Source organism: Dipodomys spectabilis, unplaced genomic scaffold (genome assembly GCF_019054845.1).
Source record: "Dipodomys spectabilis isolate Male_0828 unplaced genomic scaffold, ASM1905484v1 ptg000017l, whole genome shotgun sequence".
Classification (NCBI taxonomy): Eukaryota; Metazoa; Chordata; class Mammalia; order Rodentia; family Heteromyidae; genus Dipodomys; species Dipodomys spectabilis.
This window is the reverse complement of record NW_024870694.1, coordinates 6654988-6925795: the sequence shown is the minus strand read 5'-3', so window position 1 is coordinate 6925795 and position 270808 is coordinate 6654988. Positions and strand designations below refer to the sequence as shown.

Sequence of the window (270808 nt, the reverse complement as noted above, 5' to 3'; positions counted from 1 at the left end):
TATTGATGAGAGTAATTTATGAGATATTTTGGATGCTGTTTAATAAAACCCAGATTGAAAAATGAGTGAACGTGTGAGGTGGGGGAGGCCTAATGTGGTTTCTGCTGAATTAAATAAAAATAACCTCAAAGCTTCAGCCCATGAAATCAATGCTGCCATTTTAGACAAGATTGATGGACATGTTAAACTGAGAGAGCAATTTCCTAATATAATTGGGCGGATCAATTTTTGTAAGATTCCCAGCAGAGTTTAATTGTAGTTAGGCTATAAGGCCTGTATGATCTGAGTGGTAGAGGAAGAAGAGGATCTTGAGGAGTGGAAGAAGTAATTGAAACCTGAAGATGCATGGAAGGGAGGAGGAGAAGGAGGAACAGAACCGGCCTGGAATCTTGGCACTTGAGACAACTAAAATGTCAGTGTCCCTAGGCCAAGGTAGAGTCCAATCAGAGCTCAAATGTGAATATTTGTAGTGTGGGATTCCTGATTGGTTCCCATCAGCTCCTCAAGTCTAGAGCTCATGGAGGCCAGTGAGGCGTTTTAAATCCTGGAGTCTCAGATTCCCTTGAGCCTCATGGAGCCAATGAAGTTCAAGAGTGTTCCAGGACACACAGGGTATCTGCCTCAACCTCTTGAAGATCATTGGTTATGTCTAAGTGGAAGGAGTGGACAGGTCTAAGGCAAGTGGTCGTGGGGAATCCCAGGTAATGGTATTACCAGAATGAAATCCTTGGTTTCTCAACACCTCCCCTGACACTTCTCTTTTTATAAAAAATGTGTGGCTTTGGAGGTACAACATTCAGAATGCACAGAAGGTGCCACACTGCACACACAGGAGCAGGCATGGTGAGGACTGTTGACTAGCTCTAGCCCAGAGCTGAGGACCCTAAAACTGCTCTCCTGACAAGGAGGGTATGGTGCGTCAGAGAGTATGTATGGAAAGGGAGGAGGCTTCCTCCGTGCAGATGGCTTAGTGAGGGTAGACAACATGTGGGAATGGAAGCTCCAGGCCTTCTTGGACTTTTTTGTACTTAAATAATGTGTGTAGGGATGTGTGGGAGTGTGTGTGCCTGTGTGTAGCAGTACTGAGGCTTGAACTCAAGGCCTAAGCATTTTTCTTCAGTTTTTTTCACTTAGAGCTGGTGCACTACCACTTGAACCACAGCTCTACTTCCAGTTTTTTGCTGGTTGATTTGACTTTAGAGTCTCATGAATTTTTCCTGCCAGGGTTGGCTTTAAACTACAGTCCTCAGACCTCAGCCTCCTGAGTAGCTAAGATTAAAGGCATAAGCCACTGGCTCCTGGCTGTGCTTTCTTATTTTTTAAAATTATACATATTCATTGCAAAGAATTTAGAAGATAGAGGAAGTCAAATATCTTATAGTCTTACCATGCATTATAATATTACCATGATTATAAGGCAGAGACCAGGATGCAGGGTGAAGATATTTCTTTGCTTTATCTCAAAATCACCCCCAAAGCAAAGGGAATAGAAAACAAAAAGCTCTGTCACTGTTTTCAATAAAACTAGGATGTAGCTATAATCCCAAGTCAGAGTGCCACTGTGCCTCAGTATTCTTGAGGAATTGGTTCAGGACCAATTCCCCACCCCACCTTGTGAATTCCACAGGCTGGATTTTAAAGTCCCTTATATAAAATGAAGGGAGTTTTTTGCATGTAAGTTAGGCATATCCTCTTGTTTGCTTTAAACAATCTCTAGATAACCTAAAATACTTCATGCATTGTGGATGCTTTGGGAATAGTGTTGTTGTTCTGCATTGTTAAGGGAATAATGACAAGGGAAAAAGTCTCTACATGTTCAGGAGAGATATAATTTTCCCTAAAATATTCTCTATCCTTGGTTGGTTGAGTCTGTAGATGTGCAGCCTACAAACAGAACCACTTGTTCTTGAAGACATAAAGAGATGAAATAACAACAGTCCTGTGGTGGATGGATATTGGGTTAAACCTCCTGTACAAAAAGATTTCACAAAGAATCAGAAATTGGAGAAACCAGATGTGCAAAAGTTGGGGACTAGAAAACCTAGGTGTAAGTTTCAGCTAACCCTTTTGGGGTTTGTTGCATGATTTATCTAGATGTTTTCTTTTTTATGTGAAATAAAGCACAGACACAGAGATCTAGGCACCTAGGAGTTGGCTCATGGCTCACAGGTCTCCTAAATGTAACCAGGTAGCTCCCAAGTCCTGCATAACAACAGTTTCAGCCTTGAGCATCGCCTTCCTAGAACATTGGTTCATAACTTCTGTTCAATTTGTATTCTGCTAATCCTTAAGTGAACATAACTGTATTTAAGCTTTTAGGGTGTAGGGGACATATGAGAAAATGCCGAGTATTTAAAATGCACACCTGAGACTAAAAATCAAATAGTATATAATATACAGTAAACAGTTATATATGTATGTATATACACATAATGTATACAGCAAAACAGTTTCTTTTTTTTTCTCACAGTCCTGGGAAATTGGAACTCAGTCTTTGTGCTTGCTATTTGCTAGGCAGGAGTTCTACTGCAGAGACACACCTCCAGTCCCTTTTCACTGGTTATGCTTAGGCTAGGATCTCATCTCCCTCTAGGAGAGCACCTGGACTACTACCTGCCAATTTTAGGTTTCTTGTAGTTGCTGGATTCACAGGTGGACATCCAGGTTTTTTTGTAGTTGTTGTTTTGTTTTTTGTGGAGATGGAGTCTCGAGTACTCTTCAGCCCTGGTTGGTCTGGAACTGTAATTTTCCCAATTTCAGCCTCTATGTAGTTTGGGATGACAGAGGCACACCAGTATACCTAGCTGTGAGTTGAGAAAGGGGTCCTGTGAACTTTTCTGCCCAGGCTTGGCCCTGAACCGCAATTGACCCAAACTCAGCCTCCAAAGCAGCTAGGTTTACCTACAAGTATGAACTTCTGGTACCTGCCTTGAGCCTCTTATGTTTAAAATTTATTTTATTGATATGTACAAAGTGTGTAAATTATGGGGTGCCATGTGGTTTTTTATACATGTGCACATATAATGTTCAAGTCCTGGTAAACATTACAATCTTTTCAAATGTTTATCATTCCTTTATGGTGACTGTAAATTCTTTCTGTCATTGCCATTATATGACATTGTCATTATATGAATCTCCCATTTTTGATTCCTAACCTCAAGTCTCCATTTCTTGGGGCAGCTGGGGTAGATAAGGGAACATGCCTACAGCTCTATATGTCAAGTTGCTTCTCCATGTATGATGTATCTTACTGAATATCATAGCTTAGCCTACTTAAGCATGCAGGCAACACTATTAGCACAAAGCTTTGTTTCTAATGAAGCACTGAGAATCTCATGTGAATGGATGTCTGGAGCTGTGGCTTGGTATCATTGCCTGTATTTTGAGAGTCTCATACTGCTTATCATTAGCCAGGGAAAAGAATCAAAATCCCAAGTATGTTTTCTACTGAATCTATATTGCTTAATACTACTGTAATATTAAAACACTGTCAGTTAAACCATGATATATCATGGGACCATCTGTGTCGAGGTACACATATACATAGGATTCCATAGAGTTTCACTTTGGCCTTGATATTCAGCTCCAAATCTGCAAATTGATCTTCACTCTCAGCTTTTGGAAGTCCAAATAGCTGAATGTCTACCCTCAGCTTGTGCCCAATCTACAGTCACAGTTATAAAGGTTATCCTTGTATCTAATTAGCACATCAGCATTAGTTATATGAGCAAGTCATGCTACCTAGATATAGTAATAAATGATACTCACTATAAATGTCTTGGCAAATCTTGAAATGAAAATCTTTTATGCTTCATATGTTAACATTCTACCAGTCAGTCAAACTACAGATGTATGTTTAGTACTGTAGAGAAAATGCCACAATATGATGATTATGAAGCTATCTATTTTTAATGCCAAAATCTAATTAAGGAGCTAGGTATCTGTGGCTCACAACACATAATTCTAGCTACTTAGGAGGCTGAGATCTGCGGATCAAAGTTTGAAGCCAGCCTAGGCAGGAAAGTCTGGGAGACTTTCATCTCCAATTAACCACCCCAAAGCAGGAAGTGTAGCTGTGGCTTAACTGGTAGAGTGCTAGCCTTGTGCACAAAAGCTCAGAGACAGAGCCAAAGCCCTGAGTTCAAGCCATAACACTGGCACCAAGAAAAAATAAAACAACTAATTAAGCACTTTCAAATAGGAAATGAATTGGGGAAAATAATATTAAAAGAATGTTACCTAGATAACTTCAGAAAGAACACTATAATCTTTGTGAGTCAATATGTTAAATAATTTTCAATTATCCAAGGCAGAACAATAGTGATTTGATTAAATCATAATTCTAATATTTGCCAACTGAGCTGTTGTCTATCTTACATTCATTATGTCAAGTAAGATAACTTTCAAGAATTACATTTAATTTGGGATGGTTAATTCCATTTGTGTTATGAGCCTTTCATATTTGAGAATTCATATCTTAGGAAAATGAATTAAAGACAGAATATCAGCATTTCTACTTCAATATTTCATAAATAGAAAAAAATTACAAAATCATGTACAATATCCATGATTAAATTGCTTTTGATCCATCCATCATAAAGAATGTACAAGAATACAGAACAGAAAAAAGTATAAGACAATGTAATATGCAAAGAACATGTGGCTTCCTCTCTGTTTGCAGTGGAAGGGGTCTGTTTCTTATGTAGTTGGTGACCACAAGAGCTATCTTGCAGCAGACCACCAACAATTATATTGCTGTACAATAATGTCCAACTAAAACTTAGACCCTTAGAAATCTTAATAATAAAATTATAAGAATCATTCCATTACATTGGGATCAATTTCAGGTTCATTCTTACATTCCAGAACTTTTATTCTGATATGGTGCTACTTGACCTCAGCCCTAACCCCACATTGATTTGTGTGTGTTGGGGCTGGGGGTGCAGGAGGGAGGGTATGCTCGTGCGTGCTGAGGCTGGAGCTTGAACTCCAAGCCTGGCTCTGTCTGTGAGGTGATAGTTGTTTGTTTTCTCAAGGCTAGCACTCTATCACTTGAGCCACAGCTTCACTTCAGCTTTTCAGTGGTTAATTAGAGATTAGAATCTCACAGGCTTTCCTGCCAGGGCTGGCTAAGAACCATGGTCCTCAGATCTCAGCCTCCTGTGCAGCTAAAATTAAAGGCATGAGCCACAGGTACCCAGCCACACTGAGTTTTAACTTTGCCCAAGTGTGTATTCTGAGCATGTTCACTATGCCGCGGTTCCACATCTGCTTTTCCTCTTCCCAATTTGTCCTTAGAGTGTTCTATAACTGTCTTTCCCCAGAACATTACCCCACCATTTACTTAACCAAACCCCTAATGATAAACCTGTAGGTTGTTTTCAATCTCACATTATAAGTGATGTCGGAAAGACTGTTCTATATACATCCATAATGGCCAAATAAATTCTGAAAAGTAAAATTATTCAAAGTATACATACTTTAATTGTGTGTGTGTGTGTGTGTGTGTGTGTGTGTGTATGCGCCAGAGCTGGGGTTTGAATTCAGAGCCTGGGCTGTCCCTTAGTTTTTTCATTCAAGGTTGGTGCTCTACCACTTGAGTCACAGTTCCATTTCTATCTTTTTGCTGGTTAATTGGAGATAAAGGTCTCACAGATTTTCCTGCCCAGGCTGACTTTGAACCTTGATCCTCAGCCTCTCGTGCAGCCAGGATTATAGGCGTGAGCCACCGGTGCCTGGCCATATTTCAAATTTTGCTAGCTTTGCCCAACTTATTGTCATATCACATTGCATCTTGTAGCTTTATCTTCTTGTTTAGAGTTTGATCTTTTCCTAATGGCAGAGCCACTCATTCTAGGAAAACAAGAGCAAGTATCATCAGAGGTGACTTGGTTCCTTCCTCTCCAGGAACTCCTTTTCCCCACAATCTCTCTGATCCCTAGGCACATGGTTAAATGTCCCTTGAGGCTCTCACTACTCCTCTACTTCTTACCAAAAAATCGTGTCTAGTTTGATGTCTTAGGTTTATTTTTGTTTTTGGTCTCTGTTCTTTAAAATACCAGTTGGATAGCCTAGATTTCAGCTAAAGTGTGATTGCTTGGCTGCATAAGAGTACAGACTTAAAGGGTTTGACTTTAAGAAGTAAGGGATGCTAGGACCTTTGAGATTTGAACCTGGAAAGTGATACAGGCAATTAGGACATGATTCCCAATTGGAATCCTGGGATACACACAAAACCCTCCTTTCTTTCATCCTTTCCCTAGCTCAGGTGTTAGAGAAAGGCTCAGGGTTTGTGGAATTCCTCTATGACCCACTCTGGGTCGAGATGCTACCAGCATCAGTAGTCCAAGCAAAGGCAATGGGTCCCTTCTCCTGTTGAAGGCATCTTTTTGGAAGAAGGTATCTCTTGTGCTCTCTTGATCTTGACTTTAATGTCTATATGGGAACATGGTCCCTATATATGGTATAGAAGCTGCTATTTCTACTCGATTAATGGGAGGAATTTGAGACAAGCAAGCAAGGGGAAGACCAGACTTCTACTCAGCCCAGAAGACACTTGGGGGAGGGGGAGGGGAACCTTTCAGTCACAGTCAAGTCTTACATTTCCACATTTCTGAAACAGTCTTCCCACTACCACTGCAGGCTCAGCCCTCCTCCACCAGCAAAAATTACAATGAACAAATCTGCCTGGTATGAATAACAGACTCTACTCAAAAGCCAGTACAAAATTAGCTTAGCCAATCAGATTGGTTCTCTGTGAGATTTGGACTGAAAAATGCACAAAGAGGAAAGGGAGAGAGAGAGAGAGAGAGAGAGAGAGAGAGAGAGAGAGAGAGCAACCTAAGCAACCTATGTTTTCTCTTCCAACTTCTTCCTCCACATCAATACCCTGTTCAAGCAGAGTGTGTAAGGTTGGCTCAAGCTAAGATCTTTACCTCTCCACTTCCTCTTAGGGAGGAGTCTGATACATTTGTCTGCCTACCTGAACCCCATGCAGAAAAAAAGCAGTCTAGGGCTGGGAAGATGGCTCAGTGGTAGAACACTTGCCTTGCATGCCTGAGGCCCTGGGTTCGATTCCTCAGCACCACATAAGCAAAAAGAAAAAAGCTGGAAATGGTGCTGTGGCTCAAGTGGTAGAGCGCTAGCCTTGAGCTGAAGAGCTGAGGGACAGTGCCCAGGCCCAGAGTTCAGGCCCCACGACCGACCCCCCCCCCCCCAAAAAAAAAGAAAAAGAAAAAGAAAAAAGCAGTCTATGGTGCTAAGATAAAGCCAGTCCCCTTAAATCCTGCCTCCTACAGAAGAGGTCCTCAGCTCTCAGCCAGCGCCATACATATTTCTGCTCATTCTTTTATAAGAAGACTGTGCAGCAGAGCAGTGGCTTTTATTATTGTTATTGTTACATGCTTTTTACCACACATTTTCTGAAAAGATTAAAGAAATCCTTTCAGATTTTGAAGTTATACCCTATTTTTACATTGACATCTGCATATTTTCATCATAGTTGAAAGAGCTGCAAAAGATGTAATTTCTGGCATATTGTAAATACCGACATTAAAAAAACCAAAATTGTTCTTTTAAATGAGGCCAATACAATAGAAAAGGTACAGCACTGAAAAACACAGAATGAATTCTTCAAACAATTGTAAAAATGCATACTGTTTCATTCACTCTGAACTCGTGGATCATTCTACTTCGCCCTCCTGACACAATATGTCTTTAAGTTTGAAATTCTTTTGTTCTTCACTCCACCATGTTTCTCTGCAACTAAAATATATGAAGACATTGTAGTTTTAATTTTTAAGATTTCCTGTGACTAGAATATTTTTGTTAGGAAATTTGACATAGATATCATGGTTATTACTGACATCAAACATTGTAGAGACATTTGAACGTTGACAATTATTAAATAGCAAACCAAATTTAAAAGAGTACGGATTTAGGATAAATGTCAGCTATTACTAGAATGAGAAGAATTAGCCAAGGGTAGAGTGAAGCTAAAAAGAGAGCAGCACTATGTAAGTGACTTAGAGCACCAATAAAGTTCAGGACTTACAAACCACATATTAATGATTGTTGCCAAATGAAATATTTATGGAAGAATTTCCATTGTTCTACCAGGATGTTGATATCTAACTCTAATAGCAGAGGTTTGGGGAGGAGAAATACAGAAGTTGGCCATGATAATAATTTGGCTGGAAGTATGGCTCAGTATAGAAGGCTTACCTAAGGGGATTATCTATTTATCTACCTACCTACTTACCTACCTACCTATCCATCCATCCACAGAGACCAGATATTTGAGAGTCTAAATATAAAATATATTTTCATGTATAGTATTCAACAATCTTTGGGTAAATAATGAAAGTTATAAGAGAAAAATAGTTGAAAAAAATCTTCAACAGGTTAGTTTGGGCAAGGACTTGGTATGATTCCAAAGGTACAATTTATATAAAAGATAATATTAAAGGGGCTGGGAAGGTGGCTCAGTGGTAGAGCGCTTGCCTTGCATGCCTGAGGCCCTGGGTTCGATTCCTCAGTACCACATAAGCAAAAAGAAAAAAGCCGGAAGTGGCGCTGTGGCTCAAGTGGTAGAGCGCTAGCCTTGAGCTGAAGAGCTGAGGGGCAGCGCCCAGGCCCAGAGTTCAGGCCCCACGACCGGACCCCCCCCCTTCCCAAAAAAAGATAATATTAAGAACTTAGACTTTATCAAAATTGAAAGCTTTTATTCTTAAAAGAAAGACACTAACTGGGCGCCGGTGGTTTATACCTGTAATCCTAGCTACTCAGGAGGCTGAGATCTGAGGTTCAAAGCCAGCCTGGGCAGGAAAGTCCATGAAATTCTTATCTCCAATAACCACTAGAAAAACCGGAAGTGATGCTGTGGCTCAAGTGGTAGAGCGCTAGCCTTGAGCTGAAGAGCTGTGGGACAGCACCCAGGCCCAGAGTTCATGCCCCACTACTGACAAAAAAAAAAAGAAAGAAAGTCACTGATAAAAGAGCAAAAAGTCAAGTCATAGACTAGGAGAAAATACTTGCAAACCCAGTATATGTAAAGAATTATCAAAATTTCAAAGGAAAAACAAGCCAATAAAAAAATGAGTGAAAGGTTTGAAGAATCCTTTACAGAGAAGATTTATGATGGCAAATAAACATGTGGAAAGATGATGATCCATTAGTCATTAGGAAAACACTAATTACAACCAGAAGACACTACAGTGCACTGTTAAAATGTCTAGAATTCAAAAGGCAGAGGTTGAGGATATAGCTCAGCAGTACCATAAAATGCACAATTTGCATGCACAAGGCACTGGGTTCAATCCCCAGCAAAGCAAAACTAGACCAACAAACAATCACAACAATAAAAACCTGATCATACCAATGGTAATGAGGTTATAGAATCAATGAAACTCTCCTACCTTGTTTGTGAAAATGTAAAATTTTTATAGATGTTTTAGGTCACTGGCCTCAACTTCAATGTTTCATATGGCAGGTCTGGTTATTCCCCCCAAAAGGCAAATAAAAAGACAAATAATGGTGAAAGAGAGACAAAGACTTACTTGATGCAGCACCAGGGGAAGAGGAAAGGAAGGCATATATTTCAACTAATCTTCCTCATGCAGGCATTTGCTTTAGATCTAAATATTAGGAGGTATTAGGAGCAAGGGAAGAAAATTACTAAACAGTCTCAATCACAGGTCTGATGGTCATAGGTGGTGGTCACAGTTGGTCTAATTTCTCATTGTTGCAGGATTGTGGGGTATTGGTTGTTACAGTCATTACTGCTTTGTAGGGTATAGCTTTGTCTCCTACCTCAGCAAGCTTACCCATCAGTCCTGCTCTTCCTGGATTCCAAGATGGCTGCCAGAGAAAATGGTTCAGAGCAAAGGACACACATACAAAATGGAGGATGGCAGGAGGGACAGGAGGAGGAAACATTACTCATTACCTGAGTTATGAACTGGTAACCCTTCTGTCCAACATCATAAAAACAATTTAAAAAAATTAAAAAAGAGGTTGGGATACCAAGTTTTTAATCTGCTTTCAGCTAATTCATAGACTCAAGTAAGGAATGATTTTGCTAGTGCAAAATCATTACTAGAGTTTTTAGGACAAAGGTCCAAACTTTGGGGGTCCCAACAGATTAGGTTCTGTCCATCCCAAGTCGCCAATGAAAAAGACAGTGGAAAAAAAACAGGAAAGAAACCCATTTCAGTGTAGTGAATTCCAGGAAGATGAGAGAACCAATACACTCAGTATTGTACTTGAGGCTTCATGCTTACCTAGAGGAAGAATTAGGGCAGGGACAAGAGATGTGCGTAATTAAGTCATTTCAGTTGAATTGTGGACTAGCTGATTATTATCTCAAGTCTGCAAGGTGATGGCACCAGAGAAGCTGTCATCACTAAGAGGGTCTGATCTGGTTGCTGCCTCTTTGAGGGAAGCCTCAGCTCCAGTCTTGGGGTAATAGTTCTCATTGTGGGGAGTCAGTTCATCATGGAGTGATTCCTGCAAGCTGGCTGTCCTGGCAGGTTTAAAGCAATGACCCGAGATTTCAAGGTGCTGCTCTAGAGGCCTAGAACAGGAGACTGCAAAAGCTGGCAGATGGTAGTCTGTTGTTTTATGATGCTTATGCACCTCTTCAAAATACTTTAGTTATCTTCCCTTGGCCCTCAGTTTTGGAAAAGGATCAAAAAAGTTAGGCAAATCTAGGGCTAATCAACCTTGTATTACCAGTTTTTAATATACTTTTAAAGTGATTAATATGCCTACATATAAAACGGAGCAGGAATTAATTCCAAAGTTTAAGGTAACCAAGGAGAAATGAAGAAATGAAGGCAGAATGATGAGTTCTTATCTAGCTCTCAGTTATCCATTGGGTATCTGCACACCATGAGAACAGTTAGTATGGCCTTTGAGTTCCTATTACAAAATGAAATAACCATTTTGGGAAAAGTATGGCAATTTCTTGACTAGGTAAGCCTACACTCAATATGATGATCAGCATGGGAAGTTTTAAGTTTACCCTTTTCGCTCACAAGCTTCAACATTCAGTATATGAAATATAAAATAATTGGTCAACAGTGTAACAGAGGAAGAATAACAGATTTATTAGTGTGCAGAAATCCAAGAGCCAGGCACAAAGTAAGACTCAAAGGAAGCTGGGCATGGTGGCACATGCTTGTAATTCTAGCACTCAGGAGACTGAGGCAGGAAGATCTTGAGTTGGAGGGCAACCTGGTCTACATAGCAAGGCCCTGTCCACAAAAAATAAAAAGAAAGAAAAGAAAAATACTCCAAGGAGGAGGGCTATACAGTTGAAGCTTATATAAAACAAAGCAAAGGGATAGGTGCTTAGGCTTCTCAAGGGAAGGAAAGGAGAACAGGTATGAGGAGAACAAGAGCTGTCATGTTATGTGGATAAAGCCTCCAGGTAACAGCTTCTTGTGGTAACTTCTGTCTGGGCCAGCTGTCAGATCCCACAACAGCCTTTTTCTGTGAAAAGAGCTTTCTTCTGCAGAAAGGAGGCTAGCAGAGTGAAAAGCCTTTGGACATCTCCTCTGGCTGTGTACTTCACAAATAGTAGATTTCCTTATAAAGGTGAATTTCCTTTTTTTTCATGGAGGGACAGTACTGGAGTTTGAATTTAGTGCCTCATGCTGCTGCCTGGCTCTTTTGTTCAAGACTGGTACTCTACCACTTGAGTCACACCTCCAGTTCTAGCTTTTTGTTGGTTAACTGGAGATAAAAATCTCATGAACTTAGTCTGCTCAGGCTGGCTTTGAACCTTGATCCTTAGATCTCAGCCTCCTAAGTAGCTAGGATTAAGTCACTAGCACCTGGCAAGAGATGTGAATTTCTTACACACAAAGGCAGTTTTGTTTTGTTGTTGTTGTTGTTTTTTGGTCAGTTGTGGGGCCTGAACTCTGGACCTGGACATTGTCCCTCAGCTCTTCAGCTTAAGGCCAGTACTCTACCAGTTGAGCTATATAGCACCACTTCTGGCTTTTTTCTGCTTATGCAATGCTGAGGAATCAAACCCAGGCCTCATGCATGCAAGGCAAGCACTCTACCACTGAGCCACCTTCCCAGCCCCACAAAGGCAGTTTTTCAGAGTTGGTATTGTCTTCAGTTTCTCAGAATAGCCATCTAGAAAAACGCTGAAGAAATATTTTCTTTGGTTGGATCCCACAGTAACTAAGATTAAAGTCTATGATACACAAAGATTTTTTACAAAAAACAAGGTTTACAGCAGTTTTATTTGTAAGAGTAAAAACTTCACATGGTGTAAATATCCATCAACAGGTGAGTGGATAGATAAATTGTCTTACATTCATAAATGAAATAAACTAAGCAATAAAAAGGAACAAACTACTGATATATGCAGCATCATGAATGGATATAAAAACATTTATGTTGAATGAAAGAAACCAGACAAAAATAAATAGTCTATACTGTAGGATTCCATTTATATCCAATTTCAGAAAATGGGAAGCAATCTGTAGTGACAGAGAGCAAATTATGTTTGCCTGGGGATGGAGGACGGAGGCAAAAGAGGAGAAGGGAGAAAGAGGCTTTAATAAGGGTGATGGATGTGTTCAGTATTTTGATAGTGCTGATGGGTGGTGTGTATGTGTTGTCAAAAATTATTTCATCCTAGCTACTCAGGAGGCTGAGATCTGAGAAGCCAGCCCGGGCAGTAAAGTCTGTGAGCCTCTTATCGCCAATAAACCATTAGAAAACCGGAAATGGTGCTGTGGCTCAAGTGGTAAAGTGCTTGCCTTGAGCTGAAGAGTGCAGGGAAAATGCTCAAGCCCAGAGTTCAAGCTGCATGACCGACAAAAAAAAAATTACTTCACACTTTTAAGCATGGGAGGTTATCTGTATGTCATCTATATTTCACCTCTATAAAGCTGTTAAAAATTGTGATTAATGTCCAAGAAAATGCTAAATGCTACCGTACCTTTTACAATGTTTCTTTTATTGGAAAGGGTAGCTTAGTATTCACTAATCAGTAGTAAATGGGAAGCAGGGCATCTATGTCTTACACTTGTAATCCCAGTTACTTTGGAGGCTGATAAGTGAGGATCGAGGTTTAAAGTCAGCCTGAGCAGGAAAGTCCATGAGACTCTGACCTACAATGAAACACCAAAAAGCTGGAAGTGGATCTGTGACTCAGTGGTATAGCTCCAGCCTTAATGAAAATGCTAATGGATAGCACAGCCAAGCCACACACACTCACATACACACACACAGAGTAAATGGGGAGCTTCCTGCTCTCCTCCCAGCAATACCCTTATGTGTCTGAATGACATAGTCCAAGGTGAAGGTGGAGAAGAAAACTTTTGAAGCTCTTTTCCCTGAACGTAGTAAAAAAGCACAGAGGATAAGTTCAAAATCAGCATGCTTGATTGCAACCTGGAATGTTAGATAAGGGATGCAGCCTGGACATGGAAAAAATAAGCAACCTCCATTGCTTCTCCCAGATGTTTTTGCTTAGTTCTTTTGGAACCTTCTCTAAAGGTGGCCATCTTTCATAGAAGTTGGGGAATGGAAGAGGGGAGGTTATTCAACAGTATTTGCCATGCTTCCTGCTCCTCCATTCCACCATATGCTTGAATTCTGAACATTTTGACTGGAGTCAAAGAATCCATCACAGTTTCACATTCCTCATCACAGAAATACGTGTAAGAAAGCAATAGGTACAAAGCTCTATTTTGGCCCATGGGCACTAGGGATGGTTTGTGTCAGAACTGGGACTTGAACTTACTGCCTGGGCACTCTTCCTTAGCTTTTCCACTCAAAGCTGGTATTGAATCACTTAACCCACACCTTCAAGTCCAGATTTTTTTTTTTTGTTTGGTGCTTAACTAGAGAAAAAAGTCCCATGGACTTGCCTGCCGGTGAAAGCTTCAAGCTGAGATCCTCAGATCTCGGCCTCCTGAGTAGCTAGGATTATAGGTGTGAACCACTGGCACCACTTAAGGGTACATATTTTATTGCCATTTCCTACTTACTGTTTTAGATGGTGTGGAGGTTTTAACTAACATCCCGGGACCTCTACAGTAGTGTGGCTAAGGGTGAGTGATGTGTCTGGTTTGTAAAGTGGGGAAGAGAATGAATGAAAAGGAGAAGTGAGAAGTAGAACCTATATATCTGTGAACTCTGGTCAAGGGGACCTCACTCAATTTTAGGAAAGGCAATTCTCCATGTTCTCAGATCTCTGAGTCTGTGAACTTTGTGCTTTCCCATGCCCCAACCCAAGAGCCCCAGCGTACAGGGATGACCCTGGGCTTTTGAATTCTACCCCTACCACTTATTTATCAGCTGTGCCATGTGATGTGTGGGGTATGAATAGTTACATGTCCTTCAAGGGCTTTTGTGAAGAGTAGATTTTTTTACGGAAAGGATGTGGCACAAAGTCCAGCCAATACACACAGCCTTTAAGAAAATTTCTACTAAGCTGGGTGCTGATGGCTCACACCTGTAATTCCAACTACCTAGGAGACTGAGACGTGAGGATTGGGTTTGAAGCCAGGCCAGACAGAAAAGTTTGTGATTCTTGTCAATTAACCACCAAAAAGCTGAAAGTGGAGCTATGTCTTAAGTAGTAGAGTGCCACTAGCTTTGAGAGAGAGAAAAAAAAAAGCCAAGGAGAGCACATAGCCCTGATTTTAAACACCAGTATTTGATGCACAATAAATAGAAGACAAAAAGAACAAAAAACAAGAGAAGAGGAGAGAAAGTAAGAAAAGGAAAATAAAATGCCTGCTACCCTTGTTTGACCTACTGTTTTACAGGCTCCGTGGCCACACAGCCTGGGCTCTAACTCAGCTCCAGGCCACGGCTATTTGACTTTAGGCAGTTTGCTTCTTATGCATAATGAAGCTAATAATAGAAAGTACCTTGGGTTTGCTGTGAGGACTGAAGCACAGAAAGTGCTTAGAACAGTATCAAGCACAGAGCAAGAACCCCAAATGCTCATCAGTGTTTCTGAGCCAAGCATTGGACACTAAAGCTCATCTCAGCAATCTGACCCACTGCTATGTCAAATACGGAAAATAGGAGCTGGAGCTTCATAAAAACTGCTTCATTGACAAAATTCCAAAGATGCCCTTTCTTGGGGGTAGGAGGAGGGAGTGGAGACAAATGATAGTCATCTAGTAAATTATGCATGCAACATATAGTTCAGTGAATTTCATGAGTCTCCCTCCCTATAAGACCTTTCCATCTCTGTGTATCCAAAATGAGAATTTTCCTCTTTCTCTACCCTTTCTACCTTTCATTTGGTAGAATTCAGAATTGACAAGATATTAAAGAGAATCAGTCTTACTGCTTTAAGGTCAAAAGAACTAAAGGTTGAGTCAGGACCCATCCATGCTAAGGGCCTGAGGTTCATGAGAAGCAGAGAAAAGAACAAAGCAGGGAGTGGATCCCTGGGTGACTGATTTTCCCTCTGGTTTCCCTTCCCCATTGGAGCAAATCTCTGACTCAGGGTTAACTCATTTGCTGGTAAAGTCTAAGTGGGCTGGACACACACACACAAATCTGAGGCTAGAAGTCAGGAGCTAAGAGCCTCATATGTGAACTAAATAATTCCCATTCTAGGTATTCTTTTATAAGAAAACCTTTAGGAAGTAGGATATGGGCAAATATACAATGATAAGTTCTCCAGAATATATTTCCTTAGGGACAATGGAATACCCAGCAATGGAATGTAATGTCATGGGAAAATGTTTGGAATACAATGCTAAAGATATTAAAGAAAAACACAGTATGGTCTATACTATAAAAACAACTTACAGCAAGAAGTAGTAGCATACTTTTCTGTAGTTAAAGTCTTCACAGATTGTGCATTGTTTTAGAATTGTTCAGAAAAAGTGGGGCAAAATTTTGCATTGTATATAACCTAGGAAAAATTTACCATGTGCTTGCCCACTCAACATCCATCTAATAGATGCTGAAGACTAGGGGACCATGGGAAGTATAGAAAGAAAGAAGGCCAATACAATAATCTTCCAGAAAGCCAGAATTTTCTAGCTGCTTTATGTTCATCACTTTCTACTGTCATCACAGAACAACATGCCACATACCTAGGAGTTAACACCACAGTGGAGAAATGCATGTCATGGTCAAAATGATGAAGAATACTTGAGAAAGCTGAGGCAAGGAGACATGTATAAAGGCAAAATGAAGAGACGATTTAAGTTGTTTTGAAACAATCATCCTTCTATGAGACTCAATTACAAAGATTGAACAGTCCAAAGGTGACCAGTCCAAAGTTGTACAGACATTCTTGCATCAGTGTTTTTTGTGTAAAGGATTGGAAGCTTTTGGGAAAGGTGGTGCTTTTTTTTTTTCTTTTGTGGTGCTGGGGATGGAGCCCAGGGCTTCACACATGCTAGGTGTTTTACCACCAAGCTAAAGTCTCCATCCCTTAGCAGGGACTTTTGTGTTAATTAATGCTTATTATAAGGCAATATATGGGAAAACATTCCTTTTTTTTGGGGGGGGGGTCCGGTTGTGGGGCCTGAACTCTGGGCCTGGGCGCTGTCCCTCAGCTCTTCAGCTCAAGGCTAGCATCTACCACTTGAGCCACAGCGCCACTTCCGGCTTTTTTCTTATGTGGTGCTGAGGAATCGAACCCAGGGCCTCGAGCATGCAAGGCAAGTGCTCTACCACTGAGCCACCTTCCCAGCCCGGGAAGACATTCCTTTTATGACCTTGTCTATTCAATCTGTCAGAGTTGGACGCAAGTGATGCCATTTTGATTCTGACAACTGGTGCACACATGTGAGGTAAATACAATTATTCCCTTGCTTGATTACCATTATATATATTTATATATATGTAAATATGTATATAAATGTAAGTATATATGTATATATTATACATATGTAGATGAGGCCAAAGAACCTCCAAAGAGACCCAAGGATTCTGAAGTCTCAAGGTTTGCCAGTGGAGGAGCCAGGTTTGGCCCAGCCTTCTCTGCCTCCAGGCGCATGTTTTCCCCACCACATCTTGCTGCTTGAATGCTCAGGGAATGTTGGCTCCACTCCTCCTGCCATTTGGAGTTTGATTAAAAACAAAATGCGGACCACGTTATCACAAGTACTTTCAGTACACATTTATTGCAAAACCACAAGCATGACAATCGTAATATCAACATAACCATATTTCTTAACCAAACAGGAGATGGCCGTTCCGAAGTGCATCGCCCAAAGAGACAGAGACTTGTTTGGAAACTCCGCTCTGTGAATGATGACTAGAACCCTTATTTTGCACTAGGAGTTCTAAACCATTAAACATTTAATTACCACTTTGGCAAAGCAATGCACATTACCATTTCCACAATGTAACAGCACAGAGATTTTAAATGCATTTTTATTTTTCAGAATCTTCAGTATTCACGATGTGTAAAATGAAGCAGCATTTTAAATAAAACCCTCTGCCAAAACACAGTTTCTTAAAAAGTTGCGATCAAAAGGAAGATTGCACATGAACAATATTTATCAGTGTTTACAGCTGACGTTAACTAGAGTTTTCTAAAAGGATAAAAATACTCAAGACTTCAACATTTCCTTACAAAAGTATACTTGGCCATAAAATAAAAATCTATAAAAACCTCAAATATTACAAAAGTAAAATCCAAAAAAAAAAACAATTTTATTTTTTATTAAAATGTAATACAATCTTTACAAGGTTAAAAATATTAAAAACCATAGAGAACACTTGCTAAGTTGTAATGTGATACAAGGGGAGTTCATCACACACCTATGCTCTGATGCCACATGGACCTGCTGTACCGAGCTGGCATTCCCAGTTGCACACTGGTCTCCTGGCACCGAGCCTCTGAGGGGGCAGGGTTTGAGCTCCCTCCCTGCACCGTTATATTGCACCTCTGTTCAGACACATGATTGTCACAGCCCCTGCCTTCCAGGGTCCTGCACAGAACCTGGATCTTGGTGATGCCATTATGAATCAGGTCCCAGAGCTGGGAGGAATCTGGAGAGATGATCCCTGACTCTTGAGACAGTCTTTACCCTCTCTTCCTTACATCATGGAGATAGGGAATCTATTTGCAGCCTGCTGATGCACTACTTCACAATGGCAGCAGAATCTGCCAAAAAACATTCTTAGGCTGCATCCAGAGCCCCAGCAGGGAAAGGATTCCTTCAAATGGAGGAGGAGTCAGGGGCTTCAGGGCAGCCTAGAACCAGCAGGAGGTAACAGGGGAGGGCTGAACCAGGTTGAGAGACTGAAGGTTCAAGGCAGGCCTCAGACTGGGGCACAGGATTGGGAAGCCTTAGGCCTTCTAGTGCAGAGAATGGCAGCTGCAGGACTGTCACGGGCTCCTTGCCAGCTGGAGCCTCTGTTCTGTCTGCAATCATCCTTGTCCTTGCCTGCCTTCCTGCCCTGTGTACCGCAGTGCCATGAAATCCAGAAAAATAATGGCATAAGATTAGGTCAATACTCTGTAAAGAGCAGGGGAGAAGAATCAACTCTGAGCTTTGGAGACTAGTTTCCATGGGATGGAGTTTTTTTTTTTGGGGGGGGGGGGCGGGCTTGTTTCTTGTGATTGAAAGGATGAAGATGGAAAAGTATGATGAAGTAAGAGATGAAACTTTACTTGGATCTAATCTAACCCTTTTCTGCACCCAAGAATTGCCATGGAAAGTGTGTATGGAAGACAGGCCTTCAATTACAGAGCATTCCTTTGGACGGGGCGTTATGAGAGTTACAGACATTTGAGTAAAACACAGCTCTTCTTCCTCAAAGCAATGTGCACTGCCATCCAGGAGTGGATGACTGGATCCAAACTGTTTTCTCAGAACAGGAGACTCTCTAGTGTTAGTCAGGGCATGTGGAAGGACAGGGACCCAGATGGCTCATTCCATCTCTAGAGTCCCTATGAGACTTGGGGCCAGGTGTTCACATTTAACTGAAGAAAGTATACAGTGTGGAGGCTGTTCCCCACCTCTTACTTCTAGGCTCCTTTACCTCTTATCTGTTCTATTTGCCTTGTCTTTCTCTGCCACTGTTTCTGACCCCTTTCGCCTACTCCCATTCTTGGGAAGCAAACATTTCCAAGTGCAAAGAGAAGAGGCTCTGGAATCGATGACATAGAGAGGTTGTAGAATCTCCCTCGAGAGTAAGCACTTGGCCAGACACACTTGGAAGCAGGAGGCTGGGCCAGATGAATCAGTGAGAAAGAGCCAATTTCTGGCTCCGTTTCCACTACAACTCCATGTCTCCTCCTCCACTCTGGCTCAGCAGCTATATGAATTAACCGTCTTGTCTACAGGGCTGGCTTGTGGTTTATTTTATTAGTTTTTGGTGGTGTTGGGGATTGAACTCAGGGTTTTGTGTATGCCAAGCATATGCTCTACCAATGAGCTCTATGTCCTGTCTTGGGGCCTGGATAATAGTTCAGTAATTCTTCCACTGGGATCTCAACTCACAGACTTCCTCAAACCATCCCCGCCTTGCCCTTGCTAGAAGGCTTTTCTCCTGGCCTTAATTCCATGCCTGAATGAACACTGGCAGATCTGAAATCTTTGGAAGCTTGTTAACATCCCCTAAAAACCTTCCCACTTATTTTCAAGCCGTCAAAACAATTTCTTTGACTTTCCATTCAAAAGTTGTCAAAGGGTATTTAAAAAAAATTCTTATGAAGGGTACAGGGAACTATACATTGGGTAGGGACAAGCTTAAGTTTTTATGGCTCGAGAAAACAGGATTTAGAATCCTTTTCCCAAGAGAGTACAATTCCATACTGAATCCAAGAATGCTATGAGATGAGCTGCAAAGCTTCCAACAGTGCTTTGGGGGTGGCCACTGGCTTTGAATTACATGAGCAGGCTCACTGGAATGCAAATCTCTATGAGGACCAGGACACTTGCTTATTGCTTTCTGCATCCTCAGTATCTATACCGCTGGCCAGCATATAGCAAGACCCATACACACTGGCCAAATAACTGGATACAGATTTTTCTATCTAGTTTCTTTTATTGCTCCTTAAAAAATCTTCATATGAGCTGTTTCCCCCTAGCATTTAATATTGCTATGATGAAATCCATGTCTGGCTTTTTTAGACTATTCTATTCTGTTCCAATTGTGTTACTGAAGTAAAGGAGAAATAATGACAGTCTGCTTTGAGAGGAGCTGCTTGCACAAGAAAAACTTTTTTTTTTTAAACATAAATTTCAAGACTTATTCAACAAAAATTTACTAGTACAGGACCACAGTGAGTAGGTAAGAACACCTTCATCTAGTTCATTAGTGAGTAACCTTTCCCCCCAATTAGATGAAAGGACAATTTCAGATACAGGTGCAGCAGTTTCCTGTGCCTCATGTACATATCAAGCTTGAGTCAAAGGGACACATGTAGAGAATCTTCACTATTATTAGACAGACGATGATGAAACAGAAGGGCTAAGGTATCAATTTTTTTTTATCTTGGAAAGGATAAGAACTATTACAAAAAAGGAGGGGAAGGCTTAGGGTAGGGTTTTTTTTGGGGGGGGGGGCAGGGAACAAGGATTCTGGGGTCTGAACTCTAAAGGATAGTGGAGATATGGAGGAGAGGACCAGCTCCACTGGAGACATGGGCATTATTTATAATTTTCCAAGCAGCAGCTTACTGGCCAGGAGGGGCAGTGCAATGTAGATTCAGGGAAGGCCTCACTCAGCCTAGAGCAGGTGAAGTGTTTGCTCCTCTCATGAAGTCTCTTGCGGGTACTTTCTCTGAGTCACAGATGGAAACTGAACTAGGTAGTTCCATGTGTACCCCAAGGAAGTGAGTTGGCTTGGGACTTGTGGATGCAGTTTAGGAGGATGGTGGCAGAATTTTTATTTTCACAAGCCTCCAAAAGGTTGTATTTCTGATGGGTGGGAGATAAACTTACAATTGGGGGCATCATAGTAAATACAGTCTTCCATGACAAGTAAAACATGCCCTTTTAAAAAGTGTTCTTTGGCAAAAGCTCAGGAGGCTCGCTAGTGACATACTAGATGTGGCTGAGACTCACTCAGGTAGAGATCTGAGCGGCTCCTACAGTCTCTGGTCTCCCAAGAAGTCCTTCTCTGTCTGCTGATATTCATTGTTAGAAATTCTTTTTATTGCCGTCTTTGTTCTTTGTTAACATCCATATTCCCATTAGAAAAAAAGATTCACAAAGCCTTAGCAGTGTGTATCTTATTGTGCATGCATTTGTTAAATTCTGTCTCAAAAGAAATGGGAAACAACTCAATTCCCTAGTCATTGATTGATGGAAGGGCTTGGCAATCCTCATGCCCAAATTAAATCTATGCCCCAACACAGAACCAAAGGCTCATTCCTGAGAAAAATTTCAATAGAATAGAGTATCTTTTTCTTGAAATTAGTTATGGATAATTATAATACAAGAGAATATTTGGGCTCTTGCTGTCCATTATTAAATATCCAGGAAACTATCACTGTTTCTTTGTAATTATTTCAGTGAAGTATTTTTTAAGTCTCTCAAAAAGGTAGACACCTCTTTTGTTTCCCTGATTCTCTTCACAGGTGTACAGACAAAATTACTCTGTACAAAGAATGAGTAGACACCTAAATAATCAGGAATAAGTGGAGTGGTAAGAATCTGAGTAAGTTTCCACAACTGCCTTACACCTCCAATGTGCAAGAAACAGGGCCTTACAAAAGTTCCTGGTTTGTTTGGAAAGACAATGTGTAAGTGGAGTACTGGTGGACAGCTAGCTACTGCATACAGAGGCTTCTGTCAGAGAACTAGAAAACGTCAGCTGAAAGAAACATCTACTGCAACTGTGCCTTCCATTTTAGGGGCAAGAAAGCAGAAGTTCAGAAGAAAATTGCCACTTGCCCCAAAACACCCAGGGTGCCAGGCAGCTGTGCTAAGGATAGAAGTCAAGGGTTCCAACCTCTGGGACTGGTCTTTATTTCTCTTGGACAACTTGGATGCCCATATCAGAGTCACAATGGAGCTCTGTTTACTAACACAGATACAGATGGTGCTTTGACAGGCTGCACCTTGGTAAGACATCTGCATAGCTCTCCTGGAAGGCTTGGCTATGTAGAGATGACATTGTTGCCAAGCAACTTACAGTGCTTTGGTGCCATAACTGTAGATAAAAGTTTAAGGATGAGGGGCTGGGAAGGTGGCTCAGTGGTAGAGCGCTTGCCTTGCATGCATGAGGCCCTGGGTTCGATTCCTCACCACCAATAAGCCAAAAGAAAAAAGCCGGAAGTGGCACTGTGGCTCAAGTGGTAGAACGCTAGCCTTGAGGTGAAGAATTGAGGGACAGCGCCCAGGCCCAGAGTTTAGGCCCCACGACCAGAGCCCCCCCCCCCCAAAAAAAAAAAAAAGTTCAAGGATGAGTCTTACTATCTGACCTGATGGTTTGCTTTCAGTATCTGCTGGCCCAGACTGCCTCAGTATGAATCAAACCAAACCAAAAGGTAGGTATTGGATTTGCAGTTAACTCCCACCAGGCTTCCAGAATGCTATCTCAACATCAGATGACAGATATTTTTTCTTATTGCATTTGATAAATTTAATAAATCTTGCATTTCATATATAAAGTCCTTCGGGGATGTAAATAGTACCTGCAGGTTATCTCCTACCAGACACTGAGGAAGTGATTTCTCCTTGAAGAGTTATGTAGTGTATTTCATGTGTTCACTAATAGGCATCATTGGGGGGGGGGGGGTTGGGGGAGTGCTACTGACAAACAAACGTGAAAGTGCTAGGAACTTCCCAGGCTATAGACCTGCAGGTGCTCTGCTCATTTTCTAACATGGAAATAAGCACAGACTAGAAGTTCTGACCAGAAAGAAACCTAAGGGAACATCATTGCAGGACTGAGAAATGAAGGGACTCGCTCAAATGCTGAAGTCACTAGCCTGGAATGGACCAGATCCCCAGGCTTCCTGCCCAGCACTTGCTCCCTGTGCCCTCTCTCATCTAAGCCGTGAGGAAGCCAAGTGTCCTGCTCTCTTTCTGCTGCTAGAGGCTCTGACCATCCTGATTTCACACAGCTTGCTTTTTAGCATGGTCAGAAAGAAGCTGGATTGGCAAGAGGGTAGGAAAGAAAATGACTAAACGAAGTTGAATTCTTGTTTTGCTATGGTTCATCAGAACTGCTGGTTAGGTGGAAGGTAGGGAAGCTAAACAGGACAAGGGAAATATTAAGAATTACTAGAATCTAGATGGGCTATTATTTTTAAAATGGGAAATGGAATGGGTTTCTTCTGTCAGCCTTATGTGTTTCTGCAGAGATATGGGAGCTAAGTAAGCCTGGTTAAGAAAGTTGACTTGAAGGGCTGGGAAGGTGGCTCAGTGGTAGAGTGCTTGCCTGGCATACATAATGCCCTGCATTTGATTCCTCAGCACCACATAAGGAGAAAAAGCCAGAAGTGGCACTGTGGCTCAAGTGGCTAGCCTTGAGCTGAAGAGCTGAGGGACAGCACCCAGGCCCAGAGTTCAGGCCCACAACTGACAAAAAAAAAAAAAAAAAAAAAGGTCGACTTGGATTTAGGGGGTTGGCCTTTCACTTTTTTCTCTCATAGCTCAGGGACCTTAGTTAATGGTGTAACTGTATTTCTAAACACAAAACAGAGTAGTGAACGTTGTCACTCTTAAACCTCAGAATAGAACTTGGTTGTAATTACTAGCTCTTTGAGAATACCTCATTAACTACTACTCTTTTTGATGGAGAGCAATGAGGGTATCAGGAACTCCTGTACCTGCTAGGTTTATGCCAACATGGTCTACAAAACAGTTTCCTAGAGCTAGATTTAAAATGCTCTCTAAGTTTCTCTACCTGTGGAAACGGACAGACAACAAGATGTACAATGATGCTCCCCGCAGAGGAGAAGGGCTCAGGCAGCACATATTTAATCTGAAGTGAATTTTATTCTATATTCCTTTCCTGCTTTAGGATGGTTAGGTACTCACATACTTCTTAAGTCATTTTCAAAACTTTAAGAATTACTTTAGACTAATACACTGATCATTCATGGAAAGAATGTTGATCTAAGTAAGAGTCAGAGATGGGCTAAAACCTAGCTACATCCTTTAACCTAAAAGGCTGTTTAGCTGTATATAAAATGAGATGGCCAGAAGAGGTAATTTCTTTCATTCTTAGAGTAAAATGGAGGAAAAGACAAGCTAAATTTGACAAATACAAAGAAGAAGTGTTATTCTCTAACATGATGGTAACTTGAAATTTTGTGTCTCTTAAGTCAGGCTTGCCAATTTTTTCAAGACCCAGAAGACTCCAGGGTAAATCAGAATAGGGTACTGAATGTTAAGAGCACTACAATGCTTAATTTTCTTCTATCCCCAATCTTTATAATGGACCAAGTCTAGCATGTTTACGTTATCTGGTGTGTTCTTATCCCTTTATGGAAGTTACTGAAATCAATTCCATGCTTTGTTTCAATTTTTAGCTGTGTTTAAAAGTTACAGAATGAATAGAGCAGTTGGGGCTGGGTTAACATGTATTTTTTCTTTTGAGAGTAGGTTGAGTTGGAAAGCTACAGTTTGAGGCCTACCAAGCACAAAGGAGCAATTAGCTCCTACTTTTAAAATGCAACAAATTATGATGATACACTGTTAGAGACTTTTTAAAGACCTAGGCATGAGAACTATTTAATCTTCCCTGAGTTACTGGGTTCTGCTCAAGCCAATGTCCTAGTTAGGCTAGGTGTGTGACCTGTTCACTCCACAGGAATGAAACAGCACCTTTTTCTAATAGAGTGAGGAAGGGTTGTAGAGAAAATCCAGGCCAGGAAGTCAGTGCAAGGAAGGGAGTCTCAGGCATGGGGCTGAGTTCAGTGTCATCCAAGGATTCAGAAAGCTGAGGAATCTCAAGCAATGAGCACAAATCAAGGCCTCAGAAAATAATACAGTGAAACAAGAGGCTGGGTGTTGTTTCAGTTCCAACAGAGAGTGTAAATTGGAGGGATTAACTGTCATGTGATTGGAGCCCTGGTCAGAAGCAATAACCTCTGGGGTCTGCTCGGAGGCTTGATATTCTTTCCTAGATTGCCGATGTCTGAGCTTCCATCTGAGCCAGGGCACTGAACTACAATGGCTGTCAGTGAGCACAAGCTCATGTCTACTGAGCTCAAGGACCCTCAATGCATCCTCTTAAATCAGTACCCCTAAATTCCAGGATAAACTTCTCTTTTTTGAGGAGGATCCAACACTATCCTCTGAGAACTGATTAATCTTTTCTAGCAGCTTAGCAAACTCTGATTCTACAGAAATAAAATTTATCTTATTCCCTACATGATTATAATTTCACCTTAAGGTGGAATTGCATTCTTCCTATGTTTATAAAAATAGACTGCTCATTCCTTCTAAATTTTCTGCATTTAATGTTTAAGGTAACATTTCCTTCATATCACATTTTCTTTATTTTCTTTCTTTTTCCTCCCTCTCTTCCTTCCAGTGCTGGGGACTGAACCCAGGACCTCATACATACTAGTAAGTGCTCTACCATGGAGCTACACCCCCGCCCCAGACCACTGCTTTTTCATTTATTTGGCAATATGGTATCATCATGGTAATTCCTGTGCTTATTATTTCAGAAACAAATGTGAAATTAATTTTTTAAAATATTAATTGAAAGCAAATTAGCTATGCATTTTTGATCTTGAGTTAACAAAAGATTGTATTCAGGGCAGAATGCAAAATGAATGCTAGGATTTTAGTAAAAATAAGAGCTAAAAAACTAATTAAAAGATAAGTAGATGGGGATTTAATTTCTTTAACTTAAAATCCCTTAGCTTGGATCCCTCATTAGAAGAGCTTCGTAAAAACAAGCTGTAAACACTTGCAATAATTAAACATAAATAAATGATCCATGATATAACTTGGCCCTTAGGCCATACATGTTTAAATATATAAAACTGCATGGGTACTCGATTCCCTCTTGTTTTGTTAGTCCCATCTTCCAGTGAAATGCATTTGTGTAATTATCTTGTTCCTATTCCTCTTCCATGGATCATATTAAAAAATGCCTCTTCCCATAAACTGTGAAGTATTAATTGATAAGCCACAGGGAAGTTACACTATTACATGTCCTTACCAATTAATAATGCTGTTGGCTGGGTTTATGAGGACTGAATTATTCATCAGAATCTTTATATAATGTCACTGCAAGCTAAGACTTAAACAGATACTAAAGCCATCTACAGGATAATGATTTACTTAAAAATTTTACTTGTAATTTTACTTACAAACCAAACAATCTCTTTAGTTTAATCCCTGTACTTCCAATATTCAATAGTGGCCATTTACTCATAAGCCTCATTCCTTCTGGTCATGGAAGAGTATTGATGAACATAGCAAGTAGCTAATAAATTAAGCTGCATTTGGTGGAGGAGGGGAAAAATTAGTTTAGAAGTCAGTGTGGCTCCTGTTCCTACTCTGGGCACTGCAATTGCTTCCATAGTTATACACCCATGGATTGAAGCCACTGCATCAAAAATACTTGGAAAAAAATTGCACGTATACCGAATATAGAATTTTCTTTCTTATCTTAGTACAACAACCACTTAGATAGCATTTACATTGTACTGGCTATTGTAAGTAATCCATAGATGATTTAAAGTACATTGGAGTATGCACTAGGTAATGCAAGTACTAATCTATCTTAAATAAAGGACCTGAGCAGCTGAGGATTTTTGTACTACAGTGAGGTTCTGGAACTAATCCCTTATGGAAACCCAGAAACAACTGTATATAGTCCGTTGGCAAGGTACTTTACCTTTCTAGGATTGTTTCTAAAAATTCTGCAATAAGGACTTGGATGACTAGAGGGTTAACGTTTCTTCCAATTGCAAATTTCTTTTAGGTTCTATAATGTTTTCAAACTTTAAGGGTAAGAGATATTCTATTTTGATGTCTGCTAGAAAAAAAAACTAAAATACGATGTGCAATACAGAAATGAGGGATGTCTTTGGACTGATTAGCTATTTAGATAGTATTTTTGAGTGCTATTCTGGCTGTATTTAAAGTAGATTTAACTATTAACATGTTGTATATCAGAAGTCTTATCACAGCGGCATTTTATATAGCAACACCCTGAAACACAACAGTTGTGACAATAAAAATAAATTCAGACATCTTCCCTGTCCTTTTTGTCTCCTCACTAGACAGGAAGGTTAGGGAGCATCTGGGTCATGGCCTACTGATATCTGCAGTGACTAGCTTTTCAATCACCTTCAAGAACTTGGTCTTCCTTTTATTTACAAAGGATGGGAGTTATATGGAACTAAATTTGGCTTTAAAAGACCTCTCCTTTAGTAAAATTTTCATTCCATTTTTTTTGTCTTTCCTTTTTTGGTGCTGGGGATCGAACCCAGGGCCTTGTAGTTACAATGTTCTGCCACTCAGCTCTTTCTCAGCCCTCATTCTGTTCTTTCTGCTAGGTAAGCAGTGTGGTTAGAAAGGGAGATCATTCAAAGGTGACTAAAGGCATTGGTTAAATTTGGGGACTTTTTTTCACTTTCCTACCTTAGAAGAAAGTAGACAGTCCTAGAATCCTTCATTAGGACTGAGGAAAGTTAATACCACCTTGAGTTTGGGTGTAATGGTTTACTACTACAGGCTACCGGCTCATTCTAACCATGCTTTCCCACCTGGGCTAACAGAGCTGGAGACACTCTATCAGAAAAAGACAAAGAATGAATACTTAGCTGATATAAGTTCAAGTAAAAAAAAAATATGGGAGGCTGAAAGAAGTAGAAAATACTGAAGTATTACTCTTCATTTTAGGGAAGGTCTAGTTCTCTGAATGAGGTGTATTATGTAAATGTGAGTAGTGTATTTTATGTCCTAATGAAACAGAGCTACAGAGCTGTCCCACAGCAAACTTAAAAAAAAAAAAAAAGAAAGGCCAGGCACTAGTGGCTTACGCCTGTAATCCCAGTTACTCAGGAGGCTGAGATCTGAGGATTGTGGTTCAAAGCCAGCCTGGACAGGAAAGTCCATGAGATTCTTATCTCCAATAAATTACTAAAAAAAAAGCCAGAAGTGGTGTTGTGACTCAAGTGTTAGAATGCTAGCCTTGAGCAAAAGAAGCTCAGGGATAGCACCTAGACCCAAAGTTCAAGCCCCAGAACCAAGAAAGAAAGGAAGAAAGGAAGAAAGAAAGAAAGAAAGAAAGAAAGGAAGAAAGAAAGAAAGAAAGAAAGAAAGAAAGAAAGAAAGAAAGAAAGAAAGAAAGAAAGAAAGAAAGAAAGAAAGAAAGAAAGAAAGAGAAAGAAGAAGAGAAAGAGAGAGAACAGAGAAAGATAGGTACTGGAAAATTGAACACACTGACTTTATAAAGAAGCAATTATTTAAAAACCTAAACTCAAGTACAAGGGCACAATGCTGGAATCACTCAGCAGGTTTAAAGGGTTGAATGTTAGAAACTGTTTTTCAAACAGGGTCATTTAATAATCAAATCTATCTGTGGAGGGTTACAGCTGGCACTGGACTTTACAGGTCAGGAAGACACCTGCTCTGTGTGGCTGGTCACCTCACTTTTAACAAAGTGCTGAATTACACATTCCCTGACAGTAATCATGTGCACCAGTCAAATCCCTGCTGTCATGAATAAGGTCCAGCAGGTCACAGGGTATTCTCAGAAACAAGGGTGAGTCAGGACGCAGACTGGGGCTGTTCTCTGAGGTCCTGGAAAGCACCTGATCACCATGACAAGAATGGCCAAAGGCTTCCCACCTGGCTCAAAAGACGGAGTCATATAAGAAATGGCTTTATTAGAAAAACACGTAGTGTACATGTGGCTAATTTTTATCATCGATATACTGTTTGGCTATTTTGGAATTAATCTGATACAGGGTTCAAACTTCTTTAGAAGTTAGTGGCATTACTTCCTATCCTGTCATGTGACTTGGGAGGAGTTATCTTCCTGTGATGGAGGCCTTTTATTTCTTCCCATAATAATAGTTAATCAGTAGTAGCACTGGCACAGAAAAGACAGGACAAGTTAGGTAGTGCTTCACCTCCACCCCAGAGTCAGGCACAGGGATGCCTCTTGTAGAGTTTTAAAATCCCCTATAACCTCAAGTCCCACATTATTATTACCTAACAGTAATTAAATTAATGTGACAACTGTAACCTAACAAAACCTCTGAGTGAAGTTTCTTTCTTCTTTTTTTTTCCTGTTAGCTGTGCAATTCCGAGCAAATGTGCAGTGTGCAGTATTGATTTCCAGTCTCCTTTTAAACTCCTTCAAGTCTGTGCTACTAAACTGAGACAACCACATCAAGATAGAGTCTGTCATAGGATTCCCTGAAGCACAGAATGAGGAGGAGACTGAGCAAACACGACCCCGGAAGGCACCAGTTGAACCAAGACAACTCTGTAAGACAAAAACATGCAGTTTAAGCATTCACATAGCACCAGCAGAATACCACCTGTACACAGGGTAGAGGCTGCTCTGCATTCCAAAGCACTGCAAAAGAATGAGCCCAGAAGGCTTGGAAACTGCCTCTCACTAAGCAGTGAGATCATTATAGGGCTTTCCTGAGGAATGCTTTCAACCACTGTCATAAATAACTTTTTGTCAATTTAATTCATGTTGACATTGGCTGCACAATCCATCTACTATGTCAAAGGAAAAAAAATGATCACCTTAAAGTGTTGGTTTGTTAATTGTGTTTTAAATGTCCTCTATCACTATCACTCTCATCCCTGTTTAGAAATGTCTACCAGATTAGAAATACAAAGAGGAAACCACCAGAATATCCATATATCACTTTCTTACTGTCTTTTTAACAGAACTATGCATTTCCAAGCAAAAATGTCAAGAAGTAACCACTACAAAATCATATTAGCAAATATATGAACAAATAAAGTGAAACATTAAAATAATCAATAGTAATTCTATTTGTAGAGACAACCCTGTATTTTGGTTTATTTCTTTTTAGTTTGTTTTTATACTAGCATGAATGATTAAATATGATGCCAATGATTGGAAAACCTATAAACATCTGCTAAACATAGGCAATTCTGTTGTTATCTCATTTAATGATATTGAGAATCTGCTTCTTCGAAAAGGCTCTCTCATGAATCCAGGACTCGCTAGTAGGGCATTTGTGGGCCAGTTGCTAGCTGCTGACTGGGGCTCCAGGAATCTTGTGCAGGGCATCTGTACCCGGTCAGCCTCCTTTTGCCTAACCTTACTGTCAATCCCAAGGTATAGTAAATTGCTCCTTGGTGCAAAGAGATTGTTGTTGGTGTTTTGAGACAACCTGTCCTGTCTCATATTCACTTATCAGTGCCAGTAAAAACAAATAAATGGATGGGGAAACAAATTTCATTTTTCTTGGTTACACTTCTATAGGCTTTTATTTTCGCTTTGTCCTTCTATAAAATGCTAATACTGTCTTAATCTTCAAAATTCATCCTAAAGATTCCTACACTGCTGCTTTAGTTTGATCCATAATTCATATGGCCTAAAAGAGCAATTTATGCTTAGGAATGGAAATCAGAAAACCAACCGGTAAGCAAGGCACTGCAGTGCCTTTCTATAATATGCTCACAAATGCTGCCTCCTCATCTCTCAATTACTACATTTAAAAAGTCTTATTATTCTGCAGGGTAAAAAAGATGTATATTTCCAAGGCACTTGTATATAAAGGCATTGTCTTTGCTTTCTTAGGTTGTGTATAAATAAATTCTGTGGGAAGCAGTGACCCGGGCCTTGTCGTTACTCTCATACTCCCTGAAATGACACACCAGGTATTCTCTGCTATTATAATTAACCAGACAGCCTGGATTGTTGATGATAATATTACTAAGCAAGACCAAACAGTTTTTTTTAAGTACAAAGTTACAGATAAAAGCATACTATTTGTACTAAAAAGAATCACTCTGGCTTTAAGGCTACTTTTTAAGCAGTGGATAAAATATGGTATCTGAAGACGTGGTCTGCCACAATGATGTTTTTCTAAATCTTAGCAATTTTAATTTATGAGGAGCTAGAGAACATGCATGTTGCCGCCATCAACTTGTCTTTGCTGAGGAATTTGTCAAATGTTGCCAAAGCAGACGGATCATTTCATCTGAGTTGTTAACTTATTCTTTCCACCTGGGTTCAGATGACATCTCTAAAATGCCTTATAATTGTTCTGTGGTATCATAGTTTGCTGATTGTTTTTTGCTGTCATTTCTCTGAAAAGCCAAAATCTACTTGGCTCAACCAACTGCCAGTGTTCTTTGAAATGACTTGCCTTTTCAGAAAGCAAAGGGTCGAGACAGGAAAATAGCAATTCATATTCACAGAAATCACAGCTTAGGTGCTTTAATAAGCAGGAAATGGCTTGCTTAAACATTACTTTGAATTAGACGTTGCAAACTCACTTTCTGAGTTCCTGAGTTTCTGAGTTGAAAGTCAGTTGCAAACTGACTTTCTGAGCTCTTTGTTACATGACATAACAAACTAACAATCCTGATCCAGCTTGTATTTAGTTTTTTAGACTGGGCAGCTACTGAGCATTCCTTTCCTTTTGCCTCCCACTGGAAGAAACATAAATCTGTACTTGAAGGTAGGACTAACACAATTTGTCGCACACTGCAGCTGCTTCTCTGCAGCCTATAGGTCTGTAGTCAAGTCTTCCTGCCAGTTTGTAGTAACAAGGTGCTGCATTTCTTCAGTACCTGGTAGTGTTGCTCTCTTAGGTATCTCTGAGCTAACTGTGATGTTGCTTATCTTTTTACCTGTTCCTTTTCTTTTTTTTTTTTTTTGTCGGTCGTGGGGCTTGAACTCTGGGCCTGGGCGCTGTCCCTCAGCTCTTCAGCTCAAGGTGAGTGCTCTACCACTTGAGCTACAGCACCACTTCCGGTTTTCTGGTGGTTTATTGGAGATAGGAGTCTCACGGTCTCTCCTGCCCGGGCTGGCTTTGAACCGTGATCGTCAGATCTCAGCCTCCTGAGTAGCTAAGATTACAGGCGTGAGCCACCAGTGCCCGGCTTTACCTGTTCCTTTTCTAACCAGAAGCACTGGTAGACTTTGCATCTTGTCTTACCCTTCAATGACACCATGCTTTTTTCTTTTTTGTGCTGGTCCTGGGGCTTGAACTCAGGGTCTAGGCTCTGTCCCTGAATTCCTTTTGTTCAAGGCACTCTACCATTTGAGCCACAGCTCCACTTCAGCTTTTTGGTAGCCTCACAGACTTTCCTGTCCAGCCTGGCTTTGAACTGCAATCCTCAGATCTCAGTCTCCTGAGTAAATAGGATTACAGGTGTGAGCCACCATACTAATGGTTGTGACCACCCACATACAGGCATTTGTCTGTTTCCAACTCCCATCCTACAGAACCAAACCTTTACTTTCCTTTATAGTGATCTAATAAAATCCTCCCCATTCTCCTTCCAGGTGAGCAGCCCAGTTCAATGCTACGTGCCCTTCATTCTACATTAATTACCCAGAAGATCTTACTATCACATCACATTTACTTTTTAGATATAAAATTACTTTCACGAGTCTACATCTTCTGAACCTGCCCTCGATCTCCTGGTAACCATTAATAAGTAATGCCCACCTCAGGAAGACCAAATTCATGGGTCAGTCAAGTCAAAACCTTTATGGATAAATCCTGCTACAAAAGTTTATGAGCAAAAAATTCAAATAATACAAACTTCAGAATACAGAATACATTTTGGAGCACACCAAGTATCTAACACCATTCCCAATGATGGTGCTGTCTCAACTCACAGAGATCCTCAAAGCAAACACTAAAGAGAGTAATTCCTTTTTTTACAAATATGATTATATTATGTAACAAATAACTTCTCCTGTGTTCAAAGTGACCTGGAAAAATCCAAGTCAGAAAACATGCTAAGAAACTTCTGACTTGGTTTCAAGTGCCCAAAGCAGAATAGAAACAACTCTATGACCCAAAGCGCCAAATAAGCCTGATTAGTAATAATAACAATGGTCCCAATGTCCAAGAAAACTGTCACTGGAACCAATCTTGCTAGGCACGACATTCTAATGTGGTCATTTTGGAGATGGCTCTATTGTCTTGAACAGATGGAGTTACCTACCACCTTCTACACTGTGACTGGGAAGCTGAGTACCAGCTTGAAAGATTCCTAAAATGTCACTGATCTTCATGGTGATTACAAATCAGAGTTTCTTCTTGGGGGCAGTGGTGTGTCTATAGTTCTAGGTACTTTGGAGGCTGAGCAGGGAAATTCATATATGAGCCACAAGTTTGAGACCAACTTTGACAACAGAGAAAGACCCTGTCTCTTAAAAAGCAAAACAGGAACTGGAGCTATGGCTCAAATGGTGGAGTTGTGGATGTAAGAAGCCAAGTAAGAGAGTGAGGATGTGAGTTCAAGAGTCAGTACTAATACAAGCAAAACAAAACAAAATAAAGCAAAACAAGAAACCTAGCTCTTCTTTTAAATAAATCTAGACTTTTAATCATGGTGAGTTCTTCAAAATTTTGCATTACTGAATTATAACATTTGAACACTATATTAACAGAAGAGAATTTATTATACAAATTGTGTAGGGTATTTTCAGGATGTAGTCTCACCAAGTTTTCAGGTTTGAAATTTGTGGGTCACAACTCAATTCATAGAGGATGTGGATTTTAAGGGCAGGATCATTAAATCCTATGTGAAAAATAATTTCAACACAAATGTCATATTCCTGGTAACCTTAGCCTTAGAAAGATGGAGGTGTGTTTGTGTGTATATTCATATTCTCACAAATATACACAGAAAAGCATTTCTTTAAAACAGAGGTGTAGGTACTTCAGTTCCTAATGCCAGTCAGCTAGATGTTTAGAAGAAGTGCCCTTCTAGTGTGTGCTAGTGGTGCCTTGGAATTATACTCTTTCACACGCCATCTTTACATCAATGATCTAAGGTGCTAAAAGTCACTGAGACTTCTTTTCCCCTGAAAACCATCTTAATGAGTTAAAATGAATGATTATTTCAGGTTTCATTTAGTCACAGTAGTTTCAGAGTTTAGGAAGAAAGCTAATACTACAGAGATTTGTACAGGAACATGTGATCAGAAACCAAGAGCAAAACTTTCTTCTTCTATTCAAATAAATCCTTGATTATACTAGTAGGGTAGGAATTAGAAGAAATGGTGTCATTTCTGCTGCCATTGCCAAAGAAAATAAAAATATCTACTACCTTAAGCTGTTCAGTAAGAATATGTCTGTTATATGCTAGAGATCGCAGTGAGAGATTTATTAGAGGGTAACATTATTTGACATCTACTATTATTTTAAATACCATGAGAACAAAACTGTTTCTTGTATCAGCCCTAGGAAAAGAAACTCATTTTGCCAGGCCACACAGACCACTTAGCAAACCTGTGCCCATCAGTTAGAAAACTGTATCATGCTAGGGGAATCACAGCCATCTCTGATGTTTTATGAAGCAAAAATACACACCCTTTTAATTTCCACTGTGACACACTGAAGTGGATTCAAGGTTGACATGGAACAGTCATAAGATTCTGTTTAGAAAACTGAATCGAAGGACAAATATTTCCTTACTGGAAATTTGCTTCCACAGAAGAGTAGAGTGGACTTCTGACTACATAAGGGTCACTCTTCAGGAGAACCAAAATCCCATCAGGTTTAGCAGACTTAGCGTCTACTTTACCTGCATTCTAATGGACAGAGACACTCTGGTTTGCTGTAAATTACATGAAGAATGTCACCTATCATTGGAACACTTTCTGTGGTTAGGAGACAGTGCTCTGCCTCTAGTTGTTCAACATCCAGGGATGATTCTATTTCATTGCTTTGAATGTTTTAAAATTTTATTTTCCCAGTCAAGGAGGTTAACATGGTTATCATTTCAATTATAAGCCTGTCAGAAAGTTCCCTATAAACAATGTGCCTACTGGAATATCACATTTTAGAGCTCTTCTTACATGGTGTGACCTTCTCTTACTCATCCCTAAGGCTTTAAACTACAGCTATACCCTGGAATTAATTTACACTCTGTGCTAAGACAATACAGTATATTAAAAAAATAATACACCAGTGGTTTTCAGGGGAAAAATGAAAATTAGAATCACTTGGCCAGGTGGTGGGTTAGGGAGAGACTACAAACTACAAATAATGCATTGCAACCCAGGACAAGTAAGAAACTCTGAGGGTAAGGATGCATGGGGCTAGAATACATTTCAAGAAAAACAACAGTGGATACTGTCTTTATTGGCATCTAAATGCTAAATAAAGTAATTTGCTGGAGTGAGAATTCTCCAACTAAATTGTCTATATATCAGTGCCACAAAATTCTCTCATAATATATACCAAAGTAAACAAAACTTCTTACCTGTATGATAAAATGTGAGAAAAAATAAAAGCACTCCCATGAACATATTACTTAAAAAAGTAACAACTCCACAGGTAATTCCTTCTGGAACTGGGTAGACAGTTTCCACAAAGAGCTCAAAAAATATAGGTACACTGCTATTCAAGAACACTCCCAGGAGAATGCAGGAGGCATACAATGTCACTGAAAGAAAAACATGAATGTTTTAGTTGTACAGTAGCAACCATGAGTCATAGGAGATAGGTCTTCTGGGTGTTCTCTTTCCTAAGTATCAACTCTGGATTCTCATCTTTTCAGTGGGAATGATAAAGCTTGACAAAGCATCATACATCTGTTAGGTATTTGCTCAGATTTTTCTGCAGTAAGTAAGAAAAGGTTTTGTTGCTGAAGGATTACCAGTTTATTCCCTTTTCCTTTCTAGCAGATTGTTTCAAGGCACAAAATCAACTTATCAGTATAATTAAAGACACTTTCCCCTTGGTTACACTTATAATAAATAGGTAGAAAAATAAAATACAGGAACTTAATTCAAAAAAATCTTGATTCCTTTTTAAATTTTAATAGAACTTCAAGTCTAAGGATAAATGCCATGGAAAATTATATATAGAAAGAGACTGATTCATAACAGTTTTCAAGTTCAAACAGACATTTACTAGTATACTTTTAAAAATATTTAGAATTAGCTCTGAATTTTAGAATGAGTTTTATGTCAACAGTTTCTTTTTCTTTCTTTTCTTTTGTCGGTCCTTTCTTTTCTTTCTTTCTTTCTTTTTTTTTTTTTTGAACTGGGCACTGTCTCTGAGCTTTTGTGAGCAAGGCTAGTGCTCTACCACTTTGAGCCACAGCTCCACTTTCTGTTTTCTGGAGTTAGTTGGAGAGTCTCTCGGACTTTCTTGCCCAGGCTGGCTTTGAATCATGATCCTCAGATATCAGCCTCCTGAGAAGCTAGGATTATAGGCTGAGTATGGTAGTACATGCCTACAATCAGGAACTGAGGGAGTTTCTAGGCTAGCCTAGAGATATACATGGAGAGATCTTGTCTTCAAAAGCAAGACAAAACAAAACACAGGTTGACCCATTGTAACAATGAGATGCACACTATGTTGAAAAACGAACTTTACAATTTAGGTCCAGGATTGGGGGTGTGTGGGGGGGAGTGTAGTTGTGGAGGTGGGAAGGAAGGGATGGTAGGGGAAAAACAAAGGAGGAGGCAACAATGCTTGATAGGAAAGGTACTCTTTACCTTGCTCATGTAACTGTAACTCCTCTGTGCAGTATTTTCACAATAAAAAACATGAAAAAAACCCCAAAAAACAAAAACAAAACACAAAGCTGGTCCTAGATTAGCACATTAAAAGCCTATTAATACTATTCTGTAGTGAATTTTTTTTTTTTAAAAAAGAAACACCAAACACATATAATAAGCTAGTGGTTTATGACTGTAATCCTAGCTACTCAGGGGAATATCTGGGGACTGTGATTCAAAACCAGTCTGGGCAGGAAAGTCTGTGAGATTTTTATCTCCAATTAATTACCACAAAGCCATGTGAGATGTAGTTCAAGTGGCAGAGTACTAGCCTTGAGCACAAAAGCTCAGGGATACTGCCAAGGCCCTGAGGTCAAGCCCCAGGACTGGCACAACAAAAAAGCATGTCATTCACTAAGCACGTTTAGGTAAATGATCCCTATCCGAAGTAATTTTATCATTATTACTGTCTGCCAACAAATTTTCACTAATTTTAATTTGAAGGTGAAAAGAAACAGTGGGGGAATAATCACCTATTTAGAAACCTAGAATATGTGCCTATATCCTAGTAAATATATCATATTCACTGATGAGTAGAATTTATTTATTCTAAGGAAAGTAATTATAATAAAAAATATGCTGAATTTTTCTGATCAGGAACTGCAGAAAGTCAGGGAGTTACACTAAATCTCTTATGTATTATTCATAGAACTTCACCAGAATTTACCGTAACTGATTATGATCATTAACAGTCCCTGACATTATCAAAGGGATAGAAAAAAATAGTCCTTCTGATTCCTAATAGAATGTCTCTAATCTCACTGCTGCTTCCCTCAACAATTACTCTGGCCTTCCAGGATTATCAAGCGTTTAGGATATTCTAGTAATGTAAATCACTGGTAATTACTTTGACGTCCCTTAATTTCCTTGAGTAATCATAGATAGAAAAATATAGAACAAAAGAGTGACAGAGAATAAAGAACATACTGCTTGTGTAACAGTGACTAAAGTATTCACAGAATTACAGGGGAAGCATAGGAGGTTTAGTAAATACCATGGCAAACATGACATCAAACAAACTATAGCCTAACACCTCACACACCCCATAGGTCTTGACTAAACCTGGAATGCACAAATCAATGGACATATTCTACTTCCTCATGACTCATAAGTGGTATATCAGGAAATGTAGGGATTGAATATCACTGACTGCTTTTAGAGAGTAGTCTATTTCCAAACACTTTACAATATATTATTGATTAGTCAGTGATTGTCAGGACAGAGAGGACTATTGACATAGCACAGATGAATTGAGAAGTGTTAAACATGAAAAGTATTTAAATAAATGAGAAGAAAATTCAAACTCATAGGAACCAGCAAGTATTATTTTTGAGTACAATTTTACAAACTACAATATAATTAGCTGTTTTTAGGAACATGATTAGAGATAATACTTCCTATGTATTTATTTCTGAAGCAGCTTTACATCATCATACAATTATAATGAGACAACTTAAAATGAGGTGACTAAAATATAATCATAATGTATATGTACTGGAACTGTATGAGGCAAAATAATACAAGTAGGATGATGAGTATATATTGAATGGGGACTACTGGCAAAGGGTCTTGAACAAAGATTTGATTTTTCTGATTTTTATTAAGCTTGATACAAAATGAGATAGCTAGGATGACTGGGAAGATTATCTCTGGTGAACCTAGGTGTTTCTGTTTTTGTAAAAATTATCTGTAAATAGTTGTACAAGGGGGTTTCCAAGTTAACGTGTTCAGTTTATTGTACAGTCATCTTGATCAGTGTTAACCCTTCCATCGTTTCCATCCCATTGCAAGTTTCTTCTTCCATTTTGACATATGTGCAGAGGATTACAACTGTATTCTCCCATCCCTCTATTTGTGTTTCCTTCCTTTTTGTCCCTCCCTCAGTCAAAATATGTTATTGGTTCCTGATACTCATTCTGTCAAACTGTTAATTGTCTATTTAAAGGAGTTACACCATGGAATAGCTCTCCTGTGTACCATATTTTAGTCAGTTTGATCATACACACACATATGGTCCCATATGTGTTTACATATAATCTTTACATTTTAGGTTTAGCAATCACATATGAGAAAAGACATATGCCCTTTGTCTTTCTGAGCTTGGTTTACTTCATTCAATATGATTTTTTCCAGATACATACATTTCTTTATAAATGACAATTTATTTTTCCTGATGGATAAAATTCCACTGTATGTATGTATGTATACATACATACATGTATATGTGTATGTATACATACATACATGCATGTATATATATACATACATACAGTCTTTAGAATCTCAATGTTGTTTTGATTTGTATTTTCTTTATAGACAATGATGTGGAACATTTCTTCCCATATTTATTGGCCATTTGTGTTTTTGCTTTTGAGAAGTGTCTGTTTAGCTTCTTTGCCCATTTATTAATTGGGTTATTGATTCTTTGGGAATTTAGTTTTTCAAGCTCCCTGTATATTCTGGCTATTATGCCTTTGTCAGATGTACAGTTGGCAAAGATCTTTTCAGTCAGGGCCTCTTTTGAAAACCCTCAAGACCATGCAACTTATTTCATGCTCATGAAGTATCTTTGAATGCTGCTTTCCAAGATATCAAACCCTGAAGAAACTTGGAAGGAGGCGTTAAATAACTCTTTGGAAAAATGAAAGTGGGGCTGTGAAGTTGGCTCAGTGGTAGAGCGCTTGCCTTGCATGCCTGAGGCCCTGGTTTCCATTCCTCAGCACCACATAAGCAAAAAGAAAAAAGCCGGAAGTGGTGCTGTGGCTCAAGTGGTAGAGTGCTAGCCTTGAGCTGAAGAGCTGAGGGACAGCGCCCAGGCCCAGAGTTCAGGCCCCACGACTGGACCATCGCCCCCCCCCCAAAAAAAAAAAAAAAAAGAAAGATGAAAGTTCTCTTACTGGTGAAACTATAACTGGGTCATCTCTTAGTGGGCAATCTGGAAATTCTGATCAAAATAAACATGCTTTCTGATTCAACAATTTCACATCTAGGAATTTATCCTATAGGCATTTAAAGAGCATTCACTGAAATACTGTTCATAGTAAAAGATCAAAAACGAGCTACTACTTATCAACAATGAGTTGATTAAAATTTTATAAAGCCATTAGATATGATGTATCTCTATGTACACTAATATTGATATCTCATATATGTAAATGAAAAAGGTACTGAAAAGAGTGCTGTAGGCGAGATTGGGCCTGTTCAGGGTGGTATGGCCATAGACAAAGAGAGTGCTATATTTTAAAGAAAGGGTAAATAACGCTTGTTTGTAGATGTATAGAATTCTCTGGGAAAATGAAGAAGAAACTACAAATCAGGATTGTCTCTAGAGAGGAAAATAGTGACAGAAGAATAGTATTTTCTTCTGTATACATTTTCCACTATTTGAATTTGAGTACGTTTACTATGTGCATGTCTTAGCAAATGCATTGACAGTTGAAGAACTCTACTTCACGTGAGTTTGTTAGCTTACTGACTCAGAAACAGTTATCATTGAATCAGCTGACCCAACGAGATAACCAGACTCAGCAGTTATGCAACAATGCAGAATCTTGACATGAATATTCTCACTTATTAGAATTCCTATAATATGTAGGTTAAGTAGGTTATTATATATGAGACAAATTACATGCAGAATAAATGGATGATCTAACTTTAGAGATCCAGTAATGAAAATCAAGCATTTTTAGTCAGCTGTCTCAGTCTCAGTGTTTGCTTCTTTTATTACTACAAAAATGATGACCGAGAAAGTTTTTAAATTTAAAAAACACTGGATAGATATTGCAGAAACTAAGGAATCAAAATGCTTTCCACAGGTAAGAGTTAAATGAGCATTTTTACAATCAGAATGGAGGAAAGGCAGCCATATCAGGACTGATTTAATATATTCCCCAGTGTTCTGGGGCATGCATAAAGTAGAGCCTGATTGTTACAAGTCAGAATTTGACTTCCATTTGAATTTTTAGTTTCGTGTCTTATATATCCAGTGAGTGAATGTCATCTATTCAAAGTCAGGCAGACAAGATAATTTCTTGCTCGTCAAAGAGGCTCAAGCTACATGATCATTAAATATTTCCATGACTTTCTGTAATACTGACACTAAAAATATAATAAACTGCATTTCAATTAAAAACTCAAGGTAATTTAGCAGAACAAACACAATTGAAGTGCTGATGCAGATTTTTTTCAAAGTAATAAAGTAGTATGGGTCTACAATTTAATTGCAAAAACTAAAGTCCTCTATAGCACAAACCACAGTTATAATGAATGTATTTCAAACACATAACTCTGAAAGTACTGTTCCTTTGACAAGATTTCTAAACTTTAGGGAAGGAAAACTGTCTAAATACATTTTTTACTAAAAAATATTCAAACTCTTAGGTAATCAGTAATTATGAAACAAATCACAAAATTTCAGATAAAAATAAGAACGATTCCATTTAATCTTGAGATTCCCAAGTTATTACCAATAACAACTTCCTAACACACATAATTTTTAGTATCTTCAAAACTGCTTTTACATAAATTACATATTATCATCATTTGACCATTCTACCAACTCTTAGAGACAAGTAAATAAAGCTTTAAAAAAATTTTTTTTATAGGTTGTGAAGCCTGAACTCTGAGCTTGGGTGCTGTCACTCAGCTCTTCAGCTTAAGGCTAGCACAGTCCTGGCCTTTTCTGCTTATGTGGTACTGAGGAATCGAACCCAAAGCCTTATGCATTCAAGGCAGGCACTCTACCACTGAGCCAACTTCCCAGACCCAAATTAAGCATTTTATAGTTGGAATGACTGTTCTGAAAGTAAAAGAAAAAATTTAGTTATCAAGGATATTCGTAGTGCTAATAATATTATAAAGACCTACAGACTCCAGCATGTTATCTATTAGCCACTGTGTTGGATTGAAAAACTAAAACCAACACTTGGTATATTTTTATTTAGTAGTCCTGATACAAATGGCATGCTCTCCAAATCTGTATTCAACACAAAAGCTGAAAGTGACTGTATATTAGATGAAATTCAAAAATAGAGCATCAAAATGTTATAAACAAAAAGGTGAATTTTAATCATGATAAATGTAAAATGGGTATAAAGTTCACTGCCTAATAAGAAAACTTAGCTTGAGCCTTTCTTTGAAACCACTTGTCAGATGCCTATGACATGTAAGTTGCTAAAGGAATGAGACACATATCTGGCTCAGCAGTCAGGTATGGGCAGTACTAAGAAGATAACTACATTTCACTCTTTTCAAAAAAGGCCACATTTAATCATGAGCAGCAACAGCCTTCCGGGTTCTGTGTGGCAGATTCAGGAATGTTTTCAGGAGAAAAGCATTTTCTGATATACTCAGGTTGGTTAGTGGCGCCGAATTTAAATCTAAGGAGGAATTGGACTAAAGGCCAAGGTGAGATATGACAGATGCCTTCAAACAGTTCAAGGGCCATATGGAAGAGGGAGGGGGTTGACATACTCTCTGGAGCTTGTTGCTCCAAATTAGTTATAACTCACTGGGAAAGACTTTCTAGGACTAAGAGCTGACCAGCAACAAGATAGGTAATTTTCTTTTGTAGGATATCCAAGCTGTAGTCAGATGAACATTTATCTGAGATGTTATAGAAGAGATTATTGTGTCAAATAATGAGTAAGATTTATTTAAGTAGTTCAGTAAAAAATTTAAAATTATGTCACAAGAAGAGTTTGACCAGACCACAAAAACCAAATATGCTACAATGCTTCTAGGTGGAGAGACAAACTGTTTACTGTTTTATTAAAAAATAAAAAACAGAAAATAACAAATAGACTTTTATTATGAATTATCTTAAGTATTAGTTAAACCAAGAAACTTCCCTAAAGGGTAGGCTTAGGACATTAATATACTTTATAGACAAACTTTTACTATTGTGCATAGTGACTGAGCTATTATTTCATAATAAAGTTAACTGGGAATTATTAGGTTATAGATTTTTTACTACAACTATTTCATAATCTAAACTTGATATTGCAAATTAAAATACTTCTTTTTGAAAAAGACAGATCTGTAAAGCAAAACTGAGCAATAAAGAGAAATATTCACATATTAACTACATATTTTTTCCACAGATTTTGAGCACAGTGGGTGAATATAAAGAATGCACACACATACATGCACAGATATATGTTCCTACATCACTGAGTTGAGCATCACATTTTCTTACTAAAAAGTGATTGCTGTGACCTTCATAACCTACCACTAATTAAAATGGCTCCAGATGAGGAGAGGGCATATTTCTGTAGCAACATTCATTAGCAGCTATGATTTCCTTTCTGTGTTATTAATTTGCAGGTGTTCCTTATTTAGCCTTTTTGTTGGCATACTGTAGTCTTATAAAAGCTGACTGTTACATTTACAGTTCCTTATGGAGAAAAGATCTTGCAGAAATGAAATACAACTAATAATCCTTTGTAAGAGGGAGACCTTTATAGGGTGGAGCCTGCGAAATCAGATACTATTTATTGGTAAAGGTTTGCCAGGAACTTCCCAGCTCCAAAAGAATTATGTACGGTTCTGAAGAAGACAGCGTGCTACTAAATCATGGAACACTGACTGGTCAACCAGGCAAGTGCTCCACCTGTAGGAAACCCAGACTCTGACTAAAGACTGACTTCTCTTCTTGAAAACCTCCATGGATCAACATTACCTGATCTTCCTCGATAGATTCTTTGAGCATTTCATGATTCTTACATTGAGAGTTTTTACAAATCCATTCGTCTCTCCTTTTAATCCCTATTCTATTTCCCTTTTCTAACCAACCATGCACATGACTAAGGTACTTTTAGTCTATAATACTGAAAAGAGTAATTAAGTCACTATTTAGCTTTCTTTCCTGAAAGTTTTAAACCCCACATTTCTTCACAAATGTGCATTTCTTTAACTATATTTCTTATTCTTTCCTGGATTTTCTAAGTTTCCCCACACTTTGGTGCGTATGTGTGTTTATTTCTTTACATGCTGTTAGAAATGGGATATGGCTATTTTAACACATAACAATCAAGAGGCTTACTCATCTCTAGCCTATACATATCACATGCCTTTTAATCCAGTGGAGTATATTTAATACTAGAAGTCACTTTGTGGCCAGCTCTCACATCATTCCTAAAAACCTTTGTTTAGTTAGACATCCTTCCTAACCCCTACCCTGGATTTGTTTGGTATCACATCATGCATGGCACTCTAGTAACTTTAGATGAAACTCGATGAATAATCTCTCGAGGCAATTTCCGTCAGGCAGTCAAATTATATTGTTTCAGCAAACTCAACACCAAAGTGCTACCATTTTTCAAAATGCCATTTTCCAAGTGTTCATCTGTTCAGTAAAAAAAATGACTGTGTGGGTTGTGACCAACAGGGCTAGACAGCTCATTCTCAGATAAGGTGAATAATGTATTTTCATAATTTTGTTTGTAGCTCAAGCTTTGAAATTCTGAAGCTCATGTTAATCTAGTTATGAGGTTTTTTAAATTTTCTCTATTGTTAAGTACTTCAATTAATGAATACAACGGTAAATACTGAATTTCCCTAAGGAGGGGAAAAAGGCATCTAGCTGATAGTCTCCGGGAAGGTGTGTGGAAGCAAGCACACATACCAACACAGTGTACCTCTGCAGAGAATGTGATGACCCAGTTTTTCTTTTGCAGAGATAGCAACAATAGTAATGAGATCAGTGGACTACAGAAAACAGGAACATTTGGCACTTATAGCCTCCCTATATGTTGATCAAAATAGTTTTTAATTTACTATGTCCATATTATTACTGCATACAGTCACATATTGCTTGATGATTTGAACACATTCTAAGAAACGTGTTTTTAGGTGATTCTGTCCTGTGAACACCAAACAGTGCACTTACACAAAGCAAGACAGCTATCATTTCTGCTACTTTCCCTCCCCACCCCCAAACATCACTGTATGGAACATGGCTTTAGTTCACATACTTTTCATGGAGATAGATTCTCCTGATATATAAAAACCTGTAATAGAAATACTAAGAGGACAAAGACTAGATAGTCTCCTCATAATGATCATTAAAAAAGAAACATGAAATTGCCATCACTGACTTTAAATAGCAACCCTAGGTCTAGATTTGTGAATAATAAATTTTGTAATAAGTTCTCTCTCATTAAACCTCTTTTATCTAAAAGGAATTAGGTCAGATTTTTACAAAGGCAGTAAGGATATCTGTGATTAGACATCCCAATTCTCTATTCTTCCATTAAAATGTGACCTTTTCATTCCGATAGCCACCACTGAGTAATGAAGTGACTATGCTTACTTACTACCACTAGCAAGAAGGCTTGTCTTCTACAATCAAGTGGGCATAACATATACTCGATTCATTGATTCATTCATTCATTCACCCATTCATCCATTCATGAGGGCTAGGTGATGGGGTGGGAGCTGGGGACAGAATTTATAAGATGTAAGTCTATGCTTCAGACTGTTAGGGAAGTTAAGAAATATACTGAAGGAATTACTTGATGAAAGGAGAGGAAAAAAACTATGACAATTTAGAAAAGGAATGTAAACAAGCACAGTCTTTAAAATACAGTCTTTGTAAGTTAAAATTATTTTTTCAGGAATAGATGTGATATTCTGAAACAGACTTGCAATTGAAACCAGTAGGATTGATAGAGTTTACAATTGTTAAGATGGTCAAACTCAACCTTTCTATTCCTTTCTTAATTTAATTTAGAATTCTTTCATTTCTGTCCAATACGATTATTTTCAACAGACTAGGAAAACAGGGTCTTTGATCAGGGTCACAAACATTAATGTTCTTGTAAGATTTAAAAGGATGTATTATTTTCAAATATATTTTTTCCATGACTAGAGAAAGAAAACACGCTTACAAATATATAAAATAGAGGTAAAAATTAAACTCATACCTAATGCCTCTACTCAGAAATAACTGTTAATTTGGTCATGTTGAATAGAAAATACCTAAAGTAGAAGAAACATGTTATCCCATAATAAATATTCTATCTTTAATTTGAGGGAAAGAATTTTGTTTTTCAGGTACTCAATATTTGACACTTATAAAGAAAATCTTACAGATGTTTCCTTGACATATCATACCATGAAAAAAAATCTGTGTGTATTGTCCTGAGTAAGAAGAGTTATAAACTAAGACTGTCCCACTAGTGTTGTTCAAATGCTAAGTTATGAAATTAGTCTGGCCCATTATACTTGCCAAAAATTGGGAACATTATGTAAAAATAGTGCATATATTTTATTCTGGGTCTAATTTTTACCTTGGACAACAATACTTCTCAAATAATGCACACACTGAAGAGAGAGAGAGGACTGCCAGCAGAACAGGTTAAGGTTTCCCAGTTCTTAGCACTCATAGTATCTCAGTAATTTTTTCATGGTGTCCCAAGATCAAAAGAAAGTGAACAATTACATAGTTATTTAAGCAGTTGAATAAATAATTATGCCCTAACAATTTAGTAGCTATTTAAAAGGCCATACCCATAAATTCAGAGAAATACAGTTCTATTTAATTCTTAAATGACTACAATTTTTTACTAAGGGAATGTGTGTATTTGATGGCACTGCACAACTTCTTATATCTCAAATCAGAATGATTTTCTATTCTGCACTGATTTTGTATGATGTTTGCTTTATAATACACCAACTACTGAAAAACAACCTTTGCAAAGATAAATACGTTCAAAAGATTTGCTGCCTTGGATGGGTAAACTGTTTCTTTTACTGTACAGTGCAGAGATCCAAGCTGGGATATATTGTATTCCTCAGTCATATGGAGACACAAGCAACCCTCCTTCTCATGGATTTTACATGCCACTGCAAGAAGTCCCATGGGGCCTGCTCACATTCTTATTTGTTCCTACTCATACAAATGCTTGTTATGACATATTAGCCCTAAATCGACTTTCATAACAAGTAATCCTATAATTAAGCTCATAATCCAAAAGGTAGATAGATATTACACGAAAATGGAGTAAGAAATATGACTCTTAAGCAACTGTTTGCTAACAAAAGGAAGAAGGAATAACAGAGTCCCCTAGTGTACACAATAATCTATCACAATAATTAAAAAAAAAAGGATCCTGTAGTGGGCAGAATAATATCCTTCTTCCTCAAAGATTCATATCTTAGCTTCTGAAAATTGTAAATATGTTACCTCCGATTGAAAAGAAGATTAAGATCAAAATACAATTAAATTTGCTGATCATATGAGTTCAAAATTGAGAGGTTATTCTAGATTATCTGAGAGGGTCTGATGTGGTCACAAGATCCTTAAAAAGAAGAGGAAGGCAGAGGAGGAGAGTGCAGAGTGCAACATGACTATGGGAAAGAGCTGCAATCCTGCAGTATGAGAGGACTTGGCCTGCTGTTGATGGCTGTGGAGAATGAGCCATGAGCCAATGAATGAGGCAGTCTCCTGAAGCTAGAAAAGGAGAGAAAACAGATTCTTCCTTACAGTCTACCCACATTTTGATTGTGACCCAGTGACACTCATTGTGGGTCTCATTCTAACCTATAAAAGTGCAACATAATCAATTTATGCTGTTTAATAAACCACTAAGTTTAATAACTTATTACAACAGTAATAGAATCAGGTACTGAACTAATTAACAATAAAAAGAATAGCAACTACAAATGTTTCAGATCAGTTAGATGAGCTAAGTATGCTGGCTATTATAACTGCAAAAGGCATTTTCCATAAATTTTGGTTTTGTACTGATATAATAAAACTAAATATAAAATAAAGCTATAGGTGCTGATTAAAGAATTTTATTAAAGTATACATTAAATAGCCCTGCCATCATCTTCTTTACTGTTTAATAGTGAGGTAATGACTATAAATAAAATCTTTGTACTATGTTCTGATATAAATTTTAAATGAATACAAGCATTTCTATCTTATGAATTTAAGTTAAAGAACACATTTCTTTTCCATAGGTAACATGCCAGTTAAATGGTTTTAGGTAATTTCTTGGGATGGTGGTATGATGTCTGGAAATTGAGACTTAACGATTACTGAAGGACAGCAAAAAGAAGTTCTACTGTCAGAGTATGTGTATTCCTATGAACTGAAAATACTTACTCAGAGCTTAAAAACAGTGCTCACCTGTAGTCAAAGGCAGGTGGGTGACACTGTTCAAACAGGTTAGGGTGAACCATGTGGATGACAGTGTCGCCCCAGAAAACAGGAGGAGAAGAATCAGTTTCAGCATGCCCCGGATAAAATCTGCAAACCTGAGAGGAAACAATTTTCTGTTAATCCTAGCTGGACTTTTAGGGCTTTTCTGTTTGTTTTTTTAATTTAGTGACATACTTTTTTAAACACAATTACTTTTCTTTGTGTGTATGATAGTACGTTGTAATCCTTTTTCTTTTTTAATCTTAGAAAGCACACAAAAGGTCATCTCTGTTTGATCTATATAATTCACAGGATGAAATTTTACATTTTCAAATGCCACATTTCTTTTGAATTTTTATACTTTTTACCCATTCTATAATGAATATACATTAAGAAAATAGGTTAACTTGTTGATCTCAATGATAGGGTTCCGAAAAGTCACCCAGGAAATGCACTTCAAAGGTTCCCCAAAGCTAGCAGTATGGAGGTTCCTCAAAAGACTTCACATAGAGCTCCCCTATGACCCAGCAATCCCACTTTTGGGCATTTACCCTAATGTTTACAAACAAGACCACACTAAAGCTACCAGCACAACTATGTTTATTGCAGCATTATTTACCATAGCTAAGATATGGAACCAACCCAGATGCCCCTCAGTAGATGAATGGATCAAGAAAATGTGGTATATATACACAATGGAATTCTATGCCTCCATCAGAAAGAATGACATTGCCCCATTTGTTAGGAAATGGAAAAACTTGGAAAAAATTATATTAAGTGAAGTAAGCCAGGCCCAAAGAAACGTAGGTCCCATGGTTTCCCTTATTTGCAATATCTAGTATATGTATGAGTCAAGCGGAAAAGGTAAGATAATGTGATGTCAGGAAAATGAACCCTTAGATGTGTATTTTAATGTTTTTTTCTTTCATGCATGTGTTTCTAACACATTTATAAGATTATCTCTTTGTTGCTTTGTATGTCCCTCCCCCACAGTATAACCCCTGCTTTCACTATATTTGATGTCAGTATAACTTGTGGAGGAGATGGGGAAAAACCAGTTGTTTAAAGATACAGGTGGACCTGTTGCAACAATGAGAAGTACAAGTTGTCATGTCCAAAACGAGCTTTACAACGTTGGTGCCGGGGGGGGGGGGGGGGGGGGGGGGGGGGGGGAAGGGGAGGGGGGGGAAAGGGGAGGGGGGGGAGGGGGGAGGAGGAGGGGGGGAAGGAGAAGGATTGGGATTAGGGGGGGAGCGGGGAGGCTGGGAAGGGATGTGAAGGGTAAACAAAGGAGGAGGCTGCAATGCTTGGTAAGAAATGTACGCATTATCCTGCCCATGTAACTGTAACTCCTCTGTACAGTATGTTCACAAATAAAATTAAATTAAATTAAAAAAAAAAAAAAAAGGTTCCCCAAAGCTCGCTCGGAGCCTCTGGGGTCCTCATGCTGATCTGCCTCTCCCTGCCTTGTTCTGCTCCCATTAGACAGCTGAGTTTGTTTCTCATACATGCTAAGATTGCTTACTTGTCTGTGTGCAAAGTCGGTAGCTCCAGACCCTGACATGGCTCATTCCATTCAGGAGTGCATATGCCCCAGCTCATTCTCATTCCAGTTTAACACAGCCTCCATATTCACTGAAGAGGCCCTGTCCTTATATTAACGCTCCTCATTTATGCTGTTTTTTTTTCCTTCCTAATGTTTTTCTCTATTGGAAATTGTCTTGTTTTTGTACTTGTTTAATTTTTTTGTCTTCCCTATCAGATTGAAAGCTCCCTCAGAATAAGAATATAAACAGCATGTCAGGTGTGGTGGCCACAACCTGACTTTGCAAGTTTGAGGCCAATCTTGGCTACATGGTGAGTTGAAAGCCAGACTGAGCTATATAAACAGACCCTGTCTCAAAAAACAACAAAAAATAAGGTAGGTGCCAGTGGCTGAAGCCTATGATCCTAGCTACTCGAAGGCTAAAATCTGAGGCAGAAAAATCCATGAGACTCTTATGTCCAATTAACTACTAACAAGCAATAAATGAGGCTGTAGCTCAAATGGTAGAATGCCAGCCTTGAGTGGCAGGGCCCAGCCCCTGGATTCATACTCCAGTACTGGCATAGAAAAATAAATTAATCAATCATAAATAAGATAGACACACAAAGTAAGACAAAACAAACAAAAAAGCCATTAGCATCTAGAATACCAAAGACCATTCTATATAGCTTAGCGGTTTTATAGTATTTTAAGTACTGAAATTACTACTATTTTCCTGAACAAATATGAAACTAAAATGCATGCCAATCCCCCCCTCCCTCCTGTCTGCCCTGGCAGTTCCAACTGCTTTTCTTCACATGCAGATTAACTGTTGATTGTACAGGAATAATCTTCTGGCTGTATCTATACACAATTGCTTCATTCTTTAGAATTATTTCTATTATAGAAAAATATCCTATCCCCAATGCAGCATTTGCTATGTCTTCTCCACTTTGAATTAAAAAAAAATGATTATAATTCCTATGATAATTCGTGTCCTTAAACAGTACTGGAATCCTTTGTTCTGTACTTACTAGACATGATCACATTTTTTAAACAAAAATGACTTCCTATGAGAGCCATCTTTTGGTGGGAGAAATAGATGCACTTCTGTTTAGTGACAGATTTGTTCTCATCTATCTATGAAAGTTCACAATCAGATTTCTACGAACTCTGAGAAAGATTCCACAGCTTGATAGAAATGTTCCTCAAGAAAATATATATAAAAAAAGAAAATATAAAACATGCTATCTAATTCCAAGCTTACTAGCCCCTTTCCTGATTTACATTTTGGTAGGCTGCATACATTTCCTCATTGGTTAGGTAGATGTAAAGGTAGGAGAGACTAAAATAGCTTTCTGGGTCAAGTAAGAGTTGAAGTGTAGTAACATTTCATACTTTGATCACACAAGAACAAACTGACCAGTGTGGCCTGCTGCTCTTGAGGACCTAGTCCTTTCAAATGCATTGATAACATCAAAGAATGTTATAGAACCCAAAACCTTCAGTAATGGCCTTTAGAAAATCTAATTACAGAAGAAGGAGGCTGAGACAGGAGGATTACAAGTTTGAGGTCAGCCTGAGTTACACTGTGATATCCTGTCTTGAAATAAATACAAAATGCCCTAATTTTTCCTCTAGTTGTATCTATCTATAGTTAAGAATGGATTATAGAAAGATAAAATGTGAGATGTCATGTCTGATGCACAACAATTCTCTTGTCAGTCTTTTAGTATGCAGAACTGGTTTTGATCAATGATTATTCACTTTATTTGGCTTGGATGTTTAATTAGAAAACTTTAGTATGCTTCTTATCAAAATGTGACAGAACAATCTATTTTGGAATCAGTGATTTCCTATAAAGAATATTTTCCCATTCTACTTCTTCAGCTCTTAGGTTTTTATTCTAATGTTTACCTAACTTACAAAAACCTCAAAAAAGTGATTTAGAAGTTTCGGTGTTAACTTATTCTTTCATTATCCCAGAAACACTAAGCAAACTGTAAGATCTACATATAATAATTAAGTATTTAGAGATTAAGGTGAGTTATATATCTTATTTGATCTTCTGAAAGAAGAATTCAATTCTTCCTTCTTGGTTAATCTGATTTCCTAATTTTGTTTTTTATTAAGAGTAAAATGACTTAGCAAGTGAATGAATATTATCAGATTGGTTTCACAGTCACTCACTAAAAAAGTAACATTTTTATTCTTTCCTTTTTTAGAATGAAGGAGACCTTTTTTCCTTCTGATTCATTTTAAAAATGTGTTGTCACAATGGGTTAAAATCAAAGAGTTTGAAGAAAATGGGAACCTTTTCTCTATGAAAGTAGGAAACCACTGGAACCTATCTGTGGAAAAAAAACCAGAAATGAACACTGGATAATCAGGAGACCAACTTTTCATGAGATGCTCTGATAGTGGATTCTTTTGAACTCTTTCTTATTCTTGTTAATTACTGATTTGCTTTTACTGTCATACCTTCCTTTGGATTCGTGGAGGTGTCTCTCTAATGATATGCCATTATTTCTACTAGTGAATGTTGTGGGGTTTTTTTCTTTCATTTTTCTCTAAACTTTAATGTTTATTTAGGGGAGTTTTGTTCCACTCACATGTTTAATATAAAAAAATATTCTCACCTTGCCATAGCTATTCCAACAACACAGCCTCCAACTATGGACCAAAATCCAATCCAGCCAGCATCTACCTGTTAATAAAGTAGCAGACACATTAAATGCAAGACTGCCATGTTGCAACTAAAAGGAAATAAAAAAGAAATTCTCTATAATGACTTAAATGACAACAAATCTAGGGAATTTTACTTATGAAAGTACATGTAATGATAAGATATATAATAAACACAAACTAATGTTTTGATTATGCTTTACTGGAATATTTACATTGACAAAATCAACATCATTTTACAAATATTTTCAGGTATGTGCTACATACCAGGAATACATAAGACAATGGGGAAGGGTCAATGACCTCAAAAAAGTTAAATATAACTGATATAGGAGAAACTACTAGGAAACAGGTACAAAAACATCTGGCTATATCTGAAAATGTACTGAGAGAAGAGAGGGAAGAAGGGAAAGAAAAATGTAGAGAAAGAGACATTGAGCTAGGTTTTAAATGTACAGCCTATTTTTCTCTTTGGAAAATAGTTCTAATCTTGCCATTTACTAGCTGTGTGACCTAGGGCTAATTATGTCTTTTTATGTGTAAAATGGATGGAATGTCATAATCTATCCACAGGACTTGGGTCAGTGGCCAGCACACTGGAAGTGCTCAATAAACATCACCTTATTGGGCTCCTCCTAGCTCATCTTCTTTTTCCTACCTTCACATCCACACTCTTTCAAGTAGTCTGTGTTTCCTCATCGCTCATGGACCTTTAACTCTTACTATGACTTGCTATCTGTCCCAAACCACACTCTATCTCATTTTCTGCAACAGTAGAATGATGATAAGAGTTTTTTGAAGTTCAATAAGTTCATAAATGTAAAAAATAAGCTTGTAAGTGTAAAGTGCTAAATATATATGTTTAGTTGGCTGTTATCACTGAAATTCTGTGTGTATCTAATGATATTGGTGCATTTTCCTCCTTTTTATCCTTACTATGATAACCACACCAACTCATTAGTTCATTTCTTATTTCCAGACTCCTACAAAAGCCTCTGAAAAGCTCCTCAGAATCTAGTTTGTCCATTATTGTTAGAATGTTATCTCAATCATTATACTCCCCTGCTCAGAAATAATTACTAGCTTGGGTAAAGTCCAACTTTGACCTGGCACTTAGGAGTTACCCAAACTACTTTTTATTATTATTGTTGTTATTTTTTGGCTGGTCCTGGGGCTTGATCTTAAGGTCTGGACACTGTCCCTGAGCTTCATTTTTTTTGTTCAAGGTTAACGCTTTACCACAGCACCACTTCTGGCTTTTTCTGAGTAGTTTATTGGAGATAAGAATCTCATGGACTTTCCTTCTGGGCTGGCTTCAAACCACAATCTTCAGATATCAGTAAGTAGGAGTACAGGCATAAGCCACTGGCGCCCAGCTTTTTCTTACTTTTTGACTCATATTTTCCACTACACTTGTGACAGGGATTGCCAGCTGACCACTAAATGTTATCTTCTTCTGTCTGGTACTTAGTTAGATTACATGCAATCTAAAAGTGACCACGTGACTTAAGTTCTCATTAGAAAAGTGGGCAGAAGTGAAGTGAGACAGAGCTTAAGAAAACAGCTGTGTGCCTCTTCCACATTTTCTTTTCCCTTTCTATTACTTGCCCTCTAGATGTGGTTACCTAGTTGCCACCCAGGAATATATTTACAAGTTCCAAGGAGACTAAGGCCTCCAAAGAAGAAGAAACTTAAGGATCTAAGTCAGACTGAGGAAAAGAATCTGTCTAAACTGTGATCAATGGCCCTGGATCACAATGAACATGAACAATTTCCTCAGAACTTTTAGCATTTGAGGAGTTCAACTTCTCACAGCAGCTTAGTCTAAGCAATACATTAACTCTATTCAAGTTTTTGCTCTTACAGTATTTGCTGCCATTCTGGAATTCTGGAAAATATAAATGCTGTCTCAGGAAAGAAAATACCCTAAAGCTTATATTATCTGTTGTCCTGCATGCCACTGACATTTGTGTTAAGAGGACTCTGTTCTGAAGGACTACTCTCTCATAGCAGGACACTTACTATCATTGTTTAAGACTTCCTTGATGCTAGTAACAGGGTCCCCCTCAGTGTATAAGGTCTTGTGCCAGGCAAAGGACTATTATACATGTGGCTGTACTGATGCTGGTCCTTTCATGCTAGTTTGTGCATTTCTGCTTCCTTTGTTCATCCTTTGTAACTTTAGTTATTAAAATTCTCCCCAATAATTAACTGCACATTTTCCTTAAATTTTTTTTGCTTTCATTTAATTTTAAACTTCCTTTTAGTAGCTGGTGTGTTTCATACACACTGTATCTCCCAGTCTGTTCAGAGAAAGATACCCTGTAAGGGCTTCTTAGAGTTTAAAGAACAAGACATAGACATGCAAAGTCAGCATAATTTAAATAGGTAATGCATTTTTTTCCTTATCAGAACTGAACACATTGGGAATACTTGCTATCCAAAAAAGTAGGTCAGAAAAGTAAAGCGAGACTTTCTTCTAAGGGTGCAGGTATGGCTGTGGTCTAATACCAGTGTCCTCTCTAAATCTGTATGTTGGAGCCTAATCCTCAATGTCCTAATATGGAGATGATTAAGTCATGAGAGCTGTGCCCCCTCATGAGATTAGCATCCTTTAAACAAGAGGTTGAGAGAGCTACCTTGACTCTTCTGCCACTGAGGAGGCAGCAAGAAGGTGCTGTCTTGAAGTAGAGACTAGGACCTCACAAGATACCAAATCTGCTGGCACCTTGACTCTGGACCTCCTAACTTCCACAACGGTGGGAAATAAATTCCTATTATAAATTCCTCAGATTAAGGTCCTTTGCTATAGCATGGATTAAGTTGGGTACTCTAGGTAATTTGGATTAGTATTCTAGTTTAGAACTAAAAATCTGAGGGAAAAAATCTGTTTAAAGTCGATGGAGAGACCACAGGCAATCCAGACTATGGAACCATGATCTAGGATGGGAAAGAAAATCAGAGTTAAGCTTGGTGCTTAGAGAAAAATTTTTTAAGAGTGTCTGCTGATTTAAAACAATGTAGAAAAAGAACTGAGAAGTTATTACTAGTCTCATTCACCTAGGAAACAAAAAAATATGAGATTGGGGCTTGCTTAGGGGTAGATGGTCTTCTAAAAACCTTAGTAAGGCCTTAATTTGGGACTCAGAAGGGCTATACTCTAATAGGAAGTGGCAGTGGAAATAGAAAATTATTCCACAGGACCAAAATCCAACTTTAAATGGTATCAATTCCTGAAACTAGAATAACAGATCAAACTAGAAACAAGATCATTTGCTCAGAAAATTTTAACTTATAAATGCAATCAAAAACTTTATCACTGAAAAATACAAGTTGGCACCTATGAGCCTAGCTACTCAGAAGGCTGAGGTCTCAAGGATCGTGGTTTAAAGTCAGTTTAGGCAGGTTTGTAAGATTCCTATCTCCAATTCATCAGCCAAAAGCTGAAAGTGAAGCTGTGCTTAAGTAGCAGAGAGCCAGCCTTGAGCAGAAAAAGCCCCATTACAGGCACCTAGACACAAACACAGCTACACACAGACAGATACAGACACACACATTTGAGGCATTTACATTAAAACTCTTTCTCAATAGAGCAGGAAGAAAGAAAGACATAAAGACAAAATCAAAAGTCAATGGAATAGAAAAGAAACAACAGGAAGCCACTGGAAAAGTTGTTTTAAAAAGTAACCAAGATCCAAAAGAAAAAAAAAAAGTAACCAAGAGAAGATGCAGATAACCATCATCTCAAATGTTTTGTCCTTGGAGACATAATAAAACCATGTGATACATACTATTAAATACTTACATTAATCAATTAATCTTACATTAATTCTTCCAAAATAGAAAAAAATTTCCTCTTACTTTTAAAGCTCCTGTTATTTTTTAAACATTGATACTAAAACTGAAAAGATAGGACAAGAAAGAAAAATTGGAGTCTACTACACTCATTCATAAATTTAAATGCCAAAAAAGAAGCAACTAAATCCAGTGACATGTAGTATGATGTATCACACTGACAGATGGTGTTAGTCCAGGAATGCAAGGTGGGCTAAACAGTCCTTGGAAAGTGCTAATATGAAGGAGGAAGTCCAACTTTAAATTTATTTCATTTCAGTTGATTTAAATTTTAAACAGTGACATATGAGTAATGGCTGAACAATGTAGTTGTACAATATAACAGGGAAATGTGTTTATGAAAATCTTGATTATTTAGGCTAGGTTTTTTTTTTTTCCCCCTGACAGTTCTGGGGTTTGAACTCAGGGCCTGGGCACTGTTCCTGAGCTTCTCTTTGCTCAAGGCTAGCACTCTACCACTTGAGCCACAGTGCCGCTTCCGGCTTTTTCTGTGTATGTGGTACTGAGGAATCAAACCCAGGACTTCATGCATGCTAGGCAAGCACTGTACCATTAAGCCACATTCCTAGCCCTAGGCTAGTTTTTTGTTTTTTGTTTTTTGGGTCCGGTGGTAGGGCCTGAACTCTGGACCTGGGCGCTATCCCTCAGCTCTTCAGCTCAAGGCTAGCACTCTATCACTTGAGCCACAGCGTCACTTCTGGCTTTTTTCCCCCTGCTTATATGGTGCTGAGGAATCGAACCCAGGGCCTCATGCATGCAAGGCAAGCGCTCTACCACTGAGCCACCTTCCTAGCCCCTAGTCTAGTTTTTATTAAGTGCTTTCTTTTTAAAAAATATGTGTCGTACTTTCTTTTTTTTTTTTTTTTTTTTGGGTCCAGTCATGGGGCCTGAACTCTGGGCCTGGGCGCTGTCCCTCAGCTCTTCAGCTCAAGGCTAGCGCTCTACCACTTGAGCCACAGTGCCACTTCTGTCTTTTTTCTTTTTGCTTATGTGGTGCTGAGGAATCGAACCCAGGGCCTCTGGCATGCAAGGCATGCGCTCTACCACTGAGCCACCTTCCCAGCCCCGTGTCGTACTTTCTTGTTTGTTACTTTTTCCCCAAACCAGAGTCTGAACTCAGGGCTTTGTGCTGGCTTTGTGCTGCTCTACCACTTAAAGCATTTAGTCCAGCTTTTTGCTGATTAGAAACCGAATCTCATGGACTTTTCTGCCTGGCCTGCCTTTCACCTGTGATATTTCAGATCTCAGACTCCTAAGTAGCTAGGATTACAGATGTGGGCCACCAGTGCCTGACACTTGTTTTTGTTTTTCACATAGCTAATGTGTTTTTCAGTAACTATATTCTGTTTGTTATGAATGATGAATGTAAGGATTCTGGGTTCTCTTATTATTCCTCTAAAATGATTGTTTTTTTTGTTGTTGTTGTTATAGTTGACAGATTATTGGCTCTTCACTCTGAATCTGTGTAGCCTTGCTTGGCTTTGTGCTTTATTAGGGTAGGGTAGAAATAAAGCCTCTCTCACTTGGCAGGGCTTAATCTCTAAACTGTCTCCTCTGCAGACTTTTGTCAGGGCTTGGCACTCAGTATAGGCTTTGTTTATGGTGGGTCTAACTAGAGTAGATCTAGGGAACAGCCCTGCTTATTGTCTGACCTTTCTAGCATTAATTAATTGCTAATAAGGTGTCAGGATATTGGCTGTGCCAGAGCTTCAAGACATTGCTTGTTCTCTAATGGCTCTGTTCTGCTTTAAACTCTGTAGCATTCTCCCTGATAAGCCTCTAGCAGCTTTGCCCTTCCATGGCTGCTCCTTTCTCAGCAGTTTTACTGGTGTAGGGAACCTCACCTAGTCCCCTTGGAGCCTCCTTCTGCAGCTCTCTCCTTTTAGATCAGTAAGAAAAAGGCAGCCCAACAGTGAGCTTGAACAGGTGTGTCCCCCAAAATGATATTCAAATACCCAATTAACACTTGAAAAGATCCATAGATGTCAGTATAATGGCATACAAGTGCATAGCTATCAGCATGTCTAAAGTGCACATAATCAAGTATTGGTAATGATATAGGACAATGAGGAATGTCATGCACTGCTGGTAGGATTATAAATGGAAATGGAGACAACCATTTTGGACAACCTTGGCATTATCTGTGAAAGGAGGTATACATTAATAACCAGCAATCCAATTTCTATATATAAATATCCAGTTGCACTATGTAAGAAAGGCCTTAAAAGCCATGCATGACAACATTTATGGGGCACAGCTTATAAGATAATGAAAAATGGCAAAGAATCCAATGGTTCTTCCAAAGCAGTATGGACAAAATTATATAACAGAATATCATACCACACTAATGTGTTGAATTTCTTCCATTTGCCTCTCTAAATCTCTCTCTACCTTTTCTACCATGCTTTCTGGAAGCAAAGAGAAGGAAGCAATAACATCAAGCAGGGTGAAATGGTTATTTTAAAAGAAGTTAAGATACACTTGTTCTGAGACCAGAGAGAAACAAATTAGGTTATGAATAGCAATATATTTGATGATGGGCTCATAAACTCCTTTATGAAGTATGAAGCAAGGACAAATGATGAAGTCAACAAAACTAAGATTTTACCTTCTTCTGTCTGCCAGCCTCATTAACAGCACTCAAAGAAATGTGAGATGCATTACTGTCTACAAAAATCAAGCTTTTAGTTGTCTCATAGAATCTTGTTTTTGCAACACTGATTTAGAACGTTTACATAGTCTTAAAGCTAATACCAAGAACATGTAATCAGTACTCATAAACTGAAAAAACTAAAATACCTACAACATATACACATATAAAATACTTACTTGGCTGACATGAACTGGTGTTAAAATTAAGTCGAGAACTCCAGACCAGCCAGCAAATACACCAAGTGGTATAGCATATGCTAAAGCAATCATCAAAAACCTCAAATTGCTGTAAAAGAGAAGTAAAAGAAAACTAAAAATCTAGAATTAAAATTCATGGTTATGCCAAATTTAAGTCTTTTGGAAACTGCACTCTTAGAATCAGAAGTAGAAAATATGTGCCCATTTGTTATTAAATTTAATTTATAAATAATGATAAAAATAAAAATAATAAAATTTAATTTTATAAGAATAATCTTCCTTTTTTGTTTATAATATTTAAAATGACCAGTGATCCTGTATTATATTTAACGTTTATTGAATTACCAATATTATTTCATATGAGTAGGCAGTAAAACCAAGTCAAAAAACACTTTCTGATCTGAAAGAAAAAAATTACTATTTCTCCTCACAATTAAGGTAGAAAAAAAGCAAAGCTAAAAAGAAATTTGCTAGTTAAAGAAAATTTAGGCAGTACCTTTAGTTTCTTTTTTGAGTTTATATGAGTCATACAAAGGGAGAGATTATACATATACTAGCTAATTTTTAGCCTGAAACTAGACACAACAAAGTATCACTCAATGAGTGAATGGCTATATGAAGAATGGCATGTCCATACTATGGAATACTACTCAACAATAAAAAAGCATGAGCTACTTAAGTAACATCCAACAACCTGGAGACTCATCAGAGAATCATACTGAGAATAAAACCTTGAGAGGGGGTAATGATGTTAAAAGAAATGTACTCATTACCTTACTTTGTAACTGTAACCCCCCTGTTCATCACCTTTACAATATGTTTTTAAAAAAGAGAATAAAACAGTTGAAATATTTTATGCCATATAGTATCATTTACATAATTTCTTTGAAATGATAAAAATACAGTGACAAAGAGCAGATTAGTGTTTGCAGAGAATGAAGGGCAGTGTGGGAGAGACGCAGCAAGTGTGCCTATAAAAGGACAAGAGGAGGATCGTTGTGATGATGGAAATGTTGTATATCTTGATCATCAGTGTCCATTTTCTGGTTGTGATATTCTACTACTTTCGTAATATGCCATCATTGGTGGAAACTGTTCAAGTTATTATTTCTCACAATGAAAGTATATCTGTAATTATCTCAAGATGAAAAGTTTAGTTTTAAAAACAAATTTAATAAAAATCAATACCATTCAACAGCTACAAAATATCTTAGGAATAAACTAGAAAGGTCAGAGACATCTATGTGGAAAAAGCAATCTTTAAGGGACAGACACTATCTAAATACATTGACACTCAGTTGGTGATATTAATTTAACTCAAATTAGGTTAATGCAATCACAAACTTCAGCTATATTTTTTCTAGAAACTCATGAAATAAGCTCCAAAAATTATATGGACTAAAAGAACTTAAGAAGGCTAAGTCACCCTTTTTAAAAAAAGGTAGTGAAAGCCCTTGCAGTTAAGATATTAAAAAAAATAGCATGGCCAAAGTAATTAAAACAGTATGGTACTAAATCAAGAACAAAAAGAAGAGCTGGGCGCCAGTGGTTCATGCGTGTAATCCTAGCTACTCAGGAGGCTGAGATCTGAAGATCAAAGTTCAAAGCCAGTCCAGGCAGAAAAGCCCATGAGACTCTTATCTCCAATTAACCAGCAAAAAGCTAGAACTGTGGCTCAAGTCGTAGAGTGCTATCCTTGAGCAAAAAAAGCCTCAGACAATCCCGGGCCTTGAGTTCAAGTCCCAGGACTGGCATAAAAAAAAACAAACCCAAAACAAAAACCCCAAACAACAACACAACAACAAAAAACAAGGGAGAAGATTAGATATCCAGGGTACAGAAATACAGTATATAATACAAATTAAAGTGCTAAGGATGTTTAGCAAATGGTAACAGTTTATGTTTTGGAGAAAAAAAAACCCTGTATCATTGGTATACACCATATTTTAAGATAGATTCTCAGTGGGATGATAAGCTAAATGTGAAAGATAAAACCAAAAATTAATGTTTAAGGAAAACATAGACAAAATCATTAGGCAGATGATAGGCTGGGAGTAAATATTTCATTAAAAAATCAACAAGGTATGGAAAATGAACTATATAACTTGTGGGCAGGGACAGGAGGGAGAACTGAGGGAAAGCAAAGGTACAGGGTGGCACTGTTCTAAAAAGAAATGTGCTTGACTTATAAAATGGTAATCCCTCTGTATAACACCTTAAAAAGAAGCTATAAGCAGAAGTTTAAAAAGTAGACTATACCTAAAGGCTAACAATCAGATGTGAGCCTGAAACCTACTCATTACACACAACACATATTTAACAAAAGTGTCAAAGATTAGGAATATAGATAATGCCAAGTTAAGTGGGCATTTCTGACAGCAATCTGGCAATACTTGGCAAATCTAGCTTAGACTATCACCTAGAAATCCTGCTGCAGGATCTACTTTCCAGGGCAATTCTCAGCTTTATGAGACCCGAGGCCTGTGGTGATAGATATGAGGGTGCAATCTGTGTAAATGTGATAGATCCATTAAGAGTGTAGAATACAAAGAACTAGATGTACACCGAATCATAAGGATGCATCTTGGAAACGGTGCTCATATCACAAAATGAGAGTTCTACAGATTCAAATGCGTCCTGGGGGAGTCTTGAAAACAAAAACAAAAGCAACAGCAAATCCCTAAAAGCAGATCATAACTCTGGATAAAAAGCTGGAGAAGCTGGGCATCTGTGGCTCATGCCTGGACAGGAAAGTCCATGAGACTCTTATCTCCAATAAACCATCAGAAAAACAGAAGTGGTGCTATGGCTCAAGTGGTAAAGCGATAACCTTGAGCTGAAGAGCTGAAGGACAGTGCCAAGGCCCAGATTTGAAGCCCACAACTGACAATAAATAAATAAATAAATAAAAGAACCTGGAGTAAATGCAAAGGACAGAGGAACATGAAAAACTACACAAGGAGACAACCTGTTGTCACTGTTATTTGATTTTGGTACCCTGTACCTTGTATACACATTTATCTAATTTGGGGAGGGAAAGGGGAATAACAAAATGCTGAAACAAGGACACAGGATGACCCATTGCAACAATGGATACTCACAAGACACTATGTTAGAAATGAGAGGTTGGAAGGTGGCTCATGGTAGAGTGTTTGCCTTGCATGCATGAGGCTCTGGGTTTGATTCCTCAGCACCACATAAGCAGAAAAAGCCAGAAGTGGTGCTATGGCTCAAGTGGTAGAGTGCTAGCCTTGAACTGAAGAGCTGAGTGACAGTGTCCAGGCCCAGAGTTTAGGCCCCAGGACTGGCAAAAAAAAAAAAAGAAAAAAGAAGAAATGAACTTTACAACTTGGGGGGGGGGGGGGGGAGGAAGCGGAAGAGGGGTACTGGGGGAAGGAAGAGATAGTAGGAGAAAAACAAAGGAGGGAGTAACAATGCTCAATAAACAATGTACTTATTACCTTACTCATGTAACTGTAACCCCTCTGTATAGAATCTTTACAATAAAATAAAATTTAAAAAAAAATTAAAAAAATCCAGATTCTGGAGGCAAAAGAATTAGCTCTTCAACAAGTAAATTACAAGGGAAAAAGAGATGGAAATGGAAAGAGGTTATAAGACATTCAATCAAATGCGGAATCTGGAGCCAGATTAAAACAAAAAAATATTCTGAAAACAATTTATGAGACTATAGAAACTGAAACACTGATTTGAAATTAATAAAGTATTAAGAAACTGTGAGGTAAGATATTGACAACACATTTATATCTAAAAAGAGTTCCTAAGTACACAGGCTATAGATATGAAGTTGAGGCTAGTCTGAGCTAAAAAGTAAGACTCCTGAAAAAAAGAGAGAGCCATTTTTTTTTTTCTATCATGGGGCTTGAACTCTGGGCCTGAGTGCTCTCCCTCAGCTCCACAGCTCAAGGCTAATACTCTAGCACTTGAGGCTAATACTCTACCACTTGAGCCACAATGCCACTTCCAGTTTTCTGAGTGGTTTATTGGAGATAAGAGTTTCACGGCTTTTTCTGCCCGGGCTGGCTTTGAACCGTGATCCTAAGATCCCAGCCTCCTGAGTAGCTAGGATTATAGGCATGAGCCACTGGTGCCTAGCAGAGCCAATATTTTTTAACATATGGATGGCCAAGCCAATATTTTTTAACATATGGGTTAATATGATCTGTCCTCTGAGATGTACTTTATAATGTCAAAAGGAGGACGTGGGTAAAGCACAAATAACAATATTGCTTACATATCAATAGTTGTGGAGATGGGAGGGCAGGGATGGTAGAGGAAAAACAAAGGAGGAGGTAACAACTCATTACCTTGCTCATGTAATTGTAACCCCTCTGTATGGTATTTTCACAGTAATACAAACTTATTAAAAAAATAATTGTTAGATATTGGCTAAGGAAATGTGGGGTTCTTGCCTATCTTACTTATTACTGGAACATTCCCAAACATAGCTTATAAACCTTATATATTATTTACTGAAAACAGCTAAACAGAATGATATATAATATTACATATAAATATATACTCATGCAAAATAATATACACACTGCTAAGCAAATAGACAAAGGAATATACACAAATGGCATTTGAGAGGTGATTAGGAAGATGAGGAAACATAAACAAGGCAATGAGTAAAAAAACTAAGTGAATATGACCATGTGCCCTCAATAAGGAACCTGTCCAACTCAACTCTGACTCTTAAAGTCTAAACGGCAACAACAATAATCATCATCAAACATCAGCACCAATACATAAAGGGAAAGAAATGTCGACCTGAGGTTACATAGGATAAAAGCAGATTAAGAGGAAGGACTCACATGGAGAATAAATAAATAGCTGCAGTGAAAACATTGAGGCATGGTCATTGATTTTTTTTTCTGCCCCTAGACAATGGAATTAGAACTCAGAGTCAGTTGTTCCCTTGTTCTGATTAATCCAGTAAGTGTTAATTTCAGAAGGTCTTGAAAAGAGCAGAGAAGTTAAATTGCAGACTAAGGGAATGTGGCAAGGAAGGTCTACAGAGCTCCCTGGGACAGCCAAAGGGAGCGCAGGCCATGGTGAAAAGTAAACAGACCAATGAGGGAAGCAGCCAAAGAATGATAGGAGGTGGTAAAAAAAAAACAAAAATCAGAGAAGAAAGATACTATGCTTTATGATTTAAACTCAGACTGGATCTTTGGTCTTAGGTAATTAGAAATAAACATAAGGTATATCATAATAGTTCTTAATTCTTGTCAGAACTATCTTGTATATAATTCCTTAGCATATAATTCTTTAATGCCTTCTATTTCCTACAGAATGGTCCCAAATTACTAGTATGGCCTAATAAAGTATGACCCCAATCTATTTATACAGCTTTATCTTGATAGTCAACTTCTTCTGCTAGCTTTGCATGAAAATGTTTTAGCTCAACAGAATTTTTAAAACTACTATTTTAATCTATCATCTTCCAATGTGTGCCACTAACTACAATTCAATGTAACTAGCATTTTTCATTATTTAGTATGTGGAAGGAAATACATTAGAGAGAAATAGTTTTCAAAAATTTCTTATTGTACCCTAAAGTAAGAATTTATTTTGTGACCTACCCATGCACATGTACATATATATATGTATATATATATATACATATATACCCATGCACATGTACATATATATGTATATATGTATACATATATACATATATATATATATGCTGAACTAAAAGTCTCCCCAAAACATGTATCCCCAATACATGTGATACAATACTATTTTCTGTTCCATTTTATTTAGTCTATCCCATTGAAGAGCTGAGGGACAGTACCCAGGCCCAGAGTTCAGGCCCCATGACTGAAAAAAAAAAAAAATAAAGTCTGTCCATTCAAAACTTGAAAATGCTCTATTTATTTTTAATTTTAAATAAATAGTACAATGTGAAGAACATCATTCAATGAATGCTTTTCAATTTTAAATTTAATAAGATTTAAATATATTCCAACTATTTCCAGGGAAAATTTAGTGTTCAAAACTGAAATATGCTGTAAAGGTATGAGACATTGGGTATCAAAGATTTATACAAATATAAGAATGTAAAATACCAAATCATTCAATTTAATATTGACTACATGGTAAGATGTTTAAGGTATAAATTATGTTGAATAAAATATACCACTAAGTTTAATTTCTTTTCATTTTTCTTAATGAGGCTACTAAAAAGGATTATACATGTAGCTTGAATTATATTACTATTGGACAAGATTACCAGAGAATAGAATATACCAGAAATAGTTCTTTACTGTAAGGAATTTGACATTTGGGAGGAAGATAAGAAAAAACCAATTAGAAAGAATAATATATAATAACTAAAAGTAATACATGCTTATTACAATTTAATGGGGAGAAATTCAAAAGATAAGTTCAAGTGGTCCAAATGGAAGACATAATCAGAAGTGATGATTTTCTCTATCTCCAAAGAATTAATTTTAATACTGGCACTGGAGCTTTTAAGGGCAGAATTTCATCTAACTACACATAAATTAAGCCAATAAAATAAAATAATTAAATTTCTAAAAGTATGACTCTACTGGTGGCACATGAGGTGATTTTAGGTGAATCATAGTAGTATTTTATTCAGCTTGTACTGACAGGCCCTTGTTTATTTTCATGCTCATTAACAAATACACACTAGTAAAACAATCTATAAAAACACATAAAACTCCTAATTTTACAGATGCTATTGTGTGACATGTCTTTATATAAAAGAAAATTCTGTAAAGAAAATAAGAGATTTGGTTTAAAAAATATTAAGTAAATTATTGTACAGGTGGTCTGTGGATAATATAACACTCACAGACACTTTTGTTTGAGGTGATTTTTCAAGATAGATTTCTGGTAGGACATCGAAATATTTAATTAGTATTATATCAATTAGTTGCAGCTTGATTAATAATTGATGAAAATTACTATCTCAAATTAACTTTTACAAAACATGGAATTATTTTGATTTAAGTCACAACTTCCCAACAATCCTACATGTATTTACCTTAATAATCTACAAAAGCTGCGCCGGTAACTCAGCCGCTGGCTTGCTGCAGCCACACTGGGAGGAAGAGGAGGTCGGGGTGGGAAATAAGCTAGTGTTGCAGAGAATATTAAGCAGACAACTCCAAATTCTGAAATCAAAACAAAAGTAAAATGTTAACTAACTACTGATAGAAAACGTTTAAAAGATACGCTTACTCAGTGTGAACTAAATCTTACAGTATAAAGATATGCAAAAACACAGTACCTAGCCACAATACCTTAATCCAGTGAGAAAGGTAGAAATAGACATTTTAGGAGGACACAGAAAGAAATCACTCTAGGCAAAGCACTATGAAGACTGAATGAATGAGGAGTAGACAACTGTTATTCTGTGCAGAAAACATTAAAATCCAACAGTGCTTTACTGTAAAGGAGATTTTTTTGAAACAGAGATAAGGTGTCTATTTTTGGTCGGTCCTGGGGCTTGAACTCTGGGCCTGGGTGCTGTCCCTTAGCTCTTCAGCTCAAGGCTAGTGCTCTACCACTTGAGCCACAGCACCACTTCCGGTTTTCTGAGTGGTTTACTGGAGATAAGAGTCTCGTGGACTTTCCTGACCAGGCTGGCTTTGAACCAAGATTCTCAGATCTCAGCCTCCTAAGTAGCTAGGATTACAGGCCTGAGCCACTGGTGCCCGGCCTAAGCTGCCTATTTAATAAAGGACAATACTGAAGAAGAAAGATTATGAGAGAAAATTGGTAGAATTTATTTGATCAAGGGTAAGATTTCTGAAGCCTCAGTAGGACAGATCCAATTTACAGAGCATTGCAGGAAAGTTAGCAGGACAAGAGAACTTTCTAAAAATAAGCAACCAATAAGACAAAAAATTTAAATACAAGACTAACTAATGTGGAATATTGAACAACCAAAAGAAAATGAACACCCAAGCCATCTTAGTTTAGCCCCCTTACAGAAAATGAAGTTTCTAAGACTTCATCCTCCTTTCCACAGTGCTGGCACCTGGAAGTCCCTGCTTTTGTTCTGTGCCCAATGGACAAGAAAAGCGCAGCATTCACTGAAATCAGGAAACTTGGGACTACTGACCTACCTGTTGAAACCCTCACTCCCTTTGGACCAATAAAGGTCCAAAAAAAAGTACATATCTATATGTACTTTTTGCAGCACAATTCTAGTTCTAGGATATATACTTAGTGGATTTGTATGAGACACCTTAATAGATTTTTTTGAGGGGGAAGAGGGGGTTGGTCATGGGGCTTGAACTTGGGCCTGGATTCTGTCCCTGAGTTCTTTTGCTCAAGGCTAGTGTTCTATCACTTAAGAGCCACAACTCTACATTGGTTTTCTGGTGGTTAACTGCAGATAAGCGTGTCACAGACTTTCCTGCACAGGCTGGCTTCAGATCACAGCCTCTGGAGTAGCTAGGATTACAGGAATGAGCCACCAGCACCTGGCATTGTAGATTATTTTATTTAATTCAACTAGAAAGTTATATATTTCCAACTTGGACAGACAAGATTGCTAATTTACAGAATAAGCATCTTTACAACATGCATACTAGTCATTTACAATTCTTCTGTTTTTGCCTTGGTCATATTCCTTGGCTACCATTCTAAAGGCATTTTTGTGAGTAGCTCTGTGAGATATGCAAAATAGAAAGCTGTGCTTCTAGAAGGAGCACAGAAATGGAGGGATAAAGGGTGAACAAATGCAGCAGTGGTATTCACTAGACACTATGCTGAAAATGAACCACACAAATTGTGGGTATGGATGAAATGGAAAAAAATGGGAGAGAGCGGAGGAAGGGATGACATTGTGCAAAAAGAAATGTACTTATTACCTGGCTTATGTAAGTGTAACCTCTCTGAGTATTACCTTTATAATAACAATAAAAATTAAAATCAAAAAAGCCTCAGGCTCTCTGATAGGTAGCTTTGGAGATGGATTCCAATGCTGTCCAACTATAATGTGCTACTGTACACACTCCTGGAATGCGCACTGCACATTCTCTTTCTATAATGTATCATAAGGGGTTGTAACTTTGTCACTTTCGTGGTTAAATAAATTGACTTCCATCTTGTTGACAACAAAATAAGGATGGTCCAAATATTATGTAACATTTATACACCATTGTGAAACCATTGGCATAATTTTCTGATCATTTGAAAAAGGAAATCCTGTACCCATTACTCTCAAATTTCCCAGTCCTAGACAATCACTATATTACTTTTAGTCTTTACGGGTTTGAGTATTAGAAAATTACAAATTTTATGTGTGGTCTTTTGTGACTGACTTCTTTCACCTAGCATAATGTTTACAAGGGTCTTTCTGCTGGAGCATGTATTAGTCTGGTACTGTCAGTACCATGCTTGATTGTAAGTGTGAAAACTGATAGACATGAATTCTTAATTCTCCTTTAAAAAAATTCTTCTTCTTCAAGACTGTTGTGGTTATTGCCAATTGCATGGAAGCCATGAGCCAGAGAGATGCAGAGGATTGGTATGTGCCTAATACTGCCTTAAAGAGACACAGCTGCCATTTAGGCTTTCAATAAGATGACTGATACTACCAAAATAAAGTTTAAAAGTTAAGCGCCACCTATTTTCAGTTTTATTGACTTATTTTTATGTTTCAACTGTTTTCTTTAAAAGAATTTAGCCATCTATATATTTAAAGTGAGTATCTGTTACCCCTGCCCTTGCTTTCAGTTTTATTTCTTCTATACCACTTCTTGAAATGTAAATTTCATCATACAACTTTCTAACCTTTTCAACTTCTCCAGAGTGGAGAACTTCAAGCTCTCAACCTTTCTCAGAGCTGAATGGCCTGGCTTCTACTCTGGCTTTGCCCAGTGCTAGTCTCATCAGATCTAAAACACTCTGGTCTTCAGCTACTTGGATTTTCTCTGTGGTTCTATTTTATTCTTCTGCCACCTGATTTTGGCTAACTCTCCATCCCTGAGGTTCTGAGATGCTGCATCTCCAAGGAGCTTTGCTTGAAACAAAATCTGGACTAGGTGTTCCTCAAAGGAGTTTTCAAAGCAACTTGAAATGGTTTGTATGGCACCTTCCCCTTCTGTTTTATCACCATTTTCTTTTTTTAAAAAAACTGTCTGCATATTTCAGGCTACTGTAACTTGTGTTGAAGCAGGAACCATGTCTACCTCAGTGTCAGGCTCAGTGACAAGTACATAAAGCTAAAGTATGTTTATAAGTGAAGAAAGAACTACTAACATTCAAACACACATTTACATCACCATTGACATATGAAATTACAGGTCCTGGACATACTGAGTTCTCTTATATCCTTCTTCCTTTTGCACTGACTAGTCTTTCAATCCCATGAACATCTGGTGAACTACTGGTGAACTTCTTAATTTTATCATTATTACAGTCATGTGAAGCTTTCCTGACTTTTCAGCTTTTCTCCAATCCTAGGCAAGTTGGGTTTCTCTACGTCTGTATAGTTAATAGTTCTATTTATACTTATGTTTGATCTTACCAATTCCAATTGCTGAGCAGAGTACTTAACATGCAGTCAAAATATATAAGAACTATTCTGTTGGAGCTGTACACCAGTGGCTCACATCTGTAATCCTAGTTATTTTTTTTCTTTTTTTTTCTTGTAAAGATACTATACAGAGGGTTAGAGTTACATGAGTGAGGTAATGAGTACACTTCCTCTTGAACATTGTTACCCCCTTCATTGTTTTCCCCCTACCGTCCCTTCCCTCCCTCCCTTCCCCGAGGTTCTTTTTTTTTTTTTTTTTTTTTATTGTTGTAATCCTAGTTATTTAGGAAGCTGACACCTGGAGGATCCTGGTTTGAAGCCAGCCTTGACAGAAAAGTCCATCTCCAATTAACAGATGCCATCTCCAATTAACCAGCAAAATGCCAGGGTGGAGGTGTAGCTCAAGTGGTAGAGTGCCAGTCAAGCAAACTGAACAAGTATGAGGCTCTCAGAACAAACTCTGGAACCAGCAAAACAAACAAACAAACAAAAAACCCAAAACTAAAACCAACCAACAATGATAACCCAAAGAGTTCCACATCAGGAAGGAAACAATGAACAGGCATATGGGGAGGGGAAACATACTCAAGAAGATCTGTAGGAAATTGAATATAAGAGCAGACTTAATTTCTGACTTCAGAAATTAAGAGAAAAAGGATCCAAAAGAATGTTTTGGGGCTGGGAAGGTAGCTCAGTGGTAGAGCGCTTGCCTTGCATGCCTGAGACCCTGGGTTTGATTCCTCAACACCACATAAGCAAAAAGAAAAAAGCCGGAAGTGGTGCTGTGGCTCAAGCGGTAGAGTGCTAACCTTGAGCTGAAGAGCTGAGGGACAGCGCCCAGGCCCAGAGTTCAGGCCCCACAACCGGACCCCCCCCAAAAAAAAGAATGTTTTGGAAAGGTTGATACACATGGAGAGAAGAAAATGAAGACTGTAAGTGATCACTGTTAGGTGAATATGACTAATAATGGGAACATGGCAAGGGAGAAACAGTTTTATATAGATGTTTTGTCTTATATAATGATAGTATATTTCAAGAAGATACAAGCATATGTGTTATATACAGTGCTTCATGGAAAAAAGGATGAAAAGGGCAAAAGTAAGTAAGACTGCCATCTAGCAAGAATACATTTTAATTTAGTAACTTCCTAGGAAAGATTGGTTTTAAATAGTTATCTCCATGTTATACAAAAAGGAATGAATATTATGTGTACGTGTGTATTTATCTGGTAGTGAGATTGTGATAGGAATAAGAATCAATGTCTGCCAGGAAAAGGAAAAACTTCAGCTTACCTGTATATAACACAGTCTCGATGCGATCTTTAATATGAGCCCTGCTACTCTCTGCAGCAAGCAGAGGCGCTGTCCCATTGGGTGCTGGAACAACAAGCGGTCCCACTAGAAATGCACATGCTCCACCGAGGTAACTGAGCATTGATGCAATCGCTGTGGCAGTGGCCCGTTCATCTGCAGAAAACCATGTTGTGGAGAGGAAGGGTGGGGCATTCATTACCGTTGGACCTGCCAATCCATTTAACAGTTGTCCTGCATGGATTAATCTGTAATTAGAAAAGTTACAAGACTGTGAGTTATTTGGAGTAGAAAAAAAAATCAGCCAAAAAGAAGTTTAACTATGACAATAAGAATACGTAGCCTGGCATGGTGGCTCATGCCTGTAACCCCAGCTATGTGGGAGGCAGAGATAGAAGGATAGAGGTTGAAGACCAGCTCAGGGAACAACAGTGAGATTCCATCTCAAAACAAAAGCTGAGCATGGTGGTTTCAGATCTGTAATCCTAGTTAATACAAGAGGTATAATAAGAAGATAACAATCCAGGCTAGCCTGGGAAGAAATGTGAAACTCTAACGCAAATATACCTAAAGGGCTGTGGGCATGGCTCTAGTGATAGAGCATCTACCTAGCTAGCATGAGGCCCTTTTTGATCTCCATTCTGAGAACTTTAAAGTTTTTCACTCAGGGTTAGCACTTTACCACTTGAGCTACAACTCTATTTCTGGCTTTGGCCAGAATTGCAGATAAGAGTCTCATGAACTTTTCCTGCCCAGGCTGGCTTTGAATCATGATCCTCAGATCTCAGCCTTGTGAGTATCTAGGACTACAGGAGTGAGCCACTGGTAACCAGTGGATCTGGGTACTTTATGAAGAGGAAAATCCTGGCCAATTTCCTCTATGCTTGAGGAAAACAAACCCTACAAAAAAAGGGGCAAGTGAGGTGGCAATCTTCCAAGAATCCTATGCCTTCTCAAATGGATCACTACAGGGGCTTAGGATGGCCCGTATGTTCATATACATACACATACATGCACATATTTATGTATATGCCTACATATATTTACATTTTATTGTTATTATTAAGGAGTTGTACAAAGAGGCTGTAATTCCATAAGTCAGATAATGAGTGATTTGGACAATGTCACCCCTTCCTTCGTTTTCTCCCTTCCATCCTATCCACAAGTTGCCTAATTCATTTTTTAATAGTATATGTTGAATACAATGACTGCATGAAAATAAATACATGCTGTTAATGAATATGATACACTTAAAAGGCAAGTTGACTTCCCTACTAAAAGGTCTAAGGGAGATCAAATACACAGTTACCATTTTTTTCACTTTGTAAGTATTTACTAAAGCCTCTAGTTCTTGCCATATACCAAACTAAGTACTTCCTATAACCTTTTTTTCATTTAATTTTATAATAATACCACATGGTAGCTATCATTATTCTCATTTATTGAAATTTTATTGAACTGTAAAAGCTGAAGCCAGTAAAGGTTAAAAAATCTGCTGAAATAAGTAGTAACAAGTAAAGCTGAAATTTAGATCAAGTCTGACTTCAACTCACATATTCTTTCTAGTGGGCCACCACTCACAATACTCATAGACATAGGAAGCACCACAGTCCTAGAAACAACACAATAAAGCTCAACACTTCATACTCATCTTTTCCAAGATACTGGAAATTATACAATGAGAAGATGAGTTTAACTCCATATGCATTGCTAAGTATCTGTGAGGTTAAGGATTAGAATCACAGGTTAACCAGGCTTTTTTAGTTATTTTTTGGGAGCGGGGGATGAGGATGGAAATAGGTTTTCATGCATATTCTTTCAGTTCTAATACTGATTTTAACTTTAGTTTTAAGGGTTAGTGAGGAGTAGATTCTTACTTTTATTATTGCATCTGTTCTCAGTATGTTACTCAGCACTCTTATATCTTACTTATCTCATTGACCAAACTATTTGTCCTTCTTGTTCCCTGCCCTCAACATATACATTCATATTCAAGAGAAGACTTTATGGAAAAAAGAAACAGAAGTCCACACAGCCTAGACTAGAACGAGGAACAGCTTAATCTCCTGCTGGGAAGTAGAGAAAATGGAAAGGATAGTATATAAGAGATGCTTTCATACTATTTTCCCCTGTCTTGTTTGCTTGTTAAGTATCCTGTTTCAGATTTCTTCCTCTTCCTCCTCTTCTAACAACTACCATCTTTAAGTCACTAAGGAAGTTTTCTGAAAGCAGAAGGAAATATCTATATGTGAGAGGAGGTAGAGTCCTAGTATAGAAACACTTAAGTAAGTTAAACGGAAGTGAAATATTATGAAGTTGGTCTGCCTATATCTTTGGAAATATCTTCTTTGAGGGCAAAGTAGCTCTAAGTGTCATTAATAATACTAAGCAAATGGAAAACATTTTAAAATCTCCTATGTAAACGGAACTATTTTTTAGATGATGAAAATGAACTGAAACTGTTTACACAATCAGTTCCTCAAAAAGCTGGTTGCTCCCACAGCAATTTCACTATAAGAAGATTCCTGATCCTGACTCCAGATGGCACAACAATCAGACTATGCATGATGGCTCTTTGACAGTACTCTTAACTGAGCTGTTCCTAAAAGCAGCATTGGAATGAATAAACTTGATGCCTAAAAGTGTTAACAATAAAAGAAGGACATGGAAGAAATGATTAATCAAAAACAGATAAAAGACGTGAAATAGGATGAATTTAGAGTTAAAAGTATAAAACTCAAATTACTGCTATAGCTTCACTTTTCATTGCTGCTCCTAAATTATCCAGGCAACAAGTGCAAGAATCAGAGAATGTGTGAGATAATTTAAGGATTATCCAAGTGCAGTTCACTAAGTTCTCAGGAAAGAATATCCCTTCTACAACATGGCACTTGTGGTAAGTGTCCAGAGAGCATATAGCACTTGGGATTCTGTTTAGAGGTCACGAAAATACGAATTATTAGTTAAAATCATCTCAAGATTAAGACAAATATATTTGACATTTAAAAGTTACCAATTTTTGGCCGGGCATTGGTAGCTCACATCTGTAACCCTAGCTATTCAGGAGACTGAGATCTGAGGATCATGGTTGAAAGCCAGCCCAGGCAGGAAAGTCAGTGAGACACTTATCTCCAATAAACCAGAAGCGGTGCTGTGGCTTAAGTGGTAGAGTGCTCGCCTTGAGCTGAAGAGCTAAGGGATAGTGACAGGGCCCAGAGTTCAAGCCTCACAACCAACAACAACAACAAATTTTAAATAATTGCTTGGTTTTTGCATTAAAAGCCATCACACACGCAGTCTTTATAAAAGATCTACTGGCTTTTGGGATAACCTTCTGAATCTATGAGGGTTACCAACTAGCAGGTAAGCCCAATTCCTTTTTATCCAGCATCTCTTAGTTTTTCCAGAACTTAGTCTTGCTCCTCCTCATACGATATCCCAGAATCTTCAAGGCTTGGCAATTATATAATATGCTGATGGTCATAAAGTATTGTTTGAGTGACTCTGTGATGTTACACCAATCAGTAACATAAAGGTTTTCATGTTTGTCTGACATTCTTCTACCTTTAAATCACCTTTTGTCTTTTCTCCCAGTTACTGGGGATAAAATCCAGAGCTCTTGCATACTATACAATCACTGTACCATTTGAGCCATGTTCTCAGCCCTTTGCCTTTTATTTTTGAGGTAGGATCTTGCTAATTTTACCTTAACTGGCTTCAAACTCATGATCCCCCTGCTTCAGACTCCTAAGTATCTAAAATTACTGGCATATACTATCATGGCTTGCTAAACTGCCCCCACTTATGAAATGAAATCTGAATATACCATTTTAAAATAAAGTTACGTTTAATATAAAAATCTAATTTTCTTATCCAGTGTCAAAGCAAAATCTGAGATTAGTTTTTCCAGAAAAATTCTGACTCTTAAGACATAATAAAATCATATAGATATTTCCAAAAAACTCTCTAAAATGACAGCATAAGATGATAAGGTATTTAATATAAGCAGCAGTCATTATTTGACTCAATACCATGTGTTAAGTATTCATTGTGCATTGCAAGGACACTGTAATAGGTACATATGGGAACGTAAAAATAATAAGTCAAAGCTCTTCAGTAGGGGTTTAGTTCCAGTGTAAAGCACCTAGCTAGCAAACAAAAGGCCCCAGTACTATTACCAAAAAATAAGATAAACTAAAATCAGCTTGAGCATTTCTAGGTATAGGTGGAATGTTACCTATCATCATAGGAAGAAATACCAGAACATAAAAAAATCACAGGGCGGGGGGGGGGGGGAGGGGGGAGGCTGGGAAGGGAGGTGAAGGGTAAACAAAGGAGGAGGCTGCAATGCTTGGTAAGAAATGTATGCATTATCCTGCCCATGTAATTGTAACCCCTCTGTACAGTATGTTCTCAAATAAAATAAAATTAAATTAAAAAAAAAAAAAGAAATAAACAATATCATGGAAAGTAATATTTGTTACATAAAAAAAAAAAAAAATCACAGGGCAATAATCAGACCTGCTCTAATGTGCTTGTCTGTGAGGTCTGGATATGAGTACAAATGGAAGTCTTTGCAAGTCCTCTTGTCGCTACGCCATGACCTGGGAACACACCAAGGACATACAGTCTACCCTTGGAAGAACAGATTTGGCAAAGAGGTCTGGGGTCCTGTAAATAAAGAGATGAGCAAAGTGGCACATCTCCTGGGCTCTATGTACTCCTCTCTCTGAAGGAGAGCCAGAGTGGACGTTAGCAGGCATGGAATCTTGGACAGATATCCTGAAGCAGTTCTAAGGTGGCTCAGGCAACAATAGTGGTAGGTGAAGGAAGGTGTGGTTTGGAGAACTGTTAAGGAAATATAACAAATACAGTGAGGCATTGTGCCAAGATAATAATGCCCACTAGATGACTGAATAAACAGGTCTAAGTTGAGATGTAAATGTTGATATTGGACCGGTGGAGAATAAACACTAGAGGATATCAATATTTTAAAAATAGTTAAGAGGACTGGGAATGTGACTTGGGGGTAGAGTGCTTGCCTAGCATGCATGAAGCCCTGGGTTTGATTCCTCAGTACCACATAAACAGAAAAGTCTGGAAGTAATGCTGTGGCTCAAGTGGTAGAGTGCTGCCTTCAGCAAAAGCTCAGGGACAATGTCCAGGTCCTGAGTTTAAGCCCTGGGACTGGCAAAAAAAAAAAAAGAAATAGTTAAGAATCTAGAAAGATGATTAAGAAGGGGCATTACAGGGGCTGGGAAGGTGGCTTAGTGGTAGAGTGCTTGCCTTGCATGCATGAGGCCCCGGGTTCCATTCCTCAGCACCACATAAGCAGAAAAAGCCGGAAGTGGTGCTGTGGCTCAAGTGGTAGAACGCTAGCCTTGAGCTGAAGAGCTGAGGGACAGCACCCAAGCCAGAGTTCAGGCCCCAAGACTGGCAAAAAAAAGAAGGGGCATTACAGAGGTGGTAAAGAAAGAAAAGAGAAAACAATGGTATCTTTCCAACTAAAAAGAGTTTCAGTAACAGAAAGACAGTTGAAAACAACTTAAATGTCAGGGGTGTGCAGAAGCAGGTTTGCCTGCTGGGCAGCAGAAAGAGAGCTATGTGGAAGCTCAAGGGGGTAATTTGAGAGATCTAAACTTGCTTCCTACCTGCCGTGCCACATCCAATGACAGGCATGCATATCCAGTTAGGGGACTGCATGCTGCCTGCAGCTCTGCAGGTCTCTCAAGCAGCAGGTGTGGTGCCTTCTTCATCCTATTCTCCTCTCTTTGTCCTCAACACACTTCATTTTTTTTTCTCCTCCCTCAAGTCTTTCCTTTTCTCTTTTTCCTCTTCTTTCCTAACTTCTATGAGCTCAGTTTATACTACCCCTGCAAGCCATGTAGAAAAATGGATGAGAGAGGAATTTCCCTAGTAGGCTGAGAGACATGGTAGATTGGAGGTGCAGAAGTATCTAGCAACAACAGAACTGAGATGGTACAATTACCTAACATAACAGTACTGCTGAGGCTTGCTAACTATGCTTCATCCATGGGAGTTGCTGCCCAGTCCTGCTGCTGCTGTGGGTACCTTTCACCCTCAATTGGTGCCCTTGCCCATGGAGAGGACAAGGCCTGTGTGAACATGAGGGTTGGCACCCACACATATTATTCAATGTACTTTAGCTCTTCAAACAAATGCCAATAGCTGGAGCTCAGACTGAAGATCAATAGTTCACACTTTCTAATGTACTTGACATTTTAGCTTGTATTTAATGATATTCTGGTATCCTGTCCTTCTGCTCCCCAACATCCTGGAAAATCTATAATTCCTAAATTATGTCTACTTAGAATAACATGATGTCATATAATTTGAATTTCTATGGCCATAAAGGACTTCAGACCTTACCTGCAATGGCCTTCAGACTTTACCTGAATAGCCAACCCTTTTCATAGAAGTTAACACACTTAAAGTCACATTTCTAATTGTAACTTTCCATTATCTAAAATGTACTAGGTGGAGCCCTAATCATGTTAGTAGCTAATGACTAAGCCAGGACTAAAAATCAAAATTAGAACTGATGCTAGTGGCCCACATCTGTCTGCTTTCTCACATGGTCTCATTCAGCAGGAATAGCCCAAATCAGACTATTAAGATAACCCAAAGTTCTGGATGCAGAGGCATACAGTTCCTGACACAGTTTTATTCTGTGCACAGACCTAATTTATAAGTCTCTAGTGTACCAAAACTAGGACTGAGACAACATGAGAGACATTTTAGAAACTTAGCAGTTACTTCCTCAATATAAACCTGATATTCTTAAATTCTGTGCTTTAAAATATGAAATAAAATATGAAATAATTGGGGCTGGGAAGGTAGCTCAGTGGTAGAGCGCGTGCCTTGCACGCCTGAGGCCCTGGGTTCGATTCCTCAGCACCATATAAGCAAAAAGAAAAAAGCCGGAAGTGGCGCTGTGGCTCAAGTGGTAGAGCGCTAGCCTTGAGCTGAAGAGCTGAGGGACAGTGCCCAGGCCCACAGTTCAGGCCCCACAAATGGACCCCCCAAAAAACTTAAAAAAATAAAATATGAAATAATTTAGAATTATGTGCAAAACTTAATAAGCCAACAATTCAGAAATTTCTCCTGATTCCTATTCATGTCTTTTCAAAACAGAATTCTTGTATATTCAAAATGGCAACAGTGTTAAATAGCCAAAAAAGACAGGGCAGTAAAGAGCCAGAAATGTTATGTATTTAGTATAGGAAAATGAAATTAGGAAAAGGAAAATTAAGAGATAATCATGGAAAAGTTATGAGCCTTCTAAAGATTTTGTTATGACTCCAATTTTATTGTATGAAAATGTATTATGTTTTTATACTTTAATAATTTTACCCAGGGGCTGGGAAGGTGGCTGAGTGATAGAGTGCTTGCCTTGCATGTATGAGGCCCTGGGTTCAATTCCTGAGCACTACATAAGCAGAAAAAGCCCAAAGTGGCACTGTGGCTCAAGTGGTAGACCGGTAGCCTTGAGCTGAGGAGCTAAGGGACAGCACCCAGGCCCAGAGTTCAGGTCTCACAACTGACAGAAAAAAAAAACTGCCCAATCATGATTCAATTAAAAATATTTATTGAGTATCTCCTCTGTGGTCAAGGTATCTGTTGCTAGACATTATAAGAAATACAAAGGAGGGCAGTTCAGCCCTGGCCCTAAAAAGACTTGTAATAACTTATCAAGTACAGAAACATATCAAGAAAGAGCAGAAGAACAGTGAAAGGAATACTGGATTAGGTGATAAGAAAAGACTCATCTAGAGCCTTCACTAATTCAAAAGTAGTAAAATCTTTGGTGAATCACTCTGTTTTTGTGGTACTACAGATTAAATTCAGGGCACTGTATTGCTAGACAGGCACTGCCCCACTGAGTCATGCTCCCTATCCTCTTCCTTTTCTCTTCTGTTTTAATTACTATAAAGACATTTCACTGGGTGTTTTACAGGGCAAATACAAGAATCACTAGGCAAGCCACAGGAGAAAAATGGACATAGCCCTGGCCTGAGAGATGTCCAGCTCCCCTCTTTTTGTCTCATGTTTTTTAGTCTTCTCCTAACTTTTTTTAATTACTATTTTAATTTGTATTACATATTACATTAAATCCACTGCCTTAATTTGCACGTAAGTCATGTTGTAGTGTAGCCATCTCCATCATTATCGAACTTTTTTAATATGTTTTTTAAATTGTAAAAATACTGTACATAGGGGTTACAGTTACATGAGCAAGGTGTTTTCTCCTAACTTTTATTGTTTATTTTTATTTTTGTCATTCGTGGGCCTGAACTCTGGGCCTGGGCGCTGTCCCTCAGGTCTTCAGCTCAAGGCTAGCACTCTACCACTTGAGCCTCAGCACCACTTCCGGCTTTTTCTGCTGATGTGGTGCTGAGGAATCGAACCTAGGGCCTCATGCATGCAAAGCAAGCACTCACCACCGAGCCACCTTCCCAGCCCTTATTTGACTTTTTAAAAGAATAAATACTCATAGTAGAATAAGTGAGTCCATAAGTAAATCATCTGTAACTTCAACACCTCAATTCAGACCATCAACACTACTACTGTGATTCTTCAGTCTTGTTATCTTTCAGTTTTTTCCCCCAATGAATCCTTTTCTCACAGACAAGCATGATATACATACAATTTTATATACTAAATCATTTTAGTTTATACCATGAACATTTTAACTTTATAATCATAATTGTTAATGGTTTGTGACATTGTTTTACCAATGTACAAAATAAATTTAAAGATTTTCCTAATGATAGATATTTATTGCCAACAACTTATTTACTAATATTTTCACATAAACATATTAGTAATACTACTATTAGCACATTAATAATATTTGTATGCAAATATTAGCCACTGTCCAAATTACTTATTTATGATTATTAAGGCAAAGTTTGGCCTTATAAACTAGCAAATTCATAGTAATTTGTATTTTTATCAGAAATGGTCAATAGTGCCTGGTTAACCAGCTTTCAATACTATTACATATATCTTGGTGTATTTTCTATTGCTTATATTATAAATTTCTATAAAAGAAAAGTGGCAAAAACTTTTCCTGAGTTTTCAATTAGTACTCTTTAGATAAAATACTATGATTAATATATTAAAACAGAGAGAGGTAGAAACTCATTGAAAAGAGCTCATCAGAAAAGCTGCTGTTCTCTTGCCTTGAGACTTCCAGGAACCAAGATTTAAGAAAACAAGGATATGGGGCCACTAATCCAAAAGGCTGGGTTAGAAAGAAGCTCAAAAACCTCCAAGTGAAATGGATACAAAAACAGAGTTAGATGAATTCTTGTTCAAGTTTTGTTCAGAAACATATTATATATGTCTACCATCTCTTCTGAGTATCAGAAGAAGCCTGATGAAATTTATTAGTTGAAAATATGTTCCAACTGTAGAGTTTTTAACAGTTGCATAAGGTATAGTTTTGTTGGTCGTGGGGCTTGAACCCTGGGCCTGTGTGCTGTCCCCGAGCTCTTGAGCTCAAGGCTAGTGCTCTACCTCTTGAGCCACAGTGCCACTTCTAGTTTTCTAGTGGTTTATTGGAGGTAAGAGTCTCACGGACTTTCTTGTCCAGGTTGGCTTTGAACCACGATCCTGAGATCTCAGACTCCTGAGTAGCTAGGATTACGGCTTGAACCACCAGTGTCCAGCTTGATTTTCTTATTTACTCTTTGTTTATACGTCGTCATGAATTTTCTTTTGCTAATCACCTTCTCCACCAAGATGGAGAGTCAACTCCATTCCTAGTGCATTAGTTACAACTGAAGAGGATCTACATGGATACATAACTGGAGAGAAATAATAGTACAGATGTCTCAAAATAGAATAAAAGCTAATATAAGTATTAATAGGCATCTTTAAAAGAATGCCTTGTTGAATTTAAACTTACATGGAATTTTGTACTTAAAAATTATTAATGTTTTTTAAAAGCCCATGTGTATCTGAAAATAAAAGACTATCTCAAATACAATTATAAGGATGAGAAATAACTTGCTTTCCACAGGAAATGTGCTTTTTTCTACCCTTTAAAATGTGAAATACTTATAATTGTGGATTTTCTGGAAAGAGAACATTTATTTTGAAAATGGAAAGTTCTGTTCAAAATGAAAGTCAGCTTCTTGTCCTAAACCCACTTCCCCTTCTGGCTGTGTTCCCCATCTCTGTTAAAAGGAATCAATTGCTTTGAAGGTGCCAGAGAGCAGTCTCAATCATCCCACCACCAATCTCTTCTCACATTCTTGCTCACATCTGTGCTATTCCATTCCCAATTCTTCCTGCAGGTAGGAGTCATTCTGGATTCCTCCTCCTCCACATTCAGTACACTAGCAAATCCTCTAAAATATAATCAGAATTTCACTACTTCTTATCATCAGAGTTAACATGACACCCAAGCCCCCATCATCTCTCCTCCAGCTTACTAACTGGTTTCTCAACTGGTCTCCTTATTATGTTTGTGACTTCTAGCTCCAGTCTATTTTCAATACAGCAGCCCAAAGTCAGGACACTACTCTGTAAACATCCAGTGGTTTCCTAACTCAGAAAAAGCTGAAGTCCTTTGAAAGCTGATATGGTCTTGGATCCTGCCCCATACTTCAGCCACAAGCTGTAACTGCTCTCACATTTCCTTCTAAGTCACACACTTGGCTCTAGCTATCTGGCTTCCCTAACAGCTGTGCTCTTCTCCCTTGTACATTTTATCCCTCTGGATCCCTTTGTTTGTCTCCTAAACACTGTGTTATCCATTACTCTCTTCAAGTTTCTATACCAAAAGACTGTCTTGCTAGTAAGATCTTTCACAAGCTTTTCTTCAGCAATTGAAGCCTTTCTTTTCTATTTCATGCTTTCCCCTATGACACATACTACATGTTTTTCCTTACTTACCCAGTTTATTGCTAGTCTCCTCAACTGGAATATAAATTCTATGCATGGTAGGAGTTTGGTTCTCTGTTGTACTCCCAGTGCCCAGGAGAGATGAAGGATAGGCTCAGGCTGGGTATGTGTTTGCCTTGCATGCATAAGGACTTAGGTTCCATACCTACAAAGAAGGTGAGTGTAGTACCTAGTTGGAATGTAAGGAATTCTGTTGAATGAATAATCTAATATATAAAGAAACAAAAGACAAGTAAAAGAATGACTCTAGCTTGAGCTCTCAATCTTGTCTATTCTTCTGCCACTGTCTATCCCTGCACACTTCAATCAGTAGTTTATCTAACACTGCCTGGATACTATTGCTCCTTTGATTAGAAACCTATGTAGTTCCAAACTGTCCCACAAGAAAAGTAAAATTCTATAGGAAGTATCAAGACCTTCATAACTGGAATACTCCTTTCTATCCATTCTTATATCTTAATCTGTAGATCAGTGTTGTCCACACCTTAGTGATTTATGGGATCCTCTTGAAAGGAGAAACATTTCTCTCAAGGTCATATCCAAAAATCCCAGTCTGAGAAACATCAATTTAAGAAATTTACATCCTAGTTAATAAAAATACCTTTTTTTTGTAGATAATTCCTGGAAAAACAACATCCAGTCTAACCCAAGTGAGAAGTTAGTTATACTTTATACCCTCTAAGGATAAAGCCACAGGCTGCAAGTATAGAAATGTTGCTGCATACAAATCAAACTACCTTCTCACCCCAGAAGAGGCCTCAGCTCATATAGGCCCTCATTCCTGCTGTTCTCTCTCTTGGAATACTCTTCCCTTGGGGACAGTCCTCAAAATTTTACTCATCACGCAACATAATCATTACAGCTCTTATGAACTTGTGTGAATGCACGTATATATGTATGTAAATACACAGAGTGAAGACATAATGTATTTGCTTTAAGAAAATACTTTACAATAGCAATTTCCTAGACACCACTGAGGGCTCCAAGATCCTGTCAAGGACTCAGTGAGGTCAAAAACATTTCTATAACAATACTAAGATTTCAAGAATCCTTTTCAGTCTGTCTCACAGTATGCTATACTTACTTGCAAGTATTTATGCTAACAAGGAATAAGTTTATTTTTATTTTTAAGTAGCAAATATCTTTTGGATTATTTAATGTTAATTGTGCACTGGTGACAGCCATCTTTAGAGAGCATTGTGATGATCAAATGAAATAGTTCACATGTGTCTTTATGGTATATAACACTTATTATTATTCATACCCTCCTTTCACAAAGGAAAATTTATACATCTTCCTGATCCATTGTCTCTAGCTAGGTAGCATGAGTTTATCAGAGGATGTTAGTAGAGATGATATATGCCACATACATCTGAGAAGTTTTAAATTTGATTAGGTGGTTCTGCTCAGCCTCTTGTTCTCTGGCTCTTACTTCACAAACAGTCTGTCCCAGGTAGGAAAATATCATGTAATCTACATAAGCAATTCACCTGAAAAGTCCTGCCCTGGAGCATGTAAACCAGAAATGTAAGCAACCAATGGACTAGCCCAAAGGTTTATTTATTCTCTTTTAGTGGAATTTTGTTTACTTGACTGTTACCTTCCAAGATAAACACTCAAGTTCTACTTCTTTTCAAATTCTTTGCAAATAGAATGTAAATTATTCCATTTTGCTCCAGATTCCCCCCACCCCCTCCGCTGAGTGCTAAAGATTTCAACAAATGCACTTCCCTAACATTAACTCTTGAAGATTCTTTGGGGGGGGGGCGGTTTGGGGATGAACTCTTTTTTGATATCCTCAGTCTCATAGGGCTAATTTGTTATCTCTTCTATGGCATTTGCTCTAGTACATATATGCATGTATGTTAAAATGTATGTATATATTGTTGTATTCTATTATTTTCTAATGGTTATTATCTTTGACAGTGAAATTAACAACTGATACAGTATCTTCCATATTACAATAAACTGAAGAATCATAAAAGCATAAAAATGCTTCAAAGCCAGGCACTGATGGCTGTAATCCTAGCTACTCAGGAGGCTGAGATCTGAGAGTTGAGGTTCAAAGCCAGCCCAGGCAGGAAAGGCCATGAAACTCTTATCTCCAATAAACTACTTAGAAAAAGTCAGAAATGGTGCTGTGGCTTAAGTGATAGAATACTAGCCTTGAGCACAGACAGGCTCAGTGACAGAGCCCAGGCCCTGGGTTCAACATCCAGGATCAGCAAAATAAATAAATAAAAACAAAATAAAAATGCTTCACTGAAAATAATTCTCTACTGATCATAAAAATGGATCTGGTTAATAAAAGCTTATAATGGAACATATACACTTATTATAAAAGAGAAAGTAAGAGAAAAAGTATGAAGTTACTTATATGATTTACCTTCTTTTAATCATTAAGTCTGATACAGGTATGCATCTTAGACCAGTTCCCAAAACCATAAGGAAGGATGTCAGAAGCACAGTTACCCGAAGACCTAAAAAGAAACAATAACGGAAGGTTAATCTCTACGTTCTTTAAAATAAGTCTGATGTTAATTTAAGACTAAACATTTTTATTAATCTGCCAAATTGATATCATATTCTAACATACTTTTCTCTATAATCTCCAACATGGAAAAAAACCTATATACTGAAAATGAAATGATTGTTCACGTTAATAGAAACTTCAGACAGTATCAAGACTAGAAAATTTATTAACTAATTTTTTTCAAACTGAATGTTGAGAATGTTTTGTTCAATTCAGATATAATATACTATATAGGAAAATAAAATTTTTGGCAGTACTAAGGTTTAAACTCATGGTCTCATGCTTGCTGGGCAGGCACTCTAGCACTTAAGCCACACTCCTGGTTTCTTTTTTGGCTGACTTCAAATCGAGATCCTCATATCTTAGCCTCCTGAAGAGCTAGGATTACAGGCATGAGCCATCAGTGCTCAGAATGACTAGTTATTTTTAATCTAATCAAACCCCAGCACGTGGTTATACATGTATGCACTATCTATACATAAATAAATAGTTTTAAAATGCAAATTGTCAATTTAAAACACCTCTCTGTTGTCCCTAGAAAGTATTGTAATAGATTAACTATTTTTAAGATTTCTCAAAATTTAACAACCTACCAACTGTATATTTTCTATTCTGAGGACAAACTGATCCTTGTTTTAGAATAGTAAACCTTTGGGGGAAGAGTTTGGGGGAGTTAAAGTTGGAGTTTTGTTTCCTTACAACTCTATGGCATAAAAGTGGACTTGAGATTAGAATGACATCAGTTACAAATAATAGAAGGTATGCTTCCTTGTACATCTTAGTATAGTGCTGGTATATGTATAGATAGTGCATACATGTATAACCACATACCAAAATAACTGAGAAATAAAAATATAAAAAGTGCTTATCTTTGGTGATCTATGTGATGGTTTTTGGGGAAGGGGAGTGCTGGGGTTTGAACTCAGGGCCTCATGCTTACTAGTCAAACTCTCTACCACTGCAGCCATGTCTCCAGCCCTTGGCTTTTAGTTTGTTTTTGTCGGTCGTGGGACCTGAACTCTGGGCCTGGACTCTGCAGCTCAAGGCTAGCGATCTATCACTTGAGCCACAGCCCCACTTCTGGCTTTTTCTGCTTATGTGGTGCTGAGGAATCAAACCCAGGGCCTCATGCATGAAAGGCAAACACAAACACTCTACCACTGAGCCACCTTCCCAGCCCTGGCTTTTAGTTTTAATTAATATATATTTTTAATATTTTGCACATGATCTCCAATAAGCATGTTACTTTTGTAATAAAAAAATCAATTTTAAAGCAAAAAAAAAAGTGATGTTAAGGACTTTCTGATTCTCAATTCTACAATAATGGTCTATAAATTTTCTTAGTTCATCAGTCTTTTTTGAGATACTGGTATCTGAACTCTGGGCCTTGTGCTTTCTAACTCTCCCACTGAGTCATCTTTTGCACTGATTTTTTTTTTTTTGAGACACAGGCCTCACTTCCTGCCTAGGCATGGGCTTGGACTGTGATTTTTTTTTCCATAGCTATCACTGAGATAAAAATCTTTCTGACTCTTCTGTCCATGCTGGCCTGTAGTTACAATTTTCCTGATTTCATCCTCTCATGTAGCTGGGACAATAGGTATGTGCCTCTGTAACCAACTGTAGCAGATAGTCAGATTGTTTATAACTTATAGAAGACATTGATAAAAAATGCACACAGGGCTAAGTATGTAGTTCACCCTCTGTAATCCCTGCTACATGGGAGAAAAAGCCAGCCCAGATGAAAAATATGAGACCCTATCTGAAAAGTAAACTAAAACATAAAGGGCTTACAGGTATGGCTCAATGAGTAGAATGCTTGCCTATAAAGTACAAAGTCCTGAGTTCAAACTCCAGTACTGCCAAAAAAGAGAAAAGAATGGTATAGAACTTCAGAAGACAATGTAGATCAGTTAAGTATTTCTTTCATCTGTATTCTAAATATGACTAGTATTTTGAAAATGTATGTCAATAGTCATGTTGGTAGAAGGGCAAAAGAAAATATAAAAATAAAAGATAGGGCTGGGAAGGTGGCTCAGTGGTAGAGCACTTGCCTTGCATGCATGAGGCCCTGGGTTCGATTCCTCAGTACCACATAAGCAAAAGAAAAAAGCCGAAAGTGGCTCTGTGGCTCAAGTGGTAGAGTGCTAGCCTTGAGCTGAAGAGCTGAGGGACAGCACCCAGGCCCAGAGTTCAGGCCCCACGACGGGACCCAAAAAATAAAAAAAAATTAAAAAAGATATTCCACCAAGGTTCAGTGGCAGTAGGCATGGGACAGAGTACTCTCAGCAGCAGCAGCCTGCAGCCTGAAGATGTTGCCGCCTATTACTGTCAACAAGCTTTCAGTACTCCTCCCACAGTGATACAAGTCATAAGAAAAACCTCCCAGGGAAGAGGCTGGGCTGCCCCAGCTGATCCTTCTACTGTCTCCTCCTGGTCAGAAGGTTCTCAGACACAGCCAGTTTACCCTTGAAGAGTATGAATTGTGGCATCAGTTAATATTTATGCAACAACAAAACAATTAGCTCAATATTCTAAAAAGAAATAAAAATAAAAAATAAAAGATATGATAAAAAGATAAGCATACAGAATACTGGAAGAATAATGGAGCTAAGTCTTCTTTCCATTGTTGGGAGGCTATACCTTTGTTGAAACAGAATCAACATTATCACATAGGTTGTGGCAGCCTCATCACACATGTAACTCATAAAAGCATTTGATACAGGTGGTTACAATCCTTAACATTTATCCCACATCCCTATTTCCTTGAAACCATTTCACAGACAAAACAGACTTAAATGATAACGCAATGTTTCAAATTTTTTCCTCCTAGAAAAACTGTTTTGTTTTGTTTTTTGGTTGGGTCTCAATGCTTGAACTCAGGGCCTGGGCACTATCCCTAAGCTTTTTTGCTCAAGGCTAGCTCTCTACCTCTTAGAGCCACAGCTCTATTTCTGGTTTTTAAGTGGTTAGTTGGAGATAAGAGGCTCATGGACTTTCCTGCCCGGACTGGTTTTGAACTGCAATCCTCAGACCTCAGCCTCCTGAGTCTCAGCCTCCTGAGACACTGACACATGCCTAAAAAAATATTTTTTTGATAGCAGGTAGATAGTTAAATGGTTTTTCCTTCTCTGCTTGAAGGAAATTGAAAATCAACAAAATCATTATTATACAGATTAAACAGAGCAAGGGAAATAAATGTGAGATCCAGATCAGGCACATACATGCTACTGAGACTAATTTGTGAAATGAACTGAGCTAACTTTATAATAATCTTTTATAATCTGAGTATTATTAATACAATTTGGCAGAAGGAATACCATAGAGAATTGCACTTCTTGGTAACAAGCAATGCATACATACTGCTCATTTACTGCTTCTCCTATCAGAATACAGACTTTAAAACTACATTATAGCCACAGGAAATAGAGTGTAATTAATGAAAAATACAAAAAAGGTCATAAATATCCTGCAAAACAGTATTCTTATAAGGTTACACTTGGTACTCAATGAGATGCTGAATCGAGTACTATGATTTGGGCCTGTAAGGATTACATTGTACATGATGCTCATCTTTTTCCTAAAGATTTTGTTTATAATTAAGAGCCAGCAAGGAATAGCTGGGCATTGATTATGGCCATATGGTTGGTCCAAAGAACCATGCTTCCTATTATTGCTGCCAAACACTAGCGTATTTCTTTCCTCCATTATCTTTTAATTAAATGCATGATCATATTATAGCTAATATAAACATTTAAGAATGAGGAAGTCATGAAAAACTGATCATTAAAGCAATCCTGCTAAGATACATCATGTTGGGTGCTATATCTACAGACAAGTAAGAAATAGGCTTTTTGTTTAACTGTTGCTAAGTATTGCTTAATCTATCCCAGTTATACATTCTATCTTGAATAAAACTGTTTCTTTGCATCATTTATACCTTGATAAGATATATCTCTCTTAATTCATGGAATAAAAAAGCTATCAACTCACCGAGGGAGGAGAAGTAATAAAGACCTAGCAAGGATGAACAAATGCAGGCATGGTACTTAGTAGATACTATGTGGAAAATGAACTATGCAACTTGTGGACAGGAACAGGAGAAAACTGGGGAAAGCAAAGGGGTGTTATTGTCCAAAAAGAAATGTTCTCATTACCTGATTTATAAATTGGTGACCTCTCTGTACCACACTTTCATAACAATAATAAAATTGTATTAAAACAAAAAAGACCCCAGCAAAACAGGCTTAAGAGACATGTAAAATCTCTATTAAAAAAAGACCTCAAGTGGACACAGTAGTAAGGTCTGAGTACAAAAACCATGTGATGAAAGTTATTGTTAAAATAATTTCAAAATACAAGAATGACTAAAAGGAAAATCCATTTCTTCTCAAATTCCAGACACTACAGGAAGTGTCCTTTCAATGGATAATTCCTTTAGTTGAGGACATAAGGGGTGTTTTAATGGAAATCCACAACAGTTCTCTAAATTAGAATGCAAAGGTAATTGGAATGCAAAGGTAATTGGAATGCAGATGGACACACACACACACACACACACACACACACACACACACACACACGTGTGCAGGCAAGGAAAATTAAATGTTGGATGTTAAGTCTTTGGCAAGATTGTTCTCTTGCAGGGTCCATCCACTTTCTTTAGCTAGAATAAAGACAAGCTCTGCTTACTCCTGGCAAGACTCCCTTCTTTGACCACAGAGGTCACACCCCTGTCATGCCAACTCACTTGTAGGACTGTCAGGACTAACGACATTGGGCCTGTCCATTCTGTCTACATCAGACATAGGAGATTTGAAGTTTATATCCATATCCCATTATGTTTATGTATCCCTCAATCTGACTTTATCCCTGCTATCTCCCTAATTCCAGAAACTTTTCTACTGTATCATGAAGAGTGGAATCCTTATACTTTCAAGCTCTTCTCCAAATGGTCTCTCTCCTGAGGACATTGCTTCTACTGACACTTTCTAGGAATGAGTAGTACTCTTTCTGTCTCTCAGTATATTTTCCTCGGTGTATATGATCCTTAGTATATTTTCTCATGCTTTTAAGACTTTCCCTTTATCAGTATATTTAAACAATATGATTACAATGTTCTTTATGTTTCTTATGCTGGGATTCCGAGAAATATGGATCATAATGATGTAGTTTGGTAATTTTTCTTACAAGAACCTTTTTCTAAAAAATGTGAACTTATCTATCACTCCTTATCTATCACTTAGTGTTCCCCCTTGCTTCTTCTGCTCAAGGTTAGCACTCTACCACTTGAGCCACAGCACCCCTTCCAGCCTTTTCTGTGTATATGGTACTGAGGAATTGAACTCAGGGCTTCATGCATACTAGGCAAACACTCTACCACTAAGCCACAATCCCAGCCTGCAATCTTCTTAATCATTTATAGGATACTTATAGAGGTTTCTCCATCCTGGCAGTTGGGTATGTGAATTATTCCCAGCTATATGTGAACATTAGGAAGTGTTCTGTGTGCTCATTTCTTCAATGTTGGAGGCATCCCTTATAGATTAAAGACTTTCCATGATGCTTCCTCCTCTATGGTACTCTTGCCTAAGAATTCTAGCTATGTGGCCATTGGACTCTGCTTCTTCAACTTAGCTGAGCTGTCTGAGTTCTTCATCTGTGTGTTGCTGAAGAAATCACAAGGGATCATTGTCTTGCCCTGTCTGATGTCCAAAGTCTGAGAACCATTGTTTCATGCATACTTTCTATTTCATACATATACTGATCCTTCCCTCCCCAGCTTTCTTCCTCCTTCCCTTTCTTTTTCCTTCCTTCTCCCTTCATCCTTTGCTGGTATTTGTCCAGCACTTGCCCAACAGAACAGGCTAAAGGAAAACGCAACCATTATGATGGATCTCACTTTTTATTAAAAAACATCCACATGCAGCAGGACCCCAGGGCTGACCCAAGTCCAACTACAAATATCTAGTCCTTGTATTCTTCTTTCCTAGAAAACTGCTCCATAAGTTGTTTTTCTCTACAAAAAGTACTCTCCTATTCTCACTCATCAAGTGGTAATTTTGTTTCCGACTTTCTGAGACATAAGTAACATCTACAAGTTCCACCACCAACCAACAGCATTCATATCTATATACCCTGTCTTCTCTTCTGTTAAATTCAGGCTCTATTCTAGGTCATCCTTAGCTGGTTCTTCTTTACCTCTCCAACCTCTAAAGACTATGATACCCAAGGACTTGCTCTTTTTCTCTTCTGAAGCTACTTTTCCCTCCACCAGTGATCTCATCCAGCCCTAGGACTTTAAACGCCACAACTGAGAACTCCCACATTTCTTCAACGGACTCTCTTTTGAACTCCAGATTTGTATATCTGACACATAAATTTCTATCAGCCATTTCAGGCCTCTGATCTCAATGCCATCTACTTCCAATTGCTCCGTCCACAATCCTGAACATTTTAGTATAAAAAAACTCTATTTTCTTAATTATTAATATTAAAGAGTTGAGAAATATCTTAGAGTTCTTCCTTTCTTCAAACCCTACATCTGACTCATCAGCAGTAGTGATGAGACTACTTTCAATTTATACTTGCAACCTAACCATTTCTTATATTCTCCACTGCTACCCACGGAAGCCACAATGAAAGCTACCATCTAGCCTAACAAGTCTTTCGGCTCTGACCCTTGTTTTCAAGACAACAGCACAGTCACCCCTTCTACTCTTCTACTCAAAGCCTTTCCATGAATGATGAACCCCCTCAACTCCTTGTTAACAACAGTATCCTTACAATGGTTTAGGAGGCCCTGCATGAGCTGGCTTGCTCTACCCCTCTGATCTCATTTCCTACCACTGCTTCCCTCACTAGTTCTACTCTAGCCATACAGGCCTCATTGCTTTTTCTTTGATATGCCAAACAAGTTTAGGATGTTTGTCTTTGCCATTCCTTTCCTCAGTCTTGTTCAGAATTGATATGCCAGCCTTCCTTTCTCCTTCACATATCTACTGAAACATAATATACGCCTTACCTGTGATACTTTACACAAAACAAAAATCCACCTGTTCACCTTTCTTTTTCTCCATTTCCCTGCTTATTTTTCTGCAAGGTATTTACTACTCTCTGACACACTTAACACTGACTTTTAAATTTTTCTTGCCTTGATCTTCTCATTAGATGTAAATTCTGTGAGGAATTTATTCTCAGCCCTTAGCAAACATTTGGCTGTTGTCTTCTTGAGAATTTCTTCACTTGGTTTCCAGGGCATTCTTGCCTTTGGTCGTTATCTCACTAGCAAGTTCTCCTTTGTTTCCTTACTGATTAAAGAAAAGGAGTGAGAAGTTAAAGCACCCATCTTAGGAAGATAACAGGCCTTCTCTGCTAAGCTGGGTAAGATCAACCAACTACCTACCTTCTTAGAACAAGTTACCTTAGCACTCAAGGAAGGTGAGGTCTTGAGTGCTAAGTGTACAGACAGGACCTGCAGCAGCTCAGCCAACGTATGAAAGTGTATCATCTTTCTCCTACTGAAAAGGAAAAAAGTACTTCCTAAAAAAACTTAAAAAATATTTTTATCGCTTCAACAAATGGAAAAATATAAAACACGAAATTTGAATTTACCATTCAATTCATAAAATCGAATACTTCTTCATAGAAACTATGAAGTAACTCCCCAAGGAAGTAGCATAAGTAGGTAGTTTCTGATTTATCTGGCCATGGATAATAGATATAATCGTAAGAAGGGTGAACATTAACATTTTCCTACCATAAAAACAAGGTTGGTGACATTTCAATATTAAAAATACTCCTGATATAAAGATAAAAGAAGCATTTCCCTCTGTAAAAAAGAATGATGGGAAGTTACTGTTTTGGACTTGGCTCCAGACAGACCAGGCCAAACCAAAATAAAATCATTCATGCTAAAAACATCAAATTGAAACTTTTCTCCCTGAAAACAAGACATTTCAACTTACTGTATTACATAATAAGGCAACTCAATTTTACTACAAAGTGCTATGAACCAGCCACGTTTTGTTTGTTTGTTTTGCTTTGCTTTGTTTGCTTGTGTTTTTCCTAGTATTCTGTTTTTGTGTGCACTTGCAAATCCCACTGTACTTTTGCCCAATGAGAGCTTTCTTTCTATTTTGTAGAATGGAAACTTAGATTCATGAATCACAAAAAACAATTTGAACTATAATTAAGTCTGCTTTAATTTTGTTATTGATATTCCTAAATCTGGCCAACTTTTACAGTGTGATCAAGGAATTGTCAGATTAGAGAAATCTAAGAAGAAATACCAATTTGATGTCATGCTATTATATGTCATGCATATTAAAATTTAAAAAGTTTGAAAGTTGAAAAAATCCAAATAAAATGTACAGTTTAGTTTAAAAGCAAACAATCAAACAAAATCTTCATTCGGTATGCGGATGGCCTTTCTTGGCATCTTTAGCTTAGTTCCTATTCTACCTGGAGGCTCAACACAGGTCAAAACACACCTTTGGGAGACTGGATATATTGTTAGAAACTTCTTCCTTGTATTGTTTGGAACTCTGTTTATTTCTTTCTTCTAGAATTACACATATTAAGACTAATTCCTCTTTTTCTTGAACATCCTGTATTCTGTCTCCTATTTTCTTTTTAAAGTTCAACACACCCAATTCTCTTTATCTTATACATCATGATTTTTTTTATACAACTTTAAAAGTTCTCTAGTTTGTCAAATGGCTTTCTAAAAAAAAAAAAAATCAATGCTCAAACTGAACTGTTAGCAGAATATATCAAACAACTTCTCTCTTTTTTTGGACATCATGCTCTGTGCCTAAAATTATTCTCCATTTTTTAGCAAGTAAATTGCACTGTTGATTATAAATGAATTCATAGCCAACAATTCTTTAGTCTTTTCCATATGGATACCTGAGAAGGAACTGTCAGAATGGGAGAAGAACAACTGCTAATATCACCCTGCTATTCTATATCCTCAACAATATACCAGACAACTGCAACTATGACTACCTAGACTACTGTCTGAATGTTTGTGTTCCCCTCAAATTCATATACTGAAATCCTAATCCACTAAATGATGGAATTAGTAGGTGGGTCCTTTGGGAGATGATTAAGTTATGAAGTCAGAGTACTCCTAAACAGAGTTAAAACTTAAAAAAAAAAAAAAAAAAAAGACCCTAGAGAGATATCTGGCTATTTCTTTTAACCCAGTCTACTTTTTTTTTTTGTGAAAATACCATACAGAGGGGTTACAATTACATGGGCAAGGTAATGAGTACATTTCTTGTCAAGCATTGTTGCCTCCTCCTTTGTTTCCCCTTCATCGCTTCCCATCTCCCTACCCTCCCCCCAAAGTTGTAAAGTCATTTTTTGACATAACAACTTGTACATCTCATTGTTGCAATGGGTCCACCTGTATCCCTATTTAAATACTTTGCTTTTTTCCCTTCCCCTCCACAAAGTATGCCAACATCAAATGCAGTGAAAACAGGGGTTATACCATGGAGGAAGGACATACAAAGCAACAAAGAAATCATCTTATAAATATGTTAGAAACAATCGCAAGAAAGAAAAACCATTTGAGTCTTATCTTGGAGTTCATTTCACCTAACATCAACTTATCTGACCGTTTCTGCTTGTCTCAGACATATACTAGTTATTGCAAATAAGGGAAACCATGGGACCTATGTTTCTTTGGGCCTGGCTTACTTCACTTAATATAATTTTTTCCACGTCTTTCCATTTCCTAACAAATGGGGCAATGTCATTCTTTCTGATGGAGGCATAGAATTCCATTGTGTATATATACCACATTTTCTTGATCCATTCATTTACTGAGGGGATCTGGGTTGGTTCTATGGTAAATAATGGTAAATAATGCTGTAATAAACATAGATGTGCTGGTAGCTTTAGTATTGTCTTTTTTGTGATCATTTGGGTAAATGCCCCAAAGTGGGATTGTTGGGTCAGAGGGGAGCTCTATGTGGAGTCTTTTGAGGAACCTCCACACTACTTTCCAAAGTGGTTGAACAAGTTTACACTCACACCAACAATGCAGTAGGGTTCCCTTCTGGCCACATCCCCTCCAGCATCTGTTGTTATTAGAGTTCTTGATTATAGCCATTCTAACTGGGGTGAGGTAGGATCTCAATGTTGTTTTGATTTGCATTTCTTTTATGGCTAGGGAGGTTAAGCATTTCTTCATGTGTCTATTGGCCATCCTTCTTTCCTCTTCAGAGACATTTCTCTGTAAATCTTTAGCCCATTAATTTATTGGGCAGTTGTTTCTTTGAGGATTTGTTGTTGGGGGATTTAATTTTTTGAGTTCCAGGTATATTTTAGATATGAGACCCTTGTCCATTATATGGCTAGTGAAGATCTTCTCCCAATCCACGGGCTTTCTATTGATCTTGCTAGCTATGTCCTTTGCCATGCAGAAGCTCTGCACCTTCATGCAATCCCATTTGTCCAACCTTTCTTTGATTTGTTGTGTTTCTGGGTCTCTTTTAAGAAAATTTCAGCCTGTGCTAAGGAGACCTAGGGTTTCTCCTATTCCATCCTGTAATGTTTTCAAAGTCTGCTTTGACTACGAGGTTTTTGATCTATTTGGAGTTGATTCTGGTGCCAGGTGATATATAAGGATCTAGCTTTATTTTTCTACAAGTGATTAACCAATTTTGCCAGCACCATTTACTAAAGAGGCTGTCTTTCTTCCATTCTATTTTTTTAGCTCACTTATCAAAGATTAAGATGGCTATAGGTCTGTGGGTTCATTTCTGGTTTTCAATACTATTCCATTGGTCCTGAGGTCTGTTCTTGTGCCAGTACCATGCTGTTTTGAGTACTATGGCTTTGTAGTAGAGTTTGAAATTTGGTCTTAATATTCCTCCAGCACTATTCTTTCTGTTAAGGATCGTTTTTGCTATTCAGGGTCTTTTATTGTTCCATACGAATTTTTGGATTGTCTGGCAATTTCTGATATGAGTGGCGGGAAGAAAATGGCATTTGCTGATAGTAGACCCAGTGGACTAAGCTTTCCAGATACGACCAAACAATCCAATTCATCAAATAATTCCTTTCAACAAAGGGAATAACTAACAGAAAATATACAAAGTAGTTCCCAATCAATATCCAACTAATAAATCTAGAGTCTTGATAATCTAATCTCTTGTGGTTAAATATACAATCTATTGCCATGATTCTCAACCTTATGATCTCTTCCTCTCTCCTCACATAATCACACTGGCAAATGGTAGTGAGATGGACAGTAGGCCCCTCTGTAAAAGACAGCCTTTCTTCATCTAGTCATAAGCCTCCACCTAGAAAGCTACTAGGACATAAACACACATGCCCATCACCACCTGCCGGACACCCAAGCGTCAGACCTGAGTTTCTCAATAGTTCTTCCGTGACTGGAGTCACCTATTACACAAGGCCAACTCATTAATTACTTCCTCACATCTAGACATCATCAGTCTCTTTTCTGACCTTTCACCCTGAATATTCCCAATGCTTTTAGGTCTAAGAATGATTTTTTTTAAAGCAGGTACATGAAATAAATAAAACAACCCTATGTAGCACGGGCGCTAGAATGCTCCGATGCTCACAATAGGCAAAAGCTCGAGCATTTAAAGATACGTTAAATCCGTAGGGCTACATAAAGGGCTTGAACACACACTACACACACACACACACACACACACACACACACACGTGCAAGGCAGCCTCCCCGCAATTGTCGCTTTGGGGACAGGGGGTTCCCAAGTTAGGATGGGATGCCAGGGACAAGAGAAGAGCGCCGCTCCCCGTGGACAGCTCCGGGCAGCGCCCCATTCCTCCTTCACCCCCCTCCCCCGTCCCCCACCGTCCCCGACCCCTCACCTCTCTTGTCCAGGAGCCACATGAAGGCGAAGCAGGGCAGGAAGCCGATGGGCCCCCACAGCACGAGCAGCGCGATGTCCCAGCTGGAGAAGCCATAGGCCTGGCGCGCCGAGTTCTGGATGGGGCCCCAGCTGTTCCAGACCAGGCCCTGCGCGAACGCCAGCAGCGAGAAGAGCAGCAGCACCAGCCAGCGCCGCCCGTACACCCGCCCGGGGCCCGGCCCCGCCGCGGGCAACGCCGCCGCCGCCGCCGCCTCCCGGCCCCGCCGCGCGCCTCCCGGCGCAGGCCCCGGCCCGGGTCCCAGCAGCGGCTGCCGCTCCTCCTGGCTGCTCCAGCCCGAGCCCATGGCGACGCCGCCCGCCGGTACTGCCCTGCGCTCGCCGGTGGCTGCCGACCAGCCCGCCGCAGACGCGGCCGGAGGAGCCGGAGCCCGAGCCGCCCAGAGAGCCCTCCGCCTCTCGACCGCGCCTAGTGCGCCTGCGCCACCGAGCCGGCCTTCGAGAGGGAGTTGTGGGGCGGGGTGGGGCGGGGCGGGGCAGGGCGGGGCGGGGCGAGCGGGGCGGGGGTCGGAGCGGAGGAGTCTGGGGTCCGCCCTGCTCTGGGCGGGGTGGAGACAAGACCGCCGCCCGCGAGCTAGACCCGAGTTGTCCCAGTGGGGATCCGAAAGAAAGGAAGTAGCTGTGGAGTAGACGGCTGGGTCGGAGAGGGAGGCTCCCCTGGAGCCTGAAACCCGGGGCGTTGTGCAAGCCACCTGGGAGTGCTGGCGGAAGTGCCTGAGTTTACATCTCGTGCCCCACACGCAGCCCGCTGACCTCAGGTCACAGAACTCAAGGCTTGCTTCGGTGTGTGGCTTACTTTTATTTTTATTGGGGCTATAACTTCAGAGGTTACAGGAGCTCTAAGACGGAAATATAGGAGGGGTACGGGGGATTGCGTCGTGAAAACCATTTCAGGTCTGTGCACCGTGAAGTATTAGTTTTGTCAATTTATCTTTTTGTGTTTTCCATATCCAGTGATATGGCAATAAACTAGCCAATGTAGTTCACACAGACCTATGATATATAATACTATCTACATATCATGTATACGATACCATCTTTCTGCTCACTTTGTCTATCACTTAACCGGCAATCTATCGGACAATCTTAAGGTCAGAAGATGGAAGTGACCTCGGTCCGTTTCTGGTCGTGATTTCTGACCAGACACCCAGCCTAAACGTCGGAGGCTGGTCGTCTTTTGTCCAGATCGTGTTTCGACGTAGGAATCCTGAAACCCGACAGCTGTCAGTGTCCTTGAAAAACCCAAGCCAAACAAGTTGGCTTGTTTGGAATGAGGAGTGAGTCACAGGAACGCCACCAAAGGACACTCGGGTTTGTATTCCCTGGTATCCCCAAAAGCCAGACGCTGGCTACCCGAGGCGCCCGAGCTGCCCCGGTATCCTAGGCTGATGAGAGGCCACAGACCCGGGAGCACCGCAGACCCAGGGCGTGGCCCGGATCCCCACAGAACAACAAACGCCAGTTCTAGCGGGTGGGAGGAAGGGCCAGAGGATGAAGCAAAATAGAAGTGAATCTAAGAAAAGACTGCAAGAAGGAGGATAAGGTCAGCGCCAGCCACAGCAGCGAAAACCAGACCACGTGCTTGGTGCCTTTCAACAACCCCAGACCAAAACAAACGTGCGTGGCCCCGCCCAGCAGCGTCACCGTGGGCGCTCGAGGGCGGTGTTTCCGGCGCAGGGGCGGGACGGGACTAGGAGGGAAAAAAGGACCGCGGATCTACTTCCGGTCGGCCGCTTCCAATTTACCTTCAGCTCCAACCGTCTGGCTGTAGCCATGGCAGCGTGCTCCGAGGCTTGCACTCACCCAGTCCTAGTAGCTGGAGCTTCAGGGGAGAGAGGTAAGGTGTCTTGCCGCCGTCAGAACCTAGATACGAACCCAGTGCATGCCTGTCCCTCTGGTGTGGCCAATGTAATAACCCGCGGGACCCCGACAATCAGCGGGGCCCAATAGTCAGTGTGGCCCCGTGGCCCGGCCTGCTGTAGGGGGTGGGGTTCCACAGAGCAGGCCTCGGGAAAGAGCCTGGCTTGGAGAGGCTGACGTCACAGCCCCACGGGGCGCCGCCGGAGGGGCGCGGGGGGGGGGGGGGCGGGGCAGGCCGCGGAGTTGTGGGGCTTCCCGCTGAAAGGGGCGTGGCCTGCTACTGGAGGGGTGGGGCGTCGAGCCCCACGTAGTGAGCTGCCGATTCGGATTGAAGAGGGGGCGGCTTGGGGGAGGAGCATGAATGGTGGTGGGGTTAGTGGGAGAGGGAGGCAGCCTATCTGGGTATATATAGACTGTGTGCTCCGGGGCGGAAGGGGGGGGAGAGGAGGGAGGGAGGGGCGGGTAGGAGAAAAACCGGGGTCCTGAGGGTAGGGTAGTCCGGAGGAGACAGGAGTCCTGAGGAGAGTAAGGGACTAACCGTTAGTGCAGAGTTAGTTACTGCGGAGAGGACAGCAGTATGAGTGGAGGGAGAGACGGCAGGAGGGGAAAGCTTGCTGGAGCAGGGCAGGCCTCGAGGGGCCATATGGGACCTCCTTCGGAGGTCATTGGGGCCTCCCCGAGAGGCCGTTTGGGGCTTCTCAAGGAAGCAGTTTGGGGCCTTCCTCTAGAGAGGCCTGTGGAGAGGCGCCTCCCGGAGCAGAGCAGAGCAGAGCAGGCCTGTGGAGAGTGGAGAGGCCTGCAGTGAAGGAGAAAGGGAAAAGCCTTCCTCCTTGGAGCTTTGGAGGTTTGCAGACTGACCAATAAAGGTTGGGGGGTCAGGACTGCCTCGTGGAGGTTTGGAGGCTTGGTGGTCGAAGCTGCTCTTGGTTCTGGGTATCTAGCCCAGGACAAGATAGTCTCAAGACCCCTTTCTGGTGTAAATAGTGTAAGTAAACTTCTGTTGTCCACTTTTCACTACCTCGATGGATTGTCTCAGTCTTATTGTCACAGGGTCTTCTCATCATAGGGTTCTCTGACCTTGCATTAGGCCAGGAATAAAGTGACTTTCTAATGAATGAGGTTTCCTCCTCTTCTCCCCTCAGATTATGCCATGTAGGTTTTTGATCTTCCCTACAAAGTCCCGTATTCCCACATTTAGTGATAGGCTGTTGCACGTACAGGATGTTTTGAATGTGAGAGGATTCGATACAAAACATTGGAGCCCATCCTTAAGATAAATGGAAATCTAAGACTTTGGTGAGCAGGGATTTGTTTACTTTGGAAACCTAATGTAGCTTGAGTTGGGGGCCCATAAGCAGAGATTGCTGTTGCTTGGTCTCGGTGCCATGCATCTGATGCAGTTCTGAATCCTGCCACAGAGATCCGGAAACTTTGTGGAGTGTTTTGTTGTATTAGGCTACATTAATTAGACAAGGTGGGTGAGTGATTTTCTTGTTACATTTGCACACAGGTTTACAATGTGTTCCAATCAATCTCACCAGGAGCAGTCTAAAGATGGGTCACCTTGGGGAAAACAAATTCTTCCAAAAAAGCAATCGTTTGAGATGGGTGGGATGAGATAGTAACAAGTGACAAAAGTCTAATAGTGGTGCTCCGGGCTCTGGGAGACAGAGATCAGAAAAGCACCATATGGGTGTATTTGGAGATCAAGTAGTTTGCCTGGAAGGGGGCTGCCCCTTCCCAGTGACAGAAACACATGATAAACTCCTACTGTCTGGCTACTTTCTTTCTTTCTTTCTTTCTTTCTTTGCACCTACAACTGTCCTGCTGATCTTTGCTGGAAAAAGTCCTGACTAACCCTGGAGTATTCACTCAGTAAGAGCCTGACTTCCTTCTGTCAGCATCCTAACTTTTTAAATTGCCAATCCTCCCAACTTTTGTCTCCTTTCTTCCCTTTTCATAAAGCTGATGCCTTTCAAAGTAAGCCAACTTTGCATCCTGGTTTCAAGTCTCTCAGAAAAATAGGGCAAGGCATCACAAGTTGTGAAGAGGATGTGGACTTGAGAATAAAGAGCATTTGGAATAGTTACTGTAGGGTTAGGATAATTAGGATTCAGTGATGATGTGATTTGAGTGCAGGAAATGGAACTATGGAGGTGAGCATGAAACTCTGCAGCTGATCCCTTTCTTTAAAACTGTTTCTGAATATGCTTAATAACTCAATATGCAAGAGTAGAGAAAAACATTGATCCATCAGTGGACATTTTGGGTTGCTTCCATTGCTGAGCTCTTGACACACAGATGTACCTCTTTGAGCACCCACTGTTGATTTTTTTAATGGAAAGTAAGATGAAATAACCACTTTGTTTTGAATCATAGAAAATACAGGATGCTAAAATTAGAAGAGATTAGGTAGAGGGGCTGGGAAGATGGCTCAGTGTTAAAGCGCTTGCCTTGCATACCTGAGGTCCTGGGTTAGATTCCTCAGCACCACATAAGCAGAAAAAGCCGGAAGTGGCGCTCTGGCTCAAGTAGAAGAGAGCTAGCCTTCAGCTGAAGAGCTGAGGGACAGCGCCCAGGCCCAGAGTTCAGGCCCCATGACTGGCAAAAAAAAAAAAAAAAAAAAAGAGATTAGGTAGAAATTTTGAATACACTTTAGGGTATTGGAAAGAACATTAGATAGACACCATTTTTTTTTCAAGTGTTACCTTCATTAAAAAACAACTGATTTCCTTAGTACCACCAAAAATACAGATTTACCTGTCTTTGTTTTACGTTTAAGACTAGTATTATTTTGAGTGTATAACTATTTATGAGCCAATTTTTGTTGTGTACCTAAGTTTTATTCAAGAACTCATACAAAATATTCCAGGTAAATGAATTTTAATCCTCATTGTCCTCCCCTTCTTTGTGCTGGTTGATCTGGAAGGAAGCAATTTATAACTCTTTGCTGTTAGCAATTACACATAGCCAACCATGTAGATTATTCTTTTGGTGAGATATTTCAAAGTCCTGGCTAACCACTCCTCTCAGTGATGACTTCCCCTCCAGCAACATTCCCAGCTTTTCTGTTCACCTTCAGTCTCTCTCATAGAAACAGCTCAAAATTGTCAGCAGCCATGCTTCCATCTTCTACAGGGTGGGTATAGTCCAAGGTGAGCTTCAGAACCTGCTTCTTTCTTTTTGCCCTCCTTCACCACAAGCCTTGTCATGGGTGCTGTGGCGGCAGGGGAGGCATTTTTTTTTTTTTTTTTTCATTAGACAATTGTGATTTTATTTTAAGATTTTTTTTTTCTGTACTGGGGCTTGAACTCAGCGCCTGGGTACTGTTTCTGAGCATTTTCACTCAAGGCTAGTATTCTATCACTTTGAGCCACAGCAGCACTAGGGGAGGCATTTTTTAAGAAGACATAGTTTCAGAGATAACTGAGTAAGAGCTACAAGTGAAAGTGGATAGCAAGAATTCCAAAGGCCTATGGACCCTTGGTAAATATTCAGCCTGAAAATAACTCATGTGCCTAGCCTCAGGATGAGGGTATTCATAGGACATCAAGCTTGGCAATAACAATTATGTCTCAACAGCCTTAACACTAAAAGTTGTGATTTCCTCAGTGGCAAAGGACCACCTTCTAGACCATTTATCATGTTACTTAAGCATTATGCTACTTTCAGAAGAATTTTCTAAGTTTGTACTGACATTTAAAATAATGGATGCAAGATGAAAAATTATATTTGGCATAAATTTTACTGTCAATCTTAATAATCTTAGATATGATTCCACCAGTCTTCTGACATCACCACATCATAGCTACTATCCCATGGTTTTAAAATTTTATACACACATATATATATGAATATAAACACAAAATAATTTTCACATTAACAAAACCCATATATTTGCATATACACATATGTATGTATATATAAGTATATATTTGGAGATACATTATCTTGCCTTGTCAGGACTTGGATCCTTTTACATATACTGTATTCCTGTGACAGTTCTTTGAATTATAATTCATACCATCTTCTAAAATATTTTCCTCCTCTTTTTATTTTATTTATATTTTTTGAGCTGGCACTGAGACTTGAACTTAGAGCCTGGACACTGTTCTAGAGCTTTTGTGCGCAAGGCAAGCACTCTACAACTTGAGCTATGCTCTACTTCTAGCTTTTTGCTGGTTAATTGGAGATAGGAGTCTCATGGATTTTACTGTCTGGGCTGGCTCTTTGAACAGCAATCCTCAGGTCTCTGCCTCTGCCACTGGTACCCAGTTCTTTCCTTTCCTTTTCTTTTCTTTTTTGTTATTTTTCTTGATAAAGTGTTTAGTTTTTGTCAGGGTAGGCTTTCCTACCTATGTTTCCTGTGTATCTGGGATGACTGGCACATGACCACTCCTACCCAGCTTCTTTGTTGAGATAGTGTCTCACCAACTTTTTACCCATGCCTTCAAACTGTATTCTTCCTGATATCTACTTCCTGATCCTAATATCCTAATAGCTGGGATTATAAGCATGAGCCACCCCTTACCCTTCCTAAAAGTCTTTAAATGCCCATAATTTTTCCATTAGTATTATATCTAATATGAAAGACAAATTAATTTGCATTTCCGGATCTTTACCTTTGCTATATTCTATCAATTTTTTCTAGAAACTTGGTGAATGTTTCCTATTCTTGTCATTTATTCTAAATCTCAGATAAAAATCCAAGGTAGGTATTATTGGCTGAAGCCAGATTGCTGGCAAATTCAGAGAAATTTTGTTTTTACTTACCTTGTGTTTTGCATTAATTTTTTAAAAGTTTCTGAGAAATGGGGCAATTTGCTTTTTGATGTTACCCTGTCGCTAAAGAAAAATTATAACCAAGCTGTAACAAATAGTCTGAATTTGCTACATTTGAAGGGAGAAAGACTGAGGTGCAAGACCTGGATTAGTAATCTTTTTACAGCAATTTCTAAATCATCTAGTTAGAAATTGCTGCTTGCTGCAATCTTGAACCTAAACATACATATCCTTTAAAAATTATTGAAATTACATCAGAATTTTTATATCTCTTTGCAGATATTCCGGGCATGTAATGACTGGGTGCATCCCTAGGCTATTTAATCAAGTCTAACCTTGCATTCTTCTTTTAGGGCAATTGTAAGACTTAAACTTGCTAATTTAATGGCCCAGTTCATTGTTGATTAAACTATCAGAAACCAAATTAGTTTTATCTCCCAACCAGCTGATTGTTTTATTTCACTGATGGGCTTGAAATTCTGTAAGATATGCTAATTTCCTGTTATGGAGAATATCCTACTGCTTGCTTTTACACACACTTTATAGCACTTTTCATTTATTTAGCAAATGTTTGGCACTTAATGTGTATGGTTATTAGACATAAGGTGCATTCTCAGCAAATTTTAGTTTGGAGGTTTTCTGTTAAATAATCTCTCCGATGTGTGGGATTTTTAGATCAGGTCATTAAATACCTCTTTAAATTTGGGCATTTTGCTGGGGAAAAAATTAACTTCCATGAAACTGATCTGTTAAACAGTACTCACACTGGACATAGGTGGCTCACAACTGTAATCCTAGTTACTGAGGAGGCTAAGATTTAGATCAGGATCCAAAGCCAGTCTGCCAAGAAAGTCTATAAGACTCTCATCTTCAATTAACCACCAAGAAGCTGGAAGTGGAGCTGTGCTTCAAGTGATAGAGTGGCAACCTTGAGCAAAGAAAAGCCAAGGGACAGCACCCAGACCCTGAGTTTAGGCCTAGTATCAGCACAAAATGATGAGGAAAAATAAGAACAAAAAACTTCCTGTGTTATTAATGTATGGATATGTATTTGTAAAAAGTGTAGCTAGATGCCTAAATATGAGAACTGTCCAGAGAATGCCCAAAGCTGTGTGATCTAAGATAAGTAGAATAAATACATCTCTACCCTATTTTAACTAGCCAACTTAGAAAATGCTTCTGTTGTCGTCTGCTCTTTAAATTTCTAGAAGCAAAATGTTCAGAGATTGAATATTTTACTATTTTGAAAATGGAAGAATGTTACAGGTGTCGGACCAGCCATGATTCAGCCAGCCTACGTACTTTTAGGTGACTACGGTTGCTTTTCAAAATGCTCTTGCTTGGAGAAGGTGAGGTGAATCTCTAGTTACAAATAATAATGGAGTTTAGTGCCATGAAGATGTACATCTTTTGCGTTCTTCAGGAAACCCTTGCAGTTTCTTGGGCTTTTCTTTTATTTCCCCAAATGGCTACTTTCTAAGGCAAAATGGCTGACTCAACAACTTCTAGGTAGGTATCTCTGTCCACTCCTGTCTGCAAAGGAATCTCAGAAATATAATTTTCAGCCATTCTTCTCTGAGTTCTGTTGGTGAGGAAGAAGAGGCTAGCTATTGAGTAGGCAGACCACTACCAGTAATTCCTGTAGATGTAACAGGCCCCCTCATTCCCTCAACTTTGTCTCTCTCCAAAGCACACATAGATTATTATCTCTGTTAAGATTTCCTGACCCTAGTTATCTTTTCAGGTCATACTCTTTACAGAATTTTCAACCCTCAATTATCTACAGTTTAAATTCCTAGAAATAGGATTGTATGGTAGGAAGAAGAGTGGTCTTGGGATCTGGAGACCTGATGTCTAGTTCTAGTTCATCTGACCTCAGAGCTTCCACTTTATCCTGTGGATAATGGAAATAAAATATTTTGTCAGTATTTTATAAGCTTCTTAAAGGAAAAGATGAACACAGTGAATAGATGGTATTGGTATGATGATCATGTTTGAAATTAATTTTCAACCTCTTAAACAGAACAAGCTGTTGCACTTGACTTATGTTATATCAAGTTACAGTCTGGAAACATCTAGTTTTGTTTTGATTATCTAATACCCACCCACATCTCTGGTTGAAATAGTCTTTGATATTATTCTCTTTGTATTTCTTCATCTTGTCATTCCTGCCTTCCTCACTGACAGCCTGTTTTTATTTACGATCTTATTATTCCACTTCTTGCATAGCTTTTGCAGTAACACTCAATCAATTTCAGTCCCTACTCTCTCTTCTCATCGCACACCTGCACACTTTTCTACAATAGCTATCATTTTTGCTTTTAGGAGATATAATGTGCCGGGAGATTGTTATGTTATTATTTAGTAAGTATCTTCATACTTTGGGGCATTAGATTGTTTACATTTTTAGTTGTTATAATGTGTGGTAGTAGACATTTTGTATCTACTTGTATACTATATATATAGTATATATGCATGTTTATAATATGAGTTGCTGGAATAATGGATGGGTTTTTGAGACTTTGCTTCATTTTCTTGGGGATAATTCCAATTTATGTGTCATGAACAACAGAATATGAATATATCTCCTCTCCTTCTTGGCTTCTGCATCCTCTTGCCTTCCATCCTTCCTTCCCAGTGCTGGGACTGGGAAGTAAGCCCAGGTCCTTGATCATGCTAGGCTGTAGCATGATCTCTATAGCAAAGCTACACTAACAACTCTATCAAAGCTTTACATAGCACCACAAGGAATTAAAATATGCCCTACTGACATTGATTATTGAGGTTAAAGGCACTTGGAAAACAGGAATGCCAGAAGAATTTTGACTTCCTTTTTCTTCAAAAAGCAGGAGATAAAACTGGCAAAGTTACTTTCCTGTAGCAGGAGAAAGGAAGTTACTCTTCTAACTGGGCCGTCAAGGCATAAACCTTGTTAACTAACTATTAACTTCTGGTCGTTTTTCTTTCATTTCTTGTTCTAGCCCAGACCTCTTTGTCATGCCATGTTTTCACAGTTTATAGTTCTGTCTGACCTGGTGTGTAAGTGTTTTGCTGTCACTGCTTCTGTTATTTTTAATTTTTTCTTATGAAGACTCTTAGGAACTTGTAAACGTTACTAAATGAAATCTGTATGCCTTTCTCTTGCTATCCTGTCTTAGGTGAGTTTTAATCAGTCTCACACACCTATTAAAAATATGAAAAATATGGCTTTTCCATTTTCATACACATAGAATCCAGGCACTCCATGTCCAGGAAGGTTTGTGTATTGCAATCAAGGTAAGCTTTTACTGAACATTGGTTAAGACATTGTATATTAATACAGCTGGCTGAGGATCCTTTTGCATTTTGTAGCTAGCAATACTAAAAGTGAACAACTCCCTCCATGCTGGATGCCAGAGGCTTATGGGCTGGGTTTTCAAACCCAGAAGCTTTATGATAGCCTAGAATCAGAGAACTGTGATTCCTTGTCCTCAGAGTGAGAGACTTATTGGTCTGAACTTCCAAAGGCAAAATCTTATTGCTCTAGGCCTTGAGAACTAGAGGCTTATGTCTATAGGTTTCAAAGCCTGAGACTTAGGCTCAGGTTAGAGGCTAAGTGGTCTGTGATCTGAGTGCTAGCCTAGCACCTAGCAGTGTGTTCCAGTGCCAAGATTCTGGATCTTTAGCTCTCTGCAACTCCTTCAGAATGGTATTTCTTCCATAGAGTAGCATTTCCTCTATTCAAGAAATATTTTATCCCAAATTCATCTTTTCAGTTTTAAAGAATTTATCCACACTTAGACATTTAACATTTAATATGAAAGAAATCACTTAAGGATTAATGGTTCTTCTAAAAAAAAGAATTCATAGTTCTTTTGGAGGCCAAATATTTCTATACACAATAAGCAATGTGTGTAAATGAAGTGTAGTTACTGAAAGAATTGCCAAACAGAAGCAATTTTAACTATTTTTCTTCAGACTATACAGAATAAATTCTTATCTATTGTATTTTTCTCCCTAGGTAAACATGTCAAACCTTTTACACCAGAGAAAGCAAAAGAAATTATAATGTCTTTACAGCAACCTGCAGTTTTCTTTAATATGGCTTCTGATTGGCCAGCACGACATTGGACTGCCAACCACATTTCAGAGCTCCTTCCTAGCAAGCAAATACGATTTAGAATGGGACTAAAAAGCAGAGACACAGGTAGGGCTATAACTCATCATCACCGTGTCTGTTGACTCCACTCCCTCTTCCCAGTGGGAATTTCTGATTTCTGGGAACGTTTTTTGTCTTCAATCTTCTTTTTAACCATTCACTCTATAAATAGATAGATTTTTTTTTTCTGTTCCTGTAGCTTGAACTCTGGACCTTGAGCTGTCCCTGAGCTGCTTTTGCTCAAAGCTAGTGCTCTACCACTTGAGCCACAGCTCCACTTCCAGCTTTTTCTGTGATTAATTGGAGATAAGAGTTTCATGGACTTTCCAGCCTAGGCTGGCTTTGAACTGAGAACCTCACATCTCAGCCTCCTGAATAGCTAGGATTACAGGTGTGGGCCACAAGCACCCCACTTAGAAAAATTTTATTGGAAACTCTTGGAAAGTAGTTTGGCATAATGTAGCTTATTTTTTTTTAAGACAAAGCAATTGAGTTTAAATTCCCACATAAAATGAAAATGTATTTGTTCATGTATTGAATTATGCATGTTGCCAGACATATTGTACGTCAGCGAACATGGAAGACATGTAATAAATATTTATTAACATGCTATTATTTATATTACCATCTGACTAAAAAAATGAACGCTATAATACTGTTGTTATAATATTAATATACAATCTAATAATGAACAATACACTGTAATAGTTTTTTTTTTTTTTTGGCCAGTCCTGGGGCTTGAACTCAGGGTCTGGGCACTGTCCCTGAGCCTCTCTGTGCTCAAGGCTAGCGCTCTACCACTTGAGCCACATTCCCAGACCTTTAATATTTTATTTTTTTATTATTGTTATAAAGGTGATGCACAGAGGAGTTACAGTTAACCTAAACCACTTAAAGAGTACATTTTTTGCCAGTCCTGAAGCATGACCTCTGGGGGCCTGGATGCGGTCCCTGAGCTCCTTTTGCTCAAGACTGGCAAGAGTACATCTCTTTTTGGACAATGTCACCCCTTCCCTACCTTGACATCTGTAGAGTATGTTCTTTTATTTGTGGCTTCAGACTATTGATAGTGCTTGGTTTTAATTGTAATTTTTGTCCTTTGCTTTACTGGCTGCCTGTATTGTGTTTAAAAAATATGGAACATATGTAATGATGTTTGTTTATGAGTATATGGTATTAAGGACCAAATCCTACTTATACAAGTTAAGCAAGCACTCTATTACCAACCTAAATCCCCAGACCCCTCTCTCTCCCTCTCCTTCTGTCCTTTTACTTGCCCTCTCTTCTTCCTTCCTTTCCTCCCTTCCTCTTTCTGTCCTCTCACTCATCTCTTCCTCTCTCCCTTGCTCCCTCTCCCTTGTACTAGGTTGCCCAGACTGGGCAATTGTTTTAGCAATCCTCTTACTTTGACCTCCAGCATTGTTGGGGCTATGAGTACATATTACTACTTGGTTTTGTTTGTTTATTTTGTTTTTTAATTCTCAAGCAGATTGATTTTGCCTGCTCCCTTTTCTTCATAGAAGTTTTCGAACATTTCCATTTTTCCCTCTATTTCTACTTAAAACAATTGTCTTTAACAGTTAACTCTAGAATTCAGTTATTGTAAAGGAAAGAAATGGTGTTAAAATACAAAGAAGTCCATAATAGTTGTCTAGCATCCAATTTGTATTTTAATATGGGTGAGAATTTCAGTATTTAAGCCTCACAGTGAAGTGGCTTTGAAATCTATTAATAGCTCAAGAGGAACTAGAAAGTTCCCCCGTGTCCCATCTATAGCTCCATGTTCTTCTCATGTTTTTAGTGCCTAGAACCCTCTTAGACTTCTGTGACAGAGACAGAAGTGTTATTTATACAGGTATCTCATTTTAATCACAGCAATGAACTGTTGATGGTATCTTAAAGTTAAAGACCAGACTAACAGCAATAACATAAAATCAGGTTGTACTTTTTCCTTCCTGGTTCTATTGAAAAAGATCTGTCACTCATTGAAGCAGCCTGTTAGATATAAACTTGAAGAGAAACAGGAATTGTATCTCTTTCACATCCTGGCTAGACTGCAGATTTACTACCACTACTAGCAGCTAAAATGGGTTGAAACCTGTTGTCTCAGGCCTATTAACTGTTCACCTGAATCCATTCTGTTAATCTGCTTACCACCTAGAATGGTACTATTCTTAGAATGGTACTGTTATTATTCTGTGCTATAGATGGGGCATAGTAATTTGACATTTTCAAGTTAATATCTGAGCATAAAAGAAAATGAAATGAACCTCTGCAGTTGTAAGAAACTAATCTGTGTTTTCAGTAAAGATAACTTGGTCTTTAAAAAATTCCTGTCAAGCCAGAAGTGGAGCTGTGACTCAAGTGGTAGAATGCTAGCCTTGAGCAAAAGGAGCTCAGGGACAGCACCCAGGCCCAGAGTTCAAACCCCAGAACTGGGCAAAAAAATTACATCAAATTCCTACAACATAAAATTCAGCCTATTAGGGGCTGGGAAGATGGCTCAGTGGTAGAGCTCTTGCCTTGCATGCCTGAGGCCCTGGGTTCAATTCCTCAGCACCACATAAGAAAAAAGAAAAAAGCCGGAAGTGGCGCTGTGCCTCAAGTGGTAGAGCACTAGCCTTGAGCTGAAGAGCTGAGGGACAGCGCCCAGGCCCAGAGATCAGGCCCCATGACCGGACCCTCTTCCCCCCCCCCCCCAAATTCAACCTATTAGTCATTTTAAAACATTCAGTTCAGGGCTGTTAATATTTAGTGTGTAACTATTACTGCTGTTGAATTTCAAACAGTTTATATCGTGTTCAGATGGCCACTACCTTTAAGTAGCTGATTTCCATTCTGCCTTACCTAGCACTAGGTAATACACATTGAGGACATATCGTTTAAACAGAGTCAGGGAACATCTGCCCTTTTGTCACTGGGTTCTTTCATCTAGTTTGTTTTCAAGGTTCATCCACATAGTAGTCCAAGTGAGACTTGGACTACTTGGAGACATCCCTAAAATCTGAAATTCTTTGAAGCCTGGATTTTCTGAGCACCAACATGATTATTACTAGTAGAAAGCTGCACATCTGACCTAATGTGATAGGTCATTGTCAAAATGCAGGTGCACTAAAAACATTGGATAGTGTTACCTTTAGTCTGTGTGTGTGTGTATGTATTTGTGTGTATAAGATATACATATATGTATAAATGAATTTCATATTTAGAATTTGGTTCCAATTGCTAAGATAGCTCATTACACGTATACTAATATTCTAAAATTCAAAAAATTAGAATCACTTTTGGGTCTCAAGCATTTGAGATAAAGGACACTCAATCTGTATGTGTCAGTGCTTCATTTTTCTTCATTGTCAAATATTCTATTGTATGAACATACACATTTTATCCATCTCATTAATTCTAGTATCACTGATTAATCCTTTTTTAAACCTTTTTTAGCTTTAGAAATTACTTTTATTATATTCCTGTGTTCTTGCCCATTCATGTATTAGTTTCTAGGTCACATATTAAGCTATGACATTTCGGGTTAGTAACACAATTTAAGAACACTATTTTAGGCCGGGCTCTGATGGCTCATGCCTGTAAATCCTAGCTACTGAGGAGGCTGAGATCTGAAGATCACAGTTCAAAGCCAGCCCGGGCAGGAAAGTCCATGAGACTTATCTCCAATTAACCACCAGAAAACCAGAAGTGGTGCTATGGTCCAAGCAGTAGAGTGCCCATCTTGAGCCGAAGAGCGCAGGAATAGTGCTCAAGCCCAGAGTTCAAGCCCCATGACTGACAGAAAACAAAAACAAAACAAAAAAAAACAAAAAAAAAAACCACACTGTTTTCGCAGTGGTGTATATTTTAATGCTTAAAAGTATAGTTCATTCTACCTGGTTTCTTATTGTATATATTTATATTCTTAGTTGACATGGAGTGATAGATAGATAGATAGATAGATAGATAGATAGATAGATAGATAGAGAGAGAGATAGAGAGATAGATGTATTTATGTGGCATGTGGTAATTCACTTCATGTATATATCATGTCCAAATCAAGTTATCTTCCACCTCAAATATCGATTATTTCTTTGTGCAGAGAGAAAATTTTCAGCATCATTTCTTTGGGCTCCTCTGAAACACACAGTACATTGTAGTCATCTAGTCACCTTAATGAGTCATCAAACACCAGAAATTATTCTCCTATCTATAGCTTAGTTTACATTGACTAGCTTTTCTCCATCTCTCTGACCCCTAGAAAAACACTATTCTACTCTCAGCTTATATTACTCTTCTTTCTTAGATTATCATTGAATTTCATTAATCTAAATGAACTTTGAAATGCTGATGGGATTTAAAATGAAAATTCATTAAGCTCTGAAAATTAATTTGAAAAAAAAAATCACACTTTTCCTGGTGGACAAAAAAATATTTTCAGGACTTTTTTTTTTTTTTTTTTTTTTTTAAACTGAGCTCAGTTTTCACCATACTGCCAAATCCTGAACTTAGTTGTGCTTCTTCTTACCTAACACTTGGCAGTAAGTGGGATGACAGTCCCAGATGCTAAAGCAACTTCAACAGTAAATAAAAGAACAATAATGATAAAGTTAGACAGGAGTAATTCCAGTACATAAAGTAAACTAAGAAAAACAAATGTACTACCCAGAGAAAAACTGTCACTATAATGAAGTCAGACAGCACTTTTGTGCTCCTTCATCTGGGAAGCAGTGAAATGATTCTATTTTGGTATCATTATGTAAATCAAAAGGTCAGTCGTTTCCATTCATTGTATCATTTTAATTTCTCCTGACAGTAGCAGTTCTCATGTGCAATTTTTACATTTCAGATTTTCATTTTTAATATTCAGATCTTGCTGTGACAGAAAATGAAGTCCTCTAATAAGTCCAGGATCTGGGGGTGGGGGGGGGTGGGGGGGTTCTGTGCAGACTTGTTTGTAAAAGTGACCTCTCCTGGAAAGTCCTGTTATATATATCCACCCCAAGGGAAGTGTGGCTTCAGTTAAAGGATCTTGTATTTAGTTGGGTAAGTTGGATTGAATTCTGTAGTAATGAATTTACAAGACAATATAAATTTCTTTTTCTTTCTTTTTTTCTTTTTTTCTTTCTTTCTTTCTTTCTCTTTCTCTCTTTCTCTTTCTCTTTTTCTTTCCTCCTTCTCCCCTCTCCTCCCCTCCCTTCCCCTCTCCCCTTTTCTCCCCTCCCCTCCCATCCCCTCCCCTCTCCTCTCCTCTCCTCTTTTTCTTGTATGTGTATGTTGGTCCTAGGGCTTGAATTCAGGTCCTAGGTACTGCCCCAAATCTTTTTTGCTCCCAAGCTAGTGCCCTACCACTGGGGCCACAGCCACTTCTGCCCTTTTGGTGGTTAATTGGAGATAAGAATCTCACAGACTTTCTTGCTCAGGCTGGCTTCCAACTGAGACCCTCAGCTCTTAGCCTCTAGAGTAGCAAGGATTATAGGCATGAACCACTGGCTCCCAGAAACAATGTAATTTCTTTAGTTTTACAGTAGAAGTTACTAAAATAATGAGAAATGATTCCTGTTTATCATTTATTATGAAGTTTTCTTCTCATTTTCATTTTTGCTAATAAAAATATAACTATGTACTCTTATGCTATTTTAGTGAAATATTGATGATGTCAGTGATATTAAATCTTAAATGTTTTGATAGTTTGCTACATGCCAGGCACTTTTTTAAGTGCTTCTCAAAAGTTTATAAAAAATTTAAATAGTTACTGTGTATGTAGATTTTTATCTTCTAGATCATTGTATTTATGAACTTTTCATGCTTTGCAAATGTGGTAAGTTGATGAAGTAGATGGATTTGAATGATTCTTTGGTACTGTTCCTTCTCTCTGTGGTGTTAGGAAAAATAAGGGAAGGGAAAAGAATGATTCTGTAATTATAAATGGTTCAAGAAGGAAGAGAAAAAAATAGAAAAGCTGTTGAAAGGAAGAAGGATTGTCATACCATTCTTCTAATTCAGTTGAGTTTGAAAGGTTGCAAGTAAATGTATGAGAAGTACTAACAATGGTATCTGCTACTAATAGTATTTGCTAAGTGTCAGAACTGATCTGCATATTTTCCTGAAAGGATTTCATGCTTTGCAAAGATTATAATCTGATTTCTTAAATACTAACTCCCTTGTGTTCATTTACAGTATTCTGCTATTTGCAGATTAAATTAATTTTGTTGCTCTCACATCAATCTAAGACTCCATAACAGTAAACCACCAGGAACAGATAATGGGCTTCCCTCTCAAAGCTTTCCTGCTCTGCTCCCACATGCAACACAGAAGTTTATATCTAATTATACAGTGCCTCAAGTTGTATTGTTGTAGCCAAATGCTTTATCTTTGAAATACACTTTTGTCTCCCTTTTGAAACAGGATCTTGCTATGTAGCCCAAAGTAGCCTTTAACTCATGATCCACTTGTCCCAGCCTTTGATTGCTGGGAATATAGGCATGTATAACCATATCTAGCCTTGTTTAAATACATTCTAAATTCAAAAATACACTCTTTTCTTTTCTGTTCCTACAAGCATGGTGTTAATTATAAATTACATACTTAAAGATCCTAAGTTAGAATCTTCCTAGTACCTTTCTTCACTGCCTTTTCTCTCATACTCAGTGAGCATAAGATCCATCTACATTTCAACATCATTGAGGACCCCAGTGAGTTTTGGGTGGTGTGATTTGTCATTTGTAACACTAACTATATTGGAACAAAATGGAGAGCTTTTAAAACCTAAAAATATAAGTGCATGCCCTACCAGCTGTCAGTGCAAGGATATCATATACTTCATGGAGTCTCTGGAAAACACAGCACAATCATAAGAGAGTAAGAGTGAAAAAGACAATTAATGTCTTAGCATTATAGGGAAGCAGTTCTAATCTCACCCTTATGGGTCTTGGAGAATTAATCATCTCAGTTCTTCTACTGGATCACTAAATCAGGCCATAATAAGGCTTGTTTTTAAATCTTGCCACCCTTTATTTTGGGAACGGGTGGCTCTGGAGTTCAGGATGGCCTGGAACTTGCTATACAGCCTAGACTGGCTTCAAATCACCATCCTCCTTGCCTCTGCCCCATGAGTACTGGAATTACAGATATACACCATACAGATATACTCAGCTGGGAATACAAGAGTAAAACTATGTTTTTCACTTTTATGCTGTACTGTGAATGGTTAAATGGTTCTAATTATATAACAAGTACAAATTAATTTTTAGTTACTATTAATATAATAGTTTGGTTTTTTGGTGAAGTGGGTTGAAATTAACTTTGGTGGGTTCACAAGTTTGTGGTAGCACACATCTGTAATCCAGCTGTGTGGAAGGTAGAGATGAGAGGATTGTGCCATTCTCAAGAAAGCTTGAGACCCTATCTGAAAAATGAGTAAAAGGAAAAGGACTGAGGTGTGGCTTAAATGGTAGAGTGTTCCCAAACTAGTGCTAGGTGTAGCTGCAAACTGCTGTACCACCCACCCATACACACAAAGAGGAAATTACCTTTATTTAAAAAGTACCAATAGTATATTTGAAACTGTTCATTATACATTTAAAGTTATGTTCTCTTACGTTGTAGTTCCTCAGTTTGAAACTGCATGTAGTTACGTGGAGGCTACACTTGAAGAGTTTTTGACCTGGAATGCTGACCAACCTCGTATTTCTGGACCATTTAGAGATTATGATCATTCCAAATTCTGGGCTTATGCTGACTATAAATATTTAATTAGTCTATTTGAAGACAGGGCAGATGTTTTTCAGGTAAGTAATGAAGTCCTTTCCATCTTAGTGAGAACTGGCTCACAAGAAAAGATGGTAGATCCACATCTTCCTGGTATCTTATTCTTTCACTGCTACTTTCTGTCATAAGTAGTCAGTGTGTTTTGGGGATTTCGCCCAGTGGAGTAGAAGGGTCTGCCTCAGAGACATATGACATTTGGCTCACATAGATGAGCAGCTATGTCAGTTTTCTTACTCATCTTTCCTCACATCCTTCCGTTGCCTTTGAAATGTACTATAAACAGGTGGTATATAAACCTTACTTCCTCCTAATCTACACAGAAGTTCCTGCTCTGTCAGTGAGACAGGTAGAGGTGCAAATCTGATTCTGTGAGAGGCATTTGGGATGTTACCAGGTATTCAGTAGTGGATAGAGCTCAGAAGTGTGAGAATGAATGAACTGCAGAAGTGAGAATATGGACATTCTTTTCCCTGTGTTGACACTGACCAGGGTTTGCAACCTCAAATGACCTGTGGTGATCTTGAAAACACCCTGCTCTGCTTTCTGCCTTGTCCTAGGTGTAGGATGGTAGTGGGAGTGGTCCCATGGAGCTCATTTGGATAACTGTCTTAGCTGGAATCCTTCACTCTGCCCCTGGTTCTCTGGGGAAAAAAAAAAATCTCTCCCATTCCTGCTCCTCCTACTTACATGGGACAGTGGTTCCTTGGCTCCAGAACAGTTTCTGTTCAGCCTGTAATGTTCTTTTTCTCTGTGAGTTATTAATGTGGATTGCAGATTAAGACCTGTAAAGTAGTAATATATATCAAGTACTTGTCCTTGGTCCTTTTATAAGTGCCTTACATTTAGAATCCTCCCAGTAAATTAATGATTTTAATACTGATCCCCATTTTAAGAAAAATAAGGAACAAAGATTATGCAACCAAGAATGGGTTGCCATGTGTGATCTCCCTCCAGAGCTGTCACTAGCACTGTGCCTTCAAACACATGCAGCTGCCCTGTGGGGCTTTGCAGATGGATAGCACCCTTCTAGCCCAACTGAGTCCCTCTCCTGCTGCCTCCAGTGGTGCTCATTTGACCCCTCCAGTTGTCTGTAGCATCCAACCATGTCTCCAACAGGCAGGCATGTGACCTGGCATGAAGTGTGATATAAAAGAAAGCCTTTTGTAAATGTACTGGAATTCCAATTAAGCCCTTGTAAAATCTGATATGTGTAGTCAGATGAGGTTTCTGTCAGGTTATAGTGATTCATTCTGCTGTGAACAACCAAATCTATTGAATTTTTTTAAATTTAATTTTATTTTATTTGTGAACATACTGTACAGAGGGGTTACAATTACATGAGCAGGATAATGCGTACATTTCTTACCAAGCATTGCAGCCTCCTCCTTTGTTTACCCTTCACATCCCTTCCCAGCCTCCCCCTTCCCCAAATCTATTGAATTTTATCATCTTTCTTCTCAAAGTTTTCAGAGCATCAACTCTTCTTATATCATAAGTACCTAAGTTCTTGTTTTGCTTTCATTATTGTAATTCAGTCAGTTCCCAAATCTTAATTTATTGTTGTTCTTTACATTGGTATAAAATGGTAAATGAACATTAAAATTGATAGGTCTTAAAAATCAATTCATGTGAAATCACATAATAAGCCCATTAAATGTTAAATATAAATATTAATGACACAATTTAAAGAAAGTAAATATATTAAAGTTATATATTATATATTAAAATTGTTAAGGTCATTTAAAAAGTAGACTCTTATATTTTTATATTTATTTAATATCTGGCTATTGAAGATGGCCAGATTATCATTTAGGTCATTGAAATTTGCTGGTGTGTGTGAAGGATATGAAGAAAACCTTGCTTCACATCAATATGCAGCTGAAAAAGGAGGAGTATTTTAACAGGCTTTTCAGAGAATTGTGGAATTTTTGCATATCACACCAAACCTGACACAGTATAGTTTCTTCAAAATTCATCACAATATAGAATCTGAACCCACAGCAAATAAACCCTTTTTACTCTTCTAATAAAATCCTTGCATAGAATGGATTTTTTTTTTTCTACTCCTGGGCCTTGGTCTCTGAACCTGGGTGCTGTCCCTAAGCATCTTTTGCTCAAGACTAGCGCTCTACCATTTGAGCTACAGCACCATTTCTGGCTTTTTCTGTGGTTAATTGGAGTCTTATGAACTTTCTTCCCAGGCTGGCTTTGAACCGCGATCCTCAGATCTCAGCCTCCTGAGTAGCTAGGATTATAGGCATGAGCCACCAGTGCCAGCTCTAGAAAGGATCTTTTGTAATGTCATACATTGGCAATTGGGATGAAGTTGGTTTACTGAGTTGTATAGATCTTCCAGATGTTGATACATGGGTATACTGACACTCTTCATTATTTAAAAGTCACGTTTGTTAATATTACACAATTATCATGAGAAAAATCTTTAAAATTAAGAAGCTTTCAATGTCATGTATCTGAAGGTACAGTTCTCAAGATTGTTTTCATTCAGCTCAAAATATTTCTCTTGTAATTTATTCTTTCACTTAGATTGTTTAGAACTATAATGTCTAATTTATAAATATTTTGGATTTTCTAGCTTAACTAATTGATTTCTAACATCATCTTGTTCTGGCCAAAAAATATACTTTGTTTTATTTTAGTCCTTTGAAATTTAGGAAACTTGTTTTATGGCCCAAATATAGATAATATTGATAAATGTTCACTATATACTTGAAAATAATATGCACTCTATTGTGTGGAGTGTCTTATAAATGTCAGTTAAGTCAGGCTGTTGGTTCAAATCTATATCCATACTGATTTCTCTATGTATTTGTTACCCATTATAGAGGGAGTGGTGCTGACCTCCTTCCCACCCCGCAGCTATACTTACCTTTTTGCCTTTTCATTGTAGATTGGTTCAAGTTTTGTTCCATATATAAACTTATTAAATTCACATATACATTTAAGATTATGATGGCCTCTGGATTGATATTTTATTATGATGAAATGACCCTCTCTGCCTTGGGTTCTTCTTTGTTCTGATGCTTATCTTGTTTAGTTTGCCTTTGATCAATATTAGTATGAGAAAGGAATAATTAGAACACAATCTGCTTTTATAAAATTCTAGACGTGGCAAACTAGTTTATAGTTACAGAAAAGTTGTTAGTGGTTATTTGAGAATGAGGGAGGAGGTAAATATGTGTTATGAGAGGATACTGGGAAACCTTTAGGTATGATCAGATGTCATTTCAATTGTAATGGGTTTTCAGGTTTGTATATATACAAAAATTATATACATGAAAAAGCATAAATATAAATAATGTACATATCATATTTATATATAAAGTATATGTAAATTTACATATATATGCATATGACAAATATATATGCAAAAACTGGTCAGATTATATATCTTAAATCTTTAAGTATATGCTGCTTATAGTACATCATTTATACCCCAATAAATAATACAGTGCTACTAGTACATTTTGGTCCCACTGTCTTAACAATAACAAATCACTATTCGTGTTTCACCATCAGTGTAAATATAAGCATAGTAATATAAGCAAATAACATTTTAATAGTATTATGAAAATAGTTTTTACCTCACAAATCCCTTGAGTCTCCAAGAAGCTCTGGTATAGTTATTGTGTAATTATTATATCCTAATGCTGACTCCTAATTCTACAACAGTTCCTTATGAAAATACTCTTTTTTTTTTTTTTGGGTCCCATCGTGGGGCCTGAACTCTGGGCTTGGGCACTGTCCCTCAGCTCTTCAGCTCAAGGCTAGCGCTCTACCACTTGAGCCACAGCGCCACTTCCGGCTTTTTGCTTATGTGGTGCTGAGAATCGAACCCAGGGCCTCAGGCATGCAAGGCAAGCGCTCTACCACTGAGCCAACTTCCCAGCCCATGAAAATACTCTTTATGCCATGCTCCACATTAAATATTAAAATGTGTTTATTATGTTCATAGCATTTCATGATTTAAAGGTTGTATATGACAGCATTTAAGGCCCTCTCTGGTGATGCATACCTGTAAGTCCCTATCCAGTCTCCTCACTATGGCTGGACATTCTACATTCCTTCTCCCCTCTGGCCTATGGTCATGCCCTTTTCAGTTTCTATGTGATAGGTTCTACTTTCTAGCACCTGGCTCAAATTCTGTCCAGGCTATCAAACTTCACCTACCACACCTACATCCATTTCCCCTTGCTTTCAATATGCCCAATGTGTTTTATTTGAATTGTTACTGAAATAGTTCATGACATAAAACATTGTGTCTTGTTCCTATAACAATATTATAAGCTCTTTGGGCTATATCTAATGCTTTTTTATTCCCCCAAACTATTAACATGGTGCTAAAGTATAACAGATATGTGAATAGTTTCATGTGTATTTTTTCTCCTAGTCTTATCATTTCTTGCTTTGACATTTCTTTAGTCTTTAGAGCCCTTTAGAAAATGTTTTGATTTACACCTCTGACCTCACTCTTACCAGCTTTTCTTTGGCATCTTATGTAGGAAATCAAGTATAGTATTTGTCAATCAATAAGGCTTTCTTTTTTCTCCTTAGCCTTCTACTGATTTAATGTTTTTACTCACTAATTTGCCTTGAATTCCCCATCTAATAGCTCTTCTCTTCTATAAAGTAAATTCATCTACTGTATAACATTTAAATTTAAATATATGAATACATATACTCACAAATGTATTGATAGGGTTGGAGAGTAATGTGGTAATCTTACAAGTAGCTTAAAATTATGATTTTGATACTTAAGTGATTTTTGTGTATTGAAGTAGTCTCATTATTTTTCAGTTATGCACCATATCATTGCCTAACCCAAGTAAACCATTTTTGAACACGTTGTCCTCTTCTACTAAAGGCAGATAGTGAGTTTGTGACAGCAGTAAGATTTTTTTTTAGTCTCTGACTCATTAGGCAAGAATGATGTCTTAACTTTTTCAGTTATCAATGAGTATCCTTGTAATTGAGGCAATTAAGAATTAACACATGTAGTGCAGCATATACAAGGCCCAGCACTGCAAAGAAAGGATCACTTTATAGCAAAAGGGAGTTTTCTCCCAAGAATAATTTTCAGGTAGTTCCCATTTTATATTATTATTTGGATTGGCTTCAGAGAATCAGGAGCCTTAATAAGCCACCAAGATACATAATCCTTACGTGCAATAAGTATGTTAGTTGTAACCTCCTTTGGACTTTATGACATAGCTATGTTGAATTTAAGCAGGTGGTTTGATAATGATTAAAAGAATCTAATGACCAATGATTTTTTTTGGTGTGTGTGTGAGGTGTGATTACATGTGTGTATGTGAACACACGAGCTTGCACACTACTATCAGGACTTGAACTCAGTTTCTCAGCCCTTTCTTGTTTGGCTTTCCTGCTCACAGCAGTTCTGCCATTTGAGCCATGTCTCCACTCTGTCATTTTGCTAGTTAATTGGAGACAGAATCTCATAGACTTCTGTTCAGCTTGGTTGGAACCTTGAGCCTCCTGAGTAGGTAGGATGACAGGTGTGAGCCACAAACACTTACTTCAGTGATGACACTGGCTTTTTGATGAAGCAAATTGGCATGCTAGAATTTTGCTTTTCATCTAACCTATCAGTGAGTAGAGAGTTAATGATCCCTTTTCTGTTTATATACCTGAAGGTAACTTTTTAAATTTTATTTATGTATTTATGTATTCATTTATTTTGTTGGTTGTGGGGCTTGAACTCTGGGTCTGGGTGCTGCCCCTCAATTCTTCAGCTCAAGGCTACCACTCTACCACTTGAGCCACAGTGCCACTTCCAGCTTTTTCTGTTTATGTGGTGCTAAGGGCCTTATGCATACAAAGCAAGTATGCTACCACTGAGCCACCTTCCCATTAAAAGGAGAGCCTGATGCCCATAGCTCATACTTGTAATCCTAGCTACTCAGAATGTTGAGATATGAGGATCACAATTCAAAGTCAGCCAGGGCAGGAAAGTCTGTGAGACTGTTAACTCCAGTTAACCACCAGAAAACCAGAAGTGGCACTGTGGTTCAAAGTGGTGTAGAGCTCTAGCCCTGAACAAAATTGCTCAGGGACAGTGCCCTGGCCCTGAGTTCAAGCACCACAACCAACAACAACAACAAAAGGAAAGAAAGAAGAGAAAAAAAAAGAGACTTAAGTATTTGCTAATATGTAACATCCTTTGAAGGATTCAAATTTAAACTGAAGTATTCGTCCATATAAGGGACATGATATATCAGCGGTTCATATATCAGATTCTGTGTGATAGTTGTGGACCTGAAATGTAATTTTGACATGTCTATAATTACCTTCATGTGCAGTTAAAAAAAAACTAGAATGCCCATAGTCTAAAGCAAAGGAGATGTGTATCTAATGTGTCACTAATGTGTCACTATACTGGAAGATAAGTGAACCAATGAGGTACTTGCACTTGCCTAGGAGAAAAAGATTCTATAGGAAAACATTTAGATTAAATTTCACTGAATCCAACATTTTACATTTAACATGTAGAAATAAGGGCTTAATACTATATATATATATATATATATATATAAATATAAATTATACATAAATATATTTATATAAAATCGTGATAAGTCATGAGTTTATGCTGGAAGTAACTCAATTTTTGAAAACAATAAACAGCTCTTGATAAAATTATAAAAACAAAGTATTAAATTCAATATATATTAAAACCATGCAAACTCTCTTTGGTGATAAGTTAAATAGCATTCTAATCTGGATAATTGCAAGCAGATTTTTCAGCATTGTGCAAACTCTGCACGTTGCACCTTTTTTGTTGTGTTGAGCTACATCTTAGGCCCCCATCCATTTAGTGCCAGTGGTGTTCCTTTCCAATATGTGTGACAACCAGAACTGTCTACACATTGTTTTACACATTGTTCCACAGCACCGTTAAGAGGACAGTACTGTTCCTTAATTTCTCTATATGTTAAATAGATAAAACTACTTTCAGTCTGAAGAGTAAATGAGATATAGGCCTAGTCTCCTGTAAGATTCAATAAATAGGTTGAGAAGATTTGATAGCAGTTGAAAATAGCTGTCTAGCTGTGATGTTAGGATGGATAAAACACAGGACACCAGGCAAAAACCAGTAAGATTAAATTTAAGGGGGATAAATGTAGGGCTCCATGGATGTTGCCTAAAAGCTGTTTGCAAATCAAAGCTAAAGACACGATTAGTCAACAGTTCAAAAGACAATACAGGAAGGCCCCACATTAGCCTTGGTATAGTTCAATTGCTTAAAAATAAAATCACTGTCTGCCAGTGCATTATAGTATGATAGCCCAGTACAATCCATGTCCAAGGTACTACCCAGGCTTCCATTTGTAGCCACCTTTCTTTTGACAAAGAAGTTAAAATAGAGCTTCTTAGAGAAAAAAACATAATGCTTCCACTTGTAGGTTAAAAAAAAAAAAAGGAAAAGCATGGCATCTTTTTCAGATAATTTAAAGACAATAATTTTGGGAGAAAAGATACTTATTCTCTGTATCTATATAAAGCAGAACTGAGCAGGGCACCAGTGGCTCATGCCTGTAATCCTAGTTTCTCAGGAGTCTGAGGGTCATGGTTCAAAGCCAGCCTAGGCAGAAAGGTCCCCGTAAGACTCTAGCCTTGAGCCCAACAAAGAGGCTCAGAGACAGTGCCCAGACCCTGAGTTTAGTGGGGGGAAAGGGGGAGGAGGAAGCAGATCTGAGATACTCCTGGAAGCTACAGGAAATCATACTGCTTTTGTAGAAAGCTGTCAACCAGACACTTGGTTGCTCTTTCTCAGGGATGCTATAAAATAGCATTTTCCAGGGATAGATAATGTCTAGAGACTTTTCCAGCTTTTGAATGGATGTCAGAGTAGATTCCAGGATGTGTTGCCACACCAAGCACATACAGTAGCCCTAACTAGGTTCCTTGTTCTTACAAAGACTCAAGGAAGATTCCCTTTTGTCCTGGATTGTTTCAGACATTTCACTACCCATAAATAGCTGGACTCAACTGGGAAGGAAATCTCAGCGCGTGTGCTCTTTTGCTATCTTTCTTTCTCTCTCTCTTGCGCACTCTCTTTCTCTCTCTCCCTCCCTCTCTCCTCTCCTCTTGTCTCCTTTCTTCTCTTTTCCTTCTCATCTTTCTCCTCTCTCTATTTCTGTTTCCTCCACATACACTCTCTCTCAAGAAAGGGTCTTTTTATTGCTCAGGATGACCTTGAATTAGCTACTTAGCCCAAGCTGACCTCAAACCTATTATTCTCCTCTCTTAGCCTCCTGAATGCTAGGATTATAGGCATGTGCCACCACACCAGTAAAAATCCAGACCTTTTTTTGTTGATTGTGGGGCTTTGAACTCTGGGCCTGAGTGCTGTCCCTCAGCTTTAATGCTCAAGGTAAGCACTCTACCTCTTGAGCCACAGTGCCACTTGTGGTTTTCTGGTGGTTAATTGGAGATAAGAGTCACACAGACTTTCCTGCCCAGCCTGGCTTTGATCCATGATCCTCAGATCTCAGCCTCCTGAGTAGCTAGGATTACAGGTGTGAGCCACTGGCACCCAACCCAGACTTAACAGACTCTGGAGTCAGGCCCTGGTGGCTCACACCCATGATCCTAGCTAATCAGGAGGCTGAGAGCTAAGGATTCTCATTTAGAGCCAGATGGGTCAGAATAGCTTTGAGACTCTTACCTTCAGTTAACCAACAAAAAGCTAGAAGTAGAGGTGTGGCTCAAGTGATTGAGTGTCAGCCTTGAGCAAAAAAGCCAAGTGAAAGTAAGAGGTCCTGAGTGGAAGTCCCAGTAGCATTACAAGAAAAAAAAAGCTGTATGACATCCCTAGTTGGAGATTCTGCTTTAGTTTTAGTAGATATGAGCTACAGTTCTGGCACATTAGTTTTAAAAGACTGCTAGTCTTTTGGAGAGAAGGCTTCTTAATGTGGTCATAAAAGTACAAAAGTAATAAATTGTTTATATCCACAAATATTGGTACTGCTTCAAGGACCCAGGGGTCCTAAGTTGAGCTTCAGCCATATTTCCACTGCCTGAACCCTTCCCCCAGGTGGCTGCAGAATTGCACCTGTTGTTTAGTGTCTGCAACAGATGTAAGCTTCATCTGGATGGGATTTTGTTTTGGTCTGTTTGGTCACTGGTTGTTCACAAGCCTCCAGAAAAGTTCATGGCATGATGTTAAGTAGTCAGTAAATGTTTGTTGAGTGACTCCTAGAAGTGAGGTTACTTTTGCTTTTCTTTTTTTGCTTAAAATAAAATTCATGGCCTGCCCTGGACACTGTACCTCCTCTATCTGTAGCTTTCTCTATATAAGGAATATATATAAGTGGATATGCAAAAGAAATGCTCAACTCTGACATAACAGATGACTGGTTTGTTCTTGATGGATTATAATTTTATTTCAAAACAGGACGTGATATGGTCTGACTTTGGATTTCCTGGAAGAAATGGACAAGAGAGTACCTTGTGGATTGGCTCCCTGGGAGCCCATACCCCCTGTCATCTGGACTCTTATGGTTGCAACCTAGTATTCCAGGTACAAGGAAGGTAATGCATATGTTTGCAAGTACGTGCCTGAGTGTGATGTGAGCAAACAGAAAAGGAATGACAGGATTCTGCGTCTTAGTCACAGCTTCATCCTGTCCATCTGCTTTGTGCTAGGCATAGCTTTTCCACCATGTTCTCTCTTTCCCATGTGAAGTGAGGGGAACAATTGAATTGGTTTCTGTGTCTTAACCATGATCAGAATTGTCTCCAGAGTTCCCAGTTCAGCTGGCCCTAGCTTTCTCTCTTAAGAGTATTTGTATGTGTGCTTTGAGTAGCACACAGGAGGCTCACAGGAGGTTTCCCTGTGTTCCTTGGACCTCTCAAGGGGTAGTCAGGGCACCTGTTCCTTCTCAACTGTAGTTTGTGCCCTCCAGTTGACCCATCACCAGATATTATTGCCATAGATCAGTTTTTGTTGTTGTTGTTTTAATCTTCATCTGTCTGTTATCCCTATGAAATAAAGTGGCTAAAAGTCTGTGGTATATTATGTGTGTGCTGGTACTGGGGCTTGAACTCAGTTATTTCTGTATTTCCCACCCTTCCCCCCCCACACACACACAACTGGTGTTCTATCTCTCAAGCCATACCTCCAGTTCAGTTTTCCTCAACAGGGATCCCCTTGAAACCATATTCCTGTATACTGTAGTTTTTTTTTAAGTTGTTGTTATCATTGATACTTGATTTTTCTTTGAGACAAGATCTTGTTATGTAGCTAAGGCTAGCCTAGAACTCACTATGTAGCTCAGGCTAGTTCTTAACTCCTAGTTTTCCTGCCTCAACCTCCTGGTTGTTGGGATTAGAGCACACCCAACTACTGTAGAGTTTAACTAGAAGGTTAGTTAACTTCTTCTGAGGCAGTGTTAGCAGTATATGAACTTCCTCATATTTAGTTTCATGATTTTAACAGTGCTACAAATGCATTTATATGTTTTGATAAGATATAATAAGATGAATTGTTGAAAACTATAGTAAAAAATGTAAACTTGATAAAACAATCCTTTTTCTGTATTATTACCATTACTATTGTTATTATCATTGTCATTATTAATTTCTGCAGTCTTGGATTATGGACTCTGGACCTTATGCTTGCTAGATAAGCATTCTGTCACTTGAGCCACATTTTAGGCCTTTTGGGGCTCCTATTTATACCCAGGCTGACATAAATTATGATCCTGAATACAGGGGGTGAGCTTAATCTTTGGATATAAAATGACTACCTGATTTTCTTTTGACTGCTTGTTTGCTTTGTTGTTGAACTGAATCAGGACCTTGTGCATGCTAGGCAATCTCTTTACCACTGAGCTACATCTCTAACCCATGACTATCTGATAGATAGATAGATAGATAGATAGATAGATAGATAGATAGATAGATAGATATTCATTACATCAGAAAGAACAAAACTCAAACCAAGGAGAAAAATACATGAGAAGGAAAACTTTGATCTGAGATAGGAATGAGTCTTCCCAGCAAGGAAAGAGACTGGCCAGTGAGTCATTTTCAGCAGATGAGTTAGAGAGCAGCTCTGAGTAAGAGGCCAGGAGGACGCTGACAATATGTTCCTTGGTTTTGAACTTGAAGGAGTAAAAATGAACATTGATTTGCTAATTTCTTACCTTTTTGTCTCAAGTTGAGAACACTAACTTGTATCTTTTTTTTTCTTGGTATTAGGAAAAGATGGCATCTCTTTCCTCCTGAAGATACACCTTTCCTTTATCCAACCCGAATCCCGTATGAAGAATCTAGTGTGTTCAGTAAAGTCAATGTGGTCAATCCTGATTTACAACGTTTCCCTCAGTTCCAGAAAGCTCAGAGACATGTGGTCACGCTGTGCCCAGGACAGGTAATGACCTCTCTGCCAGAGGACACCATTGGTGCCATGTGTTTGCCCCCAGTGCAGACAAGAATGGTTTCCTCGGGGCTGGGAAGGTGGCTCAGTGGTAGAGCACTTGCCTTGCATGCATGAGGCCCTGGGTTCGATTCCCCAGCACCGCATAAGCAAAAATAAAAAAATTTTAAAAAAAAGTTTTTTTTAAAAAAAGAATTGTTTCCTCATGTTGTTCTGCTGTTCTGAGGTAGCTGTCTCATCTGTAACAGGTGACGGAAACATAGCGCCTCCTGTGGGTGAGGAGAGTAGACTTTGAAGGAAGGCAGCCCACAAAACCATTTTCATTCAGGTTAAGAGAAAATTTCAAGGCACAGTTACCAGAACATTTTTTCACAGTTCATGTCTGTTCAGGTGTAACAGAATTAAACCCAGACACATAAATGTACATTGGAATGCATTTGGATAGTCAGCCAACAGAGGCAGAATGAATTGAGAATAGTTTGGTTTTGAGAAAGAATGGGTGACTATTTCTAGCATTTCTAATTCTGTGACCCTGTGGGTAAAAATTCCCTTACAACATTAGCACTTGCTGAATGATAGTTTACTCTGAAAGATCTTGGGTTGTTTGTTTTGTTGTGTGTGTGTGGGAACGTGCGCGCAGGTGTGCGGGTGTGTGGTTATGACTTGAGACAGGGTCTTGCTATGTATTTCTGTCTGGCCCCCAAATTGTGGTCATGCTGTCTCCATCGCCACATGGGATTACAGGCATATATTCCCATACTCAGCTTCTTTATCTCTTGAAGAGACTTAATACCCTTAGTTCTCCCTCTCCATTGCCTGTGTACCTTCCATCACTCCCATGTGTAAAATATACTACATGTATTTATCCATTTCATTCATTTACCGGTTAATCACATTGGGTATTATGAACATTGGGTGTTATCAACATTACTGTTATGAACTTTCCTGTGTTAGCTGTTAGAGAAATCCTTTGTTTTCAAGCCTCTTGGGTACATACTTAGGAGTAGAATTAATGCCTCATATAGTTAGTTTGGCTGTGTTTTCACAATGACTCTCCCATTTTACATTCTTACAAGTAATAGATGAAGGTTCCATTTCTTCACATCTCCAACACTTGCTGCTTTTTATTACTGTAATTCTTATAGCTTTCTAATGGGTATAAACTAGTTTCTAGTTCATTTTTTATTTCATCTTTAATTGCCAAATTTAAATGATGGGTTTGTCTTGTATCAGGTTTTTTTAATCCTGTTTGTTCTTTAATCCACCATAAGATGGCTCTCTCTCACCACTTTATTATGCTAGGATATTCATGACTTCTTTATTAGTCAGCTTGCTGTCACTGTAATGACAGAAAAAAAAAATACCTGAGAAAATCAATTTAATGAAAAAGAAGCATGCCAGTGGCTTATTCCTGTAATCCTACCTACTCAAGAAGCTTATATCTAAGAACTATAGTTCAAAGACATCTTGGGCAGAAAAATCTGTGAGACTCTTATCTCCAATTAACCAGTAAGAAGTTGGAAGTAAAGGTATGGCTTAAGTGATAAAGATCCATTTTTGAGTAAAAGAGCCAAGTGAAATTACCAGGGCCTGAGTCCAAGCCCCAGTACTAGAGCACAAAAAAATCCATCCATCCATCCATCCATATATATGTAACTTATTTTGCCTCAGAAGTTTTGTTTCATGGATGTTCAGCTATGTTGCTTTGGGCCTTGGCAGCACAGTATATTGTGGTGGGAGTATGCCATGGAGTTGAGTGCTTACCTCTTGTCAGCAGGCAACAAAAGAGGATGGAAGGACTGGGCACCAGTGGCTCATGCCTGTAATCCTAGCTACTCAGGAGGCTGAGATCGGAGGAACATAGTTCAAAGCCAGCCCGGGCAAGAAAATCTGTGAGTCTCTTATCTCCAGTTAACCACCAGAAGACTGGAAGTGGCGCTGTGGCTCCAATAGTAGAGCGCTTGCCTTGAGCTGAAGAGCTGAGGGACAGTGCCCAGGCCCAGAGTTCAAGCCCCACAACCGACAGAAAGAAGAAACAAAAAGAGGACAGAAGGGACTGTGTCTCATTATTCTTTCCTGGGCAACCCTCAGTGACCTAACATCTACCTATTCACGGTTGTACCACCCCCTATACATTGCCAACCAAACCTTCAACTCCAGGAAAAACCACCTCTTACTCATTGTCCCTCATATGCTCCTATGAGCAATTATCTTACCATTTCTTACCCAAGTGCCACTGATTTTCTCATTCCAAAGCCTAAAAGCTGCCCATTACCTCCATGATCCTTGACTCTGCCCATTACTTTTCAGTCTAGTGACCCTGCCTATCTAGATCTTAAACACTCAGTAAATGGATCATGTGAGAATATTCTTTGCAGACTCTCCTAATGTCACAATTTTAACCATCCTTTTATTCAAAATTTAACGCCTATAGGTTAAAACCCACTAACTGTCTCTGAATTCAGGATCTTCACTGGACCTCATTTTTTCTCTTCTCTTACTGCCCGGTACCTTCTGGGCAGTAGGGGCACTGGCCTTGCTGGGTCTCAGCAGTGCCAGCTTTTCTCCTTCCTAACATAGTCTCATTCTTTTCTTTATCTAGTTCCTCCCCTTGTTCTGATTCAAGTCACTCTTTCTCTGGACCTCTTACTCTTGACTGCCCTAGTTGAGGCCTGCCTCTTCTACTTGGAGACTTCTCACATTTACCATTTCTATAATGGCACCCACCAGTCCCATTATTTTCTCACCAGCTGCTCTTGAACTGTAAAATGACGGAAGAGAAGTCCTCTATTTTCACATTTCTCAGATTTTTTTTCTCTCCTTTCTCAGAATTTGGACAATTGTTTTGCAGCAGAAAGGAGGAAAAATTAGACTCTCAAAAGCCTTCAGTAAAATGTAAATGTAGACAATGGCATTAAGAAGAGTAGAAAAGCTGGCATGTGAACTTGTCAATTAAAAAATAATGACAAGGAAAAACAGATTGTGGGGTTTTTGTTTGTTTCCTCTTTCCTTCAATACCATGGGGTTTTTGGTGTTTCTTCTTTCCTAGCAGCCTCATCAGATCTGACTGACATAAAAATGAAACATCCCATAATTGTGCTATTTTTTGTTTGGTTTTTCAGGTTCTGTTTGTTCCCAGACACTGGTGGCATTACGTAGAATCCATCGATCCTGTCAGCGTCAGTATAAATTCATGGATTGAGCTGGTACTTTTTTGTTGTTCTTTTAAAAATAAAATCTCTGCGCTGAAGATATACAATTTGGTGATGAATTTGCTGGCCAATACACCAGGATGACCTTGTTTGGACTGCAGTGTTTTTGTCCCTGTCCCCAAACTCCCTGAGCTATTATTGTTCCTTGTTTCAGGGCCTCAGAGCCCCTCCACCCCCCCCCCCCCCCCCAAGATAGTATCTGGCTATGACTCTCCAAGATCATGAAGGAGGGGTTGATAAAATGGCTTCCTTCTCAAATACTAGCCTGCCAAAAGAGGCACAATAGAGTCCCTGCACTGGATTTAAGGCTTGAAAGAACTGTGGGTTTATCCATTCACTAGTGATTGCAGTCTGCTTGCCAGAGTCCCCTGGATTACCTGTGGTTGTGGCTTAGGTTTACACTGTCTACATGGGAGCTGAGGTTGGAGCTTTGGACTGTTTCCTAATTTTTTCTGTGTCATCTTTCTGTTACTCTGTGGTTTTTCAGATGTCCAGTTACTTCTTTTGTGATTTCCTAGGCTCTTCTCTTTTTCTCTTTGGGTCATAGTCTCTCCTGACTGGTACTCTCACCTTTTCATTCATGTAGTCAAACGGAATAAGCATCTGTTCTACCACCTGACCCTGTCCATTCTCTTTCTACATCAGTATCTATATATCTATATTAATTATGTATATTACAGATGTCAGGTTGTGGTTTTCCCCCTTTTATGTTTTTGATTAATAGGAGTTGGTGCTTTTGCTGTCATTTATCATTAATGCTACAGTGTATACATGTAGTAGCTTGGGAGAGCTGTGTTTGGATGGCTACCCACTTCTCCTTCATACCCCCAGTCAAAGGGATCTAACACAGACATTCTGCATAGTAAACTCTGTATTGCTGATCTGCTCTCCCAGCCTGTTCACCTCATTCTTAGAGTGAAGCGTGTTTACAACTTTTCTCTGACCCTCAGATAATTTGCTTTTCTAATTCCATAAGAGGTATTCTTTTGTGTGATGATACTTTTTGAAAATGTTAAACATGTTAAAGAATGGGGGGGGAAGCACAAAGGTGGCTTATACTGAAGGCATATGACTTACTGACAAAATACACACTTAAATTTGCCTATTGGTCTATTCTACATCTGTTCCAGATGGCAGATGATACTGAATACAAATATCATAGTTCTGCCATTAGCATATTCATTCTGTCACAAAGCTTGAATTAATGAGAACAGAGAACACTGTTAAAAGAGTCTATATTCTCTTTTAGACCAAAAAGTGAGAGACGAGTGCTTAAGAGATTTGTTGTTGGAAGTGGTTCTGTGGCTCAAGCCATAGAGCACTCACCTTTAGCTGAAGAGCACAGGGACAGAGCCCAAGCCCAGAGTTCAAGCCCCATGACTGACAAAAAAAAAAAAAAAAAGAGGTTTGTTGTTGTTGTTGTGTTTTTTTAATCTAACTTAGGAAGAAGACCACCTAGCCCGAGTGGAAGAGGCAATCACCCGGATGCTGGTGTGTGCACTGAAAACTGCGGAGAACCCACACAATACCAGTGCCTGGCTAAACCCCACTGAGGTAGGCGGTTCCGGATTTCATTGTGGCTTTGGATTCCTATGGTGAATCAGCCTAGATAATACATTCATTTTTACTTTTCCTAAGTGTATGCTAGCATCCTGAAGGGTTTGTCTTTATCCTCAGGTGGAAGAAACATCCCATGAAGTCAATTGCCACTATTTAAATGGAGCTGTTTCTGCCTTTTTTGACCATTACAGAACATCTAAAGTAGGAGAAATTCAAGTAGTAGGAACACATGGGGAGAACCTTAGAAAGGATGAACTAAGCATGAACAGCCCCATGGAGGTAAAGGACACACACAGCCAGAGTGTAACCATGGGAACCACAACGCAGGGGGCAGCAAGCCCCTTTGGTCCTCATCTGGTGCCTGTCACACCGAACTCTGAAGAACTCTCTTCAGAAAGAAGAGACGTATTTGAAAGCAATGGCAGAGGATTTGTCTGCAAAGATGAGGAACTCTTTCCAAAACCGTCCTGCACCAGGAGGCAACTGATGATCAAACAACGTGACAATGCTGTGGAGGAGTCAATTGCCTCTAACAGCACCACGGCCCCTCCCTCAGTGTTCATCTCCACAGACGACTTGCTGGACTGTGTAGTGAACCCACAAGTAACCAGGATGGTTGCACAACTTTTGATACAAGGGAAAAAAATATGAAATAACATGAAAAAGTATTTTTTAAACATTGTTTTCTGTGGTTTTTATTCTTCTTTTTCTTAGCAGAGTCTCACTATATGAGATTATGAATTCAGAAGCTGACTTTAACCTCATAATTCTCTCCTGTCTCTTAGGCTCCTGAGTGTTAGGATTACAAGTGTGTGACTCAATTTCAGTTTGTAGTCAGGTGCATTGCTCTTTTAGTAAGCTTGCTGTCCTAGGTTCCTTTGCCTTTCCTCCTCCATCTCATCCTTCCAGACTACCTTAATTGTAATTTCCCAGTATTCCCAGCAGGAAGCAGCCTCCATCAGCTTCATCCTGGGATCAATCTGCTGCTTGTTTTCATGAAGAAAGTTTATTGGAAGACCTACTCCATGCTTTGCATTTCATATTATCTATGACATCTTTAGAAGTGCAGTGGCAGAGTTACATTATCACAGAGACTGTATAGTATAGAAAATCAAATATATCCACAATCTATCCCTTTGTAGAAAATGTAAAGCATTCAAGTATACTGTTTCTAGGAGAGGACTTGAACAGAATCATGTCAGTCTGTCTCTAATTCAGGATAGTACATTATATAATTATTCTTTTTTCATTTTAATTGTTATTATAAAGGAGATATACAGAATACATAAGTCAGGTAAAGAGCACGTTTCTTTTTGGACAATGTCAGCCCTTCCCTTACCCTCTCCCAGTTTTTCCCTCACATCCTCACTCACAAGTTGTATAGTTCATTTTCAATATAGGGTCTAGTGAGTACCACCGCTGCATTTGTTCACCCTTTGTCCCTCCATTTCTGTGCTTCCCCTTACCCTCCCAAAGACAGATAGCTGTGTAGTTATTCTAAGAACTAAGTTGGTCCAAGGCCAACCAAAGAACATGCTAGACTAACCACTGTGTATTTACCCATTTATTTGATCATTCATTGTCTGTCTTCCCCAATCAGAATGTAATAACTCCACAAGGGTATGGTTCTTGGTGACATATGTTCATTATTTGACTGAGAAAATATGATAGAAATCTTTGTCAGTACTTCATCAAAATGCTTTGGGGCAGAATATGTTGTGGCCAATGGTAAAAAGTGCTGTAACTTTTATTTGACATGTTCCTATTGTAGAAATTTATCTATCTTTTCAGATAACTCCTGTTTGCTATTTATGGCTTATTAGCCAAACTCAATTCAGTATGCAAGAATCCACATAGACTAGAATAGAAAAGGATAGAACTTCAAAATTATCTGTACATAATTTCAGTGAATTATAATAGTAAGCCTAAGTAGTATTTCCTGAAACTTTTCAGAAAAGTATTCTTTTTTGTGATAAGTATATTTATCATAAGGCTTTTTCAATTAGTCTTCATAGGTACTTGGCCTGATACAGAAAGTACTTAGGATAGACAGAGATAAGAAAAATGAAAGTTCCGCTGAGACAAAGCCTCTCATTCCACTTAGTTTTTGATCTGCAGAGACCTCACGAGAAAGTTAAGGCCTTGGTATAAAAGGACCAGTGACTCACACCTGTAATCCTAGCTACTCAGAAGGCTGACATCTGGGAATTGTAGTTCAAAGCAAGCCCGGGCAGGAAAGTCGGTGAGACTCTTATCGCCAATTAAGCAAAGGAAGTGGCGCTGTGGCTTAAGTGGTAGAGCGCTTGCCTTTAGCTGAAGAGGTCAGGGACAGTGCCTAGGCCCAGAGTTCAAGCCCCACGACTGAAGGGGGGAAAAAAGAAAAAGAGGCAGTGGAAACCAAATCCAGAGGAAATAAATAGGCAAGGAAATATGGGGGTGTCTCACATATCATCTGAGATATTTTGAGGCAGTGGCATCATTGGAGGCCATGTTCTTCAGTGAAAGGCTGGATGTGACAGGCAGCAAAGACTCCGTAGCTGGTTCTAAGGATTCCTGTTTAGCTGACCTCAGACAAAGAACCTTCTTGCACTCTGAGCATGTCTCCTCAGCCTTTGGATATAGTATTTACATTTTAGGACTAATCATGGGAATAAAATAATGCATAAAAAGCACTTATTCTATCACCTGCGTAAACGAGGTATTTAATGAGTGATGTTCAAATCTGCAATTTCCCTGAGGAATTAGGAAAAACAATTTTGCCATTGCATAGGTATTAAATTAGCAAAATAGCAATATGACTGCTTAATTCCTTTGGTTATACACAAGGCTTTAAAATCATCCAAAGCTAGGCTGCCAAGGGAAATAAGGCATTTAATAAACCTTAGAGTTGGGGCTGGGAAGGTGGCTCAGTGGTAGAGCGCTTGCCTTGCATGCCTGAGGCCCGGGGTTCGATTCCTCAGCACCACATAAGCAAAAAGAAAAAAAAGCCGGAAGTGGCGTTGTGGCTCAAGTGTTAGAGTGCTAGCCTTGAGCTGAAGAGCTGAGGGACAGTGCCCAGACCCAGAGTACAGGCCCCACGACCAGACCCAAAAAACATAAAAAATAAAACCTTAGAGTTGATTAATCTTAGCAAAGAAGGATTTCACTTTCACTGAAGGTGTAGCTGGCATCACGTACTGGGCAGTGTGAAGACAGGTAAGTTGTGGACACACAATTGTAACTATACATCTGTCGATGTATTTTCTCTCAATATTGATTCATTCCTTTATGAAGAGAAGCTCAGAAAACTGATTTCAGTGACAAAGAGTGATGTTAATTTAGTCTTAGAAAAAGTTAATGGAGAAAAATACTGTATCTTGACTTTGGGGTTCTTTTGGAAAAGGACTCCAAAATATTACTGTCTAAAAGTAATAAGATACTCTGGGTATGCTTGGTAGTCATAAAATACCACAAATAAGCTTGGTCTGTGAACATTATCTACGACAGTGTCGTACAGGTCAGTAGGATTTTGAGGGTTCTTTCCAGGAGGCACAATGTATGATTGATTTCCGAGTGTATATTCTCCAACAAGTACTCGAACGTAGTAGATGTGTTTTTTCCCATTTGCATCTGGCCTGGAGTATGTGTCATTGGCAGAATAACTGGCATTAACAGCAAAATAGGTTCCCTTTCCATAGCATACAGCTGTGAAGAGAAAAAGTACTTTAAAATAATTTCATTATAGGCTGGGAATGTGGCTCACTGGTAGAGTGCTTGCTTCATATGCATGAAGCCCTGGGTTCAATTCCCAGTACCACATACACAGAAAAAGCTGGAAGTGGTGCTGTGGCTTAAGTGGTAGAATGTAAGCCTTGAGCAAAAAGAAGCTCAGGAGCTGTGCCCAGGCCCAGAGTTCAAGCCCCAGGACCGGCAAAAAAGAAAATAATTCCAGTATAGCGTACAATTTGACATGTTGTCCCAGTACATCAAACAATGTAAAAGAATATTTAAGCATTTTGTGGGGACAATTTGACATGTTGTCCCAGTACATCAAACAATGTAAAAGAATATTTAAGCATTTTGTGGGGGGAGGGTTCATTTTTAGAAATCAAATATTCCACATCTCAGGACCAGATAGGCCAAAGGAAATAGAGTGAGACCTATCATGAAAGTTGCATTGATAACTGGCCAAGTATGGGGAAAACAGTGGAAATTCGCGTTCCTAGCCAGCTTGAGTTACCATAGCTGAAACCTCAGTGGGGAGCAGTCAGAGTCCTGGATTCCTTACCGTTCTTCCCTGCATAGCTGCGGTTAAAGCCATTTTCATTGACATGTGGCACAGAGTTAATATCTGTCCCATGGAAGAGCAGCCTCTCATTCCTTTGGTGGCCATTCTTGGCATCAATGGTTTTTTTCTTTGCCTGATAGCTATTCCAGAGACCTAAGTTTTGGATCCTTTCGATCTACAAATGAATAAAAAAAAAAAATTGCTAGAGTTGATGACACTTGCCAAAGTATAGGAAACAAAACATGGTCACTGGTTTTCATAAAAAATTACACTCAACAAATTCAATGCCAGCTGATATAGTTTCCTCTTTCAGAAATCTTAGATTCAGTGTTTCATACAAATGGACATTGGATTGAATCTTGGCTTAATCTTTAATATTTTTATATACCACACAAGAAAAAGTCCAGTATCTTAAGTAGTTATATGAACTTTGCTGACTCTTCCTCTCCTATCTTACTTCTTTTTTGCTGGCCCTTGGGTGTGAACTCAGGGCTTGGATACTGTCCCTTAGCTTCTTTTGCTTAAGGGTAGTACTCTTAACATTTGAGGCACAGCTCCACTTCCAGCTTTTTTGGTAGTTTATTGGAGATGAGAATATCACAGACTTTCCTTCTGGGCTGGCTTCCAACAATGATCCTCAAATCTCAGCCTCCTGAGTAGCTAGGATTACAGGCATGAATCATTGGCTTCTGGCAAATCTCAACTTTTTATGTGCACTCCAGTAACTGCTGCTGGTGCTGTCTACCTTTCTGTTACTTTGCCTCTTGGCAGTTTAAAAAACTTGTCCTAGAACGTATAAGAAGTGGATAAATATGGCTACAGTCCCTCATAGAAAAGCAGACATGAAAGGTTTCAAGCTTTCAGAATCTTTCTATTCTACAGAACTGTCAGGCCTAACAGTATTAATCTGCCTTCATCTGGTTCTTTCTCCCATTGCTGCAGTTTTTAGGGGTTTATTTTTGATTTGATACTGTTTCCTCTAGTAAAAAGTCTCGACATTATCACACATTTTGTTGAGCTTCTTTGTGACTTAAACATTATTTCCTCTTCACAGCTAAATTTCCAGTTATTCTGACTACATCTATTCTGTTTCCTGTTAACTCAAATTTTCTGTATTTAACTTGATTTTTTTATACCTTTAAATTTTTCCTTAGATTGTAAAACATTTCTTAGTTCCTTGGCCTTTCAGTTCTAAAATTTAAACCATTATTTCTTACATTTTTAGAAACTTTACTAAGCACATAGTTTTTTTCAACTACTAGATGATCTGGGGAAGGAAAAGGTCTATTTGAAGGACATAGGGATTTGATGAGCCAAGCTCTCAAAGACAAGGAAAGTACAAAATGAAACACAAAAGTCAAAAGAGAATGATCTCTTCTAACTGCCTAAAGAAAATAACTGTCAAAGAGAATTCTATACCCAGCAAAGTTATCCTTTAGAGAATGAGGATGCAAGAAAGATGTTTTTCAGACAAAATCTGAAGCAAGTTTACAACTAGATCAACATTATAAGAAGCACTAGCTCTAGATAAAAATGATCCTGCATGGAAATGCAGTTTTGATATACAGTGAGAAAAAAGTAAATGTCTTCAGAAAACTAAAGCTAGCCCTTAGATAAATGGCAGATAAATGGCGCTTAAAGGATTCAAAGATAATTACATTATCTAGAAAATGATAAACATATTGATTTACATTAGCATTTCATAAGTCAGGATAAACATTGTTTCTAGAGTAATCAAAGAATGAATCAAATAACATAAATAGCCCACAATCTAATAGAGCAGAGTATAAAATAGTGGAATGCTTAATCCAAATGACAGCAGAAAAGAGAGCAATGGATATGTGTGTTAAATGGAAAATAAAGATTAATGTGAAATTTTAAAATCTAAATATCAGTAAATATAGTAAGCCAATTAGGAACTTTAACGAAAGGATGAACAATTCAAGTATATGTTGCCATTATGAAACACAGCTTAAGAGAGCTTGGCATGTACCAGTGGCTTCTACCAGTAATCCTAGCTACTCAGGAGTCTGAGATCTGAGGATCAAGGATGGAAGCCAGCCTACCAGCAAAGTTCATATCTCTACTAACAAGCTGGAACTGAAGCTGTGGCTCAAGTGGCAAGCCACTAGCCTTGAGTGAAAAAGCTAAAGTATAGTACCTACCCCTGGTACTAAGCCTCAGTACTAGCAAGTGCACGCACACACACACACACACACACACACACACATCAAGTCTATAGCCATACCACCTTGATCTCAGAAGCTAAATAGAGTGAGGCCTGTTTAGTACTTGAGTGGGAGACAAAACACATCTTAAGTACATAGTTAAAAAGATTAAGCCAGGAGCTGGTGGCTCACACCTGTAGTCCTAGCTACTCAGGAGGCTGAGATTTGAGTATCTCAATTCAAAGTCTAGGCAGGAAAGAGAGCTCAAAGTGGTAGAGTACTAGCCTTGAGCAGAAAATCTCAGGGACAGTGCCCAGGCTCTTAGTTCAAGCCCTACAACTGACAAAAAAAAAAAAAGAAAAAGGAAAAAGCATGGAAAATAGACATGGGAAGGGAATGTTGCTTTTTTAATATTACTAATAATAATTTGGTATAGTTTTAAAATAATTTTATGTATTGTACAGGATAAAATAAGTACCTTAGTGTTACTAAGAGCCAAATAAATATCAATTAAGAAAAATGTCTATGATATTAAATTTTAGTTGAAAACCTAAACATGAACTCATGAACTTGTCATTTGCAGTGAGTGTACTCAGCATACAATTCTTGATTGCATGAGCCCTGGCCTGGGAAGGTCAGGTACAAGGCCAAACTTAGAAGACACAGTATTAAATTTTTATTATCTGCTTTGCAAAGTAAATGTGGTATATATTTTGATTAGCCTCACATCATATGGCCATCTGTTACATTGAAAAACGGACACAAACATCATCATGTTCAACAATTCTGGTGACATGAGTAAAATCTAAAATCTGATTCCCATAAAATTGTATTTCTAAATAATGAACACACTAGGAAGTGCATTGAATGTGTTTATACAGGACTGTGCTAACATTTATTATTTGTACCATCAGAAAACTCTATGACAGTAGCAGGCTTACCTTTTCTATGATGAACATTGAGCAGGTCTCATTAAACTTGTCTGCCACCTTGTTGTATTCTGAATCACCAGGTTGCAGCTCAACCACACACAAATTCTGCTGCTTCATGTCACTCCAGTTTGCAGGGATGGCAACTACAAAGTAGACATTTAAGGATCACCCCTCACCCCTGTTGTCCCTGGAACACTCCCACATGCTTCAGAAAATTGAATACCACCAGTATTCCAGTGTTATAACCTCCTAATTCTATGTGTTCAAGAAATTCCCTTTCTTTCTAGGAGGTGTTTTATAACATGGACCTCAGTCAAGATGTAACTGGAATGCTTTTTTTTTTTTTTAAAAAAAGGGGGGGAGTAAGATGGAAAAGGGGGGACTGAAGTTTTGTACAGTAGTAGATAGATTGCCTAAGCATGTGTCTGTGTCCTGTTTCCAGTAACCCTCCCTGCAGAAAGCCGCAGAGGTATTGGATCTGGAGTTTGAAAGGATAGAAGCTATATGTGGGTATCTTACAAGTTGATCATGTTAAAATGTGAGAACTGCTGGGCCAGCTCAAATCACATGCTTTTCCATGACAGTCTCTACTCCGCTGCAATGAAACAAAACATTATTTCCTAACTGTGATTTAAATAGTCCCGGAGTTTTGCCTATGCATGGATTTTTGACGCAATGCCTTACTACCACTGTCAGCACAGGACACTCTATGTCAGCTTTCTCACTCTTCTTTATGACATCCTTAAGAGGTAGGTTATGGTGTGACACCTGTCTCCTACCAGGTAAGCAGAACACTACACACGACCTGTCATTGCTCAGAATCTGAAGACTTCATTCATGCTCATCTCACAAGAGATGAATGTATTGTACAGGAAGTCAGGTTACCCGTTGTCTTTGGGGTCTTATATGGTTGACAGGCAGGAGTAGCTATACACAACTGGCCTTCCCTCCCTGGAGATTTGATCCAAGAGGAGATTGGCAGGCTGTTGATGTATGCATCCAGGAACCTGCTGTTCAAGGCAGTGGTGGCTTGTGGGAGTAGAAGCAGGCTTATCCCTGTGTCACTGCTCACATTGATTGAGGGCCCACTCTTTGACCAGGCTGTCCTCTCCTTCCTCTCCATTTATGACCCTTTGGCCTTTTGTTCTTAGAAGCTTTGGGCCACTTTTGTTTTTAAGCTTACTGTTTTCCTTGCTCTGAATGAAGCAACCAGTACTTACCAGGCAGAATGGCAGCTGGGAACATTCTAACCCTAGAGACTCAGAGAAATTCAAGGTATGGCCAACTGGTACTATTAGGTGTGTCCTCCTAAAGCTATTGAACACATCCATGCTATGTTTTCTTGACTGTATATTGATGATGATGATGATGATGTTGATGATGATGATGATGATGATGATGATGATGATGATTATGCTGGGCCTGAGGCTTGAACTCAGGACCTGGGTATTGTCCCTGAACCTCTTTGTGCTCAAGGATAGTGTTCTGTCACTTGAGCTACATCACCACTTCTGGCTTTTTTCTAAGAGTCTCACAGATTTATCTGCTTGGACTGGCTTTTGAACTGTGATCCTCAGATCTCTGCCTCCTAGTAGCTGGAATTGCAGGCATGAGTATATGTTAAGTATTTAAACTCAGAAATCAAGTTTTCATGTTTTCTATTCCATTAGGGATACCTGACTTTTACCTAACTTTAAATATGATGTATGTATAAAATGGAATGTATAAAAATGGATGTAAGTATAAAAGAAAATGTATGTATAAAATAATCCCAACACATGTATAAAATAGTGCATGCAAAGGATGAAACTTGGACTCACCTTCGGGTTTTGTGAGGCGCTGAACCATTAAGCTCTGTCCATTTGGACCAGTGGCAATGCATGTGTTCAAGTTCAGTGTGTAGTCCTGATTATTAATTTTGACAACAGTACTCTTGTCCTTTGCTTTCTTTGCATGCTCCAATTGCAGATTTGTTATCTTATCAAAATTATGAAAAGTGCTATTGTCCTCATATTGCCATTGTATAAATTCACTGATAGACTCTGCATGGCTTTCCTTTTCTTTGGCCAATCTAAAGCTCTTGATCATTTCCTCAATTTCATCTCTAGCCTTCATCACATCTCTGCTAAGTCCCAAAATCTTGATCAGAGGTCTCGTCTGGTCCAGAGAAATGTTGATATTTAAATTTCTCTGCAGCTCATTCAGTTTCTGAACTTCCTTTACACCAAAGTCTTTGATACACTCATCTTCACTGGTGTAGAGACATTGCTCTTCTTCAATCAGCTTTTTCATCCAGGAGATAGTGTTGTCCACAGAGCTTGCATCTTTACCACATACTCGGAAAGTTGTCACTTCTGTTTTTCTTTCCAAAATCAATGGTTTCTGATTTTTGGAAGACTGCTTTGGAATACCTAAAAAAGCTAAGAGAAAAACAGATTAGCTATTTACTATGCAACAGGCAATATAGGAATATGCATTTCATAAATTCAAATAACTCACAGGCAATTTTAGACATCACAGATGGCTGAGAAGCCTGAGACCCTTCTCTTTTTTTCATGTTGGCATAAAACACATCCACTAATTGGGGCAGAAAGATAACAACTTTAACTTTTTTCACAGATCGAATCAATCCTTTCTGGACAGATTTTTCAATGGCATCAATTATGGCTTCAGCAACTTTATCTGGTTCTTGGTTAGCACTTCCTGGAAAAGCAAATAATAAAAATGACATGAGAAAGAAAAGGTCCAACTGATAAAGACTTAGGAAGAAATTATTCTCACTGAATAAATGCCTGCTTCACAGCTCTGTTTCATCAGTGGTAAACTGTCTAACAGTGCATCCATCACCAAGCACTTTTGAAGTCCTAGATGCAGTGGTAATTTTAGTTTCAGGATGTCTTTTTTTTTTTTTTGGTCTGGTCATGGGGCCTGAACTCTGGGCCTGTGCGCTGTCCCTCAGCTCTTCAGCTCAAGTGGTAGAGCACTTAAGCCATAGCACCATTTCTGGCTTTTTTCTTTTTGCTTATGTGGTGCTGAGGAATCGAACCCAGGGCCTTGTGCATGCAAGGCAAGCGCTCTACCACTGAGCCACCTTCCCAGCCCTAGTTTCAGGATGTCTTAAACCAGCACTCCAACCTAGGACCTAAAATCTAACTTCTTATTTGTGCTATTCATGTTGCCTTGTTTAGCTGATCCCAGCTTACTGCATTCCTTCCTTCCTGTTATAGAGAGCAGGTAGCCTCTCTTCTTGCCTCACAAGTCTGAAAAGAGCCATAAAAAGAAGAAGAAGAAGAAGACGAAGACGAAGAAGATAAAGAAGACGACGAAGAAGACGAAGAAGAAGAGGAGGAGGAGGAGGTTGGGAAGGTGGCTCAGCGGTAGAGTGCATGCCTTGCAAGCATGAGGCCCTGGGTTCGATTCCTCAGCACCACATAAACAGAAAAAGCTGGAAGTGGCACTGTGGCTCCAGTGGTAGAGCACTAGCCTTGAGCTGAAGAGCTGAGGGACAGCGCCCAGGCCCAGAGTTCAGGCCCCATGACCAGCAAAAAAAAGAAGAAGAAGAAGAAGAAGAAGAAAAATATATATATAAACACCATCTCCTAGAGGAGAAAAGCAGAATTTTTTGATTCTGTCATCACTCGAATTTATGCATGTATTGTTATTCTCCAAATATCTGTTGGGACCTGATTTGAATTAAGGTAATTTGGTAATTAAGGTAAATTGGTAAGATCACCTAAAACTGTTATCTATTTGTTATAATCTATAATTGTTTGTACTTAAGCTGTTCATGGGGGCTCCAAAAAGGCTTTTTCTCTCACACTCAATGAGAGTTTAGCTCAAGGAAGTCACTAAGCAGATCCATTCCCTTTTTGGACAATTCCATATTGTACATCTCAGTGAAAGCCATGTAAGATAATGAAGAGTCTTTTTCCAGTGTCAGAAGTAGTCTCACATGAATGGCAGCTCAAAAAGTCTCATGATAAGCAATGTAAAAGTCCTCTGGCCAAGCTAGGTTGTAGATAAGACTCAAAATCCACTTGGATTATCCATTTTGATGGTATTCACCTCCATTGCAGAAAGATGAGTACACATTTCTTTAACTTGGCTAGGTAGAAAACTGTGGGAATATATATAATCACTCAAAAACATTAACCAAAAGGGTTTATTATTAAGTTATTTTTTAGTATTAGATGACTAGAGAAAGGATATTCCTTTCAAGGCTATGTTTCTCCACATTATTAGAAAGAGTTTAAATGAAAGCATTCAGATACTCATTCCCAATAAACACATACTATGTCTCACTATGAACTAGTTAAGACACAATTGTTAAGACACAGATGATGAAATTTGTGGGATGCACAGGTATCAGTAGGTGAAACCTAGAAACTCAAGGAAAAGACTATGCCAGACTGACTTGTGTTGCAGATAAATATTCAGTCTGCCATAGACAGGTTTTTATTTTGTTTTGTGCCAGAACTTGGGCTTATACTCAGGGCCTCATGTTCTTACTTTTTCCACTCAAGGCTGATGCTCTACTACTTGAGCCACATCTGTACTTCTGGATTTTTGTTAGCTAGAGATAAGAGTCTCTCAGATTTATCTGCCTAGGCTGGCTTGAGCCTTCTGAGTAGTTAAAATTACAGGTGTGGGCAAGCTTTTTAAAAGAGAATTCTAGAAAGGTTATGAAGTTAGTGGATGTGGAAAATCCAGTTCTAGTCAGGAAATGATAATACAAATTGAGGCAAATGACAAGTGCTAACCAAAGACAAGAGGCCAGAATGAGCAGTCAGCTGAAGAGACTGACTGATATGAGGGACTAACTAGGTTTATCCATGAACTTTTACTCCACATGCTTGCCGCTGGCTTACTTGTACTATGTTGTAGGCTGTGCTACATTGCAGTTGCTCATTTACATGCCTGATCTCCCACAGCACCACAGCACCTGGTATATTTGATCCTTTGGGGGTCACTTTTCCATTTCCTATGCCTATGCACATAAACTTATACATATATAATCCCACTTAATAATTAGATAATGAACAGATAAAAATGATAAAGAGGTAGAGTCAGGGATTCCAGGTAGAAAGTGATGGTTAGTGGTGTTATGAGGATGGACAGATGTAGGTGAGTTTGGAGTCTGTGGTTCTTGCAGGTATTGTTATGCAGATATTTCCTCCTCATATGATTATCTCGAAGGAAGAATTTTTATTTACTGATAGAGGCTGCCTTGATCACAGTAGTCACAAATCTACTTATAACCAGTACTAAGGGGTCATGGAAAGACCAGTTCAGTTGATGATAAAGACAGATAAAGAGGTCAAGCAAGGAAAATCTCTTAACTCTGTTTATTTATGCAAACCAGCAGTGCATCTCAGTCAGTGGACTAGTAAATGGGTTGGCAATGTATATCTGCTCAAATAGGTGTACATATTTATACAAAATGAAAGCTGTCCTTTCCCTGTTTCTTCTTTTGATCCCGCAGGGACTACCCTAGAAAAACGACTGAAGGTTGCTACTTTGTTGGTCTGAAGTAATTTAAGTAGAAATAGAATACTAGGAAAAGTAAGATGGAGACAGACAGGAGGGCTGTTGATGGAGGGAGCGAGTGTCCACAAAAATAGGTAAGTAGATAGATAGGGAGATAGATAAATAGATAAAATTGGGCTAATCTACTAAAAATAGATAATACAGGGGCAATAAGAATAGGAAGGTTTATAAACTATACTTCGGGGATAAGTATTAAAGTAGAAATAGAATTCCATGTAAAGTATTAAGTAAGACATAATATAGGATCATACAGAATTACAGAAAGCAAAGTATGGCTCAGAGAATTGGAAGAAGGCCCAGAGAGTGATGGGGGGGAGGGGGGAGGTGAGGGGGAGGGGGTTGAGTTTATTGAAACTAACATTTTAGAGAGATGAAATGTCAGTCTGAGCAAGAGACTTAGAGCGTAGGGCTACTAGACAGTCTCTTACTTGGCCAATCCGATCTCACCCATTGATCTGGAGAATGCAGAAAGACCACACAGAAATTTCCCCGTCAGTGAAGAGGACTCTTTATTCCCGGGGCAGTGCTGGAAGGGCATTCTTTAACCCATGACAAACCCAAAGTAGTCCATGTGAAGAGTCATATAATCAAGACAGAGTTTCAGAAAAATAAGAATCTCAAAATTAGCAAGTGGACTGGAAAGCTGAGTTTTTGATCCACTCAGTTCTGGAGACTTGAGAGACACAGAGAGGTCTGAAGCTAAGAAGCAGAGCTAGCTATTGAGTTGAGAACTAGAAATGCTCATCTTGTAGCCAATTATAGCCAGGTGGAAATGGATGCACTGATATTCTGCATGGGGAGAGAAGAGAGGAGCAAGTGAAGGATGAAGTGGAAGTTATGTAGGAAAGTGACCTAGGAGAATTAAATATGAAAGAGCCCAAGGGATGACCTATCTACTCCTTTCTTTCTCTCTCTCTTAATCTAATATCCCAATACTCTCTTCAGTCTCCTCCTCCTCCTCCTACTTTTTTTTTTTTTTGATGGGTCATGGGGCCTGAACTCTGTGAACTCTGGGACTGGACACTGTCCCTCAGCTCTTCAGCTTAAGGCTAGTGCTCTACCACTTGAGCCACAGCACCACTTTCAGCTTTTTCTGCTTATGTGGTGCTGAGGAATCGAACCCAGGGCCTCATGCATGTGAGGCAAGCACTCTACCACTGAGCCACCTTCCCAGCCCTCTCTTTTTTTTTTTTTTGAAACAGGTTTTCAGTCTGTTGGCCAGGCTATCCTTGAAAGCCTGGGCTCAAGCTGCTCCTCCTCAGGGCTGCCTCAGCCTTCCTAGTAACTGAATTGGACTTGTGCCACTGCTCCCATTCAATGCTTTTTCTTTTTTACTTAAACCACCTAAAGACATTCTCATCTCTTTCATCAGAGGTACCCTGGGATAAGGAAACTGTCTACTCCTATTTTGATATTGTTGTCATCGTCACATTAACACTCAGCAAAACCTATGGGAAAGTGAACACTTTGTGACTGGAATTTAGTTGTAACAGCCAGGGGCTACAAACCTGTCCCAATGGCTGGGAGGCAAATGGAAGAGTAATTGAATTTTTCACATTCTTTCAACACACAGGTAACAGATTTTATGACATTATATCCACCAACAACATGAATAATTTTCTTGCAGTTCAATAATCCACCTTCTGTAACTATATATTCATTATTCTTCTGTTGAGCTGGAAAACACAAACAAAAAGATACAAAAATCAGATTTAGAAACTTCTCTTTGAGAATGAGAAATGTCTGATATGGCATGAAGCATGTTTCATACAAAACTAAAATGCTATCTCTGATGAAATTGTATGACTTCAATTTTCTTCTTTAACAGTGAGATTACTTTCAAATTCTAATTCCCTATAACTGAAATTCTTAAGTAAAATGTATGATAATAAGACCAATACATTGTTTTCTTTTTGTGGGGGGGGCAGAGGGCCGGGTCATGGGGCCTGAACTCTGGGCCTGGGCGCTGTCCCTCAGCCTTCAGCTCAAGGCTAGCACTCTACCACTTGAGCCACAGTGTCACTTCCGGCTTTTTTCTTTTTGCTTATGTGGTGCTGAGGAATCAAACCCAGGACTTCATGCATGCAAGGCAAGCGCTCTACCACTGAGCCACCTTCCCAGCCCATAATACAATACATTGTTTTCTTAACCCCAAGACTCTGCTTGTTTTCTTCCAAGACTGACATTATTAGTCTTCACTTACAATTTAGGCCCAAATATTAGTATTTTGCCTTACCTAGGCGAGAGCATTCCATTTGCACATCTGGTCCTGCACCTTCTAAAATGGCTTTGGAGACCCCTACATGAGAAAGTCAAGATGGCTACAAACACAAGAAATCTGCAGTATGTTTAGATTAGAAAGACGGCCTTATTATATTAAAGGAGTTCTATAGCTGAGTATTGCTGATTAACAGAGGAAAAAATTCAGAAAATAGCTTTCCATCTATAGGAAGCTATCAAAATATTCTAAAGTTATTAAGTAAGATGACTATTAATCATGTTATTAATAGTATTCACTAAACTATTAAATTATCAATAACTACTTATTAAAATGTGTTAATATAAAAATAGCCAAAGTTATCAAAACCAGTTTGGCTTGCAGAAGATCTTCTTTATAGGATTGGCCATGGTGGTTTTGACACTAGTTCGAAGTCACCCAAGGGAAGTACCTGTTCTGAGGTTAAACGTATTTGAGGTTGAATTTACGATCACATCTGCCACTTCTTTGGTGATGTCACCAGAGGCCACCTGGAAGAGGATGGGGCCAATTTTCATTTCATACACTCCTAAATTAGGGCTGGAAACAGCCCCATAGAAACCTGCTAAGAGAGAATAGTGGAGTCAGTCACTAAGATAACAAGAGCAAGAATGAATGAGACTGCTTCCTGTCCCCCCCCACCCCCGCCCCAGTGCACAGAACCTTCCTCTCTGGGTGTGACCACCAGCTTCAATCCTTTCACTGTCTTTGAGCCCCTATAATGGTGTGCTTCCAGAAAAAGACTAGGAATATGGCACATATCAAGCATGACATCTACAGGGGCCACATACAGTCAGCCTTATAGATCCTATGTGTCTCACATGCACAATGAAAACCTTGGGCCACACATAAAATGCCACCATACCTGGGGGCTCTGAAAAGGTAACCAATGAGGATGTTTTAGGAAAGAAAGCCTCTGTGATCCCCAAAAAGGATTAAAAAATAACAGCAGTTTTGACAGGAAAAAAAATCATTAAGTTAGCATTGGACTCAAAGTATGTATTTTGAAAATCTGTAAGATTATGCTGTGAAACTATTCTTATCATTATTTAAAAATCCATTGTATAAGCTGGGTGCTTTTGCCTTAGATCTTATAAACATGGCCAGAATCTTATCTGTTTGGGTTTATGGAACATACTCAAGTATGTTATTTATCACTCAATCTTCCAGAAACAAGCATCACAATCATCCTTTACTTGCCATGAAATAGTTACTTAGCAACTAGAAATCACTAGTCAGTTTAAAAGCTTTACTGAACCTTGTGTATCTGCAGCCTTGGAAGCTTTGTCACTGGGAATTCCATTCTTCCTTTTGGAAAATTCATCAGAAAATGCCTGGAATAAAAATACAATTTTCACCATTACACTCCTCAGGTAATCAAGGAATTCAATTCATCAGGGCTTTTGATCCTGCATATTTAGATGTAAATAATTATCAAAATATTCACTTTTGGCTGGGTGCCGGTGGCTCATGCCTGTAATCCTAGCTACTCAGGAGGCTGGGATCTGAGGATCACGGTTCAAAGCTAGCCAGGGCAGGAAAGTCCGTGAGACTCTTATCTCCAATAAACCACTAGAAAACCAGAAGTGGCTCTGTGAGCGCTCGCCTTGAACTAAAGAGCACAGAAACAGCGCCAAGCTCAGAATTCAAGCCCTATGACCAACAAAAAAAGAAAAAAATTCAGTTTAATAGTTTATCTTTTTGGTGGTACTTAGTTGAAACTCAGGACTTTGTGTTTGCTTGCTGAACAGGTACACCTGCATCTAAGCCATCACTGCAGCTCTTAGATTTGTGTGTGTGTGTGTGTGTGTGTGTGTGTGTGTGAGAGAGAGAGAGAGAGAGAAAGAGAAAAAGAGAGAGAGAGAGAGCTAGTACTGGGACTTGAACACAGAGCCTCAAGCTCTCACTTGGCTTTTTTATTCTACTACTTGAGCTACAACACCACATCTGGCTTTTTTCCTGGTTATTTGGAGATAAGAATCTCTTGGATTTGTCTGCTCAGACTGGCTTTAAACCTTGATCCTAAAATCTTAGCCTCCCTAATAGCTAGGATTACAGGCATGAGCCACTATCATCCAACTAGATTTTTAAAGTTATAAAAACAATATATAGAATCCTCTTTCTACAAATTTCTTCTGAAAATTATCAAAGATGTGATCAAAGATATAAATATAGGATATTCATTAGAGTGCTATTCATAATAGAGAAAAAACTACTTAAAAAGCCAATAGGGAAGCCAGGCGCTGGTAGCTCATGCTTGTAATCCTAGCTACTCAGGAAGCTGAGATCTGAGGATTGCAATTCAAACCCAGCCCAGGCAAGTAAGTCCATGAGACTCTTATCTCCAATTAACCACCAGAAAACCAGAAGTGGTGCTGTGGCTCAAGTGGTAGAGTGCTGAAGAGCTCAGGGACAGCACCCAGGCCCCACAACTGACAAAAACAACAACAAAAAAAAACAGTAGGAAAATAATTAAGTTTTAATATATTTCCTAAAATATTTCACAGCTATTAAAATTATATTTTTGAGGATATTTAATCGAATAGAGAAATGCTTATTTTATACTATTAAATAAACAAAGAGGATATATAATTACATATTTATAATCTCACTTTAATATTATATTTGCAAATGGAGTTGTGGCTCAAGCAGTGGAGTTCTAGCCTTGAGTGAAAAAGCCAAGTGCAAGGCTCTGAGTTCAAGCCCCACTACTAACACAAATTAATAAAGTAAATGAATAAATTTACACTTGAAGCAAAGAAGACTGGGATGGCAGACAACCAAAGAATGTGCATCTTTTATAATATTTAAAGTTTCTTTAATGAAAATGGATTACTTTCCTGATAAGTAAAAGTAAACAAACAGTAAAAGAAATAAAGCTAGACACTATGTTGAAAACAAGCGATACAACTTGTGGGTGGAGATGGGAGGGAAAAACTGGGAGAGAGCAAAAGAGGAGTTACATTGTCCAAAAAGAAATGTACTCATTACTTGACTTATGTAACTGTAACCCTTCTGAACATCACTGTCAGAATAACAATAAAAAATAAAAGTTTAAAAAAAGAAACAAGGACTGGGAAGTTGGCTCAGTGGTAGAGTGCTTGCCTCGCATGCATGAGGGCTTGGGTTCGATTCCTCAGCACCACATAAGCAGAAAAAATCCAGAAGTGGTGCTGTGACTCAAGTAGTAGAGCACTAGCCTTGAGCTGAAATGCTGAGGGACGGTGCCCAGGCCCAGAGTTCAGCCCCAACGACAAAAAAAAAAAAATTAAAAAATAAAAATAAAAACATGCAGTTAAGAGAAAGACAATCATCAAGGTTTCAAAATTTAAGTTTTTATCTTCTTAATTGTAACAAGAGAGTAATGACCAGGGAACTAGTAATTTTGGGAGCAAGAGATAAATAAATGTATCCTAACATTATTGAAATCTGTGAATTTTTTCTTTCACTTTTTGAGGGGCAGTGACTGGTGATTACATTATAAAAATCACTCCTTCTTCTATCTTAGAAACAAGCAACACAGAACTTTTTTTCTTTAGTAAACAATACATGAATACAGACTGACTCAGTGCTGGGGGGGGAAAAACAGAGACTGCTGAGTGAGTCTTAGACTTTCAGGCCTGCGGGGGTCTTATAGGCAAAGTACACAGGTAAAAGTGGATTGACTTCAGTCAGAAAAACTAAGTCCCTGCTGCTCAGCCATAAAAACAAAACAAAAAACAGCTCTTTGAGGCAAGAGTCCCAACATACTACAACTATGAACAAACATATAATTGTTATTACATGGATAACTGAAAACATTTCAAATGATATTAAAGCTGTCTATTGAGAATGATCCTTTTTACAAAGTAATTGTTGATTACTTTGGATATTTAAAAAGAAGATAAAGGCTATGGTTTTCAGGAAAAGAGTAAGATTTGAAGGCTCAGGCCTGTGTTATAGCACTCACACCCTGGCCACAGAGCCAAATATACTTGAAAGGTGGGAAGGGGAGATTAAATAGGGGATGAATAAAGAAAGGATGTAGGGGGGAGAATGCCATCATAATATTCAATTCATATCCTATGGAACGAAGAAAAATGAAGGGAGAGGTTGGGTTGGGAGAGATGGGGAAAATGATGAAAGGGTTGACATTGATCAAGATGCATTGTACTCATAAGCTGATTCGTTGGATGGCAACTCCTTTGTATAACTACTTACAGATAATACAAACGTAATATAAAAATCTGCTCAATACCTCATTCCTCCTGTTGTTTTCTTTGTGTACATAAATCTAAATTCCCAAAGTAATTATAAAATATAGACAGGAGAGTATGTGTTGTATACTGTATTTCATGATCTACTGTACATCATTTCAACAAATGGAAATCAGAGGGAGATTATAAAACCTCTTATACTGAGTAGAAGTAAAACTGGTCAAGTAAATAGACCTCATACTTTATTCAGGTTCTGTGGCTGTCTGATTGGAATGTATAAGTGATACACAGACCAAGGGTGAGGATAAGATGATTGGCAGGCTGTACAGGACATGAGAAATAATTTGGTCCATGTCTGGTCAGGCATTATGCTTCTTGGTGGATTTCTATGGCTATCATTGACTTCTTGGCTGTTTGTATCAATAATTTTATATGGTCTGAATGATATTACAATATCCAAATGAAGCCTGATCAGAAAAAATGAAACTATGATCCCCAAATCCAGATGGTCCAATAATCTATGGATATCACTTAAGATAATGGCTTAATCAAATATTAAGTATAATCCACTTCCTTGGTTTATTAGACACAGGAATAAGGACTTAAATGCCCCTGGTTCTCTCATAATGTCAAATCTAGTAGCTGACTCAGAGATAATATGCAGTTGACTGACAGACTAAGACTGAAGATGGTTCTTGTTCCAGCTGTTTTACTCATGTGGGGATACCTGATGCATTCTAACTAACACCTTTTACTTCTAATTAATTACATTTTCAGCAATAGGCACAGGAATCACTTTATCCTATCTTGACATTTTCCTATTGATAAAGTTATAATTCTGCTTTATGTCCTAACATTCCACCTCCATCACCTCCATTACAATATGTGGGCCTTATTGAATTCTGATTCAGACATAAAACCATTAAAGACAAACTATTTATGAGATACTTGGAAATTTGAACATTGACTTTATGATTGATTAAATAAAAGGAACACAAACAATATGATATTGTAACATACTTATATTACTTGTAAAAAAAAAGGATCTTTTTAAAAAATAAATTGCTGAATTGTTTTGGGATAAAATTGTAAATCTGAGATTTGCTTCAAAATCATGTGAGAGAAAGGAATATAAGCAGAGTCAGAGATCCAACATATTGGCCATAGGTTGACTACAGTTGAAGCAGAAGAATAGACACAATCTGGCTAATTAGATTATGTAATCTATTTTTCTATGTGCCTAACACATTCCTGAATGAAGAGCTAATTATTTTTCAGTACCTTTAGTTTTTCTTGCAACTTGTCATGCTATGAGTTAACACTATTCTCTTATTTTCCTGTATGTGAAATACATACCAAAAGAAATCCTGTTAGGCAAGAAGGCATTTGAGAATTTTAGGTTCCAAATACAGGTAGCCAAATTCACCAGAAATGAGCAAGAATATACCTGAATATTTTCATGATCTGTTGGATGCAGCAGAAATTGAACCTCTTGCAAAGTTTTCAGTTGATTATTGCTGCTAAATTTTAATACTTCTGAAATAATTAAGTCAGCAAATTCAGTTTTAGGGAATCCCAAATTTCCTGTTCCTATTGCTGGAAATCCAATGGATTGTAAAGACAGCTTCTCAGTGACCTCCAAACAGTCTCTGATTATGTCTCTCATGATCTGAAAAGCACAAAGCACATCTTTATACCTCTTGCCTAGAAATTCTCCACAGATGACATCAGTATACTGAAAGAAGCCTAGCCATTTTCCTGCTGAATTTATTTTTTTAATTTTTTTTGGGGGTCCGGTCGTGGGGCCTGAACTCTGGGCCTTGTCCTTCAGCTCTTCAGCTCAAGGCTAGCACTCTACAACTTGAGCCACAGTGCCACTTCCAGCTTTTTTCTTTTTGCTTATGTGGTGCTGAGGAATTGAACCCAGGGCATCAGGCATGCAAGGCAAGCGCTCTACCACTGAGCCACCTTCCTAGCCCTTCCTGCTGAATTTAAACTGAGGTCTTACCTGTAGTGAAGATGTGCTGTTACCTCCCCATTCTGGAGCTACCACATGAAGCACGTAGTGGCAGTCCAGATTACCACCACTGGTTTGGAATATGGTGCCCACATTGGCAGTGATCCCTTGTCCAGCAGCCTTCAACTCCTCCTGAAGCTTCAGCCCACCCTTTTTCAAGAGGGCCTGAGAGAGGGGCCCTCTATTGAGTGCAAGATCTGAGGCAACAGAGTTGACAATGATGTGGGTCTAAAAGACAAACCAAATATTTGTTTCAAATTCTCACAGAAGGTGTTCAACACCCAAGGCTACCTTTGAGCTGCTGAGTTCAGCATAATGGGATTCAAGTCAGCATTAACTGTTCTATACTGAAATAGAAATTCAAGTGTTAGTAAATTTTTCTCCAGGACAAAAGATAGCTGACAGGAAAGAACATATAAATGGGGTATCTATGGCTCATACCTATACTCCTAGCTAAGATCCAGAGCATCAGGGTTTGAAGCCAGCCTGGACAGAAAAAGGCATCAAGACTTCGTGCTCAATTAACTAGCAAAATTTAGGGTAAAGGCATGGCTACGTGGTAGTACAACAGCTGAGCAATAAAGTAAACAAGCGGGAGCCCCTGAATTCAAGCACCTCCTCCCACCCTAAAGGACATATAAATGGGCCAAGATGACTAGAAGAGTCCTGAATAAGACCCTCTCAGTGGCTGGCAAAGATGCCATGGGCTACGGGAGACCTGAGATGGAAATGTTCACAACAAGCAAAGAGTGACAGAGAAAGGCCGGTATTGACTCACGGTGGATTGTGTGTGATGCATTGTTCAAACCTGACAGAGAGGTTCTGCCAGCCAGGGTAGAAGTGATACTCTTAGGGGCAGATTGTGGAAGAACCACCTTGAGTGCTAATCCACACACAGTGAACAGACATGAAAGCTTTTTTTTCTCAGAGTGCACATGAGCCATCATTAGGCTATGTTCGTGAGGCCAAGAGAAGAGAGGAGGAGGCGCTCTGTCATCTGTGGGACTTGCAGAGTATTGCACTGTAGCTACTGAAGCAGTGGAAACTATACAGCTCTGGGAAGGAAAGGAGTAGAAAGCACATCTTTACATTCAGTGACAAGAGAGACCAAGAATAGAACTCATTGCCATTCCTCATTCTTGATTGAAGAGGGCATTCTGTGTGTTTATTTAACTTTAAAGAAAAAAGAGACAAATTATTTTTAATATTCTGAAAATAGTACAATAATTAAGAACCTTTTATAAATTTGAGTCCTTGCTCTACTGGATTGCTAGCTTGGATAAGTTATTTCAGCCCTCTAAATATCATCCTTCATATGAGAAGTGAGAAGAACAGTATTTTAGAATTCACCTCAAGGCATTGAATGAGAAAGCACATGTCAATCACCCTATATAAAACCTGTCACAAAGTATCAATATTAACTACGTTTATTCTAACTACTACTTAAGCTTCCTGTCAACAAAATCTAATTAATTTTCTTTGTCATTTTACACTACAACAAAAGGTTCTTTAAGAGAAGTAACTTGAACTAAAAAATAAAACTTGGCCCATATAATAGAAGAAAATATTGGAAAATCATAAACCTGTACCCATAATAGACATGTACTCAAAACACATAAAAAACACTTAAACTTCAATAATGAAACAACACCACTATATAAAAGCGGGGGGAAAATCCAGATATTTCTCTGAAGAGATGCACAAATGGCCAAAAAACACAAGAAAAGATGTTCAATAGTGCTGGATGCCAGTGACTCATGCCTGTAATCCCAGCTACTCAAGAGGCTGAGATCTGAGGATCATGGTTCAAAGTCAGCCTGGGCAGGAAAATCTGTGAAACTCTCATCTCCAATAAACCACCAGATAACCGGAAGTGTCACTGTGGCTCAAGTGGTAGAGTGCTAGCCTTGAGCTGAAAAGCTGAGGGCGCTGAAGAGCGCCCAGGCCCAGAGTTCAAGCCCCACGACCAGAAAAAAAAAAAAAAGTTCAACAGTATTAGTTAGTGGGGAAATGCCAGTAAAAGCCACTTCTAGTTCTCTAAACTCCTATATGAACATAGACAAATGATGGTAATGTTTGGCAGAGATGTGGAGAAACATTGCTGACAAGAATACAAACTGCAATAGTAGCTACATTTCCTCAAATTAAATATGGAGTCTCGAAGGGACCAAGCCATGCCACTCTGAGAATGGATACTCAAGCGAACCAAAACAATCATTCATGGACATATTGTAAACAAATGATCATAGAAACAGGACTCATAAAAACCAAAGAGTAGGTACAGCTGTGGCTCAGGTAGAAAAGTATTTGCCTGGAAGCATGAGACCCTGAGTTCAATCCTGAGTCTTGAAGAAGAAAAGACAAGGTAGAAAGAACACAAGTTTTCACTGGCTGCTGAAAGTCTAAAAAATACATAGACATACAATGGAATGTTATTCAGTCACAAAAAAATCAATAAAGTACTGAGAAATGTTAGAATAGGTATGAACCTGAGAAATATTTTTAGTGGAACAAATCACTCATAAAAGGTCACAAATTGTATGAATTTATGTATACCACATTTTGGGGATGGGTCCACTGAAAAATAGAAAAGTAGAGGGCAAGACAAGATGGTAGATTAAAGCATTCACCTTTTTGACTCTGTGAATGAGAATCTAATAACCCAGGAGTTACTAGATTCTGAAGAAAGAGAGGAATTACAAACGGGTGGCAGGAAGGCAGAAAACCACAGAGATACAGATGTAACAGAATAAGAAGCAGTGAGGAGTTCTAAGTTCATTTCCAGCTCCTCTGGAGAGGAAGGGGAAACTGAAGGTCCCTTAACAAGGCAAAGGAAACAGCTCTGACTACAGGCTGTCCATTTTATCTACCAGGTAAGTCCATACACCCGATTGTGGGGCTTTGTGAGACAGTGATTAGTTTGGCTTGGAAGCTAGCCTGGGTGTTACTCCACCTAGTCCCTCACACTTGCCCTACTTCTTTCAACTTCCCACCAGGAATCCTTCTTCCACCACTCCCTGTCACCGGCATCCTCCAATGGAAGAAGGGCAGCCTGGCAGAGCTGGAGTGGGCCATATTTGTTGCATAGAGTTGTTGTTCTGATTGGTTAGAACCCATGTTGGAAAAGCTGTTAAATGCCTTTAAAAAATCATATTAACTACCAGCATCCCTCTCCCTACCTGTCCCGACTCTACATGAATTGTTTGTAATTGATACCTGATCCCTAGACCTTCCTCAGATCCACTTCCTTATTCCTCTTCCACTCCACATACAAACAACAAACTGGTATTGGTCCTAATGGCTCTTCAAGCTCACTTCTGCTCAGCTCCATTGACAAGATGCTTTCTTCTGCATTTCCCATACTCTGTTCTGTATCTTCTCAAAGTTTCCAAAAAATGGCAAGGGTAAATGCAATATCATATGATATTTTATGATACCATGATAATATATGATATCAAGATCAACTTTGACACTTATTGGAACCTAGAGATCTGATCTCAAGAGCCTTTCAATTCTCACAAATGATGGATCAATTTCTGCTAATAAGTGCGACTGATAATTTATCTGAGGAAAGCCATTTCAAGGCAGGGATGTACAGCATCTAACATCTCTTAATTTCCCCTTCCATGTCTTCCTTTGGCCCACTATGAGAGAGCCACAGACTAAGAAGCATCATGGCACCTTGGTGATGATTCTAAACAGAGACACTCACCTTAGCATTCTGTACATCTTCACTCACCAACAGCATTTTCAGGCCGCTTGGTGATACCAGACATAGCTGATCCTGTGTTACCTTTACAGGTTGGTCTACTGCTGTTAAATGGACGGGGGAGGCCATATCAGATAAGGACTCTGACTTGGGATGGGAAGTTGGGTCTTTGAATATAGTTTTCATAGCTTCAACAAAGGCTCCAAAAATCTTCTCAGATGGGTCCACAAGGTAAATCTCTTTCAAGGAGCTACCTTTGTGATTATATTGGCAATTGTCCTTGATCGCCTTAACAATGGTCTCCACACACTGTCGTAAGGGAAAGCCAAACATTCCAGAACTAACAGCTGGGATGGCTATGGATTGGTAGTTGTTGTCCTCAGCTAAAAGAAGACTGCAAATCACAGCTGACTTTAATAGTTGTATACACCTCTGGGCATTATCTTCTTTCCACACAGGCCCTACGGCATGGATCACACGGTGGCAAGGGAGCCTTCCTGCTTTGGAGATGGTGGCATTGCCAGGTAGGATCTTGCCCTTTTTCTTCACTATCTCATCACAATCTGCTTGAAGCTCAGGGCCAGCTGCTTTTAAGAGAGCAGCAGCAAGCCCACCAATATGCCTGAGGGTCTCATTTGCAGCATTCACCACCACATCCACTGGAAACTGAGTCAAGTCACCCTGCTTCACAATCAGCATGACACCAGGGGCCAGCTCCCTCTTAAAGTTGTTGCCCTCCTCCTCCTTTCCTTTGTTCTCTTGGAGTTCAATGAAACAGCTGTACAACCGTCTGACCTCACTTCTGTAAAACAACACTTTATCCTGGAAGAATTGCCTGGCTCCTGGCTTATCAATGTTAAAGGTTTTAACACAGATTAAATTCTGAACTTTCGCAATGATGTCTGTGCCTTCTAGTACTTCACTCTTGGTACCAATCAGTAAAATGCCATTCTTTCTGTTTTCAGGCTTGAAAATTACCTGCACACTTGTCTTCTTGGGCCAGAATTCCTTCTTGTTTGCCCTGAAGTAGTCTAGAAGCAAGGATGGCTTGACCTCAATGAATCTCTCTATTCTCATATGTTTTTCCAAGAAGTCAAAAAGCAAGGCATAGATTTCATTGACTTCTTTCACACAGCCTGCAATGATCACCTCAGCTGGAGATCCTGAAGTTAATTCAGTGATTGCCACCACCTTTGTGTGGGAATTGTGTTTCTTTTGCAAATCATTAACTTTCTTTTTCCATTTGTTGCTGTTAAGAATTTCCTTGTCCTCAATTTCAATGCGTTTATAATTTAAGCCGCTGAGCATTTGCTCTTCAGCTTGTGCCTGATCTTTAGCAGAACAGCTGGTCAAGTCAACAGTTGTATCTTTTAGTTCATAGACTGCATGAACTTTCTGTTTTATAAAGAGAAACTGAGACAATTCTTTACAGTCTACCTGTTGCAAAAAACTGGAGACCTCAGAAGAAATCTGAAGTGTTTTCTGAACCATGGAAAACATCATTGCCAGGACTTCACTCTTTAATTTATACACAGCTGCACGGGGTCCTTTAACACACAGGTAGTGAGTAGATTCATTGTAAGAGAGTTCCATCTCTGGGCACTCTGTTCCTAGATGATTCAGGATACCACTATGGCACAAAAGAAAATACTTTCCTGGAGAAATGGCCACTTTTTCCTCCAGACTCTCCTGTTCCTTTCTAATTTTTTGCATGGTGTTTTCTATTAATTCCTTGGTTTTCAAGGTAATGTTTTGGACATCTTCTGATTTTCCTGCTAAAATCATCATCTCCTCAGTTGTATCAAACTCAATCAAAATCCTATCAGCTTCTATATCTTGTTTGATGGTGTCCCACACTCCTGGCTTCACTTGGAGTGAGATAACTTCATATTTAGACCTGATGCCAGCGAGTGCTGTGGATGCATCTTTCTGCCAGGTCTTGATTTTTGATCTTGTTTGACAGCCCAGCGTGGCTGCAGGTCTGACGGTAACTGTACTGTTGAGCTGGGACCATGTTAGCTCACAGTGACAATGCCTCATTTCATTGTTTATCTCCTCAATCAGATGCCCTTCTTTCTGAAAAAACTTGCATAAGAGTGGATCCAATGACTCTTTGAATGGTGCTGGCAGCTTGATCAGAGGCTTCTCCTTACCATACAAGGCGGTGCCCAAAGAGATATAGTAGGGAAAGACTGATATTGGCATCTTATTGAAGTTATGTTCCTTGGACATGATGTTGTCTAACACTTTAAAATAAAAATAAAATGATCACCTTCAATGTGATAATAAATCAAGACAAAACCTTTCTAGAGTGAAATCCCTAATGGCTATAGAACTTTCATGTGTTATAAAAAGCCACTAGCTCAAAGTGTCCAAAGATAAATTGGTATCTATTAACAGTCCACAGGTAGATCTTATTTAATAAAACTACAGCTTTCTACCCAAGAGCATGATACTAAATTCCTAATTAAGTCCTATTTTCTGTTTCTTCTTATATCATGGATGCATCCCCATCACATGAAGAAACAGATATGAGTTTGGTCACAAGTGTACAGATAATATTTTCCCTAGTGCAAATGATAGTTTTCTGCTCAGTTTGAAACTTATCCCAGTATTGTATTGTTCCTTCTTGGACAGTTCTAGAATTTAAGTGTTAGCAGTTTACTTAGATTAAATTAAAAACTTTCCTAGGAGAAGCAAATAACTGATAGCTTACCATGTGTCAGATACTATTCTAAGTGCAACTAAATATACTTCATTTAATCCCCACAACAACCTTGTTGTAGGTACTTTTATGACCATCCTTATCTATAAATGATACAACTGAGGTTTGGAACAGCTCGGTAAGTTGAATAAGGTTTTATAGAGCAAATATAAATATAAAAAAGCTAAGTAAGGTTTTATCTGAGCTAATATTCAGCATCCTTCATCTCCACAGTCCATGGTCTCTCTCTCTCTCTACCAAAACATCCTCCTCAGAGACATGTGAGAGCTCAGCCCAGAAACTATGGTTCAATAAAACCAGCCCCTACTACAGTCTCTCTCCTGTCAATTATACCAGGACCTGTGTGTGTGTGTGTGTGTGTTTCTCATTCTCCTAGACCTTGCTCATTTTCTGTTGCTAAGCAGCTATAAGAAATATCATCAAGGAAATTAAAGTTAGCCTCCAAACAACATATGTTAAAATAGTATCCACGGTGGAAAGATGTTAAAAATGATTTCACCTTGTGAGTGACTGGGAACCAGGGCTGATGTCAGGCATGATGGAAAAAATTCCCCGAAAGGCTGTGCCCGTGACCACTAGCATGACTAATTGCTACCTTATGTCGAGTTCCCTGCAGGATTATTTCATTTAGTCATCACAACAGGTGATGGACATGTTATGAGGGAGAAAACAGTGGATTTGGTGGGTTAAAGTAACTTGCTGAAGAATATAAAGCAGTAAGCCCCAAAGTGAGATTGAATTTGGATCTGACTTCTATTATCTAATGTTAATTTTATACATCTTATATTCTGCATCCTGAGGTCATGTGAAACCACACTTAAGTGACCACACTGAATGATCACACTGATAGGTAAAACAAACAATAACTACAATTGTAGAATCTGTATGTTATTAAGAATGTCTTTACCAAAACCTGTTGAAAACAATTTGAAAATGTATACCAATAGCTTAAACTCATTATTTTAATAAGATTGTACTTAAAGGTTATAAAAATGACCTATTATATTTTTTTAATCTATTCACAGATGGTGACTCATTAGAAAATCTTTTATCTTTTATAAACATGCTTCTTTTTAGTCTGAGTCACTGCCTTTAGGAAGCATTGTATCTCAGGTAAACTGATCATTAATTTCTGAAAAAACATATATCAAATAAAATGCATCAGAATTTAAGTAATTGCTAAGACATGCTAAAATTGGCTTAGTTTATGTCCAATATCATAAGCTAAGAGCTATTACCTTTTGTGTCATAAAATTCAACGAGAGCTGAACTCTCATCTGGAAAACACTCAACACTGGCAACTCTTCCTCCTCCATTGAATGGATTTTCAAAGTAAAGTTGTAACTGGAAGTCATCAACACCAGGGGGCAGATTTTCAACCCTGATTGTTTTTGTCTTTTCCAGAAGTCTTGGAGAAATCTGAAGTTTTTTAATTGAATGGTGCCTGGCACAATCATCAATAAATTTCATAGGCTCTGCAAGAGAAAAAAAAATCAGAAAATTATTATATCACCAAAGTATACAGAAAAAATGGACTGTATATTGTAAGAATCCTTCATGACCATCTGAGGGGACCACGCAGAGGCAGGCAGGCACAGGAGAAAGATTATTATAAGGTTTATTAGAGAAGCCATATCTCCCTGGGAGAGGTAGCACATGGCATCTGCCCCTATCCAGGTGGCAGGTAGAACTTGGGGAGAAAGTGAGGGTAGAAGTGAGCTAGGTGCATGCAAGGCAGGTCTGGGTGGAGAGAGGGAGTGGCCAGCTTTATGGCAGAAAGTCTGGGGCAAGGAGGGGCTCAGGTCTAAGTAGAGCTGAGAACCAATGGTGGGGATAATACTAACACCTATTAAGATGAAAAGAACTGAACTGGCTCAGACTCTAATCTCAGCTATGTGGGAGGCAGAGTGGGAAAAATCAAGGCCCTAAACTGACTTACAAAATGAAAAAGCCAAAAGGGTTGGTGATGTGGCTCAACTGGTACAGAACCCAAGTTTGTTCAGACTCCAGGATAGCCAGACAAAGGGGTATGCAAGAAGAAGCTATCATTCCAGTTTTGAACACAAGATTTTAATACTTACATAGGAATCTGCATGCCTAAAATAAATTTCCAATCTCTGAACAACACTCTCATGAATGTCTTATGGGTCTCCAATCATAGCCCTTGCCAACCTGCAATAGCATCTCATCTCACTGGTTTCTCATGTCCTTCAAGAGCAGCCTGTCTGCAGGAGAAGCTCACAGTCCTTAACCAGCTTACAGTGGCTCTGGCTATTTGATTCCAAGCTCAAACTCCTTAACCAGCTTACAGTGGCTCTGGCTATTTGATTCCAAGCATCACTTTATTTCCTGTCTTAGCAGAAAAAAAAAAGCCAGTCTGTTAGTTTAAAAATCCACCTTGCATGTACCATTTCCTGCTTCTGGTGTATTCCTTTCCTTATTATTGATTGATTTTTACTGTTCTGGAGATTAAACCCTGGGCTGTATATAGGTTAGGCAAATGCTCCACCATCCACCCTAGCCCCAGCCTCAGCAATTTTGTTTATTCTTCAGAATTCAGCCCAACTATGTCTTTCAAATTACTAAGGATTGAGGGTGGGTCAAACCTATAGTAAGTACTGCGTTAGACTCTGGGGAGATAAAGATGACTCTAACAAGGCTTTGGCAGCTTGTCATTCCGGAGGAAAGAGGCTTGAGAGAAACTGCATTGTGTCTTATGGGATTAACTGGAATCAGACTTGCAGAGGACATGGTCTTTCATCTGGATTTAAAACAAGAAGAGAGGCTGGATGGATAACATACAGAGACATGACAAGCAGGAAAGCATCTGCCTGAAATGGCTTGGTTCATTTTAGATACACGCAGTCAGTATGACTGGAGTACAGACTTCTCAAGTGCAACCCTAATATTCCTCACTTGGATCTTTCTTCCCACTTCCCACAGCTTGTTGCTCACAGGCAAGACCACACCTTCTCCTCTTGTATCATTATTCACTTACATGGAAGCTTCTTCCCTGTCCCAGACTGTGAGTTCCTCCGCAGCAAGAACTATGATTTATTCATCTTTTTGCCCATAGCACCTACACCAGTGCCTAGCACACTATAATGCTATACTTTGGCTCTAGAAGGATCCCCTAAGACCCATATACTAAAGGCTGAGAGGTGGAGTGAACTAAGAGGTAGGGCCTAGTGGGAGGTCTTTTGGTCACTTGGGTGGAGAGAAGGGTTTAGGGTGACCTCTTTCTCTCTCTTAGCCAGGAGGTAATGAGTATGCCGTGTTCTGCTACCTACATGCTGCTTTTCCAGGGAGGCAAAACCACAATAGGGTCAAATGACATGGAATGCAACCTCCAAAACTGTAACCAAATAAACATCACTGTGTGTAAGCTTATTGTCTCAAGTATTTGATAAATTATTAAGAGGCTGATGAACACAGGAGAGGTTAGAACATTTTCACCAATGAACAAAAAACGAGTTCTTTTAGATGTTCCTTTTTTCATAATACTAATAAACTTGAAACTAGAATAACTTCTTTTGTTGATGTCTTAGGTTTGATGTTAATTGCCTTTCCAGAATCACCTCAGTTGATCATGGTGAATTTTAGGTTGTTATTATGATCCCTAATTTATAGATGAGGAGAGTGAGGCACAGAAAACACAGTAACTAGATGAATAGCAGAACTAGAATTATGACTCCATCACTTGTGCTTTTAATTAATCATTCCATTACCATGGTCATGGGACAGTGAGGGCTTGAATTGGAAAGCTCCTTTGTTTTAGGTGACGATTGTTTTTCCTCATAACAGTGACCTCAAAGAGCTTCTGTATCACATACAGAAAAAGTCCTAAGGTACAAGATGGTAAGACTGAGAAGAGAACAAATTCTAGAAGTTGGATGCCTGGGTTCAAATCCAGTGCTTCCATTTATCAGCATATAGGTACCTTTGTCTGTGCCAATTGAGAGGTAATAAGGGTAATGCCACAAGGTTGTTGAAAGAGAGATAAATAAATACCTATGAAATGCTTAGCAATAGTACCTAATTGATAGCAAGACTATGTGTGATTGTTAATATTATTGCTTTGTGTTGTGTAAGTCCACCTTAGAATCAATACTTACTCCTCTCAATGAATGAAAATGCTCACTCCTTTACCTGGAATCATGTTAGTAACTTTAGACTTTAGATTTCTATTTCTGTGTCTCTTCCTGTCTATCGGTCTCTGTCTCTCTCTGTGCATGTCTGTCTCTCTCAGTCTCTCTCTCTCTCTCTTTCTCACACACACACACATACACATGAACTCATACAATAGAAGTCAACCTATTAAACATCAGAATTTAGTTTGAAAGAATTAGTTGAAATTAATTTGCTAACTTTCTTTTCTTCCAAAATTGTTAATAATATGTATTATTAACATATAGTCCTTTTTACTAGCTATTTTCTTTTAACTTTTCTCTGATGTTAGGTCCCAAATCTCAAGACAGAAAGAATACTGGCCATTGAAATGCCCTTGAGCTCACCTATATGCTTTGGCAAGGTAACCACAGCAACATCGAAGTCTCGGTTTATTTCCATCTGAAAGTCATCACTGGGCAGGCCACTTATACTCTCAACGAATAAGGTCAACATTATATCAGTCACGTTTGCCTGAAGATTTTCAAATGCCACCAAAGAAGAAACGTATTCGCATTCTCTTGGGATGTCCTCCTGTTTTTCTGATGTACTCTCTAGAGAAAGTTTTGCTTCCAGCTCTTCTGATACATCTGATTTAGGAGAGACAAAAAATGTACAGATGTTACATGGTCTTAGCAAAGTGTGACTTAAGATGTGACCCTTACTTTTCCAATCTTTCAGCCAACTTTTAGCAAGCTCTTAGATAGATTTTTGCTTTAGTGAATTAAAAAAATAAGACGTAGTATTTTATTTTCTACTAATATTACTGATATCTTAAATTCAATTTAATCAAAACTTTTTGTGCCTTAACTCTCCAAGAAGCACAGTTTGTCCTCCGTAGCACTTGATATTTATTTCTATCACAGCCCTCCATTACAATGATTGAACTACGCATCTCAAAAGCAAGACCCAGGCTTGTTCATCCTCGTGTTGCTGGTGGATAGCTGAGACTCAGTAAATGATCACTGAATAGGAGAAATACTGCTTGGTGCCCTAGTGGAATGCAAAAACATCTGATGATGTGCATACACACTAACTAAATATAGTGTAAGGAGTGAGATACAACATAACAGTACTGAGTGAGACAAGTATGACCACATGGAATGGGTACTGGGCTTGGGATAAGGCTGCCTATATTCAATCCCTGGTTGCCACTCTTTAGCTGTCTGACCTTGGGCATGGGTCTTAATTGTATATACATCAAAACCCCAAAACACTTGACTAATTGAACTGAACAGTAAGTCTTCTTTCAAGCAATCAAGTTTTATAACCCATGACTATTAAAAGCTTGGTCACAAGAGAAGCCTATCATGACTCAGAAGAAGAGACAAAGCGGCTGAGCAGCTACTGAAAGAGCTCAGAGAACAGGAGGAAATCTGTGAGGGTCTTGAAAAGTGCATAGAATTAGATAGAAAAAAAGAAGGGTAAAGGGGATTCTGAGTAACAATCACTGGGCAATTTGGAGAAAGCAACTTGATCTACTCGGCTGTTGGCTGTTTCCCAGCAGGTGAGGTAAGAGCTCCTGACTTCCTGTGCCAATGCGTCAACTTCCGGTGCCAATGCTAGGAAGACACTATCCACTGAGAAGTCAGTTCTTTCTGCTGAGGTTCCATAGGACATACCTGGAACAGCCAGTACTCACAAAGCAGCGCCAATGGACTCATAGCTTTCTCCAACATATTCTTGTCCTCGTTTCTCATTGGCTAGTGGGTACAAGTGGGCTCTAGCTTTTAGTTCACTGTGGAAATATCTTTCCCACTCCTCAACTGCAATCATCTTCCAGCCCCCCAGGGAACTCTTCCCATCCTTCTCACTTCAACCCAGAGGAACCCACAGAGTTCATCCTTTGCATAGTATGCAAAGCACTAAGAAAGTATAGTCCAAGGAAGCTCCAAGCTGAGCAGGCCCTGGTTCTTAAAAGTTTAGGAGAAGGGGAAGATCCCCCAATCTGTCTTCTTTAATGCAAGAAAAACTGCTTGCTGAATGCTTGAGCTACAATAACTGAGGTTTTACCTGGTTCTTTGACATCTTCTTTCACCCTGGATTCCTAAAACCCAAACAATAAAGTACCATTAATAGACTAGTCGTAATTGTAATCTTACATTAAGAAATCATCTGTAAGACCAGCTTGAAGTTGTAGGAAAAACAGAAATTATATTGGAACACTCCCATATGGGGCTCTTTAATGCAATCTGGGGCTACATGTCACAGCATATCCATTTGTTAGGGACAGATCATTGATGAAAACAAAACCCAACAGAATTCACAAACTGGCCTGTAAATTCAGTTTTTCCTGACTTAACTCAATGCTTATAACAAGCTTCATAGAAGTCATCTAATTTTTGATCATCTATTTCACAATTAAACAGCACAAGTAGTTTGGATAGCTGTCCTCTAAAAACAATGTAAAAGCATAACAAAATCACAAGCTTTAGGCTATAAAGAACCAAGATACACAGATCCAGGATTTTATTTTATTTATTTATTTATTTTTTAGACCCAGGATTTTATACCCCAATATCGTTGTGACCACAAATCTTGACTTTGTTGTTGGTGGTGGTGGTCATGGGGCTTGAACTCAGAGCCTGGACACTGTCCCCGAGCAATTTTTGCTCACGGCTAGCACTTTACCACCTTGAGCCACAGTTTCACGTCTGTTTTCTGGTGGTGAAAGATAAGAGTCTCATGGACTTTTCTACCCAAGCTGGCTTTGAACCACAATTCTCAGGTCTTAGCCTCCTGAGTAGCTAGATTACATGTGTGAGCCACCAATGCCCGGCCAAATCTTGACTTTCACGAAATGTCCAAAATCAAAGGAAAAGGTACCTTCCCTCCATCTTGTCATACTACCTCAACACAGCTTTCCCCTCTCCCTCAATATTGTTAGCCACTTTTCTGCTCATTCCACCACATTTTGAGATTCCCACGTTTGGAAGCTTGGGAGATCATCCAGATCCCTCTGAACCCTGGCTCCGTCTGGCTTACCTTTGTTAGAATTTCCCCCTTAAAGACAGAGCCTTCATCTGGGGCTATGGGAAATCGGACAGTGAGCTTGAATGTTCCTGTTCCTGGCAATTCCAACTCATGATTCTGTTTCTCCAGAACCCTCTGCCGAACTGAAATGTCAAGAAAACAGTCAAGTGACATTCTTTATTTTATAATTATTCTAAGATTTTTAAGTCACTTCAATAACTTACCCAATTTCTCAAGAGGCTTTATACAGTAAAAAGAGGAAAAGTTTAATAAATAGATATAGATTCGAATTTCATCTTTATACATCTTTTTTTTTAATATTTAGTGTTCCAGTTTGGCTCTGTAGTATCCCTGAGGAGCTTATGTGTTAAAGATTTACTTACCAGCCTGTAATGCTAATGAGAGGTGCAGCCTATTGGGAGGCAGTTAGGTGATGGGGGTAGGAGGCTGTGCCTTTGCAGGGATAGTGCACCCCAGCTTCTTGCCCTTGTTACTTCTGGCCATGAGGTGAAGGCTTCCTCCCCACAAGTGCACCCACTAAGACGTACTACCTTGCCCCAGGCACAGAAGCCATAGGCCAACTGACTAGACTAAAATCTCCAGAATTGTTGTGCCAAAATAGAGCTTTCTTCTGTAAAAGGTGTTTTCTCCTGTTTTCATTGTACTGGCAATTTGACTAGCACAGACAGCATGTTGGTTAATGAGCATTAATTACAAAGTAGCTCAAGTCTCATCTGTTAATGAGGCAAATGGATACTGTCTTATACTAAGACTGGGTACATTTAATTGAAGACACATTTAAGGCACTTCACAGTACCTGACACTCAGTGGGTATTCAAAAGGCAGCAGTATTAATGTATGCTGAGGTGAAATAGAGAAAGCAAACCCCATGGAGAGCTAGGGAAGCCTAGGACATAGAAGGATGCAACCATGCTTCAGAAAGGTAACTCAGATAGCCAGGAACAGAATTAGAAGTACGGTTAGAAAGCATTTCAACCAATTCCTCTGTCTTATGATAAGGACCTCACATCTGGTAGTAAAGGGAGTAGGAAAGAAGAGATAGGAGAGCAAAAATAGAAGAGAGAGAGAGAAACAATAGATGAGCTACATTGAAAAACTAGGTAGTGGATATAAGAATCCAAAGATCTAGATTCAACTTCCAACTCCACAATAAACTAGGTGAATGACCATAGGAAATACCTTAATTTTTCTGAAGCCTCAGCTTCTCTACTTAACATTTTGTATGTGAATGTGCTTGGTAATGTTCTCAAAAACTAAGTGGATATAAGTTGTAGTTATGTATCAACAGAGAGCCAGGGAGTTGGCAAGAGTGGCCAGAGAGAGAAAAAAGCAATCAGTATGTCTCAGATCATGAAGGAAATGGAAGGAGGAATTTACAGGAATGGGTGTGGTCACCAGAGCGAGATAGTGCTGAGTTCAGAAAGAGGCTTTTTAGAGCTCTAATATTTACAGCTGTGACTCTGGAATGAATCCTGAGTTACCTGTGTTTTGATCTGACTCAAGAGAATTTTTTAAAGGGCAGCATGAATACCTTTGTGTCTCAGTGAACCATGATGAGCCTTAGAATCTGAAACAGGTCTTTGAATGAAACTAAGAAGAAACTCCAAGCTCTTAACTCCTCTCCTTATGAGGGTGCTATACTGAACAAGAGTGAGGATAGAGGACTGGGTAGGACCAAAGAAAGCTAAATGTGTGCTGTTTTATATGCCACAATATCCGAGACCTTGTACCTCTGTGTTGCATTCCTTTCCTTCTTTCCTGGACTTTTGTCAGTCTATCCAGGTATCTGAACATGCCAGTCACTTCTCAGACTGTGTGCAGTATGTGTGGATGTGTGGTATTCCAGAAGAGAGATGGTAGTAGTGTGAGTATGTGAAAGTAGGTGAATCTGGGAGGAAGAAGAGCAGAAACTGATGTCCAGCTTCTCTCACCCATAGGAACAGCCTTCGTCCTACACCAAATTTAGGTGGTCCACATTTGATTTTATTAAGGAAAGCCATTGCTCCTGAGCAATGATCAAGAGTCAAATTATGATGAGAAATCATGATTAAAAAGCACACCTCTAAACTGGGAGCTGGTGGCTCATAACTGTAATCCTAGCTACTCAGGAGGCTGAGATCTGAGGATCGTAGTTCAAAGCCAGCCCCGGCAGGAAAGTTCATGAAACTCTTATCTTCAATAAACCACCGGAAAACCGGAAGTGGCCCTGTAGTTCAAGTGGTAGAGTGCTAGCCTTGAGCTGAAGAGCTGAGGGACAGCGCCGAGGGCCAGAGTTCAAGCCCCACGACTGACCCCCCCCCCAAAAAAAAAGTACACCTCTAAACCAAGATTTAAATGTTTTGTTAGGAGCTGGGAATGTTGCTCAGTGAATATAGAGAACACTTCCATGAGTTACATGAACCAGTAGCCTAAGACTGATTCCCAGCACAGAAAAGAGCTACAAGTAAATTTGCATGCAACTGCTCAGATATCTAGACTATACAGAAAGTGAAATCCAGCTTTTTATTTGTTTCTCTTTGCTATAGAATAAATGTTTCAAATAGTGCTGGTTGGCTTCCTTCAGATTATTTATATTTATATGAGTAAATATGCTCCCATATACTGTGACCTGCGCCCCCCGACACTACTTCCGGTCATTCTCTCTAGAACAAGAATGCATTTCCTAAGACTGTCTGGAGAGGCCAGGCATTGCTTAGCCATGTTTGGGAGGAAGTTGTTCCTCAAATGGGAAACAGATTCTGATGGGGACTTCAACACCCTCAGAGTGTTGGCCACTAAACAGTTTTGAGTCTTAGTAAGTTTTGAGTTGTCTGTGCTGAGGGGGCAAACCAATGGGACCACTAGAGCAGCCTGTGGGTGTAGAGGGAGAGGGGGAGTGGACTGGGAAAACTGGGGAGTAAGAAAGCTGAGCAGAGAGGTTGCAATTGTGTCCGCTTGAAGGCTCAAATTAAGTTCACTTTATTGTCACAAAAATTATATTTTGTGAGATGGCACTCCTCTGCTGCTGCCATTTTGTATATTAAATTCCAGTTCTGTTCAATTGGGGTTATCAACAAACAACAGATTCTTAAATTTAAGCTGCCAGGGCTGGTTAAACGGCTGATTTCTATCCATTATCACATCCCCTGCACTGAGTCTCTAGCACAGAGCTGGGAATGTGCCCGGCTAACCTGTCCTGCAGCTGACCAGGTTGCAGGTGGTCTGTACACCAACCTGAGAGCTGCTCCCGAGGACAGTGGGATTTTAGAGAAGAAAGAACCCCCTAAAGGTGACCTGATGCTGGAATCAAAGTGGGGGAGCCTCTAGAAAAGGGGAAAGGAGAAGGGGAATGACTTAACATTATGCGGTTCTCCTTCTGAGCACTCTGTGGTGGAATTAATCCTTGGAGAGAACTGTTCTTAGTCTTCTATAAGAAGGGCCAAGCGGGTCTCTTGTTCCCTTCTGCCTCTCCTGCTAACCTGGCTGCGCCCTTCCCTTTCTCCTTCAATTTCCCCTTCCCAGGCCCCTGTTGGGGCATTGTATCTCTCCAAACTGCAGGGCCCCAGAGCCTCCTTGCCTCTCCTCAAGTCCAAAGACAGGAAGATGACTGTTGTCTGCATCCCAAGGACCACTGGTGGTTGTCACCAGGCTAAGAAATCCCAGGGGGGAGGTGGCAGGCTGGAACAGAAGCTGGAGTTTCCAGGACAGCCCTGAGCAAGCAATTAACAAGTGGCTCTAGATCTCCCTTCATGAATCCACTAGGGTGATGAACGGGGTGGGGGGTAGGGGGGACGCTCTCGGGGCTCAGCTGCTTAGTAGGACAGAACTTGCCCCAGAATCAAAACTCTCAACCCACGGAATGCCAGCGGTGCTCCCGAAAGTGTGGACCACCATGACACGGAGGAGGGGAGACAGGGGTCCCTGGACAGGACCCTCTCCCGTTCCCCTCCACTAGCAACGCAAAGCAGGTGACAGGGCCTCTGCCCCCCTCCCCAGGGACCCCAGAACCACTGGTTACATCCACCACCCTTGAGGAGTCCCTGCGACCCGCATGTTTCCTAATCTCGTTCTTTCCTTTAACAACGGGAAAGTCAGAGGAGGATCTGAGGTTGATAGATTCCCAGAAGCAGCTCGGTGTACACAAGGCACTAAAGCACCCTTGGGTGGACTCTGTGTCCATTTTGCGACCCCGTCCACCACACTGCGACTCGCCTTCCCGGGTTGCTGGAGAAGACGGCAGATAACTCGCCCCCCCCCCCCGCCCCCCAACCTTTCCTTTGCGCCCCTCACCATCATCTGGGAAGAAGAGCACCAGGAAGCGCTGTGGGTTCCCGGGCTCCTGGCGGACCTCACACTCGCCGCCTCCGGATCTCTTCGGGCTCTGGAAGTACTTCTGCAGCTTGATAGTTAAGTTCTTGGGGGGCTGGGGACCCCAGGACCCCTCCACCAGCAGCGGGAAGGGGCCCGCGCCAGACATCCTCGGTTGGGTGCCTCTGCTCCGACTGCCGGACCCGGAAAGCGCCTTTTGCCCCTTTCGCTTTCGTTTCCAGGAAACTCCATCTGGCCTTTAGTTTCGGTCTGGGGCTCAGCGGCTTCAGGATTCTGATAGTTCCACCAACCCCCTCCCTCCCCCCTCCCCAATTCCCCACCTTCATCCCAGGCCCCAGCAAAGATGCGCGAATCCTCTGGGGCTGGCATCGGCCCCCCCATGTGTCGACCCAGGCTGACGCTCAGAGTCATTCCAGTTTTCTTCCAAGTCGTCTTTGGTTGTTGCTATTGTTAACAAGAGATTTTTTTAAAAAAAGTGATTCTTAAACTGTGATCTTGATGGCTTTGGCCATAGATGGATGGATCCCAGCTTTGCGTTCTGCCATTGAGCTAGTTTTCCTGGACTGTCAAGGCTGGATGTTTGCCAATGTCAGGGAAATGAGACCCTGGGGGGGGGGGGGGTTCGGAACACGTCACCAGTGTCTTATCATCTGGATGGATCCGCCCAAATCCTTCTCACAGAGTTCCCGCAAGGGCTAGGGCAAAGGCAGGCACAGGGAGTTGGGCCAGGAGCCAGTGGTGCCCTGGGACAGAGAGCAAGAGGCTCCTGAAACTAGGGATGAGGCTCTTCACCCAGGGTGCGAGCCTGCAGGGCTGGGCACAGCATCAGTGCCACCTGGGCCTTAGAGTTGACCCAGATAACCTTGAGGGCTGGGAATTGGAGAGGACTCCATGGTGTGATTTCTCTGTTCAGCTCCATCTGGTCAGTCCTGGTGGGTGAAGTGGAGTCAGAGACCAGCCATATGATAGCCCAAGGGCCTGGACCAGGGGAGACTAGTGAGGACCAGGGTGCTGGCCGAGGACGATGAGGACACGATGGAGTCTAAATTGGTACTGAAGCCTGTGAGCCAGAAGCAAAGGAAACACTCAAGAGGTCTCACTGCACTATTACCTATGGGACACACAAGGGAGTGGCTGGATAACATTTGTCAGGATCCTAGGGAGGCCAGACAGAGTGGGGGAGAGAGACTGAAAAGCGTGTATTCTCCAGGTGGGGAGTGTTTCCGGTGGCAGAGGGGCCTTATGCTTCCTTCCAGCGTTAGATATCTCCAGTCCGAGCAGAGTGTGTTGACATGCTGGAGCCCTGGCAGCCCTATCGGCTGAAGAGGAGGGAAGAAAGCCAGGGCACTGGCCTGAGGACTGGAAGAGGGAAAGAAGCAGAGTCAGCAAGTACAGCCAGCAGTTCCCAGAAGAGTTGGCTGGGGTGGGGGTGGGGCTGGGGCTGGGGGTGGGGGGAGGGATGGGGGAGGGGTGGGGGAAGGGGCTGTGTGCAGGGGAGAGGGGGAGCTAGCAGCCGCTGGGGATGGGAGGGGGGAGGTGTCACAGGAGATCAGAGGATGTTATATTTGTTTCCTGGATTAAATATTTTTAAGATAGGAAGGTCTCTGGCATGAGTAAACTTTGGTAGGACAGGAGGATGACAGATAGGAGAAAGTGGAAGTCCTTCTTAGGTGGCATATGTAGAAAGAGGACAGTTCCAAATCATCAGGGGCAAGCCAAAGAGAGAGAGAGGAAGAAGGAAAGAGAGAGAGAATTGGAGAGGGAGAGAGAGGAGAGGAAGAGGGAAAGGAAGAGGGAGAGGGAGAGATTGAGGGCACACAGCAGCCTGTCCATTGTACACGGCAGTGGGCGATTATCCCTACGGAGTCTGTAGGAGGGTGAGGTGTCAGAGCCTGCCAGTGTCAAAGGTTCTCTCACCTCTAGATCTTGCATTTCATGTCTTAATCACAGTGAAGCTGAATTTTAAGATGAAGAAAATCAACTACTCTATAGGCCAAAGACATTTCCTGAGCTTTTATACTTTTGGTATAATAGAGTTGAAGCACCTGCAATATTCTACCGGCAGGTGGTGCTGGTGATCTGCTCTAAACCACCCTGGACCCCTGCAGGGCAAGTGCAGAAAACAAAACAGGTAGATCCCAGCCCTCAGCTAAACAACATGATTGTGACAAGGCCTGGTTCCTGTTTCACCTCCCCCCCCCCCCCCCCCCCCAAACACCGGGGGAAATCAGCAATTCCAATCCCTCAGTATTTGGAGGTCCAGAACTGGGAAGTTAGTTTTCTTTTTCTTTCCATCATCAGTTGATAAGAAAAAAAGGATCAGATTTATTTTCATCTTTCAAAAGAAAATCTTTATTTAGGTAAGTTGTCAGTGTCCATTTCTGGATGCCTTACAAAGACATTATTCATTATTACACGTTAATTATTGCTGAGTGCTTGGATAGGAGCTTCCAGGGGATCTGATAGCAAGTATTAAAATCCACAGAAGGTTCTGAAGGAAAGCATTGAGTTTCAGTCTCTGTAGCACTTTGTCTTCTGGGTTTTTCTTTTGCATTATTCATTTGAGCCCACTCCCACCACAGCGTACTCATCCTCTCTCAATTCTACTTTCTTTTGCATCTTCCCTCTGAAAGCTTTTTTCCTCCTTAGAAAGCTAGTACCCCGCCATCCAGGGAAGAGGAGCCTTGTGTGGGAGTAGCCTTCAGCATAGAAGTGTCCATGTCCTTGGTTACTCTTCCACCGAATAGCCAATATTTGTACAACAGTGAATATTTGTTCAATATATGTTTGCACTTTAGGATTGAACTTAACTTTGTCTACTTCATCAACATCTTCCCTTTCAGTTTGTCTGCAAACTTCTATTGTCTAGTATAAATCTCTCTCTGTACCATGCAGAGTCCCCTTTATGGAAGGGTGTCTTGACTTAGCTGTTGGAAGTGTGATTTGCTCAACCTGTTCAGACTTGCTCACAGCCATCTTGCCCAGGCCATACCTTTCGTAGGACAGCCCCAGCCAATGGAAGGGAAGCATAGAGGCTTAACCTATCATAAATACAGTTCCTACAGGTTTTTAATCCTGTGAGCTGAGCAACCCATGGCATTTCTCTGAGGCTGTTTTGAGGCCTGCATTACAGCTTGACCTCTTTGACCAATTCTACTTCCTCTCTCTCCCTTCCATAGGTTTCAACTTAACATCCTGCACATTGCATTTCATGTGGCAAGCCAAGCCCTGGAGAAGACAATCTGTGGTATACATGGGTGTTACCTTTTAACTCTATGGGATGAGGGCAGGTCACTGATTAGGAACAGGTGACGTCTGTTCAATCTGTGTCTTTCTCAGCTCAACCATGAGCACCTTCCTCGAACTGTCCTTCCTCCTTGTGATTCCAAGTTAACATGAAGATAATATATCAATCAATATGATTGATCAAGATCAACCCTAAAGTACAGATATGAATTATTACACAAATATTATCTGTGGTTGTGAAGTGGAAGGACCAGGAGTCAAGGCTGGCTGATATTCTACCTCTCATCAGTCAGAAAGTACATCCTAAAAAGCTTTGCTTTGTGGAAGAGATTGGGGAAATATTTTCTGGTTCTGTAAGTTGGTGATCTCCCTAAATTAAAATAAATTCTATCTTCATCTTACATATAAACTTCTTTCTTAAAGTCTATATTCTGTCAGTGATTGGAAGTCATGAACAAAAATAAGTTTTAGTATTAATGATCTCATTATATACCAGGCAATAATGATTTTCCTTTTTAAAAAATTGGCATGAATTAAATTGTACAAAGCAGAGGTTTTCTTACTGCTATTTCCATATACACATAGAGTGTTGTTTGATTATATTCCACCTCCTCTGTGGCTGTTTCTTGTTCCCCTTCCTCATGTATTCCTTCTCCCCTCCCCTCCCATCTCTTTCCCTTCTCCCAATTATCATGACCTTCTTTGTATTTTGTTTCGTTTTCCCTTAGCTTTCACAAGTGAGCAAAAAAAAAATGTGGTATTTGTCTTTAAAGGACCAGCTTACTTCACTTAAAATGATTTGATGTTAGAGAAAAACACAACAACTAAACTTTGTCTTATAACCAGATAGGTGACTATGAACAGTATTTTTTGGGAAGGAAGAAAGATGTTATCGTCTGAAAGTAATAAGGTATTCTGGGTATGCTTGGTAGTCATAAAATACCACATATAAACTTGGATTGTGAACATTATCTACAACAGTGTCATAAAGTCCAGTAGGAGCATGAGGGTCCTTCGGCGGAGGCACAATGCTTGTCTGAGATCCAACTGTATAGTCTCCAGTGAGTACACGTGCAAAATACATGTGCTTTTTCCCATTTGCATCTGGTTTGGAGTACCTATCATTGGCAGAATAATTGGCATGGACAGCAAAATAGGTTCCCTTTCCATAGCATACATCTGTGAAGAGAAAAACAAATCATTTTAAAGAATTCCAGCATAGTATACAATTTGACATGGTTGGCCCACTTTGTCAAATAATGTAAGAAGAATATTCAGTTAAATATTTAGAGTGTGTACTTTAAGAAATGGAGGGACAAAGGATGAGCAAATGCAGCCCTGATATTCACTGGATACTATGTTGAAAGTGAACTATACAACTTGTAGGTGGGGATGGAAGGCAAAAACTGGGAGAGAGCAGGGAAAGGGTAACATTGTCCAAGAAGAAATGTACTTGTTACCTGACTTATGACACTGTAACCCTCTGTATATCACCTTTATAAGAACAATGTTTAAAACTCAAAATTTCTTTCTTTTTATTTTTTTTATTGTGAAAATACTGTACAGAGGGGTTACAGTTACATGGGCAAGATAATGAGTACATTTCTTACCAAGCATTGTATCCTCCTCCTTCCCATCCCTTCCCATCCTCCCCACTAAAACTCAAAGTTTCTAAGTCACAGGGTGAGGCAGGTCCTTTGGAAGGAAATACAGTGAGACCAACCCTGAAACTTGGACTTCAAACTGGCCACCTGGCACAAGGGAACACAGTGAATTCCTACTGTCCCCAGGCAGCTTGGTGTCCTGTCATTCAGGGCAGCCAGATTCCCACTTCCTTACCATTCTTCCCAGCATAGCTGCGGTTAAAGCCATTTGTATTAACATATGGCACAGAGCCAGCTTCTGTCCCATGGAAGAGCTGCCTCTCATTCTGTTTGTGGCCATTCTTGTCATCCATGGCTCTTTTCTTTGCTTGGTAGCTATTCCAGAGATCTGGATTCTGGATCCTTACAATCTACAAGTTAATACAAAAAATATTCTGCTAAGGCCACAAACACTTGCCAAGGCATATGAAACAAAACATGTTCACTACTTTTTTTTTTTTAATTACATTCAACAGCAAATCCAATGCAGAGAAGAGCTTCATGCATGTACATATGTGTTTAGATCCAGTGTTTCATAAAGACAGGCATTGGAGCAAGTGTTGGTTTAATTTTTAATATCTTTTATGCACTATGTGAGAGCAAACGTGTCTAAGATCTAAAGTAGTTGTTATATATACTTTGTTTACCCTGTCTCTATAATCTCTGCTTCCTTCCACTCCAGGAACTTGCTCCTGACATTGTCACCTCTCTTTCACGACCTCTCTCTGTCTCTTGCTATCTCTGTCCTTCTGGGATAGCAGTTGACCTACCCATGTTCTAATCTTGAGAGAAGCACTGGAATGTCCAGGCAAGAAGTATAGTCATGAATGGGAATGTAGTTGCTCCTCAGCTGCAAAAGTGGGGCATGAATCCTGATGGGGAGGAATCTGGCTAAAGGCATAGTGGCCATGCTTTGAGCACACCTATTGGTTGGTGAGTAGCCTTCTGGGCTGTGGTAGAACATGGTTGGTTCCCTGATTACAGATCAGTTTTCAAACTCCTCTAATCAACCAATGTAGCAGTTTCATACACATATCCTGGGAGAAGTGGGTAGGTCAAACGGGCTAGGGTACTTCATGGGAAGGTACAAAGCAAAGATGCCATGCTGTTAGGTTTTTTTTTTCTTTTTGCATTCTGGAGAACTCTCAGATATAATACTGTTGCCTGCCCACAGCTGAATCTTTCTGTCATTGCTGTTCAGATTTGATTTTGCTAATTTGCTCTCTAGTTCAAAGTCTGAACATTATCACACTTTTTACTGGTCTGACTTACAACAACTTTTGTCTGCTATTCTTGACATCAAAATTCCATTTTTCCAAACTAGTTCTATCTTGTTTCCACTTAAATTTTGCTTATTTAACTCCCTTAATGTTTTTTTATTAATGTTTAAAAATCATTCTCATTTAGTCTTTCAAGCTTAAAAAGTATAAGATTGTTTCTTATTGTTTTACAATTTAATAACAATGCAAAATAATTATTTTAGGACCCAGAATGTAGCTCAGCAGTAAAGTGCATGCTGAGCATGGTGAAGCCACATGTTCAAACCTAAATACTACAAGAAAAATTCAAATCAAACTTTGAAGCCATGTTTTTATTTTTATTACTTTGTTTCACAAGATATATCTGATGTGTCTTTAGTATTCTAACATCATATTGCAATAACTGACAGAACTTTTTTGTTGTTGTGCCATGGGGCTTGAACTGAGGGCCTGGACACTGTCCCTGAGCTTTTTTGATCAATGCTACTTTAAGCCAGGACACCACTTCAGGTTTTTTGGTAATTAATTGGAGATAAGCGTTTCATAGACTTTCCTGCCCATGCTAGCTTGTAACCACGATACTCACATCTGAGCTTTCTGAGGAGCTAGTATTGCAGGCATGAGCCACTGGCACTCAGCAGAAGAACTTAATGTCTCAGTAATTATGGTGACTTAAGCAGAATTAAAATTACAGCCCAATTACCATTGAAGTACTAATTCTGGATAAAAGCATGCTAGGAAGTGAAAGAAAATGTATTCATAGGAAAATGTATTCAGGAAACTCTACATCACAAGCAGCCTTACCTTCTCTATGACAAAGTTTGAGCAGCTCTCATTAAACTTGTTTGCCACAGTGTTGTATTCTGGATCACCAGGTGTCAGCTGGACCACACACAAATGCTGCTGCTTCATGTTGCTCCAGTGAATAGGCATTTCAGCTGCAAGACAGATGTTTGAGAATCCCCTGAGAATTCTAGTATTCTTTGGCAAACTGAATACCATCTGTGTCCGTGAGTTACAAACTCCTAATTCTCTGTGTTCAAGAAATTCCTTAGCTTTCTAGGAAAATATTTTTCAAAGTATGGACCACCGACAACCCATGTCAGAATTGACGGAATGTTTGTTTTTTAAAAAAGGGAAAGGAAGTAAGGTCTTAGCTCAGTGGTTGATTGTTTTCCTGGCATGCATGAGGCTCAATACCACCGCCTCTAAAAATGTCCACAGATGTGTTAAATCAAGATTACTTTTCCTTTTTCTTTGTACGAGATGGGACTTGAACTTGATACCTGACATTTTCCCTCATTGGCTGGTGTTCTACCAACCCCTTGAATCAGGATTTTGGAAAGGCAAAGTCTGTGTCTTCATCATAAGTTTTTATCATGCTAAGAGGTGGAAATTAAGGGTGGAATATAACTCTTCTGTTCAGCCTCTACTCTGTTATAACTTAACAAAACATTATTTGTCTACCATCCATTCAATAGTTGCTATAGTTTTTCCCAGAATGCTTCACCACTAACTCCACCAAAGGGCACACAACTTGTATTTTCTCATTCTTCTTCAAAACATATTTCAGAGGTGTATGGGTGATAGATTTTGTGTGTGACATGTGGTTGAGGAAGATCAGTCTCCATTTTCCTACAGCTGATCAGAATCTGAAGAATTCATTCACATGTATGCCCATGAGACAAATATAGGGTATAGGAAGCCAAGTTACTAATTTTCGTTGGGGTACTTATATGCTTAGAAGTCAGGAATGGTTGTCTATTCAAGACAGGCATTCTTTTCCTGAGGATCTCACCCAGTCAATATCCCCATTTTGTTTCTTAGTGTGTGTGTCCTGCCACGCAAGCCAGAGGTGACTTCGGGGAACAGAATCAGGAGTCTCACTTATCACACATGCAGAAAGGACCACACTGTCGAAAAAGTCTGTCCTTTCTGTTTCCATTCCTTTGTAGCAGTGTTCTAAAAACAAGCCAACAAAAAACTCGGGGACACTTTCCTTATAAACCTATCACCTCCTCTGATGGAAGCAGCCAATATGCTTGCTGGGCAGGCACTCTAGCACTTAAGCCACACTCCTGGTTTCTTTTTTGGCTGACTTCAAATCGAGATCCTCATATCTTAGCCTCCTGAAGAGCTAGGATTACAGGCATGAGCCATCAGTGCTCAGAATGACTAGTTATTTTTAATCTAATCAAACCCCAGCATGTGGTTATACATGTATGCACTATCTATACATAAATAAATAGTTTTAAAATGCAAACTGTCAATTTTAAAAACCTCTCTGTTGTCCCTAGAAAGTATTGTAATAGATTAACTATTTTTAAGATTTCTCAAAATTTAACAACCTACCAACTGTATATTTTCTATTCTGAGGACAAACTGATCCTTGTTTTAGAATAGTAAACCTTTGGGGGAAGAGTTTGGGGGAGTTAAAGTTGGAGTTTTGTTTCCTTACAACTCTATGGCATAAAAGTGGACTTGAGATTAGAATGACATCAGTTACAAATAATAGAAGGTATGCTTCCTTGTACATCTTAGTATAGTGCTGGTATATGTATAGATAGTGCATACATGTATAACCACATACCAAAATAACTGAGAAATAAAAATATAAATAGTGCTTATCTTTGGTGATCTATGTGATGGTTTTTGGGGAAGGGGAGTGCTGGGGTTTGAACTCAGGGCCTCATGCTTACTAGTCAAACTCTCTACCACTGCAGCCATGTCTCCAGCCCTTGGCTTTTAGTTTGTTTTTGTCGGTCGTGGGACCTGAACTCTGGGCCTGGACTCTGCAGCTCAAGGCTAGCGATCTATCACTTGAGCCACAGCGCCACTTCTGGCTTTTTCTGCTTATGTGGTGCTGAGGAATCAAACCCAGGGCCTCATGCATGAAAGGCAAACACAAACACTCTACCACTGAGCCACCTTCCCAGCCCTGGCTTTTAGTTTTAATTAATATATATTTTTAATATTTTGCACATGATCTCCAATAAGCATGTTACTTTTGTAATAAAAAATCAATTTTAAAGCAAAAAAAAGTGATGTTAAGGACTTTCTGATTCTCAATTCTACAATAATGGTCTATAAATTTTCTTAGTTCATCAGTCTTTTTTGAGATACTGGTATCTGAACTCTGGGCCTTGTGCTTTCTAACTCTCCCACTGAGTCATCTTTTGCACTGGTGATTTTTTTTTTTGAGACACAGGCCTCACTTCCTGCCTAGGCATGGGCTTGGACTGTGATTTTTTTTTCCATAGCTATCACTGAGATAAAAATCTTTCTGACTCTTCTGTCCATGCTGGCCTGTAGTTACAATTTTCCTGATTTCATCCTCTCATGTAGCTGGGACAATAGGTATGTGCCTCAGTAACCAACTGTAGCAGATAGTCAGATTGTTTATAACTTATAGAAGACATTGATAAAAAATGCACACAGGGCTAAGTATGTAGTTCACCCTCTGTAATCCCTGCTACATGGGAGAAAAAGCCAGCCCAGATGAAAAATATGAGACCCTATCTGAAAAGTAAACTAAAACATAAAGGGCTTACAGGTATGGCTCAATGAGTAGAATGCTTGCCTATAAAGTACAAAGTCCTGAGTTCAAACTCCAGTACTGCCAAAAAAGAGAAAAGAATGGTATAGAACTTCAGAAGACAATGTAGATCAGTTAAGTATTTCTTTCATCTGTATTCTAAATATGACTAGTATTTTGAAAATGTATGTCAATAGTCATGTTGGTAGAAGGGCAAAAGAAAATATAAAAATAAAAGATAGGGCTGGGAAGGTGGCTCAGTGGTAGAGCACTTGCCTTGCATGCATGAGGCCCTGGGTTCGATTCCTCAGTACCACATAAGCAAAAGAAAAAAGCCGAAAGTGGCTCTGTGGCTCAAGTGGTAGAGTGCTAGCCTTGAGCTGAAGAGCTGAGGGACAGCACCCAGGCCCAGAGTTCAGGCCCCACGACGGGACCCAAAAAATAAAAAAAAATTAAAAAAGATATTCCACCAAGGTTCAGTGGCAGTAGGCATGGGACAGAGTACTCTCAGCAGCAGCAGCCTGCAGCCTGAAGATGTTGCCGCCTATTACTGTCAACAAGCTTTCAGTACTCCTCCCACAGTGATACAAGTCATAAGAAAAACCTCCCAGGGAAGAGGCTGGGCTGCCCCAGCTGATCCTTCTACTGTCTCCTCCTGGTCAGAAGGTTCTCAGACACAGCCAGTTTACCCTTGAAGAGTATGAATTGTGGCATCAGTTAATATTTATGCAACAACAAAACAATTAGCTCAATATTCTAAAAAGAAATAAAAATAAAAAATAAAAGATATGATAAAAAGATAAGCATACAGAATACTGGAAGAATAATGGAGCTAAGTCTTCTTTCCATTGTTGGGAGGCTATACCTTTGTTGAAACAGAATCAACATTATCACATAGGTTGTGGCAGCCTCATCACACATGTAACTCATAAAAGCATTTGATACATACAGGTGGTTACAATCCTTAACATTTATCCCACATCCCTATTTCCTTGAAACCATTTCACAGACAAAACAGACTTAAATGATAATGCAATGTTTCAAATTTTTTCCTCCTAGAAAAACTGTTTTGTTTTGTTTTTTGGTTGGGTCTCAATGCTTGAACTCAGGGCCTGGGCACTATCCCTAAGCTTTTTTGCTCAAGGCTAGCTCTCTACCTCTTAGAGCCACAGCTCTATTTCTGGTTTTTAAGTGGTTAGTTGGAGATAAGAGGCTCATGGACTTTCCTGCCCGGACTGGTTTTGAACTGCAATCCTCAGACCTCAGCCTCCTGAGTCTCAGCCTCCTGAGACACTGACACATGCCTAAAAAAATATTTTTTTGATAGCAGGTAGATAGTTAAATGGTTTTTCCTTCTCTGCTTGAAGGAAATTGAAAATCAACAAAATCATTATTATACAGATTAAACAGAGCAAGGGAAATAAATGTGAGATCCAGATCAGGCACATACATGCTACTGAGACTAATTTGTGAAATGAACTGAGCTAACTTTATAATAATCTTTTATAATCTGAGTATTATTAATACAATTTGGCAGAAGGAATACCATAGAGAATTGCACTTCTTGGTAACAAGCAATGCATACATACTGCTCATTTACTGCTTCTCCTATCAGAATACAGACTTTAAAACTACATTATAGCCACAGGAAATAGAGTGTAATTAATGAAAAATACAAAAAAGGTCATAAATATCCTGCAAAACAGTATTCTTATAAGGTTACACTTGGTACTCAATGAGATGCTGAATCGAGTACTATGATTTGGGCCTGTAAGGATTACATTGTACATGATGCTCATCTTTTTCCTAAAGATTTTGTTTATAATTAAGAGCCAGCAAGGAATAGCTGGGCATTGATTATGGCCATATGGTTGGTCCAAAGAACCATGCTTCCTATTATTGCTGCCAAACACTAGCGTATTTCTTTCCTCCATTATCTTTTAATTAAATGCATGATCATATTATAGCTAATATAAACATTTAAGAATGAGGAAGTCATGAAAAACTGATCATTAAAGCAATCCTGCTAAGATACATCATGTTGGGTGCTATATCTACAGACAAGTAAGAAATAGGCTTTTTGTTTAACTGTTGCTAAGTATTGCTTAATCTATCCCAGTTATACACTCTATCTTGAATAAAACTGTTTCTTTGCATCATTTATACCTTGATAAGATATATCTCTCTTAATTCATGGAATAAAAAAGCTATCAACTCACCGAGGGAGGAGAAGTAATAAAGACCTAGCAAGGATGAACAAATGCAGGCATGGTACTTAGTAGATACTATGTGGAAAATGAACTATGCAACTTGTGGACAGGAACAGGAGAAAACTGGGGAAAGCAAAGGGGTGTTATTGTCCAAAAAGAAATGTTCTCATTACCTGATTTATAAATTGGTGACCTCTCTGTACCACACTTTCATAACAATAATAAAATTGTATTAAAACAAAAAAGACCCCAGCAAAACAGGCTTAAGAGACATGTAAAATCTCTATTAAAAAAAGACCTCAAGTGGACACAGTAGTAAGGTCTGAGTACAAAAACCATGTGATGAAAGTTATTGTTAAAATAATTTCAAAATACAAGAATGACTAAAAGGAAAATCCATTTCTTCTCAAATTCCAGACACTACAGGAAGTGTCCTTCCAATGGATAATTCCTTTAGTTGAGGACATAAGGGGTGTTTTAATGGAAATCCACAACAGTTCTCTAAATTAGAATGCAAAGGTAATTGGAATGCAAAGGTAATTGGAATGCAGATGGACACACACACACACACACACACACACACACACACACACGTACGTGCAGGCAGGGAAAATTAAATGTTGGATGTTAAGTCTTTGGCAAGATTGTTCTCTTGCAGGGTCCATCCACTTTCTTTAGCTAGAATAAAGACAAGCTCTGCTTACTCCTGGCAAGACTCCCTTCTTTGACCACAGAGGTCACACCCCTGTCATGCCAACTCACTTGTAGGACTGTCAGGACTAACGACATTGGGCCTGTCCATTCTGTCTACATCAGACATAGGAGATTTGAAGTTTATATCCATATCCCATTATGTTTATGTATCCCTCAATCTGACTTTATCCCTGCTATCTCCCTAATTCCAGAAACTTTTCTACTGTATCATGAAGAGTGGAATCCTTATACTTTCAAGCTCTTCTCCAAATGGTCTCTCTCCTGAGGACATTGCTTCTACTGACACTTTCTAGGAATGAGTAGTACTCTTTCTGTCTCTCAGTATATTTTCCTCGGTGTATATGATCCTTAGTATATTTTCTCATGCTTTTAAGACTTTCCCTTTATCAGTATATTTAAACAATATGATTACAATGTTCTTTATGTTTCTTATGCTGGGATTCCGAGAAATATGGATCATAATGATGTAGTTTGGTAATTTTTCTTACAAGAACCTTTTTCTAAAAAATGTGAACTTATCTATCACTCCTTATCTATCACTTAGTGTTCCCCCTTGCTTCTTCTGCTCAAGGTTAGCACTCTACCACTTGAGCCACAGCACCCCTTCCAGCCTTTTCTGTGTATATGGTACTGAGGAATTGAACTCAGGGCTTCATGCATACTAGGCAAACACTCTACCACTAAGCCACAATCCCAGCCTGCAATCTTCTTAATCATTTATAGGATACTTATAGAGGTTTCTCCATCCTGGCAGTTGGGTATGTGAATTATTCCCAGCTATATGTGAACATTAGGAAGTGTTCTGTGTGCTCATTTCTTCAATGTTGGAGGCATCCCTTATAGATTAAAGACTTTCCATGATGCTTCCTCCTCTATGGTACTCTTGCCTAAGAATTCTAGCTATGTGGCCATTGGACTCTGCTTCTTCAACTTAGCTGAGCTGTCTGAGTTCTTCATCTGTGTGTTGCTGAAGAAATCACAAGGGATCATTGTCTTGCCCTGTCTGATGTCCAAAGTCTGAGAACCATTGTTTCATGCATACTTTCTATTTCATACATATACTGATCCTTCCCTCCCCAGCTTTCTTCCTCCTTCCCTTTCTTTTTCCTTCCTTCTCCCTTCATCCTTTGCTGGTATTTGTCCAGCACTTGCCCAACAGAACAGGCTAAAGGAAAACGCAACCATTATGATGGATCTCACTTTTTATTAAAAAACATCCACATGCAGCAGGACCCCAGGGCTGACCCAAGTCCAACTACAAATATCTAGTCCTTGTATTCTTCTTTCCTAGAAAACTGCTCCATAAGTTGTTTTTCTCTACAAAAAGTACTCTCCTATTCTCACTCATCAAGTGGTAATTTTGTTTCCGACTTTCTGAGACATAAGTAACATCTACAAGTTCCACCACCAACCAACAGCATTCATATCTATATACCCTGTCTTCTCTTCTGTTAAATTCAGGCTCTATTCTAGGTCATCTTTAGCTGGTTCTTCTTTACCTCTCCAACCTCTAAAGACTATGATACCCAAGGACTTGCTCTTTTTCTCTTCTGAAGCTACTTTTCCCTCCACCAGTGATCTCATCCAGCCCTAGGACTTTAAACGCCACAACTGAGAACTCCCACATTTCTTCAACGGACTCTCTTTTGAACTCCAGATTTGTATATCTGACACATAAATTTCTATCAGCCATTTCAGGCCTCTGATCTCAATGCCATCTACTTCCAATTGCTCCGTCTACAATCCTGAACATTTTAGTAAAAAAAAACTCTATTTTCTTAATTATTAATATTAAAGAGTTGAGAAATATCTTAGAGTTCTTCCTTTCTTCAAACACTACATCTGACTCATCAGCAGTAGTGATGAGTCTACTTTCAATTTATACTTGCAACCTAACCATTTCTTATATTCTCCACTGCTACCCACGGAAGCCACAATGAAAGCTACCATCTAGCCTAACAAGTCTTTCGGCTCTGACCCTTGTTTTCAAGACAACAGCACAGTCACCCCTTCTACTCTTCTACTCAAAGCCTTTCCATGAATGATGAACCCCCTCAACTCCTTGTTAACAACAGTATCCTTACAATGGTTTAGGAGGCCCTGCATGAGCTGGCTTGCTCTACCCCTCTGATCTCATTTCCTACCACTGCTTCCCTCACTAGTTCTACTCTAGCCATACAGGCCTCATTGCTTTTTCTTTGATATGCCAAACAAGTTTAGGATGTTTGTCTTTGCCATTCCTTTCCTCAGTCTTGTTCAGAATTGATATGCCAGCCTTCCTTTCTCCTTCACATATCTACTGAAACATAATATACGCCTTACCTGTGATACTTTACACAAAACAAAAATCCACCTGTTCACCTTTCTTTTTCTCCATTTCCCTGCTTATTTTTCTGCAAGGTATTTACTACTCTCTGACACACTTAACACTGACTTTTAAATTTTTCTTGCCTTGATCTTCTCATTAGATGTAAATTCTGTGAGGAATTTATTCTCAGCCCTTAGCAAACATTTGGCTGTTGTCTTCTTGAGAATTTCTTCACTTGGTTTCCAGGGCATTCTTGCCTTTGGTCGTTATCTCACTAGCAAGTTCTCCTTTGTTTCCTTACTGATTAAAGAAAAGGAGTGAGAAGTTAAAGCACCCATCTTAGGAAGATAACAGGCCTTCTCTGCTAAGCTGGGTAAGATCAACCAACTACCTACCTTCTTAGAACAAGTTACCTTAGCACTCAAGGAAGGTGAGGTCTTGAGTGCTAAGTGTACAGACAGGACCTGCAGCAGCTCAGCCAACGTATGAAAGTGTATCATCTTTCTCCTACTGAAAAGGAAAAAAGTACTTCCTAAAAAAACTTAAAAAATATTTTTATCGCTTCAACAAATGGAAAAATATAAAACACGAAATTTGAATTTACCATTCAATTCATAAAATCGAATACTTCTTCATAGAAACTATGAAGTAACTCCCCAAGGAAGTAGCATAAGTAGGTAGTTTCTGATTTATCTGGCCATGGATAATAGATATAATCGTAAGAAGGGTGAACATTAACATTTTCCTACCATAAAAACAAGGTTGGTGACATTTCAATATTAAAAATACTCCTGATATAAAGATAAAAGAAGCATTTCCCTCTGTAAAAAAGAATGATGGGAAGTTACTGTTTTGGACTTGGCTCCAGACAGACCAGGCCAAACCAAAATAAAATCATTCATGCTAAAACCATCAAATTGAAACTTTTCTCCCTGAAAACAAGACATTTCAACTTACTGTATTACATAATAAGGCAACTCAATTTTACTACAAAGTGCTATGAACCAGCCACGTTTTGTTTGTTTGTTTTGCTTTGCTTTGTTTGCTTGTGTTTTTCCTAGTATTCTGTTTTTGTGTGCACTTGCAAATCCCACTGTACTTTTGCCCAATGAGAGCTTTCTTTCTATTTTGTAGAATGGAAACTTAGATTCATGAATCACAAAAAACAATTTGAACTATAATTAAGTCTGCTTTAATTTTGTTATTGATATTCCTAAATCTGGCCAACTTTTACAGTGTGATCAAGGAATTATCAGATTAGAGAAATCTAAGAAGAAATACCAATTTGATGTCATGCTATTATATGTCATGCATATTAAAATTTAAAAAGTTTGAAAGTTGAAAAAATCCAAATAAAATGTACAGTTTAGTTTAAAAGCAAACAAACAAACAAAATCTTCATTCGGTATGCGGATGTCCTTTCTTGGCATCTTTAGCTTAGTTCCTATTCTACCTGGAGGCTCAACACAGGTCAAAACACACCTTTGGGAGACTGGATATATTGTTAGAAACTTCTTCCTTGTGTTGTTTGGAACTCTGTTTATTTCTTTCTTCTAGAATTACACATATTAAGACTAATTCCTCTTTTTCTTGAACATCCTGTATTCTGTCTCCTATTTTCTTTTTAAAGTTCAACACACCCAATTCTCTTTATCTTATACATCATGATTTTTTTATACAACTTTAAAAGTTCTCTAGTTTGTCAAATGGCTTTCTAAAAAAAAAAAAATCAATGCTCAAACTGAACTGTTAGCAGAATATATCAAACAACTTCTCTCTTTTTTTGGACATCATGCTCTGTGCCTAAAATTATTCTCCATTTTTTAGCAAGTAAATTGCACTGTTGATTATAAATGAATTCACAGCCAACAATTCTTTAGTCTTTTCCATATGGATACCTGAGAAGGAACTGTCAGAATGGGAGAAGAACAACTGCTAATATCACCCTGCTATTCTATATCCTCAACAATATACCAGACAACTGCAACTGTGACTACCTAGACTACTGTCTGAATGTTTGTGTTCCCCTCAAATTCATATACTGAAATCCTAATCCACTAAATGATGGAATTAGTAGGTGGGTCCTTTGGGAGATGATTAAGTTATGAAGTCAGAGTACTCCTAAACAGAGTTAAAACTTAAAAAAAAAAAAAAAAAAAAAGACCCTAGAGAGATATCTGGCTATTTCTTTTAACCCAGTCTACTGTTTTTTTTTTTTTTTTGTGAAAATACCATACAGAGGGGTTACAATTACATGGGCAAGGTAATGAGTACATTTCTTGTCAAGCATTGTTGCCTCCTCCTTTGTTTCCCCTTCATCGCTTCCCATCTCCCTACCCTCCCCCCAAAGTTGTAAAGTCATTTTTTGACATAACAACTTGTACATCTCATTGTTGCAATGGGTCCACCTGTATCCCTATTTAAATACTTTGCTTTTTTCCCTTCCCCTCCACAAAGTATGCCAACATCAAATGCAGTGAAAACAGGGGTTATACCATGGAGGAAGGACATACAAAGCAACAAAGAAATCATCTTATAAATATGTTAGAAACAATCGCAAGAAAGAAAAACCATTTGAGTCTTATCTTGGAGTTCATTTCACCTAACATCAACTTATCTGACCGTTTCTGCTTGTCTCAGACATATACTAGTTATTGCAAATAAGGGAAACCATGGGACCTATGTTTCTTTGGGCCTGGCTTACTTCACTTAATATAATTTTTTCCACGTCTTTCTATTTCCTAACAAATGGGGCAATGTCATTCTTTCTGATGGAGGCATAGAATTCCATTGTGTATATATACCACATTTTCTTGATCCATTCATTTACTGAGGGGATCTGGGTTGGTTCCATATCTTAGCTATGGTAAATAATGCTGTAATAAACATAGATGTGCTGGTAGCTTTAGTATTGTCTTTTTTGTGATCATTTGGGTAAATGCCCCAAAGTGGGATTGTTGGGTCAGAGGGGAGCTCTATGTAGAGTCTTTTGAGGAACCTCCACACTACTTTCCAAAGTGGTTGAACAAGTTTACACTCACACCAACAATGCAGTAGGGTTCCCTTCTGGCCACATCCCCTCCAGCATCTGTTGTTATTAGAGTTCTTGATTATAGCCATTCTAACTGGGGTGAGGTAGGATCTCAATGTTGTTTTGATTTGCATTTCTTTTATGGCTAGGGAGGTTAAGCATTTCTTCATGCGTCTATTGGCCATCCTTCTTTCCTCTTCAGAGACATTTCTCTGTAAATCTTTAGCCCATTAATTTATTGGGCAGTTGTTTCTTTGAGGATTTGTTGTTGGGGGATTTAATTTTTTGAGTTCCAGGTATATTTTAGATATGAGACCCTTGTCCATTATATGGCTAGTGAAGATCTTCTCCCAATCCACGGGCTTTCTATTGATCTTGCTAGCTATGTCCTTTGCCATGCAGAAGCTCTGCACCTTCATGCAATCCCATTTGTCCAACCTTTCTTTGATTTGTTGTGTTTCTGGGTCTCTTTTAAGAAAATTTCAGCCTGTGCTAAGGAGACCTAGGGTTTCTCCTATTCCATCCTGTAATGTTTTCAAAGTCTGCTTTGACTACGAGGTTTTTGATCTATTTGGAGTTGATTCTGGTGCCAGGTGATATATAAGGATCTAGCTTTATTTTTCTACAAGTGATTAACCAATTTTGCCAGCACCATTTACTAAAGAGGCTGTCTTTCTTCCATTCTATTTTTTTAGCTCACTTATCAAAGATTAAGATGGCTATAGGTCTGTGGGTTCATTTCTGGTTTTCAATACTATTCCATTGGTCCTGAGGTCTGTTCTTGTGCCAGTACCAAGCTGTTTTGAGTACTATGGCTTTGTAGTAGAGTTTGAAATTTGGTCTTAATATTCCTCCAGCACTATTCTTTCTGTTAAGGATCGTTTTTGCTATTCGGGGTCTTTTATTGTTCCATACGAATTTTTGGATTGTCTGGCAATTTCTGATATGAGTGGCGGGAAGAAAATGGCATTTGCTGATAGTAGACCCAGTGGACTAAGCTTTCCAGATACGACCAAACAATCCAATTCATCAAATAATTCCTTTCAACAAAGGGAATAACTAACAGAAAATATACAAAGTAGTTCCCAATCAATATCCAACTAATAAATCTAGAGTCTTGATAATCTAATCTCTTGTGGTTAAATATACAATCTATTGCCATGATTCTCAACCTTATGATCTCTTCCTCTCTCCTCACATAATCACACTGGCAAATGGTAGTGAGATGGACAGTAGGCCCCTCTGTAAAAGACAGCCTTTCTTCATCTAGTCATAAGCCTCCACCTAGAAAGCTACTAGGACATAAACACACATGCCCATCACCACCTGCCGGACACCCAAGCGTCAGACCTGAGTTTCTCAATAGTTCTTCCGTGACTGGAGTCACCTATTACACAAGGCCAACTCATTAATTACTTCCTCACATCTAGACATCATCAGTCTCTTTTCTGACCTTTCACCCTGAATATTCCCAATGCTTTTAGGTCTAAGAATGATTTTTTTTAAAGCAGGTACATGAAATAAATAAAACAACCCTATGTAGCACGGGCGCTAGAATGCTCCGATGCTCACAATAGGCAAAAGCTCGAGCATTTAAAGATACGTTAAATCCGTAGGGCTACATAAAGGGCTTGAACACACACTACACACACACACACACACACACACACACACACACACGTGCAAGGCAGCCTCCCCGCAATTGTCGCTTTGGGGACAGGGGGTTCCCAAGTTAGGATGGGATGCCAGGGACAAGAGAAGAGCGCCGCTCCCCGTGGACAGCTCCGGGCAGCGCCCCATTCCTCCTTCACCCCCCTCCCCCGTCCCCCACCCCGTCCCCGACCCCTCACCTCTCTTGTCCAGGAGCCACATGAAGGCGAAGCAGGGCAGGAAGCCGATGGGCCCCCACAGCACGAGCAGCGCGATGTCCCAGCTGGAGAAGCCATAGGCCTGGCGCGCCGAGTTCTGGATGGGGCCCCAGCTGTTCCAGACCAGGCCCTGCGCGAACGCCAGCAGCGAGAAGAGCAGAAGCACCAGCCAGCGCCGCCCGTACACCCGCCCGGGGCCCGGCCCCGCCGCGGGCAACGCCGCCGCCGCCGCCGCCGCCTCCCGGCCCCGCCGCGCGCCTCCCGGCGCAGGCCCCGGCCCGGGTCCCAGCAGCGGCTGCCGCTCCTCCTGGCTGCTCCAGCCCGAGCCCATGGCGACGCCGCCCGCCGGTACTGCCCTGCGCTCGCCGGTGGCTGCCGACCAGCCCGCCGCAGACGCGGCCGGAGGAGCCGGAGCCCGAGCCGCCCAGAGAGCTCTCCGCCTCTGGACCGCGCCTAGTGCGCCTGCGCCACCGAGCCGGCCTTCGAGAGGGAGTTGTGGGGCGGGGCGGGGCAGGGCGGGGCGGGGCGAGCGGGGCGGGGGTCGGAGCGGAGGAGTCTGGGGTCCGCCCTGCTCTGGGCGGGGTGGAGACAAGACCGCCGCCCGCGGGCTAGACCCGAGGTGTCCCAGTGGGGATCCGAAAGAAAGGAAGTAGCTGTGGAGTGGATGGCTGGGTCGGAGAGGGAGGCTCCCCTGGAGCCTGAAACCCGGGGCGTTGTGCAAGCCACCTGGGAGTGCTGGCGGAAGTGCCTGAGTTTACATCTCGTGCCCCACACGCAGCCCGCTGACCTCAGGTCACAGAACTCAAGGCTTGCTTCGGTGTGTGGCTTACTTTTATTTTTATTGGGGCTATAACTTCAAAGGTTACAGGAGCTCTAAGACGGAAATATAGGAGGGGTACGGGGGATTGCGTCGTGAAAACCATTTCAGGTCTGTGCACCGTGAGGTATTAGTTTTGTCAATTTATCTTTTTGTGTTTTCCATATCCAGTGATATGGCAATAAACTAGCCAATGTAGTTCACACAGACCTATGATATATAATACTATCTACATATCATGTATACGATACCATCTTTCTGCTCACTTTGTCTATCACTTAACCCGCAATCTATCGGACAATCTTAAGGTCAGAAGATGGAAGTGACCTCGGTCCGTTTCTGGTCGTGATTTCTGACCAGACACCCAGCCTAAACGACGGAGGCTGGTCGTCTTTTGTCCAGATCGTGTTTCGACGTAGGAATCCTGAAACCCGACAGCTGTCAGTGTCCTTGAAAAACCCAAGCCAAACAAGTTGGCTTGTTTGGAATGAGGAGTGAGTCACAGGAACGCCACCAAAGGACACTCGGATTTGTCTTCTCGGGTATCCCCAAAAGCCAGACGCTGGCTACCCGAGGCGCCCGAGCTGCCCCGGTATCCTAGGCTGATGAGAGGCCACAGACCCGGGAGCACCGCAGACCCAGGGCGTGGCCCGGATCCCCACAGAACAACAAACGCCAGTTCTAGCGGGTGGGAGGAAGGGCCAGAGGATGAAGCAAAATAGAAGTGAATCTAAGAAAAGACTGCAAGAAGGAGGATAAGGTCAGCGCCAGCCACAGCAGCGAAAACCAGACCACGTGCTTGGTGCCTTTCAACAACCCCAGACCAAAACAAACGTGCGTGGCCCCGCCCAGCAGCGTCACTGTGGGCGCTCGAGGGCGGTGTTTCCGGCGCAGGGGCGGGACGGGACTAGGAGGGAAAAAAGGACCGCGGATCTACTTCCGGTCGGCCGCTTCCAATTTACCTTCAGCTCCAACCGTCTGGCTGTAGCCATGGCAGCGTGCTCCGAGGCTTGCACTCACCCAGTCCTAGTAGCTGGAGCTTCAGGGGAGAGAGGTAAGGTGTCTTGCCGCCGTCAGAACCTAGATACGAACCCAGTGCATGCCTGTCCCTCTGGTGTGGCCAATGTAATAACCCGCGGGACCCCGACAATCAGCGGGGCCCAATAGTCAGTGTGGCCCCGTGGCCCGGCCTGCTGTAGGGGGTGGGGTTCCACAGAGCAGGCCTCGGGATAGAGCCTGGCTTGGAGAGGCTGACGTCACAGCCCCACGGGGCGCCGCCGGAGGGGCGGGGGGGGGGGGGCGGGGCAGGCCGCGGAGTTGTGGGGCTTCCCGCTGAAAGGGGCGTGGCCTGCTACTGGAGGGGTGGGGCGTCGAGCCCCACGTGGTGAGCTGCGGATTGGGATTGGAGAGGGGGCGGCTTGGGGGAGGAGCATGAATGGTGGTGGGGTTAGTGGGAGAGGGAGGCAGCCTATCTGGGTATATATAGACTGTGTGCTCCGGGGCGGGAGGGGGGGGAGAGGAGGGAGGGAGGGGCGGGTAGGAGAAAAACCGGGGTCCTGAGGGTAGGGTAGTCCAGAGGAGACAGGAGTCCTGAGGAGAGTAAGGGACTAACCGTTAGTGCAGAGTTAGTTACTGCGGAGAGGACAGCAGTATGAGTGGAGGGAGAGACGGCAGGAGGGGAAAGCTTGCTGGAGCAGGGCAGGCCTCGAGGGGCCATATGGGACCTCCTTCGGAGGTCATTGGGGCCTCCCCGAGAGGCCGTTTGGGGCTTCTCAAGGAAGCAGTTTGGGGCCTTCCTCTAGAGAGGCCTGTGGAGAGGCGCCTCCCGGAGCAGAGCAGAGCAGAGCAGGCCTGTGGAGAGTGGAGAGGCCTGCAGTGAAGGAGAAAGGGAAAAGCCTTCCTCCTTGGAGCTTTGGAGGTTTGCAGACTGACCAATAAAGGTTGGGGGGTCAGGACTGCCTCGTGGAGGTTTGGAGGCTTGGTGGTCGAAGCTGCTCTTGGTTCTGGGTATCTAGCCCAGGACAAGATAGTCTCAAGACCCCTTTCTGGTGTAAATAGTGTAAGTAAACTTCTGTTGTCCACTTTTCACTGCCTCGATGGATTGTCTCAGTCTTATTGTCACAGGGTCTTCTCATCATAGGGTTCTCTGACCTTGCATTAGGCCAGGAATAAAGTGACTTTCTAATGAATGAGGTTTCCTCCTCTTCTCCCCTCAGATTATGCCATGTAGGTTTTTGATCTTCCCTACAAAGTCCCGTATTCCCACATTTAGTGATAGGCTGTTGCACGTACAGGATGTTTTGAATGTGAGAGGATTCGATACAAAACATTGGAGCCCATCCTTAAGATAAATGGAAATCTAAGACTTTGGTGAGCAGGGATTTGTTTACTTTGGAAACCTAATGTAGCTTGAGTTGGGGGCCCATAAGCAGAGATTGCTGTTGCTTGGTCTCGGTGCCATGCATCTGATGCAGTTCTGAATCCTGCCACAGAGATCCGGAAACTTTGTGGAGTGTTTTGTTGTATTAGGCTACATTAATTAGACAAGGTGGGTGAGTGATTTTCTTGTTACATTTGCACACAGGTTTACAATGTGTTCCAATCAATCTCACCAGGAGCAGTCTAAAGATGGGTCACCTTGGGGAAAACAAATTCTTCCAAAAAAGCAATCGTTTGAGATGGGTGGGATGAGATAGTAACAAGTGACAAAAGTCTAATAGTGGTGCTCCGGGCTCTGGGAGACAGAGATCAGAAAAGCACCATATGGGTGTATTTGGAGATCAAGTAGTTTGCCTGGAAGGGGGCTGCCCCTTCCCAGTGACAGAAACACATGATAAACTCCTACTGTCTGGCTACTTTCTTTCTTTCTTTCTTTCTTTCTTTGCACCTACAACTGTCCTGCTGATCTTTGCTGGAAAAAGTCCTGACTAACCCTGGAGTATTCACTCAGTAAGAGCCTGACTTCCTTCTGTCAGCATCCTAACTTTTTAAATTGCCAATCCTCCCAACTTTTGTCTCCTTTCTTCCCTTTTCATAAAGCTGATGCCTTTCAAAGTAAGCCAACTTTGCATCCTGGTTTCAAGTCTCTCAGAAAAATAGGGCAAGGCATCACAAGTTGTGAAGAGGATGTGGACTTGAGAATAAAGAGAATTTGGAATAGTTACTGTAGGGTTAGGATAATTAGGATTCAGTGATGATGTGATTTGAGTGCAGGAAATGGAACTATGGAGGTGAGCATGAAACTCTGCAGCTGATCCCTTTCTTTAAAACTGTTTCTGAATATGCTTAATAACTCAATATGCAAGAGTAGAGAAAAACATTGATCCATCAGTGGACATTTTGGGTTGCTTCCATTGCTGAGCTCTTGACACACAGATGTACCTCTTTGAGCACCCACTGTTGATTTTTTTAATGGAAAGTAAGATGAAATAACCACTTTGTTTTGAATCATAGAAAATACAGGATGCTAAAATTAGAAGAGATTAGGTAGAGGGGCTGGGAAGATGGCTCAGTGTTAAAGCGCTTGCCTTGCATACCTGAGGTCCTGGGTTAGATTCCTCAGCACCACATAAGCAGAAAAAGCCGGAAGTGGCGCTCTGGCTCAAGTAGAAGAGAGCTAGCCTTCAGCTGAAGAGCTGAGGGACAGCGCCCAGGCCCAGAGTTCAGGCCCCATGACTGGCAAAAAAAAAAAAAAAAAAAAAAGAGATTAGGTAGAAATTTTGAATACACTTTAGGGTATTGGAAAGAACATTAGATAGACACCATTTTTTTTTCAAGTGTTACCTTCATTAAAAAACAACTGATTTCCTTAGTACCACCAAAAATACAGATTTACCTGTCTTTGTTTTACGTTTAAGACTAGTATTATTTTGAGTGTATAACTATTTATGAGCCAATTTTTGTTGTGTACCTAAGTTTTATTCAAGAACTCATACAAAATATTCCAGGTAAATGAATTTTAATCCTCATTGTCCTCCCCTTCTTTGTGCTGGTTGATCTGGAAGGAAGCAATTTATAACTCTTTGCTGTTAGCAATTACACATAGCCAACCATGTAGATTATTCTTTTGGTGAGATATTTCAAAGTCCTGGCTAACCACTCCTCTCAGTGATGACTTCCCCTCCAGCAACATTCCCAGCTTTTCTGTTCACCTTCAGTCTCTCTCATAGAAACAGCTCAAAATTGTCAGCAGCCATGCTTCCATCTTCTACAGGGTGGGTATAGTCCAAGGTGAGCTTCAGAACCTGCTTCTTTCTTTTTGCCCTCCTTCACCACAAGCCTTGTCATGGGTGCTGTGGCGGCAGGGGAGGCATTTTTTTTTTTTTTTTTTCATTAGACAATTGTGATTTTATTTTAAGATTTTTTTTTTCTGTACTGGGGCTTGAACTCAGCGCCTGGGTACTGTTTCTGAGCATTTTCACTCAAGGCTAGTATTCTATCACTTTGAGCCACAGCAGCACTAGGGGAGGCATTTTTTAAGAAGACATAGTTTCAGAGATAACTGAGTAAGAGCTACAAGTGAAAGTGGATAGCAAGAATTCCAAAGGCCTATGGACCCTTGGTAAATATTCAGCCTGAAAATAACTCATGTGCCTAGCCTCAGGATGAGGGTATTCATAGGACATCAAGCTTGGCAATAACAATTATGTCTCAACAGCCTTAACACTAAAAGTTGTGATTTCCTCAGTGGCAAAGGACCACCTTCTAGACCATTTATCATGTTACTTAAGCATTATGCTACTTTCAGAAGAATTTTCTAAGTTTGTACTGACATTTAAAATAATGGATGCAAGATGAAAAATTATATTTGGCATAAATTTTACTGTCAATCTTAATAATCTTAGATATGATTCCACCAGTCTTCTGACATCACCACATCATAGCTACTATCCCATGGTTTTAAAATTTTATACACACATATATATATGAATATAAACACAAAATAATTTTCACATTAACAAAACCCATATATTTGCATATACACATATGTATGTATATATAAGTATATATTTGGAGATACATTATCTTGCCTTGTCAGGACTTGGATCCTTTTACATATACTGTATTCCTGTGACAGTTCTTTGAATTATAATTCATACCATCTTCTAAAATATTTTCCTCCTCTTTTTATTTTATTTATATTTTTTGAGCTGGCACTGAGACTTGAACTTAGAGCCTGGACACTGTTCTAGAGCTTTTGTGCGCAAGGCAAGCACTCTACAACTTGAGCTATGCTCTACTTCTAGCTTTTTGCTGGTTAATTGGAGATAGGAGTCTCATGGATTTTACTGTCTGGGCTGGCTCTTTGAACAGCAATCCTCAGGTCTCTGCCTCTGCCACTGGTACCCAGTTCTTTCCTTTCCTTTTCTTTTCTTTTTTGTTATTTTTCTTGATAAAGTCTTTAGTTTTTGTCAGGGTAGGCTTTCCTACCTATGTTTCCTGTGTATCTGGGATGACTGGCACATGACCACTCCTACCCAGCTTCTTTGTTGAGATAGTGTCTCACCAACTTTTTACCCATGCCTTCAAACTGTATTCTTCCTGATATCTACTTCCTGATCCTAATATCCTAATAGCTGGGATTATAAGCATGAGCCACCCCTTACCCTTCCTAAAAGTCTTTAAATGCCCATAATTTTTCCATTAGTATTATATCTAATATGAAAGACAAATTAATTTGCATTTCCGGATCTTTGCCTTTGCTATATTCTATCAATTTTTTCTAGAAACTTGGTGAATGTTTCCTATTCTTGTCATTTATTCTAAATCTCAGATAAAAATCCAAGGTAGGTATTATTGGCTGAAGCCCGATTGCTGGCAAATTCAGAGAAATTTTGTTTTTACTTACCTTGTGTTTTGCATTAATTTTTTAAAAGTTTCTGAGAAATGGGGCAATTTGCTTTTTGATGTTACCCTGTCGCTAAAGAAAAATTATAACCAAGCTGTAACAAATAGTCTGAATTTGCTACATTTGAAGGGAGAAAGACTGAGGTGCAAGACCTGGATTAGTAATCTTTTTACAGCAATTTCTAAATCATCTAGTTAGAAATTGCTGCTTGCTGCAATCTTGAACCTAAACATACATATCCTTTAAAAATTATTGAAATTACATCAGAATTTTTATATCTCTTTGCAGATATTCCGGGCATGTAATGACTGGGTGCATCCCTAGGCTATTTAATCAAGTCTAACCTTGCATTCTTCTTTTAGGGCAATTGTAAGACTTAAACTTGCTAATTTAATGGCCCAGTTCATTGTTGATTAAACTATCAGAAACCAAATTAGTTTTATCTCCCAACCAGCTGATTGTTTTATTTCACTGATGGGCTTGAAATTCTGTAAGATATGCTAATTTCCTGTTATGGAGAATATCCTACTGCTTGCTTTTACGCACACTTTATAGCACTTTTCATTTATTTAGCAAATGTTTGGCACTTAATGTGTATGGTTATTAGACATAAGGTGCATTCTCAGCAAATTTTAGTTTGGAGGTTTTCTGTTAAATAATCTCTCCGATGTGTGGGATTTTTAGATCAGGTCATTAAATACCTCTTTAAATTTGGGCATTTTGCTGGGGAAAAAATTAACTTCCATGAAACTGATCTGTTAAACAGTACTCACACTGAACATAGGTGGCTCACAACTGTAATCCTAGTTACTGAGGAGGCTAAGATTTAGATCAGGATCCAAAGCCAGTCTGCCAAGAAAGTCTATAAGACTCTCATCTTCAATTAACCACCAAGAAGCTGGAAGTGGAGCTGTGCTTCAAGTGATAGAGTGGCAACCTTGAGCAAAGAAAAGCCAAGGGACAGCACCCAGACCCTGAGTTTAGGCCTAGTATCAGCACAAAATGATAAGGAAAAATAAGAACAAAAAACTTCCTGTGTTATTAATGTATGGATATGTATTTGTAAAAAGTGTAGCTAGATGCCTAAATATGAGAACTGTCTAGAGAATGCCCAAAGCTGTGTGATCTAAGATAAGTAGAATAAATACATCTCTACCCTATTTTAACTAGCCAACTTAGAAAATGCTTCTGTTGTCGTCTGCTCTTTAAATTTCTAGAAGCAAAATGTACTTTTAGGTGACTACGGTTGCTTTTCAAAATGCTCTTGCTTGGAGAAGGTGAGGTGAATCTCTAGTTACAAATAATAATGGAGTTTAGTGCCATGAAGATGTACATCTTTTGCGTTCTTCAGGAAACCCTTGCAGTTTCTTGGGCTTTTCTTTTATTTCCCCAAATGGCTACTTTCTAAGGCAAAATGGCTGACTCAACAACTTCTAGGTAGGTATCTCTGTCCACTCCTGTCTGCAAAGGAATCTCAGAAATATAATTTTCAGCCATTCTTCTCTGAGTTCTGCTGGTGAGGAAGAAGAGGCTAGCTATTGAGTAGGCAGACCACTACCAGTAATTCCTGTAGATGTAACAGGCCCCCTCATTCCCTCAACTTTGTCTCTCTCCAAAGCACACATAGATTATTATCTCTGTTAAGATTTCCTGACCCTAGTTATCTTTTCAGGTCATACTCTTTACAGAATTTTCAACCCTCAATTATCTACAGTTTAAATTCCTAGAAATAGGATTGTATGGTAGGAAGAAGAGTGGTCTTGGGATCTGGAGACCTGATGTCTAGTTCTAGTTCATCTGACCTCAGAGCTTCCACTTTATCCTGTGGATAATGGAAATAAAATATTTTGTCAGTATTTTATAAGCTTCTTAAAGGAAAAGATGAACACAGTGAATAGATGGTATTGGTATGATGATCATGTTCGAAATTAATTTTCAACCTCTTAAACAGAACAAGCTGTTGCACTTGACTTATGTTATATCAAGTTACAGTCTGGAAACATCTAGTTTTGTTTTGATTATCTAATACCCACCCACATCTCTGGTTGAAATAGTCTTTGATATTATTCTCTTTGTATTTCTTCATCTTGTCATTCCTGCCTTCCTCACTGACAGCCTGTTTTTATTTACGATCTTATTATTCCACTTCTTGCATAGCTTTTGCAGTAACACTCAATCAATTTCAGTCCCTACTCTCTCTTCTCATCGCACACCTGCACACTTTTCTACAATAGCTATCATTTTTGCTTTTAGGAGATATAATGTGCCGTGAGATTGTTATGTTATTATTTAGTAAGTATCTTCATACTTTGGGGCATTAGATTGTTTACATTTTTAGTTGTTATAATGTGTGGTAGTAGACATTTTGTATCTACTTGTATACTATATGTATAGTATATATGCATGTTTATAATATGAGTTGCTGGAATAATGGATGGGTTTTTGAGACTTTGCTTCATTTTCTTGGGGATAATTCCAATTTATGTGTCATGAACAACAGAATATGAATATATCTCCTCTCCTTCTTGGCTTCTGCATCCTCTTGCCTTCCATCCTTCCTTCCCAGTGCTGGGACTGGGAAGTAAGCCCAGGTCCTTGATCATGCTAGGCTGTAGCATGATCTCTATAGCAAAGCTACACTAACAACTCTATCAAAGCTTTACATAGCACCACAAGGAATTAAAATATGCCCTATTGACATTGATTATTGAGGTTAAAGGCACTTGGAAAACAGGAATGCCAGAAGAATTTTGATTTCCTTTTTCTTCAAAAAGCAGGAGATAAAACTGGCAAAGTTACTTTCCTGTAGCAGGAGAAAGGAAGTTACTCTTCTAACTGGGCTGTCAAGGCATAAACCTTGTTAACTAACTATTAACTTCTGGTCGTTTTTCTTTCATTTCTTGTTCTAGCCCAGACCTCTTTGTCATGCCATGTTTTCACAGTTTATAGTTCTGTCTGACCTGGTGTGTAAGTGTTTTGCTGTCACTGCTTCTGTTATTTTTAATTTTTTCTTATGAGGACTCTTAGGAACTTGTAAACGTTACTAAATGAAATCTGTATGCCTTTCTCTTGCTATCCTGTCTTAGGTGAGTTTTAATCAGTCTCACACACCTATTAAAAATATGAAAAATATGGCTTATCCATTTTCATACACATAGAATCCAGGCACTCCATGTCCAGGAAGGTTTGTGTATTGCAATCAAGGTAAGCTTTTACTGAACATTGGTTAAGACATTGTATATTAATACAGCTGGCTGAGGATCCTTTTGCATTTTGTAGCTAGCAATACTAAAAGTGAACAACTCCCTCCATGCTGGATGCCAGAGGCTTATGGGCTGGGTTTTCAAACCCAGAAGCTTTATGATAGCCTAGAATCAGAGAACTGTGATTCCTTGTCCTCAGAGTGAGAGACTTATTGGTCTGAACTTCCAAAGGCAAAATCTTATTGCTCTAGGCCTTGAGAACTAGAGGCTTATGTCTATAGGTTTCAAAGCCTGAGACTTAGGCTCAGGTTAGAGGCTAAGTGGTCTGTGATCTGAGTGCTAGCCTAGCACCTAGCAGTGTGTTCCAGTGCCAAGATTCTGGATCTTTAGCTCTCTGCAACTCCTTCAGAATGGTATTTCTTCCATAGAGTAGCATTTCCTCTATTCAAGAAATATTTTATCCCAAATTCATCTTTTCAGTTTTAAAGAATTTATCCACACTTAGACATTTAACATTTAATATGAAAGAAATCACTTAAGGATTAATGGTTCTTCTAAAAAAAAGAATTCATAGTTCTTTTGGAGGCCAAATATTTCTATACACAATAAGCAATGTGTGTAAATGAAGTGTAGTTACTGAAAGAATTGCCAAACAGAAGCAATTTTAACTATTTTTCTTCAGACTATACAGAATAAATTCTTATCTATTGTATTTTTCTCCCTAGGTAAACATGTCAAACCTTTTACACCAGAGAAAGCAAAAGAAATTATAATGTCTTTACAGCAACCTGCAGTTTTCTTTAATATGGCTTCTGATTGGCCAGCACGACATTGGACTGCCAACCACATTTCAGAGCTCCTTCCTAGCAAGCAAATACGATTTAGAATGGGACTAAAAAGCAGAGACACAGGTAGGGCTATAACTCATCATCACCGTGTCTGTTGACTCCACTCCCTCTTCCCAGTGGGAATTTCTGATTTCTGGGAACGTTTTTTGTCTTCAATCTTCTTTTTAACCATTCACTCTATAAATAGATAGATTTTTTTTTTCTGTTCCTGTAGCTTGAACTCTGGACCTTGAGCTGTCCCTGAGCTGCTTTTGCTCAAAGCTAGTGCTCTACCACTTGAGCCACAGCTCCACTTCCAGCTTTTTCTGTGATTAATTGGAGATAAGAGTTTCATGGACTTTCCAGCCTAGGCTGGCTTTGAACTGAGAACCTCACATCTCAGCCTCCTGAATAGCTAGGATTACAGGTGTGGGCCACAAGCACCCCACTTAGGAAAATTTTATTGGAAACTCTTGGAAAGTAGTTTGGCATAATGTAGCTTATTTTTTTTTAAGACAAAGCAATTGAGTTTAAATTCCCACATAAAATGAAAATGTATTTGTTCATGTATTGAATTATGCATGTTGCCAGACATATTGTACGTCAGCGAACATGGAAGACATGTAATAAATATTTATTAACATGCCATTATTTATATTACCATCTGACTAAAAAAATGAACGCTATAATACTGTTGTTATAATATTAATATACAATCTAATAATGAACAATACACTGTAATAGTTTTTTTTTTTTTGGCCAGTCCTGGGGCTTGAACTCAGGGTCTGGGCACTGTCCCTGAGCCTCTCTGTGCTCAAGGCTAGCGCTCTACCACTTGAGCCACATTCCCAGACCTTTAATATTTTATTTTTTTATTATTGTTATAAAGGTGATGCACAGAGGAGTTACAGTTAACCTAAACCACTTAAAGAGTACATTTTTTGCCAGTCCTGAAGCATGACCTCTGGGGGCCTGGATGCGGTCCCTGAGCTCCTTTTGCTCAAGGCTGGCAAGAGTACATCTCTTTTTGGACAATGTCACCCCTTCCCTACCTTGACATCTGTAGAGTATGTTCTTTTATTTGTGGCTTCAGACTATTGATAGTGCTTGGTTTTAATTGTAATTTTTGTCCTTTGCTTTACTGGCTGCCTGTATTGTGTTTAAAAAATATGGAACATATGTAATGATGTTTGTTTATGAGTATATGGTGTTAAGGACCAAATCCTACTTATACAAGTTAAGCAAGCACTCTATTACCAACCTAAATCCCCAGACCCCTCTCTCTCCCTCTCCTTCTGTCCTTTTACTTGCCCTCTCTTCTTCCTTCCTTTCCTCCCTTCCTCTTTCGGTCCTCTCACTCATCTCTTCCTCTCTCCCTTGCTCCCTCTCCCTTGTACTAGGTCGCCCAGACTGGGCAATTATTTTAGCAATCCTCTTACTTTGACCTCCAGCATTGTTGGGGCTATGAGTACATATTACTACTTGGTTTTGTTTGTTTATTTTGTTTTTTAATTCTCAAGCAGATTGATTTTGCCTGCTCCCTTTTCTTCATAGAAGTTTTCGAACATTTCCATTTTTCCCTCTATTTCTACTTAAAACAATTGTCTTTAACAGTTAACTCTAGAATTCAGTTATTGTAAAGGAAAGAAATGGTGTTAAAATACAAAGAAGTCCATAATAGTTGTCTAGCATCCAATTTGTATTTTAATATGGGTGAGAATTTCAGTATTTAAGCCTCACAGTGAAGTGGCTTTGAAATCTATTAATAGCTCAAGAGGAACTAGAAAGTTCCCCCGTGTCCCATCTATAGCTCCATGTTCTTCTCATGTTTTTAGTGCCTAGAACCCTCTTAGACTTCTGTGACAGAGACAGAAGTGTTATTTATACAGGTATCTCATTTTAATCACAGCAATGAACTGTTGATGGTATCTTAAAGTTAAAGACCAGACTAACAGCAATACCATAAAATCAGGTTGTACTTTTTCCTTCCTGGTTCTATTGAAAAAGATCTGTCACTCATTGAAGCAGCCTGTTAGATATAAACTTGAAGAGAAACAGGAATTGTATCTCTTTCACATCCTGGCTAGACTGCAGATTTACTACCACTACTAGCAGCTAAAATGGGTTGAAACCTGTTGTCTCAGGCCTATTAACTGTTCACCTGAATCCATTCTGTTAATCTGCTTACCACTTAGAATGGTACTATTCTTAGAATGGTACTGTTATTATTCTGTGCTATAGATGGGGCATAGTAATTTGACATTTTCAAGTTAATATCTGAGCATAAAAGAAAATGAAATGAACCTCTGCAGTTGTAAGAAACTAATCTGTGTTTTCAGTAAAGATAACTTGGTCTTTAAAAAATTCCTGTCAAGCCAGAAGTAGAGCTGTGACTCAAGTGGTAGAATGCTAGCCTTGAGCAAAAGGAGCTCAGGGACAGCACCCAGGCCCAGAGTTCAAACCCCAGAACTGGGCAAAAAAATTACATCAAATTCCTACAACATAAAATTCAGCCTATTAGGGGCTGGGAAGATGGCTCAGTGGTAGATCTCTTGCCTTGCATGCCTGAGGCCCTGGGTTCAATTCCTCAGCACCACATAAGCAAAAAGAAAAAAGCCGGAAGTGGCGCTGTGGCTCAAGTGGTAGAGCTGAAGAGCTGAGGGACAGCGCCCAGGCCCAGAGATCAGGCCCCATGACCGGACCCCCTTCCCCCCCCCAAAATTCAACCTATTAGTCATTTTAAAACATTCAGTTCAGGGCTGTTAATATTTAGTGTGTAACTATTACTGCTGTTGAATTTCAAACAGTTTATATCGTGTTCAGATGGCCACTACCTTTAAGTAGCTGATTTCCATTCTGCCTTACCTAGCACTAGGTAATACACATTGAGGACATATCGTTTAAACAGAGTCAGGGAACATCTGCCCTTTTGTCACTGGGTTCTTTCATCTAGCTTGTTTTCAAGGTTCATCCACATAGTAGTCCAAGTGAGACTGGGACTTCTTGGAGACATCCATAAAATCTGAAATTCTTTGAAGCCTGGATTTTCTGAGCACCAACATGATTATTACTAGTAGAAAGCTGCACATCTGACCTAATGTGATAGGTCATTGTCAAAATGCAGGTGCACTAAAAACATTGGATAGTGTTACCTTTAGTCTGTGTGTGTGTATGTATTTGTGTGTGTGTAAGATATATATATATATATATATATATATGTATAAATGAGTTTCATATTTAGAATTTGGTTCCAATTGCTAAGATAGCTCATTACACGTATACTAATATTCTAAAATTCAGAAAAATTAGAATCACATTTGGGTCTCAAGCATTTGAGATAAAGGACACTCAATCTGTATGTGTCAGTGCTTCATTTTTCTTCATTGTCAAATATTCTATTGTATGAACATACACATTTTATCCATCTCATTAATTCTATTATCACTGATTAATCCTTTTTTAAACCTTTTTTAGCTTTAGAAATTACTTTTATTATATTCCTGTGTTCTTGCCCATTCATGTATTAGTTTCTAGGTCACATATTAAGCTATGACATTAGTAACACAATTTAAGAACACTATTTTAGGCGGGGCTCTGGTGGCTCATGCCTGTAAATCCTAGCTACTGAGGAGGCTGAGATCTGAAGATCACAGTTCAAAGCCAGCCCGGGCAGGAAAGTCCATGAGACTTATCTCCAATTAACCACCAGAAAACCAGAAGTGGTGCTATGGTCCAAGCAGTAGAGTGCTCATCTTGAGCTGAAGAGCGCAGGAATAGTGCTCAAGCCCAGAGTTCAAGCTCCATGACTGACAGAAAAAAACAAAACAAAAAAAAAACAACAAAGCAGTGGTGTATATTTTAATACTTAAAAGTATAGTTCATTCTACCTGGTTTCTTATTGTATATATTTATATTCTTAGTTGACATGGAGTGATAGATAGATAGATAGATAGATAGATAGATAGATAGATAGATAGATAGATAGATAGATAGATGTATTTATGTGGCATGTGGTAATTCACTTCATGTATATATCATGTCCAAATCAAGTTATCTTCCACCTCAAATATCGATTATTTCTTTGTGGGGAGAGAAAATTTTCAACATCATTTCTTTGGGCTCCTCTGAAACACACAGTACATTGTAGTCATCTAGTCACCTTACTGAGTCATCAAATACCAGAAATTATTCTCCTACCTATAGCTTAGTTTACATTGACTAGTTTTTCTCCATCTCTCTGACCCCTAGAAAAACACTATTCTACTCTCAGCTTATATTACTCGTCTTTCTTAGATTATCATTTAATTTCATTAATGTAAATGAACTTTGAAATGCTGATGGGATTTAAAATGAAAATTCATTAAGCTCTGAAAATTAATTTGAAAAAAAAATCACACTTTTCCTGGTGGACAAAAAAATATTTTCAGGACTTTTTTTTTTTTTTTCAAATGAGAGCTCAAACTGAGCTCAGTTTGCACCATACTGCCAAATCCTGAACTTAGTTGTGCTTCTTACCTAACACTTGGCAGTAAGTAGGATGACAGTCCCAGATGCTAAAGCAACTTCAACAGTAAATAAAAGAACAATAATGATAAAGTTAGACAGGAGTAATTCCAGTACATAAAGTTAAACTAAGAGAAACAAATGTACTACCCAGAGAAAAACTGTCACTATAATGAAGTCAGACAGCACTTTTGTGTTCCTTCATCTGGGAAGCAGTGAAATGATTCTATCATTATGTAAATCAAAAGGTCAGTCATTTCCATTCATTGTATCATTTTAATTTCTCCTGACAGTAGCAGTTCTCATGTGCAATTTTTACATTTCAGATTTTCATTTTTAATATTCAGATCTTGCTGTGACAGAAAATGAAGTCCTCTAATAAGTCCAGGATCTGGGGGAGGGGGGCGGGGGTTCTGTGCAGACTTGTTTGTAAAAGTGACCTCTCCTGGAAAGTCCTGTTATATGTATCTACCCCAAGGGAAGTGTGGCTTCAGTTAAAGGATCTTGTATTTAGTTGGGTAAGTTGGATTGAATTCTGTAGTAATGAATTTACAAGACAATATAAATTTCTCTTTCTTTCTTTCTTTCTTTCTCTCTCTCTTTCTCTCTTTCTCTTTCTCTTTTTCTTTCCTCCTTCTCCCCTCTCCTCCCCTCCCTTCCCCTCTCCCCTTTTCTCCCCTCCCCTCCCATCCCCTCCCCTCTCTCCTCTCCTCTTTTTCTTGTATGTGTATGTTGATCCTAGGGCTTGAATTCAGGTCCTAGGTACTGCCTCAAATCTTTTTTGCTCCCAGGCTAGTGCCCTACCACTGGGGCCACAGCCACTTCTGCCCTTTTGGTGGTTAATTGGAGATAAGAATCTCACAGACTTTCTTGCTCAGGCTGGCTTCCAACTGAGACCCTCAGCTCTTAGCCTCTAGAGTAGCAAGGATTATAGGCATGAACCACTGGCTCCCAGAAACAATGTAATTTCTTTAGTTTTACAGTAGAAGTTACTAAAATAATGAGAAATGATTCCTGTTTATCATTTATTATGAAGTTTTCTTCTCATTTTCATTTTTGCTAATAAAAATATAACTATGTACTCTTATGCTATTATAGTGAAATATTGATGATGTCAGTGATATTAAATCTTAAATGTTTTGATAGTTTGCTACATGCCAGGCACTTTTTTAAGTGCTTCTCAAAAGTTTATAAAAAATTTAAATAGTTACTGTGTATGTAGATTTTTATCTTCTAGATCATTGTACTTATGAACTTTTCATGCTTTGCAAATGTGGTAAGTTGATGAAGTAGATGGATTTGAATGATTCTTTGGTACTCTTCCTTCTCTCTGTGGTGTTAGGAAAAATAAGGGAAGGGAAAAGAATGATTCTGTAATTATAAATGGTTCAAGAAGGAAGAGAAAAAAATAGAAAAGCTGTTGAAAGGAAGAAGGATTGTCATACCATTCTTCTAATTCAGTTGAGTTTGAAAGGTTGCAAGTAAATGTACGACAAGTACTGACAATGGTATCTACTACTAATAGTATTTGCTAAGTGTCAGAACTGATATTTTCCTGAAAGGATTTCATGCTTTGCAAAGATTATAATCTGATTTCTTAAATACTAACTCCTTTGTGTTCATTTACAATATTCTGCTATTTGCAGATTAAATTAATTTTGTTGCTCTCACATCAATCTAAGACTCCATAGCAGTAAACCACCAGGAACAGATAATGGGCTTCCCTCTCAAAGCTTTCCTGCTCTGCTCCCACATACAACACAGAAGTTTATATCTAATTATACAGTGCCTCAAGTTGTATTGTTGTAGCCAAATGCTTTATCTTTGAAATACACTTTTGTCTCCCTTTTGAAACAGGATCTTGCTATGTAGCCCAAAGTAGCCTTTAACTCATGATCCACTTGTCCCAGCCTTTGATTGCTGGGAATATAGGCATGTATAACCATATCTAGCCTTGTTTAAATACATTCTAAATTCAAAAATACACTCTTTTCTTTTCTGTTCCTACAAGCATGGTGTTAATTATAAATTACATACTTAAAGATCCTAAGTTAGAATCTTCCTAGTACCTTTCTTCACTGCCTTTTCTCTCATACTCAGTGAGCATAAGATCCATCTACATTTCAACATCATTGAGGACCCCAGTGAGTTTTGGGTGGTGTGATTTGTCATTAGTAACACTAACTATATTGGAACAAAATGGAGAGCTTTTAAAACCTAAAAATATAAGTGCATGCCCTACCAGCTGTCAGTGCAAGGATATCATATACTTCATGGAGTCTGGAAAACACAGCACAATCATAAGAGAGTAAGAGTGAAAAAGACAATTAATGTCTTAGCATTATAGGGAAGCAGTTCTAACCTCACCCTTATGGGTCTTGGAGAATTAATCATCTCAGTTCTTCTACTGGATCACTAAATCAGGCCATAATAAGGCTTGTTTTTAAATCTTGCCACCCTTTATTTTGGGAACGGGTGGCTCTGGAGTTCAGGATGGCCTGGAACTTGCTATACAACCTAGACTGGCTTCAAATCACCATCCTCCTTGCCTCTGCCCCATGAGTACTGGAATTACAGATATACACCATACAGATATACTCAGCTGGGAATAAAAGAGTAAACTATGTTTTTCACTTTTATGCTGTACTGTGAATGGTTAAATGGTTCTAATTATATAACAAGTACAAATTAATTTTTAGTTACTATTAATATAATAGTTTGGTTTTTTGGTGAAGTGGGTTGAAATTAACTTTGGTGGGTTCACAAGTTTGTGGTAGCACACATCTGTAATCCAGCTGTGTGGAAGGTAGAGATGAGAGGATTGTGCCATTCTCAAGAAAGCTTGAGACCCTATCTGAAAAATGAGTAAAAGGAAAAGGACTGAGGTGTGGCTTAAATGGTAGAGTGTTCCCAAACTAGTGCTAGGTGTAGCTGCAAACTGCTGTACCACCCACCCATACACACAAAGAGGAAATTACCTTTATTTAAAAAGTACCAATAGTATTTGAAACTGTTCATTATACATTTAAAGTTATGTTCTCTTACGTTGTAGTTCCTCAGTTTGAAACTGCATGTAGTTACGTGGAGGCTACACTTGAAGAGTTTTTGACCTGGAATGCTGACCAACCTCGTATTTCTGGACCATTTAGAGATTATGATCATTCCAAATTCTGGGCTTATGCTGACTATAAATATTTAATTAGTCTATTTGAAGACAGGGCAGATGTTTTTCAGGTAAGTAATGAAGTCCTTTCCATCTTAGTGAGAACTGGCTCACAAGAAAAGATGGTAAATCCACATCTTCCTGGTATCTTATTCTTTCACTGCTACTTTCTGTCATAAGTAGTCAGTGTGTTTTGGGGATTTCGCCCAGTGGAGTAGAAGGGTCTGCCTCAGAGACATATGACATTTGGCTCACATAGATGAGCAGCTATGTCAGTTTTCTTACTCATCTTTCCTCACATCCTTCCGTTGCCTTTGAAATGTACTATAAACAGGTGGTATATAAACCTTACTTCCTCCTAATCTACACAGAAGTTCCTGCTCTGTCAGTGAGACAGGTAGAGGTGCAAATCTGATTCTGTGAGAGGCATTTGGGATGTTACCAGGTATTCAGTAGTGGATAGAGCTCAGAAGTGTGAGAATGAATGAACTGCAGAAGTGAGAATATGGACATTCTTTTCCCTGTGTTGACACTGACCAGGGTTTGCAACCTCAAATGACCTGTGGTGATCTTGAAAACACCCTGCTCTGCTTTCTGCCTTGTCCTAGGTGTAGGATGGTAGTGGGAGTGGTCCCATGGAGCTCATTTGGATAACTGTCTTAGCTGGAATCCTTCACTCTGCCCCTGGTTCTCTGGGGAAAAAAAAAAATCTCTCCCATTCCTGCTCCTCCTACTTACATGGGACAGTGGTTCCTTGGCTCCAGAACAGTTTCTGTTCAGCCTGTAATGTTCTTTTTCTCTGTGAGTTATTAATGTGGATTGCAGATTAAGACCTGTAAAGTAGTAATATATATCAAGTACTTGTCCTTGGTCCTTTTATAAGTGCCTTACATTTAGAATCCTCCCAGTAAATTAATGATTTTAATACTGATCCCCATTTTAAGAAAAATAAGGAACAAAGATTATGCAACCAAGAATGGGTTGCCATGTGTGATCTCCCTCCAGAGCTGTCACTAGCACTGTGCCTTCAAACACATGCAGCTGCCCTGTGGGGCTTTGCAGATGGATAGCACCCTTCTAGCCCAACTGAGTCCCTCTCCTGCTGCCTCCAGTGGTGCTCATTTGACCCCTCCAGTTGTCTGTAGCATCCAACCATGTCTCCAACAGGCAGGCATGTGACCTGGCCATGAAGTGTGGCATAAAAGAAAGCCTTTTGTAAATGTACTGGAATTCCAATTAAGCCCTTGTAAAATCTGATATGTGTAGTCAGATGAGGTTTCTGTCAGGTTATAGTGATTCATTCTGCTGTGAACAACCAAATCTATTGAATTTTTTTTAATTTAATTTTATTTTATTTGTGAACATACTGTACAGAGGGGTTACAATTACATGAGCAGGATAATGCGTACATTTCTTACCAAGCATTGCAGCCTCCTCCTTTGTTTACCCTTCACATCCCTTCCCAGCCTCCCCCTTCCCCAAATCTATTGAATTTTATCATCTTTCTTCTCAAAGTTTTCAGAGCATCAACTCTTCTTATATCATAAGTACCTAAGTTCTTGTTTTGCTTTCATTATTGTAATTCAGTCAGTTCCCAAATCTTAATTTATTGTTGTTCTTTACATTGGTATAAAATGGTAAATGAACATTAAAATTGATAGGTCTTAAAAATCAATTCATGTGAAATCACATAATAAGCCCATTAAATGTTAAATATAAATATTAATGACACAATTTAAAGAAAGTAAATATATTAAAGTTATATATTATATATTAAAATTGTTAAGGTCATTTAAAAAGTAGACTCTTATATTTTTATATTTATTTAATATCTGGCTATTGAAGATGGCCAGATTATCATTTAGGTCGTTGAAATTTGCTGGTGTGTGTGAAGGATATGAAGAAAACCTTGCTTCACATCAATATGCAGCTGAAAAAGGAGGAGTATTTTAACAGGCTTTTCAGAGAATTGTGGAATTTTTGCATATCACACCAAACCTGACACAGTATAGTTTCTTCAAAATTCATCACAATATAGAATCTGAACCCACAGCAAATAAACCCTTTTTACTCTTCTAATAAAATCCTTGCATAGAATGGATTTTTTTTTTTCTACTCCTGGGCCTTGGTCTCTGAACCTGGGTGCTGTCCCTAAGCATCTTTTGCTCAAGACTAGCGCTCTACCATTTGAGCTACAGCACCATTTCTGGCTTTTTCTGTGGTTAATTGGAGTCTTATGAACTTTCTTCCCAGGCTGGCTTTGAACCGCGATCCTCAGATCTCAGCCTCCTGAGTAGCTAGGATTATAGGCATGAGCCACCAGTGCCAGCTCTAGAAAGGATCTTTTGTAATGTCATACATTGGCAATTGGGATGAAGTTGGTTTACTGAGTTGTATAGATCTTCCAGATGTTGATACATGGGTATACTGACACTCTTCATTATTTAAAAGTCACGTTTGTTAATATTACACAATTATCATGAGAAAAATCTTTAAAATTAAGAAGCTTTCAATGTCATGTATCTGAAGGTACAGTTCTCAAGATTGTTTTCATTCAGCTCAAAATATTTCTCTTGTAATTTATTCTTTCACTTAGATTGTTTAGAACTATAATGTCTAATTTATAAATATTTTGGATTTTCTAGCTTAACTAATTGATTTCTAACATCATCTTGTTCTGGCCAAAAAATATACTTTGTTTTATTTTAGTCCTTTGAAATTTAGGAAACTTGTTTTATGGCCCAAATATAGATAATATTGATAAATGTTCACTATATACTTGAAAATAATATGCACTCTATTGTGTGGAGTGTCTTATAAATGTCAGTTAAGTCAGGCTGTTGGTTCAAATCTATATCCATACTGATTTCTCTATGTATTTGTTACCCATTATAGAGGGAGTGGTGCTGACCTCCTTCCCACCCCGCAGCTATACTTACCTTTTTGCCTTTTCATTGTAGATTGGTTCAAGTTTTGTTCCATATATAAACTTATTAAATTCACATATACATTTAAGATTATGATGGCCTCTGGATTGATATTTTATTATGATGAAATGACCCTCTCTGCCTTGGGTTCTTCTTTGTTCTGATGCTTATCTTGTTTAGTTTGCCTTTGATCAATATTAGTATGAGAAAGGAATAATTAGAACACAATCTGCTTTTATAAAATTCTAGAAGTGGCAAACTAGTTTATAGTTACAGAAAAGTTGTTAGTGGTTATTTGAGAATGAGGGAGGAGGTAAATATGTGTTATGAGAGGATACTGGGAAACCTTTAGGTATGATCAGATGTCATTTCAATTGTAATGGGTTTTCAGGTTTGTATATATACAAAAATTATATACATGAAAAAGCATAAATATAAATAATGTACATATCATATTTATATATAAAGTATATGTAAATTTACATATATATGCATATGACAAATATATATGCAAAAACTGGTGAGATTATATATCTTAAATCTTTAAGTATATGCTGCTTATAGTACATCATTTATACCCCAATAAATAATACAGTGCTACTAGTACATTTTGGTCCCACTGTCTTAACAATAACAAATCACTATTCGTGTTTCACCATCAGTGTAAATATAAGCATAGTAATATAAGCAAATAACATTTTAATAGTATTATGAAAATAGTTTTTACCTCACAAATCCCTTGAGTCTCCAAGAAGCTCTGGTATAGTTATTGTGTAATTATTATATCCTAATGCTGACTCCTAATTCTACAACAGTTCCTTATGAAAATACTCTTTTTTTTTTTTTGGGTCCCGTCGTGGGGCCTGAACTCTGGGCTTGGGCACTGTCCCTCAGCTCTTCAGCTCAAGGCTAGCGCTCTACCACTTGAGCCACAGTGCCACTTCCGGCTTTTTGCTTATGTGGTGCTGAGAATCGAACCCAGGGCCTCAGGCATGCAAGGCAAGCGCTCTACCACTGAGCCAACTTCCCAGCCCATGAAAATACTCTTTATGCCATGCTCCACATTAAATATTAAAATGTGTTTATTATGTTCATAGCATTTCATGATTTAAAGGTTGTATATGACAGCATTTAAGGCCCTCTCTGGTGATGCATACCTGTAAGTCCCTATCCAGTCTCCTCACTATGGCTGGACATTCTACATTCCTTCTCCCCTCTGGCCTATGGTCATGCCCTTTTCAGTTTCTATGTGATAGATTCTACTTTCTAGCACCTGGCTCAAATTCTGTCCAGGCTATCAAACTTCACCTACCACACCTACATCCATTTCCCCTTGCTTTCAATATGCCCAATGTGTTTTATTTGAATTGTTACTGAAATAGTTCATGACATAAAACATTGTGTCTTGTTCCTATAACAATATTATAAGCTCTTTGGGCTATATCTAATGCTTTTTTATTCCCCCAAACTATTAACATGGTGCTAAAGTATAACAGATATGTGAATAGTTTCATGTGTATTTTTTCTCCTAGTCTTATCATTTCTTGCTTTGACATTTCTTTAGTCTTTAGAGCCCTTTAGAAAATGTTTTGATTTACACCTCTGACCTCACTCTTACCAGCTTTTCTTTGGCATCTTATGTAGGAAATCAAGTATAGTATTTGTCAATCAATAAGGCTTTCTTTTTTCTCCTTAGCCTTCTACTGATTTAATGTTTTTACTCACTAATTTGCCTTGAATTCCCCATCTAATAGCTCTTCTCTTCTATAAAGTAAATTCATCTACTGTATAACATTTAAATTTAAATATATGAATACATATACTCACAAATGTATTGATAGGGTTGGAGAGTAATGTGGTAATCTTACAAGTAGCTTAAAATTATGATTTTGATACTTAAGTGATTTTTGTGTATTGAAGTAGTCTCATTATTTTTCAGTTATGCACCATATCATTGCCTAACCCAAGTAAACCATTTTTGAACACGTTGTCCTCTTCTACTAAAGGCAGATAGTGAGTTTGTGACAGCAGTAAGATTTTTTTTTAGTCTCTGACTCATTAGGCAAGAATGATGTCTTAACTTTTTCAGTTATCAATGAGTATCCTTGTAATTGAGGCAATTAAGAATTAACACATGTAGTGCAGCATATACAAGGCCCAGCACTGCAAAGAAAGGATCACTTTATAGCAAAAGGGAGTTTTCTCCCAAGAATAATTTTCAGGTAGTTCCCATTTTATATTATTATTTGGATTGGCTTCAGAGAATCAGGAGCCTTAATAAGCCACCAAGATACATAATCCTTACGTGCAATAAGTATGTTAGTTGTAACCTCCTTTGGACTTTATGACATAGCTATGTTGAATTTAAGCAGGTGGTTTGATAATGATTAAAAGAATCTAATGACCAATGATTTTTTTTGGTGTGTGTGTGAGGTGTGATTACATGTGTGTATGTGAACACACGAGCTTGCACACTACTATCAGGACTTGAACTCAGTTTTCAGCCCTTTCTTGTTTGGCTTTCCTGCTCACAGCAGTTCTGCCATTTGAGCCATGTCTCCACTCTGTCATTTTGCTAGTTAATTGGAGACAGAATCTCATAGACTTCTGTTCAGCTTGGTTGGAACCTTGAGCCTCCTGAGTAGGTAGGATGACAGGTGTGAGCCACAAACACTTACTTCAGTGATGACACTGGCTTTTTGATGAAGCAAATTGGCATGCTAGAATTTTGCTTTTCATCTAACCTATCAGTGAGTAGAGAGTTAATGATCCCTTTTCTGTTTATATACCTGAAGGTAACTTTTTAAATTTTATTTATGTATTTATGTATTCATTTATTTTGTTGGTTGTGGGGCTTGAACTCTGGGTCTGGGTGCTGCCCCTCAATTCTTCAGCTCAAGGCTACCACTCTACCACTTGAGCCACAGTGCCACTTCCAGCTTTTTCTGTTTATGTGGTGCTAAGGGCCTTATGCATACAAAGCAAGTATGCTACCACTGAGCCACCTTCCCATTAAAAGGAGAGCCTGATGCCCATAGCTCATACTTGTAATCCTAGCTACTCAGAATGTTGAGATATGAGGATCACAATTCAAAGTCAGCCAGGGCAGGAAAGTCTGTGAGACTGTTAACTCCAGTTAACCACCAGAAAACCAGAAGTGGCACTGTGGTTCAAAGTGGTGTAGAGCTCTAGCCCTGAACAAAATTGCTCAGGGACAGTGCCCTGGCCCTGAGTTCAAGCACCACAACCAACAACAACAACAAAAGGAAAGAAAGAAGAGGAAAAAAAAAGAGACTTAAGTATTTGCTAATATGTAACATCCTTTGAAGGATTCAAATTTAAACTGAAGTATTCGTCCATATAAGGGACATGATATATCAGCGGTTCATATATCAGATTCTGTGTGATAGTTGTGGACCTGAAATGTAATTTTGACATGTCTATAATTACCTTCATGTGCAGTTAAAAAAAAACTAGAATGCCCATAGTCTAAAGCAAAGGAGATTTAAACAGATGTGTATCTAATGTGTCACTTATGACTATACTGGAAGATAAGTGAACCAATGAGGTACTTGGACTTGCCTAGGAGAAAAAGATTCTATAGGAAAACATTTAGATTAAATTTCACTGAATCCAACATTTTACATTTAACATGTAGAAATAAGGGCTTAATACTATATATATATATATATATATATATATATAAATTATACATAAATATATTTATATAAAATCGTGATAAGTCATGAGTTTATGCTGGAAGTAACTCAATTTTTGAAAACAATAAACAGCTCTTGATAAAATTATAAAAACAAAGTATTAAATTCAATATATATTAAAACCATGCAAACTCTCTTTGGTGATAAGTTAAATAGCATTCTAATCTGGATAATTGCAAGCAGATTTTTCAGCATTGTGCAAACTCTGCACGTTGCACCTTTTTTGTTGTGTTGAGCTACATCTTAGGCCCCCATCCATTTAGTGCCAGTGGTGCTCCTTTCCAATATGTGTGACAACCAGAACTGTCTACACATTGTTTTACACATTGTTCCACAGCACCGTTAAGAGGACAGTACTGTTCCTTAATTTCTCTATATGTTAAATAGATAAAACTACTTTCAGTCTGAAGAGTAAATGAGATATAGGCCTAGTCTCCTGTAAGATTCAATAAATAGGTTGAGAAGATTTGATAGCAGTTGAAAATAGCTGTCTAGCTGTGATGTTAGGATGGATAAAACACAGGACACCAGGCAAAAACCAGTAAGATTAAATTTAAGGGGGATAAATGTAGGGCTCCATGGATGTTGCCTAAAAGCTGTTTGCAAATCAAAGCTAAAGACACAATTAGTCAACAGTTCAAAAGACAATACAGGAAGGCCCCACATTAGCCTTGGTATAGTTCAATTGCTTAAAAATAAAATCACTGTCTGCCAGTGCATTATAGTATGATAGCCCAGTACAATCCATGTCCAAGGTACTACCCAGGCTTCCATTTGTAGCCACCTTTCTTTTGACAAAGAAGTTAAAATAGAGCTTCTTAGAGAAAAAAACATAATGCTTCCACTTGTAGGTTAAAAAAAAAAAAGGAAAAGCATGGCATCTTTTTCAGATAATTTAAAGACAATAATTTTGGGAGAAAAGATACTTATTCTCTGTATCTATATAAAGCAGAACTGAGCAGGGCACCAGTGGCTCATGCCTGTAATCCTAGTTTCTCAGGAGTCTGAGGGTCATGGTTCAAAGCCAGCCTAGGCAGAAAGGTCCCCGTAAGACTCTAGCCTTGAGCCCAACAAAGAGGCTCAGAGACAGTGCCCAGACCCTGAGTTTAGTGGAGGGGGAAGGGGGAGGAGGAAGCAGATCTGAGATACTCCTGGAAGCTACAGGAAGTCATACTGCTTTTGTAGAAAGCTGTCAACCAGACACTTGGTTGCTCTTTCTCAGGGATGCTATAAAATAGCATTTTCCAGGGATAGATAATGTCTAGAGACTTTTCCAGCTTTTGAATGGATGTCAGAGTAGATTCCAGGATGTGTTGCCACACCAAGCACATACAGTAGCCCTAACTAGGTTCCTTGTTCTTACAAAGACTCAAGGAAGATTCCCTTTTGTCCTGGATTGTTTCAGACATTTCACTACCCATAAATAGCTGGACTCAACTGGGAAGGAAATCTCAGCGCGTGTGCTCTTTTGCTATCTTTCTTTCTCTCTCTCTTGCGCACTCTCTTTCTCTCTCTCCCTCCCTCTCTCCTCTCCTCTTGTCTCCTCTCTTCTCTTTTCCTTCTCATCTTTCTCCTCTCTCTATTTCTGTTTCCTCCACATACACACACTCTCTCTCAAGAAAGGGTCTTTTTATTGCTCAGGATGACCTTGAATTAGCTACTTAGCCCAAGCTGACCTCAAACCTATTATTCTCCTCTCTTAGCCTCCTGAATGCTAGGATTATAGGCATGTGCCACCACACCAGTAAAAATCCAGACCTTTTTTTGTTGATTGTGGGGCTTTGAACTCTGGGCCTGAGTGCTGTCCCTCAGCTTTAATGCTCAAGGTAAGCACTCTACATCTTGAGCCACAGTGCCACTTGTGGTTTTCTGGTGGTTAATTGGAGATAAGAGTCACACAGACTTTCCTGCCCAGCCTGGCTTTGATCCATGATCCTCAGATCTAGAAGTAGAGGTATGGCTCAAGTGATTGAGTGTCAGCCTTGAGCAAAAAAGCCAAGTGAAAGTAAGAGGTCCTGAGTGGAAGTCCCAGTAGCATTACAAGAAAAAAAAAGCTGTATGACATCCCTAGTTGGAGATTCTGCTTTAGTTTTAGTAGATATGAGCTACAGTTCTGGCACATTAGTTTTAAAAGACTGCTAGTCTTTTGGAGAGAAGGCTTCTTAATGTGGTCATAAAAGTACAAAAGTAATAAATTGTTTATATCCACAAATATTGGTACTGCTTCAAGGACCCAGGGGTCCTAAGTTGAGCTTCAGCCATATTTCCACTGCCTGAACCATTCCCCCAGGTGGCTGCAGAATTGCACCTGTTGTTTAGTGTCTGCAACAGATGTAAGCTTCATCTGGATGGGATTTTGTTTTGGTCTGTTTGGTCACTGGTTGATCACAAGCCTCCAGAAAAGTTCATGGCATGATGTAAGTAGTCAGTAAATGTTTGTTGAGTGACTCCTAGAAGTGAGGTTACTTTTGCTTTTCTTTTTTTGCTTAAAACAAAATTCATGGCCTGCCCTGGACACTGTACCTCCTCTATCTGTAGCTTTCTCTATATAGGGAACTATATATAAGTGGATATGCAAAAGAAATGCTCAACTCTGACATAACAGATGACTGGTTTGTTCTTGGTGGATTATAATTTTATTTCAAAACAGGACGTGATATGGTCTGACTTTGGATTTCCTGGAAGAAATGGACAAGAGAGTACCTTGTGGATTGGCTCCCTGGGAGCCCATACCCCCTGTCATCTGGACTCTTATGGTTGCAACCTAGTATTCCAGGTACAAGGAAGGTAATGCATATGTTTGCAAGTACGTGCCTGAGTGTGATGTGAGCAAACAGAAAAGGAATGACAGGATTCTGCGTCTTAGTCACAGCTTCATCCTGTCCATCTGCTTTGTGCTAGGCATAGCTTTTCCACCATGTTCTCTCTTTCCCATGTGAAGTGAGGGGAACAATTGAATTGGTTTCTGTGTCTTAACCATGATCAGAATTGTCTCCAGAGTTCCCAGTTCAGCTGGCCCTAGCTTTCTCTCTTAAGAGTATTTATATGTGTGCTTTGAGTAGCACACAGGAGGCTCACAGGAGGTTTCCCTGTGTTCCTTGGACCTCTCAAGGGGTAGTCAGGGCACCTGTTCCTTCTCAACTGTAGTTTGTGCCCTCCAGTTGACCCATCACCAGATATTATTGCCATAGATCAGTTTTTGTTTTTGTTGTTTTAATCTTCATCTGTCTGTTGTCCCTATGAAATAAAGGGGCTAAAAGTCTGTGGTATATTATGTGTGTGCTGGTACTGGGGCTTGAACTCAGTTATTTCTGTGTTTCCCGCCACCCCCCCCCCCCCCCCCACACACACAACTGGTGTTCTATCTCTCAAGCCATACCTCCAGTTCAGTTTTCCTCAACAGGGATCCCCTTGAAACCATATTCCTGTACACTGTAGTTTTTTTTTAAGTTGTTTTTATCATTGATATTGATACTTGATTTTTCTTTGAGACAAGATCTTGTTATGTAGCTAAGGCTAGCCTAGAACTCACTATGTAGCTCAGGCTAGTTCTTAACTCCTAGTTTTCCTGCCTCAACCTCCTGGTTGTTGGGATTAGAGCACACCCAACTACTGTAGAGTTTAACTAGAAGGTTAGTTAACTTCTTCTGAGGCATTGTTAGCAGTATATGAACTTCCTCATATTTAGTTTCATGATTTTAACAGTGCTACAAATGCATTTATATGTTTTGATAAGATGTAATAAGATGAATTGTTGAAAACTATAGTAAAAAATGTAAACTTGATAAAACAATCCTTTTTCTGTATTATTACCATTACTATTGTTATTATCATTGTCATTAATTTCTGCAGTCTTGGATTATGGACTCTGGACCTTATGCTTGCTAGATAAGCATTCTGTCACTTGAGCCACATTTTAGGCCTTTTGGGGCTCCTATTTATACCCAGGCTGACATAAATTATGATCCTGAATACAGGGGGTGAGCTTAATCTTTGGATATAAAATGACTACCTGATTTTCTTTTGACTGCTTGTTTGCTTTGTTGTTGAACTGAATCAGGACCTTGTGCATGCTAGGCAATCACTTTACCACTGAGCTACATCTCTAACCCATGACTATCTGATAGATAGATAGATAGATAGATAGATATTCATTACATCAGAAAGAACAAAACTCAAACCAAGGAGAAAAATACATGAGAAGGAAAACTTTGATCTGAGATAGGAATGAGTCTTCCCAGCAAGGAAAGAGACTGGCCAGTGAGTCATTTTCAGCAGATGAGTTAGAGAGCAGCTCTGAGTAAGAGGCCAGGAGGACGCTGACAATATGTTCCTTGGTTTTGAACTTGAAGGAGTAAAAATGAACATTGATTTGCTAATTTCTTACCTTTTTGTCTCAAGTTGAGAACACTAACTTGTATCTTTTTTTTTCTTGGTATTAGGAAAAGATGGCATCTCTTTCCTCCTGAAGATACACCTTTCCTTTATCCAACCCGAATCCCGTATGAAGAATCTAGTGTGTTCAGTAAAGTCAATGTGGTCAATCCTGATTTACAACGTTTCCCTCAGTTCCAGAAAGCTCAGAGACATGTGGTCACGCTGTGCCCAGGACAGGTAATGACCTCTCTGTCAGAGGACACCATTGGTGCCATGTGTTTGCCCCCAGTGCAGACAAGAATGGTTTCCTCGGGGCTGGGAAGGTGGCTCAATGGTAGAGCACTTGCCTTGCATGCATGAGGCCCTGGGTTCGATTCCCCAGCACCGCATAAGCAAAAATAAAAAAAATTTTTAAAAAAAGTTTTTTTTAAAAAAAGAATGGTTTCCTCATGTTGTTCTGCTGTTCTGAGGTAGCTGTCTCATCTGTAACAGGTGACGGAAACATAGCGCCTCCTGTGGGTGAGGAGAGTAGACTTTGAAGGAAGACAGCCCACAAAACCATTTTCATTCAGGTTAAGAGAAAACTTCAAGGCACAGTTACCAGAACATTTTTTCACAGTTCATGTCTGTTCAGGTGTAACAGAATTAAACCCAGACACATAAATGTGCATTGGAATGCATTTGGATAGTCAGCCAACAGAGGCAGAATGAATTGAGAATAGTTTGGTTTTGAGAAAGAATGGGTGACTATTTCTAGCATTTCTAATTCTGTGACCCTGTGGGTAAAAATTCCCTTACAACATTAGCACTTGCTGAATGATAGTTTACTCTGAAAGATCTTGGGTTGTTTGTTTTGTTGTGTGTGTGTGGGAACGTGCGCGCAGGTGTGCGGGTGTGTGGTTATGACTTGAGACAGGGTCTTGCTATGTATTTCTGTCTGGCCCCCAAATTGTGGTCATGCTGTCTCCATCGCCACATGGGATTACAGGCATATATTCCCATACTCAGCTTCTTTATCTCTTGAAGAGACTTAATACCCTTAGTTCTCCCTCTCCATTGCCTGTGTACCTTCCATCACTCCCATGTGTAAAATATACTACATGTATTTATCCATTTCATTCATTTACCGGTTAATCACATTGGGTATTATGAACATTGGATATTATCAACATTACTGTTATGAACTTTCCTGTGTTAGCTGTTAGAGAAAGCCTTTGTTTTCAAGCCTCTTGGGTACATACTTAGGAGTAGAATTAATGCCTCATATAGTTAGTTTGGCTGTGTTTTTACATTTCTTCACATCTCCAACACTTGCTGCTTTTTATTACTGTAATTCTTATAGCTTTCTAATGGGTATAAACTAGTTTCTAGTTCATTTTTTATTTCATCTTTAATAGCCAAATTTAAATGATGGGTTTGTCTTGTATCAGGTTTTTTTAATCCTGTTTGTTCTTTAATCCACCATAAGATGGCTCTCTCTCACCACTTTATTATGCTAGGATATTCATGACTTCTTTATTAGTCAGCTTGCTGTCACGGTAATGACAGAAAAAAAAAATACCTGAGAAAATCAATTTAATGAAAAAGAAGCATGCCAGTGGCTTATTCCTGTAATCCTACCTACTCAAGAAGCTTATATCTAAGAACTATAGTTCAAAGACATCTTGGGCAGAAAAATCTGTGAGACTCTTATCTCCAATTAACCAGTAGGAAGTTGGAAGTAAAGGTATGGCTTAAGTGATAAAGATCCATTTTTGAGTAAAAGAGCCAAGTGAAATTACCAGGGCCTGAGTCCAAGCCCCAGTACTAGAGCACAAAAAAATCCATCCATCCATCCATCCATATATATGTAACTTATTTTGCCTCAGAAGTTTTGTTTCATGGATTTTCAGCTATGTTGCTTTGGGCCTTGGCAGCACAGTACATTGTGGTGGGAGTATGCCATGGAGTTGAGTGCTTACCTCTTGTCAGCAGGCAACAAAAGAGGATGGAAGGACTGGGCACCAGTGGCTCATGCCTGTAATCCTAGCTACTCAGGAGGCTGAGATCGGAGGAACATAGTTCAAAGCCAGCCCGGGCAAGAAAATCTGTGAGTCTCTTATCTCCAGTTAACCACCAGAAGACTGGAAGTGGCGCTGTGGCTCCAATAGTAGAGCGCTTGCCTTGAGCTGAAGAGCTGAGGGACAGTGCCCAGGCCCAGAGTTCAAGCCCCACAACCGACAGAAAGAAGAAACAAAAAGAGGACAGAAGGGACTGTGTCTCATTATTCTTTCCTGGGCAACCCTCAGTGACCTAACATCTACCTATTCACGGTTGTACCACCCCCTATACATTGCCAACCAAACCTTCAACTCCAGGAAAAACCACCTCTTACTCATTGTCCCTCATATGCTCCTATGAGCAATTATCTTACCATTTCTTACCCAAGTGCCACTAATTTTCTCATTCCAAAGCCTAAAAGCTGCCCATTACCTCCATGATCCTTGACTCTGCCCATTACTTTTCAGTCTAGTGACCCTGCCTATCTAGATCTTAAACACTCAGTAAATGGACCATGTGAGAATATTCTTTGCAGACTCTCCTAATGTCACAATTTTAACCATCCTTTTATTCAAAATGTAACGCCTATAGGTTAAAACCCACTAACTGTCTCTGAATTCAGGATCTTCACTGGACCTCATTTTTTCTCTTCTCTTACTGCCCGGTACCTCCTGGGCAGTAGGGGCACTGGCCTTGCTGGGTCTCAGCAGTGCCAGCTTTTCTCCTTCCTAACATAGTCTCATTCTTTTCTTTATCTAGTTCCTCCCCTTGTTCTGATTCAAGTCACTCTTTCTCTGGACCTCTTACTCTTGACTGCCCTAGTTGAGGCCTGCCTCTTCTACTTGGAGACTTCTCACATTTACCATTTCTATAATGGCACCCACCAGTCCCATTATTTTCTCACCAGCTGCTCTTGAACTGTAAAATGACGGAAGAGAAGTCCTCTATTTTCACATTTCTCAGATTTTTTTTCTCTCCTTTCTCAGAATTTGGACAATTGTTTTGCAGCAGAAAGGAGGAAAAATTAGACTCTCAAAAGCCTTCAGTAAAATGTAAATGTAGACAATGGCATTAAGAAGAGTAGAAAAGCTGGCATGTGAACTTGTCAATTAAAAAATAATGACAAGGAAAAACAGATTGTGGGGTTTTTGTTTGTTTCCTCTTTCCTTCAATTCCATGGGTTTTTTGGTGTTTCTTCTTTCCTAGCAGCCTCATCAGATCTGACTGACATAAAAATGAAACATCCCATAATTGTGCTATTTTTTGTTTGGTTTTTCAGGTTCTGTTTGTTCCCAGACACTGGTGGCATTACGTAGAATCCATCGATCCTGTCAGCGTCAGTATAAATTCATGGATTGAGCTGGTACTTTTTTGTTGTTCTTTTAAAAATAAAATCTCTGCGCTGAAGATATACAATTTGGTGATGAATTTGCTGGCCAATATACCAGGATGACCTTGTTTGGACTGCAGTGTTTTTGTCCCTGTCCCCAAACTCCCTGAGCTATTATTGTTCCTTGTTTCAGGGCCTCAGAGCCCCTCCACCTCCCCCCCCCCCCCCCCAAGATAGTATCTGGCTATGACTCTCCAAGATCATGAAGGAGGGGTTGATAAAATGGCTTCCTTCTCAAATACTAGCCTGCCAAAAGAGGCACAATAGAGTTCCTGCACTGGATTTAAGGCTTGAAAGAACTGTGGGTTTATCCATTCACTAGTGATTGCAGTCTGCTTGCCAGAGTCCCCTGGATTACCTGTGGTTGTGGCTTAGGTTTACACTGTCCACATGGGAGCTGAGGTTGGAGCTTTGGACTGTTTCCTAATTTTTTCTGTGTCATCTTTCTGTTACTCTGTGGTTTTTCAGATGTCCAGTTACTTCTTTTGTGATTTCCTAGGCTCTTCTCTTTTTCTCTTTGGGTCATAGTCTCTCCTGACTGGTACTCTCACCTTTTCATTCATGTAGTCAAACGGAATAAGCATCTGTTCTACCACCTGACCCTGTCCATTCTCTTTCTACATCAGTATCTATATATCTGTATTAATTACGTATATTACAGATGTCAGGTTGTGGTTTTCCCCCTTTTATGTTTTTGATTAATAGGAGTTGGTGCTTTTGCTGTCATTTATCATTAACGCTACAGTGTATACATGTAGTAGCTTGGGAGAGCTATGTTTGGATGGCTACCCACTTCTCCTTCATAACCCCCAGTCAAAGGGATCTAACACAGACATTCTGCATAGTAAACTCTGTATTGCTGATCTGCTTTCCCAGCCTGTTCACCTCATTCTTAGAGTGAAGCGTGTTTACAACTTTTCTCTGACCCTCAAATAATTTGCTTTTCTAATTCCATAAGAGGTATTCTTTTGTGTGATGATACTTTTTGAAAATGTTAAACATGTTAAAGAATGGGGGGGAAAGCACAAAGGTGGCTTATACTGAAGGCATATGACTTACTGACAAAATACACACTTAAATTTGCCTATTGGTCTATTCTACATCTGTTCCAGATGGCAGATGATACTGAATACAAATATCATAGTTCTGCCATTAGCATATTCATTCTGTCACAAAGCTTGAATTAATGAGAACAGAGAACACTGTTAAAAGAGTCTATATTCTCTTTTAGACCAAAAAGTGAGAGACAAGTGCTTAAGAGATTTGTTGTTGGAAGTGGTTCTGTGGCTCAAGCCATAGAGCACTCACCTTTAGCTGAAGAGCACAGGGACAGAGCCCAAGCCCAGAGTTCAAGCCCCATGACTGACCAAAAAAAAAAAGAGGTTTGTTGTTGTTGTTGTGTTTTTTTAGTCTAACTTAGGAAGAAGACCACCTAGCCCGAGTGGAAGAGGCAATCACCCGGATGCTGGTGTGTGCACTGAAAACTGCGGAGAACCCACACAATACCAGTGCCTGGCTAAACCCCACTGAGGTAGGCGGTTCTGGATTTCATTGTGGCTTTGGATTCCTATGGTGAATCAGCCTAGATAATACATTCATTTTTACTTTTCCTAAGTGTATGCTAGCATCCTGAAGGGTTTGTCTTTATCCTCAGGTGGAAGAAACATCCCATGAAGTCAATTGCCACTATTTAAATGGAGCTGTTTCTGCCTTTTTTGACCATTACAGAACATCTAAAGTAGGAGAAATTCAAGTAGTAGGAACACATGGGGAGAACCTTAGAAAGGATGAACTAAGCATGAACAGCCCCATGGAGGTAAAGGACACACACAGCCAGAGTGTAACCATGGGAACCACAACGCAGGGGGCAGCAAGCCCCTTTGGTCCTCATCTGGTGCCTGTCACACCGAACTCTGAAGAACTCTCTTCAGAAAGAAGAGACGTATTTGAAAGCAATGGCAGAGGATTTGTCTGCAAAGATGAGGAACTCTTTCCAAAACCGTCCTGCACCAGGAGGCAACTGATGATCAAACAACGTGACAATGCTGTGGAGGAGTCAATTGCCTCTAACAGCACCACGGCCCCTCCCTCAGTGTTCATCTCCACAGACGACTTGCTGGACTGTGTAGTGAACCCACAAGTAACCAGGATGGTTGCACAACTTTTGATACAAGGGAAAAAAATATGAAATAACATGAAAAAGTATTTTTTAAACATTGTTTTCTGTGGTTTTTATTCTTCTTTTTCTTAGCAGAATCTCACTATATGAGATTATGAATTCAGAAGCTGACTTTAACCTCATAATTCTCTCCTGTCTCTTAGGCTCCTGAGTGTTAGGATTACAAGTGTGTGACGCAATTTCAGTTTGTAGTCAGGTGCATTGCTCTTTTAGTAAGCTTGCTGTCCTAGGTTCCTTTGCCTTTCCTCCTCCATCTCATCCTTCCAGACTACCTTAATTGTAATTTCCCAGTATTCCCAGCAGGAAGCAGCCTCCATCAGCTTCATCCTGGGATCAATCTGCTGCTTGTTTTCATGAAGAAAGTTTATTGGAAGACCTACTCCATGCTTTGCATTTCATATTATCTATGACATCTTTAGAAGTGCAGTGGCAGAGTTACATCATCACAGAGACTGTATAGTATAGAAAATCAAATATATCCACAATCTATCCCTTTGCAGAAAATGTAAAGCATTCAAGTATACTGTTTCTAGGAGAGGACTTGAACAGAATCATGTCAGTCTGTCTCTAATTCAGGATAGTACATTATATAATTATTCTTTTTTCATTTTAATTGTTATTATAAAGGAGATATACAGAATACATAAGTCAGGTAAAGAGCACGTTTCTTTTTGGACAATGTCACCCCTTCCCTTACCCTCTCCCAGTTTTTCCCTCACATCCTCACTCACAAGTTATAGTTCATTTTCAATATAGGGTCTAGTGAGTACCACCGCTGCATTTGTTCACCCTTTGTCCCTCCATTTCTGTGCTTCCCCTTACCCTCCCAAAGACAGATAGCTGTGTAGTTATTCTAAGAACTAAGTTGGTCCAAGGCCAACCAAAGAACATGCTAGACTAACCACTGTGTATTTACCCATTTATTTGATCATTCATTGTCTGTCTTCCCCAATCAGAATGTAATAACTCCACAAGGGTATGGTTCTTGGTGACATATGTTCATTATTTGACTGAGAAAATATGATAGAAATCTTTGTCAGTACTTCATCAAAATGCTTTGGGGCAGAATATGTTGTGGCCAATGGTAAAAAGTGCTGTAACTTTTATTTGACATGTTCCTATTGTAGAAATTTATCTATCTTTTCAGATAACTCCTGTTTGCTATTTATGGCTTATTAGCCAAACTCAATTCAGTATGCAAGAATCCACATAGACTAGAATAGAAAAGGATAGAACTTCAAAATTATCTGTACATAATTTCAGTGAATTATAATAGTAAGCCTAAGTAGTATTTCCTGAAACTTTTCAGAAAAGTATTCTTTTTTGTGATAAGTATATTTATCATAAGGCTTTTTCAATTAGTCTTCATAGGTACTTGGCCTGATACAGAAAGTACTTAGGATAGACAGAGATAAGAAAAATGAAAGTTCCGCTGAGACAAAGCCTCTCATTCCACTTAGTTTTTGATCTGCAGAGACCTCACGAGAAAGTTAAGGCCTTGGTATAAAAGGACCAGTGACTCACACCTGTAATCCTAGCTACTCAGAAGGCTGACATCTGGGAATTGTAGTTCAAAGCAAGCCCGGGCAGGAAAGTCGGTGAGACTCTTATCGCCAATTAAGCAAAGGAAGTGGCGCTGTGGCTTAAGTGGTAGAGCGCTTGCCTTTAGCTGAAGAGGTCAGGGACAGTGCCTAGGCCCAGAGTTCAAGCCCCACGATTGAAGGGGGGAAAAAAGAAAAAGAGGCAGTGGAAACCAAATCCAGAGGAAATAAATAGGCAAGGAAATATGGGGGTGTCTCACATATCATCTGAGATATTTTGAGGCAGTGGCATCATTGGAGGCCATGTTCTTCAGTGAAAGGCTGGATGTGACAGGCAGCAAAGACTCCGTAGCTGGTTCTAAGGATTCCTGTTTAGCTGACCTCAGACAAAGAACCTTCTTGCACTCTGAGCATGTCTCCTCAGCCTTTGGATATAGTATTTACATTTTAGGACTAATCATGGGAATAAAATAATGCATAAAAAGCACTTATTCTATCACCTGCGTAAACGAGGTATTTAATGAGTGATGTTCAAATCTGCAATTTCCCTGAGGAATTAGGAAAAACAATTTTGCCATTGCATAGGTATTAAATTAGCAAAATAGCAATATGACTGCTTAATTCCTTTGGTTATACACAAGGCTTTAAAATCATCCAAAGCTAGGCTGCCAAGGGAAATAAGGCATTTAATAAACCTTAGAGTTGGGGCTGGGAAGGTGGCTCAGTGGTAGAGCGCTTGCCTTGCATGCCTGAGGCCCGGGGTTCGATTCCTCAGCACCACATAAGCAAAAAGAAAAAAAAGCCGGAAGTGGCGTTGTGGCTCAAGTGTTAGAGCGCTAGCCTTGAGCTGAAGAGCTGAGGGACAGTGCCCAGACCCAGAGTACAGGCCCCACGACCAGACCCAAAAAACATAAAAAATAAAACCTTAGAGTTGATTAATCTTAGCAAAGAAGGATTTCACTTTCACTGAAGGTGTAGCTGGCATCACATACTGGGCAGTGTGAAGACAGGTAAGTTGTGGACACACAATTGTAACTATACATCTGTCGATGTATTTTCTCTCAATATTGATTCATTCCTTTATGAAGAGAAGCTCAGAAAACTGATTTCAGTGACAAAGAGTGATGTTAATTTAGTCTTAGAAAAAGTTAATGGAGAAAAATACTGTATCTTGACTTTGGGGTTCTTTTGGAAAAGGACTCCAAAATATTACTGTCTAAAAGTAATAAGATACTCTGGGTATGCTTGGTAGTCATAAAATACCACAAATAAGCTTGGTCTGTGAACATTATCTACGACAGTGTCGTACAGGTCAGTAGGATTTTGAGGGTTCTTTGCAGGAGGCACAATGTATGATTGATTTCCGAGTGTATATTCTCCAACAAGTACTCGAACGTAGTAGATGTGTTTTTTCCCATTTGCATCTGGCCTGGAGTATGTGTCATTGGCAGAATAACTGGCATTAACAGCAAAATAGGTTCCCTTTCCATAGCATACAGCTGTGAAGAGAAAAAGTACTTTAAAATAATTTCATTATAGGCTGGGAATGTGGCTCACTGGTAGAGTGCTTGCTTCATATGCATGAAGCCCTGGGTTCAATTCCCAGTACCACATACACAGAAAAAGCTGGAAGTGGTGCTGTGGCTTAAGTGGTAGAATGCAAGCCTTGAGCAAAAAGAAGCTCAGGAGCTGTGCCCAGGCCCAGAGTTCAAGCCCCAGGACCGGCAAAAAAGAAAATAATTCCAGTATAGCGTACAATTTGACATGTTGTCCCAGTACATCAAACAATGTAAAAGAATATTTAAGCATTTTGTGGGGACAATTTGACATGTTGTCCCAGTACATCAAACAATGTAAAAGAATATTTAAGCATTTTGTGGGGGGAGGGTTCATTTTTAGAAATCAAATATTCCACATCTCAGGACCAGATAGGCCAAAGGAAATAGAGTGAGACCTATCATGAAAGTTGCATTGATAACTGGCCAAGTATGGGGAAAACAGTGGAAATTCGCGTTCCTAGCCAGCTTGAGTTACCATAGCTGAAACCTCAGTGGGGAGCAGTCAGAGTCCTGGATTCCTTACCGTTCTTCCCTGCATAGCTGCGGTTAAAGCCATTTTCATTGACATGTGGCACAGAGTTAATATCTGTCCCATGGAAGAGCAGCCTCTCATTCCTTTGGTGGCCATTCTTGGCATCAATGGTTTTTTTCTTTGCCTGATAGCTATTCCAGAGACCTAAGTTTTGGATCCTTTCGATCTACAAATGAATAAAAAAAAAAAATTGCTAGAGTTGATGACACTTGCCAAAGTATAGGAAACAAAACATGGTCACTGGTTTTCATAAAAAATTACACTCAACAAATTCAATGCCAGCTGATATAGTTTCCTCTTTCAGAAATCTTAGATTCAGTGTTTCATACAAATGGACATTGGATTGAATCTTGGCTTAATCTTTAATATTTTTATATACCACACAAGAAAAAGTCCAGTATCTTAAGTAGTTATATGAACTTTGCTGACTCTTCCTCTCCTATCTTACTTCTTTTTTGCTGGCCCTTGGGTGTGAACTCAGGGCTTGGATACTGTCCCTTAGCTTCTTTTGCTTAAGGGTAGTACTCTTAACATTTGAGGCACAGTTCCACTTCCAGCTTTTTTGGTAGTTTATTGGAGATGAGAATATCACAGACTTTCCTTCTGGGCTGGCTTCCAACAATGATCCTCAAATCTCAGCCTCCTGAGTAGCTAGGATTACAGGCATGAATCATTGGCTTCTGGCAAATCTCAACTTTTTATGTGCACTCCAGTAACTGCTGCTGGTGCTGTCTACCTTTCTGTTACTTTGCCTCTTGCCAGTTTAAAAAACTTGTCCTAGAACGTATAAGAAGTGGATAAATATGGCTACAGTCCCTCATAGAAAAGCAGACATGAAAGGTTTCAAGCTTTCAGAATCTTTCTATTCTACAGAACTGTCAGGCCTAACAGTATTAATCTGCCTTCATCTGGTTCTTTCTCCCATTGCTGCAGTTTTTAGGGGTTTATTTTTGATTTGATACTGTTTCCTCTAGTAAAAAGTCTCGACATTATCACACATTTTGTTGAGCTTCTTTGTGACTTAAACATTATTTCCTCTTCACAGCTAAATTTCCAGTTATTCTGACTACATCTATTCTGTTTCCTGTTAACTCAAATTTTCTGTATTTAACTTGATTTTTTTATACCTTTAAATTTTTCCTTAGATTGTAAAACATTTCTTAGTTCCTTGGCCTTTCAGTTCTAAAATTTAAACCATTATTTCTTACATTTTTAGAAACTTTACTAAGCACATAGTTTTTTTCAACTACTAGATGATCTGGGGAAGGAAAAGGTCTATTTGAAGGACATAGGGATTTGATGAGCCAAGCTCTCAGAGACAAGGAAAGTACAAAATGAAACACAAAAGTCAAAAGAGAATGATCTCTTCTAACTGCCTAAAGAAAATAACTATCAAAGAGAATTCTATACCCAGCAAAGTTATCCTTTAGAGAATGAGGATGCAAGAAAGATGTTTTTCAGACAAAATCTGAAGCAAGTTTACAACTAGATCAACATTATAAGAAGTACTAGCTCTAGATAAAAATGATCCTGCATGGAAATGCAGTTTTGATATACAGTGAGAAAAAAGTAAATGTCTTCAGAAAACTAAAACTAGCCCTTAGATAAATGGCAGATAAATGGCGCTTAAAGGATTCAAAGGTAATTACATTATCTAGAAAATGATAAACATATTGATTTACATTAGCATTTCATAAGTCAGGATAAACATTGTTTCTAGAGTAATCAAAGAATGAATCAAATAACATAAATAGCCCACAATCTAATAGAGCAGAGTATAAAATAGTGGAATGCTTAATCCAAATGACAGCAGAAAAGAGAGCAATGGATATGTGTGTTAAATGGAAAATAAAGATTAATGTGAAATTTTAAAATCTAAATATCAGTAAATATAGTAAGCCAATTAGGAACTTTAACGAAAGGATGAACAATTCAAGTATATGTTGCCATTATGAAACACAGCTTAAGAGAGCTTGGCATGTACCAGTGGCTTCTACCAGTAATCCTAGCTACTCAGGAGTCTGAGATCTGAGGATCAAGGATGGAAGCCAGCCTACCAGCAAAGTTCATATCTCTACTAACAAGCTGGAACTGAAGCTGTGGCTCAAGTGGCAAGCCACTAGCCTTGAGTGAAAAAGCTAAAGTATAGTACCTACCCCTGGTACTAAGCCTCAGTACTAGCAAGTGCACGCACACGCGCACGCACACACACACACACACACACACATCAAGTCTATAGCCATACCACCTTGATCTCAGAAGCTAAATAGAGTGAGGCCTGTTTAGTACTTGAGTGGGAGACAAAACACATCTTAAGTACATAGTTAAAAAGATTAAGCCAGGAGCTGGTGGCTCACACCTGTAGTCCTAGCTACTCAGGAGGCTGAGATTTGAGTATCTCAATTCAAAGTCTAGGCAGGAAAGAGAGCTCAAAGTGGTAGAGTACTAGCCTTGAGCAGAAAATCTCAGGGACAGTGCCCAGGCTCTTAGTTCAAGCCCTACAACTGACAAAAAAAAAAAAAGAAAAAGGAAAAAGCATGGAAAATAGACATGGGAAGGGAATGTTGCTTTTTTAATATTACTAATAATAATTTGGTATAGTTTTAAAATAATTTTATGTATTGTACAGGATAAAATAAGTACCTTAGTGTTACTAAGAGCCAAATAAATATCAATTAAGAAAAATGTCTATGATATTAAATTTTAGTTGAAAACCTAAACATGAACTCATGAACTTGTCATTTGCAGTGAGTGTACTCAGCATACAATTCTTGATTGCATGAGCCCTGGCCTGGGAAGGTCAGGTACAAGGCCAAACTTAGAAGACATAGTATTAAATTTTTATTATCTGCTTTGCAAAGTAAATGTGGTATATATTTTGATTAGCCTCACATCATATGGCCATCTGTTACATTGAAAAACTGACACAAACATCATCATGTTCAACAATTCTGGTGACATGAGTAAAATCTAAAATCTGATTCCCATAAAATTGTATTTCTAAATAATGAACACACTAGGAAGTGCATTGAATGTGTTTATACAGGACTGTGCTAACATTTATTATTTGTACCATCAGAAAACTCTATGACAGTAGCAGGCTTACCTTTTCTATGATGAACATTGAGCAGGTCTCATTAAACTTGTCTGCCACCTTGTTGTATTCTGAATCACCAGGTTGCAGCTCAACCACACACAAATTCTGCTGCTTCATGTCACTCCAGTTTGCAGGGATGGCAACTACAAAGTAGACATTTAAGGATCACCCCTCACCCCTGTTGTCCCTGGAACACTCCCACATGCTTCAGAAAATTGAATACCACCAGTATTCCAGTGTTATAACCTCCTAATTCTATGTGTTCAAGAAATTCCCTTTCTTTCTAGGAGGTGTTTTATAACATGGACCTCAGTCAAGATGTAACTGGAATGCTTTTTTTTTTTTTTAAAAAAAGGGGGGGGGGTAAGATGGAAAAGGGGGGACTGAAGTTTTGTACAGTAGTAGATAGACTGCCTAAGCATGTGTCTGTGTCCTGTTTCCAGTAACCCTCCCTGCAGAAAGCCGCAGAGGTATTGGATCTGGAGTTTGAAAGGATAGAAGCTATATGTGGGTATCTTACAAGTTGATCATGTTAAAATCTGAGAACTGCTGGGCCAGCTCAAATCACATGCTTTTCCATGACAGTCTCTACTCCGCTGCAATGAAACAAAACATTATTTCCTAACTGTGATTTAAATAGTCCCGGAGTTTTGCCTATGCATGGATTTTTGACACAATGCCTTACTACCACTGTCAGCACAGGACACTCTATATCAGCTTTCTCACTCTTCTTTATGACATCCTTAAGAGGTAGGTTATGGTGTGACACCTGTCTCCTACCAGGTAAGCAGAACACTACACACGACCTGTCATTGCTCAGAATCTGAAGACTTCATTCATGCTCATCTCACAAGAGATGAATGTATTGTACAGGAAGTCAGGTTACCCGTTGTCTTTGGGGTCTTATATGGTTGACAGGCAGGAGTAGCTATACACAACTGGCCTTCCCTCCCTGGAGATTTGATCCAAGAGGAGATTGGCAGGCTGTTGATGTATGCATCCAGGAACCTGCTGTTCAAGGCAGTGGTGGCTTGTGGGAGTAGAAGCAGGCTTATCCCTGTGTCACTGCTCACATTGATTGAGGGCCCACTCTTTGACCAGGCTGTCCTCTCCTTCCTCTCCATTTATGACCCTTTGGCCTTTTGTTCTTAGAAGCTTTGGGCCACTTTTGTTTTTAAGCTTACTGTTTTCCTTGCTCTGAATGAAGCAACCAGTACTTACCAGGCAGAATGGCAGCTGGGAACATTCTAACCCTAGAGACTCAGAGAAATTCAAGGTATGGCCAACTGGTACTATTAGGTGTGTCCTCCTAAAGCTATTGAACACATCCATGCTATGTTTTCTTGACTGTATATTGATGATGATGATGATGTTGATGATGATGATGATGATGATGATGATGATGATTATGCTGGGCCTGAGGCTTGAACTCAGGACCTGGGTATTGTCCCTGAACCTCTTTGTGCTCAAGGATAGTGTTCTGTCACTTGAGCTACATCACCACTTCTGGCTTTTTTCTAAGAGTCTCACAGATTTATCTGCTTGGACTGGCTTTTGAACTGTGATCCTCAGATCTCTGCCTCCTAGTAGCTGGAATTGCAGGCATGAGTATATGTTAAGTATTTAAACTCAGAGATCAAGTTTTTATGTTTTCTATTCCATTAGGGATACCTGACTTTTACCTAACTTTAAATATGATGTATGTATAAAATGGAATGTATAAAAATGGATGTAAGTATAAAAGAAAATGTATGTATAAAATAATCCCAACACATGTATAAAATAGTGCATGCAAAGGATGAAACTTGGACTCACCTTCGGGTTTTGTGAGGCGCTGAACCATTAAGCTCTGTCCATTTGGACCAGTGGCAATGCATGTGTTCAAGTTCAGTGTGTAGTCCTGATTATTAATTTTGACAACAGTACTCTTGTCCTTTGCTTTCTTTGCATGCTCCAATTGCAGATTTGTTATCTTATCAAAATTATGAAAAGTGCTATTGTCCTCATATTGCCATTGTATAAATTCACTGATAGACTCTGCATGGCTTTCCTTTTCTTTGGCCAATCTAAAGCTCTTGATCATTTCCTCAATTTCATCTCTAGCCTTCATCACATCTCTGCTAAGTCCCAAAATCTTGATCAGAGGTCTCGTCTGGTCCAGAGAAATGTTGATATTTAAATTTCTCTGCAGCTCATTCAGTTTCTGAACTTCCTTTACACCAAAGTCTTTGATACACTCATCTTCATTGGTGTAGAGACATTGCTCTTCTTCAATCAGCTTCTTCATCCAGGAGATAGTGTTGTCCACAGAGCTTGCATCTTTACCACATACTCGGAAAGTTGTCACTTCTGTTTTTCTTTCCAAAATCAATGGTTTCTGATTTTTGGAAGACTGCTTTGGAATACCTAAAAAAGCTAAGAGAAAAACAGATTAGCTATTTACTATGCAACAGGCAATATAGGAATATGCATTTCATAAATTCAAATAACTCACAGGCAATTTTAGACATCACAGATGGCTGAGAAGCCTGAGACCCTTCTCTTTTTTTCATGTTGGCATAAAACACATCCACTAATTGGGGCAGAAAGATAACAACTTTAACTTTTTTCACAGATCGAATCAATCCTTTCTGGACATATTTTTCAATGGCATCAATTATGGCTTCAGCAACTTTATCTGGTTCTTGGTTAGCACTTCCTGGAAAAGCAAATAATAAAAATAACATGAGAAAGAAAAGGTCCAACTGATAAAGACTTAGGAAGAAATTATTCTCACTGAATAAATGCCTGCTTCACAGCTCTGTTTCATCAGTGGTAAACTGTCTAACAGTGCATCCATCACCAAGCACTTTTGAAGTCCTAGATGCAGTGGTAATTTTAGTTTCAGGATGTCTTTTTTTTTTTTTTTGGTCTGGTCATGGGGCCTGAACTCTGGGCCTGTGCGCTGTCCCTCAGCTCTTCAGCTCAAGGCTAGCGCTCTACCACTTAAGCCACAGCACCATTTCTGGCTTTTTTCTTTTTGCTTATGTGGTGCTGAGGAATCGAACCCAGGGCCTTGTGCATGCAAGGCAAGCGCTCTACCACTGAGCCACCTTCCCAGCCCTAGTTTCAGGATGTCTTAAACCAGCACTCCAACATAGGACCTAAAACCTAACTTCTTATTTGTGCTATTCATGTTGCCTTGTTTAGCTGATCCCAGCTTACTGCATTCCTTCCTTCCTGTTATAGAGAGCAGGTAGCCTCTCTTCTTGCCTCACAAGTCTGAAAAGAGCCATAAAAAGAAGAAGAAGAAGAAGACAAAGACAAAGAAGACGAAGAAGACGAAGAAGACGAAGACGAAGACGAAGACGAAGAAGAAGAAGAAGAAGAAGAAGAAGAAGAAGAAGAAGAAGAAGAAGAAGAAGAAGAAGAAGAAGAAGAAGAAGAAGAAGAAGAAGAAGAAGAGGAGGAGGAGGAGGTTGGGAAGGTGGCTCAGCGGTAGAGCACTTGCCTTGCAAGCATGAGGCCCTGGGTTCGATTCCTCAGCACCACATAAACAGAAAAAGCTGGAAGTGGCGCTGTGGCTCCAGTGGTAGAGCACTAGCCTTGAGCTGAAGAGCTGAGGGACAGTGCCCAGACCCAGAGTTCAGGCCCCATGACCAGCAAAAAAAAAAAAAAAGAAGAAGAAGAAGAAGAAAAATATATATATAAACACCATCTCCTAGAGGAGAAAAGCAGAATTTTTTGATTCTGTCATCACTCGAATTTATGCATGTATTGTTATTCTCCAAATATCTGTTGGGACCTGATTTGAATTAAGGTAATTTGGTAATTAAGGTAAATTGGTAAGATCACCTAAAACTGTTATCTATTTGTTATAATCTATAATTGTTTGTACTTAAGCTGGTCATGGGGGCTCCAAAAAGGCTTTTTCTCTCACACTCAATGAGAGTTTAGCTCAAGGAAGTCACTAAGCAGATCCATTCCCTTTTTGGACAATTCCATATTGTACATCTCAGTGAAAGCCATGTAAGATAATGAAGAGTCTTTTTCCAGTGTCAGAAGTGGTCTCACATGAATGGTAGCTCAAAAAGTCTCATGATAAGCAATGTAAAAGTCCTCTGGCCAAGCTAGGTTGTAGATAAGACTCAAAATCCACTTGGATTATCCATTTTGATGGTATTCACCTCCATTGCAGAAAGATGAGTACACATTTCTTTAACTTGGCTAGGTAGAAAACTGTGGGAATATATATAATCACTCAAAAACATTAACCAAAAGGGTTTATTATTAAGTTATTTTTTAGTATTAGATGACTAGAGAAAGGATATTCCTTTCAAGGCTATGTTTCTCCACATTATTAGAAAGAGTTTAAATGAAAGCATTCAGATACTCATTCCCAATAAACACATACTATGTCTCACTATGGACTAGTTAAGACACAATTGTTAAGACACAGATGATGAAATTTGTGGGATGCACAGGTATCAGTAGGTGAAACCTAGAAACTCAAGGAAAAGACTATGCCAGACTGACTTGTGTTGCAGATAAATATTCAGTCTGCCATAGACAGGTTTTTATTTTGTTTTGTGCCAGAACTTGGGCTTATACTCAGGGCCTCATGTTCTTACTTTTTCCACTCAAGGCTGATGCTCTACTACTTGAGCCACATCTGTACTTCTGGATTTTTGTTAGCTAGAGATAAGAGTCTCTCAGATTTATCTGCCTAGGCTGGCTTGAACCTTCTGAGTAGTTAAAATTACAGGTGTGGACAAGCTTTTTAAAAGAGAATTCTAGAAAGGTTATGAAGTTAGTGGATGTGGAAAATCCAGTTCTAGTCAGGAAATGATAATACAAATTGAGGCAAATGACAAGTGCTAACCAAAGACAAGAGGCCAGAATGAGCAGTCAGCTGAAGAGACTGACTGATATGAGGGACTAACTAGGTTTATCCATGAACTTTTACTCCACATGCTTGCCGCTGGCTTACTTGTACTATGTTGTAGGCTGTGCTACATTGCAGTTGCTCATTTACATGCCTGATCTCCCACAGCACCACAGCACCTGGTATATTTGATCCTTTGGGGGTCACTTTTCCATTTCCTATGCCTATGCACATAAACTTATACATATATAATCCCACTTAATAATTAGATAATGAACAGATGAAAATGATAAAGAGGTAGAGTCAGGGATTCCAGGTAGAAAGTGATGGTTAGTGGTGTTATGAGGATGGGCAGATGTAGGTGAGTTTGGAGTCTGTGGTTCTTGCAGGTATTGTTATGCAGATATTTCCTCCTCATATGATTATCTCGAAGGAAGAATTTTTATTTACTGATAGAGGCTGCCTTGATCACAGTAGTCACAAATCTACTTATAACCAGTACTAAGGGGTCATGGAAAGACCAGTTCAGTTGATGATAAAGACAGATAAAGAGGACAAGCAAGGAAAATCTCTTAACTCTGTTTATTTATGCAAACCAGCAGTGCATCTCAGTCAGTGGACTAGTAAATGGGTTGGCAATGTATATCTGCTCAAATAGGTGTACATATTTATACAAAATGAAAGCTGTCCTTTCCCTGTTTCTTCTTTTGATCCTGCAGGGACTACCCTAGAAAAACGACTGAAGGTTGCTACTTTGTTGGTCTGAAGTAATTTAAGTAGAAATAGAATACTAGGAAAAATAAGATGGAGACAGACAGGAGGGCTGTTGATGGAGGGAACGAGTGTCCACAAAAATAGGTAAGTAGATAGATAGAGAGATAGATAAATAGATAAAATTGGGCTAATCTACTAAAAATAGATAATACAGGGGCAATAAGAATAGGAAGGTTTATAAACTATACTTCGGGGATAAGTATTAAAGTAGAAATAGAATTCCATGTAAAGTATTAAGTAAGACATAATATAGGATCATACAGAATTACAGAAAGCAAAGTATGGCTCAGAGAATTGGAAGAAGGCCCAGAGAGTGATGGGGGGGAGGGTGGAGGTGAGGGTGAGGGGGTTGAGTTTATTGAAACTAACATTTTAGAGAGATGAAATGTCAGTCTGAGCAAGAGACTTAGAGCGTAGGGCTACTAGACAGTCTCTTACTTGGCCAGTCCGATCTCACCCATTGATCTGGAGAATGCACACCTCTCCTGACTGGTTGTCCTCTGAAAGACCACACAGAAATTTCCCTGTCAGTGAAGAGGACTCTTTATTCCCGGGGCAGTGCTGGAAGGGCATTCTTTAACCCATGACAAACCCAAAGTAGTCCATGTGAAAAGTCATATAATCAAGACAGAGTTTCAGAAAAATAAGAATCTCAAAATTAGCAAGTGGACTGGAAAGCTGAGTTTTTGATCCACTCAGTTCTGGAGACTTGAGAGACACAGAGAGGTCTGAAGCTAAGAAGCAGAGCTAGCTATTGAGTTGAGAACTAGAAATGCTCATCTTGTAGCCAATTATAGCCAGGTGGAAATGGATGCACTGATATTCTGCATGGGGAGAGAAGAGAGGAGCAAGTGAAGGATGAAGTGGAAGTTATGTAGGAAAGTGACCTAGGAGAATTAAATATGAAAGAGCCCAAGGGATGACCTATCTACTCCTTTCTTTCTCTCTCTCTTAATCTAATATCCCAATACTCTCTTCAGTCTCCTCCTCCTCCTCCTTCTACTTTTTTTTTTTTTTGATGGGTCATGGGGCCTGAACTCTGTGAACTCTGGGACTGGACACTGTCCCTCAGCTCTTCAGCTTAAGGCTAGTGCTCTACCACTTGAGCCACAGCATCACTTTCAGCTTTTTCTGCTTATGTGGTGCTGAGGAATCGAACCCAGGGCCTCATGCATGTGAGGCAAGCACTCTACCATTGAGCCACCTTCCCAGCCCTCTCTTTTTTTTTTTTTTGAAACAGGTTTTCAGTCTGTTGGCCAGGCTATCCTTGAAAGCCTGGGCTCAAGCTGCTCCTCCTCAGGGCTGCCTCAGCCTTCCTAGTAACTGAATTGGACTTGTGCCACTGCTCCCATTCAATGCTTTTTCTTTTTTACTTAAACCACCTAAAGACATTGCTCATCTCTTTCATCAGAGGTACCCTGGGATGAGGAAACTGTCTATTCCTATTTTGATATTGTTGTCATCGTCGCATTAACACTTAGCAAAACCTATGGGAAAGTGAACACTTTGTGACTGGAATTTAGTTGTAACAGCCAGGGGCTACAAACCTGTCCCAATGGCTGGGAGGCAAATAGAAGAGTAATTGAATTTTTCACATTCTTCCAACACACAGGTAACAGATTTTATGACATTATATCCACCAACAACATGAATAATTTTCTTGCAGTTCAATAATCCACCTTCCGTAACTATATATTCATTATTCTTCTGTTGAGCTGGAAAACACAAACAAAAAGATACAAAAATCAGATTTAGAAACTTCTCTTTGAGAACGAGAAATGTCTGATATGGCATGAAGCATGTTTCATACAAAACTAAAATGCTATCTCTGATGAAATTGTATGACTTCAATTTTCTTCTTTAACAGTGAGATTACTTTCAAATTCTAATTCCCTATAACTGAAATTCTTTAGTAAAATGTATGATAATAAGACCAATACATTGTTTTCTTTTTGTGGGGGGGGCAGAGGGCCGGGTCATGGGGCCTGAACTCTGGGCCTGGGCGCTGTCCCTCAGCTCTTCAGCTCAAGGCTAGCGCTTTACCACCTGAGCCACAGCGCCACTCCGGCTTTTTTCTTTTTGCTTATGTGGTGCTGAGGAATCAAACCCAGGACTTCATGCATGCAAGGCAAGTGCTCTACCACTGAGCCACCTTCCCAGCCCATAATACAATACATTGTTTTCTTAACCCCAAGACTCTGCTTGTTTTCTTCCAAGACTGACATTATTAGTCTTCACTTACAATTTAGGCCCAAATATTAGTATTTTGCCTTACCTAGGCGAGAGCATTCCATTTGCACATCTGGTCCTGCACCTTCTAAAATGGCTTTGGAGACCCCTACATGAGAAAGTCAAGATGGTTACAAACACAAGAAATCTGCAGTATGTTTAGATTAGAAAGACAGCCTTATTATATTAAAGGAGTTCTATAGCTGAGTATTGCTGATTAACAGAGGAAAAAATTCAGAAAATAGCTTTCCATCTATAGGAAGCTATCAAAATATTCTAAAGTTATTAAGTAAGATGACTATTAATCATGTCATTAATAGTATTCACTAAACTATTAAATTATCAATAAGTACTTATTAAAATGTGTTAATATAAAAATAGCCAAAGTTATCAAAACCAGTTTGGCTTGCAGAAGATCTTCTTTATAGGATTGGCCATGGTGGTTTTGACACTAGTTCGAAGTCACCCAAGGGAAGTACCTGTTCTGAGGTTAAACGTATCTGAGGTTGAATTTACGATCACATCTGCCACTTCTTTGGTGATGTCACCAGAGGCCACCTGGAAGAGGATGGGGCCAATTTTCATTTCATACACTCCTAAATTAGGGCTGGAAACAGCCCCATAGAAACCTGCTAAGAGAGAATAGTGGAGTCAGTCACTAAGATAACAAGAGCAAGAATGAATGAGACTGCTTCCTGTCCCCCCCCACCCCCGCCCCAGTGCACAGAACCTTCCTCTCTGGGTGTGACCACCAGCTTCAATCCTTTCACTGTCTTTGAGCCCCTATAATGGTGTGCTTCCAGAAAAAGACTAGGAATATGGCACATATCAAGCATGACATCTACAGGGGCCACATACAGTCAGCCTTATAGATCCTATGTGTCTCACATGCACAATGAAAACCTTGGGCCACACATAAAATGCCACCATACCTGGGGACTCTGAAAAGGTAACCAATGAGGATGTTTTAGGAAAGAAAGCCTCTGTGATCCCCAAAAAGGATTAAAAAATAACAGCAGTTTTGACAGGAAAAAAAATCATTAAGTTAGCATTGGACTCAAAGTATGTATTTTGAAAATCTGTAAGATTATGCTGTGAAACTATTCTTATCATTATTTAAAAATCCATTGTATAAGCTGGGTGCTTTTGCCTTAGATCTTATAAACATGGCCAGAATCTTATCTGTTTGGGTTTATGGAACATACTCAAGTATGTTATTTATCACTCAAGAAACAAGCATCACAATCATCCTTTACTTGCCATGAAATAGTTACTTAGCAACTAGAAATCACTAGTCAGTTTAAAAGCTTTACTGAACCTTGTGCATCTGCAGCCTTGGAAGCTTTGTCACTGGGAATTCCATTCTTCCTTTTGGAAAATTCATCAGAAAATGCCTGGAATGAAAATACAATTTTCACCATTACACTCCTCAGGTAATCAAGGAATTCAATTCATCAGGGCTTTTGATCCTGCAAATTTAGATGTAAATAATTATCAAAATATTCACTTTTGGCTGGGTGCCGGTGGCTCATGCCTGTAATCCTAGCTACTCAGAGGCTGGGATCTGAGGATCACGGTTCAAAGCTAGCCGGGGCAGGAAAGTCCATGAGACTCTTATCTCCAATAAACCACTAGAAAACCTGAAGTGGCTCTGTGAGCGCTGGCCTTGAGCTAAAGAGCACAGAAACAGCGCCAAGCTCAGAATTCAAGCCCTATGACCGACAAAAAAAAAAAAAAAAAAAATTCAGTTTAATAGTTTATCTTTTTGGTGGTACTTAGTTGAAACTCAGGACTTTGTGCTTTGCTTGCTGAACAGGTACACCTGCATCTAAGCCATCACTGCAGCTCTTAGGTTTGTGTATGTGTGTGTGTGTGTGTGTGTGTGTGTGAGAGAGAGAGAGAGAGAGAGAGAGAAAGAGAGAGAGAGAGAGAGCTAGTACTGGAACTTGAACACAGAGCCTCAAGCTCTCACTTGGCTTTTTTATTCTACTACTTGAGCTACAACACCACATCTGGCTTTTTTCCTGGTTATTTGGAGATTAGAATCTCTTGGATTTGTCTGCTCAGACTGGCTTTAAACCTTGATCTTAAAATCTTAGCCTCCCTAAAAGCTAGGATTACATGCATGAGCCACTATCATCCAACTAGATTTTTAAAGTTATAAAAACAATATATAGAATCCTCTTTCTACAAATTTCTTCTGAAAATTATCAAAGATGTGATCAAAGATATAAATATAGGATATTCATTAGAGTGCTATTCATAATAGAGAAAAAAATACTTAAAAAGCCAATAGGGAAGCCAGGCGCTGGTGGCTCATGCTTGTAATCCTAGCTACTCAGGAAGCTGAGATCTGAGGATTGCAATTCAAACCCAGCCCAGGCAAGTAAGTCCATGAGACTCTTATCTCCAATTAACCACCAGAAAACCAGAAGTGGTGCTGTGGCTCAAGTGGTAGAGTGCTGAAGAGCTCAGGGACAGCACCCACGCCCCACAACTGACAAAAACAACAACAAAAAAAACCAGGAAAATAATTAAGTTTTAATATATTTCCTAAAATATTTCACAGCTATTAAAATTATATTTTGGAGGATATTTAATCGAATAGAGAAATGCTTATTTTATACTATTAAATAAACAAAGAGGATATATAATTACATATTTATAATCTCACTTTAATATTATATTTGCAAATGGAGTTGTGGCTCAAGCAGTGGAGTTCTAGCCTTGAGTGAAAAAGCCAAGTGCAAGGCTCTGAGTTCAAGCCCCACTACTAACACAAATTAATAAAGTAAATGAATAAATTTACACTTGAAGCAAAGAAGACTGGGATGGCAGACAACCAAAGAATGTGCATCTTTTATAATATTTAAAGTTTCTTTAATGAAAATGGATTACTTTCCTGATAAGTAAAAGTAAACAAACAGTAAAAGAAATAAAGCTAGACACTATGTTGAAAACAAGCATACAACTTGTGGGTGGAGATGGGAGGGAAAAACTGGGAGAGAGCAAAAGAGGAGTTACATTGTCCAAAAAGAAATGTACTCATTACCTGACTTATGTAACTGTAACCCTTCTGAACATCACTGTCAGAATAACAATAAAAAATAAAAGTTTAAAAAAAGAAACAAGAACTGGGAAGTTGGCTCAGTGGTAGAGTGCTTGCCTCGCATGCATGAGGGCCTGGGTTCGATTCCTCAGCACCACATAAGCAGAAAAAATCCAGAAGTGGTGCTGTGACTCAAGTAGTAGAGCACTAGCCTTGAGCTGAAATGCTGAGGGACGGTGCCCAGGCCCAGAGTTCAGCCCCAACGACAAAAAAAAAAAAAATTAAAAAATAAAAATAAAAACATGCAGTTAAGAGAAAGACAATCATCAAGGTTTCAAAATTTAAGTTTTTATCTTCTTAATTGTAACAAGAGAGTAATGACCAGGGAACTAGTAATTTTGGGAGCAAGAGATAAATAAATGTATCCTAACATTATTGAAATCTGTGAATTTTTTCTTTCACTTTTTGAGGGGCAGTGACTGGTGATAACATTATAAAAATCACTCCTTCTTCTATCTTAGAAACAAGCAACACAGAACTTTTTTTCTTTAGTAAACAATACATGAATACAGACTGACTCAGTGCTGGGGGGGGGAAAAACAGAGACTGCTGAGTGAGTCTTAGACTTTCAGGCCTGCGGGGGTCTTATAGGCAAAGTACACAGGTAAAAGTGGATTGACTTCAGTCAGAAAAACTAAGTCCCTGCTGCTCAGCCATAAAAACAAAACAAAAAACAGCTCTTTGAGGCAAGAGTCCCAACATACTACAACTATGAACAAACATATAATTGTTATTACATGGATAACTGAAAACATTTCAAATGATATTAAAGCTGTCTATTGAGAATGATCCTTTTTACAAAGTAATTGTTGATTACTTTGGATATTTAAAAAGAAGATAAAGGCTATGGTTTTCAGGAAAAGAGTAAGATTTGAAGGCTCAGGCCTGTGTTATAGCACTCACACCCTGGCCACAGAGCCAAATATACTTGAAAGGTGGGAAGGGGAGATTAAATAGGGGATGAATAAAGAAAGGATGTAGGGGGGAGAATGCCATCATAATATTCAATTCATATCCTATGGAACGAAGAAAAATGAAGGGAGAGGTTGGGTTGGGAGAGATGGGGAAAATGATGAAAGGGTTGACATTGATCAAGATGCATTGTACTCATAAGCTGATTCGTTGGATGGCAACTCCTTTGTATAACTACTTACAGATAATACAAATGTAATATAAAAATCTGCTCAATACCTCATTCCTCCTGTTGTTTTCTTTGTGTACATAAATCTAAATTCCCAAAGTAATTATAAAATATAGACAGGAGAGTATGTGTTGTATACTGTATTTCATGATCTACTGTACATCATTTCAACAAATGGAAATCAGAGGGAGATTATAAAACCTCTTATACTGAGTAGAAGTAAAACTGGTCAAGTAAATAGACCTCATACTTTATTCAGGTTCTGTGGCTGTCTGATTGGAATGTATAAGTGATACACAGACCAAGGGTGAGGATAAGATGATTGGCAGGCTGTACAGGACATGAGAAATAATTTGGTCCATGTCTGGTCAGGCATTATGCTTCTTGGTGGATTTCTATGGCTATCATTGACTTCTTGGCTGTTTGTATCAATAATTTTATATGGTCTGAATGATATTACAATATCCAAATGAAGCCTGATCAGAAAAAATGAAACTATGACCCCCAAATCCAGATGGTCCAATAATCTATGGATATCACTTAAGATAATGGCTTAATCAAATATTAAGTATAATCCACTTCCTTGGTTTATTAGACACAGGAATAAGGACTTAAATGCCCCTGGTTCTCTCATAATGTCAAATCTAGTAGCTGACTCAGAGATAATATGCAGTTGACTGACAGACTAAGACTGAAGATGGTTCTTGTTCCAGCTGTTTTACTCATGTGGGGATACCTGATGCATTCTAACTAACACCTTTTACTTCTAATTAATTACATTTTCAGCAATAGGCACAGGAATCACTTTATCCTATCTTGACATTTTCCTATTGATAAAGTTATAATTCTGCTTTATGTCCTAACATTCCACCTCCATCACCTCCATTACAATATGTGGGCCTTATTGAATTCTGATTCAGACATAAAACCATTAAAGACAAACTATTTATGAGATACTTGGAAATTTGAACATTGACTTTATGATTGATTAAATAAAAGGAACACAAACAATATGATATTGTAACATACTTATATTACTTGTAAAAAAAAAGGATCTTTTTAAAAAATAAATTACTGAATTGTTTTGGGATAAAATTGTAAATCTGAGATTTGCTTCAAAATCATGTGAGAGAAAGGAATATAAGCAGAGTCAGAGATCCAACATATTGGCCATAGGTTGACTACAGTTGAAGCAGAAGAATAGACACAATCTGGCTAATTAGATTATGTAATCTATTTTTCTATGTGCCTAACACATTCCTGAATGAAGAGCTAATTATTTTTCAGTACCTTTAGTTTTTCTTGCAACTTGTCATGCTATGAGTTAACACTATTCTCTTATTTTCCTGTATGTGAAATACATACCAAAAGAAAATCCTGTTAGGCAAGAAGGCATTTGAGAATTTTAGGTTCCAAATACAGGTAGCCAAATTCACCAGAAATGAGCAAGAATATACCTGAATATTTTCATGATCTGTTGGATGCAGCAGAAATTGAACCTCTTGCAAAGTTTTCAGTTGATTATTGCTGCTAAATTTTAATACTTCTGAAATAATTAAGTCAGCAAATTCAGTTTTAGGGAATCCCAAATTTCCTGTTCCTATTGCTGGAAATCCAATGGATTGTAAAGACAGCTTCTCAGTGACCTCCAAACAGTCTCTGATTATGTCTCTCATGATCTGAAAAGCACAAAGCACATCTTTATACCTCTTGCCTAGAAATTCTCCACAGATGACATCAGTATACTGAAAGAAGCCTAGCCATTTTCCTGCTGAATTTATTTTTTTAATTTTTTTTTGGGGTCCGGTCGTGGGGCCTGAACTCTGGGCCTTGTCCTTCAGCTCTTCAGCTCAAGGCTAGCACTCTACAACTTGAGCCACAGTGCCACTTCCAGCTTTTTTCTTTTTGCTTATGTGGTGCTGAGGAATCGAACCCAGGGCATCAGGCATGCAAGGCAAGCGCTCTACCACTGAGCCACCTTCCTAGCCCTTCCTGCTGAATTTAAACTGAGGCCTTACCTGTAATGAAGATGTGCTGTTACCTCCCCATTCTGGAGCTACCACATGAAGCACGTAGTGGCAGTCCAGATTACCACCACTGGTTTGGAATATGGTGCCCACATTGGCAGTGATCCCTTGTCCAGCAGCCTTCAACTCCTCCTGAAGCTTCAGCCCACCCTTTTTCAAGAGGGCCTGAGAGAGGGGCCCTCTATTGAGTGCAAGATCTGAGGCAACAGAGTTGACAATGATGTGGGTCTAAAAGACAAACCAAATATTTGTTTCAAATTCTCACAGAAGGTGTTCAACACCCGAGGCTACCTTTGAGCTGCTGAGTTCAGCATAATGGGATTCAAGTCAGCATTAACTGTTCTATACTGAAATAGAAATTCAAGTGTTAGTAAATTTTTCTCCAGGACAAAAGATAGCTGACAGGAAAGAACATATAAATGGGGTATCTATGGCTCATACCTATACTCCTAGCTAAGATCCAGAGCATCAGGGTTTGAAGCCAGCCTGGACAGAAAAAGGCATCAAGACTTAGTGCTCAATTAACTAGCAAAAGTTAGGGTAAAGGCACGGCTACGTGGTAGTACAACAGCTGAGCAATAAAGTAAACAAGCGGGAGCCCCTGAATTCAAGCACCTCCTCCCACCCTAAAGGACATATAAATGGGCCAAGATGACTAGAAGAGTCCTGAATAAGACCCTCTCAGTGGCTGGCAAAGATGCCATGGGCTACGGGAGACCTGAGATGGAAATGTTCACAACAAGCAAAGAGTGACAGAGAAAGGCCGGTATTGACTCACGGTGGATTGTGTGTGATGCATTGTTCAAACCTGACAGAGAGGTTCTGCCAGCCAGGGTAGAAGTGATGCTCTTAGGGGCAGATTGTGGAAGAACCACCTTGAGTGCTAATCCACACACAGTGAACAGACATGAAAGCTTTTTTTTCTCAGAGTGCACATGAGCCATCATTAGGCTATGTTCGTGAGGCCAAGAGAAGAGAGGAGGAGGCGCTCTGTCCTCTGTGGGACTTGCAGAGTATTGCACTGTAGCTACTGAAGCAGTGGAAACTATACAGCTCTGGGAAGGAAAGGAGTAGAAAGCACATCTTTACATTCAGTGACAAGAGAGACCAAGAATAGAACTCATTGCCATTCCTGATTCTTGATTGAAGAGGGCATTCTGTGTGTTTATTTAACTTTAAAGAAAAAAGAGACAAATTATTTTTAATATTCTGAAAATAGTACAATAATTAAGAACCTTTTATAAATTTGAGTCCTTGCTCTACTGGATTGCTAGCTTGGATAAGTTATTTCAGCCCTCTAAATATCATCCTTCATATGAGAAGTGAGAAGAACAGTATTTTAGAATTCACCTCAAGGCATTGAATGAGAAAGCACATGTCAATCACCCTATATAAAACCTGTCACAAAGTATCAATATTAACTACGTTTATTCTAACTACTACTTAAGCTTCCTGTCAACAAAATCTAATTAATTTTCTTTGTCATTTTACACTACAACAAAAGGTTCTTTAAGAGAAGTAACTTGAACTAAAGAATAAAACTTGGCCCATATAATAGAAGAAAATATTGGAAAATCATAAACCTGTACCCATAATAGACGTGTACTCAAAACACATAAAAAACACTTAAACTTCAATAATGAAACAACACCACTATATAAAAGCGGGGGGAAAATCCAGATATTTCTCTGAAGAGATGCACAAATGGCCAAAAAACACAAGAAAAGATGTTCAATAGTGCTGGATGCCAGTGACTCATGCCTGTAATCCCAGCTACTCAAGAGGCTGAGATCTGAGGATCATGGTTCAAAGTCAGCCTGGGCAGGAAAATCTGTGAAACTCTCATCTCCAATAAACCACCAGATAACCGGAAGTGTCACTGTGGCTCAAGTGGTAGAGTGCTAGCCTTGAGCTGAAAAGCTGAGGGCGCTGAAGAGCGCCCAGGCCCAGAGTTCAAACCCCAGGACCAGAAAAAAAAAAAAAAGTTCAACAGTATTAGTTAGTGGGGAAATGCCAGTAAAAGCCACTTCTAGTTCTCTAAACTCCTATATGAACATAGACAAATGATGGTAATGTTTGGCAGAGATGTGGAGAAACATTGCTGACAAGAATACCAACTGCAATAGTAGCTACATTTCCTCAAATTAAATATGGAGTCTCGAAGGGACCAAGCCATGCCACTCTGAGAATGGATACTCAAGCGAACCAAAACAATCATTCATGGACATATTGTAAACAAATGATCATAGAAACAGGACTCATAAAAACCAAAGAGTAGGTACAGCTGTGGCTCAGGTAGAAAAGTATTTGCCTGGAAGCATGAGACCCTGAGTTCAATCCTGAGTCTTGAAGAAGAAAAGACAAGGTAGAAAGAACACAAGTTTTCACTGGCTGCTGAAAGTCTAAAAAATACATAGACATACAATGGAACGTTATTCAGTCACAAAAAAATCAATAAAGTACTGAGAAATGTTAGAATAGGTATGAACCTGAGAAATATTTTTAGTGGAACAAATCACTCATAAAAGGTCACAAATTGTATGAATTTATGTATACCACATTTTGGGGATGGGTCCACTGAAAAATAGAAAAGTAGAGGGCAAGACAAGATGGTAGATTAAAGCATTCACCTTTTTGACTCTGTGAATGAGAATCTAATAACCCAGGAGTTACTAGATTCTGAAGAAAGAGAGGAATTACAAACGGGTGGCAGGAAGGCAGAAAACCACAGAGATACAGATGTAACAGAATAAGAAGCAGTGAGGAGTTCTAAGTTCATTTCCAGCTCCTCTGGAGAGGAAGGGGAAACTGAAGGTCCCTTAACAAGGCAAAGGAAACAGCTCTGACTACAGGCTGTCCATTTTATCTACCAGGTAAGTCCATACACCCGATTGTGGGGCTTTGTGAGACAGTGATTAGTTTGGCTTGGAAGCTAGCCTGGGTGTTACTCCACCTAGTCCCTCACACTTGCCCTACTTCTTTCAACTTCCCACCAGGAATCCTTCTTCCACCACTCCCTGTCACCGGCATCCTCCAATGGAAGAAGGGCAGCCTGGCAGAGCTGGAGTGGGCCATATTTGTTGCATAGAGTTGTTGTTCTGATTGGTTAGAACCCATGTTGGAAAAGCTGTTAAATGCCTTTAAAAAATCATATTAACTACCAGCATCCCTCTCCCTACCTGTCCCGACTCTACATGAATTGTTTTTAATTGATACCTGATCCCTAGACCTTCCTCAGATCCACTTCCTTATTCCTCTTCCACTCCACATACAAACAACAAACTGGTATTGGTGCTAATGGCTCTTCAAGCTCACTTCTGCTCAGCTCCATTGACAAGATGCTTTCTTCTGCATTTCCCATACTCTGTTCTGTATCTTCTCAAAGTTTCCAAAAAATGGCAAGGGTAAATGCAATATCATATGATATTTTATGATACCATGATAATATATGATATCAAGATCAACTTTGACACTTATTGGAACCTAGAGATCTGATCTCAAGAGCCTTTCAATTCTCACAAATGATGGATCAACTTCTGCTAATAAGTGCGACTGATAATTTATCTGAGGAAAGCCATTTCAAGGCAGGGATGTACAGCATCTAACATCTCTAATTTCCCCTTCCATGTCTTCCTTTGGCCCACTATGAGAGAGCCACAGACTAAGAAGCATCATGGCACCTTGGTGATGATTCTAAACAGAGACACTCACCTTAGCATTCTGTACATCTTCACTCACCAACAGCATTTTCAGGCCGCTTGGCGATACCAGACATAGCTGATCCTGTGTTACCTTTACAGGTTGGTCTACTGCTGTTAAATGGACGGGGGAGGCCATATCAGATAAGGACTCTGACTTGGGATGGGAAGTTGGGTCTTTGAATATAGTTTTCATAGCTTCAACAAAGGCTCCAAAAATCTTCTCAGATGGGTCCACAAGGTAAATCTCTTTCAAGGAGCTACCTTTGTGATTATATTGGCAATTGTCCTTGATCGCCTTAACAATGGTCTCCACACACTGTCGTAAGGGAAAGCCAAACCTTCCAGAACTAACAGCTGGGATGGCTATGGATTGGTAGTTGTTGTCCTCAGCTAAAAGAAGACTGCAAATCACAGCTGACTCTAATAGTTGTATACACCTCTGGGCATTATCTTCTTTCCACACAGGCCCTACGGCATGGATCACACGGTGGCAAGGGAGCCTTCCTGCTTTGGAGATGGTGGCATTGCCAGGTAGGATCTTGCCCTTTTTCTTCACTATCTCATCACAATCTGCTTGAAGCTCAGGGCCAGCTGCTTTTAAGAGAGCAGCAGCAAGCCCACCAATATGCCTGAGGGTCTCATTTGCAGCATTCACCACCACATCCACTGGAAACTGAGTCAAGTCACCCTGCTTCACAATCAGCATGACACCAGGGGCCAGCTCCCTCTTAAAGTTGTTGCCCTCCTCCTCCTTTCCTTTGTTCTCTTGGAGTTCAATGCTACAGTTATACAACCGTCTGACCTCACGTCTGTAAAACAACACTTTATCCTGGAAGAATTGCCTGGCTCCTGGCTTATCAATGTTAAAGGTTTTAACACAGATTAAATTCTGAACTTTTGCAATGATGTCTGTGCCTTCTAGTACTTCACTCTTGGTACCAATCAGTAAAATGCCATTCTTTCTGTTTTCAGGCTTGAAAATTACCTGCACACTTGTCTTCTTGGGCCAGAATTCCTTCTTGTTTGCCCTGAAGTAGTCTAGAGGCAAGGATGGCTTGACCTCAATGAATCTCTCTATTCTCATATGTTTTTCCAAGAAGTCAAAAAGCAAGGCATAGATTTCATTGACTTCTTTCACACAGCCTGCAATGATCACCTCAGCTGGAGATCCTGAAGTTAATTCAGTAATTGCCACCACCTTTGTGTGGGAATTGTGTTTCTTTTGCAAATCATTAACTTTCTTTTTCCATTTGTTGCTGTTAAGAATTTCCTTGTCCTCAACTTCAATGCGTTTATAATTTAAGCCACTGAGCATTTGCTCTTCAGCTTGTGCCTGATCTTTAGCAGAACAGCTGGTCAAGTCAACAGTTGTATCTTTTAGTTCATAGACTGCATGAACTTTCTGTTTTATAAAGAGAAACTGAGACAATTCTTTACAGTCTACCTGTTGCAAAAAGCTAGAGACCTCAGAAGAAATCTGAAGTGTTTTCCGAACCGTGGAAAACATCATTGCCAGGACTTTACTCTTTAATTTATACACAGCTGCACGGGGTCCTTTAACACACAGGTAGTGAGTAGATTCATTGTAAGAGAGTTCCATCTCTGGGCACTCTGTTCCTAGATGATTCAGGATACCACTATGGCACAAAAGAAAATACTTTCCTGGAGAAATGACCACTTTTTCCTCCAGACTCTCCTGTTCCTTTCTAATTTTTTGCATGGTGTTTTTTATTAATTCCTTGGTTTTCAAGGTAATGTTTTGGACATCTTCTGATTTTCCTGCTAAAATCATCATCTCCTCAGTTGTATCAAACTCAATCAAAATCCTATCAGCTTCTATATCTTGTTTGATGGTGTCCCACACTCCTGGCTCCACTTGGAGTGAGATAACTTCATATTTAGACCTGATGCCAGTGAGTGCTGTGGATGCATCTTTCTGCCAGGTCTTGATTTTTGATCTTGTTTGACAGCCCAGCGTGGCTGCAGGTCTGACGGTAACTGTACTGTTGAGCTGGGACCATGTTAGCTCACAGTGACAATGCCTCATTTCGTTGTTTATCTCTTCAATCAGATGCCCTTCTTTCTGAAAAAACTTGCATAAGAGTGGATCCAATGACTCTTTGAATGGTGCTGGGAGCTTCTCCTTACCATACAAGGCGGTGCCCAAAGAGATATAGTAGGGAAAGACTGATATTGGCATCTTATTGAAGTTATGCTTCTTGGCCATGATGGTTTCTAACACTTTCAAAGCAAAAGGAATAAAAATAACATCATCTTGATGGGATACATTTCAAATAAAAACAAATTAAGGCAACCCATTTTTATTTTCTAGAGGAATATAAATCCTAATGTTTGCACAATGTTGATGTAAAATTTTAAGGCAGCACTATTCCCAAGATGCTCAATTATAAATTGACATATACTAACAGTGTACAGATAGACCTTATTTAATGCAATAATTACCTTCTACCTGATTAATATGTTGATACATTTTAATTAATATGCTGATACATATTAATTAACCCCCATTATTCTCTTGTCCATATCTCAGGGATGCATTCCCACCATATGAAATAATGGATATGAATTTCTTCACAAACACAAGGTTGGTATTTGTCCAGTGTGAGGAATATATTGTTCCTCAAAGACAAGCTCATTTGAGTAACATGTTATTTGTTCTATTTCATATAGTCACAGAATTTTAAGCTTCACAGTTGTCTTAGATTCTATTACTCATCTTAGAGCAGAACAATAATAACTCTTATATTAGACACTTTTGTATGTATGTTCCAATCCTGGGGCTTGAACTCAGGGTCTGAGCACTATCCTTGAGCTTTTGTACTCAAGGCTAGTGCTCTACCACTTGAGCCACATACTTCCAACATTTTTGGTCATTAATTGGAGATAAGAGTCTCACAGACTTTTCTGCCTAGGCCGGCTTTGAACCATGATCCTCCAATCTCAGCTTCTTGAGTAGCTAGGATTACAGGCATGAGCCATCAACACCCAGCCATCAGATACTTTTTTAAGTGCTTTATATATATGAAGTTCATTTAATCCTTGAAACTTCCCTTTAAGGGAGAGACATTATTATTATCATCCCTATTTTTAAATAATAAGATGGAGGCTGGGAAGAATTAGATAACTTAAGTAAAGTGAATATCTGAGTTAATATCCAGCATCTACCAGCCCCCAAACCTGTGATTTTCCATTATAACAAAACAAAATCATTCTTAGTCATTTGAGAGCCCAGACCAGAGACTATAATTCAGTAAAAACCCATACCTCCTTCTGCCCATGATACAGTTACCTCCTGGTCATTGTACACAGACCGATCCAATCCCCACCCCCCTCTTTCTATTCTTATTAGCCTCCCAGACATTCCCCATTTTCACGTAGTTGCCAGGCAGGTAAAAAAAATAAGTAAACTCCAGTAATAACTTGGACTTCAATTTCATCCATGGTGGAAAGATGTTAAAAATAATTTCATCATATTTGTTTTGTGACCAAGGACTAGTGCCAGGCTTGATAGAAAGATGAAAGCCTCCAAAGCCCAAAAATATAAGCCCGAAATCCCACCACAGTCCCGTGGAGGATCTGTGCCAGTTTTCACTAGCAGTTACTGAACTCTGCATTATTCCAGGTACTCTGCAGGTTGGTTTCATCAAGTCATCACAACAGTGCTCTCAGCAAATTACTTCTGTGACACCCATTTTACAGATAAGAAACCCACAGGTTTGGTGGCTTAAAGCAACTTGTCAAAAATCGCAACACGAAGCTAGGCGCTGGTGGCTCATGCCTGTAATCCTAGCTACTTAAAGAGACTGAGATTTGGGGATTGTGGTTCAAAACCAGCCTGGGCAGGAAAGCCCGTGAGACTCGTATCTCCAATTAACCACCAGAAAACCGGAAGTGGCCTTGTGGCTCAAGTGGTAGAGCGCTAGCCTTGAGCTGAAGAGCTGAGGAACAGCACCCAGGCCCCCCAAAATTCACAGTCAGTAAGCACCAAAACTAGGATTCAAACTCAGGTTTGTCTGTTGTGATGATCATCTAAGATGTCATTTTAATATGCCTTATAGTCTCCATCCTGAGGTTGTTTGAAACCATTCCTATTAGTTCCTGAGTAATGACACTTACAGAAAAGATGGAGCAGTAGCACTTTATAGAAACTGTATTATGCTACTGAGTAAGTCTTCACCTAGACGGCTTAAATTAATTTGAGAATTTATGTGGATGGATAAACACAAATTGTCTTTTTAATATAGCACATCAAAAGCCCCAAGAAAGATACATGTTTTAGTCAGTTATATACAATCTCCTTTTCACTCTTAAAAACTTGGCACTGATTCTCTAAAATTTTAATCACTGCCCTCATGAAGTATCATATCCCAAGTGAACAGATAATTAAAATCATTTTAAACAAGCAAAATGAGTGAGAATGTAACTAACTGCTAGGACCTGCTTAAATGGCCTAGATTATTTCAGATACCAAAAGCTATGAGATAGTACCTTTCCTGTCACAGAATTCAACCAGAGCAGAACTCTCATCTGGAAAACACTCAACACTGGCAACTCTTCCTCCTCCATTAAAAGGATTTTCAAAGAAAAGTTGCAACTGATAGTCATCAACACCAGGGGGCAGGTTTTCAACCTTGATTGTTTTTGTCATTTCCAGAAGTCTTGGAGAAACCTGAAGTCTTTTAATTGAATGGTGCCTGGCACAATCATCAACAAATTTGATGGCATCTACAAAAGAAGAAAATTAGGATATTACGATTTTATATCTAAAGAACATAGAAGATTGTGGCCTGGTTATTAATTGAGTTAAAAGGAAGAAGCCAGCACTCCAGTTTGAGATGGGATTTTTACTACCTGCTTGAGACTTGGCATGCATAAAACCTCCTGTCTCTGAATGATGTGTCTGTGAATGTGTCACATCATTACTGGCACTGAGCAGTGTTTCTCTAGTCATAATCCTCACCAGCCTACAATGGCTTCTAATTTCACTCCCCTCTCTCCAGTCCTTCAATGGTGCCATGCCTGAAGGTCAAAGCTCACACTCCTTCAACAGCTTACAGTGACCTTAGCGATTTCCAAGCATTACTTCAGTTCTTCCCTGCACATCATTTTCTACATCACCACAAAAATTAGCCATTGTTTGAAACCTCCCTTTTTTTCCCCTTCACCCTTGCATATGCCATTTTTGTGTCACAAATACCCTTCTCTAATGTTCTGTTATTGTTTTTGCTTTTGTTTTTTTTGCGGTGCTAAGGAACACACTTGTACACGCTAGGGTAACCGCCGTGTCCCCCCACCCCACCCCAAGTAAAATGGCAGCCCTTGTAATTTTTTTAAACTTTGTTTATGTTCATCCTTCACGAATCAGCCTACCTTTTCTAAATTACTAAGAACTGATGGCGGGACCACAATACACTGTACTACCATCTGTGTATGAATAAAATAATCTAGATATGAATAGAATAAGTCTTTGCCAGATGGCCACCTAGGAGAGAAAGGGCCTTGAAAGAAACTACATTACCTCTTGTGGGATTGAGTAAGGAAAAAAAATCATACCTCAAAGTCTTGAATCTGGGTTTTGAAGAGCAAAGAAGAATTTTTCAGAAGGATAAGCAATCAAAGCATATCAGTCAGAGGTTACAGCAATGGCATGAAACAGCTTACTTAGTGCAGTTTAAATACAATCAGCCGGTATGACTACAGTACAGACTTGACAAGTGTAACACTAATACCTTGTTTGGATCTCCTTTCTTCCCATTTCTCACAGCTTCTCCTCTTGCTAGCTTGTTATCTATTTCCTCTTGTTATTTACTTCCAAAGGAACTTCTTACCTGCTCCCAAACTGTGAGTTTCTCTAGAATATCTGCCCAGGAAGCTAGCAGATACTATAATATAGATCTACACTGTCCCCCAGAGGCCCATGTACTAAATCCTTAATCCCCAGCTTGATGATATTAGGAGGAGGAAGAACCTTAAGTAGTGAAACCTAGTGGGAGGTTTTCTGGTCCCTGGGTGGGAGAAAGGATTGAGGATGTCTTTGCCTCTTTCTTTCAGCCATTAGGCAGAGTATACTCCAAGTGGTAGCCTTGAGCAAAAATACCAAGAGAGAGAGCAAGGCCCTGAGTTCAAGCCCTAGCATGGTGCTCTCTCCCTCCCTCTCTCTCTCTCCTTCCATCTCTCTCTCCCCCCTCTCTCTCCTTCTCTCTCTCTCTGGTAAAAAGAAGAAGAACAAAGAATATTGGCCAATGAAATGTCCCTTGAGCTTACCTTTATGCTGGGGAAAAGTAACCACAGCAACATCAAAGTCTCGGATAACTTCCATCTGAAAGTCATCACTGGGGAGGCCACTTATGTTCTCCACTAGTAAGGTCAATGTTGTGTCAGTCACATTTGCCTTAAGATTTTCAAGTGCCACCACACAGGAAATGTTTTCACATTCTCTTGGGATATCTTCCTGTTTTTCTGGCGTACTACAGAGAGAAAGTTTTGTGTCCAGCTCTTCTGACACATCTGCTTTGGGGGGAGACAAAGGAAGTTGTATTATATTTATCTGCCATAGTCTTAGCACAGTTAGTTATACTAAGATATGAATGTTTTGTTTTTAGGTACCTAATTGAAATAGCTTTCTACTTTGGTAAGTTAAAAATATATATAAAGCTGCTTTATATTATATTATAATGTAAAGCAGGTGGCTCACCTGAGATCTGAGGATTGCAGTTCAAAGCCAGCCCAGGCAGGAAAGTCTATGAGACTCTTATCTCTAATTAACTACAAAAAGAACCCTGGAAGTGGAGCTGTGGTTCAAGTGGTAAGTGGTAGAGCACTGCCTTGAGCACAAAAGCTCAGGAACAGCACCCAGGCCCTGAATTCAAGCCCCAGGGATAGTGTGTGTGTGTGTGTGTGTGTGTGTGTGTGTGTGTGTGTGTGTGTGTGTGTGTGTGTATGCATGTATGTATATACATAATATAGCATTTGTCTATTATCATTTGTATTTTAAGTTTAATTATATTACATTCTTTTCTGCTTTATCCCTCTGCCCAACTTGTCTTCTATAGCACTTGACATTTATTTCTATCACAGCACTCCATTACAATGATAGAAATAAACTTCTCAAAAGCAAGACCCAGGCTTGTTCATCTTTATGTTGCTGGCCCATGGTAGATAGCTGAGACTCAGTTAATGATCACTGAATAGGAGAACTACTGCACTCTGATAGAATGCAAGGACACCTAATGATGTGCACACATTTACATTGACTATAGTGTAAGGAGAAACAACATAACAGCATTGAATGAGACAGGTATGATCATATGGAATAGGTACTGGGTTAGGGATGAGGCTGTATGCATTCAACCCCTGACTGCCACTGTTTTGCTATGTGTCCTTGTCTTAATATTAAATGAGAGCATTGGACTAAGTGAACTACATAGTAAGAGTCTTCCCAGAAACAGTTTTTCCCCCTCTAATACTGGGGTTGAACTCAGAACCTCATACATGCTAAACTGGCACTCTATCATTTGAACCACACCCCAGCCCCACTTTTTGCAGGCTAGAGTTAAATGGATTTTTTTTTGGCTACATAAAATCAAGTGATTTTTTTTTTGCCCAGGCTGGCTTTGAACTTCAGTCCTTTAGCCTCCTCAATAGGTGGGACTATAGATGCAAACTATCAGGTCCTGGCCAAGCAATCATTTTATAACCTGTGACTATTAGAAGCTTCAACACCAAAGAAGCATGTCAAGAGTTTGAAAAACAGATCAAGGGGCTGGGCTGGTATAGAAAGGCCTCAGAGAACTGGATGTAGCTGTGAGGGCATTGAAAGGTGCCCAGAATTAGGTACAGAAAATAGCAGTAAAGGATATTGTGGGCAATAATCACCAGACACTTTAGACAAAGGTAATGTGACTGATGTGTCTACAAAGGAGTGCTCTGGGGCAGATATGTGAGCAACTAGTTAAAAAAAACAGGTCAGATCCAGAATGTGCTCTGAACTTCACCTTGCAGGTGAAGCTAGAGGTGGGACAGAGTTTCTGTGAAAGGATGATGAAATATTTAGAAACAGAGACCACGCTATGAGTTCCCTCCATGATAGACTTGAAAGTCACAGGAGGGCCTAGCCACGAGAGAAGGATGGATGTCAAGACTTTTTATAAACTGGTGACCAATGTCTATGAAATGTGAGAAGATAGAATCCTTTAATTCCCAGAAGGTGAGAGGCAAACTGGCTGAGAACTTAAAAAAGAAACAGTAAGTCCTAAAGAAAACTTGTTTGATGAGAGAAAGGATACAAATGGCTTCAGTAGATTGGCGCTGACTACTCAATAGGAACATCCAAGAGACAAGAAATTTAAAAAGGAGTCTAGACTGGAGATTTGGATGAGGAAGTTCCAGAATTTTCCCAACCCAAGTAACCAGTATTCGCTGCCCTTGGCCTTGATTCTTTTCCAAGACATTCCAGCTGCTGGTTTCCAATTTTCTGTCCAGCCCAACTAATCATAGCCTGGCATAAGGCACTGTCTTTAATCACAGACCACGATGTTAGTAATATGTCAGGCTCTGGGCTATCAATTCCTGCAAACTTTCCAGTTTTAACTTCTTGCATAGGTTTCAGGTATGCCTAATACATGCCCACCCATGACGCAGCGGCCTCTGCTTCTTGATCTTTGAGACTTAGGACTCATTAGGCAACTCTTCTCCATTCATACACGACTCTGTTCTAAAAATGCCCATCCCAATCTAAGTCATTTCTAGAGTTCTAGCTTAGGTTCATTGTCAGAATTTAGTGTATGTACAGCAATAATTTGACAATAAAATTGCTAAAAGCACAAGAAACATCAATTTCATGGACTTTTAGATATTATTTTAACTTATTTCACGTTTGTTTAATTAAATTCCTAAGTCTCAGAGAGGGCTATCTAGTCCCTTTCTGCCAATGAACTTTCATGGGAGATTTTAGACTAATTTTGAATGCATTTCCCTAAGATTTGGGTCCATATATCACTGTCTCACTCTTGTTTAGTTCATGCAGCATGGTTCATCATTTTACCCTATGTAACAACATGCATATCCATGAAAACTAGTAGTTTATAAGTGTCACACCAATGTGCAGCCACTATTTAAGTAACAGAGTCCAGGACAGCTATCTAACTCCTGGCTGATTCCAATCATAGGTGAGGTAAGAAGAGAAGCTGCCTTTGGGGTCACTGCATCCACTTCTGCTGCTGACCATTGTGGTTCTTCTTGCTATGGCTGCATAGGACATCTCTGTACACCAAGTGTTCACAAAGCAGTGCTGACAGATGCAGCCACACAGCATCTGTGGATGGACATGCCCTGTCCTTGTTTCTTTTCCTTTTTCTTTCCTTTTTTTTTTTTTTGCCTGGGGCTTGAACTCAGGGCTTGGGCACTATCCCTGAATTTCTTTTACTCAAGGCTAGTGCTCTACCACTTGAACCAGTGCCACTTCCTGCCTTTTCTGAGTGGCTTATTGGAAATAAGAGTCTCACCGACTTTCCCATCCTTCCTGCCTGGGCTAGCTTCAAACGGAGATCCTCAGATCTCAGCCGCCTGAGTAGCTAGGATTATAGCTGTGAGCTACCAGTGACTGGATCTGTTCTTGTTTCCTACTGGACACCTGGGCATAGATGGCCTCTACCATTAAGCTTCTTACCACTTTCTAGAAATTTCTTTCCCTCTTCTCAACTGCAGACATCTCCCAGGCCCTAGAGGGCTGCTCCCATTTGTGTGACTTGAGCCTAAGTAACCTCATAGTGTCTGCTCTCTGACAAGCTTGCGTAGGTGTGAAGATGGTCCAGCTCCACACTGAGCAGACCCTGTGATGTGTAAAGATGGAAGAGAAGGACTATTCCCAGGTGATTTCTATAATGACTGCAAAACTGCTTAGTGAACATCAGAGCTGCTTCAATTTTAGTTTTACCTTTAACATCTTCATTCACCCGGGATTCCTAAAACCAAAACAATAAAATAGCATTACTCTACTAGTAGTAATTACTTTACATTAAGAAAACATTCCTAAGACCAGACAGGAGTTGTATGGTAAATAGACATGATAATGGAATACTCCCGCATTGGGTTTCTTGAGTGCATCTGAGGTCATATGTCACGGAGCATCCATTGGTCATTGGTAAAAATGAGATGCAATGTAATTCCTAATTCACATTAAATGTTCAGTGCATGGGGTAATCCTGAATCAGACAAACAGCTGAGCTCACAATTTCCAGACTCAACAGTTATTATGTACTCACTATAACAGCAAGTTCATAGAAGTCATCTCATTTACCCTAGCAGTAATCTGACAATCCATTTTTTAATTGGGGAAATAGCAGGTAGTATGGATAGCGGTCTTCTAAAAACAATGCAAGCTTCAGGCTATAAAGAGCCAGGCCACAGAGAGCTAGCATTTAAAATCCCAAACTAATATTATTGTTACTACTAAAATCAAAGGAAAGGTACCCTTCCTCCATTCTGTCATACCGCCTTAACATGGCTCCCACCTCCTCCATATTTCTCAGCCACTTTTCTCACTCTGGTTTCATCTACACTCCTCATTCCACCACATTTTCTTATTGAGATTCCCACATTTGGGAGCTTGGGAGATCATCCGTATCCCTCTGAATCCTGACTCTGTCTGGCTTACCTTTGTTGGAATTACCCTCTTAAAGACAGGGCCTTCATCCCGGGCAGTGGGCAACTGGACAGTGAGCTTGAATGTTCCTGTTCCTGGCAATTCCAACTCATGATTCTGTTTCTCCAGAACCTTCTGACGAACTGAAAAGTCAAGAAGAGAAAACAGTCAAGTGACATTCTTTATTTTATAATTATTATTTTTATGTTACCTCAAGTTCTCAAAAGAGGCTCTGTTCAGTAAAAAAAAAAAAAAAAAGAGGAAAAGTTTAGTAAGTGTGTAAGGATTAGAATTTCATCTTTACACATGCATTAAACACTATAGTTTGGGTCTGTACTTTCCCGGCAGAGCCTATGTATTAAAGGTTTAGTTGCCAGCCTATGACACTAATTGGAGGTAATGGAGCATTAAGAAGTATAACCTGGTGGGAGAAAATGAGGTAATGTGTGCTTTTTCAGGAGATATTGGGACCCAGCCCCTTCTCCCTTTTTTACATCTGGTCATGAGATAACGGCAGTCTCATGATGCATCTTGCCAAAAAGCAACAGGTCAATTGACCATAAGTGCAAACCTCTAATATTGCTGAGTTAAAATGAACCTTTCTGATAAGGCATTTTGTCATAGTACTGGAAAGGTGACTAACTCATGTAGCAAGTTCCTTAATAAGCATTATTTATGAAGCAAAAATCTATTTATTAATGAAGTTAATAAAGATTGTTGTTTTTTTAAAAATCAATGTTGGTGCATTAAATTGAAGACACATTAAAAAGAACTTAGTACAGGCCCTGACACTCAGTAGGTATTCAAAAAGCAGCAGAGGGGCTGAGAAGGTGGCTCAGTGGTTAAAGCGCTTGCCTTGCATGCCTGAGGCCCTGGGTTCAATTCCTCAGCACCACATAAGCAAAAAGAAAAAAGCCGGAAGTGGCGCTGTGGCTCAAGTGGTAGAGCGCTAGCCTTGAGCTGAAGAGCTGAGGGACAGCGCCCAGGCCCAGAGTTCAGGCCCCATGACCGGACCCCAAAAAAAAAAAAAAAAAAACAAAAAGCAGCAGAATCTATTCTACACTGAGATGAAATAATGAAAGCATCCTTCAGGGACAGCCAGGGCCTAGGACATGGCACGATGAAAGCTATGTTTTAGGAAGGTGGCTAAGGAGCCTAATCAGAAAGTCCAATTTCTTAGTCTGTAATGATGAGGGCCTCATATCTGGCAGTAAAGGATGTATGAAAGAAGGGATGGAAAATATTTTGCAAAAATAAACAAGTAGAGGATTAATATATCAAACATCAGGGATAGAGTATATGCCATGCCTACTCCAGTGGAGTCTGCTTAGCATGGAACACCTCTATCAGATCTGAGAATGGGGCTTCAAAGAGGCCTACCTCCTGGAAAGTCTGGCAAGCCCCTGGGAAAGATGTGTTCCTGTTCCTGTTTCTCTTTTCTTCACTGTATAGGAGTGCCCATTAATCTTTTACTGTTCTTGCTGCTTGTTCTACTTATGCTCAACGTTCCCTTATTCAGGGCTCTTTCTTGGAAGTGATGACAACTCCAACATCCAATGAGTGTCCTGAGAATATGACTAATTCACCAGAGTTAAGTGCTACCCTAAAAGCCCCTCTTATGGGGGCTATCAGACAAGTCATAAGTAAATATAAAAGTATTGGGGGTTTCATGACGTCACTTCAGCAGAAGGAATTGTTTGTAAGAGATTTACAAGAAGCTGTAGGCACGGCTAGAGCAGAAAGAGTGTATGGCTATTGGGGACTTCCCTTTAATCCTGAAGCATATACAATAGACACATATGGATATCCTGTAGATAAGAAAGATGTAGAGGGATATTTAGACCAAAAGCTAAATAAGATTCCTAAAAGGTTGGTAGATGGAAGGTGGCAATGGCTTATCAGAGGAAAATGGTGGAATCCTCCATTACCTAGGGGACCCCAAAGACTTCCCCCAGATCCATAGCCTTTTACAGGTGTGTATGATAAGGATGGCAACCGTTGGGTAAACTACTTAGGAGAAAGAACTTCCTATTACTCTCTTCCATTTACTGAGAGATCTAGGCCTCCTTGGTGCTTACTATCAAAAAAGAAGGAACAAGGAAGATCTTATGAGATAGTTAAGGCCTTTATGGAGAATAGTAAACGATTATGTGAAAGGGTTACCGAGAAGACACTATGAGCCTAAATTTGATATTTGGCCAGATTTAACTAAGTATACTAAATATCATGATTTTGGCCACGAATTGGGGACTCTCTAAAAAATGGCAAAGAAGCACAACTGCTTAGAAAAGATTTGAAACATATAAAGTGCAAAACTAAACAAAAGTAACAATAAAGTACTAGAGTTCATGCCTTTCTGTCCAGCACCTTGCCCATATGCTCTGGTTAATGGTTAATAGGTGATAAGCATCTCGAAACCAATTGTATTTCTTTTTTTTTTTAATTTATTTTATTTTATTTGTGAACATACTGTACAGAGGGGTTACAATTACATGGGCAGGATAATGCGTACATTTCTTACCAAGCATTGCAGCCTCCTCCTTTTTTACCCTTCACATCCCTTCCCAGCCTCCCCCCTCCCCCACCCAGTCCCAATCCCCCCCCCCCCCCCCCCTGCACTGACATTGTAAAGCTCGTTTTGGACATGACAACTTGTACTTCTCATTGTTGCAACAGGTCCACCTGTATCCTTAAACGACTTGTTTTTCCCCGTCTCCTCCACAAGTTATACTGACATCAAATATAGTGAAAGCAGGGGTTATACTGTGGGGGAGGGACATACAAAGCAACAAAGAAATAATCTTATAAATGCGTTAGAAACACATGCATGAAAGAAAAAAACATTAAAATACATATCTAAGGGTTCATTTTCCTAACATCACATTATCTGACCTTTTCCGCTTGACTCATACATATACTAGATATTGCAAATAAGGGAAACCATGGGACCTATGTTTCTTTGGGCCTGGCTTACTTCGCTTAATATAATTTTTTCCAAGTCTTTCCATTTCCTAACAAATGGGGCAATGTCATTCTTTCTGATGGAGGCATAGAATTCCATTGTGTATATATACCACATTTTCTTGATCCATTCATCTACTGAGGGGCATCTGGGTTGGTTCCAGATCTTAGCTATGGTAAATAATGCTGCAATAAACATAGTTGTGTTGGTAGCTTTAGTGTGGTCTTGTTTGTAAACATTTGGGTAAATGCCCAAAAGTGGGATTGCTGGGTCATAGGGGAGTTCTATGTGGAGTCTTTTGAGGAACCTCCATACTGCTTTCCAAAGTGGTTGAACAAGTTTACATTCCCACCAACAATGAAGTAAGGTTCCTTTCTGTCCACTTCCCCTCCAGCATCTGTTGTTGTTAGAGTTCTTGATTTTTGCCATTCTAACTGGAGTGAGGTGGTATCTCAATGTTGTTTTGATTTGCATTTCTTTTATGGCTAGGGAGGTTGAGCATTTCTTCATGTGTCTATTGGCCATCCTTCTTTCTTCTTCAGAGAAGTTTCTCTTTAAGTCTTTCGCCCACTTGTTTATTGGGCAGTTGTTTCTTTGAGGATTTGTTGTTGGGGGATTTAATTTTTTGAGTTCCAAGTATATTTTAGATATGAGACCCTTGCCCGTTGTATGGAACAATAAAAGACCCTGAATAGCAAAAACGCTCCTCAACGGAAAGAACACTGCTGGAGGAATATCAATACCAAATTTCAAACTCTACTATAAAGCCATAGTAATCAAAACAGCTTGGTATTGGCATAAGAACAGACCTCAGGACCAATGGAATAGAATTGAAAACCCAGAAATGAACCTACGGACCTATAGCCATCTAATCTTCGATAAGGGAGCTAAAACAATAGAATGGAACAAAGACAGCCTCTTCAGTAAATGGTGCTGGCAAAATTGGTTAACTACATGTAGAAAACTAAAGCTAGATCCTTATATATCACCCTGCACCAGAATCAACTCCAAATGGATCAAAGACCTCGAAGTCAAAGCAAACACTCTGAAAACATTACAGGATGGAATAGGAGAAACCCTAGGTCTCCTTGGCTCAGGCCGAAATTTTCTGAATAGAGACCCGGAAACACAACAAACCAAAGAAAGGTTGGACAAATGGGATTGCATAAAGTTGCAGAGCTTCTGCATGGCAAAGGACATAGCTAGCAAGATCAATAGAAAGCCCACGGATTGGGAGAAGATCTTTACTAACCAATTGTATTTCTTAAAAATAAAGGTAAAGCCTGGAACAAGTGCTTATCATCATAGATCGTCATCCAAAAACAAGATCAGGCCACCAGCTAGTGACCACCCAAGAACGAAACCTTGCAGCAAGATTGTGTAACCTTTTGCCCTTTCTCATGGAGACCTTTTTCTATAAAAGCTTGTTATCCTCTGCAATAAATCGCACTCAGCATCCACTCCTCTTGTGTGTGAGTTGTCTGTTTGCCATCTCCCCACCTGTTCCAGTTACCTCCACTAGGTGTCCTCCATCGTCCCAACAGAGCCAGTGCGCGGCAAGTATAAAAACTGAAAGTGCAAGTGGACATGTGAGTCTAGATGTGACTTTAACCCTGCCAAGAACCAGCTGAATGGCTGTAAGGAAATACAGCTTAACTTCTGTGGAATTTTCATATCCCTGCTTAGCATTTTGTCTGTGAATGCCTTTGGTAATGCCCTCAAATGCAATGCAGATGTAAGCTGGGATCATCAGAAGGGTTAGCTAGGAAAGGGAAATTCCATGAAAACATGGAAAGGGAGCTTTGTTAAGGAGGGGGTGTGGTCAACAGTAAGATGGCTCTGAGGTCTGGCAGAAAGGAATTTGGGGGGCCCTGGTATTTGTGGCTGTGGCTATGACATGAATGCTGGGTTACTATGTTATATTCTGATGCAAAGGGTCGGAGAAGCTGAGTCTTTCTTTCCTCCTCCCCTCACCCTTACTTTTTGTTGTGATAATACTGGGCTTGAACTCAAGGCCCCAAGCTCTCACTTGGCTTTTTCGAACATACTTCTACTTCAGGCTTGTTGCTGGTTATTTGGACATAAAAATCCCACAGACTTTTCTGCCTGGACTATCTCTGAATGATGATCCTCAGATCTCAGCCTCGTGAGTAGCTAGAAATACAGGTGTGAGCCACTGGTGCCTGGCTCAAAGTCTTAAAGGGAGGCATGATGGATTTCCCACCTCAGCCAACCATAAAGGAATGGACCTCAATGCTCACTTGGAAACAAGCATTAGAACTGACCTGAGAAAGAATGCTTGGCTCCAACTCCACTCTTTAAGGAACAGGACAAGGATTCTATCCAGACTCCTCAGGGGCTGCCCTAAGCTAGAGTGAGGACTGACTACTGAGAGTGACTTCTGAAAGCTGAGAGCAATCTGTAATCTAGTTTATCTGATGTCATCTCTGTTATATAGCTACCTTTGTTCCTGGACTTTGTTTTTAAAGTCCATCCAGGCATATCCCTATGCCAGCTGTTTCTCAGATTGTGTGCAATACGTATGCACATAGGTATTTCAGGGGTTGAATGGTAGTATGATCAGTAATGTGACCCTCAATAAGGACAGGAATTTGGGAGGAAGAAGAGTGGGAAGTTTCATGTCCAGCTCCCCTCACCGACAAGGACAGTATCCTTCCTGAACCAAGCTCAGAGCATCTACATGTAATTTTATCTAAGAAGACGAGTTCTTGCATCCTTGGAAAATTTCAAGCTCTGATTTATGACAAGCAATTTTGATAACATGTTCAAACTAGGGTTTAAAAGTTACAGGCAGTCTGTGCCCCCAGCATGAGAGCTGCTCTTAAGGACAGTGGGATTTTAGAGAAGAAAGAACCCACTAAGGGCCAGGGGAAGCTGAAAGCTGGAATCAAAGTAGGAGACCTTCTAGGAAAAGGGAAAGCAGGAGGGAAATGGCATTCCATGGTGGAATTAATCCTTGGAGAGAACTGTTCTTAGTCTTCTATAAGAAGGGCCAAGCAGGTCTCTTGTTCCCTTCTGCCTCTCCTGCTAACCTGCCTGCGCCTTTCCCTTTCTCCTTCAATTTCCCCTTCCCGGGTCCCTGTTGGGGCATTGTATCTCTCCAAACTGCAGGGCTCCAGAGGCTCCTTGCCTCTCCTCAAGTCCAAAGACAGGAAGATGACTGTTGTCTGCATCCTGAGGACCACTGGTGGTTGTCACCAGGCTAAGAAATCCCAGGGGGGAGGTGACATTCTGGGAGTCATAGATTTGGAGTTCCCACAAGAGACCTGAGCAAGCCCATAACAGGTGGCCCACTTTGGAAGAGGAAACTGGTAGGGAGCACGGGGATTCTTACTTGCTCAGCTACCAGCTAGGAGGAACTTGGCCCTGAGATTGAAACACCCCAATTCACATCACCTCAGAATGCCAGCGGTGCTCCCCATGCGGACGCCCGTGAGACTGAGGAGGGGTGACAGTGGGGAAGGGCTGTACATAGCAACCGGCAAGGCAAACCGGGTGAGGGGCCTCAGCCTCCACCCAAGGGACCTCAGAACCCTGGGAATATCCATAATCCAGGAGGAATCCCAGCAACTCCCAGTAAATCCCAGTGAGTTTCTTAATCCTCTCCCACCCCCACTGACAAACAACAGGAACAGGGAAAGACAGCCCAGAAGACACGAAGAAGGTTGATGGACTCAGGAATCTCAGCTCCCAGTGGGATCACAGCACCTAGGGTGAGCTCTGAATTCATTCACCTCCACTCTCCAGGGGCTGCTTCACCTCCTGCGGCTGCCGATTGACCGGTGCATCCCTCCTGTACCCCCATCCCTGGCCAGTTCTCCCAGCAGGAGGAGCCAGCGCCCCCCCCCCAACCTTTCCTTTGAGCCCCTCACCATCATCTGGGAAGAAGAGCACCAGGAAGCGCTGTGGGTTCCCAGGTTCCTGGCGGACCTCACACTCGCCGCCTCCGGATTTCTTCGGGCTCTGGAAGTACTTCTGCAGCTTGATAGTTAAGTTCTTGGGGGGCTGGGGACCCCAGGATCCCTCCACCAGCAGCGGGAAGGGGCCCACGCCAGCCATCCTCGGCTGGGCTCCTGTGATGACTGAAGAAAGCTCACTTTGCCTCTTTCGCTTTCGTTTCCAGGAAACTCCTTTAGTTCTTCACTTAGGTCCAGCTGCTCTAGGACAGGAATAGTAGCTCTGCCCTCCTAAACCCATTTGCCAGCCTTTCCCCCAAGTTGCCGTTCGGGGCTGGCTGTCAGGCTCAGGGCAGCTGTTCTCAGTCCCTAAGCTGAGCCATCACCTGCCAAGCGACTGAGACACGTTTTTCACAAATACACAGTTCTATATTTTTTTTTAATTTTTGGAATCAGCCCACCTTTGACAAGAAAGTGGCTCATCAGCTGTGATTTTTCTTAGGACTTTTGCTGCCCTTCTGGGGAAGACCATCAACAATCAACAGACGATCTGGATCTGGAATTTTCCTTCAGTGCTTCCTTCAGTCTTTCCTTTGAGTTACGTTTCATGACCAGAGACTACTGCCTCCAAAGATGGTAGAAATGATACACTGCCTATTTTTCCAAAAGTTTCTTGGTAGGACGGAGATGCATTCAATAGAGGACCTTCACCACTGCCCACAGCTGAGGGAAACAGGAGTTAGAGCCATGGAATAAAAGCTCTGGGAAGAAGTGGCGCTGTGGCTCAAACGGTAGAGAGCTTGCCTTGAGCTGAAGAGCACAGGCCCAGAGTTCATGACCAACCAAAAGAAAAAAGAAAAAAAAAAAAAAGCTCTGGGAAAGGAAAACACAGATCTTCCTGGGATGAACGAGGAAGGGATCCCCAAAATGTAGAATATGGGGAAATGGGCTGTGAATGTCTCTTGAAGCCTAAAGATGCCATAGAGGGCTGGGAAGCAGGGAAATGGTTGTGTGACTTGCTTGTTCAGGATTAATCTGGCTGCTGGCAGTAGAGTCAGCCAAGTGACTGCCTAAATGCCCCAGGCCAATGGAGGCTGTCTGAGACTAGAGTCCTGGCAGAGGAGAATGGAGAAGTGTGGGCTCTAAATGGTAGGGAAGGCAGGGCTTACTGAAACCCATAGAGCCCCGACAGCTTTCCCGATTGGAAAGCTGAAGATGACCCCATCTTCACCCAAGTGGCCCAAGAATCAATGTATCAAAACGGGTGGAGGGTAGGGTTGCAGGAGTGGGGAGAGAAAGAGGCTGGGAATCTGTATATCCTCCACCCATGAGGAGAGTGTTTCTAGTTACAGGGAAGCCTTATGCTTCCTTCCAGCATCAGGGGTACCTGGAGTCAGAACACGGTCTATTGGCCAGCTGCGACAATGGCAGCCCTGTCTGCTGGGGAGAAGAAAAGCGAGGCAGGGGCCTGAGAACTAGAAGAGGGAAGGAAGTAGAGGCAGCAAGCGTTGCCAGATCTTTCTAGAAGTGTGGCTGTGGAGGGGGAAAAAGGAGCTAGGCAGCACCTGGGAGGATCCGAGTTGTCACTCTTGTTTCCTTGTTTTTAGCACAGAAAAGTGTTCAGCATTGGTGCATTTTGATAGAAAGAAAGGAGAATGGAAGAAACTGGTCGTGGGAGAAGGTGAGAAGGCTTCCTTCTGGCATCAGCCTTAGGAGCAAGACACTCACCAGCAGCCAGGTAGAGATAGCACATAGGAGCAAGGCTTTGTGAATGAGGCTGGTGGGCGTGTCCTGGAGTTCTCACCCCACAGCTTCTTGTTCGCTGTTGAAGAAGGATGAGGTTTTTTGTTTTAGAATCTACCAAAGTCAGAACTTCTTTCTGCTATAGGTATGGGCCTGCATTTTACATCTTAACCATAATAAAGCTGAATTTCAGGATAGAGAGAACCAGAGATGGACCCCCCCCCCAAAAAAAATGTTTCCTGTGCGTTTATTCTTCATCTATAATAAAGCTCAACACTATCTAGATATTTTCCTCCTGCCTTTGGCATTCTACCTGCAGATGGTGCTCATGATCTGATCCAAACTCCTATGGACCCCAGGAGGGCAAGTGTAGTGGACACAGAGTTTAGGTTGTAGTCCTCAACCAAACATGGTGACCATCTCTGTCTTACCTCAAGGTAAGGAAAATCAGCAATCTCATTCCCCCAACTCCCCAAGCACATGGAAACTGAAGGAGAAAATGGTTTCTCTTCCTCACATCCTCAATTGATAAGAAATTGAAGTAGGAATACTAGGTTTAACCAGTGCCATGTTGGCCGTATGGTGGATAGGGAATTGGATTTAACTGGCGCCATCTTGTCTTCATGGTGGAGGAAGGTGAAGACCCACCTCCCAGGTGATGGGCATGACTGCATTCCTAGAGGCAGGAGCAGGACGATTGGTTACTGGACCTGTCAGTCCTGTGCTTTTAACTCAGGAGACTCTTGAGTTTCCTGTGACCCTGCCCCCTGATGCTGACCCTATTTAGTCTTGGACCAGCTCAGATGCCATTAGGCTGTGCCTTGTGTGCTGTGTCTCTTGTCTCCTGGCTCTCCTCCTGTCACGATGGCATCCCACCTCCGCTCCCCATTGGAGTTGATCTGGTTAGTTAGTATTGTTTTTCTGCTCTTTCTTTCCTCTCCTGCTCTCACGACTCAGTTTTCTGACAGTATTAAGTATAGTTGAAGGGCTGCTGGTCTTGGTGAAAGGAGTCCATCTTCAGTTACCAGCTTTCCAATAACTACTCCCAATTCTACCTTCTCTGTTTTTTGTGACCGAGATACCTTACAACAAAATAAAGTCAGAGTAAATGCTTCATTTATAGTAGAAGTTTTTGCTGGATTTCTTTCAAGGATTGCTTTATCAGTAGTATAGGTTTGTGACTCAAAGTCTGCTTATCACTCCTTGACAGAGCATCCTTGCAGCATAATAGGTTGGAGGGGGGACATAAAGACTCAGACTTTTCTGTTGACCATGGTGAAACTCTGGTGGGGTTTTATCCTGCAAGCTCCCCATGGCATTCCTCTGAGGCTATTGCGAGGCCTGCATTGCAGCTTGACCTCTCTGCCCAATTGGACTTCCTCTCTCTCCCTTCCACAGGTGCTCATCCCAAGGAAAGTTTCAGCTCAACATCCTGCACGCTGCATATCATGTGATAAGCCAATCCCTACAGAAGCTGACTTGTAGTGTTCACGGATGTTACCTTTTAACTCCATGGCATGAGGGCTGGTTACTGACTAGGAACAGGTGCTGTCTGCTCAATCTGTATCCTTCCCAGCCCAGCCATGCATACTTCCTTGAATAAATCATCAGTGCTTTTCCTCTAACTGTCTCACGTTCAGGGTATTTGCATTTAAAAAAAATTTATTATCGGTGAGAAAGTACATTTTAAAAATCTTTGCTCTGTGAAAGAGGCTTGGAAAGTCTGACAGATGTTTCCTGCCTGGGATGGCAATCCTCATATTTCAGCCTCTTGAGTAGGTAGGACTGTAGGAATGAGATACCTATACCTGGCCGGTGAGAGACTGGGTGTAAGTTCAGTCTTCTCCATATAAAATACGCAATTCTCCCAACCCACTTGTTAAAGACTATCATTTCTCCAATGATATTTTTGGCATCTTAGTAAAAAAAAAAAAAAAGATGTCTCTAGCTGTGTAACTTTAGTTCCAGATCATGTATTCTATTCCACTGGTCAATATGTCTGTTTTGTGCCACTCCTTTGCTGTTTTCCTTACTATAGAGCTGTATTATAATTTGAAGTTAGGTCTTAATATACCTCCAGTGTCTTAATAGGCATAGTGAATCTTTTGAAATATATATTCCAAAATTAGAAAATCTAGAAGAAATGAATATATTTCT

The 270808-nt window shown here is 39.5% G+C and overlaps 4 protein-coding genes and 2 pseudogenes across 11 annotated transcripts; 2 read left to right on the top strand and 4 right to left on the bottom strand.

Annotated features, from left to right (window-relative positions):
• Window positions 1-28754: 28754 nt before the first annotated feature.
• On the bottom strand, window positions 28755-96374 carry Slc49a4 (solute carrier family 49 member 4). Its single transcript, XM_042669369.1, has 9 exons — window positions 95911-96374; window positions 83884-83977; window positions 70545-70810; window positions 65746-65875; window positions 58686-58794; window positions 51956-52023; window positions 47780-47907; window positions 35337-35519; window positions 28755-29379 (listed from the first exon to the last, which is right to left on the bottom strand). Exons 1-9 carry the CDS (start codon window positions 96254-96256, stop codon window positions 29264-29266), a joined length of 1440 nt encoding a protein of 479 aa, XP_042525303.1. The 5' UTR covers window positions 96257-96374; the 3' UTR covers window positions 28755-29263.
• Window positions 96375-97500: 1126 nt separating this feature from the next.
• On the top strand, window positions 97501-131375 carry Hspbap1 (HSPB1 associated protein 1). 3 transcript variants are annotated; one of them, XM_042667669.1, is made up of 9 exons: window positions 97501-97512; window positions 102736-102745; window positions 106612-106797; window positions 114343-114524; window positions 123941-124077; window positions 125749-125920; window positions 129049-129132; window positions 130582-130692; window positions 130816-131375. In XM_042667669.1, the coding sequence occupies exons 3-9, from the start codon at window positions 106659-106661 to the stop codon at window positions 131347-131349; spliced, it is 1359 nt and encodes a 452-aa protein (XP_042523603.1). In that variant the 5' UTR covers window positions 97501-97512; window positions 102736-102745; window positions 106612-106658; the 3' UTR covers window positions 131350-131375. The 3 variants fall into 3 exon arrangements, with proteins under 3 accessions (XP_042523603.1, XP_042523595.1, XP_042523612.1); XM_042667661.1 differs by lacking the exons at window positions 97501-97512; window positions 102736-102745 and adding an exon at window positions 97677-97806; XM_042667678.1 differs by lacking the exons at window positions 97501-97512; window positions 102736-102745; window positions 106612-106797 and adding an exon at window positions 97677-97806.
• Window positions 100713-104769, bottom strand: LOC122099648 (annotated as a pseudogene).
• Window positions 131376-133989: 2614 nt separating the features above from the next.
• On the bottom strand, window positions 133990-267096 carry Parp14 (poly(ADP-ribose) polymerase family member 14). 4 transcript variants are annotated; one of them, XM_042667632.1, is made up of 17 exons: window positions 266885-267095; window positions 260042-260172; window positions 164697-164730; window positions 163031-163273; window positions 159755-159991; window positions 155795-158037; window positions 152074-152310; window positions 151513-151734; window positions 147128-147203; window positions 146282-146431; window positions 145849-145911; window positions 145121-145288; window positions 140565-140768; window positions 139886-140485; window positions 138075-138208; window positions 134966-135140; window positions 133990-134382 (listed from the first exon to the last, which is right to left on the bottom strand). In XM_042667632.1, exons 1-17 carry the CDS (start codon window positions 267069-267071, stop codon window positions 134093-134095), a joined length of 5394 nt encoding a protein of 1797 aa, XP_042523566.1. In that variant the 5' UTR covers window positions 267072-267095; the 3' UTR covers window positions 133990-134092. The 4 variants fall into 4 exon arrangements, with proteins under 4 accessions (XP_042523566.1, XP_042523557.1, XP_042523575.1 ...); XM_042667623.1 differs by lacking the exons at window positions 260042-260172; window positions 266885-267095 and adding exons at window positions 165669-165799; window positions 169947-170158; XM_042667641.1 differs by lacking the exons at window positions 133990-134382; window positions 134966-135140; window positions 138075-138208; ... (10 more) ...; window positions 163031-163273; window positions 164697-164730 and adding exons at window positions 227440-227832; window positions 228416-228590; window positions 231531-231664; ... (10 more) ...; window positions 255652-255894; window positions 259322-259349 and having other exon boundaries at window positions 266885-267096.
• LOC122097186 (HSPB1-associated protein 1-like) lies at window positions 191365-224827 on the top strand. 3 transcript variants are annotated; one of them, XM_042667700.1, is made up of 9 exons: window positions 191365-191376; window positions 196598-196607; window positions 200393-200578; window positions 208050-208231; window positions 217457-217593; window positions 219249-219420; window positions 222503-222586; window positions 224034-224144; window positions 224268-224827. In XM_042667700.1, exons 3-9 carry the CDS (start codon window positions 200440-200442, stop codon window positions 224799-224801), a joined length of 1359 nt encoding a protein of 452 aa, XP_042523634.1. In that variant the 5' UTR covers window positions 191365-191376; window positions 196598-196607; window positions 200393-200439; the 3' UTR covers window positions 224802-224827. The 3 variants fall into 3 exon arrangements, with proteins under 3 accessions (XP_042523634.1, XP_042523625.1, XP_042523642.1); XM_042667691.1 differs by lacking the exons at window positions 191365-191376; window positions 196598-196607 and adding an exon at window positions 191541-191670; XM_042667708.1 differs by lacking the exons at window positions 191365-191376; window positions 196598-196607; window positions 200393-200578 and adding an exon at window positions 191541-191670.
• On the bottom strand, window positions 194575-198550 carry LOC122097928 (annotated as a pseudogene).
• Window positions 267097-270808: the final 3712 nt, after the last annotated feature.

What these genes read in the sequence shown, in the direction of transcription:
- Slc49a4 (XM_042669369.1), bottom strand. Translation starts at nt 96,256, where the DNA reads ATGGGCTCGGGCTGGAGCAGCCAGGAGGAGCGGCAGCCGCTGCTGGGA. An exon ending in GACTTAATGATTAAAAGAAG is followed by an intron (nt 70,811 to 83,883) that starts GTAAATCATATA and finishes TTCTAATTACAG; the next exon opens with ATTAATCCATGCAGGACAAC. An exon ending in GTTGGAATAGCTATGGCAAG is followed by an intron (nt 47,908 to 51,955) that starts GTGAGAATATTT and finishes GTTTCCTCTCAG; the next exon opens with GTTTGCAGATTTTATCCGGG.
- Hspbap1 (XM_042667661.1), top strand. Translation starts at nt 97,743, where the DNA reads ATGGCAGCGTGCTCCGAGGCTTGCACTCACCCAGTCCTAGTAGCTGGA. An exon ending in ACTAAAAAGCAGAGACACAG is followed by an intron (nt 106,798 to 114,342) that starts GTAGGGCTATAA and finishes CTTACGTTGTAG; the next exon opens with TTCCTCAGTTTGAAACTGCA. An exon ending in GTATTCCAGGTACAAGGAAG is followed by an intron (nt 124,078 to 125,748) that starts GTAATGCATATG and finishes TCTTGGTATTAG; the next exon opens with GAAAAGATGGCATCTCTTTC.
- LOC122097186 (XM_042667691.1), top strand. Translation starts at nt 191,607, where the DNA reads ATGGCAGCGTGCTCCGAGGCTTGCACTCACCCAGTCCTAGTAGCTGGA. An exon ending in TGGAGCTTCAGGGGAGAGAG is followed by an intron (nt 191,671 to 200,392) that starts GTAAGGTGTCTT and finishes TTTTCTCCCTAG; the next exon opens with GTAAACATGTCAAACCTTTT. An exon ending in TCACGCTGTGCCCAGGACAG is followed by an intron (nt 219,421 to 222,502) that starts GTAATGACCTCT and finishes TTGGTTTTTCAG; the next exon opens with GTTCTGTTTGTTCCCAGACA.
- Parp14 (XM_042667632.1), bottom strand. Translation starts at nt 267,071, where the DNA reads ATGGCTGGCGTGGGCCCCTTCCCGCTGCTGGTGGAGGGATCCTGGGGT. An exon ending in GCTCTTCTTCCCAGATGATG is followed by an intron (nt 260,173 to 266,884) that starts GTGAGGGGCTCA and finishes TTGACTTTTCAG; the next exon opens with TTCGTCAGAAGGTTCTGGAG. An exon ending in TACCTTGCCAAAGCATATAG is followed by an intron (nt 159,992 to 163,030) that starts GTGAGCTCAAGG and finishes TTTCTCTTGCAG; the next exon opens with AGCCTATGAAATTTATTGAT.